Source organism: Lissotriton helveticus, chromosome 7 (assembly GCF_964261635.1).
Source record: "Lissotriton helveticus chromosome 7, aLisHel1.1, whole genome shotgun sequence".
NCBI lineage: Eukaryota > Metazoa > Chordata > Amphibia > Caudata > Salamandridae > Lissotriton > Lissotriton helveticus.
The window spans coordinates 85,638,336-85,926,693 of record NC_136068.1 but is presented as its reverse complement, the minus strand read 5'-3'; the positions used below and the strand labels follow the sequence as shown (position 1 = coordinate 85,926,693).

Genomic DNA, 288,358 nt, shown 5'->3' with positions numbered 1-288,358 from the left:
TGACCCTACACTACGCAAACACTACAACACTACCCAAAACCCTAAAACACTACCCCCCAGCATGACCCTACACTACGCAAACACTACAACACTACCCAAAACCCTAAAACACTACCCCCAGCATGACCCTACACTACGCAAACACTACAACACTACCCAAAACCCTAAAACACTACCCCCAGCATGACCCTACACTACGCAAACACTACAACACTACCCAAAACCCTAAAACACTACACCCCAGCATGACCCTACACTACGCAAACACTACAACACTACCCAAAACCCTAAAACACTACACCCCAGCATGACCCTACACTACGCAAACACTACAACACTACCCAAAACCCTAAAACACTACCCCCAGCATGACCCTACACTACGCAAACACTACAACACTATCCTAAACCCTAAAACACTACGCCCAGCATGACCCTACACTACGCAAACACTACAACACTACCCTAAACCCTAAAACACTAGCCCCAGCATGACCCTACACTACGCAAACACTACAACACTACCCAAAACCCTAAAACACTACACCCCAGCATGACCCTACACTACGCAAACACTACAACACTACCCAAAACCCTAAAACACTACACCCCAGCATGACCCTACACTACGCAAACACTACAACACTACCCAAAACCCTAAAACACTACCCCCAGCATGACCCTACACTACGCAAACACTACAACACTACCCTAAACCCTAAAATACTACACCCCAGCATGACCCTACACTACACAAACACTACAACACTACCCAAAACCCTAAAACACTACCCCCAGCATGACCCTACACTACGCAAACACTACAACACTATCCTAAACCCTAAAACACTACGCCCAGCATGACCCTACACTACGCAAACACTACAACACTACCCTAAACCCTAAAACACTAGCCCCAGCATGACCCTACACTACGCAAACACTACAACACAACCCTAAACCCTAAAACACTACCCCCAGCATGACCCTACACTACGCAAACACTACAACACTACCCTAAACCCTAAAACACTACCCCCAGCATGACCCTACACTACGCAAACACTACAACACTACCCTAAACCCTAAAACACTACCCCCAGCATGACCCTACACTACGCAAACACTACAACACTACCCTAAACCCTAAAACACTACCCCCAGCATGACCCTACACTACGCAAACACTACAACACTACCCAAAACCCTAAAACACTACCCCCAGCATGACCCTACACTACGCAAACACTACAACACTACCCAAAACCCTAAAACACTACCCCCCAGCATGACCCTACACTACGCAAACACTACAACACTACCCAAAACCCTAAAACACTACCCCCAGCATGACCCTACACTACGCAAACACTACAACACTACCCAAAACCCTAAAACACTACCCCCAGCATGACCCTACACTACGCAAACACTACAACACTACCCAAAACCCTAAAACACTACACCCCAGCATGACCCTACACTACGCAAACACTACAACACTACCCAAAACCCTAAAACACTACCCCCAGCATGACCCTACACTACGCAAACACTACAACACTATCCTAAACCCTAAAACACTACGCCCAGCATGACCCTACACTACGCAAACACTACAACACTACCCTAAACCCTAAAACACTAGCCCCAGCATGACCCTACACTACGCAAACCCTACAACACAACCCTAAACCCTAAAACACTACCCCCAGCATGACCCTACACTACGCAAACACTACAACACTACCCTAAACCCTAAAACACTACCCCCAGCATGACCCTACACTACGCAAACACTACAACACAACCCTAAAACACTACCCCCAGTGGGTATATATAGTTAGGATTTTTACTCTATGGGATTTCTGAAAATTCTATGTCTAATAACTTTGGCGTTTGTGGACGGAATTGGCTGAAATTTTCAGGAAAATGGCACATTTTGTTTCTGAGCAGCCCCTGAAAATTTGGGGGGGTTTCGTCAAGGGGGGCCGAGAAAAAAGGGGGGTCCCAAAACGCGTTTTTCCCATTCATTTTTCCATAGGGCGGTTGGACTCACTTTTAGCTCGAACGGCTGAATAGATTTACATGAAACTTGGCAAAATTGTAGATATGGTTTGCCCGACGTGCCTTTGCTATGTCTCAATATATGTGCTCCAGTGGATTTTGAGAAATTAACGTTTAAAAAAATATATATATCTGTGACAGCGCTCCGGTTAGCGCCCCGGTTCGCGTACCTGACGCGTAACGGAACTTCTTGAAGCGAAGCTGATTGGCTCTCCGGTGTCTGTCAACATTCTAAACAGTCCGGAGCGGCCGCCATCTTGTCTCTCGGTACGATCGAGAGACAAGATGTGGTGAAAAACGAAGGGGGAAATGAAGGAAAGGGGGCAAGGTAGACCACTCCTGACCCCCTAGGATTGATGAGGGGGATATTAAAGTGCCCCGCGGGGCAAAAAATAAAAAATAAATTTTTTGGGTGATTTTACGCCGTAGAGGCGCGTCCCGGTACGCGAACCGGGCAGCTCACCGGGCAGCTCACCGGGCAGCTCACCGGGCAGCTAACCGGGCAGCTAACCGGCAGCGTAGCTGTCAACATTGTAAACAGTCTGGAGCGGCCGCCATCTTGCCTCTCGGTAGGTTCGAGAGACAAGATGTGGTGAAAAAAGAAGGGGGAAATGAAGGAAAGGGGGCAAGGTAAACCCCTCCTGACCCCCTAGGATTGATGAGGGGGATATTAAAGTCCCCCACGATTTTTCGCGGTAGAGGCGCTTCCCGGTATGCGAACCGGGCAGCTAACCGGCAGCGTAGCGGGAGTCCGCCATCTTGTGTTTTTGGAGCGTCCGGTTCGCGTACCGGGTAGCGTCCCGGTAAGCGTAACAAGGGGAAAACCAAGAGAAACAGTAAAAAAAAAATTAAGGGAATAGATTTCCAGCAAACTTGGCAAAATTGTAGGGACTGTTTGTTTGATGTGCCTTTGCAAGGCCTCAAGATATGTGCACGTGTGGATTTTGTCTAATTAAGGTTAAAAAAATATATATATCTGTAAGCGTGCTCCGGCACGCTTACGTTACGGGTTTTGTTTGCGCTGCAGAGCCGATACGTCACGGTTATGCGACGCGTCATGAGGCGTCTCACGTGGCTACGTGATACGTCACGTAATAAAGAATATATTTTACAGCTATAGATATTAGCTTTTAAAAAACCAATGAAATTCACTGAAAAAACCATAGGTTATAGACCATATATAGTTAGGAATTTGCATTTACAAAACCTTGAAAATTCACTGAAAAAACCATAGGTTAGAGACCATATATAGTTAGCTGGACATTTTATTGACATAAAACCAATGAAATTCCATATATAGTTAGTTGCACTAACTATATATCGCGCACCCGCAATCCACTGCTGATGATGTCACATATTACATCATTCATGACATGGTCAGTGACATCACTGATGACATCACTGATGACATCTCAAATGACATCTCAAATGACATCACTGATGACATCATGACACACCAATACCAGTTACTACATACGCACTCACTGATTCCTACGTCTACACACACATTCACTCATTCACCCATACAATCACTCATACATACAGTCACTCATTATTACAACACTATCATATGCACTCATACACCTATGCAGACACTCACACACTGCCACTCATCCATGGAGTTACTCACACACCTAGTCAGTCCTGTAAAGAATCAGACACACTTCCATTTCCTCATCTATACAGTTAAACACAGAACACCATACTTCAGTGACATCACTGATGACATCACTGATGACATCTCAAATGACATCACTGATGACATCTCAAATGACATCACTGATGACATCATGACACACCAATACCAGTTACTACATACGCACTCACTGATTCCTACGTCTACACACACATTCACTCATTCACCCATACAATCACTCATACATACAGTCACTCATTATTACAACACTATCATATGCACTCATACACCTAGTCAGTCCTGTGAAGAATCAATCACACTTCGATTTCCTCATCTATACAGTTAAACACAGAACACCATACTTTTCACACATATACTAACACATACTTACTCTCTTATACAATCACTGATACAAGTACACATTGATATGCACAGAGTCACACACCTCCCAGCCAGCCACACACACACTCAGTCTTCCATACATCCACTCATTCTTCAATATGTAAAACATATTTAAACTTTACAAAAACACACAGACACTAGATGATGTCATCAGTGATGTCATTTGAGATGTCATCAGTGATGTCATCAGTGATGTCATTTGAGATGTCATCAGTGATGTCATCAGTGATGTCACTGACCATGTCATGAATGATGTAATATGTGACATCATCAGCAGTGGATTGCGGGTGCGCGATATATAGTTAGTGCAACTAACTATATATGGAATTTCATTGGTTTTATGTCAATAAAATGTCCAGCTAACTATATATGGTCTCTAACCTATGGTTTTTTCAGTGAATTTTCAAGGTTTTGTAAATGCAAATTCCTAACTATATATGGTCTATAACCTATGGTTTTTTCAGTGAATATATATATATATATATATATATATATATATATATATATATATATATATATATACACACAAAGTTTTCAGGGACGTTATAGTTAGGCTTAGAGTTCACTCATACAAAACTATAGAACTTCAGCAGTTATAGTTGCCTGAGCTAACTATAACTTATGTCCCTGGAATGCACTGCTTCTGACCTCACATACTACATTACTCATTACATGGTCGGTGACATCAATGATGACATCTCAATTGACATGAATGAGTCAGCCCGGCCAGCAGGCTGGGCTGCCAACACTTCCTGGTTTGAAGTGTTGGCACCCAATCAGATCTCAGCATGAGATCGGGGGGTCGCGAATTCGCAAATCCTCCGCATCCCTATATATACAACTGAAAATTTATTTTATTAACTATGCAAATACTAAACAGATTTACACCAAATAACAAAAAGGCACTTCCCTGTCTACCAAATTTGGTGTAATTCCGTTCAGCAGTTCAGGCTGTAGCCATGTCTAAAGATCCTATGGAAATTAACATGGGAAAAATGCATTTTGGGACCCTCACTTTTTCTCGCCCCTGCTTGACGGATCACCACAAAACTTTAAAGACAGCAGCTGGAGTGTGCGTCATTTTAGTTTTAAAAAGTTAGCGAAGATTCGTCAAACAAAGCCAAAGTTATTGGCATTTGAAAAATTGCCCTTCCTATGGAAAATAGGTCCTAACGATAACTACCTACTGGTGACAGCTAGTAATATATATCTGGACGGAGGATAATCACTGATGAAACTTGAGATGTAAGACCCATTGCCTCATCATCCTCCATTGTTTCAGGAGCACTATTATCCTTTAGATTGAAGTGTTTTGTTTATATTAATCAACACCAGTCTATCCACATTTTTAGGCGAGAGAATGCTTCTGACTGTGATAAATGTGCTAGCTTCACTAAAAACACGCTCAGAAGAAACAGTGGCTACTGGACATGCAAGATATTTTATTGCTGCTGAGCTCTGGCCACTGTGCTCTCCTGCCATGCCAATAGAGCAATGAGTTTTGGTCTAGGTACAGCTCTATTGGGTCACCCAAATGGTCTCGGACCATCTTCTGAATGGTCAATGGTGCCGACACTTGCTATGTCTGCACCTCTGCCCTTGACTTACGTCTGGCTGAATGAAACCAACCCATTGCAGAAGTTGGCTGTGAACTAGTTGCTGTAGATTTTCCAATCACTGCTGATTGTACTGGCTGCTGCTGCAGAGACTGCGAGCCAACAGCACCAGTCTCCAGGGCCAAGGGCCAAGGGAGACTATATGGGAGGCAGACACAAACAAAAATTGAAAAATTATTCAAAACCAATAACACACTGTACTACAATCAGCCACAAGCACAACAAATTAACAATGTCATAGGCCTCTTTTACAATGGCCCTAGGCAATGGCTTTTAAAAGTGCAGTAAAGGGTTTGAAGCACACACTGGCTTCACAAAATGGTGTAAGCGACCTCATCCACCACATGGCCATTGAAGAAGAAGGCATGGAGGACAAAGACAAAATGTCTACCAAACACCCACACACTGACTGGCTCCACAAAATGGTGGTTGTCCCATTGCCAGCAAATAAGTAGGCTTAGAGAATAAAGACAAAATGGCTAGAGTGACCACACACCAAATGGCTACCAATAAAGGCCACCACCACATGGCGAGCAAATTAAGGGCATAGAGAACAAAGACCACATACCAACCAATGGAAAAAAACACACACTTGCTTCACAAAATGGACACGACCGCTTGGCCAGTAAAGGAAGGGCATGGAGAGCAAAGACAGTTGCCCTGCCTGGGGCACCTTTCCCCACCTCAGAAAAACATTTTGTAGCATTGCAGGGAAAGGATTACAAAGATATATAATCAGAAAGAGGCACACGCAAACAAAAAATAAAATAACCTATTTTTTTCATTTAATCCATATTAAATGCAAAGAAAAGGACAAAAAATACTGGTGCATGCCCTCCCTCTAACGAGAAACATTTTCCTAAGTGCTGTATTGCACTTTCTTGCACTCTCTCAAAATTTTAAACTTCCAATGGTGTGGATACAGCAGGGATTTCAGGCAAAAACAGAGAGTGCTGCTTTCCCTTCAAAATCCAAATCAAAAGTGACCTAGGGCTGGACAAAGTAGAGGGAGGAGTATTCAGGACAGGAAGATGCTACTGTATGTACAGGAACATTCCAGTCTCTATAGCACTTCCTTTCTGTTACAAAAAAAATTGAAAGCGCATTTCATGCTGAAAAACTACCCAAACGTTCTATTTGAGTTGATTTTCTGGCCGCTCGAGTAGAAAATCTACTTGAAATGCTACCATGCAACTGCCCGCTTTAAAGTACTGCTGCTCGCGTTCTCAAATGACCGCTGAACGTTCTCCAACGAACACGAGTGTTCATGTTCTCGCATTGTTTCTGTGCATCTTAGGGCCCCGGGGTTACGCCAATTATGCTGCAGTAATTAAAATTTTGCCAAGGCCAAATTTTTAAATGCTAATTTCTCAAACTATTAATTAGATGTACACCAAGAAAAGTAAGGGCACTTCCTTGAGTAAAGTTCTACCTCAGGACAAGTATGTTTTAATTCATTTCAGCGTTTTTTTCTGTATCAGAGAGGAAAGATTCCTAGGGAATTAACATGGCAAATGCCAATTGTTTGCCATCTCTATTATTTTGAGCCCATTTGACAGATCTATATGCAACTAGACATGCCGTACCAAGAATGGATACACTTTTTTATTGGAAATTTTGGGGTATTTGTTTAAAAGTTGCAAAGTTATTAAAAAAACAAAAACATGTATTTTTTGTGGAAACTGACCCGACACACGGCGTCTTTGGAACTGCTGATCTCGTTTAAACCACTTTTATTGCATTATTCCCCAACTCTAAAAGGATAGCAACACTCGAGATAGAACTCAAACTCTTTATTTTACAAAACATAAAAATTCTACACAGCAAAAATAGCAGCTACACACGAACATGTTTCAACCAAGGATGGTCTTGATCACAGTACGGTCAGACATTCTTCCGTAGTTTTTATACTTTATTTTATCATTTTTCAACTTGGTAACACTCTCTGGGCATTGGTTGCACCTCATTAGTACCAGTTTGATGCCCAAATATAGCATGCAACACGAGTCATCGCATATTTTTTAACTTTTGAACCATTTTGAGCTAGAAACATTTTTTTGGTTAAAAATGTGTATATTTTGTGGAAGATGAATGATTATGTGGTAATTGCGGCAAATTTATAATTATCTGAAAATCCCTGCAGCCGCACAATCGCATAATTCTGGTGGCCCTGATCATAGTCCACTGCATGACATTTTGTAAGCAACAAATACTTGTTCATTGCACATAAATTCATTGCATTCTCATTTCATTTCGGCCATTCGGTGGGAAAGCCTTGTTTATTGTATGTAACAATCTGAGGCTAGGGGTCACAAAGGAAGTGCTGGGAGTAGCAGGGAGCAAGCTAGAGGTCACAGCTGCGACTCCGGACCACTCCCAAATGGTGTCCATATGGGTATCACTGGCCCTGCCCTGGCCTGGATTGCTAGTTTTCTTTCTAATCGCACCTTTCAAGTCTTTTCTTCTTCATCTGTCTCTTCTATCTTTTCTTCTTCTCACGGTGTCCCCCAGGGGTCTATTCTCAGTCCTCTTTTCTTCAATCTCTACGTGAGACCTCTTGCCTTTTTGGCAGAGCAAGCAGGTCTCACGATATATTCTTACGCAGATGACACACAAATCATTTATTCATTATCTACCAATAAACACCTTCCGACGTCCTCTCTTCGGTCCGGGTTGGAGCAAATCGCCAACTGGATGCACAGTCATAAATTAAAATTGAATGGCGATAAAACTGAGCTACTTTTATTCGGTCCTCTCACCTCTCTCTAGGGCCCTCAACATTGGCCTCATCAGATGGGTCCCACTCCTACCCCTTCAGCCTCAGTTCGCAACCTCGGGGTCTCTTTTGACAACCAACTGTCATTTAAGCAACATGTTGTAAAAGTCTCTGCCACCTGTACTACCATCATAAGATGGCTGAGAAAAATCACATGGATGCTCCCAGCTGATACCCTGAGGATTGTGGTCCAGGCCCTTGTCACCTCTCGCATGGACTACGGGAACATTCTGCTTCTGGGTGCTTGTAAGGAGGTAACAAGGAAATTTCAGGTGGTCCAGAATATGGCAGTTCGCCTCCTCTGTAACTTGCCGGCCAGGGCATCGGCCTCTATCCATCTGCGCAAGTTGCACTGGTTGCGCGTTGAGAACCGAGCAAAATTTAAAGCTCTCTGTATAATGCACCACATTAAAATGGGTAAAGCTCCCAAATATCTTTCCTCTTTAGTCCAGCACTATGTCCCCTCCCGTACACTGAGATCCTCCACTCAAAACAAATTTCTGATCCCTCGGGTCAATAGAGCTAAAATGGGCGGCCGCTCGTTTGCTCTACTGGCACCGTCCTTATGGAACTCCATGCCTCAATCTTTACGATCTGAGTGCTGCTACCTTACATTCCGTAAAGGAATTAAGACCTGGCTTTTTAATACTTAAGTTGTGTCCTGATTTTCTCTTAAACTTACTCACTCTTTGTCTTTCTTTAGCGCCGGGAAACCTTCGGGTAGCTGCGCGCTTAACAAATGTAATTATAATAATATAATAATATAGGTCATTACAGTAGGCTACTGTAGGCTCTGGTAGCAAGCTGTCAGCGATTTAACAATTTGAAATAGTTACAGAGGGGTGTTAGATGCCCTTATAATCTTGGATTCATAGTAGGAAGCTTGGGCAACCTAATTTTTAAATAATAGTTTCTAATAGCCAAGTGATAATTCTTCTTACACTGTGCATCATGGGATTTCTTCCATTTCCTTTCTAGCGTTTTACATTCTTTCCTCAAGATTAGTAAACGAGGGGTGAACCAAGGGCAAGGTTTACCTTTGGGATTGCATTTTTGGGTTATTACTGGGATAACCTGATCTAAAGAGTGTTTGACCTCAATTTATTGTAAGGCGCTCTGATATCCTTCGGGATCTTGTTCGCGCTATATAAAACTTTATAAATAAATCATCAAACTTATTATTGGCAGCGGAAGGATGATTTCCTAGTACAGGTCTAGAGGAGTTGAGCGTATATTTCCATCCTTCATTATTAAGTTTAGACCACCTACAATCCATCCGTGTAACCGACAGAGGGGGAGAGGTAGGCACAGAAACATACAGGAACATTGGGATCAAATAATGATCTGACCACAATACAGGTGAGGGTCATCAACCTTAAGATTAGTGTCATTACTGAATACTGAGTCAATAAAATGCCCTTTCTCAAAAGTTGAACCAGCCATTTTTTTGTAACAGCTGTAAGGAACCAAGGTACTGTAGTATGCCTGAGGACAGGAAGTTCTTGCCATCTTCAAAATGAACATTGAAGTCCTCCAGCAGAGTGAAATTAGGCTTTCCAATTGCTAAACTGGCAATAATATTGGGAAAAGCCTTAGCAAGATGAGCACATGGACCGGGGGGGGGGGGGGCTATATACTAGCACTCATGAAAAAGTGATTGTTTGGGCCAGTGACAAAGAAAAAAAAATACTCTCACTATCGGGAATAAGTAACGGGTCAAAAACACATTAAAGAGACTCATTGAGAATTATAGCTATTCCTCCACCCATTTTATTTATGCGATCTCTCCGGCATATATAATTCCCCAAGGGCAGAGCTTGAATTATAAATGCAAGAGAGAGATGCCCCACTACTCCAAGAGAAAGAGTTCCAAATTAGACTTAACAGTCACAAGTAAATTCTCTTGTTGACCTAAAATCCTACACCTCAAAAATACAGAAAATTATTTAATTGTCACACAATCGTACACCTATGTTGAAAGAGCCAGGTGGACAACTTTCTAATATCAAATGTATTATCAATAAAATTCATCCAGGGAGTACAAATCAGTCTAAAAACACAAAGAACTAATTTTTCATAGGTACACAAATAAAAGGAGAGACAACATGCAAGACAAAAACATTAGTCATGCAAATTTGTTAATTTGTTGGAATCCATAGAAATAACACATTGTGAAAAGCGTTTTAAACATGTAACACCACGTTCCTCAAATTTAACAACACTAGGCATCAATGCCTTTCGGTGGCTTTTGTAGAATGACTCAACCTTCTTAAGGACAACAAGAATATTTCCATCCTATTGATTTATACGATTGCCTGCATACAAACATAGATATGTATAAGAATCCTCACATTTAACTGATCCCAACCTCATAAGTTACTACAAGATTAAATCCTTACATACAATTTGTCATAAAACAGTAAATCAAGAAGAACTGTCTATTTGTTGTTAAAATTGCACTCCCCCGTTCCAAAAATTGCATACACATAAAAAGATATATATTTTTTGTTAATTGTCTTCATGGTTCACTCAAGAATGGAGGTATCACACGTATCATATTCTACCAACTCAATACCAAATGTACTCCTCATTCACTCAGCAAACCCAATGTAATCAACTCACCAATGTTTTCACTGAGATGCAGCAACGAGAGCTTCACTCGGGTTGATGACAAGGCACGAAATAAAACCTTAATACTAGATAGAACAAAGATAAAACAGGGATAAAGTAAGCTGGGAATGGACTCGCATGAGTAAGTAATCCATTCTCTCTTCCAACCTGTATTCTAAATAAACACCATCTGTTCCCGCTCCTGAACTATTTATTCACACCATGCAGTTGTAGTAGAAAAAAAACCTAGAGATAGTATATATACCAACTTGATATTATCAATTTAAAAATCCCTATGTTAAAGGGATTTTTAATCCATCATTAGACCTCAGGAGACGACCCTGCCCCCCACCCCACGAGCTGTCCCAACCCAAAACTACACCCCACCTGCCTCTAAAGACATGACTCACCGGCTGGATCTGCTAGAAAACCAATTAGAAATTATATTTAGAGGCCTCGATGAAATCCTCTCCAACCTAGACAAAGCGAGAAAGCCCCAACATTCCCTTTCAATCCCTTCCTTTTTGGTGGTGCCTACCCCACTAAATCGCCAACTCGTGACTGCTCCCGCACGCGGAAACAGACTTCTGAGGCCCACAAAAACTGACACGATGACCCCCCCACAAACTCTCACTGGAACCACAGCACCGACGACCGGAGCTCAGAGCCACACTAACAAGGTCATGGAGACACAAAAACAAAGACCACCCAGAGCAATAGCAGCAATGTCCGAAAAAGAAGCCTTGGACCTAGCCTCCACTTATGACTCCTCTCTCCTATTGCCCACTAACTCCAATATCCAAGTGATCACGGGCTTCGGAAGAGACCTCCCGCCTACGAAAATTGTAAGACCCCCACCCTCCCTCACCTCCATTCCGAGGGCCCCATTAGGAAAACATATGAACAAAAACAATCCAGCAACTAACTGCATGCTCATTAACTGTAGATCCGCCCCCAAACATACAACGGAATTAGCTGAAACCATCCTTTCTCAGAACCTTGATATTGCGTTCATCACGGAGACATGGCTAAAGGAGACCTCCCCACCCTGTCTAGACATGCTGGTACCCCCTGGTTTCACCATCATCAACAAAGACAGAAAAGACCAACGTGGAGGGGGTGTAGCCATCATCCATAAAGATGACATCGACATCACGGTAACAGACTCATGCAAATACAGTTCCTTTGAATGTCTATCTGTCTCCATCAAGACTAAGGAAAACCGCCCTTTGATTGTTCACCTTCTCTATCACCCTCCTGGCAATTCCCCCACTTTTGGCGAACACCTATCTGACCTGATTGCCCATTGAGCTCTTAAAGACTCTAATTCATAATCCTGGATGATCTCAATTTACGCTGGAACGAAACCAACAACACATTAATTCAATCTCTCAACAATCTCCTTTGTGATAATAACCTTTCCCAACACTGCTCTGAAGAAACCCACAACAAAGGAGCGACCCTGGATGCCATCATTGCCCACCAAGACGTAATCACGGTCGACAACATCCTCCCAGTGGACTGGACGGACCATCACATGATTCTATTCCACATCAACCAAAGACTCCTATCCCTGCCCCCTGCTCAAGATCCCCCCAAATGGGCAAGAAATCTAAACCAGATCCCCTTGGACGTTATGGAAGAGAGACTCAAGTTCCTCCTACCCAATGACAACGATCTCTCCACTAACGACCTCACCTCACTCTATAACGCAAATTTAGTAACCCTTCTTGACCAACTAGCACCCCTGAAACTTAAAAAAAAGCGAACCATCCCGTCCAGATCCTGGTTCGACTCAGACACCAATGAAGAAAGGAGACAACTTAGAGCCGCAGAAAGACTCTGGAGGAACCTGCCCTCCACGTACCACTGTGACAAACTCAGAACCATCCGGAAGAAATATAATAACCACATCAAGAACAAAAAAATCTATGTTCTTCTGCTCCGCTCTCGAGACCGCAAAAAACAGACCTAAGGAACTTTTCAATATCATTCCACAGCAAAAATCCAAACCTGATACTTCCCCGGAGCTGGCCTCCAAAGAACGATGCGACAACTTTGCCAACTTCTTTGATGATAAGATCTCCAAGATCGATCACTCCCTGGCCACCAACCACTCCCTCCCCCCCCCCACAGCAATCAAGATGGGGTGCTTGATAACGCCCCCCCTCCCCCTACTAAACCCTGGTCACTCTTTCAGCCCACTCTTGAAGAAGAGATAGTCAAACTTATCGCCACCTCCAAACCATCTTCTCACACCCTTGACCCACTCCCTGCTCAACTCACTAAAAAACTGAAACTCTCCCTTGCCCCACTGTGGTGCAGGATTATAAACAGCTCCCTAAAAAGTGGAGTAGTCCCTGACTGTTTGAAAGTGGGACAAGTCACCCCAATACTAAAAAAACCACGCCTGGACAAAAATGACTTAAACAACTTTAGACCTGTCTCTAACCTTCCTCTCCTCTCCAAAATCCTAGAAAAATGCGTTCTCAGCCAACTAACTCGGCACTTGGACAATACCAGTCTCCTAGACTCTCATCAATCGGGATTCAGGAAAGGGTGCAGCACAGAAACTGCAATCCTCAAAGTAATTGATGACCTACTCAATTCTCTGGACTCAGACCACTGTTCCCTCCTCATTCTCCTAGACCTATCGGCGGCGTTTGACACGGTCGATCACATTCTTCTCCTCAAAGCTCTAGAAGAAAGGGCCGGACTCGACGATGTGGTCCTTAACTGGTTCTCCTCATTCCTTAACAATCGCTCACAAAGAATCAAAATCAGAAGCTCCGAATCTGACCTCCACCCAGTCATAAGGGGAGTACCCCAAGGCTCAGTGCTCTCCCCCCCAACTCTTTAACATCTACATGGAACCCCTCACCACCCTACTCAGGAGAGCCAACATGCCCTTCCAACTCTATGCTGACGATACACAACTCTACCTAGAAAATTCCTCTTCTAAAGATATCCATAGACTTAATGAAACACTAAAGGAGGTCCAACGATGGCTGTCAAGTAACCACTTAAAACTCAACCCGGACAAAACTGAGTTACTTCTTATCTCGAACAAAGAAGAGAACCCACAAATGAACGGATGGCTAAAAGAAATTGATGCGCTCAATGGAAACCTCTCCTTGGCTGACTCCGTTAAATCATTAGGCATCACGCTAGACCCTAAACTTGATTTGACCAAACACATCAAGATTTCGGCCAAGAGTGCCTTCCTCAACCTGAAACTTCTAAACAAAATTAAACCTTTCATTCCATCCAAAGATCTCAAACAAGCCACCCAAGCATTGGTTTTGTCACGACTGGACTATGGAAATGCAATCCTCTCGGGAATACCCAAAACTCACCTTGCTCCTCTGAAAACAACCCTAAACGCGGCTGCCAGAATGGTCACTGGAATAAAGAAATTTGATCACATTTCCCCGGCACTAAAAGACCTTAAGTGGCTACCTATAGAAATGAGGGCGAACTTTAGAACAGCCTGCCTCACCCATAAAGCCCTTCACACAGGCAAACCAGAATATCTGGCAGCCAAACTCAGAAAAGCAGGTCAGAACAGGACTCTCAGAAGCTCTAACACCCTACTTCTTATCCCACTCAAAGCACGAAAACAAAAAACATTGGCCAGATCCTTTGCCGGAAATGCTCCTAAAATATGGAACTCTATCCCCCCTCACATCAGAACTATTCCTTACTTCCCGAAATTCAAAAGCCAACTCAAAACCCTTTTCCTCGACCGCTCCCTATCGAACAGATAGGAACCGCTAGGAGTGTTCAAAGTGCCTTTACTCTCTTCTCGATGCGGGTGGCCATCTCTACTCTGACTCATATCCCGAACGCCTCGCTGATTGTACTTTATTTGCTGTCTTTTGCACTGCTCTATACTTGTTGTAAAGAGCTCCGATACCTTCCGGTCTGGCTAGCGCTATATAAAACTTCTTAAATAAAAAAAATAATAATAAATAAAGTAAGAAGAAATAATAATGTATAAAACTTTATGAAGTGCCAGTTTTAGTCAAATATATAATATAAATATATGTATAACCCACCTGTTTTGTAGGCTTATTCAAACTTGCGTAGGTCGTGCAGGATGTGTAAAGAGGCTTAAAAGCCTTCAAATCATATATGTGCTGAGAATTCCTACGTTTCCTAAACAGAAAGTAAAAAAAGGCAAAGTTGAATAAAAACTCTATGTGTAGCCCTTCTGGCCTAATTGTGCAAAAGGATGTACGGAACGGACAAGGAAACTTAAGCACTTTCTGGTGATCTATGTTCTGGGCTGACGAAACCTTCAAATTATCTGTCCCAGTCTCTAGACACAAAAGTATAAACTCCATAAGAGAAGATGGCATATAAAAACATAACGTCAGCACGATAATATATATTGGTCCTTTAAAAAAAAAAAGCAAAACAGATTTTCGTGCAATTGAACAACCTCATTAGGTAGTTTGGTATCTAGGTATACGAATATAATTGTCACCTATTCTGAAAAAATCAAATGCTATTTCCCACCGAGTGTAAATGATATTATATGGTTTTATTTCAAGCCTTATCTTCAACCCGAGTGAAGCCCTTGTTGCTTCATCTCAGTGAAAACATGGTAAGTTGATTACATTGGGTTTGCTGAGTGAATGAAGAGTATACTTGGTATTGGGTTGATAGAATATGCGTGAAACCTCCAGTCTTGAGGGAACCATGAAGACAATTAACAACAAGCATTTGCAATGCAATAGGTCTCGCAGCATTAAAGTTTGAGTTACTGGCATCGTAAATGACAATGCTTTGCATTAACTTTTTTTTTTTATTTGTAATTGGTATATAAACATTGTTTGTGAATGGTTAGCTGTTGCTTATGCCAAGCAAAGTTGCCAGTAATATAGAGTGCTAGTTTTGCTGTGCTGAATAAATATAGGCGTTGTTCGTAATGGAAGTCAACAGACATAGTCAATGACCACAAGTGTTTAACTTGTAGCAGTGCAGAGTGATATGTTGTACATTGTATGCCTTATTTGAAGTGGGGGGGGACGGGACAGGACATAGGTTAATAAAATAACAGACAATGTAAAATTCAATATGCCACAAACCGTAAAAAGGATAAAAAATAATTTAAAAAACACAACTTGCGAGGTGTTGCGATGTAATAACATTTTTCTTTTATGCCCCCGAGACATCATAACGGGGCGAGAGGCGCAGCTCCTGCATAATGAGGTGGTGTCTGTGTGTGCACGGCAGTGGTGGTGTGCGTGTGTGCATGGCAGTGGTGGTGTCCATGTGTGTATGGCAGTGGTGGTGTCCGTGTGTGCATGGCAGTGGTGGTGTTCGTGTGTGCATGGCAGTGGTGGTGTCCGTGTGTGTATGGCAGTGGTGGTGTCTGTGTGTGCATGGCAGTGGTGGTTTCCATGTGGCATGGCAGTGGTGGTGTCCTTGTGTGTATGGCAGTGGTGGTGTCTGTGTGTGCATGGCAGTGGTGGTGTCTGTGTGTGCACGGCAGTGGTGGTGTCCGTATGTGCATGGCAGTGGTGGTGTCTGTGTGTGCATGGCAGTGGTGGTGTCCGTGTGTGCATGGCAGTGCTGGTGTTCGTGTGTGCATGGCAGTGCTGGTGTCCGTGTGTGCATGGCAGTGGTGGTGTCTGTGTGTGCATGGAAGTGGTGGTTTCTGTGTGTGCATGGCAGTGGTGGTGTCTGTGTGTGCATGGCAGTGGTGGTGTCCGTGTATGTATGTTAGTGGTGGTGTCCGTGTGTGCCTTTCAAAAAGCAGTTCATTACTTAGGGATGGAAGTGGGCTGGGGGGGACGGGACAGGACGTAGGTAGGTTAATAAAATAACAGACAATGTAAAATTCAAAATGCCACAAACCGTAAAGAGGAAAATAAATTATTTAAAAAACACAGCTTGCGAGGTGTTGTGATGTAATAACATTTTTCTTTTACGCCCCGAGACATCATAACGGGGCGAAAGGCGCAGTTCCTGCATAATGAGGTGGTGTCCGTGTGTGCACGGCAGTGGTGGTGTCTGTGTGTGCATGGCAGTGGTGGTGTCTGTGTGTGCATGGCAGTGGTGGTGTCCATGTGTGCATGGCAGTGGTGGTGTTCATGTGTGCATGGCAGTGGTGGTGTCTGTGTGTGTATGGCAGTGGTGGTGTCTGTGTGTGCATGTCAGTGGTGGTTTCCATGTGTGCATGGCAGTGGTGGTGTCCTTGTGTGTATGGCAGTGGTGGTGTCTGTGTGTGCATGGCAGTGGTGGTGTCCGTGTGTGCACGGCAGTGGTGGTGTCCGTGTGTGCATGGCAGTGGTGGTGTCTGTGTGTGCATGGCAGTGGTGGTGTCCGTGTGTGCATGGTAGTGGTGGAGTCCGTGTGTGCATGGCAGTGGTGGTGTCTGTGTGTGCATGGCAGTGGTGGTGTCCGTGTGTGCATGGCAGTGGTGGTGTCCGTGTGTGCATGGCAGTGGTGGTTTCCGTGTGTGCATGGCAGTGGTGGTGTCTGTGTGTGCATCGCAGTGGTGGTGTCCGTGTATGTATGTTAGTGGTGATGTCCGTGTGTGTCTTTCAAAAAGAGGTTCATTACTTAGAGGATGGAAGTGGGCTGGGGGGACGGGACAGAAAGTAGGTAGGTTAATAAAATAACAGACAATGTAAAATTCAAAATGCCACAAACCGTAAAGAGGATAAAAAATAATTTAAAAAACACAGCTTGCGTGGTGTTGCGATGTAATAAAATTTTTCTTTTACGCCCCCGAGACATCATAACTGGGCAAGAGGCCCAGTTCCTGCATAATGAGGTGGTGTCCGTGTGTGCACGGCAGTGGTGGTGTCTGTGTGTGCATAGCAGTGGTGGTGTCTGTGTGTGCATGGGAGTGGTGGTGTCTGTGTGTGCATGGCAGTGGTGGTGTCCGTGTGTGCATTGCAGTGGTGGTGTCCGTGTGTGAATGGCAGTGGTGGTGTCCGTGTGTGTATGGCAGTGGTGGTGTCTGTGTGTGCATGGCAGTGGTGGTATCCGTGTGTGTATGGCAGTGGTGGTGTCTGTGTGTGCATGGCAGTGGTGGTGATCAGCGTGCAAAGAACAGCGTTTCCTGGCAAACTTTCGTGCGCGGAGATGTAGTCACGCACGGCGGTGTCTGTCTGGAAGGGCCGACGCTGTCCTGTTTTCAGGAAGCGCATCACTTTGAAGAGATGTTGTGTGCAAGTGCTCCGTTTAGACTCCCATCAAAGACTTTAAAAAGCAATAAAAGACAGAGCACTTTAAGTGCGCGGGCGGATGTTTGCGATTGCACTTTCGGTTTCTTTTTTCATAATCGGCAGTGTATATTGCAAAAAAATGTATTAAAAAAATAATATAACACTACAACTGCAGTTCTAATTGGAAATATCATGGACAATAGGTTAACTTGTGTATCTGCATAAAGCACAAAGGGTGATAACCCGCAAGATGGGGGTATGTCGCGTTCGTACTTTGAAGGCGACGAACAAAACACCTTTAGATACTCGGAACCATGTTAACGTTAAGTACAATTTGACATGGCATTCTAAAAAGAGGATGAGTATGTCCTACGCCCATCTGAAGTTGTACACACCCAAGTGGAAGGGTGTAAATGTCAGTGGGGAAACTGGCGTGGAAACTGAGTAGCATAAATGACAGTTTACACCAAATGCATTGATTTTTTTAAATTCCTGGGGCACTGGCGAACGAGAAAAAAAAGAGTAATGAGCTATAATTAGTGGATGGGCTGAACCGCTTAATCCCAGGCAGACCCGCCCAGCATCTAGCACAGTGCCATTGTTTAACGCCTCAAACACGGGTAAATCAACTCGAAACAAAAGTAAACAGAGGTTACACGTTTCTGTCACAGAGGCAGTTATTAATTACAGCAATACTGCAGCTAATTAAGGCGCGCCGTCACGGGAGCTGTCTATGGTAGAAGCTCACGCGCGCGACCCGATCTGAAAGCGCGCGTCTGAATCCGCCGCCGCCATAGGGAATGCTGGGCGCGCGGCCAGCTCTTGTCTCCCCTCGTCGCGTTTTTCGGCTGAGACGCCGACTATAGTTCTCTGGCGAGAAAGCGCTTTGCGCGTTACTAGCCGAGACCTGAAAAGCAAAAAATATATATCTTTTCATGTGTATGCAATTTTTGGAATGTGGGACTGCAATTATAACAATGAATAGACAGTTCTTCTTGATTTACTGTTTTATGACAAATTGTATGTAAGGATTGTATCTTGTAGTAACTTAAAGGGTTGGCATCAGTTAAATGTGAGGATTCTTATACATGTCTATGTTTTTATGCAGACAATCATTGTGTAAATCAATAGGAGGGAAATATTCTTGTTGTCCTGAAGAAGGTGAGCCATTCTACAATTTCCACCAAAAGGAGTGGACGCCTACTGTTGTTAAATTTGAGGAAAGTGGTGTTACATGTTAAAAAAGCTTTTCGCAACATGTTATCTCTATGGATTCCAACAAATTAACACATTTATATGACTAATGTTTTTGTCTTACATATTGTCCCTCCTTTTATTTGTGTACTTTTATTTGTGTACCTATGAAACAATTGTTGCATGTGTTTTTAGATTGATTTGTACTCTCTGGATGAATTTTTCTGATATTAAATTTGATAATAGAAAGTTGTCTATCTGGCTCTTTCAAGACTGGGTGTACGAGTGTGTGACAATTGAAGAATTTTCTGTAGAATTGAGGTGTAAGATTTTAGGTCTCCAAGAGAATGTACGTATGACTGTTAAAGCTTGAATTAGGTCAAGCATTGAATTTTCATACAACCATGTTTCCGTGAGGAAGACCACATCTGGCCCCTAATCTTCCAGAAGAGAAAATAAATAAAGTTTATGGTGTGATAAAGACCTGCAGTTAACACCTTCGACGCTCATGACGAGCTGAGCTCGTCATGAGCCACGGCGCTCCGGTGCTCATGACGAGCTCAGCTCGTCATGGCCTGTGGAACGCTCAGGTGCGGGGAGAATTCCCCTCCTGTGCTGGGCGTTCCACTGGAGTCAATACACCTGTGACGAGCTCAGCTCGTCATGAGCACCGAAGCGCCGTAGCTCATGACGAGCTGAGCTCGTCATGAGCATGGGGGCGCTGTTCGTTCCCCCCTCCCCCCAGCACAGTGGGGGAATAACCCCCACAGTGAAGGGGTTAATCATAAACATGCTCCATCCTTCCCCCACTTTCCGCCCAACAGGCAGATACAGGTAGAATGAACAGTTCTGCACTGAGACTCAGATTTGTTGAGATCAATGGAGTGAGGGCAAGCCTCAATAGGAATTACCTGTAGTGTACGAAGTTGCTGAGAAGAGTATGGGATCTTACTTAGGTATAAGGGGTCGAGTTCCTGGCCTCGGTCAGGCGAGGACAGGCACAGATGGGATTAACTTTGACATGCCTTTGGTACGCCAGCTGCACGTCTGCTCCCTGCCCTATATATTTTTTGCTGTGGTGAGAAAAAAACAACTAGAGCGCTGACTACAATGGCATCTTTAGCATAAAAGGCAGTAGTAGCAATTCAGAGAACAGTGCAATTTCAAATCTATGACAACAAACAACAAGGTGATGAAAGGAATGCGTGAATTACTCTCAGGGACTGGCGATCACTCATGTTATATTCTGTTAAACCCTTTTTCACTTACTATGCCACTCCAGAGAGACACCACCCACATCCAATTCAGTCTAATCTGAATGGCAAGGGCAGGTCCCCTCCAGGTGGGAATACAAGCAATCCTAGACCAGTTTCCCCTACTTAAGTCTTGTCAGTGAGGTGCACCTTGAAACTTATGGCCCAGTAAGAGTATGATTTGATTCACATCTTTGAATACCCATCCAACTTAGGGTGAACTGAACCTCATGGCTGCTTTGTAGTGCTGCGCATGTCCGTTGGCCGTTGCGGCTCCGCCCGCTCAATAGAACGTTCCGCACTAGCGGGAACGTTCGGCGCAGTTAAGTGGTTAAGGTGCACTTAAAGTGAAACTTAGGGCATATCCTGCAACAAAACCTAAAGAGATGGAATGAATGCTTGAATTAATTTCAGCCAGTGCCGATCCCTGAGGGCCACATTGTTTTTGCACACCATTCCACTTTAGCTGTACATCAGCTATATGAGAATCAGTCCTGTCCCTGCTCCTGTGGGGACAGTCTAGCCTGAACTGTCAGGGTCAGGCCAGTGACTGAGAATAATTAGACCATTCTTTCCATCACTTCTTTGTTGTTCCAGATGACCCCCTCAGGGATGCATAAACCATCTAATACAGGGGCACAATCAACTACCACACACCTGGTGTATTACAAGCGAAAGAAAGGAGATGCCCCATTTTCCATGAGGCCCCAATTTTGTCATACAACACTAATGTCTAACCCTAAATTCTGTGGTGAACAAATGTACCACTGCATGCACCACCTGAGATACCCTGGCCCCTACCACTCGCCTAGTCTCCAACGCACTTATCATTTCCCCTTCAGAAGTCACACCCAAAATCCCATACACTTTTAGGGATGTGAACATTTTTTCATACTGATTTTCCCAAAATTTCACAAACATAAGTGCCATTACGATTGTAATCTGAAATGTTCTTTGCCGATAACTCATATCGTTTTTAGGTCTCGCCTGTCGATGCGCATGCGCATCGAGCTTGCGAGCCTATTGCGGCCTAAACAAGCTTTAACTAAGAAGCAAGGAATCGTGGCGATTCCTTGCAGTGCCCGTGACTTTTAAGCTCAATGCGCATGTGCATTGAGCTTAAAAGCGCGTGCACAGCCGCCCGCATTCCTCCGACACCTTTGAAGTGAAGCTTAGCTTCACTTCAAAGGCCCGGCTTCTTCACACCCACATGCCGCTCTGCCCCGCTCCGCCCCCTCCCCTGAGTCATCCTGCCTGCCCAGACTTCTCCTCCCCCCTAATTACATCCCGCTTTCACTTGTTTTTTGTTCCGACTCGACGTGCACAGCTACCCTCCCCCTCCCGCCACGCAATGCCGAGAGCTTGTTTGGAGCTGCAAACAATCTTGTCATCTGTTTTGTTTTTATGGGTCCCCGTCTAGGCTGGCGTTTCTAAAAGGCTGACTTGGTTTGTTTTCCTTCGGTTAATAAACAAAATAAAAGTAGAACTACCTCCATGCTGCTTATGCTGCCTCTTAAATAAGGTCTAGCTGCTAGGGCTTCTGCTTTCAGCCTCTACCCTCTTCTAAATAGTGCCTCTTAGAGCGTGTCATATGGGCTCGCTCCCTCTGACAGCATTCCTTGCATCTCTTAAAGGGGCAGAGACAGCTAGCGTCTTGCAACCCGATTCGTTCCGCGGACGGGACTCCAGCGGAGCTAAATAACTCCCTAGTGCCAGTTCAATTCACAGTTGCGTCACATCATTCATCACATCATTCATAGAAAGACTTGTCTTGGAAAACAAATGCGTCATATCATTCACAGAAAGACATGTTTGGGAGAAAAAAATGAACCATTTCTAAAAGTTTACCAACTGCTTTGCTTGTGGCATGCCCAGTTAAGTTTCAACGGAAAAGAGAGCGAGTGCGTGTGAACTGAGCTTCCGAACGCGCGCTAGTGATCGTATTCTCGAGTCATTTATTTATTTATTTTTGCGGCTTTATGAAGCGTGAGCATTGCCAAAAGGCGTTAACATGCTTTACAAAGAAGAGAAATAAATTATAATGAGTGATAATAGATGAGCGATAAGGAGGTGTCGAAAATGAATCTAAGGCAATAATCAGTTTTACATTTAAAAGTAGTTAAATATATGGGTGCAGATTTCATTGAAACTTAAATGAACTGTTGGTTCTAATCGCAATTCACATATCAACAAAACAATAAATGGTAGATGGCGATAACAAGATGACAATTTGAGGGAAGTTAAGCATTTTAATGTAATCTCTTCAATCAAGCCACTTCGTCTAATTCATGACATTGCTGATTTAGGTCAATGACGACTTAACGTCATTTTTTTTTTCTCCCCCAAAAGATATTTCACAAATCAGCAGCGAGTTGTTAGGGGTACAAAGGAAATCTTCACACTCTTTTTATACACTTCACTTTTGTGCTAGAAATGCCTGGATTTGACAGACACCTTCCATGGTTTCGTGTAGTGTTTGCTGTAGTGTTATATTATGTTGTTATATATTTATACAGCGGGATCACCAATTCCTTGGCGTCTTGGCGCTCTGTTCAAACCCCAGTCTGCAGCTGTGATTCATCCATCACAGTTTCTGCATTGCAGATTTTGTTGCACGGCCACATTGCTGTGGATAGGTGATTTGGCATAATTAAATCATGTTTTAAAAATATTATTTTATTCTGTGCCAATTGATTGTAGTTTGCACTCGCCACAGGCAGCACAGTCACACACCCAATGCCACTCACACATGCAACGCCACTCACACATGCAACGCCACTCACACACGCAACGCCACTCACACACGCAACGCCACTCACACACGCAACTCATCCACGCAACCCCACTCATCCACGCAACCCCACTCATCCACGCAACCCCACTCATCCACGCAACCCCACTCACACACGCAACGCCACTCACACACGCAACGCCACTCACACACGCAACGCCACTCACACACGCAACGCCACTCACACACGCAACGCCACTCACACACGCAACGCCACTCACACACGCAACGCCACTCATCCACGCAACGCCACTCATCCACGCAACGCCACTCATCCACGCAACGCCACTCATCCACGCAACGCCACTCATCCACGCAACGCCACTCATCCACGCAACGCCACTCATCCACGCAACGCCACTCAACCACGCAACGCCACTCACACACGCAACGCCACTCATCCACGCAACGCCACTCACACATGCAACGCCACTCATCGACGCAACGCCACTCATCGACGCAACGCCACTCACACACGCAACGGCACTCACACACGCAACGGCACTCACACACGCAACGGCACTCACACACGCAACGCCACTCACACACGCAACGCCACTCACACACGCAACGCCACTCATCCACGCAACGCCACTCATCCACGCAACGCCACTCATCCACGCAACGCCACTCATCCACGCAACGCCACTCATCCACGCAACGCCACTCATCCACGCAACGCCACTCATCCACGTAACGCCACTCATCCACGCAACGCCACTCATCCATTTGCAAAACGAAAAAAGTTAAACTCTTCTATTGCGAGACCTATTGCATTTTCAATGCTTGTTTTATGCAAGGGCATATGTCACCTAAAACATCACATGTGACGCTGAATTAAGCAGGAAATGGTTCTTGTTCCCAAGAAAAATCCAGGAAACTGCATAAGTCATTAAAAACTTTGTTTATTTCACACCACACACAACTCTGCCATTTTTGCAAATTTCATAACCAAAATGTAAAAATTGGTCAGGCCAATCTCTCATATACATTACTCACCCCCAATCACAGGGCAATGCATAACTCACTTACATAAATCACCGAACAATAGGTGCCCTTTTAAAATTAGGGGGAAAACGTTTTATACAATGTAAATTAAAGCAGACATGAAAATTTTCTCCAGAAACGTTTTTAGGTCTGGCCTGAGAGCGCATGCGCTGCTGCGTCCGAGCCACTTTGTTTACATTGATCACACAATACACAGGTAGTTCACTAAATGAGCACTGCACTTGTTATGAGTGTTTTTAGCATTTTCCCCTCCTTCAGAACTGAACATAAACAGTAGCTCATATAGTTCTCTCTAAAATGAGCATTAGTTTCAATTGCTAAATCTTAATTCATCTACATACAATATGTAATAAACAAACACAACAAACTGAACAATGAACACTCGGCACATTTTCTTACACAAACAAAAAAATCTGGTCTACATCCCGTTTCTGCAGGTCGCTGCCATGGCAACAGGTCACGAGTCGATCAGCACTTCTCAAAGTTCGGAAAAAAAGCAGACGTTGTACGGAGAAAACTGACCACAGTCACACGAGTGTGACCTGGAAACATAACACACCGCCCCCCCTCGTAGACTGTGGTGGCGCTCTCACTGTCAAGTGTCTGTCAGCCAAACCTGGCCTCATTTTTGAAAGCACTACCTTTCCTGGTTTCGAACATTATAATGCGCCCTCATTTGAAAGTGCAGAGATAAAGAAAAGCGTCGGTGTTCGGGGTTCCCACGTCTTCCATTTGCATCGATTATAGCTGCCTCGTGCCCCCTGACGTGTGACGCATTCAGCCAGTACTTGGCGTCTTACGACACAGCTATATGTGCAAATGAGTGATAAACAGTAGACTACAGGCCCCAGAATGCAAAGTGATGGAGGTTTAAGCAGGCCAGGACTGGCTGATGTCACGTGTGACTTGAGAACAGCTAAGCATGGGCCTCTCCAGCATCCACGGCTGGGTCTTGGTCCATTTGCAACAGTGGCCAGCTGCGATTTGGGAAGAGCTGAATCAGAGCCGAAGTACGAGCCGAGCGGTACAAAAGGGGGTGGTGATGGACGGAGCATCTGAACCCATCAAACACTCACACCCAGTCAAAAGATCTGGGTTTAATCCATCACCGGTTTCTCACTTTGCCACTGGATTCAAGCACGCCTGGTTTGAGTGGTTCAGGGTTAGACTGATTTGCATATGGCCATGTCTGAACTGGGGTGGCAGAGTGGGCTAAAGAACGGTGATGGATTAAACCCAGATCTTTTGACTGGGTGTGAGTGTTTGATTGGTGCAGATGCTCCGTCCATCGCCACCCCCTTTTGTACCGCGAAGTACGATCCGAGGCAGCAAAAAAAAAATATTCTGGGCTTTTTTGTTGTTGTAAATGACTGAAAATCCGTACATTGTGCTATATAGGTCTACAACTAAACCAAGACTCCTTAAAATATATACATTTTTGGTTCAGCTTTCTTCACACATTGCAACTCAAAGATGTAGCTATTAACAAAGGCAACACAGCTGTTCACACCTTTCAATTGTCAACAAACTAAAGCACTTTTAAATTAGGAAAAAGAAAATGAAGTTACTTGTTAGTGCTCAGAAGAACCAAACTGCGTAATTTGGCGCTATAATAAAAACAAGATATTATCACTTAAGTAGAGTAGAACAAAAAAAGGCAAATTCCCTTCTCCTTCAAACCCTTTGAAGTACACAGTTCACTGAAAGTAATGAAGATTTATCCTTGAATCCATGGTACCCAGGGCAAGATACTGGAGTAGTGCAATTTAGACTCCACCCTTTATACGTTATCATTGCAAAATTTCACATTTGTTTTTGACATATTTACTGGGTGCCTTTAGTCATATTTACGTGTGCAAATGTTTAAATTCATTAATGAAAATTAATTATTGATAAATTGTACCTTTATAAACGTGTACACTAATGTTCAGTTTAAACACGAAGATGTATTCTATATTCGATTTTACATTTATACTTTATATTTGCATATATTCTAAAACTCCTATTTGAGCGTGTAATCATGTATGCTTTTACTCTTGTTTGCATTTGTTCTTGAGCTGCATGTGCACAAGTATAACCGTAAATGTTTAGTTAAAGTTAGCCTGACTAAAGGCTTTGATTTTTAAATGTTTTTTGCTTGGTTAGAATGTTCTTTCTCGTGACTTAATTAGAGAAAAAAGTATTGTATGTTTTAGGTTATTGATAGTAAGGCCTGAGAAGAGAAATCTTGGCAAGAAACGTGAAGACCTAATGTGCAGGTGAAGCCGCCTACTCATTCCGCATCAGGAACGGAGAATGCTCATGGTTGCAGTAACTGTCCAAGTTCTGTGGGATGGGAAATTCAAGTGATTTTGCAAATGCATACCGCGAAAAGTGAAATGATTGGGTTCCTGGTGGGGTGGAAAGAGATATGATTGTTGTTGAAGTTTTATTGTTTGTAATCAGTGTTCATACCATTCGAAGTTAGAGCAGTTTCCCTTAGACTTGGAGGGGTAACCACCTCTCTGCTTCCTTTATTTTTGCAAGTGTGAAGCTTCATGCTAAACGCTTATTCCAATATTGAAAGACTTCTACCGGAGTCTTTACTATGCCTACACCTTCCCGCATTTCCGACTTTACCTGGGATCCCACTCTATAATACATTCTTATTCCAAACTTAGAAACTTGATTAGATGACTTTAGAACTTAATCATGTTTAGGAGAGAGAATCGGAGTTTCCTCAAGGAACACCTATTCCTAATTCTCAGTTTCTGCAATGCTGTGGCTGTGATTATTTCATATCTTAATCTCCTGAGACTAAACCTATTGCGATATTTCAGCTTGCCAGCTGTTCTCTTTAATATTCTCTTGACATTCATATATACTGAACTGAATATTAATTGGTAATATAACTACTTAACTTCAACCTCTAATTCCTGATCCTTATTGTTAGGCTAAATGGACCTCATGAAAGTTGAATTGTTTTATTATTGCTACCTCCCTTGGCCTCTCAGTCAATTTGGTCTATCACATGAGAGATTGTAGATCACGCACCTGCATGCTCTCAATGCATACAAAAGGAGAGCTCCCTAGATGATTTTTCACTCAGGGTGCTAGTGTCAGAGGGACAAACTCGGAACACCATTTTGAATAGTTTATTCTTATTTCAGCCTGCTTGTGCTTCTTTGGTCTACCACTGTATGTATGCAGCGCCTGGTAAAACGGAACTGGCGCCCGGGGTCTGAAATAAAAAAGTCTATCTTTCATCCCTTCACTTAATCTTCCTTTGTCCCGCCTCCTCTTCCTTTTCCGTTTTGCCATTGCACCCTCTTATGTTCTCTCACTTTTTGCACCTGAGGGTGGAGTGAACCTGACCTGTGAAGATGAAAGCCCCACCCCACCTCCGACACAGTTATCGCCCAAGCCCCAATCTTAGCAAATGTCATCGATACATGCACTCTCCCTGCACAGTCTCCGCTCTGGACTCTCGGAGGGTAGGTCGGCCGCACTCCGCGTACCAACAGGAAGAGTCGGACGAGACACCATTGTGCGTCCTGTGACTCTGTTGCGGTTTGACTCCTTGGCCCCCACATTTTAGGTCCCTACTGATGAGGATTCTGCCTGTTGAAGACGCACTGGGTACAGAAGGTGTATTTATAAAGGGCATGGTGAACGATCTCTAACTTATAGATGTGTACCAACCCCCTTATTTTGGAGTAGTTAGTAGTTGTTTTATGTCCCGAAGAAATGCCACGATCATTGCTGACTATTTAGGGCATGAAACATGTCGACCACTACCTACACTTAAATACTTGACGAGACAATTAGAGTCTCCAGGCTCAAGTATTACCTATTTTGAATCATGACCTGGAAACCACTAAAGTTAGTTCAGTTGGCTTCCATAGTTATTTTTAATCAACACACTCTTCACAATCTACTCACCACTGAAATATACCACATGCCCCACACACACCCACTTCATCTACGGCCTCGACTACAGTCTAAAAAGATCTCCGGTACAGAGCCCCCCGGGAGGCCTGTTGGGCATTGCAGCGCCGGCCCAAGGAGGAGCTGCCCTATGATGAAGCATGAATGAATGAATGAAATTGGGTTTGTAAAGCACACTTCTACCCTGAGGCCTCGTAGCGCTAGGACCGGGCTGGCGGAGAATCAAGCCAGTTAATGACTGTTAGTAAAAAGAAAACTTTTCAGGAGTCTGCGGAAGATCTGTAGATTGGGTTCGCTGCGCAGAGTGGGGGGCAAGGAGTTCCAGAAAATGGAACTCCCCTTGGGGTGTGTGAGGGCCCTTGCTCATTATAGGAGCTATTCCTCTTTCTTCCTTTCTTCCAGGTCTAGGAACAGAATACCTCTTGATTCACTGTTTAAAAAATGAAATATTATCAGATTAATAAAGTATATATAAATACAATTTAACATTTCAAAATGTTCTTTAAATGTGAAGGAATTTGAAATTTATGGCTAAAAACTAAGTTGATGTCCTTAGCTTCGTTCGTGGGAGCAGCTCAATTGCAGCAGATCTTACTATGGACAATGAGAGGTGTAAATTGAGATGCCAACAAAAAACAGAGCATGCATTAGGAGCAAAAAATCTAAGTGATATGATAGACTCTAGCATATCTTTTTGTTTTACACAGTTTAAAAACAAATTTAAAAAAGCTCCAACCTTGCCAATAAAATGTAGATTTTTATAAATGTGTTTATGAATTAAATAAAATATTTCTCCATTTGTGAATTTGTTTGATGTATACTTATTTCTGTATTCTTGTGTATTATTTGAGGTTCAAATAGTAGAAACCACTTATGCCATAGTTACCGGCTTCAATTAGTGACTTAGTCGTAGGGTCCCCGCATTCCAGTAATGTTTCCGTCGGAGTCCACAGATTCCAAAAGGTTATAAATCACCATGCATACACACCCATATACAATGAGCCATTTCGCTTTTTTAAATCTACATTCCAAGTTGGAGGATGGCCATCTTGGAGCAGTAAATGAAATAAATCAAAAAGGTGCACCACATGGGACAAGGTAGGGTGGGTGGGATTGTAAATAAAGAAATACATAAACAAAGTACACCAACCAGTGCCGAGAGGGTGGGCCAGGATGTGAGGGGGAGGAGCATATGGGAAAGAGCAAGAAAACACGTTGCACCCTGTTGCATCTCTCTCTCTCTCTCTCTCTCTCTCTCTCTATATATATATATATATATATATATGCAAACAAGCGCTGAAAGAACAACAGCACAATGCTCTACCCACTGGTGGGTTGTAATTAGGAAGCAGCCCCTTTTTGAATCACAGGTCCGAACGGGTGTCTCCAAACTAAAGGGCAATTTGGAAATAGAACGTTATGGGGAGACATAAATCATGAAGAAACCAACTCGAATTAACTCGGACTGTGACACAAAAGGGCTGGAACATATGCACGACCACAAGTCCCACAAGCCATTTCAAACCGGAAGTGATTCCATAAAAGAATGCCATTGGAGGCAAACGAAATGATTTTAAACATCGGACGGTGGTTGTGGAAGAGCAGGGCTTACCTTTGAGGAAGTTCCATGTTGGAACGAAACATGTCGGGATTATGCCACAAGCTGCTGTTTTTCCATCAATAAAGAAGCAGAAATCAAGTTTTCAGGTGTGACCAAGTTTTTCCCTTCGGAGTAAAACATTGTTGTAATATATATATATATATATATATATATATATATATATATATATATATATATATATATATATATATATATATATATATATATATATATATATATATATATAAATTCCCATTCTGACTTTACCATCTCGGTCAGAGAACACACAAACAACTTCTTGCTAGGGAAATGCCTTTTACTGCAGATCAAAGCAACAAAACTCTACGCGTTTCAGGAGCTCACCTCCCTTGCTCACGAGACTCGTGAATTTATGTAAAGGCTCGCGACCTACACACTAACCGCCTTCGCTAAGAGGCTTGAGAGGAGCGGAGCTTGGCGGCTGCCAAGCAAATTGAATATATATATATATATATATATATATATATATATTTATATATTTAGAGAGTTTTCTAAAGTGTGAACATGACCTGAGTGAATCAGAGCCCTGTACAAGTTAATTGCTTTGAAAGTAAACAGAGTACACAAACCGAGATATTTACAGGCAATCTTTCACGGTTATGTTATGTTATGTTATGTTAATTAATTTTATAGAGCGCATCTGTTACCCGAGGGTGTCCTGGCGCTATCTGCTATCCTGAGGAAAGGAGAAAAGAATTGTACGGAGAAGAGATGGTTCTAAAACAACCACGTTTAAAGCATTTTCTAAAATGCAACAACTCCGTGCAACTCCTCAGATGAAAGGGAAGCTGATTCCACAGTTTTGCCGCGCCCACAACAAAGCTTTTCACGCCCCAACGGGCTTTTTTTACTGGTGGTACTCTCACCGGTTTTGGAGCTGATGAGCGTAAAGGCCTAGTTGGTAAATACCATTGGAATTGGTCCTGTAGATGGCGTGGTCCCTGGTTCTGAAGTGACTTAAAAACGAGGCACATGGATATGTAGTGTACTCGTTGTCTCACTGGCAGCCAGTGGAGCCTGCGGATTTCGCTAAAAATAGGGGAAAATTTAGGTATGCCTGAAATCAGCCTGGCAGCTGTGTTCTGCAGCATCTGTAGCCTATGCAACAGCCTCTCTTGGATGTTTAAATAGAGGCTGTTGCAATAGTCCAATCTTGACATGACCAGTGCCGTAACCACCGTCTGTCGACTCTCCTTAGGCAGAAAAGGGAGGATTTTTTGGGTGGTTCTAATGGTGAACATCGTAGATGACACCATGGCATTGACCTGTTTTTTCATGTCCAATCTGTTATCAAAATACACTCCCAAGTTTTTCACATGTGTGGAGGGTACAGGCAGGGGTCCCAAAGAGTCAGGCCTGCATTCTGGGGTCCACATATTAATGTCGTTCCCCAATAGCATGACCTCAGTCTTGTCTGAGTTTAATTTAAGACAATTACTGGCCATCCATGATCCAACTGCTTCCATACAATCATGTAGCTTGTGGCTAACAGCCCCTTCTAGTCCTGGAAGGAGGGATACCACTATCTGTGTATCGTCCGCATAGGAGGTATGATGGAACCCAAAAGATCTTATCAATGGGGCCAGGGACGATACGTACACGTTAAAAAGAGTTGGAATTTATGATGATCCCTGTGGGACCCTACAGGGAAGTTGAAAAGGGTCCGAGCAAAATTCTCCAAGGGCTACTATCTGCCTACGATCAGAGAGGAAAGACTTTAGGACCTTCCAGGCAGAGTTCTTTACTCTGCAGGCTGACAAACGGTCCATCAGAAGATCATGATGGACCATGTCAAACGCTGCGGAGAGATCCAGCATAATCATTGCTGCTTTACCACCCTGATCCCGAGTTTTCCTAATCTCGTCGGTAGATTTTAAGAGGGCGGTTTCTGTACTGTAGCCAGGGCTGGACTGGCTACCGGGAAGTTTAGAAAACTGCCGAGCTGAGGGGTGATTTCGTTCATGGAGACCTGCGTGTGCTAAACGAAATTCGTTTTGCATTAATTATTTCGAAGCACATTCAGGTCTCCATGAACTAAATCAGCCCCCACCGCAGTGAAATCAGCCAGCAGCTCGGCAGCTTTCTAAACTGCCCGGTAGCCAGTCCGGCCCTGACTGTGGTCTTCCCGAAAGCCATATTGAGTACAGTCAAGCACCTCAGCATCATGCAGAAATCTGCTCAAATGTCTATTAATCCATTTCTCCAACATTTTGGCTGGAAAAGGTAGACGAGAAATGGGTCTGAAGTTGCGAACATCTGTTGAATCAAGGTTGAATTTTTTTAGCAAAGGGATCAAGGAGGCCGTTTTCCAATATGCCGGAAAACTGCCTGCCCCCAATACCGTATTAAAAAGGGGAGTCAGAGCCGTGGTGAAGATTTGAGGGATCAATTTATCTATTTTAATAGGACAGGGGTCGTAAGGGGAGCCTGATTTTAAATTTTGCAAGAGTATGGCAGTATCGGTGTTAGCTAGCAAAGGAAATTCAGTCAAAACGTTCTGCGTTTGTGAGGCCGTGTTATTATTCATGCCTGGTTCATGAGAGAGACCATTGTTGGCAATGTTGAAAGTTGAGAAAATATCCTCAACTTTGTCTAAAAAGTACCTGGCGATTTTATCACAAAGTTCCTGGCTTTCTGCATCTTGTGACGTAGGTGGGTTGGCCAATTTGCAGACAATCCTGAAAAGTTCTTTTGCTGAGTTTTCCGCTAGTTCAATTTGATTAGCAAAGGATTCTTGCTTAGTCGTAAGCAGCAGTTGCTTATATGCCCGTATACTCTCTTTATGTTTTATTTTGTTCTCTGCCTTATAACCCTTCCTCCATTCGCGTTCAGAGTGCTTACAGATACATTTCTGAGCTTTTAGATTAGGGGTATACCAGGGGGCAGAAGGATAAGTCCTTTTAGGGTAGAAGCGTTTTTTGGGGGCAAGCCTAACACAAGCTTCATTAACCCAATCATTAAATCTAGTAGTAGCCGTATCCACCTCACCAGCTAAAGAGGGCAAGGTGGCTTCTAGGAGGTCTGACAAATCTTTGGCTTCAATCTTATTCCAGGCACGTGTATAGCTGGCCTTTGTTATAGCTTTCACAGAATTCTGTTTATCTAAACAGGCTATCTCAAATAGAATGGCCGCATGGTCCGACCATACTACTGGATACACCTCGATAACAGATAGCTGTGCGTATTTCGAAAATATCCCATCCAGCGTATGTCCTGCTGTATGGGTGGCCCCTTTAACTATTTGTGAAAGGTCTAGTCCATTCATAAGGTCTAGTAATTACTGTGTGTCTAAGTCAACAGTGTCTTCTAAATGGAAGTTGAAGTCGCCCATTATGGAGAAAGATCTGTCACTTATGCCTTCCTCCATCCGATTACCCACTAGATCAATGAATGATTTTCTCAGCCCTGGTGGCCTATATAACAGGATTCCTCAAAAATTCTCCTTGTGTGGAAGGAAGAGGGAGAAGCTAAGAGCTTCACATCCACCATTAGTAATTGTTTTAAATATAGCTTTAATGGAATCATGGTAGATAACTGTCAACCCCCCTCCTTTCTTGCCCTGCCTATTGGCCGTATGACATAGGAAGCCAGGTGGTGATGCTTCTACTATTGTGATGTATTCTTATAGGTTCTGTATCGATCCCCCTATTCCTGACCCTGTTCTGGTTAACAAGTTAACTAGCAGCCATCCCATGATGCAGAAACCGTTATCTGATTAAGCCACACTACGGCACAGGAACGTGTTATCTGATTAGGTCATAACGCTTGCCATCTAATTAGACAAGCGATATTCCTCCAGCCCCTGATAAGGCATACGGAGTTCTCAAAACAAATCAAACCTATGAAAACTGGGAAAAACCCTGCGGCCATTGTTTTGATTTCATCGAGAACTTCAGCAAAAGAATGTGCTAACGACCAAGTCGTATGACATCCTTATTGACGTATCTATGTCCATCCTTACGTCAATCTCGGCACCTTACAGGTATAAATATTACCGGTATTGCCTTAAGCAAACACACGCGGTGGTGACGAGATCGGAGCAGCCAGACTTGCCGAAGCCCAGAGCAGAGCAGACCCCGCTGGCGCAGCCCCGCCTTCCTGACGCGCTGAGAACGAGACGCTGCTTTCTCCTGCCGAGAAATCCAGCTCCGGCGCTTCCGGGTAGCCCTCGCAGGCAGCCTGGAATATCGAGACCAGAGACGAGAGATACCATCCCTCATTCATCCTAGATTCCAGGTACAGAACTGAATAACCCCTTGCAGAGAATTCTTGAGTCAGTCGCTTGGCAAAACAAACTTAACTTAAACTGCTACTTTCTATTCCCGCCCACGTATTAGGCTTAGGTCAGGTACACTGGGGTAGGCGTAGTCAGAAACACCAGTTGAGTACGATTAGTCAAATGTTTATATGTATGTATCTATTTTATCCATTTTAAACCACCATATGGCTTAGAAACCATATAAATGTTTTTACAGTATTATTTTATACTTCTGCTTTTATTGTATGCACTTTACTTAACCATAAGTATTGCGATAATATCGATCCATTTCTCTTGTATGAGAAAAGAGACTGATCAATAAATAACATCTTTTATTGAACACGCCCTTCTCTTCCTTTTCTCTACAATCTGGTGAGACTAAGAATGCACGTACTGACTGAGTAAAATAAGCTGTCTTTTGTTTTCACACGACTCTAGAGATACACTCTTGATTAGGGGAGAGCAAAGTTGTCATGTTCTATGGTTGTCAGAAACTAAATCCCTTCTTGTCTATCCAGGGAGGTTCAACTCCTCCTTGCCTATTCGAGAAAGTTTCTAGTGAACTCTGAGCTAGCTGGCAAACCCAAAACTTTAAGTCTAATATCGACATTAGAAGACCTAGTTAACGTCTGGTCTAGGCCTATACTATTGAAAGTATTATTCCAATGCGCAGAGCCTATTGGGATAATAGGAACTACACTACATGGCGCCCAAACGTTTGGCAAGGCGATAAAACTAACGCAAGACATTAGAGTAACTCAGTCGTGCTTTTTCACTCAGACCCCTTTTTACCCATAATACTCCAAAGACGTCTGGAGTGGGTGAAAGGTCATATCCGCCAAATCTCGCAGGAAGAAACTCCTATGTATGGTTCTTGGTTTAGTCAACGTTGAAGGATACACTGTTCCAAAATATTGTGCATCTAATCTTTGTTTCCAAAGAAACCTGATCTGCAAACAAACAAAATAACCTTCCTGACAGTAGAATGTCAGACACTGAAGAAGAAAGAGAGATAGCTAGAGTAGCAGCTGAACTCGTAGCAGCTGATAATACTATGCAAGAAGCAGACCCGGATATAATACTCATCCCGGTCAACAAAAGGAAATCTATAACTTTAAAACTTATAGAAAATGGACTGACACCTAGAGGTGGCACAGTCATATTCGTAATAGAGGCACACGAATATCGGCAGATTCTATTCATGGATACACTTTCCAGCAGCAAATGCTGTAACAAAGGTCTTCCACTATTACAAAACAGAGGAACCTCCTGAAGAATACACTCCTTTCGAGGAGGTGGAAGTACCACTTAAATTTCAAGAGCACGCGCTCTTGTTTAATGGCGCCCTAAAACACAACAATCACATCACCAGGCTCGGTCCATTAGGTAGACCAGGAGCAACGTGGCCGGTCCTAGCCGGATACACACCACATCCAGACATCGACGGGATGTCTGCAGCAGCTCTTTTAACACAACTAAAACAATTAATAAAAGTACATAGACAATTAGTCCAATATGTAATGCGGACTTCAACAATCCAACCAGCAATTAAAATTCCACAGCTGACCCCTCATCAGGGGAACACAAATAAAATTACACCACAGAACATACAGTCCTGCCTAGGTAAAGTACCAGCTAAAAGGGAACAAATACCATTCTGGTTAGCACAAAAAATCACCCAAATAGAGGCGGTGTCTCCAGACACCACCCCTGTGGACAAACACAGGATTCTGACTATCTGTCTTCCAATGGGAATCGCACCACACGTGGAGGACTGTGACACTTGGGGTACAGTCTTTGCTTCTATCTACACAAAAACGCATGGTGTTCCATCCATCTCGGTAATACCAGATGTGCTAAAACAAATTCAAGATGAATACGGTCCAGAACCCGCTTTAACTCTTGGTATGAAATTACTGAAAGACTTCAAGCAGGTCTCGGCTATATTACTAGCCAATATAAAGGGAGAAGCAGCAAACGTGGCGATCCGCCAAAGGTTAAAAGAAACAGATATAGAAGACCAACCAGCTGAAATTGCCAGAATTATAGAAAAATCCTATGAGGAACTAGGTAGAGATAGTTTAGGTGGAATACCAGTAAAACCCCAACTGATTGAAAGTCCTGAAAAAATATTTATTAAAAATAATCTAAACAGTCAAAAGAAGAACTGGGATGAAAACAAACAATCCAATCCAAAAGAAAAGAGATTCCAGTCCAGAGGAAGGTCTCCTGGGCGGAGAGAAAGATCTCCGGACCAAGGACCTAAGTCTCCCCAAAGTGAGCACTCTGTGAAAAAATACAACCTTAGAAATAGGGATAATATAAAGAAACCGGATAGATATCAAGATTTTGATACACGTCCCTCTCAATCTTTTCAGACTTCCTCGCAGAAATCGGAAAGAAGAGGATGATCGGAACCCAGGGAAGGGCACGTCAAGTCCAAAGACAAGGAACCTCCTCATCCAAATAAGAAATTACAATTTCCAAAAAAGAAGGTAGCCAGTATTAAAGTAGTTAACAATGCCGAGAATACTGAGGACACAACTGAAAAACGGAGAATGGGCTCAGACAATGCTAGACAGCGCAGCAGAAGTGAGCATAGCTCGCAACGTCCTTATGAATCATCTGGAGACAGTGGACACGAATGAATATCTTCAAGTGGAAACTGCAGACACCAGAGTTAGCAAACCTCACAAAATATATGAAATAACTTTACGTATAGAAGGGGATAAGACTAGAAAAATAAGGGGACTATTTTGGGATAATCTCTCCAAGGGCTATGACATCCTTCTAGCTGAAAAAGACTGGCCACCAGAGTTTGTCAGGGACTGCCCTCATGGCGAAGAAATAATTATGCCTGCCTTCTCAAATCATATCCCAATTCATAAAAAATACACACTTGCTAGAAAGTGGGCAGTAGCTCAAGCTCCTGCTTTATATAAAAATCACGTAGGATGGGATGAGGACTCTCCTCCTCACAAAATCCAGTTAAAATCACAACCTACTGCACAAAGACAGTACCCAATTAAGCAAGAAGCTAAAAAACAGGTAAAAGAAATCCTAGATCAACTAGAATACCAGGGGGTGATTGAAACTTGCACCTCACAAATGAACAACCCTTTGTTTCCTGTCTCCAAACCAGACAATTCATATCGTCTAGTTTTGGATTACAGACACCTTAACTCATGTTGCAAAACTTTTGCAGTGCAAAACTCGCATAGTGCAGCGCTAATGAATAACATAGTGCGCAAAAAATACAAAACAACATTAGACATCTCTAATGGATTCTTTTGTCAAAATGTAGCACCAGAGAGCAGATATTTGTCCGCGTTCTCAATAAATGGCGCTCAAAAACAATTCTGTCGGTTACCCCAAGGGTTCAAGAACAGCCCAGGATTATTCTCAGCGAGAGTAACAGAGTTACTACAAACATATGATGACGAAGCATTATCTTATGTCGATGACATATACCTAACAGATGATGACTTGCATACTCACTTGAAGAGAGTGAACACCATAATACTGGGGTTCGCAGCAGAGGGTTACAAATTCAACTTTAAAAAATCTAGAATTGCCCATCTAACAGTCCTGTTCTTAGGATATGAATTATCAAGTGAAGGCAAAAGCCTGGCTGACAATTTCCTAGAGAAATGTGCCGTACTCCAAGCACCTAGAACACTAAAAAACCTACAGTCAATTCTAGGCTTCCTAAATTTTGGAAGAACATACATTGCAAATTACGCAGAAAGGGTCAAACCCCTTTATGATCTAATAAAACCAGATTTTAAAAGAACCAATTGGACTCAAACACACACAGAAATTTTGAGATCCTTACAAACAGACATGTTAATAAAAACAAAATTAGAAACACGTGATAACACACGCAATCTTGTGATTCGAGTCATCCCAGGAAGATGCGGATTCACATACCTGACCTCTAACGAGGGAGAAAAGGTACCGATTGCATTCAAATCACACTTGTACACAGAAGCTGAAAAGAAATTCAGCATTAAAGAAAACATTGTTCATGCAGTTCAAACCGCAATAGCTAGAGAAAAAGATAAAGCTGACGGTAGACGTATTACAGTCAGAACAGCAGAATCAGCCTTTGAGGCATTAACAACACCGTGTAATTTACCTACAACAGCATTGAATCCGGAATGGATACAATGGGTGAATTCAATTACAACGGACAAAGTAAAATACTACTTTGATCCAGAATTAAAAGAATTGAAAAATCTAGAATATGAAAGAACATTCCCTCTGCCAATCGACATTCTGCCCTTACGACAGTACGCTTGTGTAATCTATACAGACGGACATGCTCAACCCTCCGTTTGGGGAGAACAAGCATACAACCCCACATGTGAGATTACAAAAGAAGTGTGGCGCGGAGGTAAACTAAGACCTCTATTAACAAAAACACACTCAGTAGAAACTAATTCAGAACAACAGACTGAAATAATAGCATTGAAAATGGCGCTAGATAATGCAGATCGCGAATTCCCGACACTCATAGTGTCCGATTCATATTACTGCGTCAAATCATATCACAACGATTTGCAGACATGGATTCAAAACGGTTACAAAGATGACACAGGTGCAACAATAAAGCAAAAACTGCTTTGGGAACAAATAGTTCTGTTACAAAAAGAACTACCAAAAAGAACTACCAAAGACTCACGTGATACATACACTGAGTCATCAACGTGATGGCGTTCACGTTGCAGGGAATTCATTGGCTGAGACAGCCACAGCGGTAGCAACTAAATCGGCTTCCGTAGCTAGAAAAAAGCGTACAATGAAATGCATTGACGGTGAAACAGTGCTGGCGGTAAAAACGTCATCAAAAGGCGACTGCTCAGCGCTACCGATCAACTATCCACTCAATTATACATACATAATCGATGCAAACTCCGTCCCTTTTGCTCGAATCCCTGGAGTGGGGGATAGGGTAATTCCAAACATGGACAGGAGAACTTTGTTAATTGCAGACGCACATATGGGCGAGGGTCTCAGACACCTCAAACTAAAAGATTCTCTGGAAGAAGTACAATCAGTGTACTGGTGGCCAGGCATGAGCCTGCAGCATCACATTTTTGTAAAAAAATGCCCGAACTGCAACAGAGATCGCAGTGGCGAGAGAAACGGTATACTACCGTGGCGTTTCACTCCAGAAAGGATCAGCAGTAAAAAGCAAAGCGTCCGATTAACAAATACAGGCTAGTTTCCACTTATAATGTAGATCCCCAGCACTCGGCTGACGTCTGGACTGTTATACAAAGATTTGCGAGTCTAAATGGCATATACGCTAGGAGCATGCTACGTTTGACCAATGTTTTCACTTTAGCCCTCAAGCTTGTGGGGAAGCACGGCCAAATGAGCATAGCGATGCGGGATTCTTCTCACTTCCTTCCTGAGGGATACGGGATGGTGTAAAGAAAAAACCAAGGCATAAAGCTATCTATAACAGAAAGGATATTAGGTTCGGGAGCTGGGTGGGTCAAACATCTAATAAGTGTCCAACGTAGTCTAAATAACCTGCCAAGAAATTCTCTGAAGGGATTCAGTCCGTACGAATTATTGTTTGGAACTAGGATGTTAGTCTTAGATCTTGACAGTCAGACTTCAGTGGTGAAGGAAAAAAGCTTTGATATCAAAGATCGTTTGGCTATTTTGCAGGACTTAAACAAAACAAGAAAAGACCTGAGCAACATAAAGTTGAAACAGCAGCCAACAACCACTGAAGAACCACCACCTGTCCCAGCAAGACCTGTCTGGATTCCAAAAGTCGGGGATCTAGTCAGAGAAAAGATCGCGGTAAAGAAGGAATTTGGGCCTTCTTACAGAAAAGCAGTTCCTGTCTTGTCTATCAACGGGACAAGATCAGTTGTACTACCGCCGCTTGCTGGTAAAAAGGAGAACCGAGTTGTATCCATCGACCTGGTAAAACCACAATCATGTGGCCGATAACAAACAGTAGGCCAAGTGGACTCCCGAGAAGTAGTAGAACACCAAGATTTGCTACAAATACAGAAGTCCAAACTAAGAGGCTAATCACATTCGAAACGCCTACAGAAGAACAACAAGGACTATGCAACAATGCATTGGAACTTAAACCTCTGAAAACCCAAATAAAAACATTTAGTAGAGACACACCAACCTACAATGAAGTAACAAACGAATATGCAAGAAACAGTAATCCTGAAGCAATTGGAACAATTGACAGAACTGCATCTGGCTACTTCATAAACTTCGATGATTCCTCTGAAGACCTAAGTGAATCAAAAACACAGCCATCAACAAAAACCTTTAAAGATAAAGCTAAAGAACTTTTGAAACAGCTGAAAGAAACATATCTGATTTCTCCATGGATTGAATTTTGGGTGGGCTTTGGTGCATTTATCCTCATACTTTGGCTCATCATGGTACTAACTTTGGGACGCTTCATTGAGGGAAAATATGCTAAAATGGACACAGCAAGTCAGAAAATCAACTTGATCCTCAAGCCACACACATCTTCACACGTCGAGAAAAGAGAACTTTCTTCAGTCAACTTCACAGCCAATCCTATACCGGGTGGGGTAGCATGGGACAATACTGACTACGAAATTTATGGTCCGGTTGAGATCCTGAAATATCCACACCAATTTAAGATCTCGTTGAGTGACTTTGTAAAAACAAGCTCATTTGCTGATGATTGGGACTTTGAAAGTATAAATAATATGATGTCTGACTTAGTGATGTCTGCTAAATTTACCAAACATGATTATTTGCAGTGTTCGACTAATTATGATAGTATGTACTGTTACAACCACTATGGTAACCATTTTCTACATAAATCTGCACAACCTAGAAATGTTTTAAATTATAATCAATGGGAACATTGTGCAACCCCTCCAAAAGGAAGCTCAAGAACCTTTTACGACAAATATTCATACTTTTCAGGGTTCAACACAAGTAATGCTGAAACATTTTATTTCAAATTGTCAAATAAGACAGGGACAAAGACCATGCTAACAAATACGAAATTGATATATTCAGACTCATTTTTTGAACAAATGAATACTTTTGGTTTTGATTATTGGGACAAAAATGTTGAAGTAAAAAGTGTTTGGGGTACAAAAGAATGGCAAGTACAAGGTATAGAATCATTGTTTAGAGCCTGCATGATCCCAGAACAAATTATATTTTTGAATGACACTGTTCAACAAACTACCTGTCTTGGCTTAGCCAAAATCAAAGACTTAAATAAACCGTCTATTCCAAAGCCAACAATGAACAGCAATAGCTCTACAGATGAAGAGATAGACGTAAACTATATATTAAACCAAAACAGAACACATCCTGATTGGAAACAGTGGTTGATCTGGCCCACAGATACTAATAACTGTCAAGATAGATTCCTGAACAAAACACAGGGGTTCAAATTGACCAGGCCAGACCCTAGATATTCCCAAAGACAACACCCAGGGATAATAACCACCTACAGTGTGGGCAAATTATGCCTTCAATGGCTGCAAACTTCCACACTGACAGAAATTAAGCAACACCTAACTTTACTTACTGATGGTGCTGACTTGCGTGATTTCATTATGGGACCGCGCAAACAGCGTCAAAAACGCTTCATAGCAGCCTCTGTATATGCAGCTTACAATGAGGCCTGGAAGGTTACTCAAATTGAGACAGCAGAAAGTATACGGGAAATTGACCGTATTAATTTGGAAAAATCACTTTCTGTAGTGGACAATGGGTTAATGACTCTGTCCTCCAGAATTATTTCTTTGGACAGCATTGTGTCTTCAGCAATCGACATAATATCGCAAGACTTACTGCTGTTACAACACGGTCAGTCTCAATTGCGTTCTATTGTACAGCTTGGCTGGACGTTACAAAATCTGCGTTCAGGCTATGTGCCTTGGCGTTTAATCAACACAACGTCACTATTCAATATCTTTAACCTTACTGATAAACAAATCAGTATGGCACAAAAGGGTGCTGATTATACAATCCTGAGCATTGAGAAACTCGAGAGATTACCAGTGACAATGTCAGAACGACCTGTCAGTGAATGGATAATACATGGGATAATTAATATTCCAATATCAACCTTCAGGTTTCAATACTGCCAAAAATATATACAGGCTGGCATGTACGAAAAATTGGGAAAAGGGTACATTAAGACAACATGGAATTTGCCCTATTCACATGCATGTGTCAGTAATAAAGGACAGAAAGTGTTTCTTAGTGGCAATAATTGTGCGATGTCACTAAGCGGTACACTTCTGTGTAATGGAAGTAGTTTGCATGGAGCCTGTGAAGGGAACTCAAATAACCTTTCATGTCACCAGCTAGGCACACCTGCAACAGAGATAGAACCATTTTTTCAAAGACTCTATAATGGGAGTTACATTCTAATTGTGGACCGCAGATGCTGTAGTCTTATGCCCGGGACTCCTTATCTAGTAACTACAACTGCGAAGGTCAAGTGCTGTGGACGCTTATTGTTCCCCAGCTCCTTTCCAGACAGGGAGGCAAGGGCATGGCCCAACTTGAAAATTACTTCTATTCGAATAGACACTTTAAGCAGAATGAAAACAGTGCTTCTTCAGACGCCAACCAGGCTCACGTCATCAAAAGAAACGTATGATCTCCTAGTCGCAAGGACGACTGCAGAGATTCACTCATTGTTATCAACTAATTCCCCCATACATTTCGCAGAAATCCTGAATGAAATCTTAAATATTTCTGATACCAGTGGAGTCTCAAAAGTATTTAAGACAGTATTTTCAATGGCATTAACACCATTCAAAGCCATACTGGGTATTTTTCCAGATTTCGTCCATTCGATTTTTGGCGGACTTCCCCTCATTTTGGGACTAATTGCAGGAATCCTATTCTTAGTCCTTATATTTCGTTATGGCAAACCGTGTCACAGACAAAACACCTGCGACAAGGGAAGAAACAATCCGAGCCATTGGATACCGGGACCGGATATCAAAAATCCTGGGACTATCCCGGCTTAGAGACCTGAACATGACTTGGTTTCTTTCATTTCGACCAATGTGGCATCGATGTGTTTTACCTGTATTAAGGTGCCTGCTGTGCGGAGAAGAATGCGTGTTGGACACCTGTCTGACGCTACAATCGGATGCGCCAATGGATGCAGAAACATTGTTGAGTCCAATAACGGCTCATGCTTTGTGCTGCCCTCAACGGCTGCCAATCCTGATGACGGCATTCGTGGAGACTTCACCGCTACGATTAAGGGGTAGTGGAGTTCAAGATGAAAGCAGTATCGATCAGGTACGACCTTCTGTCAGCAATACTAATCAAAACGTCAATGGAGACAATCATGGGCACGAATGCATGGTTACACCTTTTTCCGAGTTAGTGGAACTCTCCCAGGAAGCTGTTGACAGCTTTTTCGACAGTCTAAATGATATGATGTTCTCACCAGAGCAGAAATAGAGACTTTTAAGCAAGCTAGCACACGGCGTTCCCAACACCCTGAATTTGGCCTTCAACTTTAATAGCAAAATAACATGAACAATTTTCCCTCCAGTTCACGGACAGCGATTTTTTTTCAGCAGCCCCAAAATATTTTTACGATTTTTCGGGACACTTATCTTCTGCTTAAAGTAAGAACTATTCTTAGAGAACTAAAATTTCTATTTTTAGAAACTTTATAGACATTAGCTGCCCGCTGGTATGTTCATAATTAATTTATTCTGTGATGAAATGGTCTCGAACCTTTTTCTTCTGTATTAAGAGCCATTTCATGTGTAAATTCTCATATACCAATTAGCAATAATGTATACATATGCGTGATTACTTTAGCATTATTCTACAGCTTGAGTGCATATAGTACATGTGAATATTTTTTTCCGTATATTACATTATTCGAAATGCATTATATGTATTTTGGGGTGGTAAAGTATACACGATACTCTACAGTATGTTTTACTATGCCTAGATTCGTAAACATGGCCATAGTTAGCGTGGAGTGGGTGTGATGTATTCTTATAGGTTCTGTATCGATCCCCCTATTCCTGACCCTGTTCTGGTTAACAAGTTAACTAGCAGCCATCCCATGATGCAGAAACCGTTATCTGATTAAGCCACACTACGGCACAGGAACGTGTTATCTGATTAGGTCATAACGCTTGCCATCTAATTAGACAAGCGATATTCCTCCAGCCCCTGATAAGGCATACGGAGTTCTCAAAACAAATCAAACCTATGACAACCTGGGAAAAACCCTGCGTCCATTGTTTTGATTTCATCGAGAACTTCAGCAAAAGAATGTGCTAACGACCAAGTCGTATGACATCCTTATTGACGTATCTATGTCCATCCTTACGTCAATCTCTGCACCTTACAGGTATAAATATTACCGGTATTGCCTTAAGCAAACACACGCGGTGGTGACGAGATCGGAGCAGCCAGACTTGCCGAAGCCCAGAGCAGAGCAGACCCCGCTGGCGCAGCCCCGCCTTCCTGACGCGCTGAGAACGAGACGCTGCTTTCTCCTGCCGAGAAATCCAGCTCCGGCGCTTCCGGGTAGCCCTCGCAGGTAAGCATGAGCACAAAATCCGCTCCGCTCGCGGATTTTGCGGATTTTCGTTAAATTCGCGATCCGCGAACTCTCGCGAATTTACCGAAAATCCGCAATCCGCGAGCGGCGGATTCCTCGGTCAAAAGTTCAAGCCTAATTTACGATGGCGCCGGCAAGCTGCCAGCGCCATCCTCAAATAGTTACTTAATTAGCTTCAACAGGAAGCTCTAATAGATAAGATAAAGCAGGGGCTCGAGCGCATGCTTTATTTTACCAATTGGAGCTTCCTGTTGAAGCTAATTAAGTAACTTTTTTACGATGGCGCTGGCAGCTTGCCAGCGCCATCGTAAATTATTTACAGCAGGGGCACAAAACGGTGGTGTCTTCTTGAATAAATATGAAGGGCAGGGTTCATTCTGGCACGACGGTCCTGGCACAAAAATTAAACCTCAACAGCAACCTGTGAATGCGTCATCCCACAAAAAACAGTCTACAAAACAATGATTAGTAATGAGGACCTGGGCAAGAGGCGATGGAACTTTAAGACGAGAATGGCGCACTTCTATTAGTTTTGACTAACAGGTTATATGTTGATGCTTTCATTTAATGGGGGAGTTGGCCAGCAAACTAAATAGACAGTGTTGCGAGTCCCTAAGCACAGCAACTTTAATAATTCACTTCAAAATCAGCAAAGCAGAGAATCCTGCCTGTAGCTCTTTGTATTTCACATGACCACACAGAAGAATGCAATTCGGATGAGAACTTCCTTATAGAATTCCAAAAAAGACCAATGGTTGCTGTGCTGTCAAAGGTTTTTTTTTCTTTAAGGGATTTTACACATCTTTCTAGGTTTTGCTATTTGTGTAGTGCACCAAACACTGTTGCCTGGTGAAGAAGCTCGCTCGTAAATAACAAAAAGGTTTTAATCCCCAGGAATTCCTCTCATCACAAATGGGATTATGGAATGATAAAACCCTTCATCGCTGAGTATTTACCGCGTGCACTTATGGTCTAGGAGGCTGTGCTCTTACTTCTTAAAGGCGCAGCACCGTAAATCTTTCTCCCATGTGGCACAGGTCAGATGCTCTATGCCTAGGGCACAGAAGAGGATGTGATAGGGTTGTAAGCACGGATTGCAAGTGACATCATAAACAACATTTTTTCTATAAGCTTCACATTCAAAGTAGGAGCACGCAATGTTTTATTAGTGCAACTGAAAAGATTGGCAAACAATTGAAAATGAATTTGTATAAAAAATGAAGATATGTTCACTGCTGCTCTGATCGGTCTCTGACCTTTTATACACACAAGAGGCATGTGCACTCGCATGGAAGCCCCGTCCGTTTGGCCCCGCCCACACACTCGACGAAGCCCCGCCCCCAAATCCGCCGATCCGCAAAATCCGCGGATTTTGCGGATCCACGATCCGTGAATTCGCAAATTCGTGAATCGTGGATCCGCAAAATCCGCCCATGCTTACTCGCAGGCAGCCTGGAATATCGAGACCAGAGACGAGAGATACCATCCCTCATTCATCCTAGATTCCAGGTACAGAACTGAATAACCCCTTGCAGAGAATTCTTGAGTCAGTCGCTTGGCAAAACAAACTTAACTTAAACTGCTACTTTCTATTCCCGCCCACGTATTAGGCTTAGGTCAGGTACACTGGGGTAGGCGTAGTCAGAAACACCAGTTGAGTACGATTAGTCAAATGTTTATATGTATGTATCTATTTTATCCATTTTAAACCACCATATGGCTTAGAAACCATATAAATGTTTTTACAGTATTATTTTATACTTCTGCTTTTATTGTATGCACTTTACTTAACCATAAGTATTGCGATAATATCGATCCATTTCTCTTGTATGAGAAAAGAGACTGATCAATAAATAACATCTTTTATTGAACACGCCCGTCTCTTCCTTTTCTCTACAATCTGGTGAGACTAAGAATGCACGTACTGACTGAGTAAAATAAGCTGTCTTTTGTTTTCACACGACTCTAGAGATACACTCTTGATTAGGGGAGAGCAAAGTTGTCATGTTCTATGGTTGTCAGAAACTAAATCCCTTCTTGTCTATCCAGGGAGGTTCAACTCCTCCTTGCCTATTCGAGAAAGTTTCTAGTGAACTCTGAGCTAGCTGGCAAACCCAAAACTTTAAGTCTAATATCGACAATAGAAGACCTAGTTAACGTCTGGTCTAGGCCTATACTATTGAAGGTATTATTCATATGCGCAGAGCCTATTGGGATAATAGGAACTACACTACACTATGTGTGGTCCGGAAGCTTCGTCCGTCCACGCTTCAGTAATAAATGGCACTTTTGCACCTAGATCTTCTATCAGGGCCGCGCATTCTATACTATGCTTAACCAGCGACCGAGCGTTAAGGAGGATTCCTCTTATACCCTGTGTAGTCTTATTCCTCTGAGCGCCTGTTACCTCCGGTGTCCTATCCATTACTTTGCTAAGCAAGGGCATTGGGAGGTTGATGTTGCAACAAGGACAGAACGTTGGGTTATTTGTCGGGTCTTCATAAAAGGAAAGACAAGGACAGTCTAGACTCCTACCCATGTTGTTTGATCATAACAACCCACTTCTTGAATATGTGTAGATTGGTCGATTACCTGATGAAAGACTGGCAGGGGTCATGGCCCTAGGCGTGGGCCAGGCACGGACGGGCGCAGACGGGCTTGCCTTTGGCGCGCCCACTGAGCTCGCCCGCTGCGCGCTTGAGTCATAATTATTTTAAGGTGCTTCCTGTCGAGCCACTAGAGCGCTGCCGCCCGAGCCTCCCCAAGATGGCGGCCCCGCTATGCCTAGCGCTGATATACCGTGACCGGCAGTGCCCTGAGATCCACCGTCACCGGTCCGTCCGCCCGCCCTTAAGGAAGCCCTCAGTTCCTCACAATTTAAAATATTTCTAAAAGCTGTACAATTTTAAGTGCAGTAGCAGCAAGAATGTGCAAAATACAATTTTAAATGAAATAGCAGCAGGAACGTGCAAAGTGCAAGGTGCGGCGAAAGGTAATTAAAATCTCCCGGCTGAGCCTAAGGTTGCGATGCATCTGCAGAGTATCTGAGCGCTTTACAAGGTAATTGGTTCAATATTACAAAGAAAAGTCTACAAAATAAAAAAATTACAAGGAGTCTATATATGGCTGTATTTGCATGTCATCTTTTAAAGGCTAACGCTTCAAAGGGTCTACAATGGGATTGGCAATTGACTTACTATTTCATGTTGAGCATTCAGGTTCTAATTTTCTGAAATTAGTCCCATATCAGCAGCGGTACTGAAACCGAGCAGACAGGCACTTAACGCTGTACCCTAAAGCACATGGATGGGTGCTTTCACCTTCGTTTTCTTGTTTTTCAATGTCGCTACAAATGAACCTTGACTTTTTATGGGCATCGCTGCAGTTTTGGTTTTCAATAGCATAATTTGAGGCAATAGAGACAATTCTTGGTATTTCTCTTCAGGCATTATGTTTATCAATATGCTACTGTTCATGAGGAAAGGTACTGAATAGTCATTTATCTTTAATGTAATTTTTGGACAATTTTTGTGTGACTTTGGTGCTTTGGCATGTCGACTTTTCATTGACTGAAACATGTTTCCAGTCCAACATGCGCATGTTTCTCTAAGGTAAACATTGACATGGCACAACCGTCTTCCTCACTATCACTGGATTTTGAGGCGGACACACTGTTTGATGATGATTTAGATGACAATAAACTTCGTTCAGTATTAATGTCGCCACTTGTCCTTGTGGGGGTGCGTCGAAGGTTGCTTCTGAAATGTTCTGGCAGCCATTTTGTCTTTGCGCCGTGATGCACTTGGTTTATCCTTCGCTTTACAAACTGTCACAAAATGGTTTTCTTATCCAGAGCCTTTACATATCTGTCCCACAGCGGAACGTTTATGTTTGTGTGAAAACAAAAATCCATATCTAAAAACATAGCTTTTTTTTACTCGTTGACAGCACTTGTGGTCTTCAGTCTTTTGCTTTGGCTTACTTTTTATAATCATAACTGATTCTCTTTGGGCGCTTTCCGAATCCATGTTAGCAGCTTGCCCTTCAGCTCTGGCAGCCATCAACACTTGCTCCAGACTAAAAGTTTCTCCCAGCATTCATCGTCTGAATGAATCTGACAAGCATCCATCAATAACTCTAAATCGCATAGCTTCCTCATCATTACATTTATTGGACTTATGTGTTTGATGTGAGTATCAAGTTTCTCCACAAATTCAGCAGTGGTCTCACCAACCTTTTAGTGCTCTTTACTGAAAATGAATCTTTTGTAATCCATGTTTGCTCCCAGTGCTTAATTTGTAAAAACAGTAAGTACGAGGGCACTCATCAGGAGGCCACGGTAACTTGCACCACACGTTGCCCCTTCCACCACTACCAATGATAGTAACAACACAAGTACTTATCATCTCACTCCTACAAGCATGACAATTCAGACTATTTCAGGCCCCCGATAGCTATAAGAATGGCTTGGGCAGCATGCAATAGTAATTTTTAACTAGATTGAATTATTAATTAACTGTTGTTGTGGTCATCTCTAAATTAGCCAGACAGCACCACCTTATGGCAAACTGCCGGTGATGACAATTAAGTGCTTGTGCAGAGCACCGGAAACCACTGACTCAAATTAAGCACTGTTTGGTACTAGATTGAACTTTAGGTTCAGCATTTTATTAATCTGACAAAATGTAATTTCTCTGTCAGTTCGCAACATTTTCTTTATAAATTCTTTCACACCATCATCATCATGATTTTTGAGATACTTGATAATCTTTTTGTTATCAGTCTCTTCAAGTGCATCAATGAAATCATCAAATGTCTCTAGCCACACAGACCATCTTTTGCCAATATTTTGCTTTTTGGCTGTATTGAAATGTGATGGTGGGTACCAAAAGGCAGCAGCATGGTAATTAATTATACGAATGGCTGACCTTGGGGTGGAGCTCTTTCTGCTCCTGTCGGCTGTCCATTTGAGTCTGCGTCACTCATTTTATTGCCGAGGCCCTGCGATGGACCGGCTTCAGAACTGGCATGGACAATCGAGGAAACGGGGACCTTCTCCCGAATCTTCATTGGAGCCCTTCACTTGCTGCAGACCACTGGAGTTGTTCTGAGCCGTCACCTGGTAGCTTTGGTGGTGAGCCACTTCCGGTATCGGACAGCTCAGTAAGCACAACCCTTGTGCTTCTTCTTGGGTCTCTGTGACCGGTACTGAGGTCATAGAGCTCCATTTATCAAGGCTCTGGTAAGTACAATGATAACATACATCTTTCTTACCAATTCTGTCAACCCGCACTTCTTCCTCTATCAGTACATAACCATCTTTACAGTATAGCTTCATATAATGTACAACTTTATCTTGCATGGCAGCTTTACCTTTATGTATGGCTTGACCAGCAGGTTCTCGACCATCAACTTGTAAATTATTTTCAACTCTTCCGTAGTCTTCATTTGTTTACAGCGGCTGGAGTTGTGCTTTGACTCTACATTCATAAATCGTTGATTCTGATATTCGACAGAGACACACGTGGCACACACAAGAAGTTTGCTTGGATCACAACAAACTTTCTAGGAGAGCACAACCATTCTTCAGGTTATTATCCCCTATCTTGTTGCTGTATGTTGCGCCTTCCCAGCCAGGGTACCCTCCAATGACCATGCCACACATGGAGCTTACTGTTACACGTCTTTATTCTGCTGTGTGTAACTGCAAACTCAGCATTCTAAAACAAGATTTCATTGCATTATACTCTGACACTTACGTCACAGCTCATACCGAGTCCATTAGGAGCCAAAAGGGTTCAATTATAAAATATTGCAAGACACTGCAAAAGGTATCTAAGACCAGTTTTATAAAAATGCTCTATGGGCAACTGCAAATTCTTTAAACAGAATTATTTTCCAAATTGGCAGCAAGTATAGCTGCGTCAGAGGTTTAGAAATAGACTTCTGGTGAAGTATCATTAAGAACAATCTGGCTGCCGCCTTTTGAACAATGTGAAGATGATCTGTCAGATACTTTGGAGTCCAAAATAGAGCATATTTGCATAGTTCAGCCTATCAGTGATCAGGTCATGTAATACTGTTTACGGTGTCTCCAGTAGTAAAAGCTACTGAACTTTCCTGAAAGAGCATAATAGGAAAAACCACATCCCTGCAACCAACATAATCTGGGGCCAAAAGGAGAGCTCTATGTCAAACTTGACTCCCAAATTTGTAGCAACAGTTGTGGGAGACGGAGGATCTCCTAAGACCAGAGGCCATCAATCGTTAGACCTTGCCTTATGTACATTGCCAAAAGCACAATCTCAGTTTTATCTGAGTTACATTTTAGAGACTGTCCCATCCAGTGAAACACCTGATCTAAGCATTCTTTAAAAGCCTCTTGTGTACCACACAGATTGTCCTCAATAGACAAAACAAGCTGCTTGTCATCTGCATAGGAGACCTCGCTGATGCCATGTGTTCGACTGATGAACACAAGAGGGGTCATGTATACATTAAATAGGGTCATGCTTAGAGAAGATCCTTACAAGACCCCATACCTAAGTGGAATATGATCGGCGAAGAAGGTAGAGAGCTCCACTGACTTCACCTTCTACTTGAGAAGACTTGTCGCCGTCTGAAGGCCTAACCACAGATGCGAAACTCTGCCAGCCACTAGAGTAATATGGTGTGGGACACTGTCTCAAACGCTATATCAGTCTAGCAATATCAAGGCGTCTCTCTGTCCGTGGAGTAGACTTGATTTAATAAATTCTGCAGCTTTCAGCAGTGTTATTCCTAGGCTGTACCTAGCTCTAAAGCCTGACTAAGAGGGTTAAAGAAGATCATGTTGTTGCAGATAGTCAGACATGTGCTTACTTAGTTTTTCCAATATCTTGGCGGCAACTGGCAGAACTGAGGCAGGCCTAAATTTGACATGAGACCTAGGACCTAATGAGAGCTTCGTGAAGAGAGGAACCATCTGTGCCTACTTCTAGAGATCTGAGATTGTGGCAGTAGTCAAAGAAAGATGAAAGAGAGCATTGTAAATAGAATTTATGACATAAACCGCTATAGCTAGAAAGCGAGGAGGACAAGGGTTGGAGGGAGAGCAAGATTTGCATGTAAGAGTAGATTGGACTGATTCCTCCAAGGTTATACTCCTACATTGAGAAAGAGTGCTATTTGTTGAAGAAATGGTGTGAAGAGGTAGCACCCACTTTAATAAGTCAATCATATGATCATGAAATTCCAATTATATGTTTTCTATTTTTTCCTCAAAAAAAAGGAAAACTGTTCACATAGTTGAGAGGAAGCGGTGATCACCACATTGCAAGCCTGAGAGCTGAGAATTGGGTTGCCGATGATAAAAAGTTCCTGTAGGGAATTTTTAGCTGTATTGATTTGATTGGGACAAAATTAAGCTTGGGTGGCGTTAATACATTTGCAATAAGATTTCAATCCCTATTCATAATGTATTTAGTTGCCGGGAGTATAACCCTCTCTCTAGTTTCATTATAGGTTTTACATTTCTGCTTTTCTCCTGCCAACTCCTGGGGAAACCAAATGACAGAAGGGGATAAGCAACGTGATTATACTTTTTTTTAAACGGAGCAAGTTGATTTCAAGCTGCTGTGAGCCATGCATTAGCCACTTCCAAAATAGTCACCATGGAATCACCTATTAAAGCACTTGTAGCCAGGGATTCACTAAAGTTGTCCTTCCAACACATTAACTTATGTTAAAAACAAAAAACAAAAAAAAATCACTGGAAAAAACATAGTGTAAAGTGATGTTAAAGTGAGGCATGGTAATAATCTGCAACTGTATGAAAAAAAGTCAGTAATTCACATTCAAAAAAAGTTAAAGTCACGTTATAGTTAGGTGTTGGAACTAGACATGAGCTAATGTTAAAACCCACCAAAAGCATTGAAACATACATTATACTTTAGCCAACTACTTATAACTTGCGCCTTCACCATGCACTGCCTATGACCTTACATACAGTATTGCTCATGGCATGTTAAATGGCGTATTTGTTGATGCGCATGATTAGGATGCAAGCTGTAGCTTCCTACCCCAGCCTGGGTACATGAAAATGATGATGCCTCACATGGAGCTTGGTATTACACGTCTTTATTTGTCAGCGTGTAACCATTAATGGAACATTCTACATCATAAATTCCATCACCCACACACTTACGTCACTATTCTATGGAGTCCATCATAAACCAAAAACGTCCCGTCATCTCTAACTCAAAAGACACTACATCACCCCCTTTGTTAAATAAAAAAATACCAACAATGCATATATATATATATATATTACAACTCTTCAATAAGTTGTTTTGGTGCTCAAATCAATCACCCAGATTTGGTCATGTGAGTTTTCGGAGATACTGGAGAAGTGTCTATGACTGGCATTGATGACAGAGACATAGGTACAGTCATTGTGCTCGCTGGACTCTCAGGTGGATAAGTGCCACTCCTGGCTTCTAGAGTTGGCGAAGGTCGAGACAGAGCTCGAAATGAGAAGAATCTCACTGAATGGACTTTCCAGGATGGTGAGCAGTCACCAGGTGTCTTTTACTAGTCACAACCCTCAGTGGGCGAGCATCGAAAGGAGCATCAGACGTTTCTGTTTCTGCCTGATGATAACTTGGTCTCCTCTGTTGAGCTTGGTGCTCCAACCACACTGGCGTCTCTCCGCATATGATTTCATTTGATGTTTGTGAGACGAGTCAGTAGTGCGACGTTTATCAATGTCAAAAGATCACTCATTGGTCCATTGTGGCAATTTGATGCCATGGCTCTCCCAAACATTAAGGTGGTAGGGCTTTAACCTGTGGTAAAATGCAGAGTTGACCTGTGTTCACGAAGCGTATACTGAAGAACTGATTTGAGTTCAAGCTATTCCAGCGCAGAGTGCCGAACAGTCTTTTTGAGTATACTCATAAATCTCTTGACAACATAATTTGCCTGTGGCCAGAGAGATGTGCTTTTCTGATGCTAGGCATTTAGATGAGTGAGAAAATCTTTACATTCTCGACTATTGAAAGTCGGGCCATTGTCCGATTTCAAAATCGAAAGAATACCCCATGTTACACAAATAATTTTTTGTCTCTCAATGAAATTAAATAAATGGTGTCCATTGTCAAGGGGTCCAAAGAAATCAATTGCAATCTTCTTCCGTGCATGCTTTGGAAGATCAGACATGTTTAAAGGATGTGGGTTCTCTTAGATGACAAACAGCTGAACAAATGACATGCATTTAACTTTTTTCCAACTCTTTCATCAAGGCGAGGGAGACACTTTTGGTCTCGTAGAGCTTGTTTGATAGCAACAGCTCCACAGTGTTCCTCATGAGGCAGTTCAATAACTTATTGTCTCAGACTCTCCGGTATGACAATTCTCGACCCTCGTAAGATTTTGCCTTCTGGGGTAACTGAAAGTTCTTCTTGCACATTTTTGAACTTCTGGTATTCAAGGTCATCATGAAGAGGTTGATTATGTTTCCGACCAGGATTGGTGTGTGATAATGTCTTTGAGTATTAGCAAATCCCTGCCAGTACTCATGGCGGCAATGATTTGTTCTACTGATACGGCAGCAAGGGTACTGGACTTTACGATGAAATTAATGTAAGCATCAGCCGCTTTAGAAGGAGTGCAGTGACTTGGATTGACACACATGAGAAGTGGTCAGCAGGGTTTTGATCTTTTCTTGGACATTGCACAATCGTGTAATCACACTCCTGCAGTTGCAACCCCCACCTTTCAATGCGAGGGTTCATCGTGGCCTTAGGGTTGCTGAAAATGGTGAACAATGCTTGATGGTCGGTGACAACTGTGAAATGCTTTCCATAGAGAAACACATTAAAATGCTCACAAGCCCACGCCACAGCAAGGCTTTCTTTTTCAGGTTGTGAATAGGCACGCTCTGTCAATGACAGACTTCGACTAGCATAAGCCACAATGTGTCTTTGAGGTATTGGGATGTCCAGTGTGCTGGACCAGGATGGCACCCAAACCCAATGAGCTAGCATCCTCCATCTCAATTTTTGGATCAAAGTATGCAATTTCAGTGGCATTCTCAATTGCACGCTTGACTTTCTTGAAGTTTTGTTCACATTCACTTGACCATTTAAATGGGACATTTTGTTTAATTAAGTCTCTCAACTGGGCACTTACAGTGGCAAAGTCACGTATATATCTTGAACAGTAACTGGTCAAACCACGGAAGGATCGAAGCATGGGAAAGAGGTGGCTGACAAGTCCTGTACTTTTTTTGGATCTATAGTCATTCACCCTTCAGAAAAGAAGTGATCAAAGAACTTGAGTTTAGTTTTAGGAAATTCACACTTTTATGCATTTAAAGTGAGACCTGCAGCAGCAAGTATATGACACACTTATGTAAGAGCTTTATCATGTTCTTTTTGTGTGCCCCCAAAAACTAGTATGTCAGTAACTGAAAGCATCTGTAACTGGCTGTATTACGAATAATATACTGAATATTTCCTGCAGCTGATGACACTCCGAAATATAGTAATGTGTATCTAAATAACTCAACATGAGTTCAAAAGGTAGCAATGTACCTGCAATTCTCTTCTAGTTCGAGTTGGTGACATCCTTTGTTGAAATCAAAAGGGGAAATATTTTGGCTCCATTCAGCTGCGAAATCATGCAAGTGATGCGTGGACCTGGATGTCATTCTTTTTAAATTGCCTTGTTCGCTTGTTGCATATAAATACAGATGCGCACAGCTCTTCCGCTATCCTTTATCAGCACTACCACTATGGGTGATACCCATGGCGTCAGGCTAGTGGATGTCTCAAAGATGTCATGCTTTAATAGTGTATAAGGTTCATTCTCAACAGCTTCTTGTAAATGAAATGCAATTCAACAATGTTGTTGAGCAACAGGATGGATGTCCTCATTTATGTGATGGTGCACTTTCTTGGTCTTAAGTCTTCCTAGTTCATAAAACAAGGATGGAAACTAATTCACTATCTCACGATAATCACTGACATTGTAGTTTACAGAAATCTGCCCCATGTCAGCAGCAGTACTGAATCTGAATAAACATGCTCTGGATGAAGTGCCTGGCAAGGCATGAATTGGTGCTTTTACTTCCATCTTTTTATGCTTTTTATGCTTCACAGTTGCTATGAATGAACCTTGACTTTGCAGTGGTGTCGAAGTGCAATCTAGTAACATTCTAGAGAGTATGAAAGGTGAACACAAGTTTGGGAAAAGCAAGGAAGGAAAATCTGGTAATTTATGTTGATGTATTCATTCCGATCGTACAGTATACAAAATGTAGAAGTCGCATGCAGGTTTTGTAAAAATCTATTTGGCTTATTGCATTCAGTTTAATTATATTTTGTAATGTCTCAAGAGGAAACAGAGACTGGGAAAAAACCAAGACCGGTGCCAGTTGTTGCTTACTGTGTGTTGGTTGAGAGCAAAGAGCTGCGTGAGAGGGGCAGTGATGTGCAAACAGTCCTATTGTGCAACACTCTTGCACAATCCCAGTTGCTATTGGCGGAAACGGTTTGAGCAACCGACCTTGCATTTACCATGCTAGGAAGGCGGAAGTTCCGTTTCTGTTTCTCTCTTTTCACAGCTGAATGTGTTAAGTTAAGGGGGTCAGAGTGATTTTTCAACTTTCACAAAGCTGTTCACGAGGCCAGTGATTTAACTTATTGAACATTTGAACAGTTAAGTGTAAGCGGCAGAAGTAGAGGGGACATGCGTGGGTGTTTTATTTTTATTTTTTTATGGCTGAATATGGGCCATAGTGATTACTTAATTACGCTTTCTGTTAATTCCAATTAGGTAATCGCTATTCCTAATGTATTAAACTTCATGAGTTTCATTTAGCGATTCCTAGTGGGTTGCAAATCGACCAACATCATGAATATTAATGAGGTAGGTTGCAATTTGCGACCCAATAGAAATCGCTAAAACCACGGGGATGATGGCCTGCTGGTGTCGGCAGACCAGCATGTCTATGATTGGTTTTAAATACAGCAATCATTTTTTTTAATGCAGCCCATTTTCCTTAAAGGAGTTGCGTTTAAAAAAGAAAAATTAAAGTTTTCTTTAAATTTTTTAAGAGCGAACAGTGGTCTGTGGGCTTATTTCCTGCTCTGAAAAATTGTTTTCGCTACCATTCCCAAATTGGAAGGGTTCCCATTTGCGAATGGGTTACCACCTACTTGAAGTAGGTGGTAAAATGCAAATGTTTTGCTACCCCATTTCGGTCATAAAACATTCCTACATATTGCTACAATTCGTCATTAGGAAGAGATGCCCTAAATATGCCCCTTCCTGATACCGAATCAGTATATATCAGCAATTCCAAATTGTGATTCGGTAACATGTTCCAGAGTCGAATTGTGGAATTCATACATACCAAAATGCATTTTACCGGTTGCAAACATTTGTGACCGGCAAAATGCATGATACATGTGGCCCTATGTTTTGTTAGCACCGCAGGGTATTTCTTACATCCCAGATAAATATATAGAAATTAATGAAACTAAGGGTTTCCCGGTCAAGGTATGAAAGAAAGAAATCCCAGCTATCAGAAAATTTCCCCGTATTTTGTTTCCTACTCTGGGGTTCTCAATAGCAATGTTCCTAAGTCAAATACGCTTACTCCCAGAGTCCTGGAATATTTTCATCTCTTTGTTTTTCTCTTTTCTTGTATTCACATGATGGTATAGCCCGGGAAGGTTTATGTATAGACAATATTTATTATACGTGACTCTATCTCCTCATTGGCGTATACACATACAGTCAACATTCTCCCTCACTTTTTTACTCTTGGCTCAGGCTTCCACTAGAGATGTCCCTGCTGTAGCTAACTCCTGGTGGTCCCCCAAGTTCTGCTTTGTTTCAGACGTTTTTCCTTCATTTGCCATTGTCCGGTAACTTGTCCTCACTTTTCGTTCCTTCCACCTGGTTCCGTGCATCGGTGCCCAGGATTTGGCTTCTATTTTTGACATGTTCACTGAGAGGCTTCTTATATCTCCATGAGTCCTTTATTCTTCCCCTCAGTCGGAGAAGTGGGATATGGTCATATGTCCTTAGTCGGGGTGTTCCATACCTTCCCTCCAGAGTGTTGTTAATCCAGGATTTGGACCTTCTCTGAGTGGAGACTGCATCTGCTCTCCCTATTAGTTAGTTGCATCCACTCTTGAGAGGTTTCGACAGTCTCTTATCTCAGGGGTACTTCTCCTGGTCTTGAGCCTGCTTTCGTGACTCCATGGTCAGGCTCCAGCTCCACAGTGCTCTTGGTCCTCAGCTGAATCTTGAAGGATCTGTCATTCCCGGGTTCTACACTGAACGGCTGGCCACTGTTCTAGTGTTTCTGGTGTATGTATTTACCAGCCACTCCCCGAGGGCTGGCTACCGACATCACCCCACACCCATCCATCACAGGTGTCACAGTACATGTGTCCCTGATTCAGCCTTTCACCCCTTTTCACCGCCAAACCCCACCCCGCTTGCACTTCTTCTGGTCCGCTGCATCTAGGACTCGCCATGTGGGTCCCACCACTGTCCACCAGCCAGCAGCCAATCTTACGGCATCAGCATATCTCTGCCCCCTGGCCTGGTTGTCACAGCTGGGGCTGCAGGGCTCTGCCAGTTGGCGCTGGCGTACTCACACATGGCCTTACTCATGCTGTGCATGCTGGCTCCACCCCCTCCCACCAACGAATCACAGAACATCCGACAGCTCACATGCGGGGATCGACCCCCTCGTCACCAATGTAATGGGTCGGGCCGTAGACCCCCATACTCTAACACTGTGACTGTGTGATACCTATTAGTGTATGGGGGCCTAGGGCGTTGACCCTTTACAGGTTCCTCCTCGGCAACATTTATGTCCTTCTCCTGTTTGTCCACCATGTGAGCCAAAGCAAATTCATGTATCTTCCCCTTTAATGTTCTATCCCTCTCTTTGTCGCTTCAGGAACTGCTTCCGCCCTGGATGTCTGCTTCCGGTCCTGGCCTTGATATACTTCCAGGTCTCCTATTTATTGCTATTTTTCACATTAGGAATATGTCGAGTGTATGTCCCACTCTAACCTTTTGGTTATTTCCTAAAATTAATTTAATTGGAATTTTGCATACATTTTGCACATAACTTATCTGCTAGTGCATGGCTTTTTGCATAGTTCAGGCTACGCTTAGTTACTCTGTTACCATGCTGCTATTCCCCAAATTGTACTTGAATAGGTTGATATCTACTCTATTTTGTACATTTGCATATTTAGGAGATGCTTTGTTCCCTTTCCCGCCTGGTAATTCATTTTAATCATTTTTTATTTGAAATAGAATTTGGGGTTTTATATAACATACGAATGGGTAGCTATCTGATGTTTATGCACTTATTAGGATATTGTTTGTAATCTCATCCCTTATGCCGCAAACTTTAAACTCCATTTATAGTCAAATTGTTAATGTGTTGCTGTGGTAAATCTTATGATGGCATGAGGAGTGAGTCTTGTTATGTTTTGTTATCTATAATATTATGCACGTGATCTTATGTGGACCACCTTGGAGTTCCAAATCTTGAATAAAATATTGAACTGAATTCCAGATCTCCTTTGCTGGATCTTGAAATTCATAATCTGGCTCCTGCATACAGAGGCGAGAGACGAGTCAGCAGGAGGAAAGACACTGTTGCAAGTGCAGGAAGTACTGTTGCAGTTGCCTGATTTAAGTACTCGTGGTGCAGGTGGTACCTGCATTGTCTCTGTTTGTACTCCTGGTGTGGATAATCCTACTTTGCTTACATTCAAGTGCTGTTGAGAAGCATACCGTTTGTTTTTGTCTTGCTGTACTAATGAATGTTTTTTTTCTTCAGTTTTGCACTTTTTTGACCCCAAGTAAGGTAATGGCCTAAAAATGACTAGGAGCCTTTTATGCCCCATGGCAAGTAAGAGTGATTTGAATAACAATAAGGGATGTGCAAAGTCGCCAAGATTTATTTGTGAAGGTTTCAGAACATGTTACAACCTATGGGAAGCTCTACTTGCACACAGTTTCTCTATACAGTGTGAAGCAAAACTGTTGTTGTTAGACACGTGGTGCAGGCAGTACTGCTGCTGCCTGCTGTCACACATTTTCCATCTGGTGCAGACAGGATTGATGCTCTCACAAAGTTTACATACAGTGCAGGCTGTGCTGATGCTGTCACACTGTTCACATCTGGTGCATGCTGTTCTGATGCTGTCACACTGTTCACATCTGGTGCACGCTGCTCTGATGCTGTCACACTGTTCACATCTGGTGTAGGCAGTACTGATGCTGTCACACTGTTCACATCTGGTGCACGCTGTTCTGATGCTGTCACACTGTTCACACGCTGTTCTGATGCTGTCACACTGTTCACATCTGGTGCACGCTGCTCTGATGCTGTCACACTGTTCACATCTGGTGCACGCTGTTCTGATGCTGTCACACTGTTCACATCTGGTGCACGCTGCTCTGATGCTGTCACACTGTTCACATCTGGTGCACGCTGCTCTGATGCTGTCACACTGTTCACATCTGGTGCACGCTGCTCTGATGCTGTCACACTGTTCACATCTGGTGCACGCTGCTCTGATGCTGTCACAATGTTCACATCTGGTGCAGGCTGTACTGATGCTGTCACACTGTTCACATCTGGTGCAGGCTACTGATTCTGCCATTCGCGTCTGGTGCAAGAAGTACAGATGCTGTCACACTGTTCACATCTGGTGCACGCTGCTCTGATGCTGTCACACTGTTCACATCTGGTGCACGCTGCTCTGATGCTGTCACACTGTTCACATCTGGTGCACGCTGCTCTGATGCTGTCACAGTGTTCACATCTGGTGCACGCTGCTCTGATGCTGTCACAATGTTCACATCTGGTGCAGGCTGTACTGATGCTGTCACACTGTTCACATCTGGTGCAGGCTACTGATTCTGCCATTCGTGTCTGGTGCAAGAAGTACAGATGCTGTCACACTGTTCCAATCTGGTGCAGACAGTATTGTTGCTGTCACTCTGTTTCCTTCTAGTGCAGGCACGATTGATGGTCTCAGACTGTTCACATCTGGTAAGGGCTACTGATTCTCTCATTCGCATCTGGTGCAAGAAGTACTGATTCTGTCACACTGTTCACATCTGGTGTAGGCAGTACTGATGCTGTGATGCTGTCACACTGTTCACATCTGGTGCAGGCTACTGATTCTGCCATTCGCGTCTGGTGCAAGAAGTACGGATGCTGTCACACTGTTCCGATCTGGTGCAGACAGTATTGTTGCTGTCACTCTGTTTCCTTCTAGTGCAGACACGATTGATGGTCTCAGACTGTTCACATCTGGTAAGGGCTACTGATTCTCTCATTCACATCTGGTGCAAGAAGTATTGATTCTGTTACACTGTTTACATCTGGTGCAGGCAGTACTGATGCTGTCATTCTGTTCACATCTGTTATAGGCAGCACTGACTGTCACACTTCACTTGTGGTGCAGGCAGTACTGACACTTTTACGCTGAACATCTGATGCAAACAGTACTGATGCTGTCACACTGTTCACATCTGGTGTAGGCAGTACTGATGCTGTCACACTGTTCACATCTGGAGCAGGCTACTGATTCTGTCATTCGCATCTGGTGCAAGAAGTACGGATGCTGTCACACTGTTCACATCTGGTGCAGGCTACTAATTCTGTCATTAACGTCTGGTGCAAGAAGTACGGATGCTGTCACACTGTTCCGATCTGGTGCAGACAGTACTGTTGCTGTCACTCTGTTTCCTTCTAGTGCAGACACGATTGATGGTCTCACACTGTTCACAGCTGGTAAGGGCTACTGATTCTCTCATTCGCATCTGGTGCAAGAAGTACTGATTCTGTCACACTGTTCACATCTGGTGCAGGCAGTACTGATGCTGTCATTCTGTTCACATCTGTTATAGGCAGCACTGACTGTCACACTTCACTTGTGGTGCAGGCAGTACTGACACTTTTACGCTGCACATCTGATGCAGACAGTACTGATGCTATCACACTGTTCACATCTGGTGCACGCTGCTCTGATGCTGTCACACTGTTCACATCTGGTGTAGGCAGTACTGATGCTGTCACACTGTTCACATCTGGAGCAGGCTACTGATTCTGTCATTCACATCTGGTGCAAGAAGTACTGATGCTGTCACACTGTTCACATCTGGTGCAGACTACTGATTCTGCCATTCGCGTCTGGTGCAAGAAGTACAGATGCTGTCACACTGTTCCGATCTGGTGCAGACAGTACTGTTGCTGTCACTCTGTTTCCTTCTAGTGCAGGCACGATTGATGGTCTCACACTGTTCACATCTGGTGCAGGCTACTGATTCTGTCATTCGCATCTGGTGCAAGAAGTACGGATGCTGTCACACTGTTCACATCTGGTGCAAGCTACTGATTCTGCCATTCGCGTCTGGTGCAAGAAGTACGGATGCTGTCACACTGTTCCGATCTGGTGCAGACAGTATTGTTGCTGTCACTCTGTTTCCTTCTAGTGCAGACACGATTGATGGTCTCAGACTGTTCACATCTGGTAAGGGCTACTGATTCTCTCATTCGCATCTGGTGCAAGAAGTACTGATTCTGTCACACTGTTCACATCTGGTGCAGGCAGTACTGATGCTGTCATTCTGTTCACATCTGTTATAGGCAGCACTGACTGTCACACTTCACTTGTGGTGCAGGCAGTACTGACACTTTTACGCTGCACATCTGATGCAGACAGTACTGATGCTATCACACTGTTCACATCTGGTGCACGCTGCTCTGATGCTGTCACACTGTTCACATCTGGTGTAGGCAGTACTGATGCTGTCACACTGTTCACATCTGGAGCAGGCTACTGATTCTGTCATTCACATCTGGTGCAAGAAGTACGGATGCTGTCACACTGTTCACATCTGGTGCAGGCTACTGATTCTGCCATTCGTGTCTGGTGCAAGAAGTACGGATGCTGTCACACTGTTCCGATCTGGTGCAGACAGTACTGTTGCTGTCACTCTGTTTCCTTCTAGTGCAGACACGATTGATGGTCTCACACTGTTCACAGCAGGTAAGGGCTACTGATTCTCTCATTCGCATCTGGTGCAAGAAGTACTGATTCTGTCACACTGTTCACATCTGGTGCAGGCAGTACTGATGCTGTCATTCTGTTCACATCTGTTATAGGCAGCACTGACTGTCACACTTCACTTGTGGTGCAGGCAGTACTGACACTTTTACGCTGCACATCTGATGCAGACAGTACTGATGCTATCACACTGTTCACATCTGGTGCAGGCTGCTCTGATGCTGTCACACTGTTCACATCTGGTGTAGGCAGTACTGATGCTGTCACACTGTTCACATCTGGAGCAGGCTACTGATTCTGTCATTCACATCTGGTGCAAGAAGTACTGATGCTGTCACACTGTTCACATCTGGTGCAGGCTACTGATTCTGCCATTCGCGTCTGGTGCAAGAAGTACAGATGCTGTCACACTGTTCCGATCTGGTGCAGACAGTACTGTTGCTGTCACTCTGTTTCCTTCTAGTGCAGGCACGATTGATGGTCTCACACTGTTCACATCTGGTGCAGGCTACTGATTCTGTCATTCGCATCTGGTGCAAGAAGTACGGATGCTGTCACACTTTTCACATCTGGTGCAGGCTACTGATTCTGCCATTCGCGTCTGGTGCAAGAAGTACGGATGCTGTCACACTGTTCCGATCTGGTGCAGACAGTACTGTTGCTGTCACTCTGTTTCCTTCTAGTGCAGACACGATTGATGGTCTCAGACTGTTCACATCTGGTAAGGGCTACTGATTCTCTCATTCGCATCTGGTGCAAGAAGTACTGATTCTGTCACACTGTTCACATCTGGTGCAAGCAGTACTGATGCTGTCATTCTGTTCACATCTGTTATAGGCAGCACTGACTGTCACACTTCACTTGTGGTGCAGGCAGTACTGACACTTTTACGCTGCACATCTGATGCAGACAGTACTGATGCTATCACACTGTTCACATCTGGTGCACGCTGTTCTGATGCTGTCACACTGTTCACATCTGGTGTAGGCAGTACTGATGCTGTGACACTGTTCACATCTGGAGCAGGCTACTGATTCTGTCATTCGCATCTGGTGCAAGAAGTACTGATGCTGTCACACTGTTCACATCTGGTGCACGCTGCTCTAATGCTGTCACACTGTTCACATCTGGTGTAGGCAGTACTGATGCTGTCACACTGTTCACATCTGGAGCAGGCTACTGATTATGTCATTCACATCTGGTGCAAGAAGTACTGATGCTGTCACACTGTTCACATCTGGTGCAGGCTACTAATTCTGTCATTAACGTCTGTTGCAAGAAGTACTGATGCTGTCACACTGTTCACATCTGGTGCAGGCTGTACTGATGCTGTCACACTGTTCACATCTGGTGCAGGCACGATTGATGGTCTCAGACTGTTCACATCTGGTAAAGGCTACTGATTCTCTCATTCGCATCTGGTGCAAGAAGTACTGATTCTGTCACACTGTTCACATCTGGTGCAGGCAGTACTGATGCTGTCATTCTGTTCACATCTGTTATAGGCAGCACTAACTTCACACTTCACTTGTGGTGCAGGCAGTACTGACACTTTTACGCTGCACATCTGATGCAGACAGTACTGATGCTATCACACTGTTCACATCTGATGCACGCTGTTCTGATGCTGTCACACTGTTCACATCTGGAGCAGGCTACTGATTCTGTCATTCGCATCTGGTGCAAGAAGTACTGATGCTGTCACACTGTTCAAATCTGGTGCAGGCTACTGATTCTGTCATTCGGGTCCGGTGCAAGAAGTAAGAATGCTGTCACACTGTTCACATCTGGTGCACGCTGCTCTGAGGCTGTCACACTGTTCACATCTGGTGTAGGCAGTACTGATGCTGTCACACTGTTCACATCTGGAGCAGGCTACTGATTATGTCATTCACATCTGGTGCAAGAAGTACTGATGCTGTCACACTGTTCACATCTGGTGCAGGCTGTACTGATGCTGTCACACTGTTCACATCTGGTGCAGGCACGATTGATGGTCTCAGACTGTTCACATCTGGTAAGGGCTACTGATTCTCTCATTCGCCTCTGGTGCAAGAAGTACTGATTCTGTCACACTGTTCATATCTGGTGGAGGCAGTACTTGTGCTGTCACGCTGTTCACATCAGGTGGAGGATGCATTGGTGCTATCACACTTCACATCTCGTGCAGGCAATACGGATGCTGTGATGCTGTTCACATCTGGTGCAGGCAGGACTGTCATACTGTTCACATCTGGTGCAGACAGTGCTACTGCTGTCACCCTCTTTCCTTCTTGTGCAGGCACGATTGATAGTCTCACAATGTTTACATATGGTGCAGGCTATACTGATGCTGTCGCACTGTTCACATCTGGTGGAGGCAGCAGTGATACTGTCACACTGTTCACATCTGCTGCCTGTTGTTGTTACATTGTTTACATTGTGTACATTGTTTACATTTAGTGGAGGCATGACTGATGCTGGCATACTGTTCCCATCTGGTGGAGGCAGTGTTAATGTCGTACTGCTCACATCTGGTGGCGGCAGTACTGATTCTGTCACACTGTTCACATCTGGTGCAGGCAGTGTTAATGTTGCACTGTTCACATCTGGTGGAGTCAGTACTGATTCTGTCACGCTGTTCACATCTGGTGCAGATAGTGTCAATGTCGCATTGTTCACATCTGGTGGAGGCAGTACTGATTCTGTCATACTCTTCACATCTGGTCTGGCAGTACTCCTGCTTATCAGCCCCTCTGTGAGTGCCCGGTGCTCACTTTGAAGTAACATAGCGATTGTGACAGTGTAGATTCCCTTCTCCCTTACACACTGGCCTCCTACCTGGAAGAAGTACTCCTTGGCCATACTGTCCATTCCTTTCTCTCCAGTTCCCCTCTTATTTGTGCTGTTTCCTTCTCCGCTTATCTAGCCCTACACTCATTGGTGGGGCGTGAAGGGGCGGTGCTTCTAGAGTGTGGCTGTCACTCTGTCAGAATGTTATGCTACAGCTCAGACAATAGCAGTAGCAGCTCCTCCGCTACGGCAGAGGAGTGTCGCCTCACTGCTTTTAACAGTGCAAATAAAGGAAACATGAAATGATAATAACTTTGAATTATTATAATTTTATTTTTTTGTGCTGCTTTGCGGGCAGGCGGGGCTGCTCTGCCATCAGAGCTGGGCAATGGAGGAGTGGTTTGTCTACTCCTAAGTGCACATGACTGTTTGCCCGGCCAAACATTCATGTTCACTTTTCTTGTTCTCTATGCAGGCTGCACTACAGCCTGCATGGAGAACATGCTCAGGGCCCCATTCCATAGCTGAGCGTCGAACCAAGATGCTCAGACCAATCACAACGATTGCAGCGTTGTGATTGGTCAGAGTAGTCAGGGTGCTTACCAATCACAACACTGCATTGCAGAGTTGTGATTGGTCAGGAGAACCTCTCTGTGCTTCCTGTTCCTGGAGTCTGATGGAGGAGAGCAGGAGCGCAGGAGCAGAGACACAGGACCCAGAGGTAAGGTAAGTGGTTTTTTTTTAATTTACATTTGGTAAGTAGTAAGTAGTTCTCTTGCTGTCACTCTTTACATATGGTGTAGGTAGTTCTTCTGCGGTCACTGTTTGCATATGGTGTAGGTAGTTCTGTTGCTGTCACTCTGTTTCCATATACTATACATAGTTCTTCTGCTGTCACTCTACATACGGTGTAGGCAGTTCTCCTGCTGTCACTCTTTACATATGGTGTAGGTAGTTCTTCTGCGGTCACTCTTTACATATGAAAGTGGGTAGTTCTGTTGCTGTCACTCTGTTTCCATATACTGTATGTAGTTCTCCTGCTGTCGCTCTACATATGGTATAGGTAGTTCTTCTGCGGTCACTGTTTGCATATGGTGTAGGTAGTTCTGTTGCTGTCACTCTGTTTCCATATACTATATGTAGTTCTTCTGCTGTCACTCTACATACAGTGTAGGCAGTTCTCCTGCTGTCACTCTTTACCTATGGTGTAGGCAGTTCTTCTGCAGTCACTCTTTACTTATGATGTAGACAGTTCTCCTGCTGTCACTCTGTTTCCACATACTGTATGTAGTTCTCTTGCTGTCACTCTTACATATGGTGTAGGCAGTTATCCTGCAGTCACTCTGTTTACATATACTGTATGTAGTTCTCCTGCTGTCACTCTTACATATGGTGTAGGCAGTTATCCTACTGTCACTCTGTTTCCATTTACTGTATGAAGTTCTTCTGCTGTCACTCTTTACATATGGTGTAGGTAGTTCTGTTGCTGTCACTCTGTTTCCATATACTGTACGTAGTTATCCTGCTGTCACTCTTTACATATGGTGTAGGTAGTTCTGCTGCGGTCACTGTTTACATATGGTGTAGGTACTTCTGCTGCTGTCCCTCTGTTTCCATATGCTGTATGTAGTTCTTCTGCTGTCATTTTACATATGGGGTAGGCAGTTCTCCTGCTGTCACTCTTTACATATGTTGTAGGTAGTTCTTCTGCAGTCACTCTTTACATATGTTGTAGGCAGTTCTCCTGCTGTCACAACTGTTTTCATATACTGTATGTAGTTCTCCTGCTGTCACTCTTTACATATGGTGTAGGTAGTTCTGTTGCTGTCACTCTTTACATATGGTCTAGGCAGTTCTCCTGCTGTCACTCTTTACATATGGTGTATGTAGTTCTCCTGCTGTCACTCTTTACATATGGTGTAGGTACTTCTGCTGCTGTCCCTCTGTTTCCATATACTGTATGTAGTTCTTCTGCTGTCATTTTACATATGGTGTAGGTAGTTCTTCTGCAGTCACTCTTTACATATCTTGTAGGCAGTTCTCCTGCTGTCACTCTGTTTCCATATACTGTATGTAGTTCTCCTGCTGTCACTCTTTACATATGGTGTAGGTAGTTCTGTTGCTGTCACTCTTTACATATGGTGTAGGTAGTTCTTCTGCAGTCACTCTTTACATATGGGCTAGGCAGTTCTCCTGCTGTCACTCTTTACATATGGTGTATGTAGTTCTCCTGCTGTCACTCTTTACATATGGTGTAGGTAGTTCTGTTGCTGTCCCTCTGTTTCCATATACTGTATGTAGTTCTTCTGCTGTCATTTTACATATGGGGTAGGCAGTTCTCCTGCTGTCACTCTTTACATATGGTGTAGGTAGTTCTTCTGCAGTCACCCTTTACATATGTTGTAGGCAGTTCTCCTGCTGTCACTCTGTTTCCATATACTGTATTTAGTTCTCCTGCTGTCACTCTTTACATATGGTGTAGGTAGTTCTGTTGCTGTCACTCTTTACATATGGTCTAGGCAGTTCTCCTGCTGTCACTCTTTACATATGGTGTAGGTAGTTCTGTTGCTGTCACTCTGTTTCCATATACTGTACGTAGGTATCCTGCTGTCACTCTTTACATATGGTGTAGGTAGTTCTGCTGCGGTCACTGTTTACATATGGTAGGGTACTTCTGCTGCTGTCCCTCTGTTTCCATATACTGTATGTAGTTCTTCTGCTGTCATTTTACATATGGTGTAGGTAGTTCTGTTGCTGTCACTCTTTACCTATGGTGTAGGTAGTTCTTCTGCAGTCACTCTTTACATATGTTGTAGGCAGTTCTCCTGCTGTCACTCTGTTTCCATATACTGTATGTAGTTCTGCTGCTGTCACTCTTTACATATGGTGTAGGTAGTTCTGTTGCTGTCACTCTTTACAAATGGTGTAGGTAGTTCTTCTGCAGTCACTCTTAACATATGGTCTAGGCAGTTCTCCTGCTGTCACTCTTTACATATGGTGTATGTAGTTCTCCTGCTGTCATTCTTTACATATGGTGTAGGTAGTTCTGTTGCGGTCACTGTTTTCATATACTGTATGTAGTTCTTCTGCTGTCACTCTCCATATGGGGTAGGCAGTTCTCCTGCTGTCACTCTTTTCATGTGGTGTAGGTATTTCTCCTGCTGTCACTCTTTACATGTGGTGTAGGTAGTTCTGTTGCTGTCACTCTTTACATATGGTGTAGGTAGTTCTTCTGCAATCACTCTTTACATATGGTGTAGGTAGTTCTGTTGCTGTCACTCTTTACATATGGTGTAGGTAGTTCTGTTGCTGTCACTCTTTACATATGGTGTAGGTAGTTCTGTTGCTGTCACTCTTTACATATGGTGTAGGTAGTTCTTCTGCAGTCACTCTTAACATATGGTCTAGGCAGTTCTCCTGCTGTCACTCTTTACATATGGTGTATGTAGTTCTCCTGCTGTCACTCTTTACATATGGTGTAGGTAGTTCTTCTGCAGTCACTCTTAACATATGGTCTAGGCAGTTCTCCTGCTGTCACTCTTTACATATGGTGTATGTAGTTCTCCTGCTGTCACTCTTTACAAATGGTGTAGGTAGTTCTTCTGCAGTCACTCTTAACATATGGTCTAGGCAGTTCTCCTGCTGTCACTCTTTACATATGGTGTATGTAGTTCTCCTGCTGTCACTCTTTACATGTGGTGTAGGTAGTTCTGTTGCTGTCACTGTTTTCATATACTGTATGTAGTTCTTCTGCTGTCACTCTCCATATGGGGTAGGCAGTTCTCCTGCTGTCACTCTTTTCATGTGGTGTAGGTATTTCTCCTGCTGTCACTCTTTACATGTGGTGTAGGTAGTTCTTCTGCTGTCACTCTGTTTACATGTGGTGTAGGTAGTTCTGCTGGTGTCATGCTTTCTATGTGCATGGTGCTGACAGCGTTGCTGTCACCTTACCCCTGCTACACTCTTGTCACAGTTAGTAAGGCTCAAGCTACTGGATTAAGTAATAATTCTAACACAAGAGGTTTCCAGAGGAACTCATTTTCGTATAAAATCAGAGCTGGCAGTCATTCCTACTGAGGAGTTTAAGGCTGAAATGATTGTTCATCGTGCAGAGCTGTGGTTCTACAGTCTTAACTAGTACAACACAATTAGCATAGGAGGAGTTTGCTTAGTGGACCCTGATAAATCTGCTGTGATTCTTCTTCGCTTGCTGGCATCTTATTAGCTTAACAATGTATTTATTTATTTAATGCGATTTTATATAGCGCGAACATTACACGAAGGTGTCAGAGCGCTTTACAAAAGAACCAGTTGCGATACATAAGGATTTAGGATTACATGACTTGCATAAAAGATATAAACAGAGAATCATTGCAAATGTTCAAGTTGTAAAGTCACTCAAGGAAGAGATACAAATGGATAAACTCTAAGAATCACATAGGAATGGTAGTGAGTACAAGGGTCTACTGCATATACTAGTGATTAGAGTTATCTCTATATACATAGGGAAGGGATACGAATGGATATACTCTAAGAGTCACATAGGAATGGTAGTGAGTACAAGGGTCTACTACATATACTATTGGTTAGAGTTATCTCTATATACATATATATACAAATAGTAGATTTGCTCAGGATTACATTTTACTAGCGAATAGGATGGACAAGTATATATCACATATTTACAGAGTTAACGGGGAAATCACAAGGTCACTGGGGTTAGGACGGTAGTAGCAGTCATAGAAAGTGAAGAAAGCTCTAAGACCCTCTCTGCTGTTTCCACTCTTAGTCGTCAGGGTCATCATCAGCAAAGAGGAGTCACTGAGGGCAAAAGGATGTGGTGAGCAGACAACCATGTGATATGATATGGCCAATAGGTACGCGTTCTCACGTCATTTCCGGTCTTACAATGACCTAGTTGAGATGACTTTTCATTGGTCAGCATCCTTATGATGTACACAAACACTGTTCTAAGCTGAATCAACCGGATTTTCAGAGACAGCTTGGGACGGTACACGGGTGCACTGCATGTATGTATAAAAATATCAAAAATATTTTCTTGCGGTATATAATGACAAAAAAATTATGAATCAATTTACAAACGGAGTGTAGTTTACTATGCACAGGAACTAAGGAATGAAGAAAGAATTGGGGCTAGATGTAGTTAATAGAAATTTACCGATTCAAAAATATCGAATTTTACCGATTCGGTAAATGCTATGTAGATAAAAAATTGGTAAAAATTACTGAATCGTTAAGATTCAGTATTTACCGAATCGGTATTTACCGATTCGGTAATTGCAATTCATTCCTATGGGCCTGAAGGCCCACAGGAATTAATGTCATTTACCGAATCGGTAAATACCGATTCGGTAAAATAGGGAAAGAGTCAAGGGTGGCAGGGTGTCACATTGACACCCTGTTGCACCCCTGAATAGTGCTTGTGTGCACATGTGGCACACATACATGCCCTAAGGGCATGTATGTCTGTCACATGGCACAGGTGTAAATGCACAGATTTGCATTTACAGAGGTATTCGTTATTTACCACCAACTAATAGTTGGTGGTAAATAAAGAATCCTTAAAGTACAGAAGCAATCTTCAAAGTGCTTCCTACATGTCATTTACCGATTCGGTAAATACCGAATCGGTAAATGATGATTCAGTAAATACCGAATCGGTAATTTTGCCACCTACATCAGAAAAGCCTATTACCGGTCGGTAACGGTCGATTTCAGCCGTTACCGACCGGTAATAGCCTTCCTACATCTGGCTCTAAGTCCTATGATGTAAAATAAGAAAAATATATTTTAAAGATGGTGAGTTTTCTTGTGCCGAATGAAATTAAAGGAATATGCACACAATTGGGTTGTCAAGCTACAAAATGAAAATATACACATTTCAAAAAAGCAATTTAGGTCCGTCTTGGGGTAGTCATGGAATGCATCATCTGAATGAAGAGAGAGCCACTGGGCCTATGTCGTAAAATGTAAAACTCCACTCCCAGTACGAGTACCCCTGCTTCTAGAGTGGACTACTTTTATAGACCTCACAAAGAATTCCAGGAGTATTTTTGGAAACATACAGCTAGATTCATCAACCCGAAAACGGCTCGCAAAGGGCCAGATTCTGAGAGAATCTGGCCCTTTGCGAGGAATTGCATTTAAGGAATCTCTATTTGAGAAGTGCAATTCATCAACCATTTTCAATGTACGAATTCGCAATTTCTGGCCGCTATTTACCACGAAGTCAGACTTCGTGGTAAATAGCGAAAACTCTGAAAAATGCACTTTAGTGCATTTTTCTGAGTGGTATGTTACACACACACATGTCCTTTGGACATGTGTGTGCGCAACATCTGGCTACATTTGCTTTTATGGGGTGCTACAGGGTGTCCTTTGGACACCCCTGGCACCCTTGAAATCGCATCCTTATTTGCGATTAGCAAATTGCTAATCGCAAATAAGGAATAACTCCCCATTCATTCCTATGGGTCTTAGGCCCATAGGAATGAATGGGGAGTTATTCCTTATTTGCGATTAGCAATTTGCTAATCGCAAATAAGGAAGATGTAGGAATCACAATATTTTTTGCAATTCCTACATGAATCCCGTTTTGCAAGTCCTTAATAGCGATTCCTTATGAATCGCTATTAAGGACTCGCAAAACTGGATAATGATGAATTTAGCTGATAGTCATAGATATTCAGGAGTTTTCTAGTGCCTAAACTATGCTCATGTTCACACACCTAAGAGGAATGTGTGGGTGCAAAAACATCTATAAATAGATCTTGTCATGCATGAAATTAAAATAAATAAAAATATTCACTGGTGTGCCTATCGGATAATCCGCTGTTTGGTGTGCAGTGCACTGTGCTGCACAAGCAACTCCGCAGAGCAGGTACTCTTTGCAGGTGCCAGTAACTGATGCGGCCGCAGCATCTTTCCGCTGCCTTGTGGTTGGGGTGTCAGCGGGCTGGTGTTTCCACGAAGAGCTGCTGAGTCATCATAGCCAAAACCTGCAGAGAAGATTTCTGCAACCACCCAACCTCAATCACACCAGAAACAAGCAACCACCTCAAGAGGTCCACAGCAGAAGCTTCTCTTAACTAAAGACCTAAAGACACTCAACCAAACCTCATGAAAGCACCTACCAGGGTTTCATGGTCGTCTGCTTAGGTTGACCATCTTGGAAATATTGGTAATTGGCTACTACGTCAACAATTCTAGTTATATTACTAATGAGGTAAAATAATGGAATTGTTTGGCCAGGACAGTCTTGGACTTGGTTTTCTCAGATTTTGCCCTTTTTCAACCCAACTGAGATTGTGTTCTCCTTTCCCCTATGCTTGCAAGAGCCTATCTGCTAATGGAGGAACATGGTGGGACAGGCAGCCGAATGTTGTCAAAGAGCACACAGTGTGTCCCAGGGAGTTAACGTCAGAATTTAAGCTGCATGTAATAAGACTATTGAATCAGATTTATTTCTCAAAAGAATCCCAAAAAAATCCATGCACAATATACACGTGCAATTCAGGCAACAGAAAAGAGTTTACAAAGAATAAACCATTTAACAAATAGGATAATTGTAATCACACTACAATTATACAGGGGCTTGTTTACAAAAAGCTGACACATCTGTAGATGCTTCAGTTTCCCTGTGCCTACATGCGAAACCCTTGCGCCACCATGGATGCACCATTTTTACAATACGGCGCACCATGGCGCAAGATTTGACAGATGCGTCCGAAATTTGGACGTATCTGTCAGGCGCAAAAGTCACGCATTGCTGGAGTTGTGCCGCAAGCATGACGCAACTCCAGCAATGCATGGAGTGGCCTATTCCTAATACACTGAGTCACTCCTTACACCTGCTCCAAGCAGGCGTAGAGTTATGATGCAGTGGCGTCCTAGAAGTGGCGCAGTGAAATATTGTAGATTTCACGGCATCACTTCTACAAGGCTTTCTGGCGTGGGAACGCCCACCCTGCATACATTATACTTGACGCAGGTATAATGTGGCACAGGGCTTTACAACGAGGGGCATCTACCTAGATGCGCAGAAGTATCGCAAGGGGTTCGTAAATCTTCCCCAAAGTGCATAAAGCAAATATTGTGGCGACTAGGAATAGGAGCGGTTATATACAGAGTAAAAAGCAAAAGATTAATTGTTCTAATGCATGAAAACATTATGCAAATGCACTGTCAGATTCAGGCTAATTTGTGGAGCCACTCGTTATAGACATTAAAAAGGACCCCAAAACATGGCAGTATCCCCAAAAAAGCTCACTACCCAGCAAACAATTGGAATCTTGACCGTAAATGTATTCATTGGTTTCCGCTCACCAATCTGATAAAGCATGAATGAAGAGCAAGAGAAAACAGACTAACATGTCATTTACAGCCCAGGTGTAAACATAGAGTATGTAGAGAGCATGTATAGTGTCCCTTGAATAAAGTGCTTAGTTGTATACCAGTTGGCCGTGCTGGGTAGGTTCCACACCAAATAACTTAAAACCTCCTTGGATATTCCAGAAAAGTATCTTAAAAGTTTCCAACATAAGGAAATCTCCATGAAAGTGAAGAAAATGAAGTAATAGGCAGGAATTTAGTGTCTAAAACAATTGTTTTTTATGATAGGTGAAGAAAATTTGTCACAAATTTCCCTTGAAAGAGGGCAAAACACGTAAAAGCTTATGAAGGTTTGTTGATGTTTTTTGCCTCACGGTCAGGGCTCGAGTCGGGGTACCACCCGGGTGGACCGCGTCCCCCCACTTATTTTACCGGGTGCTCGATAACTATAAAGTAACTACAACTGAGTGCAAGCCACCTTTCGTGACGTCACTTCCTGTTGTGACATCAGCGTCCCCCACTTCTTTTTTTAGGACTTGTGCCCTGCTCACGGCCATGGCCATTACATAACTTGAGGGAGTAACAGGGCATCGGGAATCATAAGGAATTAACAAATCTGAAATGGGTTTATTGGCATCTGAGATCACTTTCTGGAAGAGGATAATTCTCGGTATATACGCAGCATTTAAGTAAAACTGATAGTTTTAATAGTTAATTTCCTCCCTTCTGTGCTCGATTCTGGCAAAAAAAAGTAGCACTCCCTAATGAATCTTTCAATCTGGGACAACGAAAACTTTTGACACTCGTAACAAGCATTTGCATAGCTTACAGAACTCACCTTTGCAACCTATTGCTTTGCTAATGTGTATTGCTAATGCTGTGGAGCTTCAGCAAACAAATAGAAAACAAACAAGCACTGGCAAGGCCAATAGGCATAGCCTATGTGATAGCTATTGGCTTTTCCAATGTCTTTTAGCCAGGTTGTACAGCAGCATGGCTCCTGTTCAGCATGAATAAAGTAGAGTAGAGTGTCATGGATTGGAGTGCATAGAGTACATTGGCATTGAGTGGCGTACAATAGAGTACCATAGAGTTGCGCTCTGTGGAGTGGAGTGGACTGATTGGCGTGGAGTGGTGTAGAGTGGACTGGCGTAGACTGGAGTGGTGTGGAGTGGTATAGAGTAGGGTGGCTTAGAGTAGATTGGTGTAGAGAGGAGTGGCGTAGAGTGGTGTAGAGTGGCGTAGAGTAGAGTGGCGTAGAGTGAAGTGGAGTAGAGTCACAGGGAACAGAGTGGAGGGGCTTGGAGTAGAATAGCATGTAGTAAATTGGAGTAGAGTAGGATGGAGTGGTGTACAGTAGAATGGAGTGGCATAGAGTGAAGTGGCATACAGTGACATTGTGTGGAGTGCAATGGTGTAGAACAGAGTGGCATAGAGTCGAGTGGGGTAGAGTAAAGTGGAGTGGCATAGAGTGAAGTGGCATAGAGTGAAGTGGCATTGAGTGGCATTGTGTGGAGTGCAATGGCGAAGGATAGAGTGGCATGGAGTAGAGTGGGTTAGAGTAGAGTGTAATGGCTTAGAGTGAAGTAGAGTGGTGTGGAGTGGTGAAGAGTAGAGAGGCTGGGAGTAGAGTGAAGTTGGGTGGGGCGGAGTGTTGTGGCGTAGAGTGGCATCGAGCAGAGTGGCATACAGTGGGGTGGCATGGGGTAAAGTGACGTGGAGTAGAGTGCTGTAGAGTGGAGTGAAGTAGTGTGGAGTGGCGTAGAGTGGCATGGAGTGAAGTGGCATGGAGTAGAATGGCATAGAGCAGAGTGGCATAGAGCTGAGTGGCATAGAGTGGAGTAGAGTGGTTTGGTGTGGAGTGGCGTATAGTAGAGTGGAATGGCTTGTTGTGGAGTGGCATAGAGTAGGGTGGAGAAGAGTAGCAAAGTTGTGGGTGAACATAACTAAAGTATCAATTGAGACAGCAGCTAGGGTGAAAGGAACATATTTCAGAAGCTGTATTCCTGTGGTAAAGTTAGGAAACCACATTGCATGTGCAGGAATAATACTGAAACACTTATCAAATAAAACAATAGTGAACAAAATGAGAAAGAAGATATATACTTGGTCCATGCTCCAGGGAGGAGCTAACATAGGAAAGAAAGGGAAGCCTCTGGGACCTAACCAATGGACCTATTTATTTATAGATGCTCAGTTATTAAAAACGTTTGCATACAAAATCGCTAAAATACTTCATTCACATAAATACTTCAAGTTTTCCCAGTATTTCATGAATTCAGATCACTAGATTTGGAAATTTTACATAGAAAGACAAGAGATAGGTAAAAGATCAAAAAATCATAAACGTTTAACACAGTGACTGTCCAGTTGCTGACTTGAATTGGCGGTCATCCTTACCTGAGATGTCCTTTGGGAGCACAACCGGAGGGGGGCAAGGGGATGGGGTAATATTACGTTTCTTTGCTGCACAAATCAAAACATTTTTTTTTTATTTGGGAAATTATACTTTAATAACATATCACTTATATATAAATCACAATTTCATATTTTAAGTCCACAGTTAAGTTTCAACCCTTCCCCCATTCTGCTTAATGCCAGTATCCATAGTAACAGTTCATGGAACATTCAACTGAACGAACAGGTCCCAAGTTCACCATATTTTCAAGTTCAGCACACAAGGTTACAAATTCAAACAGCAGGTGTGGTTGACATTTGCAAAATATCACCTTATCCTGGCTACTGTACCTTTCAAACATTTTCTACTAACGAATAAGAAACAAGCTTTTTAAAGAAAGTAATATGCACCCTATTTTTGTGAGGCTAACAAGCTTATTTAAGAAGCTTATTAGACAGTATTATTTAACAAGCTTATTAGACAGTACAATAATATTTGCAAAAACATGCACATTTTGAGATATGTTAACATTCAAACATTGTATTTTAGAAGAACAGGGGAATGGGTGGGGTAAAAAACATCATATACTAAGGGGCACCCGGCCCTATTCCCATTAGTGGCACGCATTTGGGGAAAAATTACAATAAAGTGATCACTTCTCTATGTTCAGCTAGAGCCCCATCGGTTACTTCCTGTGTCTCCAATGACCCCCTAGAGGCACGCCAGTGTGCCCACACCTTCTCCCATTTCTTGGCACACCCTCTGCTTTTATACACCGTTTCCTCTGCCCTCTGACACCAATCTAAGTCCTTCTCCCACTGCTTCACTGAAGGGCAGAGCGGCGCCCCCATCCCTTGGCAATATTACGCTTCACGGTCCCCATTGCCAGCGTAAGCCAGATGTTTACGTATCTGGATCAGTCGACCTCACCCTTAATTATAAGTAGAAGCCACTTTGCGTCTGGTGGAACGTCAGTTCCCACTACTCTGGCCATTATTTCCGTAACATTTCCCCAAAACTGCGCAATCCTAGGGCGTTCCAACAGAATGCGGAGAGAGGTGCCTTCTTTTGGGCAGCCTCTAATGCACTGCGGTGATGATGCCCTTCCAATCTTATGTAGAAGCGTCGAAGGGTAATAGGAGCGATGTAAAGACCAGTCTGAACCATATCCGTATCGCTATCTCCCTTGGGCCCTGGAGTTCCCCTAGTCACTCCTCATCATCTATGTTTCCCAGGTCGTTGGTCCAAGCTGCCCTCAGGGCTGTCAGCGGATCAGGCAAGTTTTTCATGAGTTTCCGGTATATTGTTGAGGATGCTTTTTCAGGGATAGGATCAAAGAGTAATCTGAGCTCTAGGGGGGGAATGGTCAGGAAGGGAGGTGCCGCGATGCAAATGTGTCAGTAGGGCATGTGTGAGCCGCAGGTAGTGGTATCTCTGGGTCTCAGCCAGGTCAAACTTCTGTTGCAGATCCTCAAACGGAAGTGGAACCCCTCCCCGCCACACATCTCCCATCCAACCCATTCCTATATTCTTCCAGCCTGTAAAACCTTGTAGTGAGACCACCTCTTTTAACCCGTCACCTAATCAGAGAGGTGTTCTGCTAGTCAGTTTGTTCTGCCACCCCAGCACCCGATTTGCCTCCCTCCAACATGCCACTACCACCGCTGTGTGCGGAGGCCATTTAGGGTCATGCTTTCGTGCGTATAGCAGCGGCTCACCACACATCAAAAATTTGACAAAGCGGGCAGTCAGTCTGTTGTCAGTGACTTGAAGAGACTCGATCACGGCTCTTCTGCACATGTGGATCCCTCTTGTTGACAAAATAGGTTTAAGCCAAAATCTGCATTCCGCCAGCATATGTTATATGTTCAATTGTCTCCCATCGATGGTCATATAACCTGCATTGCTTTGCGCCATCCGAGCCAGCTCGGGGACAAATCTAAAGTTGGTAGCTCGCCGAGTCGATACTTGATGATCAGCCTTTTAACTGTAGAAGAAAGTCCGGCTGCTACAAAGGTTTGCGGGTTCAGGGTCTTGTAGCTATTGAGAACAAGGTGGGATCGCCTTGCCAGAGTATTCTTGTCAATGGATGAGGATGACTTTGTTAACTGAAGTTTTGAAGAAAGAAAACAGAGTTGCTGAGTGCCAGAGATCCCATAGTTGCAGGGTTGTAATTGCCTGATCAAGATATACTTGAGCCAAGCATGGTGGTATTTGAATCTGCATTTCGGACCATAGGAGCTGGTTTAACGCCTTAGCTGCGGCCGTTATTTTGGCGCAGTGCTGGGCGTTCCGAAGAGCCGTGTCGGCCATTGAACGTTCGCAGCACCAGTCAGGTAGTGCTCCGAATGTTCAGCGGCCGACGGCAGCAGCTATGAGGTTAAAGTGTCAGATTTCAAACATCTGAGTTTATGGCAGAGTTTTACATATATGAGCCCTGACGCATTACATTTTCGCTGATGAGTCTAAACTCAAGCCGTATTTGTGATGGTGACACGCCAAGTGGTAATCTGAGAGCCTTCCGATTTGTGCTTGTGACCAGACAGTCAAGAAGCTTCGCATCCCTGCCACCCAGGGCTTCTGAACCATATAAGATGGTTGGGATCAATTTATTTTGCAATAATTACCTCTAAGAGAGAACTCAATTAGGGTCCAGACGTGCGCTTTGCCAATTTTCCAAAGGCATTTTGAAGAGCTCCAGTCCTATTCCAGATGTATTTCCTTTGGGGCAGGAAAGAACCACAGCTTTCAATTAAAACACCCAAAGATATTTAGATGTTATCTTTGGGAATCTTGCTGCCATTTGGAAACCATTTACCCACCTTTTTGATTTTGTTCCCTATGATCATTCTTTTGGGCTTTTGTAAATTCACCACAAAGTGATTCTTATCCGAATATAGTTGGAGGGTGTTTAACAGTCATGGGAGGCCTATTTTTGTCCAGCTCATGAGAAGTGCATTGCCTGCATAAAACAAACAACCCAGGTGCTTTGTGCCTATTTTGGGGGGATGGGCCGAAAGGTAATTTAAGGAGGTTTCCAGGTCAGCCAAGAAGAGGTTATAAAGAAGGTGGGCTAGTACACATCCCTGCTTCAAGCCAGTGGTGGTTGAAATGTTTCTAGAGACGATACTCCCATCCCCCCACCTTTATGCGCACCCAAGTGTTTCTATGCAGCTCCTTGATTGCTCTGAGAAGATGTTGTTGGATCCCAAGTGCTTCCAATTTTGCTCATAGGAATGGTCTTGAGACCGCGTCAAAGTCTGCCTTGCCTTAAAGTCTACGAAGCAGAGATAGAGTAGAGATGGTGTCCATTCATTTTCTAACTCCAGTCTGATTTATTGGCACAATGATGTTTTCAGATACCCAAGCCTCAAGTTCCTGTATGAGGAGGCTTCCATAGTATTTTGCCTCATTATCCAACTTAGGGCCAGATGTAGGTGGCAAAAATACCGAGCGGTAACGCAGACATTCGCAGACTTTCTGCGTTACCGACCGGTATTTGGCTGAGTGCAATGTAGATGAGTTGAAACCTACTTGCAAAATAAGGAATCGCAAAATACCGATTCCTTATTTTGCTCTCACATTTAAGGAATCGGAAATACCCATTCCTTAAATGCAATGTACGTAGCACTAAAAATAGTGCACTTCAGCCTTAAGGAATCGCTAATTACCACCAACTTCAAGTTGGTGGTAAGTAGCGATTTCCTTTCAAAAAGCACTTTTTTCTTTTTTAAATGTGCCATGTGGCACACATATACATTTCAGGGGTGCAACAGGGTTGGACACCCTGGCACCCTTGAAATAGCTCCCTCTATTAGCTATTCGGTAATACCGAATCGCTAATAGTGAATATCTTCCCATTCATTCCTATAAGCTTCCTAGCCCATAGGAATGAATGGCTAGGTATTCCTTAATAACCAATCTCAATTACCGATTCGTTATTAAGGAATGTTAAGGAATCGCTAATATTTTAGCGATTCCTACCTACATTCAATTTAGCGAGTCCTTAATAGCGATTCAGTAAAAATCGCTATTAAGGACGCGCTAAATTGAAGTTACCTACATCTGGCCCAAAGAGATTTGCCAGTAATTTCCTGGTGTTGAAGGGTCTCCACCTTTAAACTTCGGGTGTATGATGGCCCGTCGCCATGAGTCTGGGATCCGACCTGTCGTGACTGCTTGGTTGTGGGGCGGTGTTAGGATTTGGGCCCACTTTGACAGATTGTCTGTAAATAGTGCTTGGGGGAGGCAACTGGGTCGGACACTTGGTCAGCCCTGCTTTTGCTGATAATATGCTCTATTCTTGATTCAGAAGGTGGGCAGAGAGATCCGGACATGTTGGTGGTCTGCCACAGCTAAGGTTTGAGGGTCCCTCGACAGCTGCTGATCTAACCCATGTGACCTATGCATCTTCAGTGATGTTGGCATTGTTGGCAGGGCTGGGCTGTTTGTTTTATGCAGGCAATGCACTTCTCATGAGCTGGACAAAAATAGGCCTCCTATGACTGTTAAACACCCTCCAACTATATTGCGATAAGAATCACTTTGTGGTGAATTTACAATAGCCCAAAAGAATGATCATAGGGAACAAAACCAAAAAGGTGGGTGAATGGTTTCCAAATTGCAGCAAGATTCCCAAAGATAACATCTAAATAGCTTTGGGCGGTTTAATTGAAAGCTGTGGTTCTTTCCTGCCCCAAAGAAAATACATCTGGAATAGGACTGGAGCTCTACCTGACCTTTTTCAAGGTTATTGATTTTTCCACAGAATTGTTTGGAGGTGCTGCTTTTGCTGACAGCGAGTAATTTGGCCCAAAAGATATTGGCGTGGTTATTCTTGTGCTCCCAGAGTTTACTTCTATATTGTCTGTGTAACCCCCTGACCTTTTAAATGAGATCTTCATTCAAACAGTTGCAAGGCAGCAGTCATATTTCCCTATTTAGAGACCCCCCTTTAAACGCCTCAGGACTAGAGGGAGACTGCTGGGCTTTGCCGTGCTGAAGGGCATATTTATAAGCTCCTATAGCCACAGGAATGTCACTTTTAACGATGTTTCTGTGGCGATAGCGGCTTCACCTTTTTTTAAAAAAGGCGGCGTTAAGCTGTGGCTTAATGGCACCTTCCAAATAAGGCGCCCTGGTGGGCAATGGGTGTTGCGGTGGTCGTTCCACCACAACACCCATTGATTTTGACACTGCCTCCTATTTACAAGGGAGGTGTAAACAGAAGGCAGCACCAAAATTAACACCAGGGAAAACCTGGTCTTAACATTGTGAAACGAGGAGAAATGCTTTATTTCTCTGTGTTTTTGCTGTTTCTATGTGTGTTGCATTGTGCAGCAAACAGAAAACTGCCGTGAATGTTTGTTTAAGTGAAGGAAAGTGTACCTTCCTGCACATAAACAAACACTAAAAAAATTATGATTTGCAACTTGTATGTGTTGTGCACAATACAGCACAGATAGAAGTTACAAATTGCCATTATGTGATTGCTTATGTGCCGGAAGGGACACCTTCCTGCACATAAACAATACCTCAACGCAGGAACCCTTGCACTATGGTGCAAGGGCGCCTGCGTTGGAAGCTTAATGTAGCGCTAGGTAAAATGCACGGGTGTGCTGTATTTTTGAAAATACGGTGCCTCCCTGCGTTATCGAAATGGTGGAGAATGGCGTTAGCTTTTGGTGGCTAACGCCACGCTCCGCCATTCCTTTATAAATATGCCCCTGAGAGTCAAATTATGTACCTTCCAGAATAACCTCTTCAGGTTCATTGAGTGCCGAGTGCCGAGAGATTCCCGAAAGCTGAGCTGCCTTGTGGGTTGCAATATTAAGGTTAATTTTGATGACTAGTGGGAAGTTATTGCTATATGTCCACTGCTAATTTCGGATTGATTCAATGTGGGCAAACAATATCCGGTATTTGTAAGCGCAAACTAATCACCCCTAAGGGTCTCAAGGCGCTGAGGGCTATCGGGGAGATTAAGGGCCCGATGTAGGTAATTTAATTTTACCACTTCTTAAATACCGAATCATAACGATTTGGTATTTAAGAAGTGGTAAAATGGGGGGGGGGTGTAGGTATTTCAGAATCGGTAAATACCGAATCGTTGAGATTCGGTATTTACCGATTCTGTAAATACCGATTCGGTAATGCCCATTGATTCCTATGGGCATTGAAGCCCATAGGAATCAATGGGCATTACCGAATCGGTATTTACCGATTCGGTAAATACCGATTGCAGCAAGGGTGCAGGGGGTGTCACTTTGACACCCTCTAGCACCCCAAATACAGGCATGTGTGCCATGTGGCACACAGACATGCCCTAAGGGCATGTCTGTCTGTCACATGGCATAGGTGTGCATGCACACATGTGCATGCACACCTGGATTCGGTATTTCACCACCCAATTGGATTGGGTGGTAAAATACCGAATTCTGAAGGCCTTTAGCACTGTAAACAGTGCGACCTACATCTGGAATTTACCGAATCGGTAAAATTACAGATTCGATATTTTACAGAATCTGTAAATTTACCGATTCAGTAAATTTACCGATTGTGCAAAATATTGGCCCCTACATCTCAATCACCAAATACCGGTCGGTAACGGCCGAATTCGACCATTACCGACCGGTATTAGGTGACCTACATCGGGCCCAAAGTGAGGTATTTCCCAGAGTCACATGATGCTGAGCTGAGCTGAGCTGCCGCCAGTGCCAGGAATTGAACCGTGAGCTCTGTGCTCCAGAGGCAGCCCCGCTGGCTGCTGCTGGCTGTCGCGTCACACCTCACCCCCTCAAACAATGGCCCATTCATGAGTGTATAATCTAGTATGGACTTTGAACATGCAGTGCTGTGTATGGGGTGGGGTGGCAGGTTTGTGAATAATTCGCCAAAGTGATCTTATTTTTGTTTTCTTATTTTGCATGGTGAGGTATTTCCCAGTAGGTATCATACGAGGTTATTATCTCATCTGATGTAGGTGTAGTGCATACATTCATGTTTAAGTTGACTGTAATCAATAGATAAGAGTTCTTGCGTCCAGCTATGGTTGCTGTAATGACTGATTATAAATTGCAGACAAGGTTGTTTTTTGCTTTCCCAATGGATTTATGTAGACGTTCATTTATTTATTTATAAAGTTTTATATAGCGCGAACACGATCCCGAAGGATATCAGAGCGCTTTACAAAAAGTATGGAAGGAGGGTAATACATACAATATCAACATTAAGTAGGAATTAAAGCTAAAATAATCACATAATTACAAAAAACGTGTCAAAGGAGAGTAATACACTAAGCAGGTACATTGTGGACTAAACCGGGGCACACTATGAGATAAAGAAGAGCAGCATCCAATGATCAATGACCTTGAGCATGTGAACCTAGCCCAATTAAGGTAGGTATTTGTTCATTAAGAAATAAGAATCTCATTATTAACCCCTTCCGTGCTGGTGACGGAACCACTCCGTCACGAGCCACGGACGCGCAGTGCTGGTGACGGAATGGTTCCGTCACGGCGCGGCCGCCCCGCCCACGCTGCAGAAATTCCACGCCTGCGCGGGACGTTCTATTGAGCGGGCGAGGCCGTTAAGGAACCCCTCCATCACAAGCACAGCACGCCCGTGGCTCATGACGGAGTGGTTCCGTCACGAGCATGGCGGCGCTGCGCGGACCCCCCTCCCCCCCAGTGCCGCAGCAGAATTACCGACGCGGCCAAGGGGTTAATAGTTTAAATGCTGGCTGGTACCCGTGGCAGCTAGTAATCTGCTGGTCTAATTTGTCGATTTTATGGGCTAATTTGGACAGGAGGTAGGTTAAGTTTCCTCCCTTTGGTCTGCCTCTTTCGCTGGGTTAAACAATTCCATAAATCCAATTAATGGTGATGGCTCGAGTTCCCACGTGTCCTGAAGGGTGAGCATGTTATACTTACAAATGAGAGTGACAACGAATACAACCAATGGTATACTGTGGGCGGGTTGTTAGCCAGCTAAGTTGTAAACAATACGTCTTGCAGCACAGCCCGTGCGCTGTGCAGGCAAGACCTAAATAGGTGCCATCCAGTGAAAGCAAATCAAGCATAGAAGGAAAATAAAAGAATAGCAGCATGAAATGGCTAAGAGAACACACATTAATTACCAGCATTACTATATTTATTAAATCTAATGATTATGGTATAATCTATGTAAAATAATAGTATGTTTAGCTGTGTAGCCTAGAGGGAGTGGTAAACGAAGTAATACCCCTCGACGGCAGCTAAGTTCAATAAGTTACTTTTATTGGAGCCAACAGCATAAGAGGCATGTAGTAACAATGTAATGGAAATAACGAGGAATCCAGGAATATATTGAATAGGATTTATTTCTAAGCATGAAAGAATAGATGCAGCTGGAAGGAAGGTTCATCCAAAGAATGATTCCTAACTCCAGTTTCAGTATACACAGTAGAACATTCATTTGTAAGATAACATTCTTCATTACATAGAAAGAATTCCATTTAAAGGAACATGCAATCACTACACATCCCTCTTCTTCAATAAGAAAAACAAATAATAAAAACAATATATACAATAAATGTTAAATAACGAATCTTCAGTAAACTCCCCATTTGGAGACTCCAAAGAAACAGGAACTTGTGAACCATCCTGAGCTTCATAATCTTCACCCACACCATCTCCCTTTTCAATTTGAGAGACATTTTTTTATCCTACCACCAATAATCCCTTTCCAATTCACTATATAGATTCCCTTCTAAACCAGTCTCTCCTGCTAATGCAAACCGACTCATATGATGAATGGTGCTAACATCCAATTGGACCTTATTCTTCATAATCCTTACAACAAACTTTGAGAGTAACTTTCCAACTTTCCTTGCAGATTAAACACGCACTATGTGTTCAACACTGATATTTACTTCCTTAGTGTCATGTTTCCTATCATAATATTTTTTTTTTCAATCTAGTGACCTCTAAATAGATTGCTGAACTTAGTCAGCATTCCAATCCACTGGCTACAAAGCTCAAGGTGTTGTAAGTCTTGCTGTCAAAAAATGTCAGGACTAACTTCACCTATAAAGGAGTCAAAACCTTCAAAAACTTCTTTACAGTGTAGTCCTAACGAAACGGAATTATGTGTAGAACTATCAGAGCTGTTGTGTAAACTGTGTTTGTGTCCTCACCATCCTCCTTTTTGAAATGAGACAAAATTTCTAACTACCCATAAACTCTTTTAAAATTAGTAGTATTTTACTCTTCTACAAAGAAGTTCCCTGCTGGATCAACTCTTTTCTATTTACTCTTCTAACATAGAATCTCACTTGGGATAGTGTAAAACAGTAAATTCTCGTCTAAAACTTGTACTAGTTACGAAACTCTCCATCAAATCTGATTTGAACCGGACACCATAGTTCGTCAAACTAAAAGCCGGAAAACCCTCTCTTTAAAAAAAAACACATCTCTAAGAAACTAAACACACATTATGCAACCAACTTATTTACGATCTTCACTTCAAATCATCCTGAAAATAAGTCCACGAACCTATGGACAAGTTTATCTATGCTTATATCAATACATTTTAATACGTCGTTTGGTCCAAAAGATTCCTGGATGACCTTAAAATTTGGGACCAAGTTTAACATTCTTATGCCTTTCCTGAATAACCCTACCTTAATAAATCTACTAGAAACTGCACATAACATATCATCTTCTTTATATTCCTCTTCCTACATTAGCTTCAGACAGTGAATTTTCAAATACTGTAGCAACACGCCACACAGTCTAGGGCAATTTCTTTAAGCAATAAGGAATGCCTATTGAGATGCCTGGAACACACTGTATATTATAAATGAAATCTTTTGAGTATTATAGACATCCTGGCTACTCTACCTGATGCTCTGGAGAAATCTTCCATAGTTAGTATTCTAAGTAAAGTTTTGTGGTCTGACTTTAAAAGACATTTCCTGCCTTAAATGAGTGCATAAGTCGTTCGTCTTAAGTAGGTTACATTTTTTTTTTTTGAACGCTTACAATTGTTGCTTTGAATAACTAAGAAACTTGATTCTGAGAATGGATAAAACTTCCCTTAAAGTGATATTCTGCTGCATCTTATCCTTGCCCATAATCAGAATATTGTTTTGGAAGACACCAACCTCTAAAAAGTTCGACATCAACTTCTGAAACACTGCAGTAGCTGATGTCCAGTGACTTTTGGTCTTTCCACCCTAATACCGGTGGACCATTATTTGCAACATATAATTTTCCCATAGCATGCTTTCCTTTAAAACAAAACATGAGGGTTCTAAACCCTAGCATACCAATTTTCCCGCCTGTAAAACTTTCGGCAGTAACGTCATTGGATTCTAACCACCATCCTATATTGTTCACAAAATGAGTTTTCCACATCTCTTGTGGCACAACAGTGAACGGTGAACCCGAATCTGCTGCCAATTGTACTGTAATTCCACCCAAAGAAATATCACAAAAAGGATTAGATGATGAATCACTAGAGGTATTTAAAACAACTTTTCTCCTTTGTACCAAATTTCCTTGAACAAGATTGTTGTTGAAATTTGATGAAGAAAAATCATCCTCGTGTTGGACATACAACACTTTCTTGTTCTTTCTGTTGCACAGTCGCGAAAAGTGTCCTATCAATCCGCATTCCCAGCACTTGGTAGATCTGGTAGGGCAGTTTTCAAAGAAAACAGCATGTGAATAACTACTACATCCAAAACAAACTAAGTTGCTACACACCTTTTGCTTAATTCCCTTAAATTTTCTTCTAACATTGAAATCAGTTAGTTGAAACTTGTTGGTTTCAAAATTCTTATACCCTGTTACTTCTTTTACCTCCTTCCCCATAGTTTCTCTTAGCATCCTGTTACCTTGTGAAGACGTAGCTTTAGCACAACGATCAGACATTTCTGTCTTATTAACTAAGGCAATTATATTTTTAAGACATTTATTACCCTCGACCCATAACTTGTCCTGCGAAGATTTGTTTTTGGTATACCTTACTATTAGGTCAAGGATTAGATCATTGTGTAATTGAGCAAATTCACATTTCCTCGTTACTCTTTTCAAAGCTGAAATAAATTCCTTCAGAAATTCAGTAAAATCTATTGAGGAAGAAAAAATGTCATGCAAATTTGATAATGCATTTTTAAAAACATCCAAATCCCTTACTGTTCTTTCATGTGTATGCATATCTTCAAGAATGCGCAAACCCTCTGGATCAAGTGAATATAATAGCATTCGTTTCTTCTTTTCAGGAGAGAATGTACCGTTGACATCCTCTAAGTTAGCAATGAAATCTAAGAAACATGCATTCCAATCCATCCAGGAAACAACAGGTTCTTTACAAACTGACCAAAAAAATGTTGTGGATTGATTTGTAAATTCAATGGATTTTTGTCACTGGTTGCAACTGTTCTTGATGTCAGTGGCATAATTGAATGTTTTAAAGAAAACAAATACCTGAAACAAGATAGGTTAGTTATCCGAAACAACCCCTTCGTGAATGATGTCTTCGTGAAAAATATAATTTACCTAACACAATAACTAGTTAGTTATTTGAAACACCCACTTCGTGAATGATGTCTTCGTGAAAAAGAAATACTTAACACAATAACTAGTTAGTTATTTGAAACAACCACTTCATGAACAATGTTTTCGTGAACCAACAGTTGAATATTGAATGAACCACTTTGTAAATGATGTCTTCATGTAAAGAATTACCAAAAACAACAATTTGTTAGTTATAGTACTTGTTGAAAAATTTTGATTTTTCACAGCCTGCTGGGCAGAAAATCTGGATTTTATTAAGGACACTGAGGCTAATATTATGCAAATCTCCTTTATTACCACAGCTCAGTAGCAACAATAGAATGTAGAACATCAATGAACATTCTTAGTAGGAATAAAGTCCCTTAGACCCCATCTCCCATCCTTCTTTGTTAGGACTGCGAGGAAAGATCAACTAGAGACAAACTGGAGGATCCAAAAAACTTGAAGATCCAAAATCCATAGTCAAAATCCAGAATCCCATTATTCTGAAAGAAAAAAGTAAACATCATAAATGGGAGGGTATAACAAGGAGGTGGGATAATATTAGCCTCCGTGTCCTTAATAAAATCCAGATTTTCTGCCCAGCAGGCTGTGAAAAATCTAAATTTTATGGCACGACACGGAGGCCATATTATGCAAGTTTAAAGTGCATTAAGAACATTATCAATCACATTAGAAATTGGTTTGAAATAACATGCTCTAAACATAGTATCATTAGACCAATCTGCAGCCCTAAGGATGTCTTGTAATCCTCCTCCTAAACAGCAGGCTTTAGAGGCTGAAGCACCTCTTAAAGAATGAGCACCAAAAACAGAAATATCAACACCACTTTCATGCATGACATTCTTAACCCACCTGGCTAAAGTAGGGGAAGAGACTCCTTTATGAGGAGATCTATAAGAAATTATTAGTTGTGATTCATTCATTCTAAGATATTTAGTTCTTTTTTCATATTCCTTTAAACATTTAACCACACAAAGTCTATCATTTTCAGGGAAAAGGGGATAGAAAATTGAAGAGGATAAGGTCTTCGTTCTTTTCTTAAGGAAGAAACAAACTCCTTCGGGTTGAAAGGCCCTACTAGTAATGTCTAAAGCCTTAACGTCAGAAGTTCTACGAAAAGACACCAGACACAATAAGACAGTAACTTTAAAAGAGATGCGTTTGAGCGATAGAGAAGAGTTATCTCCCCATGACGCTAAAGTCCTAAGAACAAGAGTGACGTCCCACAGGGTGGTATATTTAGGGCCAGGAGGGTTTAAAACCCTCATGCTTCTCATTATCTTTTTAGTAAGAAGATTTTGTCCAACTGATGTTTCGTTAATTAAAGAATGACCAGCTGAAATTGCGGATCTATAAACGTTAACAGTTCTGTAAGAGAGACCTGAAGTAAAAAGGTCCGAAAGGTAGTTGATAACATTGACTAGATCAGTTGAAACGGGATCGTAACGTCGTTGAAGGCACCAGCGAACCCATTTGTTCCATGCCAGTCTATAAGCTTTCCTTGTTCCGGGTGCCCAGGACTCTGAAATGAGTCTGAAAGCATTTGACGAAAGTCCAGGGACATTCCACTGTCTCCTGAAATCTTCCATGCCGTCAGAATTAGAAGGCCCTGCTCTATCAGGGGATGTGTATGACCTTCTGGATCTAGAAGGATTTCCGTGAAGGAAGGAATTAAAATTGGGAAATCTATGCTCATTTCTAGGATGATGGGAAACCATGCTTGGGATCTCCAGAGAGGGGCTATCACTACCATGCTCTGACTGTAACGTCGAGCGTGGAGAAGGAGACGAGGGAGCATTGAAAAAGGGGGGAAGGCATAAGGTGCTAGGTTTGTCCAGTCTTGTAGGAAGGCATCTACTTTCATGGATTGAGGGTCCGGCCTCCAACTGAAGAATTGTTTCAGTTGGGTGTTTATACGGTCTGCAAATAGATCTGTTTTGAATGGACCCCATTTCGCTTGAATGGACAGAAATACATCTCTGTTCAATTTCCAGTTGCTGGAGTCCTTGAAATTCCTGGAACACCAATCTGCAACTTCGTTTTTCAGTCCGGGAATGTGTTCCGCTACAACTGAAATACCTTTGTTCAAACAGTAGTTCCATAGGCCTTTCGCCAAGTCTGTCAGGTCTTTGGAGTGAGGGCCGCCCAGTTTGCTGACATAGCGAACTGCAGACACATTGTCCATTCGTAAAGTTACGCAGCATTTCATTGAGTTTTGAGTAAAACAGCGAACCGCAAACGAGCCTGCTAGTAACTCTAAGCAATTGATGTGCAATTCTTTTTCTTGTTGGGTCCAGCGACCCCCAGTGGATAAGTTCCCGCATCTTGCACCCCAGCCTTCTAAACTCGCATCGGATTCTATTATTAGATCTGGCAGATCTCCGAAGATGGCTCTGCCATTCCAAGCTTCTAAATTTTTGAGCCACCAGAGTAGCTCGGTTTTGGATTCTTGATCTAGTGAAATTAGTTGGGAGTACGAGCCGTTGGCTCTCAGATGTCTCGATTTCAGTCTCTGTAGAGCCCGATAATGGAGGGGACCTGGGAATATAGCTTGAATTGTGGAGGAAAGAAGGCCCAGGATTTTGGCTAGGTATCTCAGGGGAAAGACTTTCATAAGAAGTGTTTTCCTCAGTTCTTTTCTGACTTTCCTCACTTTGTCGCTGGGGAGGCGGAGTTCTGTCTTTATAGTATCTACCAAGAACCCTAGGAATTGGGTCTGTTGAGAAGGAATTGTACAAGACTTTTTTAGGTTTATGATAAAACCTAGGTGTTGTAGAAGACGTATCGTGAGATCTGTATGAGAGGAGACAGTCTTTCTTGACTGTGCCATTATAAGGATATCGTCGAGATAAATGATCATCCTGATTCCCCTTTGTCTCAACCAGGATGCGATGGGTCGGAGTACTTTGGTGAAGCACCAGGGGGAGGACGAGAGGCCGAAAGGTAGGCTGCAAAATTGGTATAGGTGGCCTTGCCATGTGAATTGTAGAAACCTTTGATGAGGTTCCCAAATAGGTATCGTTAGGTAGCGTCTTTTAGGTCGAGTCTCGTCAACCAGTCTCCTTTCCTTAACACGTCCCTTAGGAGGTGAATTCCCTCCATTTTGAAGTGTTGATAAATCACCCACTGATTTAGTTCCTTCAGATTTATCACTGGTCTTTGCTCTTTGTTTTTCTTTTCTACCAGAAATATATTGCTGAGGAACCCTGGGGAAAAAGATTCGACTATTGCGCCTTTTTTTAGGAGTTCTTGGACTTCCTGAGAGACTAGCATTTTGTCTTTGCCCGAGAATGTTATTTCTCTTGGGGCTTTCCTCTGAAAAGGAGTAGCTATAAAATCTATTTTGTAGCCCTTTACTGTATTGAGTACCCACGGGTCTTTTGTCACCAATTTCCAGTTTCCAGCAAATTGGAGTAGTCTCCCTCCCACCTTTGGAGGGGTATCTGAAGGGTCTGGTAAGGTTCTTACCTGTGGAAAAGGAGCGTTGTCTCCTCTCGCCTCTGAAGTTTCTTCCACGGGGTCTTTGTCTTTGGGGATAAAATTGTCCAAAGCTGTTGGAGTTGTTAAAGTTGAATCTGCCACCACCACGAGACATGAAGGGTCTTGAGTTTGAGTTTCCTCGGCCGGGAAAACGACCCCGCATTCTCCCGGCCCGGGTAAAAACACGATCTTGGAACACTCTCTTTATATCTTTTTGAGATTTTTGAATGGAGTTAAAGGCTCCTACGTATCTAGCCATATCTTTGATGAATTCCTCTCCAAAGAGGAAACCTTGAGTAGTTTGACCGCCATCGTTCTTAGCTAGTTCGATTAATTTAGGGTCGATTTTGAAGAGGACTCCCTTTTTTCTCTCGATAGATAAGGCAGTATTGGCATTTCCAATTAAACATATAGCCCTTTGGACCCATTCCCTCAGTTCCTTAGGGTCGACCTGTCGGTCCTCGAGATAAGCTGTTTCTGCCATCTCAAAAATTTTTGTTATAGGACCAATAGAATCTAGTAGGCGATCCTGGCAAGATCTAAGGCCCTTATCTAGTCCTTTTCTAGGGTCTCGAGAGGTTTTAGAGATAAAAGCCACCACTTTGGGGTCAAGTTCGGGGGTTGTGGTTATTTTATTAGGTAGGGAGGGTCTAGGGCATTCAGATCGAAGTCTTGCCCTGACTTCCTGTGGAATCTCCCTCCGAAGCCAGAAAGTTAGGTAATCAGCGACGTGTTGGGAGGGGGTCCACTCGGGTGACAAAGGGTGTTTAATTAGGAGTGGGTCGAACATAGGGTCTCCAAAGGGGTCTAGTAGGGCTATGTTTTTCTCTGGGACCTTAGGTGTCCCTTCTGAGCTCCCTGTTCCTCTTTTTTGGTATTCATCTTCATCGGTGTCGAATTCAGATGAATAGGACAGGTCTATTTCAGGTTCTGAGATATCCTCGATATCCATATTAGTAGGGGGCTCTGGGCCTTCATTTTGCCCATATGGGGTGCCCGAGGCACCATTCTTGTCACCACCCCGAGGGCGTGAAGGGGCGGAGGTTGCCTTATGCTTCTTTGGATCTTTGTGATCTATACCTCCTAATGCCCTTTTTTTGGGAGCCTTTCCTTTTGCTCTGGATTGAGTACCGCTGGTAGATGGGAGGGGGGAATGTAAGGCCTCAAGCCTTTTATTAATATTTTCGTCAATTGAGTCAAGGACCTTTTCAAAGGCCTTATTGACTAGTTTCTCTAATTGACCCTCGATGTTTGGGATAGGTTCTGACATGCTTACCCGAGAAAGAGGGTAGTAATAATGATTATGGTGGAATAAGGTTAGATATTAGGCGGATCGGTAAAGGGATCTCTCGTAGTAAAAGCGCTGTGAAAAACGCTGTTGATTCTGTGAAGGGCACGTTATGTGTGTCGGTAAACTGTCACTTCGTCGACAGTAGAGTAAACCAACGTTTTAAGATGGTTGTTTAAAGTAAAAGAATAGGACTTGCGCAAGGTCCTAAAATGGCCGCCACGCACGTTTACGCGTGCGTCTGCCGTTTGTAAGCGTAATTCCTCTAATCCGGCCCCTCCCGAGTAACGTTAGCGAGGGGGCCGGCAAAGTCCGTGAAAAGAATGCAGAGCGGATTGCGAGCGGAGGCGGAGAGGTGTCTACGAGTGGAAGGGGAGCTGGGGGAATCACGGAGGTGAGCCCATGTAGTTTAGATTTACACGTTGTGAGCGGCGCGTGTGTGCATCCAAACAATAACAGTGATTGGAAAGCGGTAAAAGGTATCAAACCGGTCCGAAATAGAACCGGAGGGGGACATAGTGAAAGGTGAAGAAAGATACAAGCTACCAAGGAGGTAAAGCGTAATAGGGGTACATATCTATACAAATCTAGTGTTATATCAAAAGACAAACCCAAAGTATATGAGAATCAATAAAAAACATGTAGTAAAGTCTACAAAGGTATTATAATAATTCCTGATAATAGTACAATAAAAGGGAAAGGTCACTAGTTAAAATCACCAAGTAAGTCAGAGGATAAGGAAGAGCTACTTATCTTTCTGAGCAGCAGCAACAAAGAAGGATGGGAGATGGTTTCTAAGGGACTTTATTCCTACTAAGAATGTTCATTGATGTTCTACATTCTATTGTTGCTACTGAGCTGTGGTAATAAAGGAGATTTGCATAATATGGCCTCCGTGTCGTGCCATAAAATTGAAAGCAACCACTTCTTGAATTATATCTTCATGTAAAGGAATATAAAAGACAATAATTCGTTAGTTATTGTACTTGTTGAATTATTAAAAAAATGACACTTCGTGAATGATGTTTTACACTAGTAAAATATTGTACTTGTAGAATTTTGAATACGACCACTTTGTGAATTATATCGCAATCACTTCATGAATAATGGCAGCTTGTGATGCATACAGGTTAAAAAATCTTTTAAGTAAAACCTGCAAAATAAATTGGGTTAGTGAAAAAGAAATAATATATGATGATATAGAAACTCCAAATCATGAAATAACCACTTCGTGAAAAGGTGTCCTCCAGTAATATTTTAGACTTCCAGCTGCTTTAAACTCGAAGAAATGAAGAAATTTGAAAAGTACCGCTAAATTCCTCTCCAAATACTGTCTGTTCCGAAGTTTCTGCAACGTGAGTGGTTGCCAAGGAAACCCGAAACAACACTTCCAAAATGGCCGTCAAACGTAGGCTAACGCGTGATGATGCTATTACGCTGAGAGGCGTGATGCGTGATGATGCTGGCGTGCGTCCCAACGTGTCGTGATGACGTGGTGTGGTCCACAGACGGGTTTCCAAGAAGAGATTCGATGGAAAACTTCCTCGAGACCACGTTCCAATGCAGGACGCTATTGCTCGGAATCCATTACAGCATGGCTTTCAAAGGTAAACAGTATGTAGAAATCTTACTGATTGAAGTAGAAAAATTACAAACATCGCTATGTAAACCGGATAATTTCTTATGTCATGCCTTTTTCTGAAATAAGTGTCCAGTATGAATCACGCTTTAAAATGCCCAGTACAAATCACGCTTCAATTAGTCTAAAACGGCTCCTGGAATGGCAGAAAAGCGGGCATACGAAAGTGTACAAGAAAGTACTCACAGGCAAAGAAGAAATTTCCAGGTGATAGAGCGATGGGTGGTAGATTTAACAAAAGGCAGTCAATTCTTTCGTTTGAATTCGGTTGTTCTTGTTTCAAATTCGGTTCTTCTTGTTTCAAAGACCATCCATGTCGCCATAATTGTAGTAACAATGTAATGGAAATAACGAGGAATCCAGGAATATATTGAATAGGATTTATTTCTAAGCATGAAAGAATAGATGCAGCTGGAAGGAAGGTTCATCCAAAGAATGATTCCTAACTCCAGTTTCAGTATACACAGTAGAACATTCATTTGTAAGATAACATTCTTCATTACATAGAAAGAATTCCATTTAAAGGAACATGCAATCACTACAAGGCACTCCCCCAGCTGACCAGGGAGCCAACTGACACAAAACAGAACTAGAATGTACTAATGCACTATGGAAACGAGGGAATGCGGGTAAGGACCGTGGAGGCTAGGAAGGAATGGTAAAGAAGGGCTGACGCAAGTGTTACATCCTGCTTTTCCTCCCTCTCTGTCCTTCTTTAATGTTTGTTCTAAGCTGCTCAGCCTGTATCTGTGATGTCACGTAGAGTTCCTTTTGTGTATGTTTGAGTCTATTGTCAGTTCATCTCTGGAGGCTGAGCAGCAGGGCTGCTGCTCCCGGTGGGGCTTCATACTGTGTACCTTGTAACCTTTGGATTATCTTACTGCTTATCCTATGAAATTGGAATGGAAATAAAACTACAACTTGGATACAGCACCAACTGAGTGTCCTACTTTTATTAGATTCTACAGCAAGTACAACAAAGGGTATGATCACGAAATTGTGTGTCTTGTTTCTTTGCTTTTAGATGTGTAAGTGTGTGTGTAGTAAATGTGTGACTTCATCAATTTCTGCTGCTTTTGTGTTAATCTTTGTATACAGGATGTTAATGTACAAACAGTAGTCCATCTAATTGTGTCTGTTGTTAGCTGAACGGTGCCCGTGTGCCTGGCTGCTCTGTCTTAGAGTAGCAGTGAGTGCACAACTGGATGTGCTGGTCTGTGCAGCTCCTCGTGTTCTCTATTTGCCCAAGTGCTTTAAATGGGCAGGTACTGTCCAATACTGAGTACCTGCACTTCTTTAATTTGAGATGGAGAGTACCGGCACTTCTCAGCACTCCTGCAATACATTTAATGGGAGAGTACCGGCACTTCTTGAGAGCAAGCAGGTACTCTAAACAGTGAGTACCTGCACTTCTATATTTCCATTTAAAGCAGTGATTTGCTCCAGCCGTGGTGGCTGATGTGAGTATATCTGCCTGCGTTTTACCCTGCCACCATCTTTTGACAGCTCTTGGCGTGTTTGCCTTTGCATGTGACTGTTTGTGTTTCTAGAGCATGCAGGGTGTGTGTTTCTTTCATGCGTTATATTGTGACTGTTTCAGGTGGCTATAATTGCATTGCAGCTCCAAACATTACAACTTGTGTGCGGCTCAGTGACGGATTAAGCCCTGTGGTGACCAGTAGGCAATGGAATTTTCGGGGACCCCCTCGCAAATTATTTCGTAATACCCAATGCACCAGTATTTTTTTACAAACTGACAGCTGCCAGAAGATGAGCTTCAGTGCTTAATTTGTAAAAAAAACATAAGTGCCAGGGCTCCAGTCAGCAGGCCACTTCTGCTTGCACCACCCAGTGCTGCTGTCAATCACAGTAGCAGCATAACTAATAAGTCACATGCCTACAAGTGTGCCAACTTTGACAATTTCAGGACACCAAAGTTAAAAGAGGGGCTTTGGCAGCAGGTATTAGTCATTCTTAATGTATATTGAATTAATAAACCACAGTAGTTGTACTCATCTCTGATTTCCAAAAACAGCACCACCATGTGGGAGACTGTAATAGGCACCCGTGCCCAGCGCTGGAAACCACCGGCTCTAATTAAGCACTGATGAGCTTTGAAGAGACAAACTGTTATGTAAATCTGATGTCTCTGGTTTATTTACTTTAAGTTGTTAATGGGTACATTACATGAGTACAGTATTTTCTAAATAGAGTCTTTAATGTTAAGGTTTCATTTCTTTGAGTTGATTCATTTTTTTCTACCTTTTGGAAACAATTTAAGACAGCTTGATTGCAATTTTCTTTCAAGATCAAATCAACATTATTTTCATCCGTTCTTGCGGGCCCCTAAAAGGAGTGGGGCCAATTGGCCGGTGCCTACTTTGCCTATTTGGTAATCCGGTACTGGGGTGCCTCTGTGCTGTGGTTGTGCACACCCTACATAGCACAGTAAGGGCAGCCTTTAGCTTCTGTTTCATGAGTGCCTCTGGGTGCATACATGCAACATGATGGCAGGAAAAGGACCCTCTGACCACTCTTTCCTTCCTTCTCTATGTACTAAAACGGATGCAGATCTCCTTCAGTCACTGGCTCTTCACTGGCAGTGACCCTCTTCCCACGGCCCCTTGAGGGTCACATATATGCATCATGGAATTTTCTTTCATCATAGATCACGGCTCTTACAAGTGTGGTATTCCGGGACATATAGTTTAAACCGCTAAAAGCAACTTCCTGAAGGCTCCTCCGCAAATGGCGACGAAAAGGCACAAACTGGCAACAAACAATCAAAAAAAGACTTTAATCAGATGCTAGAGAAAAGGGAGCGCTCGAGCAGCAAAATTTAGTTTTGCGAAGGACTAAAAAAAATCATTGCAATGGAGCTGCTGACCTCAGTATATTTCCGTCATTTTGTGTGTGTGTGTGTTTGTGTCTGTCAGTCTGAGGGAGAGGGGTTGAGTGTAAAGATTATGTATTGTATTGTAAATGCGTTTATATAGCACTTGCTAACCCTGACGAGGAGTTTTTGAGAGTATAAGTGTGCATCTGGGTTAGTTAAAGGGGTGGGTCACTAGTGCATGGTGCATATCCTTTTCAGTGCTTTTTTTATTTTTGGAGAATAAAAAGCGAGTGATGTGATGTAGATACAAAGTGCATAAAACCTGGCGTAAAATATTCCCATCATGCACAATCAATCAATCAATCAAGTTATTTATAGAGCGCACTACTCACCCGTAGGGTCTCAAGGCGCTGGGAGGGGGGGGGGGTGCCGTTACTGCTCGAACAGCCAGGTCTTGAGCTTCTTCCTGAAGGAGAGGTGGTCTTGGGTCATGCGCAGGTCGGACGGGAGTGAGTTCCAGGTCTTGGCAGCCAGGTGGGAGAAGGACCTTCCTCCTGTTGTCGCTCTTCGGATGCGGGGGACGGCGGCGAGGGCGTGGCTGGTTGATCTGAGGAGGCGCGTGGGAGTGTAGAAGTTGATCCGGTTGTTGAGGTAGCTCGGGCCTTGGTCGTGTAGGGCTTTGTGCGCGTGGGTGAGGAGGCGGAAGGTGATTCTCTTGTTGACCGGGAGCCAGTGCAGGTCTCTCAAGTGTCCGGAGATGTGGCTGTGTCGGGGGATGTCGAGGATGAGTCTGGCCGCGGCGTTCTGGATCCGCTGGAGTCTTTTCTGGAGCTTGGCGGTGGTTCCGGCGTAGAGGGCGTTGCCGTAGTCCAGTCGGCTGGTGACGAGGGCCTGGGTGACCGTCTTCCTCGTCTCGGTGGGGATCCACCGGAAGATCTTCCGTAGCATGCGCAGGATGTTGAAGCATGACGAGGAGACGGCGTTGACTTGTCTGGTCATGGAGAGGGAGGAGTCCAGGATGAAGCCCAGGTTGCGTGCGTGGTCCGTCGGTTTAGGTGCGGTGCCCAGGGCGGGGGGCCACCAGGAGTCGTCCCAGGCGGAGGGCGAGGATCCCAGGATGAGGACCTCCGTCTTGTCTGAGTTCAGTTTCAGGCGGCTGGTCGTCATCCATTCGGCTACCTCTCTCATCCCTTCGTGCAGGTTGGCTCTGGCGGCGTCGGGGTCGTTGGTCAGGGAGAGGATCAGCTGGGTGTCATCGGCGTAGGAGATGATGTTCAGGTTGTGTTGGCGTGCGATGGTCGCGAGGGGGCTCATGTAGACGTTGAAGAGGGTTGGGCTCAGCGAGGATCCTTGGGGTACGCCGCAGATGACTTCGGTGGCCTCTGACTTGTACGGTGGTAGACGGACTCTCTGTGTTCTACCGTCGAGGAAGGAGGTGATCCATTCCAGTGCCTTGTCCTGGATTCCGATGTTGCCGAGGCGCTGTGCTAGGGTGCGGTGGCAGACAGTGTCGAAGGCCGCGGAGAGGTCCAGGAGGATGAGGGCCGCTGTTTCTCCGTTGTCCATCAGAGTTCGTATGTCATCGGTGGCAGCGATGAGGGCGGTCTCGGTGCTGTGGTTCGCTCGGAAGCCAGACTGTGAGGGGTCGAGGGATCCATTCGTCTCGAGGAAGGCGGCCAGTTGTTTGTTGACGGTCTTCTCGATGACTTTGGCCGGGAACGGGAGGAGCGAGATGGGACGGTAGTTCTTGAGGTCGGTGGGGTCTGCTGTGGGTTTCTTGAGAAGGGCGCTGAGTTCGGCGTGCTTCCAGCTCTCAGGGAAGGTGGCGGTGTCGAAGGAGGTGTTGATGATGTCCCGCAGGTGGGGTGCGATGACAGCGTCGGCCTTGTTGAAGACGTGGTGAGGGCAGGGGTCGGTCGGAGATCCGGAGTGGATGGAGTTCATTGTGCGGATGGTGTCTTCGGTGCTGATCGGAGTCCAGGTGCGGAGGGTGGTGGTGGGTGGCGTTGTTGCGGTTGTGGCTTCTGTTGGTTGGTTGCTGAAGCTGTTGTGTATGTCCGCGATCTTGTTGTGGAAGTAGGACGCGAGGGAGTTGCAGAGGTCTTGCGACGGGGTGATGTCGTTGTTGGCGGCGTTGGGGTTGGAGAGCTCTTTCACGATGTTGAAGAGTTCCTTGCAGTTGTGTGCGTTGTTGTCCAGCCGGTCCTTGTATGTATTTTTCTTGGTGGCGCAGATCAGTTGGTGGTGTTTCCGGGTGGCGTGCTTGAGGGTGGTCATGTTGTTCGTAGTTGGTTCCCTTCTCCAGACTTTCTCGAGGGCTCGACAGTTCTTCTTGGAGCTCTTGAGTTCGTCGGTGAACCATGGTGTTTTTCTGCTGCAGGGTCCGCGGGGTTCTCAGATGGGCGAGTTCGTCTGCGCAGTTGTTGATCCACATCGTGAGGTTGTCGGCGGCCTGGCTGGGGTTCGCTGAACTGGCGGGAGGGTGCTGGCTCAGGGAAGCGGTGAGCTGGTCGGCTGAGACCCTTCCTGCACATAAACAATCATTAAAAAAATGACAATTTGCAACTTCTATGTGTGCTGCACAATGCATGATTGTTTATGTGCCGGAAAGGACACCTTCTCTTCACAGACCGATGCTCAGGTAAGTTGCCCCCATTTCATCACAGCTTTGCTGTTCCTTTGCTGCACCCGCGCATAGCGTCTGCCCCTCTGCCTTTCCGACACCTGTTCTTTCCTCGCCTGCTTGCTTCCCTGCAGTGCCCCCAGTCCGTGACAGCCTGTCCCACTAACCGTGCCCTTCTGTGCCTGCCCACCCACCCATTCCCCTGGCAGGCTGGGCCTGCCTCTGCGGCTCTGCCCCCAGTCCCACCTCCTGCCCGCAGCACCGCCAGTGCTCTCCTGCTGTTACTCCACAGGTAAGCGGTCCCCCGTGCTTTTGCCTCCTGCTCCCCCTCTGCCATTCTGGTACCTCCCCCCGCAGAAGCCACCGCCACTTCTTCCCTCCCCCTCTCTCCAGTGAACGTGAACATGCAGCGGGCTCGTGCAGAGGACATGCCATGCGCGCACCTGAACCACACCCATCTTCAAGACCCCAACCCCCACGGACTGCCACCACTTCACCTCGGATGAACTTCGAGCCCTGAACCCTGGACGCCAGGACAACAACAACTGCGTACATGCCTACCCCAGGACCGAAGGCCCTTTCTCCTGACAGGACTGCCGCTTCACCTGCATCACCGAGGATACTACCCACAATCAGCCACACCACATCACACACACCTGCCAACAAGGTCAATGCCAACACCTCCGGAAAGATCACCTGCTTGCTGCTCAATGCATGCTCACTCAGGAAACATGCCACTGAAATCAGGCACACAACCCACGCTACGAATGCAGTTTTTGATCACAGAAACTTGGCTGAACCCCGCATTCTCTACCACAGCCACCCCCGAAGGATACAAGAACGTGCCCCTGGACCGATCAACAGAAATCACGGAGACATCACCATAATCTTCAAAGAGAACCTCAAATGCTCAAACACCACAGACTCCACCCTCTTCATGGAGCACCTCCACACCCTACTCAAAAAAAATAACAAAACACCATAAGAGGCACCCTCACCTACAGAGCTCTGGGACCCCACCCTGACTTCATCGCCTCTTGTGCCATCAAAATGAATCTGTACATATTCCTAGGAGACCACAACTTTCACCTGGAGAAAACTGACGACGCCAACACGGCTGATCTCCTAGAAAGCATGGCTAATCTCAGACTCAAGCAGCTTGTCCCCGACCCCACCCACACTACAGGAAGCACTCTAGATCCCATCTTGTCAGCCAGCAACACTGTAACATACACCCACACCAAGGAGCTCACCTGAACCGCTTACCACTGCATCTCAGAAACCTTCAAGACCACCAACTCCACTGCCGGCGAAAGACGATGCTCCTGAGCAAAGGCATCAGACCAACAATGGACCAACGCCCTCAACTTCCGCCTACCCACCACCACCGAAGACACAGAACAAGCAGCTGATAACTTTGGGAACTGGATAATGGCAAGTGCTGACAAATTTGCACCAAGGGAACCCACCAACCCCAAGAAACTAACAAGAAACCCCAGCTGGTTCATGACAGAACTGAAAACCCAGAAACGTGACTCCAGACAGAAGAAAAGAAGATGGCGCACCAGTAAGACCCTCGAGGATTGGAAGCGATTCTAAGACACCCTCAACAGTTACACCCACCTCCTGAAAAACAGCAAGAAGACTGCCCTAGCCACCGGCATCAATGACAGCTCCAACACCAGCAAGGAACTGTTCAACAAAGTCAAGGAGTTCACCAACCCTTAAGCATCCGAAAACACCATCACACCCTCGCAAGCTGTCTTCAACAACCTTTCGGACATTTCCACAAAAAACTCAACACCATCTACCAAGACTTTGCATGCCATACCCCTGCCGAGGATGACATCAACCTCTTCTTGCCGAACGACACCCACCCACATCACTTCCCCTCCTGGAGCACCCTTACCGAGATAGAAACAGCATCCACCATGAGATCTTTCCACTCCAGAGCTCCAGCAGCCCCCGCCCCCTCCACACTTTCAACCTCAGCAATCAACACATCAGCACAGAACTTACCAAGGTCCTCAACTCGTGATCACCACAGCCCACTCCCCCAAGAAATGGAAACATGCTGAGGTAAAGCTGTTGCTGAAGAAACCATCCGCGGACCCAGGAGGACCCAAGAACTACCAACCCATCTCCCTGCTCCCCTTCCCAGCCATGGTGACTGAGAAAGCTATCAACATCCAGCTAACCAGACATCTGGAGAACCACAACCTTCTGAACCCCTCCCAAGCTGGCTTCAGAGCAAATCACAGCACAGAGACAGCTCTAATCGCATCGATGGATGACATTAGAATGCTGCTAGAGCATGGATAAACAGCAGCCCTAACCTTCGTTGACCTCTCAGCAGCCTTCAACACTGTATCCCACCACACCCTGATCAACAGACTCCACCAGATCGAAATCCAAGGAGCAGCCCTCAAGTGGATTGCTTCCTACCTCACAGGAAGGACGCAGAAGATCATCATTCCTCCCCACTGCTCGCTCCATAAGAACATCACCTGCAGTGTACCTCAAGGCTCAGTCCAACCCTCTTCAGCGTATACATGACACCCCTGGCCAACATCGTCAGGAGCCACGGACTCAACATCCTCTCCAATGCCGACTACACCCAACTCATCCTCTCCCTGACAAACGTCCCAACAACCAAAGACAGGTTCCAAAGGTGCATGAACGATGTGGCCGCCTGGATGAACAACAACTGTCTCAAACCCAGCACAGACAAGCCAAAAGTTCTTTATCTTCGGGAAAGGCAAAGACACCCTATGGAACAACGAATGGTGGCCACCTGAGCTGGGCCCTACTTCCTAACCCACTGACCATGCCCGCAACCTCGGCATCATCCTCGACTGCCAGCTATCCATGAAGAAGCAGGTCAGCGCCATCTCCTCCACTTACTTCCTCGCCCTCCGAATGCTCAGGAAGGTCTTTTGATGGCTCACACCCAACACCAGACGAACTGTCACACAAGCTCTTGTCACCAGCAGACTCGACTACCGCAACTCCCTCTTCATAGGAATCACCACCCAACACATGAGGAAACTCTAGACCATAAAGAACACAGCAACCAGACTCATCCCTGACCTCTATCTCACACAAGAGGGGAGAGGGTCAATTCACTACTCCACCACCCCGAACCCCTGAAGTCCACATGATAAACACATAAAGGGGTGGAGAGGAAAAAGCACATTAAAGAACCGGGGATGAGCGATGACACAGTTATTAGTTAGAAAAAACTGCCCTCACTCACACACAAATGTGTTTGATATGCTTCATCATCGGGTCTGCTACAACGCACTGACGTAGCCACGCACAGGACGGAGCATAGGGAGGGGGAACATAAAACACATAGACAGAACAAAAAATGAGAGTGACAAACAGTGTTCACAACAAAATGTGTCAGTTCAAGACTGGGGAAAGTAATAGAACAAAAAGTGCAGTCAAACTGGTGAGTTTAAACCTGGCTCATGGATACCCAATGTACCTTTATTCGTAGGTTCCTAGGTCAGGATTAAAAATTAATACAGGATGGTGGTGTCAAGGAAGGAAATTTAAGAACCAATAACACCCCTCCTAAACTGCTGGAGTCAACATGTTTCGACCTGGGCGTGCCCCCCCAATCGGTAGGTCACAATGGTCTTCTTCAGGACGTCTACCCGTCCCAGTCCCAAGTCATCCCTGACCTCCCAGACAGACGCACATCACTCCCCTCACCTCAGGAAACTCCATTGGCTACCAATTGCAAAGAGATGCAAGTTCAAGCTGCTCACCCATGCTTACAAGGCACTACACAACAAAGGACCGGCACACCTCAACAAACAAGTGAATTTCCACCAACCTGCCAGGGAACTTCACTCCAGATCCCTCTCCATAGAAGCTACTAAGCGCATCTGCCTGGCAAATAGTGGAGGCCGCTCCTTCTCCCACCTGGCAGCTAAGACTTGGTACACCCTTCCCCTGCTTCTCAGAGCCACCGTCACTCCAACAGTTCAGGAATGACTTCAAGAGCTGGATATTCAAACAATAGGAACAGGCAGCGTAATCCTGTAGCATGACCCCACAGCACCTCGAGACCCTCGCGGGTTAACCAGCCTCGCTATACAAATCCTGATTGATTAGCACACACAGAGTTGGTTGTAAACATTCAAAATGTCATCCGCAGACAGAAGTTGTCATCGGTAGCAGGAGACAGGGCTCGATATCCATGCAGGCCCAGCCAGACTGGGGGCAGCTGATTTTTGCCAAAAATATAAGTTGTCCCACACCTTCTGAATTCCAGGCTTCTCACCATTGGAGAGTTAAGGTAATGCCCACCTGTGATAAAATGGAGCCTGAAGAAAGTGTCTTTATTTTGCTCAGCGGAGGCAACGGACAAGGGGTGCAACCCCAACGCAATTTAGTCACCATCAAGATAAAGTGGTGTAGGGAGTTTCTGCTGACCTACCAAGGATAGTGGCTGTGGCCCAGTTGGGACATTGCTAACAGGTTTCCAAAAGAGTTGGAGTCAATTGGTGGTCAAGCTACTTGAACTAACAAATGTATTTTAGGTCCTATGATGTCCTAATCAGTGACATAGCCAGTGCTCCTGACTAGACCTTTCATGCCAGGGCTCCTGGGCCGACCTTTCATGCATCTCTGTTAGGCAGTAGATGACAGCAACAATGGGGTTCACTGGGCCCCTCGAGCCACTGGAGCCTGTGCACTATTAGTAGCTGAAAACCTTAATCCTGAAGTGCCAGACGGGGGATAGCAACAGGAAAAAATGGATGGGCGGGAGGGGAAAGACTAACCGCCCAGGGGCACATCGTACCCTTTGAACTGGTGGTGCGAGTGAAGTGTCCCACCCCTACGCAAAAAACCCCGCCCTCCAAAACCCCAAAGTAAACCACCCATCACTCCAAAAGCTCAGAATAAAATACCCTCTCCCTCCAAAACCCCAAATTAAAACACCCCTCTGCCCAAAAGCAAAAAAACACACTACAATGACTTTTGAAATAAATAGTACTTACCCACAGGGGCACGTCCTCCGTGGTCCTTGGTGTTCCACTTCTGAATCTGCAGTCGAGCTCCCCTAACCAATCCAGACTCTGTTCTCATTCTGTTAACCTGCATGAGCAAAGGGCCTGGATTGGATGCAGGGGGCTGGCTGGACACTACTGGCCCTGTAGGCCTATGCTTGGCCTCCACCCAGCTGTCTAAGAGTGGAGAGCTTCAAAGTGCGCATGTCACTTTGGTCGGCGCAAGACAGCCGGCCAAAGTGACACGCGCACTATGAAGCATCTAGCCAGCCACTGCTCTGGTCCTCTGCTGCCAATCAGCAAAAGAGGAAACACCCGATATGTCTATGGGCTCGGGTTGGCTGAGAGCTGCAGTGTGCATGTTGGAAAAATAAAATGGCAAAGAAATCTTTTCATTGCCATTGTATTTTTCCTGCATGGCTCGCAGCAGGCAGGAGGGCGATGCTCCCCCGCACTCGCGCAGAAACTGCCTCTGGCACCACCCACAAGGGGATGGGGAAGAAGAAATGGTACTTCACTCATATTGGGAGCAGCGAACGGACTCTTATTAAGTTGAATCATCTGATGCCTGGACCCTGCTTCAGCGAAAGGAATGGAAGTGACACTTGGCATGCGCTGGGCAATTAGGAGGCTGCAAAAAAGAGTGACACTGAAGCCAAAAAATGGATGAGCACTGCAAGCTCCAAGCTCTTTATTATGAACAAGCAGGCCCAAGGTAAAAATACTGCTATTAAATCTACATGCACATGCTATTGACAGCCCAGTGTGATAAATTATGCACGTGCATCCAACACCATGCATGCAAGAGTAAACTATACGTCATGACGCTGCCGCCGTTTCCTTTATTTTTTAGTTTATCTTTGTAAACTGGAGCATTCGCATCCCGTTTGGACTGATAAGGTAGGAAAACATGTAATTTAAAAGTGAGGAATGTGCATTTCACATAGTGAGTGACCAGAACGGCAGCTTCTAGGCCCTACAAAAATTGTCCGTTAAAAAAAATTTTTATATACCGCAACAGGAGAGGTGAGAATCAATGGAAGCGTTGGCGGGGGGAGAAGTCAACAGAGACGAACAATTGTGAGTGTGTGGGTAGCGAGCGACAGAAGACCCCACATAATGGAACTCTGCTCTCCTGGTTTTTTGGGTCTTGACCTGAGAAAATCTACTATTTGTATATATATATATGTATATAGAGATAACTCTAATCACTAGTATATGCAGTAGACCTTTGTACTCTCTACCATTCCTTTGTGACTCTTAGGGGTCCATTAGGATGACGGGCGGACTTTGTCCGCCCGTCATCCTAGCGTGGATTGAGACCGCCCGCCATTAGGGCGGGGGTCCCGTGGGTGGCATTAGGATGCTGCCACCACAGTGGCGGCCGCATCCTGCATTCATAACATTGTGGCGGGTGGTGCACTGTGCACCGCCCGCCACAATGCTATGAATGCTTGCATGCATTTGCATACGCAATGCGGCAGGCACTGTGCGGTGCCCTCCGCATTGCATATGCAAATGCGGTGGGGTACCACAGGTACCCCCCCGTGTGCACCCCCCCCCCTCCTTCACTTTGGGGGCGGAAGACCAAATGCCTTTCCGTGGAGGCATCCGTTTCCCCCCATCGTAATATGGCTGGCGGTGTCGGTTAGACACTGCCACCATATTATTCCTTTTCCGCCCCGGCCGCAAGGCGACCGGGCGGAAAAGCGGCGGACGGTCTTTCCGTCTGCCGCGGGCCCCCCGCCATACTAATATGGCGGGGGGAATTCGGGAAACGGTTTCGGGCGGATTGCCTCCGCCAGGCCGGCGGTGGCTACAGCCAGCCTGGCGGAGGCAATCCGCCCAACATCATAATGGGCCCCCTAGAGTATATCCATTCGTATCCCTTCCTTGAGTGACTTTACTACTTGTACATTTGCAATTTTTTCTTTTTATATCTCTTCCTTGTGTGACTTTTTAACTTGTACCTTTGCAATTTTTTTTCTGTTTGTATCTTTTATATAACACATGTAATCTTAAATCCTTATGTATTATCGCAACTGGTTCTTATGTAAAGCGCTCTGACACCTTCGGGTAATGTTCGCACCATATAAAATCGCATTAAATAAAATAAAATAAAAATGAAATAAATAAGAGCCTGAGGCAGGGGAGAGAGAATAATAAAATGGAAAGCGATTTGGGAAGCTAAGGGTGAGGTGGGGGCTGGGTGTGGAGGGAGCAACACGGAGCGCATGGGGGTGGGGGATATTTAATTGGAGAGCATAATTTACACAATTTTCAAAAACAAATGTTTCTTTCTTGAACGGATCAAAAAATACTAAAAGAGCACTATGCTTCGGTCTTTGAACTGGCAAATCCTTTGCAAAGATTACCGGGTCAGTTACTGAGCACTGTGTTCAGCCATCTTGAAACGGTAATAGTGCTCATTTAGTGCAGAGCAGGAAACTGTGGAAGGGACGCTAGATTGTCTTTGCTGGGAGTTTACCATTTGTTTCTTTTAATTTTTCAATCAGCAAAACTGTGTATTGTTGCTGTGAGCCAATGCACGAAACAAAACTATGGCTACGCTCGATTTACCTGTTTGAACTTTACCTTTCACACTGTAGTCCTCTGTCTGTTTCGGAAGCAGGGAATCCGTGTGTGTCAGGCTGAATGTGATTGGTTGCTGATTTCAAATATGCAGATTTTTAAAACCGTGAGTCATCCTGGGAATGCTTTATTGCGGAGAAATCGTCTGCCTGTGCATCTTTAGATTGTTATTTTGGGGTGTTCTACAGCCATATCTTTTTGTTGGAGTTGATGATGCAGAACTGTTGCCTACTATACGTAAGAAAGGTTTCTACTTTTTCTGGCTGTGTGAGCTGCAATTGTTAGTGTTAAGACTATACTTTCAGGGATCATTTCTATAGTTCTTAACTGAGGATATGTGTTCGAAAGTGTCTGGTCTTCGCTAACCACGATGAAGACTTGTAGTGTTTCCTTCTGAGCGCGAAGCGAGTGGACAGTGTTGCATTTATGCAGCTGCTGTTCACTATTGATGACCGTTCCGCTCTCTTTTACAGGAGAGCTGGAGGAAGGAAACACAAACTGAGTGGTTAGCTTATCCTTACAGTACAAGAAAGCTGATTCACTCCATTCATTAATACATCCTTTTGATGTACTTCTAATCCGGGAATGCGTACAAATGGAAATACTCTATCTCTCCACCCATTAAACACAAAGCAGCGAGTTGCCGCTGCCTTGCGTTTTTCGGGATCATAGTTCTCGCAGACATTTTCCAGGGGGCCAAAAAGTTTGGCCTGTCATGTGACCAAGGGCCCCATTGATGCCAGCAGGGTGGCAGATGTTGCCCATGTATAATAGCAACCCAGGCCGCACAGACGATGAACACAACAACTGACTTACCTCCTGGTTCATTATTTGAATTGCAGGGTTGGAGGAAGCACGAATGTTTTTTAAATACTTCTCAATGCACTGATATACTGAGGCAAAACGCTTCTGCATGTTGAAGGAATGCACGCTTTTTAGATTTTTTGATCGAGACTTTCACGTTTGTTGCAAGATGTCTTTGAAAAAGAAGGTGCTCCTTAAATTCAGTGGTGCAGTGGCGTCACTAGGGTTGGTGTCACCCGGTGCGGGTAACTCATGGTGTCACCCCCTCACAACTTACCGCATGGACCTCCTCCTGTGGGCCCTCTCCTAAAGGGGTATCTAAAGAAGGCCCACGAGGGTCTGGTCAAGGCCCTCCTGGGCTAGAGTGGCCGCCTTTGAAGCTGAAGAACCAGGGGCCTTATTTATGAAGGCCGTGCGCCGCCGGTGCGCCACTTTTTAAAATGGGAAAAAGTGACGCACCGGTGGCGCAAGGCCTTCATAAATAAGGCCCCAGGTTCGAGTCTGGCAGGAGGTTAAAACATCCTGTGATTCTGGGCAAATCACTTAATCGCCCTGTGCCCCCAAAAATGAACGTGTCCGTCTGTAAACACAACTGGTGCTCATGTAAAGCGCTCTGATATTTTCGGGTCGAGTTCGAGCTATATAAAACTGCACAAAATAAAATTGAGGCCAGAATTTCCTTATAATCACTATGTAAATATTCCCCACTTAATTCACAGGGTCCGGTTCACAACACAAACCCATTTGGTGAACCCTATCAAATGGATAAGGAGCAGCTATCTCGGGAGGGGCGGTCCTGGAAACTTTGGGAACATGCACAATTTTAGAGTTTATGGGTATACGGGTTGACACACAAACCTGAGTGCTTGTAGATTTCAAGAACACTCACAAACCTGAGTGAGGGTTTGTAGGTGTTCGCAACCCTCTCCGTGATTAATTCATCACACCATGGGAGGATTCAGGGATTCACTCCTGTTATGGATAGTAGTAAATCTGTTTTCATGGTGAAAATAAGAAGGAAAACCCTCAAACCTGGTGTGGCTATAGTAGAAGGAATATCGCCACTGACAGAAAAAGAGAAGAAATATCGCCACTAATCGAAATGGTTTCCTCATGGCGAAAAAAAATTAAATAAAAATGCAACTTTACTAATGCAAATGCATTGACACATGAGCAGGTGTACAAGGTGTAACATATATAATGAGTACAAATCAAGAACTGGTGCTAACGTCGGCCAAAGAGCGCTCTGCTGCCACACTAACGCCAAACATATTTTAAATGATAAGGCTAAACCTTTTCCAGCAGTACTCTTTGAAGAATTGTGCATTTGGAGAATTTGTAAATCTGCTCGAAAACCTAGTAGTAAACCTACAGGTGCAGATTTACAGAGCTGTTTGAGAACCAGGCTCATCGAATTTACATTTCATGGGTGGCCTGAGAGTCCGGCTGGAGTGCGGTCTACGTGGACCAACGCTGGACACCCAGAAAGATGAATACAAGTCAATAGTCAAAGTTTTGGGGGTGAGTATGGATTTCAAATATTCAGACTGCATTTAATGGCAATCCCCATTACAACATAGGCCTTTCTTTTTGCTTGGATAACGCATACTTCATTGTGAAACTCTGGAAGACTTTGCAAAATCCACCAAGATTTCTCTACCTTTCATCCATCAGCTATGGCAGCTATCCACAAGTGATGAAAGGTGGAGCAGGTACATTTTGACGTACTTGAGGTGGTACACGTGAACTCACTTACTATTCAGAAAGGTGGTCAGTAGCTTTTCAAACACGGGGCTGAGTCAACATTATTTGGTGGCTACCAGTGAGCTTGAGATGTTGTCTCACAGAGCCACAAGTAAAGTGTAAAGGCCATATGGTGGAAAATTGTCACTGGTGAAAAAAGTACAAGGTGCAATTCTGTGTGAAACACTTTTGCTGTTTGTGTAATGGAGTAAATATAATCTGTTGCTTCAGTGCAAAATGTGTATCAAACTGAGTAAGAAGGGATAACAAACATTTCTTCCAGTTTACAAATGTGAAATGCGGGTCTGTTTTGAGGCAAAATCTGGTTGTTCTTTTTTTGTATTGAACAAATAGTAAAATAAGAGCACTACAAATTCACTTGAGGGTTTTTAAAAGTGCAATTTATTGTTTACGATTCCTTCGTTAAAAATGATAGGACTCAGTTAAGATCATTAAGGGGCATATTATCAAGGGGGTTTATCTCTGCTTTTTTGGCTTTAAAAGCCAAGAAAGCGGAGATAAAATGATCTCCCTATTACCTAGCTGTCGCTAACACCAGTTAGCGACAGCTAGTAGGAGATAGCGACCATCTTGGGCCCCACTTTGCATGTCAGTGATATTTATCACTAATGACATGCAAAGTGGGCGTGCCAAGATGTTAGCGACTGGAAACAGTCGCTAACATCGCTATCTCCTATTACCAACCTTTGGAGATATTCGCGCTAAGCGCGAATATCTCCAAAAGCTAACACCTGCCCTGAGCAGTTCTTAGCCATGTTATCCAATGGAAGGTGGATAACATGGCTAAGAGCATTAGCTCGGTAATGCATGAATATCGCTGACTTTTCAGCGATATTCATGCATTGCGGCCGTTTTTTATCACATTTGCGATAAACCTTGGTAATACCAAGGTTTATCTGCGATAAAAATCGCCGCAGCACAGCGGTAAAAATATTGCTGCTAAACCAACATAGCGATAATTACCGCTAGTTGTTGGTAATATGCCCCTAAGTATTGCATGCGTTGCCCATGGTTTCGCAATCCAGCTCCTTTTTCAGCTGGTTCAAAAATCTTTTTCTTAAGTGTAATGGAGCCAAATGTATTTTACCATTCTCTACAGCATGTGAAGAAAATGGGTCAAATTAGTTTGTTCTGTATTTTGAGTTACCTGAGCGAGCGGCAGTAAATACATACAATGCCGCCGTAAACCCCCCATGCCCCCCCCCGGAATTATTGTGCTAGTAGTGAGTGCGGCACACGCCCATAAAACACATTTACGGAAACTGTATCCATGGAACAACAGCTTTGCTGAAAAAGAAAGTTTAGCAAAAACACTTGCGCGGACACCAGGCTCTCCTTTTCTTTAGATTGGTGTCACCCCATGTGATGGGGTCACCCGGTGCGGTCTGCACCCCCCTAGTGACGCCGCTGTGCAGGACACCTTCACTAATTTTCTTTTACTTTAGTTAATAAGTTACTTTAGTTGTAAATAAATGCTTGGCCCTTCAATTACCATTCTTCGGACTATTAGTGCTCCGTCAAGTAAACAGCAGCCCGGTGCTGCTGTACACCAGGGAGCCGCATGTAAAGGTCAGGAGAGCTGCTTTGCGGCCCCTGGGCCATACTTTGAGTATGACTGCACTAAATGGGCCCTTAGTACTTTTCCCAGGACTTGTGCCCTGGTTACAACTAACCAAAAGGTAGTGGAGTAGGCGTTACGTCCAGTTCTCAGTTGGTCCTAAAAATCGTAATATAGTCTAGAAGGCATGTTTAAGAGAAAGGTGTTGTGTGAAAAGGGGAGGGGTACATTGTGCTTTCACCGCGGTACAACCACTACCTTGGGGGAAAAAAAAGCATTGGCATAGTCAATAGGTCTCGCCTTTGGGACCTTACACTTTTTTAGCCATGCAACAAGCATATCACATAGTTCGCTCCTTTGTTCTGCACTTTGAGGATATAGTGGGTGCAAGATCACAAAAAGTGTGAAAGCGTAGTGTGTGTCACAAGGTCACAAGACATACTAAGCATGAGCTCATTGTGTGAGATAACCTAAGAGTGAGGGAGGGGACGCAGTGCTTGTGACGTAGTAGCGTGTAAGAGAGGGCATGATGCACACGTGTCGTATCTCAGGTAATTGCTGATTGCATGGCCCACAGTCTGCAATTAGTTCCGGAAGTCTGAGATCACAATGGGTTTGACTGAGCATAGCGAGCACGCGGGTGCATAGGATGGAGGGGTGGGCGGGGGAGGGCTGCGGCTGGCAAGCAGGGCATATGCAGATCAACACACATCACCAGGAGCTCCCAACCAGAGGCACTTAGCTTTAGTCAGCATTGGGCCCTTTCTGTGTTTTGGTGGTTTGGGGGTTGTCTGGCTGCCTCTTTGGGAGAGTGTGTGAAAGCGCGTGTGTGGCAGCAAAGGATAGGTGCTTGTTAAAGCAGTGAGTGAGACATAATTGAAGGTGCGTTGAGGTACTCCAGCTTAACACATAAGCTTCTTTATGGCCGTTGTCTTTTTTAGGTTTCGCTGGAGGGCGGAGCTCTTAGCTCCGCCTCCAGAGAAATCTGTAGTCTTCAGTAAGGGACTCTTGGAATACGCCCTCTGTTTCATTGGCTAGCTCCATAAATGGAGGCTAGCCATTGGAACAGAGATCTGTCCGTCAAGGCCGGACCAGATTCGGGGGCGTTCCCGCGATTTTTTCCCTGGGCGTTCCCTCTGTGTAGTAATGCAGCGGTGGGCGGAGTTTCGTTTTTTATTTTTTACGAAGTACAGGTCATTGCTTTGTTTTTCTAGCCTTCCTGCCCCCCCCTTCCACCTGTCCTTGTGCCTGTTCCCACCCCCTCCCGCTGTCCGTGTCACACTGGAAGTCCATGGGCGTGCCTTGCCGTTCCCGCCCCCCCTCGCCCACCCGGCATCTGGACCGTTTGTGGTTACACCCAGCATTTGCCCGTAAAAATCAGCCCCCGCCTGCCTACCTAAGGAGAAGGGCCGCTGCGCTGCCCGCAGCGACCCGGAAGTGGTTGGCCGGCCGGAAGTGCCCGCCCCCGCAGCCCGGGGGGAAGAAAGAAGCATGGCGGCCGGTTTGCAGGGCTCCCGTGATGCGAGGGAGCCCTGCTGCATCTAGGAGAGCCCAGGAGGAGAGGAACCCCGCCCGCGGCCCCAAAGCGACCGCCGGAGGAGTGCTGCAGGGAGCAAGGCTCCCGCCAGAAGACAGTCGGTGAGTGGGAGTTCCATTTGTACCGTTCTTGGATGTGTGAATAGTGAGTTAGTTTAGCATTAGTAATTTTAAAGTGCGGGTGACAACAAATGAACATACAATTCCCCAAGTTACTTGCGCCTGCATTGCAAATACTGAAGTCAGCTCTCCTCCTAATGAGGATGACCAGACTGCTAACCAAAATGGCAGTCGATGGTGCTCCGCTCTAACAGGCGGAAATGCACCACAATACTCTGGCGTTTTGTTCAGCGAGAACTTTTCACAAAAATATAACAGTTCGGTAATCCTGTGTTTTGGACTGGTGGTGCTGCGGGGGACCCGTGGTGAGCCAACCCCGCATGAAAGAACATATTTGCTGGTGAGTCCTGGGCCCCTAACACAGGTGGAGCAGTCTCTGTGGATTGCTTGGTCTAAAACGACTAGCAAAGTGGGCCTAAATGGACAAACATTGAGACTGGTGCAGTTAAGACGTTGCCCTGAGCCCTGGAGCTGAAGGTGGCAACCACTGGGGAGGAACTGGATTGGGCCCTGCTAATTAGCATGCTGAGAGGGGGACATCCAGGCACGGATTTGAAGGTTCACCACAAACACTTTTAGTGTGTGTGTCCTTCCTCCTGTTGGAACGCTGCTTGGTCTGAGCACCCACTGTTTTGAGCCCTTCAGGACTACCTCCCCTGGGCTGACAAGGCTTGAAACAGATCCAGACATGCTGTCTAGCAGTTTAAGAGGGGCCCGTGCCACAGACCAACCATGGTGGTTGCCAGAAATAAAAGTAAAGGCACACTTAAAGATTTACTCCAGCAGCATTTCAATAAAAAGAAATCAGATGCTTCCCATTGACAAACCAGACCACCTAATACAGTCTTCAATGGGACCACTATCTGGGCACATGTTGAACATATTCAACTAATTTGTAAAGTAATGTATGCTGAGATTAGAATTACCATGTTTAAATTGTTTGTTGCCGAGACCCAGCATGACTGGGTCTCGGCAACAAATTAGGGACAGTCGTTATTCTATTTATAGGCAGTTCAAGCTCTGGTTAACATTTTTCAAGTTAATTTTACAGACTTCACTATAGGGGGGTCATTCCACATTTACACACCTGACCTCTCCAGAAGCCCACCACACAGAAGTGCTTTGAGAGACTACCTGCAGCTCACTTATAGATCTACATGACACAATTGATCATAACCACCTAAAGTAATATGCGTAAATATCCCTGCAAAGTATAAATGGCTTCTGTATGAACTCGCACTACTAAATATGGACATGGGCCTTCTATATCCCCACTGACTAGGCTCGCCCCAGGTCGGAGACCTTCTCCTCCCACTTCTTTTCTTCATCCACAAGGAAGACAGCAGGTGTGGTAATTCTTATTTGAGGAGGGTGTTGTTCAAAGTTAAAGACCACTGGAAGAAAAAGGAGGGGAAATAGGTGGGATTGTGGGGTATCAATAGAAATCAATCCCTCTCACTTGTGTCACTTTACTCACTGAACCAGGGCCAGGAGCAATTCTTTTTCTGAGGACTAGACCTTACATTGGAATGGGCTAAAGGCCCCCTCATGGTGAGAGGACACCTGAACCTGTTCATGAACTAGGAATTAGATCAAATGCAATACAATTATGGAGGGATGGCTGTCCTAACGGATCTAGGGACAACCCATCTTGATGGTCTTGGATTGGCAGAGATATAGGCTTCCCTTGGGCAGCGACTAATCCCATTTTTCGTCCACCTGTGTGTGGCTAGCTCTGGGTGTGTGTGTGTGTGGCTCTGGGTGTGTGTGTGGGTGGTAGTAATTGCGGTCTGCTGAGCTCGTCCGTAGGGTACAATAGTTCTCACATTTGCGAGAGATTAAGCTATTGGCAATGTAAATGACAATGCCATTTATTTATCTGTTTTCAAAACCAACACATAAATACAAATTTTGTCATTTGCAATGCCAATAGCTCTAACTTCTCCTAAGGCGAAACCGTTGCATTGTAAATGCTTGTTTTTTGTTGGTTTCACAAGTACGAGGGGTGTGCGCGTGAGAGAGAGGGGGGTAGCAGGAGGTGAGCCCGCGAGTGGTGTGCATGCAATCGCTTGGGAGAGCAGTCTTCTCATTTTCAAGCACTGCACTCGTGTTTGTGGCTGTGGCCCAGTTGGGACATTGATAGCAGGTTTCCAAAAGGGTTGGGGCGCAGTCAATTGGTGGTCAAGCTACTTGAACTAACAAATGTATTTTAGGTCCTATGATGTCCTAATCAGTGACATAGCCAGTGCTCCTGACTAGACCTTTCATGCCAGGGCTCCTGGGCAGACCTTTCATGCATCTCTGTTAGGCAGTAGATGATAGCCACAATGGGGCGCACTGGGCCCCTCGAGCCACTGGAGCCTGTGCACTATTAGTATCTGAAACCCTTAATCCTGAAGTGCCAGACGGGGATACCAACAGGGAAAAATGGATGGATGGGAGGGGAAAGACTCACCACCCAGGGGCACATCGTACCCTTTGAAACTGGTGGTGCGAGTGAAGTGTCCCACCCCTTCGCAAAAATAAACCTCCCTCCAAAACCCCAAAGTAAACCACCCATCACTCCAAAAGCTCAGAATAAAATACCCTCTCCCTCAAAAACCCCAAATAAATTAAAACACCCCTCTGCCCAAAAGCAAAAAAACACACTAGAATGACATTTGAAATAAATAGTACTTACCCACAGCGGCACGTCCTCCGTGGTCCTTGGTGTTCCACTTCTAAATCTGCAGTCGAGCTCCCCTAACCAATCCAGACTCTGTTCTCATGCTGTTAACCTGCATGAGCAAAGGGCCTGGATTGGATGCAGGGGGCTGGCTGGACACTCCTGGCCCTGTAGGCCTGTGCTTGGCCTCCACACAGCTGTCGAAGAGTGGAGAGCTTCAAAGTGCGCATGTCACTTTGGTCGGCGCAAGACAGCCGGCCAAAGTGACACGTGCACAATGAAGCACCTAGCCAGCCACTGCTCTAGTCATCTGCCCCCATTGAGCAGCAGAGGAAATACCACGTAGGTCTATGGGCTTGGGTCGGCTGGGAGCTGCAGTGTGCATGTTGGAAAAATAAAATGGCAAAGAAATCTTTTCATTGCCATTTTATTTTTCCTGCACGGCTGGCAGCAGGCAGGAGGGCGATGCTCCCCTCCCTCATGCAGAAACTGCCGCTGGCACCACCCACAAGGGGATGGGGAAGAAGAAATAGTACTTCACTCATATCGGGAGCAGCGAACTGACTCTTATTAAGTTGAATCATCCGATGCCTGGTCCCTGCTTCAGCTAAAGGAATGGAAGTGACACTTGGCATGCGCTGGGCAATTAGGAGGCTGCAAAGAAGAGTGACTGAAGCCAAAAAATGGATGAGCACTGGGCAAGCTCCAAGCCCTTTATTATAAACAAGCAGGCCCAACAATAGCGCAATTAAATCTACATACCCATGCTATGACAGCCCAGTGTGATAAATTATGCACTTGCATCCATCACCATGCATGCACGAGTAAACTATACGTCATGACGCTGCCGCCGTTTTCTTTATTTTTTAGTTTATCTTTGTAAACGGGTGCATTCGCATTCTGTTTGGAATGGTAAGGTAGGAAAACAAGTAATTTAAAAGTGCGTAAAGGGCATTTCACATAGTGAGCGTCAAGAACGGCAGGTCCGAGGTCCTACAAAAATTGTACGTTAAAAGAAAAATGTATATACCGCAACCGGAGAGGTGAGAAACAATGGAAGCGTTGGTGGGGGGTGAAGTCAACAGAGACGAACAATGGGGAGTGTGCGGGTAGCGAGCGACAGAAGACCCCACTTAATGGAACTCTGCTCTCCTGGTTTTTAGGTCGAGGACCGTCGCACTGCGTACCAGTGGGCGGAGCCCGAGATTTAATGTTTCTTAGAAGGGGCTTGGAACCCGCCCCTCTTCTCCATTGGCTGGCCTAGTAAATGCTGGCCAGCCATTGGAGGAGAGGGGCATCACTCCCTTTAAGCCCCGTCTTTTTTGGATTCGGGGGCGTGTTTTTTAAGGTTCTTTCTATCTGTGACGTCATCCGTCACTCACCAAAAAACACGCCCCCGATTCCGAAAATTGCGGAGCTTTGCGGCAGCCATTTCTGCCCGACCGCGCCCGGCCGTTGCATCCCAGATGACATTTGACAAGAAGTGTGGAAGTACCCCTCTGCATAATGGCTCAACTCTTTCTCTTCATGGCCCCCCATCCACATGTAAGAGCTGTCTCCATAGGTTGTGGTATGCCTGCGTTTCCCACTGAGAGGTCATAGATTTACGTCTACAATGCATGGGATCAAGCTCCGTGTTTATTTATTAAACGTAAATGACTCGCGCAAGCGCTTGCTTCCCAAGTCTCATTTATAACATAAGCCTGTAAAAATCAAAATATTAATTGAAACCACTAGGAGGCAGCCACGCACCGCGCTACTCAACTGTTCCTGTTACTTGGAAGCAGAATTAGTAAGGCCGGTGTGGATCAGGGAACTCAATTGAAGATGTGAAAGGAAGACAGTGAATAGCTCCGTAATAACATTGCATTTTGGAAAAAAAGTATCAGTAGCCCCACCCCCACCCAAACATGTATCAACATTTTGGAATTTTATCAAACCATGAAATGTTAATAATTAAAAAAACGGGAAATCACAAACATCAGTCGGATGCAAGCGTGCTGCGAGGCAGGATTTCTTGCAATTGTGCTGCGGGGATAAAATGTTCCACAGAAGCCGGTCTGCACACGCCAGGTGTAGGGACGTGCTGCCACCTACCTCCTCCTGAGCTACAGGGGATCTAACTGACATCAGGCAGCGTGTGGCCGATTACCCGGGGCAGGACGTGGCCGGAAGCTCCAGAGGGAGCGAAGCTCTGGGAATTACTGCCCACGCGGTACACGGCCCCTGCTCCGCCCCCACCCTTGCATCTAGGAGTGAAATTCATTGTGAAACAAGACCTGCAGTCAGTCAGCCCTGTCCTCCCGCTGTGCCGAGGCAAGCGCTCTGGTCGCCCCACCTCACATTCTTCTGTCCCCGGATTCTTGAGAAGGGAAGCTGCATGTCGCCCCTCAGCCTGCGAGGGTGTCCAGCGAGCCCTCTGCGGGGGTCTCACTCACCCATACACTGCCCCGTCGCTGCTTTATGAGGCGGCAGGGTGAGTGACCAGCGTTTCCAAAGAATGTTCCCTCTCAGGTGGTTTGCTCAGCAGCCCAGAATGCTGCGAGCGCACTCACACATACCAGAATCAGCGGGGACCCAGGCCACCCCAGCAAGTGAAGTCACTGATTAAAAATCACTCGGCGGCCCCAGGCACAGGTGGTTTTCATTCCACCGTTGCCAGTTGGGTCTGAAAAGGTCACCCTCCCCCTCTGGAATAACAGGGCCTTGAATTTGCACTTAATTTATTTTGTTTTTAAAAGAGCGGGGAATGGTCCCCTGTGACTCCAGAGTGCACTTAGCTCTTGACATTAACCGGATAAAAGGCCGGATCTGAGGGATGGACCCCAGAGGGGGCTCCAAGAGGCGCCACTGTAACCTCTTCTCTCCAAACATCATACAAGCTGTCAGTGCTCGAGTTAATTCTCTGCGAGCAGCATGCGTGTTGCATTGGGAGTCCACGGGGGAAATCTGTCTATATCTGATGGACATTGTCAGGTCAGTGTAGGTGTGATCCCAGTCCACTGACCATCCCTCGCACGCCACCTGGCGGAGGAGTTGCACTTCACATTAAGCCTCTCACATTTGTACCCCACATTCTTCAATCCAGTTAGCAGCCAGGTTTCAGAACACGCACAGCCCGCAATATCACGTGAGGAGATTTATCTGCACCAGCTGGGTCGACTTCATTTTAATCAAACACGGGAGTGGTAAAGGGCGCGAGTGCATATGCGAGTAGGGGAGTGAGTGGATAGATGTGGGAATGAGTGCATAAAAGATCAAGTCAGTGAGTGAAGGAGAAAGCAAGTCCGTGAGTGAGCGATTGTATGGGGGGTGAATGCAGTACCAAGAGGTCTGCGTGACGAGTGAGTCAGTGTATAGGTGAGTGAGTGAAAAGTGAATGGATGAGTGATTACCAATACAGGAGAGTTATTGCGCGAATAAATGCGTTTGAGTGAATGTTTGAGTAAATGTCAGGTGAATGGGTGGGTGCGCGGATGAGTGAGTGAATAGCATAATTAACAACAGGATTTGAACCGGCTGGTGGTAGCCACGGTGCTTCAAGGCAGGTCATGCGCCAGCTCCGCTATCTTTATTTACAGGAGGACACGCAAGTGATTTCATACATGTTTTGTGAAGGCGCCGCCCTTCCAAGCCTCCAACGCAGCTGCAGAAATTAGAACCTAAACAAACTGATAATGAACCTAAACACTTTTGCTGAGGGGCGCGAGCGTGATAGGGGTCCTCTCCGCGTTACTTTGACTGGGGGAGGGGCTGTCTTGTGAGGTGCTGAAGGCAGTCACAGTGGGCCTGAGCACTTTGCTTGGGGAGAGAGGGCTCACCGGGGTGGTTCTCTCGCGCAGCACATCCTTGAAGAGGCGGTAAACTTCCGCGCTTAGCAGTTTATATGTGAAGAAGAAATAGAGAATACACCGGGGCTTATTTACAAGCCCCTTAGCTGCCTGTACGTCACTATTCCCATATTAAAAGTGACGCACCGGCTGCGCCCCCACGTGCGGTACTCCACTGCACACAAGTGACCACATCTACTTTTGCAGCCAGAGGAGGTGGTGCATTATTTAATTTACTTTAACGGTTGTTGGACACTTCTACTCTGGTAGAAACTTGGAAATCTCAGCGAATTGTGCCAGTGTCTAGCCTGTTCCAGGGGTGCCTCACTTCCGGTAGCGCTTGACAATCATATACATCCAAATGGCTTCGTTGTACAGCCAGGGCAATATATCTTAGATTGGTTAATGAACCCGGGAGAGAGAGTACCATCAACGTAGCGCAAGGAAAAAGGTGGCTCAGCGAGCTGAATGCTTGCCACTTACAAAGTGTGGTGTTTTGAAGGTCACGAATTGAAATATTGGCAGGATGGACCACATACCAGCCTTTAAATCAGTAAATTCGAAGATGAATTTGATATAAGTAAAGTGTAATTTGCAATAGTTAGAGACAACAGAAATGTGGATGTAGCACTATTAAACATATGTGTTGTTACTATTACAGGGCGGCGCCGTTCAAAAGTAGGTGGCTCCAAGCATCCCTGTTCTCTCTAACAATTACACCGTGAAAAAGTTCAAATGCGCGGGCTTTCAATCGCCAAAGAACTGGGAGTGGCTGGCATGGTTTTCCTGTAGAAAAAACAGTCATAGCCTGAGAAGAGTGGAAACCTGCAATAACGCAAGCGCTTTAATGCCTCGCCAGGGGTTGTAAGTGCTATATAAACGCAACTGCAATGCAATGCAACCTACTTCAGCATGGGCAGCAGCGCTACTTCTGATTACCCAGACACGTGAAGTGGGGTGTGTGCGCTTTGCCTTCGCTAGTTAAAAACTACCCACGTTCAATAGTGCCGCGATATGCAAATGTGGGCCACTTTTTTAAGCAATCTGATTCGCTAATCTGTGTGTGTGTGTCTCTGTGTGTGTGTCTGTGTGTGGCTCTGTGTGTGTGTGTGTGTGTGTGTGTGTGGCTCTGTGTGTGTGTGTATAGCTTTTTTTGTAGGTGGCTCTATGTGTGGGTGGCTCTGTCTGTGTGAGGGTGGCTCTGTGTGTGTGGGTGGCTCTATGTGAATGACTGTGTGGGTGGCTCTGTATGTGTGTGTGGCTCTGTGGGGGTGTGGCTCTGTGTGGGTGTAAATGCAATAGGTCATGCATTTGCGAGCGATTAAGCTATTGGCATTGTAAATTACAATGCCATTTATTTAACGATTAAGCTATTGACAATGTAAATGACCATGCCATTTATTTATGATTTAAAAAAATATATATATATATATCATGAGCAATGCCAATAGCTCTACCTTTAATAATGCCGAGACCATTGCATTGTAAATGCTTGTTTGGGTCTTGACCTGAGAAAATCTACTATTTGTATATATATGTATATAGAGATAACTCTAATCACTAGTATATGCAGTAGACCTTTGTACTCTCAGAGTATATCCATTCGTATCCCTTCCTTGAGTGACTTTACTACTTGTACATTTGCAATTTTTTCTGATTATATCTCTTCCTTGTGTGACTTTTTAACTTGTACCTTTGCTATTTTTTTTCTGTTTGTATCTTTTATATAGCACATGTAATCTTAAATCCTTATGTATCGCAACTGGTTCTTATGTAAAGCACTCTGACACCTTCGGGTAATATCTGCACTATATAAAATCGCATTAAATTAAATAAAATTAAAAGAAAAGAAATAAGAGCTTGAGGCAGGGGAGAGAGAATAATAAAATGGAAAGCGACTTGGGAAGCTATGGGTGAGGTGGGGGCTGGGTGGGGAGGGAGCAATACGGAGCGCATGGGGGTGGGGATATTTAATTGGAGAGCATAACTTACACAATTTTCAAAAACAAATGTTTCTTTCTTGAACGGGTCAAAAAATACTAAAAGAGCACCATGCTTCGGTCTTTGAACTGGCAAATCCTTCGCAAAGATTACCGGGTCAGTTACTGAGCACTGTGTTCAGCCATCTTGAAACAGTAATAGTGCTCATTTAATGCAGTGCAGGAAACTGTGGAAGGGACGCTAAATTGTCTTTGCTGGGAGTTTACCATTTGTTTCTTTTAATTTTTCAATCAGCAAAACTGTGTATTGTTGCTGTGAGCCAAAGCACGAAACAAAACTATGGCTACGCTCTAAGTTTGAACTTTGCCTTTCACACTGTAGTCCTCTGTCTGTTTCGGAAGCAGCGAATCCGTGTGTGTCAGGAAAAGGGGGACTGAATGTGATTGGTTGCTGATTTCAAATATGCAGATTTTTAAAACCGTGAGTCATCCTGGGAATATTTTATTGCGGAGAAAGCGTCTGCCTGTGCATCTTTAGATTGTTATTTTGTGGTGTTCTACAGCCATATCTTTTTGTTGGAGTTGATCATGTAGAACTGTTACCTACTGTACGTAAAAAAGGTTTCTACTTTTTCCGGCCGTGTGAGCTGCAGACGTTAGTTTTATGACTATACTTTCAGGGATCATTTCTATAGTTCTTAACTGAGGAAATGTGTTTGAAAGTGTTTGGTCTTCGCTAACCACGAGGAAGAATTGTAGTGTTTCCTTCTGAGCGCGAAGCGAGTGGACAGTTGTTGCATTTATGCAGCTGCTGTTTGCTATTGATGACCGTTCCTCTCTCTTTTACAGGAGAGCTGGAGGAAGGAAACACAAACTGAGTGGTTAGCTCATCACTACTGTTCAAGAAAGTTTTATTACTCAAGTCGTAAATACATCCTTCTGATGCATATCTATGTCTGGGAATGCGTAAATATGGGTGGATGGTTGCAGAGTAACGCATAGCAGCGAGCTGGCTTGGTCTTGCGTTTTTCGGGATCATAGATCTCGCAGACATTTTCCAGGGGGCCAAAAAGTTTGGGCAGTCATGTGCCCAAGGGCCGCATTGATGCCAGCAGGGTGGCAGATGTTGTCCATGTCTAATAGCAACCCAGGCCGCACAGACGATGAACATAACCGACTTACCTCCTGGTTCATTATTTCAATTGCAGGGTTGGAGGAAGCATGAATGTTTTTTAAATACTTCTCAATGCACTGATATACTGAGGCAAAACGCTTCTGCATGTTGAAGGAATGCAAGTTTTTTAGATTTTTTTTTTTAGAGACTTTCACATTTGTTGCAAGTTGTCTTTAAAAAAGAATGTGTTCCTTAAGTTCAGTGGTGCAGGACACATTCACTTCTTTTCTTTGACTTTAATTAATAAGTTACTTTAGTTGTAAATAAATGCTTGGCCCTTTAATTACCATCTTTCGGACTAATAGAAGAGAAGTGTGGCTCACTGGTTAGAGGAGGCAGACCCTGAAGCAGAGGTCAGACCCGGACCAGGGTTCAATTCCCGACGCGGCAGGGTCTTGAGCCCAAATAGCCACGGACTCGATAATTCTCGTTTCGGTGCCTCATCGAGTCACGGGTTCACACTCTGCAGCTCCGGGCATTAGCTTGCTTAATCTCCACTACGGCCCCCCCCCCCCCCGCGGAGGGATGCCTGGCTTTCACCTTGGGGATGCCCAGTTCGGGTATCTCACAGGGAAAAAGCCAGGACGGTTCCCAAGGCAAGCGCCGAGATGCCTACGGGTAATCGAGCACTATATAAGAATGCATATTAATAATAATAATAATATTAGAGCTCTGTCAAGTAAACAGCAGCCCGGTGCTGCTGTACACCAGGGAGCCGCATGTAAAGGGCAGGAGAGCTGCTTTGCGGCCCCTGGGCCGTACTTTGAGTATCACTGCTCTAGATTTACTAAGCCATGCAAAGCCACGCAAGGTGGCCTTCCGCCACTTAGTAAATCTGGAGTTGCCTAACACTGTCTTGTATGACGCAATGACAACACAAGGGCTTCATAAATCTGGGCCTTGCATATTGGCTATCTTTAGAGCTTACACTTCTGCCAGACAGTTAGTGCTGCACAAGCTGCGCCAAATTCTGTTGAAAGGGGCTTTCCAATGCTATTTAGGCTTTTTAGACTAAAACCAATTACAAGTCTTTGTAATTCTGCCTCGTCCGTCACATTGGTCGCATTCTCTGTCCCCTCGCTTCTACATTTAATGATAATTGTAGCTCCCTATAGTGTTGTCATATGCAATATTAGAACGCTGGGAACTTGAGAACTTCATGGAGAAAATGGGAATGTCAGCTAGTGGTAAACTGTACTAAAAAAAAAAAACAGCGCCTTGAAAGTTCTAATGCTGTAATGAGTAGAACCGCAAATGACACCATTTTGAATTGCCATCATTGCCCTAAAGCCAGGGAAACGATGTGGCTGGATTGGCATGTTGCTCTCACAGACTGAGAGCTGAAGTGACATCACACTGCAGGCTGCCCTCTCAGACTGATACCTGAAGTGACAGCACACTGCTGGCTGCCTTCGCAGACTGACACCTGAAGTGACAGCACACTGCAGGCTGCCCTTTCAGACTGATAGCTGAAGTGACAGCACACTGCAGGCTGCCCTTGCAGACTGATAGCTGAAGTGACAGCACACTGCTGGCTGCCCTCAGACACTGAGGGCTGAAGTGACAGCACACTGCAAGTTGCCCTCACAGAGTGAAAGCTGTAGTGACAGCATCCTGCAGGCTGCCCTCACACACTGAAAGCTGAAGTGACAGCACACTGCAGGCTGCCCTCACAGACTGAAAGCTGAAGTGACAGCACACTGCAGGCTGCCCTTGCAGACTGATAGCTGAAGTGACAGCACACTGCAGGCTGCCCTCTCAGACTGATACCTGAAGTGACAGCACACTGCTGGCTGCCTTCGCAGACTGACACCTGAAGTGACAGCACACTGCAGGCTGCCCTTTCAGACTGATAGCTGAAGTGACAGCACACTGCAGGCTGCCCTTGCAGACTGATAGCTGAAGTGACAGCACACTGCTGGCTGCCCTCAGACACTGAGGGCTGAAGTGACAGCACACTGCAAGTTGCCCTCACAGAGTGAAAGCTGTAGTGACAGCATCCTGCAGGCTGCCCTCACACACTGAAAGCTGAAGTGACAGCACACTGCAGGCTGCCCTCACAGACTGAAAGCTGAAGTGACAGCACACTGCAGGCTGCCCTTGCAGACTGATAGCTGAAGTGACAGCACACTGCAGGCTGCCCTCTCAGACTGATACCTGAAGTGACAGCACACTGCTGGCTGCCCTTGCAGACTGACACCTGAAGTGACAGCACACTGCTGGCTGCCTTCGCAGACTGACACCTGAAGTGACAGCACACTGCAGGCTGCCCTTTCAGACTGATAGCTGAAGTGACAGCACACTGCAGGCTGCCCTTGCAGACTGATAGCTGAAGTGACAGCACACTGCAGGCTGCCCTTGCAGACTGATAGCTGAAGTGACAGCACACTGCTGGCTGCCCTCAGACACTGAGGGCTGAAGTGACAGCACACTGCAAGTTGCCCTCACAGAGTGAAAGCTGTAGTGACAGCATCCTGCAGGCTGCCCTCACACACTGAAAGCTGAAGTGACAGCACACTGCAGGCTGCCCTCACAGACTGAAAGCTGAAGTGACAGCACACTGCAGGCTGCCCTTGCAGACTGATAGCTGAAGTGACAGCACACTGCAGGCTGCCCTCTCAGACTGATACCTGAAGTGACAGCACACTGCTGGCTGCCCTTGCAGACTGACACCTGAAGTGACAGCACACTGCTGGCTGCCTTCGCAGACTGACACCTGAAGTGACAGCACACTGCAGGCTGCCCTTTCAGACTGATAGCTGAAGGGACAGCACACTGCAGGCTGCCCTTGCAGACTGATAGCTGAAGTGACAGCACACTGCAGGCTGCCCTTGCAGACTGATAGCTGAAGTGACAGCACACTGCTGGCTGCCCTCAGACACTGAGGGCTGAAGTGACAGCACACTGCAAGTTGCCCTCACAGAGTGAAAGCTGTAGTGACAGCATCCTGCAGGCTGCCCTCACACACTGAAAGCTGAAGTGACAGCACACTGCAGGCTGCCCTCACAGACTGAAAGCTGAAGTCACAGCACACTGCAGGCTGCCCTCACAGACTGAGAGCTGAAAAGACAGCACACTGCAGGCTGCCCTTGCAGACTGATAGCTGAAGTGACAGCACACTGCAGGCTGCCCTTGCAGACTGATAGCTGAAGTGACAGCACACTGCAGGCTGCCCTCACAGACTGAGAGCTGAAATGACAGCACACTTCAGCCTGCCCTTGCAGACTGATAGCTGAAGTGACAGCACACTGCAGGCTGCCCTTGCAGACTGATAGCTGAAGTGACAGCACACTGCTGGCTGCCCTTGCAGACTGACACCTGAAGTGACAGCACACTGCAGGCTGCCCTTGCAGACTGATAGCTGAAGTGACAGCACACTGCTGGCTGCCCTCAGACACTGAGGGCTGAAGTGACAACACACTGCAAGTTGCCCTTACAGAGTGAAAGCTGTAGTGACAGCATCCTGCAGGCTGCCCTCACAGACTGAGAGCTGAAGTGACAGCACACTGCAGGCTGCCCTCACAGACTGAGAGCTGGAGTGACAGCACAAGGCAGGGTGCCCTCACAGACTAAGAGCTAAAGGGACAGAACACTGCTGGCTGCCCTTGAAGACTGACACCTGAAGTGACAGCACACTGCAGGCTGCCCTTGCAGACTGATAGCTGAAGTGACAGCACACTGCAGGCTGCCGTTGCAGACTGATCGCTGAAGTGACAGCACACTGCAGGCTGCCCTTGCAGACTGATAGTTGAACTACGCGGAGGGACCTGCTCCTCCTGCCTTAATCTCCCAGCACCTGGCCTCACCTGGCCTGGGGGTAGGCCCGACTCTGCTGACCCTCCCGGGACCACTGCTGGACCAGGATCGTGATCTACCTGCTGTGAGGACCAGCTGGGGGTCTGTCTGGCAGGGATGGCGAGCCCGCTTGCTACAATCTGTATGGCTGCATCGCTGGAGCTGCAGCCTGGGGGCAGACCCATCCGCCTGTCGACCCTGCCGCTGCTGACATCGTGAGGTGACTGCTACAGAGGGGCCCCCCGAACCAACCTGGAATACTCCCTGAAGGGTGGTTCTAGGCCCGGCTGCTCCTCATCTTCCTCACCACTGCCGCTTGCGACACTTGCGGTCATCGGACTACATCACCTGAGGTGGGTGTGATCGGATGCGAAGCTTACCGAGCAGGGCCTCCTACCTCCAGGGGACAGAGCATCGCCTCGCCCGCGGCCGCCAGCTTGGTATAATAGTCCCAGACCAAGTGCGATTTATCCGACATCGCCAAGAGGCGGGCAACATACGCCCCTTAGCCCATCTCATTGAAAAGGTCCAGCGTAGAAACATCCCGGTCCTGCCTGGTGTCCCTAGATGCAGAGAAGGCGTTCGATTTGATTGTGTGGACTGGCGTTTCTATGTGCGATGCTACACAAAATAGGCCGAGGCCTGGTCATGATCTCTAAATTGATGGCTCTTTATGTTCGCCCCTGCTCACAAATTTGTATCAATGGCTGACTCACGCCCCTGTCTCTGTATACAGAGGAACCAGGCAAGGCTATCTGCTCTCTCCACTCCTGTTTGCCCTAGTAGTGGAACCTCGGGCGATTGCCAGACATATCGGGTATCCCCTTTGGAGGCTCGAGTACAGGGTAGCTCTCTTTGGCGACAAAATTCTCCTTTGCTTAACCACCCCTGCCTCCTCGCTGCCGGGACGTACTTCGCTTATCCACTCTTTTGAAAGAGTCTCTGGTTTCAAGATTTATACAGCCAAATCCCATGCCCTAAATCTTACTGTCTCAAACCCAGTGGTGAATCGACTACAGACCCTGGTCCCTCTACATTGGACTGACCACTCAATGTGATATATGGGCCTCAGCCTGACCCCCTTATTGTCCTCTTGGTCCCAGGCCAAATGGCAGTCATGTAGATGCGACATATGCGAATACATAATCCAGTGGAAGAACCCCCCTCTTTCTTGGTTGGGGAGCATCAATGTGATTAAAAAGTCCCTTCTTCCAAAAGTGCTCTATTTATTTTAAACTCTTCCCACCCCGATACCACAGGTAGACATCCAGACTCTCCAACAAGATCTAAATGCCTTTATATGGGGCAAAGGTTGCCCGCGCTTTTCAAATAAACTATACTACTTATGCTTCCCCGAGACTTGTCATGTCACCTCCGCTACATATCGGAATGGGTCATTCGCAAAAGCGAAAAAGACTGGCTCCACATGGACCCTGCGGTCTCCTGTAGGACCCTGTGGTACTTTTCCTGGCTCTCCAGATCAGCGTGCCCAGCAGTACATATGTTTTCACAAAGACAAGGGAACCCGAAAGGTATGCCATAGGGACCTTGGGCAGTATCAATTTACAAAAAACAGTAGTCCCTACATGTGGACCAGATAACATACAAAAATCATTAATCATACACCTGATAAGTAGTATGTCTTTTGTCCAGCCGGACAAGAAAATTTATTTTAAATGTTCTGGTTGATAAAGTGAATTTTAAGAACCAAAAAAGATAACAAGTGGGCACAGCCGTGAGTCGTGACCCACAACAATCAAGACAAAACAACAAAGAAATGGCAAGAAAAGAAAAGTCCCATCGGACTGCCGTATTCGCCAAAGCGCTCCGGCCATCACAAATTGAGCCATCACGCTCCTTTCCTGGCAAATCCATACAAACCTGATGGAAGCCCTGGACTTGATATGAAAGAAAGCACATCTATCAGCGTTTACTCATCAGTATTCCTGAACCTAAGAGGAAACCAACATTAATGCGATAATAGGCATTGTGTTAATAACTGTTGTACAAAACAATAATGTTGATAATTCTTGTCCTGATGATGATGTCACAAATGTAAAAAGGCATCGAAACGTCGTCGACTAAAAAACCCCATATGCAATATGATAATGCTATATTATTTGATGCAATGGTATGGTTATGTTTAAGAGATTGAGTCTGTAGCACTGACCACAAGTATACAGACAGATTTTCGCTTTGCCCTTTTGGCCATTTCTTTGTTGTTTTGTCTTGATTGTTGTGGGTCACGGCTGTGCCCACTTGTTATCTTTTTTGGTTCTTAAAATTCACTTTATCAACCAGAACATTTAAAATAAATGTTCTTGTCCGGCTGGACAAAAGACATACTACTTATCAGGTGTATGATTAATGATTTTTGTATGTTATCTTGTCCACATGTAGGGACCACTGTTTTTTGTAAACAGCAGTACATATATAGCTACCCCTACAAAAACAATACTTGACATCTGGGACAAATGCGAGGTCTCTAGAGGCCTAACATCGTTCCCATCTCCCAATATCCCTATAGCACGCAACCCCACCTTCCCGCCGGCCTTGCAACCTCATGCCTTCCTATCGTGGTCAGAGGGTGAATGTTGCACAATCCAGGACATATTTGAGGGGAATACCTTTAAAACTTTTGTACAATGTAAAAACTCTTTTCATACTGCGAACTCCTCAAGGTTACAATAATACGTCACTGGCTGCTTGCCCCAACTACATTCAAGGAGCAACTAGATCACTCACCCCCTTTGAAGCCCTGTTCCGGGCCTTTGAAGGCAAATGGGGATTAATCTCCTGCACATACAAGGTATTACAACACTCACACCAGATCCAACCCCACACATACCACAGACAATGGAATGTGGATGCTGAGGAGGAGGTCACACCAGAAAGCTGGGAACGGCTCTGGCACGATATTCCCAAAAATGTACAGAAGCATTCGCCAACACTAAACGGCTTACAAACGGATGACGCAATGGTATTACACCCCTGCCTGCCTGCAGAAGAAATGCGCAAACCTCTTCCTGATATGTTGGAGATGCCAGACTGCAATAGGCGATTTTATTCACATCTGGTGGACCTGCCTCAACCTGGTGATCTTCTGGAAACAAGTCCTCAGTCACATTAAAGACACCGGGGGCTTTCCTATACCAAGCTCTTCCATGGTGACCTTACTAGGCATTAGACCTTTTTTGGCTCGCTGCTATGACCCACTATGACTTGCGTCTCATAGCGCAGATGGTGGGGGCAGCAAGACAATCTATAGCCCCCTACTGGAAAAAAAAACTCCTCCCACCTATCTCGACACGTTCATTCGTCTCTGGTATGTCATGGCTCTGGAACTATTAACTGCCCGTCTTAATCAGACTTACACTATACTTGCCCAAATCTGGCAGCTGCTTATTCAACACTACTCTCGTCTAGAGAACTCTTGCATTGCCACCACCTCGTCTGCGGGCTCTGCAGCTGTTTGAAGACTCTCTCCTGCCGTACACTAGGGAGGCCCCCAATCAGCCCCCGAAATATGGTTCTGATGAGGCTCCCCCTTCCCCCGAAATCTTCCACTCGACTCCCCTGACTGCACTCTAGCTTACTCCTTCCCCCTCACGCCATATCCCTGGTATTGTCCCCCCCGGTTACTTGGTTACCCCAAATGTTTTTCTACTTGGGTATTAACAACGAACTCGCTGCAAACGTTCAGCTCGCCTCACTGGTGCAAAGCTGAATCTCCTACCCAAATACACCCTATGGCTGAGGATACCCCTATTCTCCATAAATTATAGCTACTGTATGTTGCTTGTTCCTTGCACAAAGGTACCTGACGAATTACTACTCCTACCCACAGTACAACCTGTTATATCCTGCTTATTTATTTAGTAAGAGTAACGGAGCCCCTGCCTTAAAGGATGAACCCTAGCAAGGATTAACTACTTTTAGGATAACGAACAAATTGCACCGGGTTTCGTGCATGAATGTATACAAAAACCATACGTTGAACACTTCCAATTATAAATCGTGCTAAACATGGAAATAGAAAAATATTATTTTTATTAAGTCTTCTTTTTTTGATAGGGTTTTACTTATTTAAAAATTATACAAATAATTCTTGTCATCTGTTACTAATTCTCATACATATCTTTCAATAACAATGGTCAATTAATCCTAATTACACCAAAATTATTTTATCATATATATCATTGACAACATAAAAATGGAAAATGATATAGTTGCGATGATCTATGGTGATGGTACACAGAACCAATCATCGCGTTTCGGCTACTGCCTTCTTCAGGAGTTCTGTATAACTCTATAACTCTATGAGACAAGAAAATATGTATAAATTATCTAAAGTGACAACGTAATGGCGAGATTCTTATCTATACAACATGATGATACTAGTGGGAAAATCAATTACATGTGGATAAGGAAGTGCTGAACTGTATCTTGGTTGTGAAGCGCTACTATTCCTAAGATTTAATCATTTTACTCTTTTGACAAAATAACATACAGTGCTAAATACTCAGAGTTATAGAGTTATACAGAACAGAACAAAAATATCCTGCTTATTTAATCATATGTATCCCAGTTTACCTATCTCCTAGCTGCTCAGCCAGTGTGAGTGTGAGAGTGGAATGTTGATGTGTCTGTGATGCTTGGAATGCTTCGGGCTTGTGTGGATGAGGTGTGACAGTGGGACGATGGGCTGAGCAGCAGAGCAGGCAGGCTGCTCCTGGTGGGGCTGATGTATATGGCTGAAGAGCAGATGCACATTATTACCATTCTGCAACCTGAACTTAATAAAGAAATACTTAAAATGCAACTTGGCTACTTCTGGTAAGAAACAACACAACCCTCACGCCTAGCGTTGCAGTGCGCAGATTTGCCCGCGCAGTGCGAGACATTTAGTAGGTAAAAATGAGGTTTGAGAAGCTGACCTAGGAATGGCACTCGCACAAGTGTGTGCCTTTCCTTTTGGGGCATGCTATTGGGATTTGAATGCGTGTTTTTTTTACCAAGAGAGCATGCAGTAGGCCACAGGTGGGTGCATTGCTCCATCCATGGCCTATTGGTGTCTATTACGGGCACCGGCTGTCCTGTGGTTTCAATTATCGTGCCCAGACACGGACGCGATAATTGAAACCACATGTCTGCTGGGGCGCGCGCACACAACTCATGGGATTGTTCTCTTTTTTGGATCCATTTCATTGGGAAGCAACTAAATGAAAGAAGGAAAGAAAGGTGGGCTGCTCGCGCGCACCACTCTATTTTACAGTGGGCACTTTAATGACAGTATTTATGTGTTCGATGTATGGTGCAGAGGATATATTCTAAATAAAGTTGTGCTTTTACCGGTCTATTGGGCTTTTGCATGGCGAAATTCCACGACTCCAATGGTCAATGTATTTTGCCAAGAACTCCAGTGATTCGCCCTGCACCGTGCTCTGCTGTTGCTGCTGTCTCTGGGGGTAATTGTGTACCCCCCAGGATGTCGCAGGTGCCGCTGTGAAGCCTGCCAGGCTCACACGCCTTCCTGCTCTCCAAAAGCACCGAGAGCGCTGTGTGCCTCACCGCAGCCGGCCCAGGACAGGAGTATAGTACTGAGGGCCGGTATTCTCTCACCACCGGCCCCCAATCTCCAGGATTGCTGTGTGTGTCCTGTTTGAATCAGGGCTGCCGGCAGCCTAGAGAGCACTTTGCCCACATTTACCGCCGACTGCCTGGGGCCGAGTTTGCGGTACAGAGTATCCGCATCACAGTGCGAGCGAAGCCGGAGGTTTGCCTGGTAACCAGGACGCCTGCGCCGATGTCACAGCCGGTGGCCAGAAAAAGCTGAAATACCACCTCATATAACCAACGTGGCCCGCAATCTGGGGGTGCATTTTGACTCTGACCTGTCTTTTAGACAACAAGCGGCTAGAGTGGCAGGCATGTGCTTTGGGGTAATAAAGGGACTGAGAAAGTTCTTTGATCTTTTGCCCTTTGAAGCAAGGAAAACAGTTACGGTTGCACTAGTAACATCACGCATCGATTACTGTAATAGCCTCTACGCTGGTACAAATAAAGCTGTCACACACAAACTTCAGATGGTGCAACATGCAGCTGCGAGGTTGGTTTTAAAGTGGCCGAAAAGATCATCTGCAACCAAAGCCCTTAAGGCATTACACTGGCTGCCTATTATAAAAAGGGTCTTGTTTAAAGTACTCTTAATTACTTTTAGAGCTGTCTACAACTCAGGCCCATCCTACCTGAGGAAAAAATTCAGCAGATACTGCCCAACCAGAGCACTGCGTTCAACGGCCAACCTACTTACTGTCCCAAGTTTCAGACTTAAAACTCGAGGGGGTAAATCCCTGGCGGTTCTGGGAGCAAAAGCCTGGAATACTCTTCCCCCCCAGTTGAGATCACTGGATAAAGAAATAGATTTCCGTAAACACCTAAAAACCTGGATCTTTAATCTACAAGACACGACTGTCCAAAGCCTAGTGTAATTCGGGTCTCGGTCAAGTAAGCATAGGAACTACCTAACATCTGGTGGTCCTTTCCGGGCGCCTAGATGCTCCTTGGAGCGATTGTCGCGCGTTATAAATTGGTATTTACATTACATTACAGCTACAGAGAGCAGGAAAGCCCCTGGGAGGAAGTCCCGTCCCGACCAGCACGTCCCCGCCGTATGATAAGGGCTCCCACCGGAGGATCGACTGGAGAGAATCCTCTCCGCGAAAGCAGCCTCAGGTAATACGCTTCCGGCTGCGCTGCTGTCTGTGCGAGGCCAGGGTTGGGTGGAGAACCGGCGGGGTTGTAGTGACTGAGTGGGCGCGCATTGTTGGTTACTCGTTCCGCGGGGGCATCCGTGATTGAAAGCGATCCTGAGAAACAGCATTCTCTGTGGTTACCAGTACAGCGGGGACTACATTAAAGGACAGCGTGGTTTTGGTTTCATAAAGTGCAGCGGGGCCATCCCATTGAGAAAAATCCATCAAGCGGAGCATACTGAGGTCTGTAAAAGACAGCATCCCGTTGTTGTCACATAGTACAGCTTTCTGGGTTACCAGTACAGTGGGGCATACAGACATTCGTGAAGGGCAGCGCTCTTTCACACCAGTGCCCAGTTGGTAGGAGCACAGTTTTAAAGTGACTTCCCGCATTGGAAACCGAGTCTACAGTCCTACTGACTCACTAAGTTCCTTTACTGTTGCTGGTTCAATGTGAAATCTGTAAAAATAATAAGCTTTGTCATTAAAATGTTGGGAACACAAAATAGGCAAACACTGCTTAGCAGTGTCAGCATTGCTTTTACTCCATGGTTTTTATGTTGAGCCTGTGACAGCATATGCACTGCATGCACTGTTGATTATGAGACACTATTGTTTTCATAAAGGACTTGCAGCCTGCCCATTGCTTATCATTTGTTGGCTTCCCACTCAAATTCCCCCTTCCCCGTCTGGTGCTCTCTCCCTCCTCCCTTGTTATGTTTTCTTTTCCCTATAACCCTCAACTCTGCTCTCTGTTATTGCTTTTCCTCTTCTCTCCCATTGTGTTGCTTCCTCCCCTCCCTCCTTTTTAGGTCTGGCCTGACCCAGCACATGCGTTGATCTGGCGAGACATTTAGTGAGGGCTCAAAAAAAGCTACCATGACCAGCCTGGCCTGCCTAGAGCTACAGTGCAAGTGCACGGTTGTGCGCTTAGGAGCTGATATGCCGAATGGCAAACCTCGTCATACTCATTAAGCTTCCGAGATCACTTTCGCCCAAGATCACTTTAGCAGCGCCCCTTTGATGTTCGCCTGCGATCACTGTCGCAGCGCCCCTTTGATGTTCGCGTTCGAAGAACAACAAACATCAAAGAACATGTTGTGTTAATGTTTCTCTGCTGCCCGTTTGACTTCCAATGTGCTTTCTCTTTCCACAAACTCGATGTTTGTGTTCCTTTATTTTGAGATGCTTTTAGTATTAGTCACACACACAACCACAACCACACACACAACCACAACCAAACACATAACCCCACGCACAACCACACACACAATCACACACACAACCACACATACACCACCACAACCACACACACAACCACAGCCACACGCACATAACAAACACACTACACAACCACAAACACAACACAACCACACCCACACCACCACACACACCACCACACACAACCGCACCCAACCACACACAAACACATACACACCCACACACAACCACACACACACAACCACACCCTCAGCAACACACACAACCACACACACACATACAGACATACACAACAACACCTACAGCCACACACAAACACCACAACCCCACACACAACCACACACACACAATCACACACACAACCACAACCACACACACAACCACAACCACACACACAACCATACCTGACCACACCCACACAACTACACACACAATCACACCCACACAACCACAACCACACCCAACTAAACCCAACCACACAAACACATACACAACCACACACACAGCCACATACACAACCACAAACAAAACACAACACACAACCACACCCACACAACCACACACACACAACAACACTAAACCACACAGCCACACACAACCACACACACAAACAACCACACACACACAACTGCGCACACAGCCACACACACACACAATCACACACACAGCCACACACACACACAACCACACAACCATATACAACCACACACACACACACCGCACACACACACACAACCACAGCCACACACACACAACCACAACCACACACACAAACATAACCACACACACAACACCACACACACATACACAACCACATACACAACAACACAACCACACACAAAACCACACACACACAACCACACTCACAAGCACACACACAACCACACAGATGACCACAAGCACACACACAACCACACACAACCACACACACAACCACACACACACACAAAACCACACACACACACCACACACACACCACCACACCCACACAACCACACAACCACACACCCAACCACACAGCCACACCCATCCACACCACCACAACCACACACAATCACACTCACACCCACAACCACACACCCACCCACAACCACACAACCAACCACACACCCAACCACACATAAAACCACATACACGCACCACACACAACCACACGCACAACCACCCACAACCACACGCACAACCCCACACAACCACAGACACACAACCCCATACACAACCACACCACCACAACCACACCCAACCACACACACAACCACACACCCATAACCACACCCACACCACCCACCCAACCCACACACAACCACACACACAAAACCACACACACGCACAACCACATGCACAACCACACACAACCACACAACCACAGCCACACACAACCACATACACACAACCACATACACACAACCACACACACAACACAACAACCACCCACAACCACACACAACCACAGCCACACACACAACCACACATACACACTACCACACACCCACAACCACAGCCACACACACAACCACACTACCACACACACACAACTACATACACAACCACATACACAACCACAGCCACACACACAACCACACATACATACAACCACACACACACAACCACACACCGCACACCACACACAACCACACACACATACAACCATACACACAACCACACACGCACACAACCACACCGTCCGTGCACACTTTCACCACACACAGTCATCATCAGTCGTCAGTGCACGCTTTCACCGGGCACAAACTCCACCAGCCGTCAGTGCATGCTTCCACCAGGCACACACCACCAGACATCAGTGCACGCTTTCACCAGGCACACACACACCACCAGCCGTCAGTGCATGCTTTCTCCAGGTACACACACACCACCAGCCATCAGTGCACGCTTTCACCAGGCACACACACACACCACCAGCTGTCAGTGTATGCTTTCACCAGGCACACACCATCTGCCGTCTGTGCATGCTTTCACCAGGCACACACACCACCAGCCGTCAGTGCACGCTTCCACCAGGCACACACACCAGCAGCCGACAGTGCACACTTCCACCAGGCACACACACCACCAGCGCATAATTTCTACAGGCACACACACCACCAGCCATCAGTGCACACATCAGTTAACGCATCCACAATTAACTATTGTAGCAATCGCAGTATGGCACACTTTACTTTTTAACATATTCATCTAAAGGGCAGCATGCCACCATTGCTACAAAAATAAATACACATTTTTTTGGCCTACAATTTATAGACTTTTGTTGCAATTGTTGTTGCAATATTTAGGAATGCCAGTAGCTCAAACTTAATTAATGCGAGACCCATTGCATTGCAAATGCTTGTTTAACATGTTACACAGCAGCCCAGGCTATAACACAGTCAATGTTGGCCACGGCAAAGAGCTTTTGTTTCTCGTTTTACAAAGCAAGTTGATCTCTCGCCACGCTAAGCTATTTCTTTTCAAAATATATTATTCCCATTCTGTGTCTTTTGAGAATGTGTTAAGAAAGGACTCCTTTCCAGAATCTCAGATTTAAAGCTTTGAGATAAGATATGCGAGGGCGACTTTCCTTTTTCCCTTCAACATTTGGAAGTGCTCCCCAAAAGAGTCTTGATGTGAGAATCTGGACTGGGAAGTTATGCCCTGCTGCCTGCTGCTACATCATCTACATTGCTGGATATGGCTCGGTTTTCCTGGGATGCAAGGATTTGCCTGAGCTGTTTCTGTTAACCTTTCATAGTACAAGCATGTGGAAGTTGGACTCATATGAACAGTTTTAAAGCTTACAACTCCCAAAATGCTGTAGGAGCTGGGAATGGTCAGGATTAGGACAGAGACCAAGTAGAGTTATTAAATGCCGCTACAGAGAAATGTTAAGTCTGAATGAGTTTAGTGGTCTTTTCTGCATTCTCTTTGTATCTATATCTAAAGGTCACTGGAGTACACTATACCTGCTCTCACTTGCTGAAGCTATGCATTTTCTTTATTAATTGTGTTTTGTTTTCTTGTGGGTCTAGTATGTTTGTGTCATTAAGAGTGGCTGATAGCTGGCACACAGCTACTCCATAACAATTGAATAAATGTGCTTTCGTGAACAGATATAAGCACACTTGCCCGAATCCCTATGCCTTTAGAACCAACACCTCCAGAGGACACAGTAATTCACATTGATTTTGAGATGACCTTTGCAGAATGTTCCTTTTGCGGGTTTTATGCACTGATGAGGCCTTGCAAATATCGACGCTAATTTCAAAGGTGCAATCTGTATGCATCTGGCTCTTTTTTGGTCATTCATCTACTTTGATTGACAGAATTGTGCCTCACTTCTTTTGTGCCGGTTTTACTAGACACCAAAGAGCAGCTTCTTGGTGTGGTCTTGAGTGAACAATGTTTTTTTAGTGTATCCAAAAAGTAAAATCACTACTTGAAACCCCAAAACTGGTCCTAGGGTGCTTGTTTCTGGTCCAGGGAGGACCTGGCTTTACGGTTCAGGCTGGACTGTTACCCTCAGGCACAGAGTCAAGACTAATTTGAATATGCCAGGTCTAAACTGGGGTGGCATGGTGAGCAAAAGAATGATGGATTTAACCCAGATCTCTTGACTGGGAGGGGGACTGTTTTGATTTGTTCTGCATTCCATCTATCAATTGTGTATCTTTTGCTTTCTCGCCCTCAGTGCACCGGGTATGCCCAGATGGGTCCCGGGCTCACTGTGCCAGTGGAATCAAGTTATCCTGGCTGAAGAGGGGTGAAACCCTGAAACCAGTCCTAGGATGCCTGATTCCGGTCCAGGGAGGACCTGGCTTGGCAGTTCGGGCTGGAGTGTTCCCATGAGGCACAGGGTCAAGACTGATTTGCATATGGCCAGGTCTAAACTGGGATGGCATGGTGAGCAAAAGAATGATGGCTTTAACCCAGATCTCTTGACTGGGGTGAATGTTTTGATTTGTTCTGCATTCCGTCTATCAATTGTGTATCTTTTGCTTTCTCGCCCTAAGTGCGCTGGGTATGCCCAGACGTCTATCAGTTGTGTATCTTTTGTTACCTGAAGGATAGGCATGAGTGTGGGACCTTTTAAATTTGTATATACATGTTGCACTTGGCCCTTTTGGCAGGTTCACCCCTAAATTTTTGCTTGTCTCCTAGCCTTTTCCCTGTGTAGTGCTGGTGGTTTTAGGCCTCTAGGCACTTTATCACTGCTGTCCAGTGTAAAGTGCGTGCACTCTGGGTTACATGTAGTGAGATTGACCCGCCCTCCCATAGGAATTCTTGGGGGATTCCCTGATGAATGTGGGTCAGTGGTAAATCCGGATATGAGAGGCGCAGCATGGTCAAGTCTGGTATGTATACAATTGTATTAATAAATGCTGCGCAATGGTGTGCGCAAATATATTGTGGTTATGTTAGAAATGCTGGGGGGTGGGGTTGCACTCCTCGCTTGTCCGTGTTCTCCGTATTAATTTGAATTATTTTCATTCATATACTGCTTTCGGCGTGCTCAACGGAAACGTGCTCAGCCCAATCGTCACGTATTAAACTAAAGTCACATCCTAAATGGAACACCACTAGGTCCCAAACCGATGTCACAGCCATATACTGCTTGACGCAGTCAATATTTTCTAAACCTTTTCACATTTCATCATTTCTTGAATACTGTTCTCTTTTTAATCCATAAGTTCATCACTTTTTGGTAATCAGTTCCACTGATCAAATTCACACGCAAGGTAAAGAGGCAATTTTCCAAATTTCTTATGTTTAAGACTGGTTATCCAACCTTTCTTCAAAAACACGATAAAAGCCAAGTTCGTAAAAGGCAGTTTATTCAAACCCATGGGTGATGAAATGTGAAAAGGTTTAGAAAATATTGACTGCGTCAAGCAGTATATGGCTGTGACATCGGTTTGGGACCTAGTGGTGTTCCATTTAGGATATGTTAGAAATGCCACATTTAAAAGATGGCATTTCTGTGTGTTATGTGTCTGCCTGCCTGATGTGAATTGCATGTCTGGCTTTTGAGTGACAGGGGTTGGTGAGGTGTGGGTGGCTCCAGGAGGGGCAGGGTGAGTCAGCGCTAGGCTGAATGGGACATCTACATTTTGAGTAGTGGGAGGAGAAGTACCTGGTCCCTGAATAGGAGTGTGCCTGCCCTAGTGAATGCTGGCTTTGCCCCCCTGTGGGGTGTCTGATGACGAGCCCCCACCTAACAATAGGAAAGAGGAGCCTGGTAAACAGAGTGCTCCAAAACCAGTTGTATCTGGTTTCCCCAGCCCCGTGCTTTCAGACAAAGGAAAATGTCCTATAAATGAAGGGGCTGTGACCCAATGAAAGTGTTGTGCTTGTTCTTACTTTGGGGGGACACTCTGCCAGGAGGAACCACCGCTGGACCCAGCTGCTATTTTCTTGGGGTCCCTGCGTGCTGGCCTGCCTGTTTGCGCTGTGCTGTCTTGCTCCCCCCCCCCCCCACACCAAGGACTTTTTATTATGGCCTTTCTGGGGCAACTGCTGGGGTTGAGGCACCTAGCGCCTTGTGAGCACTCTAATCTTAATTGACAGAGCGGAGCATTTTGTTTTAATGGCCAGAGAGGACCGTTTTATTTAAATTCCACCCAGAGTGGAGCGTGAGGGAGCTGCAGCACTGTGCTGACGTAGTGCCCCGAGGGAATCCAGGCGTGGGGATTCCCCCTCCAGAATGCCGAGAGGAGCAGAAGCCCACCCCACGTGAATGATTTTACGCTCTCATGAGATTGCTAACAAGCGGGTGCTCACCCCGCAACTGTGCTTAATCATAAGGCGGGAGCCACTCCGCGCTTACGTGAGGGAGAGTTGCAGCCATGGCAGAAGGAACCGGAATTCAGGCATCTGCAGTGCCTGGTTGTGGGCGGGGTCAAAGACAAGAGGGCCGGAAGGAAAGCGCCAGAGGACCGGAGATGTATACACGAAGCCGGGTGAGTGAGGGCTTCACTTTTTGGACACTCCCAGCTGCCCCGGATTCCAGTGGGCAGCTGGAACGTTGGGGACCAGTTCGTTCAGAGTGCTGGGGCTAAGCTTTCCTCAGCAGTGGCGCGGCCCGTAGCAGGCCACTGCAATGTTGGAGTCTATTCTGTTTAAAACCCCGGAGTGGGGCTTTAGTGGCACAGTGACTGCCAGTGCCGGTTTCGTTTCCAGCTGCACCGCAGTTGCGGGCAACTGCACTGTGAGGCAATTTTCAGTTTAGGGTCCCAGTGGGGACTCACAGGGCACAGTGGTGCCCGTGCCATTTCCAGCTGCACTGCAAGCACACAGGCAGCTGCAACATTTGGGCACATTTATTTTGTTAAGAGTCCCAGTGGGCGACGAGGGTGCCATTGCCCACATTTTTGCCTGCACAGCTGCCCAGCAAGTAGTGGGCAGCTGCTACGTTTAGGCCTGATCCTTTGCGCACCATTTGGGAGATTGCTGCATTGGCAGCACAAAGCCCTGACATTGCGGGACATAGGGCATTTGAGCCCAGAGAAAAGGTCAGTCACCCTGGTGTTAGTGTATAGTGGTAGGGCGCAAGGTCCTAATGCAGTGTTCTTCAATCTGTGGGGCGGGTCCCCCCCAGGGCGGCGCGACACCATCTCAGGGGGGGCGCGCACTCCACCATGAAATCCCACCTTTGTTTACCGTCTAACGTTGCAAGTACGTTAGCTTCCGGTATTTCTTCCTCCATATCAAATGGGGCTTCTGGATTGGGAAACAGCAGCCAATCAGCACATTGGAACGTCACCACTGATATTCCACCAATGATGGGGACAGCATTATAGATGCAGGAAATGCAGCGAAATTTCACATGCATAAATACCCTGATTATATTACTACATTTTGGTAGTGTGGTGCTTCTTCACTCCTGCCGTTTGCTTCTTGCTTGCTGATTTTTCTTCTTTAATTGCTGTCCTTTGCCTGCCGCCTCGCTGTGAAAGATCTCGACTCGGAACACTGTAAATCACAAACAGGTACGTTAAAGCTAACAGACAGTCATTTCCAGGGCATGTGCTTGCCTAAAAGAAATCTGTTCACTTTCGGTTTCACAGAACAGGAGACTGCCTCCCACTGCAGCTGAGACCTTTCGGGGAGAGTATAGCTAATACAATTTACTTTATTGAAAACCTCATCTGTGACTGCAGAGTGGCTGGAAAGCTCCTTAGTCCTCGGTGGGAGCCCCTTGGAGAGGTGTGCAGAAGCAACTACTGACTGCTTTCTTCTTCTATCCCCACTACTACCAGTTGGTTCACAGCACATCAAAGTAACACTTTATCGTTTAGAAGTTTTTTATTATTCTGAAAATATGTTTTTAAGATGCTGTGGTAAGTTCTATGTACACCTGTGTTTAATACTGGTATTCCCAGCTTTGTGTGTGTTGCTGTCTTTTCTTCTTGGCTTACCATGGTGTTGTTGTGCAATAAATACTTTTAAACTTAAAATGACTACATTTTATTGTGATAAACTGTCAACACAGACATTTTCTCTTTCAAACAGTGATCATGTATCTGCTTAGGTTTGGATTTCCGACGGCTTGATGGCTTTCCTGAGGAATTTAATAATCCAGTTCCTTAAATTTCCTTTAATGTTGTCCCAATTTGTCGCTGGCCTTGATAGCTGCAAGCTTCATGGCTGCCTTCAGCTTCATATTCTTTTTTCCCTCATTCTGCATGAGTCCATAACAGCCCTGAAGACCTCCATTGCATCACTCCCTGATCGTTATTGATCTCTTGGTGGTCCACTATTAAGTCATTAGTCGTAGAAGTTAATTGGACATCACAATAATATACAATAGATGCACTACTGAAAATAGCTCTCAGATGGGGCACAGTACAAAGGGGAACTCTTACAGCTCCTGAGCTGTGTGCGAAGAGCCGAGGACTACTCTCGGGTGATGTAGGCTGTCAAAGACAAGGGCTGCACTCCTGGAGTTGTGTGCACAGAGCTGGTGCGATCTGTTGAGGCCAGGCGCTGCACTCCTGGAGTCGTGTGTTGAGAGCCTAGGGCAGCTCCTTAAGCTCTTGCGTGGTGCAGAATGTTGAGGACAGCTGCTGCACTATACTTCATGTCTTGCCTTTCCATACTTACATTTTTTATACAACCAGGCAGTGTGAAGATGACTACTGTAGCTGCTTCCTGACCTGCTAGAAATGTGTGCACAATTTTATCTTGGAAAATTATTTTGAATTGAACTATGTAATAAACCTCTGTCATTTAATCACACCCATTCACAAATCTGCAGTTTGTTAAACAATCTTACAGTGTTTAACATCATTTGCCGGATATGGCTTGGGATATGTGGATGGCAGTTGATTATGTAGTGTACCAGGTTTCAGAAATTTTTGTTAGGTGGTGGGGGGGCCCCGACATCTAAAAAAATTCAGCTGGGGGGGGGCTCACCCTAAAAAAGTTTGAAGACCTCTGCCCTAATGTGATGCCCAATGTGTTTATGTGATGGCGCTCATGCTTACAGTTATTGCATAATGTATTTATGCGTGTAAAGCCTACTCTGATGCCTATTTCGAATTGTGTTATGCTAATGAGGTTTGGGCCTAATATGTTTTATGCCTAATGTGATAATGCTGAGGTCATTATTGTGCCAGCAGTTACTGGTTGTGTTTTATATTTACTTACCTGCTTTCTGATGGTTCTGACCGTGGCCCGAATGGCCCGGTCCTGTATATAATCCCCTGTGAATATTGCCCGTGCCAGTTGGCGCAGTGTAAATGTATGATGGTGACCGTCCTGCTTACCACAGACACGGCCGCTCCTCCACGCTGCTCCCGACCTGCCTCCCCTAACAGCCTGGTATCGTTGCTCTCCCCAGCTGCTTGCACTCATCGCTACTATTAATTCATCTCGCTTTGCAGGACCGCTTATTTGCATACATCGCTGCTATTTATTTATTTAATCATCTCGCATTGTAGGAGCGCTTTATTTGTTTACACCGCTGCTAGCAATTTAATTATCCCGCATTGCAGGACCGCTTGTACTGCATACATCGCTGCGATTTATTTAATCATCTCTCACTGCACGACCGCTTTAATTGCATACATCGCTATTATTCATCTAGGCTACTCACATTGCAAGATCGTTTTCTTTGTAATTAATGTGCCTTACAGCGCTGAACCACCTCGCCTGCTAAGTAGCTGCTGAGATTATTGTGCCATCGCTGTGTTGCCTTGACTGACATTTTATTTCGTGTCTTCTGCACACTTTGCTTTACTTTGCCTGCTTGCTCCGTCCCGCCGGCCATTTTGTTGTTGATATTGTTGTTGTCGCCCTGCCCGAGTCTCCGCCCCGCTCCCGACTTCCCAGCTGACCCTCCCTCGCCCCTCCCCTCCCACTATCCACATATGACAGATGCATTTGCGTGCAGCGGTTACGCGCAGCGGTCGCGCCGAAGGTGCGCCAAAGGTAAGCCCGTCTACGCCCGTCCGCGCCCAGCGCCAGACCCCCTGGTCCTCGCCGCACCCAACCCCCTAGAATCACATACGATGCCGCTACTCTCCTCGACCTCAACCCCGGACGCGCACCACACTGCTGTGAAGCCACCCCAGGACGCACCCACGGCCCATTCGCCTGCCTCTCCTGCAAGCTCAACTGTTCCAGGACCCTCACCAAACCCACGTCCTGCACACACAGCTCCGAACCCAATGGCCTGAAGTGCATCCTACTGAACACCCGCTCGATCCACAGACATGCAACAGAACTCTGGGACCTATTGGACTCTGCATCACCTGACATCACCTTCCTTACTGAAACATGGATGAACACATCTTCTGCTCCTGACATCGCCATAGCCATACCGGACGCTTACAAGATTATTCGAAAAGACCGCACCGATCAAACAGGAGGAGGCCTCGCCATCGTCCACAAAAACACCATCAAAATCACAACCAGTCCCGACGACAATCTCACAATAGCCGAACATCTCCACTTTCAGATCCACACCGACCCCAGAACCACCCTTAGAGGCACCCTCATTTACAGGCCTCCAGGATCCCGCACCCAATTCAGCGATGACATCTTGGACTTCGTATGCCCGCACGCCCTCGCCTCCGTAAACTACATTCTTCTAGGAGACCTCAACTATCACCTTGAAAACATACTCGACAGCAACACCACCACCCTTCTGGACAACCTGGCCAACCTCGGACTCAAACAACTTGTTGACACCCCCACCCATGTAGCTGGACACACGCTCGACCCTATCTTCACCTCCAGCAAACACATCTCCTTCGATCGCACCACAGCTCTCCACTGGACGGACCAGAGCTGTGTTCATTTCAGCTACAAATCCACCCTGACCCACATCAGCCCACAACCAATTCCCCGAAGAAACTGGAACAAAATCACCTCCGAACAACTCCTAACATCACTCAACCAAAACCCCCCCACCCTCTCATCGGACCCAAACCAAGCGGCAACCAATCTCAAGCAATGGATCACCCACAGCGCTGACGAATTAGCGCCCTTAAAAAAGCACCAGATCAAATCAACCAGCAAAAAAGCTCCCTGGTTCAATGATGACCTTAAAAATTCCAAGAAGCTATGCCGCACCCTGGAGAAAACTTGGAGAAATAACCAAACCACCGACAACATGTCCACCCTCAAGGCAGCCACCCGCAAACACCACCAACTGATTCGTTCCGCCAAGAAATCAGCATTCAAGGATCGTCTCGACAACAACACCCATAACAGCAAGGAACTCTTCAATATCGTCAAAGAATTCACCAACCCCACCGCAGCTTCCAACGACATCACTCCCTCCCAAGACCTCTGCGACGCGCTATCCTCCTTCTTCTACAACAAAACTGCCGACATCCACAACAGCTTCAAGAACTCTCCCAGCGATCATCACGCCCCACCCCCTCCAGACCCTACTCCCCCTACTAACAACCTCAGTGCCTGGAACACAATCACCACTGAAGACACCATCCGCCTCATGAACTCAATACACTCTGGCTCGCCTTCTGACCCCTGTCCCCACCACATCTTCAACAAAGCTGACTCCATCATCGCACCCCAACTCCGCGATGTCATCAACTGCTCTTTCAACTCTGCCACCTTTCCAGAAAGCTGGAAACACGCCGAACTCAGCGCCCTTCTGAAAAAACCCACAGCAGACCCCTCAGAACTAAAAAACTACCGACCCATATCCCTCCTCCCATTCCCGGCCAAAGTCATCGAGAAAGCCGTCAACAGCCAACTCGCTGCCTTCCTTGAATCCAACAACTCCCTTGATCCATCTCAATCCGGGTTTCGAGCCAAACACAGCACCGAAACAGCCCTCATTGCAGCGACCGACGACATCCGATCACTCCTGGACAACGGTGAAACAGTGGCCCTCATCCTACTCGGCCTTTCCGCCGCTTTCGACACAGTCTGCCACAGCACCCTTATACAACGACTCAGCAACATCGGCATTCAAGGAAAAGCCTTGGACTGGATCACCTCATTCCTCGCTGGGAGAACTCAAAGAGTCCGACTTCCCCCATTCTACTCAGAAGCCACCGAAGTCATCTGCGGCGTACCTCAAGGTTCCTCACGCAGTCCCACCCTCTTCAACGTCTACATGAGTCCTCTCGCCTCCATCGCGCGTCAACACAACCTCAACATCATCTCTTACCCCGACGACACCCAGCTAATCCTTTCCCTCACCAATGACCCCAACACCGCCAAAACCAATCTTCACGAAGGCATGAAAGAAGTAGCCGAATGGATGAAACAGAGCCGCCTAAAACTCAACTCAGACAAAACCGAGGTGCTCATCCTAGGATCCTCACCCTCAGCTTGGGACGACTCTTGGTGGCCTTCCGCTCTGGGCACAGCACCCACACCCACAGACCACGCACGCAACTTGGGCTTCATCTTGGACTCCTCTCTCCCGATGTCCAGACAAGTCAACGCCGTCTCATCCTCCTGCTTCAACATCCTTCGCATTCTCAAAAAGATTTTCCGCTGGATCCCACTCGAGACAAGAAAGACTGTCACCCATGCTCTGGTCACGAGCCGACTGGACTATGGTAACACACTTTACGCCGGAATCACAACAAAATTACAGAAAAAACTCCAGCGTATTCAAAACGGATCAGCGAGACTCATACTAGACATCCCGCGCCAAGATCATATCTCCGGACATCTAAAAGACCTTCATTGGCTCCCCGTCAACAAAAGAATTACTTTCCGCCTTCTCACCCACGCACACAAAGCCCTCCACAATATAGGACCCGAATGCCTCAACACTCGACTATCCTTCTACAAACCCAACCGCCAACTAAGATCGTCCAATCAAGCCCTCGCCACAGTTCCACGCATCCGGAAATCCACCATGGGTGGCAGGTCCTTCTCCTTCCTGGCTGCCAAGACCTGGAACTCACTCCCAACACACCTCCGCCTTACTCAAAACCACATCTCCTTCAGAAAAGAACTGAAAACCTGGCTATTCGACAAATAATGAACCCCTTCCCCAAGCGCCTTGAGACCCTCTGGGTGAGTAGCGCGCTATACAAATGCCCGAACTTGAACTTGATTAGGTTTCTAATGTGTTTATGATAATACAAAGGCTACTTCGTCCAGGAGGTGCTGCAAGCCAATGTTTTGTTACTGATGAGAGACAGGGCATCTGCTTAAACTATGTTTGAAAGGCAAAAGCCACCCAGTTCGGGTGGGAAAGAGTTGTTCGTGTTGAGGACCAGGGACAAATCGGATAGAAACAAGTGGAATACGGTAGGTACAAGAACACAACCTTGCTCGAGGCTTTGCGTAGTGGTTATAGGCCATGACAAGCGCTAACCGTTTCCAGTTCTTATTCTGACCTGGTGCAGCAACTGCATGGCCCTGAGCAGGGAATCTGGGATGTTCAGGTGCACGAGTTTCTTCCAAAGCTTCACTCTGTTGACCCCGTCAAAGGCAGATTTATAATCAATAAAGCCCATGTAGACAGGATGATTGTTGGAATTTGCCTGGTCTTTCAGTAAGGAGTGCAATGATATTTACAGTTGTCCCTGTGTGCTTTATGAGTCCAGTTTGATTGGGAGGTATGATTTTGTTGGTCTTGGCCCAGGTTTGTAATGAGTCCAGCAGCACACCAGCAAAATACTTTGCTTCGTTGTCGATTAGAGCTATCATTCGATCGTTTCCGCAGGTCTTTTTATCACCCCCCCTTGAAGTTGGGAGCGAGTATCAAACCATGCCATGAGGGGGTGGATGCAATTCTTCTCCAATATGGATGTATAAAGCAGGGCTAGTTGAGTGGGACAGAATATTTGATCCTCCTTGTGAAGACCTGGTGGAATACCGCATGGTTCCGATGCCCCCTCTCTGCGTCATTTAGCAATTTGTTTCCGGATTAGGTCCTCAGTGATCGGGCACCCGAAATAGCCTGATCGTGGCTCTCTGTTGCATCTTCTGGGACACTGCTGGCTGCTGAACCTTCCACCTGCATATGGGATTGATCAGGTAATGATTGCTTATTGAAGTGTTCGTGTAGAAAGTGGTACCACTCTGGCTCAGATATGTAGGGAGAGGCCGCTTTTGGGAGAGTGCCGCCCAATCCACTTATAGTGCACCAGAAGTTTGCAGAATTATTTGTACAGGTGTCATACAGTAGTTTTGCCCAGAACGAGTTCTATATTTTCCTTTGGTGTTCCCTTTTCAGCACCTTCAGATGTCTTCGAGCATCCCTCAAGGTGCTTATTATTTTTGGGTCCATCTGTGTCTTTTTTATGACTGCTCCACAGCTGGTTGATCCTTTTTTTGGCAGTCCTTAATATGTGACTTCATCCTACTCTTTGTGTGTCACGCGGCCTTGCCTTTCCCGGTACCAACTTTGCAGGCCGGTCCACCAGTTTTTTTGTGAACATTGCCCAGCTAGCCTGGTCTCCCTCTAAATTGTGGGTGTTGGCTAGTAATAGTTTGGCTTCTGCGACCAGAGCACTTGATGCGTACGAGATTAATTATATAACTTTCAAAGCCTTGATCAGCTACAGCATCGCACTTATCTAACCTGATGTTAAGAGTGAGCTCTCGAGGGCGATGGTCAGTTTTTATTTTTTTGCCAAAACCGAATGAAGTAATTTTGTTCAGTAAAGGAAGGCTGGAAAATGTGTAGTTGTTTAGGGAGGCCCCGGTGTTAATAAGATAGGAGAGGCCAGGTGGCTTGTTGGGGAGGAATTCGCCATTGAGGGCTCTCAGACCTAGATGTTGTAGGCTTCCTTGGAGGGCCCGTCTTCTCGAATCCTCTTTATGCTGCCATCTAGGGGGCGATCCTGGGATGGTATTGCCCAGTCGCCATCTTGCATCTGCATTATTTTGTTTGCAGCTAGATTGGTCATTAGCCACATGTTGAAGTCTCCTGATATTATAATATCTGTGCTGGGGTTCTCTGATCTGAGATTTAGAATCGTGCTGGGTTAGTTTCTTGGAAAGAGCTGTCCTTGAGCCTGGGTTGGAATGAACGTAAACATTTATCAGATCTCGTCTCTTTGACTGGCCATTGGCAGTTTTGATCGAAGTGCCTACTACTTGCAGCCCTGAGTCTTGTTCAAAGAATGAATAGCACTTTTAGCAGACACACACATTGCAATGCCTCCACTTCTATGGCCACAATTCCATTGTTTAATTGCGGGAATGTAGAGATTTGTGTATCCTTCCAGTCAGTGTGCCGTCTGTCACCAAGTCTCTTGTAGTAAGATGATTTTAAAGGAGCGGAGATAAGAGGTGGTGTCCTGGTCCCCCGGTTTGTTAGCCAATCCGTTGATGTTCCAAGAGCATATCTTGAGTAATCATTCAGAAAGTGCAGTTTGGAGGCTGATTTTTCACCTTAACAGTTGGGTTGAGTTCAGAGTCCCTGACAGCCATGCCCAGTTTTCCACTCCTTCAGGGCCGACGGTTTGATTTTTGTGGCCACCCTTTACGTGCTCTGTTAGGGGTGCCAATGTTTTACTTACAGCACCTCTTAGGATTGAGTAAACCAGTCTTGGCTGAGCTGTTGAACTGACTGCGTCCGACGGACTTTCGAGGATGTGTGGATAACCTGGTTCCTTAGCAGGGTGATGGTAATTCCCCACTGTTTGAAGATGTCCACGTGTCCCCGAATTTTCATGGCTATCTCCGTGGTTCGCCAGGATACCTTGGTTGTTTCGTTATTCTGGCCTTGCCCATGCGTGATGAGCTCGATGGATGGGATCTCGTGCTATGAGACTTCTCCCAGCATGCCCCTTGCCGCGAATTAGCTCATGGATGTTGCCACGATTTAGAATGTCAAATGAACCTTTGGACTTGTATTCCGGGTAGAATAATGTGCAGGTAGTTGAAGTTTTTGGTTGCTTTGTATCTGGGCGGCCATCTTGAGCTCTTACAGGTGTTTTGGTGGCCCGAATTGGGGGGGGGGGGTGAGTGGAGTAAGCTGCTCTGGGGCTACTCCCACTATGTCGAAGAAGGAGCCTGTCGTTCCCAATGTTAAAATGGACCAGTTCCTGAGGACTGGAAGTGGACCCCCTTCATGCGGGTTAGGGACCAGCCTGGATCTTGCAATTTGACTCATTGTGACTGGGCCAATGATGTTTTGCATGGCACTTGCTTGGTCGGATTCCTCAATGTGGCCGGTTAAGTGCTTAATGAGTCTGTTCCAGTTGACGGACTAGGAGGTCGTCCAGATGCTGTGGCCACCCGCCATGGGGCTCTGGACTGAGGTGGCCCTGTCTTGCCTAAGGCTTCTTGTGTGATTAGAGGGGGGGCCTTTTTGCGGTCATAGCTGGGTCCGCAGCATCTGAGGTGGAGCTTACTTCGTGGGTTCTGGGATGTTGGTCTTTTGCATGGAAGTGGGTTCTTGGGCTTAACTTGGTCCATAAGGCACCCCTTCCGTGCCACTCGACTGGGCTTGTTACTTGTACCGAGTGGAGTGATCTGCACGGTTTCAAGTTTGAAACAGAGTGTAGGGCACGAGGTTATGCTTCATGGTTCGGATTTTGTTGTGGCCCTTCCTTCTTTTTGATTCATTTGATTTTGGCATCTGCTTCATCTACATGATGTGCCCCGACTTGTCAGTGTGAGAGTGCAGGATTGTCTCTGAGACTATTGGCCACGGAGGAGACACGCAAGCAGTTGCTGTCTGCGTTACTGTCTGTAGCGACCAGTCGCTGCAGTTGTCCAGCCGCAGGTGCCTTTTCAGCTTTTGTCCCATCCGTTTGCCCATCTTGGTGACTTTTTTGGTCTTCTCATCTCCTTCTAGGCTCTCTCTTCTAGAGATTGGAGGCTTTATGTTGGTTATTTCTTTCAGCTTTGTCATCACCTCTGGAAGTGCGCTAAGTTTGCCTAGGACTGGGGAGCAATTACATGTTTGGCGGGAGTGGTCAGAGTCTGCCTGAGCCTGTTTCATCGGATTTTTCAGATTTGTGATTTTTTTTATGCTGGCGACGTACAAAGCCAAGGTGTTTAGAAGGCTGACCTGTATGTCCGTTTTGTTGACTTGGAAGGACATTGCGTCCACCAACCTCTGAATATTGCCAAGGGCTGTGGCCCAAATCATCTCTCGTTGGCCCTTGCATTCCTCTTTTAGGGTGGCTGCGGGGCTTTAGTTTTTAAGGGGCTTTTTTCCATAGGATGACAACATGATCTCCCATTCCTTGGAAGAGTCTTCATTGGCGGGGATCAGTTGGGTTCGTCCGTTTACATGTGATTTTGTGCTTTCTGGCTTTTTCGAAGCGTCCATGAGTTGTGATAGTTCCTCTGGTTGGCCAGTTGTCAGATATGCAGAGCTTTCGTGAACACCCTGGACCACCCGCTATCTGAGAGATTAAGTGGGATAGTTATTCCCCACCCAATGACGCGTTGGATAGAGGCTGCACTTGGTCCCCCTCCATCTTTGGTTTTGGGGCATCGTTGCTGGCAGATGTCTTGATTTTTTCTTTGTCCTCTTGAGCTGGCCTTGCTATGCACCAAGGTTTGGTGCAGAGGGTGACTGTCGGATCCCCGCCCTGCCCGGGGTATGTGGGGGAAAGCTGAAGCCCCTTCCTCTTGGGGCAAACCCCTAATGGGCTCAGGGGACCCAAAAGATGTACTTATTCTGGGTTTGATTTCCAGCTGAGGAAGTTCTGGGTTGAAGTTGATGCCCCCTGTACTAATAGTCACTATCAGGCTCAAGGAGATGGACAGGCCCTTGATGCTTGAATTGCTGGAGAAGATAACAGACTTGCATTTCTGAGGTAATTGAATTTAGAGGTGATCTTTGGCTGAGAGAGGGAAGCGCTAGGTACTGAAAAGCTGGTTGCAATTGTATATAATGTTGAATTAATCTTCAAACCGCTTGTTGGTTTAGTTGGTGTTAAGTCAAGTATTTGATCAGATGCCGCTGTAGGTTCCGGACGGTCCGCCCTCCGCTTCCATTTCTTATTGGCCACCACAGGCCCCCTTGGCCTTCCAGAGCACATGCCTTTAACAAATGCTTTAAATAAGTGTTAAGGGCAGGAAGCTGAGATCCCCTATGCCAGTACTGCCCTATGCTCTTCTCGGGAAGGGTCACTCTGTGGTTCCTGGTTTGGATAATCCTGGTTGTCGTGTTCTTGTTGCTGCGATAGCTAATCCGCAGAGGTGGAAAGACCAGTTGCGGTTACAGGCACGGGGGTAGGGTGTGTGTGTGGATAGTGTAGTGGGTACAATCCGCACCAGCCTGATGCTGGCTGCTTCCGTGGAACACCAACTACCACAGCCGCAGCTACATAGGCGGCCTCCCCTTTCCCCTCCTTGGCCATACTGGATGCTGTTGGCTGGATGAAGAGAAACTGGGAGTCCCTTAAGATGCTTATGGTGCTGTGCACCAGCAGGGTTTAAGACACTACAGTGCCTGCTGATCCTCATCCCTAATACTGGTACTGTTGCTGTGGCTAGGGCTAGGGTTGGGGTAGCTAAGATTCGCGAGGAGGGCAATGGATAATAGGAGTGGTTGGTAGTGGTGTGTGGAGGGTAGTACACGGAGTGGGGGGCATACACTACAGATACAGTTGGCTCTGCTCATCGTACCTGACTGGGAGCTGAAGCTACAACATACTGTGAGCTTCTCTTGCTGCAGTTGTATCAGATTGGGGGCGGAAGTTACAGCAACTTGCGAGCTTCCCTTGATGCAGATGTTATCAGGCTGGGAGCCGAAGCGACCGTATTCTGAAAGCTTCCCTTGCTGCAGTGGTATCAGACTGGGAGCTGAAGTGACAGCACCCTACAAGCTTCCCTTGTTGCAGAGGTATCAGTCTGGGAGCTGCAGTGACAGCACCCTGCAAGCTTCCCTTGATGCAGTGGTATCAGTCTGGGAGCCGAAGCGACAGTATTCTCAAAGCTTCCCTTGCTGCAGTTGTATCAGACTGGGAGCAGAAGGGACAGCACCCTGCAAGCTTCCCTTGCTGCAGTGGTATCAGACTGGGAGCTGAAGTGACAGCACCCTGCAAGCTTCCCTTGTTGCAGTTGTATCAGACTTCGAGCTGAAGTGACAGCACCCTGCAAGCTTCCCTTGCTGCAGTGGTATCAGTCTGGGAGCCGAAGTGACAGTATTCTGAAAGCTTCCCTTGCTGCAGTTGTATCAGACTGAGAGCGGAAGTGCCAACACCCTGCAAGCATCCCTTGCTGCAGTTGTATCAGATTGGAAGCTGGAGTGACCACACCCTGCAAGCTTCCCTTGCTGCATTTGTATCAGACTGGGAGCCGGAGTGACAGCACCCTCGAAGCTTCCCTTGCTGCAGTTGTATCAGACTGGGAGCTGAAGTGACAGCACCCTGCAAGCTTCCCTTGCTGCAGTTGTATCAGACTTCGAGCTGAAGTGACAGCACCCTGCAAGCTTCCCTTGCTGCAGTTGTATCAGACTTCGAGCTGAAGTGACAGCACCCTGCAAGCTTCTCTTGCTGCAGTTGTATCAGACTGGGAGCTGAAGTGACAGAACCCTGCAAGCTTCCCTTTCAGCAGTTGTATCAGACTGCGAGCTGAAGTGACAGCACCCTGCAAGCTTCTCTTGCTGCAGTTGTATCAGACTGGGAGCTGAAGTGACAGCACCCTGCAAGCTTCCCTTGCTGCAGTTGTATCAGACTTCGAGCTGAAGTGACAGCACCCTGCAAGCTTCTCTTGCTGCAGTTGTATCAGACTGGGAGCTGAAGTGACAGAACCCTGCAAGCTTCCCTTTCAGCAGTTGTATCAGACTGCGAGCTGAAGTGACAGCACCCTGCAAGCTTCCCTTGCTGCAGTTGTATCAGACTTCGAGCTGAAGTGACAGCACACTGCAAGCTTCCCTTGCTGCAGTTGTATCAGACCGGGAGCTGGAGTGATGGCACCATGCAAGCTTTCTTTGCTACAGTTGTATCAGACTGTGAGCTTCCCTTGCTGCAGTTGTATCAGACTGGGAGTGGAAGTGACAGCACCCTGCAAGCTTCCCTAGCTGCAGTTGTATCAGACCGGGAGCTGGAGTGATGGCACCATGCAAGCTTTCTTTGCTACAGTTGTATCAGACTGTGAGCTTCCCTTGCTGCAGTTGTATCAGACTGGGAGTGGAAGTGACAGCACCCTGCAAGCTTCACTTGCTGCAGTTGTATCAGACCGGGAGCCGCCGAAGTGACAGGACCCCGAAAGCTTTCCTTGCTGCAGTTCTATCAGATTGGGAGCTAAAGTGCCAGCACTCTGCAAGCTTCCCTTCCTGCAGTTGTATCAGACCGGGAGCCGCCGAAGTGACAGGACCCCGAAAGCTTTCCTTGCTGCAGTTCTATCAGATTGGGAGCTAAAGTGCCAGCACTCTGCAAGCTTCCCTTCCTGCAGCTGGATCAGACTGCGACCTGAAGTGACAACACAAGCCGTCATTGCTGCAGTTGTATCAGACTGGAAAGAAAAGAGATCGGAAACTGCCTTTGCCATAAATGTATATCACACTGTGTGGTGCCTTTCTTGGGGTTTGGTCGTGTTGCTGTGCATCGTATGGTTGTGGTTTTCTAGAGAAGTAACGAGTGTGAAATGAGTGTTGTAAAAATCATATCTATATAGTATACATACATGGAGTCATTAAATAGCATAACTTGTATCGTCCAAAGACACATCCTGTATTTGGTTTGCAGATGGAGCCATCCACTTAAAAGTGAGCATGTGCTTCAGACAGATCTCAGGTTATCCACAAAAATACATTTGCATGTAATTCATCTAAATGGAGCTTATTTGCATGGTCAGTGGTTATCATGAAAAGCTGACAGATTTCACCCTTCAGGGTCTACGCTGGACACCCCTTTTGTAATAGGTCTGTACTTACACACTAAGAAAAGGATCACACCCAATGTAAGGGAGAGCACTAAAGAAATCTGTTATGCACGGTCTTCCAGTTGTTTTCGATGTTACCTCAACATGACATTTGAGTTACCTTTGACATGTCACTGACCTTACCTCATCCAGGAATTTTAAAAATGCAATACAAAACAAGCATTGGCAATGCCAACAGGTCTGACTTTAACGGAATGTTGTATAGTAATGTGAAGCATTACAAGAAAATAGCATCAGAATGAATGTGTATTTGTGAGGAACCAAAGACCAGTAGATTACTATTGGTGTAGGTTAAAAGGTCAGGTGAGAGTTGTACTGTCAAGCCAGACCTAAACATCCATTTAGGTTAATGACTGCCCTGCTCCCATGTGTGCTGCTGGAGAAAGACAAACACAATCAACTATCTAGTTATCTAAGAGATGTTTACAGCATTAACATGTCATGTGTGTGCCTCTGAAAGTTCAACCTCAGCCAGCTGGATAAATACAATGATCACAGTTGCAGTGGAGGGCAAGCACTTTCTTGGTGGAAGCATACAACTTCCGCCAAACCAAACATGTCCTCCAGGCTCCCAACATGTGGGCGGGGCCAACGTCACTCTCTAATGACACTCACTTAAATGTCCGGAGACAGCTGCACTGTTAAGCCTGATGATAAAAATATATTTTTTAAAGACTGGATTCAAAAAGGGACCACTCTCAGGGACTAGGAACAGGATGCAGAGAGGAGGGACCATACAAGAAAGAAATGGAGAGAGAAAAGGAAAAAAAAGAGATATAAAACTAAAAAACGAAAGAAGAAGGTAACTGCTGTACAAGTAATGGGAAACAAAATAACTTAACAGAAACATATTCGAGGTAAAGAAGAAATAACTGTTTTGAAATTTAAACAAGCATCGGCAATGCCATTAGGTCTGGCCTTAAAGGAATGTTGCATGGTAAAGTAAAGTATCACAAGTAAATAGCATGGGGATGAATATGTATGTGTGTGAATGCAAAGAACTGTAGAATAATATTGGTGTAGGTTAAAAGGTCAGGTGACATTCTCACTGTCAAGCCCATGTATGTTGATGACTGCCCTCCTCCTATCTTTGCTGCTGCCAGAGAACCCCCCCATAGATTATCTAGTTAACTAAGACAGTTTCATAGAATTACAATGTCATGTGTGTGCCCCTAAAAGTTCAAACTAAGGCAGCTGGATAAATAAACAAAAAGATCACAGCTGTGTGGAGGGCAGCAGACCACACTGGGAACAGCAACCAGCCCTGGCAGGTTGCTGCTCGACCGGCCCTGGGGTGGGGGATACGGGGGGGGTGCTAGCAAAATGCACCTCTCACGCTTTTCTTACAGGGGGCGATATTGCAGCACTGCTACAAAACCGCCCCGTGACAAAAGTGCCTCCGCGGGCACAAAACCGCCCTCACTGCCCCAGCCCTCCAGAGAAATGCCCGGTGCCTGGTACGTCCAGTCCGGCCATGCTCAACTTCACTCCAATCAAAATGTGTACTCCCGACTACCAACAAGTGGGCGGACCCAAAGCCCCTCTCCTGGTGATGCTCACAAAATTGTCTGGCAACATAAAAAGTGAATTAATGACATGAAACCCGGTCATGCAGAACTTTAACTAGCATGCCTGCTTTTTTCTTGAGGCAGTTACCCTGCCCTTTGACCCAAATTCATTGACCTTACAAGAAGCACATTGGTGATCCCTTACATTTTTTAGTGAATGACACCAGATACAATTTGTTACATTATCAGTAGCTCCAAGGGTATTGCGTCAACTGCCAATTTTACACTTCAGTAAACGTAACATGACATTTTTATTCAGTTAGTAAAAAAGACAAACATTTTTATAAACAACATCAATACATTTGTTGGAATAAAAAGCAGATTTATTTTTTTAGATTCCTCAGTTTTTTTTTATACAGTGAAGTTTAACATTGTTACCTTAAAGTTTTCTGATTCAAGTAAGCTAAACTTTCTCTCCAAATTGGTAGACAAATTGCGACTTTAGTACCATTAATTTAATATTTTTAGATAGGATAAAACCCTTCATTTTTTATAAAACCCTTCATTTTTTTTAAAACCAACATGGCAAAAGGAAGTTATTGCGTTTATCGTCAGCTACTCAACATTGCCACCCCGTATGCCAATCACAATATCCAAGTCCTATGTCATGCACCCCATTGGTCAGGCCCTCCTCTCCCTAGACAATCTTCATTCCTTTTGTCTTCACTCAGACAATATGCTGGTTAAATGCCCTCTAGTAAGGCAGAGGGTGGTATGGATAAGATTTCTGGTAGGAAGGCAGATCTTTGCAGATCAATGCATATTCTTGCACTATTTTATATTGATTGCAGAGTAAGTTACCATAAAACTTTGTGTCTTCAGGGACACCATATTGGAGTCCCATCTTTCTAAATATCATTATCTTTTACTTGCATCAATTGACGTGAAAAAAGACTACAATCCCAGAATCCAGAGAGGTGTTAAAAGAAAGCCTATAACTTGGTGTTGACAAAGAGTAATTAGGTCGCCTTAATCTCAGAGAGCAGGAGTGGTGGTGTGGAGACGACAATAGTCTGCAGACCTTGGTCTTGGGAATGTTCAATTTAGTGGAAAAGAATGTTCACAGCAGAGGAAAGAACTCTAAATAAGGTACAGAGGTCAAAGGCATTTACTGAATCTAAAAGGCCTGCTTAAGTCTACCTTATAGTACCCAGGTGGAATCAGGGCCTGAATGAGATGTTCTTAGATACTTGTTGCTACAGCACACTTCGTGCCAGGTTAGAAGTGGTATTTAGCCATATCGCCAATTAAAAATTGGTATGGTTGATGAAAGTTAGCTCTATCCTAAACTTTAATATGCTCTGCTCCATTAAACTGGACAGAAATCACTCAAGAACCTCTTTCTACACTCTTGAAGAGGTTTCATGGCAATGTTAACCAAAGAATCCTCAAGTTAGAAGGCATTAGTTTGAAGAAAGACTTTGATTTGTGAGTGATTGAGACTTATGACACGTTCTTAAGGAGGCTACAAGATTCATATCTGTCAAGATAACGAGTCGCAATAGAGAGGTTGCGTTTCCTTGTCCAAGCAACTAAAACTATGGAACGCAGATACTGGTTATTGTGAATTTCCTTCTTGCTTGGACTGCAAAATTCAACATTTCTTCTTCCTTCAAATGCAAAAACCTCTGTTGCATGTAACACTGATAAATGTTTTGTTTAGAGGAACAGAGCAAAAATGTTCCTTTTTAGAAGATTTTGTTTTTTGTGTTTTGTTTGATTGGTAAAATTCCCCAGACTTTATTAAGAAAATGCCCATTCAAGTCATGTGGGAAGTCAGAGTTCAAGAAAAGTATGCTTGATAAACTTTGGAGTGACTGTGTCATGGATGATGGTCACACAGTATTGCCCACTAGACAATCATGTGCATGTGACTGCCCCTCATCAAGGGTGTCATTTCTTCATCCATGGATGGCCAAGACCGCAAGCAATCCCGTCCTTCCATCCACCGATTTTTGTGTTCCCAAATAAAAATATCCCTTAGAAATAGCAAGCTTGAAGAAGATGGGTACCCAGTCGTCATGCTGCTAAGAGGTGGCTACAACCACTTTTCTCAGTAGGGGAGTGGTAGAATTGTTGAAGTTGCTGCAGTGTCTGGGAGAACCTTTCATGACGTAAACCGCCCCATCAGGCATTCTCGGAGTCTGTCGAGGACTGACTCTTAGATGACATATTGCTTCGGAGGCTTGACCGGTGCGAGCAGGAGCAGCTGGCAATGCACTCCTCTACGGCTTGCATCTCTAGGCTGTCGTATGCAGGTGGCGGGGTGATGTCGGCCACTACCCGGAACTGGTGTGAGGGTGGCTCCTCCTCATGCTGGAAGTCTGGATTATCGCGGCACTCCCAATGGGGATACGCTGGGGTGGGATCAGACGTAACCTCTTCTACAGACTCCATCTTCCTTTTTTGGCGGCGCTTCAGGTACAAGATGATAGTGAGGGCCACAAGGTCAAACACAAGCTCTCCCATCTCTACAACCGACAGAACAGACGAGCCGAACCAGAGGGACCACTGACTTCCCAGGAGGGATAGCAGAACCACCATCTGTGGAGCAAAGGGAAAGCCAACAGTGAGATATAGAGAATAGCCCAGAAACTACATCAGAAGTATGTGTGTGCGAAATGTAAGTAACTTGCTGTCGAGTAATTACGCGAAATTTCAGGAAACTTTCACAAAGTTACGCATAATTACACCAGATGCTAACAAACCATTTACCGCTATATTTTAGTTTAAAATGCATCCTCCATTTTTGATGTGAGAACGCATTTTGCAGTAAAAGTATAGTACAAGACACACATGTGTTGCGAGCAACAGGCTCTTGCATTCTGGCCATGAACGGCTTGTAATTACGTGACATGGCATAAAGGCATAATTTTGCAAATTTAGCATAAGAACCCTAGCGCAAAATTTACAAATTTACACAAATTATGCTTCCACCATTCTGCCTGGGCCTGAAGAAAATTATATGAACTACAGCCTAGCAGCAAATCCAACCAAGAAGCCCAGGAGAGGTAGCTGCATCATTGATGAGCATCTAAGCCCCTGGACCCTCCACTCTGAAGACAATTATTTATTTATTTGATGAGTTTTACATAGCGCTGTATAGACGGAGAGGTATCATAGCGCTTTACATGAGGATCATGGGGTTACAAGTTACAGGTTACAAATTAAGTCTGTTACAAGAGCATAGTAAAACACAACAATGCCGTGCCCATCACTGTGCCCACCAATATCCACCACGCCGCAGCCCACCTCCACTAGTTTCCTGTTACTTACGTTAAGTGTAGGGGATTCCACAGTGGATTTGTACGTCATTTCCGAAAAAAAGATGTTTAGTTTGGAAACCCCGCTCCTGCAACACCAAAGAAGATGCGATTAGAAAACAACGCAGGACCATGTAAGGTCTCTTCCCAGGTTCCACCACAACCTCTCTGCATTGCCCAACAGTTGACTTTCAAACATGTGTGGCCTTCCAAGCGCATTATCCAACTCCAAGAGGTGTCCCAAGGGGATCTCCACATGGAGTAAAAGAGGATAAAACCCTTGGCCACATTGTGCTTTTTCATTTGCACTTTTCCAAAGATAATATCTAACAAGCCTTGAGTTTTACATACATATCTGGTGGAGCAATCATGAAATATTCCAGGCGTGGTTGTCATTCTACACAGTTGTAGCAGATCTCTGACCCGATACTAATAAAATATACAAAACTTATCAGAAATAAACTTTTGGTCAATATTTACAGCGAATGGGGAATAACTACTAATACAGAACCAGCAAATGGAAACATCAAAAACAAAATAAGAGGATTTGGAAGGAAGAGAACGCGATAAGGAACTTTCAAAACATCATAAAAATAAAAATGTTGTTCAAAAGAATCTATTCAGCCAGTAAATGACATGAAACCTTAAGGGGTCGTGCTGCGGTCTGTGTGGGTCTGAGAGGGGGTGCGGGCGGCAGTGAGTAAATGGGAACAGTCCATCATATAGTGTGGACAGGGTGTACTGTGGGGATTGCCACTGGAATTATGTGATTCTGTGGCCACAATGTATTCTGCACGATTATGGATTTGCCGCGTAAGCCACTATCTGCTGCACAATTTGCAGATTTAACAAAAAAAGTCTGTAACTCAAAAAGTTCTAGGGTTAAATGCAGTGTTGTGCTGTAATTGGGTGTTTAACTGCTACTAATAAGGTGCAACGTTGGCCAAGCAATAGCAATATGTGTTGAAGTGACAAATTAATAAAAAAATAATGCTGTTCTACATTAAGCTGTATAATTTGACTTATCTTGTCACATAATTTAGTCAACCTTGTCACATAATTTAGCTCTCAATTGCCACATAATTCCAATGGCCTTAACTGGAGGTTACAGTGGTAATAGGTGATGGGTGATGGGTCATAGTATGGTATAGACGGGTGACACTTTAGACCACAGCACGAATTGGATGAGCTAGGGGTTTGGGTTTAAAAGGGAAATACTGTAGTGCACAGTGTGAATGGTTACAGCATTATCCACACTGTGAAGGAGAGGCCCTGCAGACTATAGAATGCATAGGTGGGATTGTAGTATAGAATGCGAGTGAGAATTACTGTGAACTATAAAGCCAATAGGAGATATTGTAGATTATAGGGTGAATCAGCATATAGAGATTGAGAGGAACTATAGTCTTAGTTAGAATCCTGGGAGGATTTCTTTACAGGAAGTGAAGGTAGTGCCCACCCCTTGGTTGTGACCTGCACTAAAATGATGTCCGCAAAGGGGCGGCTTGCTGGGAAGTTCACCCTGACTTTCGTCTTTAGAGATCATGAGAGCGTTTACCTTTCAGAGTCCGTTATGTTGTATTTGTTCTGCTGGGACAACAAGTAGAACACCCATTTCTGCAAAAGAAAAAACATTCAGTGTTCATTGAACCTTGGAAGCCATACCAAGTCATGGACATTGCTCACACCACACACCATCACACATCCTGGCATCCCAAAGAGGAGGGGATCTCATAGGCAATGGAAACAGGCAATCCCATAGATGTCGGTGCCCAATGGAAATAACAGATATGATCTCAAGATCCTCAAAAGACCTGGCATTGGTGCCCTCCTTTGTAGGCACTGCAGCTGATAAAGTCATCAACGCTGTGAAGCTTGTAGATGACCCATATCCACCTTGGGTCGTCTCTATCCACAGGTATAATGACGACACTCCTTTGTGAGAACAATGATTCGCAAAATTCTACTCGCATTGGCAGCAACCTATCAGATTCTATCCGCTTGAGTCATAACAATTGTCAGAGGACTTTGTCAGCCTTTGTGAAAGTAGACACACTTTTTTTATACCTTAGTGGGACATTTGGTAGACAAATGCAGAGAATATCAATCTAAAACCCTTTCTCCAAGTGTTTCCTCCACCATTTTACTACTTCGAAGCAGTGTATGGTATCCGCTGTGCATTATGCTAAATGCCTATGCACCATATTTTAGAGTTTGGTGAAGGGGATATTCCATCAAAACATGGTGGCTCTCCTAGCTGCTGCATTACAGGTGCCATAGGTTATAATACATTTGTAATACAGTGGACAGGACATCTGCCACGTTTGTCACCGGGCATCCTAGCCACCATACTGTAAATAAGGCCCTATGTGTTTATACATTTTCGTGACTGGCAATGCACCCATCGATTTCCGTTCTTTTTGCTGAATGAGGAGTGATTAACCACATGCCAGCTACTTTATAAGATATCTTGGTCTTTTAAGATGAAAATGGAAGGAGTATTTGCGTGTGGTCTGACATCTAGTGCGCACGCCACACATCCTACAGAATGCTGAGGTCATGTCCACTCCTACTGCCTGAGACATGAGGTTGCTCTTGAATATGAATGGAATCGTACCCAGAATAAATCCCTTCCATAACACTGTACCCCAGAAGCGTGTTAGGGGTGGTGCACAGGGAGTGTGTATAGTGTGATGTACAAAGTCAGGCACAGTGAAGTGCTCAATAGATTCGCAGAAGGGAGCTATTGACATCCTGTTCACTTGATCGGCTTAAACCCAGTAGAGGACTGAATGCAAAGGACTGGCCCTTGCATGGAATCTTACCTTACTAGACTCCGTGGGCCACCTAGAATATCCAGCAGAGAGATGGAACTCTGTCAACCTAGGGAAGAAATACCACCAATCAGTGCAAAATAGAGCGAGATAGCGATTCAACCCTATTATACAATTTCCACCATCAACACTGACTTCCTAAGCCACGTCTTACAGATAGTTATCCTAAAACACTGCATCAGTCAACATGTCCACACAATCCAAGCACTCCTACCACACCTTTAGTAACCAGTCCTCCTACACCACCATCTACAAGCAGTGCTCCTACTTCTGCGACAAACAGCACTCCTACAACACGTTCCAGATATTTGGCACCTACCCCATCGTCCACAAGTGCTTCCACAGTTGAACTTCCACAACCAGTGCTCCCACACCCTCATCTGCAGGCAGTGCTGCTACGCCAGCTGCCACATCCCAGGACTATGATACCTACACCATCATCCACAAGTGCTCCTACAGCACCAACACAACCAGTGCTCTTACACCATCATCTTCAAGCAGTGCTCCTACATCTGTGGCAAACCACACCCCTACACCACATTCCAGACATTTGACTCCCACCCCATCATCCACAAGTGTTCCCACAGCTGAAGTTCCTCAACCAGTGCTCCAACACCATCATCTACAGGCAGTGCTGCAATCAGTGCTCCAACACCTACCACAACAAATGGTCCTACACCATCATCTGCAGGCACTGCTCCTACAACACATCCCAGATTTATGGTTTCTACACCATCACCCACAAGTGCTCATATAGCATCTTCCACAACCAATGCTCCTACATCATCATCTACAGGCAGTTCTCACAAATCACCTGCCACACCCCAGAACTATGGTTCCTACACCATTATCCACACGTGATCCAACAGCACCTCCTACAGCAGTGCTCATATATCCACAGCCAATGCTTCTCTACCATCTCCTGCAACCAGTGCTCCTCCACCACTTTCCACTACCAGTGTTCTACATGGTCAGCCATAGCCAGTGGTCCTATACCACCTCCCGCAACTAGCGGTCCCACACCACATCCCAGTAACAGTGCTCTTTCAACATCAGCCACAGTCAGTGCTCCTACACAGCACATTATTCACAACCAGTGCATCTTCACCATGAGCTTCCACCAGAGCTCCTACTCCACCTCCCACTACCAGTGCTCCTACACCACACCTACTGTCAATGCTTCTCCATCATCTTCAGCAGTTAGTGCTTCTGAAAATCATTCCAATACTAGAGCTCCCATACCATCATCCAAATCAGTGCTTTAACACCCAAATCAGTGTTCTTACACCTCAATCCATAGTGTGTGTGTTCCTACACTTTCTGCCACAATTTGTGGTCCTACAACACACACATTGTAGGACTATTTTTCCAACACTATCACCCACAAGTGCTCCAACAACCCCAACCAGGGCTGTTACCCCAACCCCAGAACACCACAACTAGTGCCCACATAGCTCAGCCAACATCTCTACACAACCGTCCATAGTAAGTGCCATTACACCATCTTCTATTGTCACTGATCGTACAATTTGCTGCTACAGACAAGACAAGCACAGCACACACTACACCCAACACCTTTGCCTCCTTCTAAATAGCCACTGATCCAAACCCAACTTCTAGAGTCAGTGCTCATTCTCCACCTCTTGGGTCTATGTAGGTTCATCTAATCCTTCACCTTCTCAAGTAACCAATGATTGCATGCCTGGGTAATGGTCCTTACTTGCAGGGTTTCCGGCATTTTGCGAAGCATCCAAGCTCATCAGAGGCAAATTCATTTGCAAGTTTATAGTAGCAATGCCCTGGGGAAAAAAAACATGTTTGAAGTGAGAAAAGATTACGTTAAATGATACGAAATAAAAAAAGTATTGGGATTGTGGATTTTATAACTGTTAACCGAAATAGTCAACCATCAGAATTGTCATTAGATATGCACTATAGTACTGCTTCGACTCAGAGGCCCCGGTTACGATTCTGACGGTGCACGGACTGCCACGCTCACGGGTGCGCTGTGGTGTCCAAGGCGCCCTATTAGGATATGGGCGGTGGGACCGCCACAGCCCAGCCTCAGCCGCCAGGAAACGAATATTCCCTGGCATTGTTGCGGCAGTCATGAGGTAGTAATATGCTTGCTGGACCACCGCTGTCCCACCAATCATATCATAAGTTTCCTCTCCTCCACGGTTTTCATGGCAGTTCCACCGCCTTGAAAACCATGGTGGAGAGGAAACAAAGGGCTCCCTACAGGATCCTCTGCTGCCTCACGCCCTGTGGATTCACTTGTGCTCCAGTTCCTGCATCGCATGGACTTTTCAGACAGGAGGAAGCTCCTAATTGGGCGGGTGGTGGTACAACCATGGCTTTGGGGTTGCGGCGAAGAGGCAGACCCAGTGCCACACCACCAAAGTTGTTATCGTACCCTAACTGTCCAAACAGACTGTGTGTCGCAACACCGCAACCGATAATATCAACCTGCACAAATATTTATTCCACTATATTGGTTCCCACTAGATCATAAAGTTAAGTTTATATAAGTATAGATTTACTTCACATCTACTTACCTTATGATATAGTGGTAGATTATATTTTTATAAATACAAAGCTTTCTCCCTACACTCACTTCCAGGCCAGGCCTAGTTTTTCAAGGCTCTTCTGAAAACCTATTTTTCCATGTAAACCTAAAGGACCATGTTTTGTGAGCATACAAACATCTTTTAACCAAATTCCTGTCTTTGGATAGATAACGTTCACTGTGGGCACATTAAAGACAATGACAAAGACTGGCACCTAGATATCCCAGGACACTGGCTCTCTGCTAATCAGCACCAGGTTATAGTCAAAACTATAAATACAAAGACAGGAAGAGGAGGTTATAAAGAGGAGGTTGACCAGGAACTCAGCAGTATAGGAAGAAACGGTATGCAACGTTTACAACGAAATTTTTACAACGCACTACCATTACAACGCAGGTATTACCACGCATACCATTACAACGCATTGCGCTGGGGGGCGCTCTAGGGTAGGAAATAAGTTTAAATTTCTATCCAACACCTTCCCTAGTGTTCACGGGGACTGGAGTTGGAATAGAAAATTATACTTACCACTATCCAGCACCTCTAAGCGCTATGCGTTGTAATGGTATGCGTGGTAAAAACCGCGTTGTAAAGGTATGCGTGGTAAAAGTATGCGTTGTAACGTCATACATCCGGAAGAAACAAATGGATACGAGTTGCATATGAGTACTAAGTGAAATTCTTTGAGTGTGCCATGTTTCTCCCTTCTTTGAGGATGTGCTGTCTCAGAGTACTCAGAGCAGGGCTTTGCAACATCAGGGAAAGAGAGACAGCTCCTTACCAGATTTTGAGGATAACCATTGATAAGGTACACTACCCCCACTTTATAACGCAAGTGTCAACTTTATCCTGTGTGGCTATTATGCAAATTAGCTGGGATTTAGCAGCTCTTGCTCCCCGCTTTAGAAGGATCCTTCCTAAATTCCACCATATTGAGGACAGCTATATGTTTAACATGACCAGCAAAGAAAGAGCCCCTTCATCCATAAGCGCACGCTATAATCTCAAAAGCCCATCAGTGCAGAGTCTTTCCCAGATGCTGACCTGAAGCTTGCCAGGTTTGTAGACAGGATCTCCTATTGTGTAAAAAAAAAAAAAAATGTGAATATTATGTGTATATGCTTTGCAGTGGTTGCAAAATTCTTAGGGGCCGATTCCGCTGTTGGACGGACCGGAGTCCGTCCGACATCGGCCAGAAGTGTAACCGACGGCCTTCTGTCGTCGGTTACGGACCTGCAAGTACGATGCGACCAAATCGTATACTTCACATTGGGAGCATGCATTCGGAACTGAATGCATGCTCGTATTTTGAAATGCAGGGGTGCTGTTCATCCCTGCACCCATGGGGCCCTACTGGTGGCCCCCAAAGACAGTTTCTGACTACCTTTTCGTAGCGGAAAGACTGGCACACAAAGGCAGTGGGAAACTGCCATCGTACTCCCTCAGTCGGAAATAGGCGGCCGTGGGAGTACTGAAGGGTTTCTGGATGGCGTAAGCCATCTGGAAATCAGAGTCGGATTGCGTTCCGACCGAGCCCATCGGAATGGCTCGGTCGGAAAGGAATCCGAACGGCATCTTCCAATGCGGGCTGAAGGGCTCCATCGGAATCGGCCCCTCAATGTGTGCTCATTGGAGATCATTCACAAGTTGTGCACCTGTTGTTAGAGTTATACCTAGTTGAACGGAAACATCTTCATATTTATGATAGTGGTGTTTTCAAGAACAACGGCTGCTACCCAGAGAGTCCCACCCACCAAGCCCCCACTTTCCTCTTCTGTTCTATTGCCTCTAGCACTCACCTAGGTTGTGTTGAATACACAGGGAGCATATTCACAAAAGTAACTTTACACATTGAATAAAATACATGCGTACATTTGCTCTTACTCTTTGGAATAAAGTTACACTCAGAAATTCGGAATTACCAAAAGTAGTAAATTTACTACAAAGTGTAGACTTGCATGCCTCCACCTTCTGAATCACAGGGTGGAGCTAAATTCACAAGTGTAAAGTTACTACAGCCAAACAAAGAACTGCCGTAAGTCCAGCACCACACATGGCCAACCACTGATACTACAAAACCCTCTCAGGAAATAAAGGCGGCAGGGACTTAAAGTAAAACCCCGTTGCCAATAATTTTAAAATAAATTAATTTAGAAATATATATTTATTTATCTTAATTCTGAAGATATAGACAAATAAAGATATTTTGTGCTAAGCATTTTTCTTTTGAATTATAAACCTAACTTACATTCTTAAAAAATAAATTAATTAATTATAAACATATTTTTCGTAATACCTCATGAGCAAATACAAACATTTTACTCAGGTAGGGTTTTTAAAAATAAGTTCTTCAAAATGTATTGTAATTTCAATTAACATATTTAAATGAATTAGATATTTATTTCAAAATTGAAGACCTCATTACAATGCTGGTCAGACTGCCTTCCGCTGTCATGTTGGATTCAGTCGGACCATCACAGTCTCATAGGAATCGGTCGGTCTGACCACCAGATTACGATGCATGCATCATGTACTCCGACCGACTGCTGACATGCTGCAGTGAGGTCCGTAGGTGGCATGTATCCCCATTGACTGGACTGTGCACACATTGCCACGCTCCAGCAATGAGGTACATGCAGCACATGGCATATCCCCACATATGTCATGCATGTGTGTACATATCACATGTTTCCTGTGAGCTTGCAGCAACACATTTGGGGGTATGTGTGGCGCCGTAGATGAGATGGCGGCAGTAGCAGCGGGTGCATCGTAATATGGCGGGGGGATCTTTCCCGGCTTTGGAGGTCGGAATTAGCTCACGACTGCGACAGTCCGACGATCACTCGGATTGTAATGAGGCCCTAAGTTATTAGTGTAATAATAGTAGCTTTTCACCATTAGACAGAATTTTCTAAAATTTGGACAGAGAGCTCCGTATAGTAAAGTATAGGAGAAAAAGTAAAAAATTTTATTACACTTTAAAAACAATTAGTAAAAATATTTTTATGTTAGATTAATTTAAACTAATTTAAATGTAGAAGAAAATAAAAAAAAACATTTCAGAACTATTAACTTAATTTTGAATTAAATAATATTTAAATATATTAGTATGTTAAGATTCTTTTTTCAAAGATTTACTAAAAAAGAAAATCCAACCTAATACGAAATGTTTATATTTATGTTTTATGTATACAAACAATTAAACAGTGTGCATAGAATATTTACTTTAAAGTATTTAAATAATTACCTTTATTTTAAAAAAAATTTAAGATATTTTAAAATACAATACTTATTTTTATACATGCATACTTTTTTTTAAAATAATTACATTTAGATATATGTTGAACAAGTCTAATTAAATTAAATAAAACATTATTTCATATGTGGACTAATTTGAAGGCCCTGCCTCAAATATGTTACTGTATCAGTGGTTGGCCTTGTGTGGTCTAAGCTGAAGTACATTTACTACTGTTTTGAGTCCGTTTTGGCTGTAGTAACTTTAGAAGAGCAGATTGTGTATAGCAATGGGCTTTTTTTTTGGGGGGGGGGGGGAGGGGGTATGTTCCTCCCTAAACCCCTCCTTATACTTCCATAAACGCCTCCCACATAGGGGCCTATTCCGATGTCGGACGGACTCGGGTCCGTACAACATCGGTCAGGAGCAGTAACCCACCGACCTGCTGTCGTGGGTTACAGCCCTGCGAATACTATGCGACCGAACAAGGTTCGGTCGCACTCGTATACTTCACAATGCAGGCATGCATTCCGAGCTGAATGCATGCCTTCATTGAGAAAAGCAGGGGTGCTGTTCATCCCTGCACCCTGTGGCCGGCACCCCAAGGTGTCTGCCACTGGGTGCAGGGATCCACAGAGTGGCACCATAGGTGCCCCCCAGGCTGCCATTCGGCAACCTTGCACCCATTTTTTCGACTGCCTTTTCATGCCGGATTTCCGGATCGTAGGCTATCCAGAAATCAGAGTCGGATTTCATTCCGACCGAGCCCATCGGAATGGCTCGTCGGAATGGAATCCGGCTGGCACCGACCGATTCGATCGGAAGGGCTCCGAACATGGTTCGGAGGCCTTCAGACCGAATCGGAATCGGCCCCTTAGTAGTAAGTATTCCCCTTTTTTCAACCACTCTCCCTGGTCACATTTACTACTTGGGGTCTGAGTACGATGTCGGGACGGACCAGAGTCCATCCAACATTGTCTGGGAAGTGGGACCGAACTACCTCCTGTCATCAGTCTCAACACAACAATTAGGATGCGAACTAACACTGCTTGGTCGCATTCCTATACTTTACAATGGGAGCATAAATTGAAGGGAATTCATGCTCTCATTGTAAAGTGCAGAGGTGCAGTTTATCCGTGCACCTGGTGACAGGCACCTCAAGGCGCCTGCCAACGGGTGTAGGAAGCAACAGGGGGGCCCTAGGCAGCCATTTGGCAGCCTTGCACCCAAGGAGGTCCCCTAAGTCAGATTTCCACAGTCTTTCTGTGTTGGAAAGGCCAGGCCAGAAAGGCAGTGAAAATCTGCCATCATAATCCCTCGGCCAGAAGGAGCCATCTGAGGAATTACTGAAGGTTTTCAGAATGGCGAGCCTGTTGGACGCTATTGGGAATCCGATTCGGATTCCTTTCCAACCAACCCCATCAAAATGGGCCAGTCGTAAAAGGAATCTGAACAACCGATTAAGATGTGGTCTGATTGGCTCCGACTGATGTTTGGAGCAGTTTCAGACCGCATCGTAATTGGCCCTTTAGTAGTACATTTCCGTATTTGAAGATCTCTCTTAATAAAGACAATAGGAGATGTGGAGGTAGAGAATTACACTTGCAGGTTTCTGAATCATGATTTGTAGTAAAAACTACTGTAGTACTGCTTTACATACCACAAAATGCACTTTGTGAATCATGCAAATGGTTTTCAGCCAGAAGAGCGCCCTGGAAGTTCTACATGACTGCGGCATATAGGCAGTGATAACAATAGTATATTCTGGGAACAGGGTAAAGTTAGAATTCGATGAAACCCCACAGAAAAGGGACAGTTTCTCCCAACCTGATGTCCCTGATAAATATACAAAACCATGTTACTGCTGGTTAGTGCTGGATTTGTGCGGGTGTATGATGGTGCCCGACACTGGCACTTAATTTAAAACACAGCTGCAGTTATTTATCAAAGTCTACTACATGGTGCTATTGTCTGCCTATTTTTGAGGAGCGCAAATCAGAACAGTATTACATAATATCAATGGGCTTTAAAAGTATGTAGAACTTCCAAGACATCTATACATCTTGAGATGGCCTGGAATAGTCCAAAATGTCACACTTGTACGAGTGTAATGGTCAGAAAGTGGTCGGAAAGGTAATTCTGGAACTGGCAGGATCTGTGGGTGGTGCCAGTGATATCAGAATCATGAGAAATACACTGGGATCTGGCATTTATATTTTTACTTATTAAGCACTACCACTGGTACTCACTCACCCCAGTTGGCCTGCTTATGGTAGTCACAATATTCTTCACCGGGTGGTAAGGGATCAAAATAATAGCCACAACCACAACGCTGGACCATTGCGGTCTGGAAGCAGGAACGGACACAAACCTGGGAGATAAAAATTGAATGTGAGTATTGGCAATTTTTATCATACCAATGATGATTAAAACATCTTTTTCTTTTAAACAGACCTTGTTTTACTGTTAATTTCAGTGTGTGTGTGTTTTACCCCCATATCCTACTTTCCATTGTGATGAGGAAGATATCCACAAATGCTTTTTCTTTGTTTTAGCGTTTTGGGATTTTTTCCAATTAATTTCTGCTCTCCATCCTTTTTTTTTTTTAAAATAAACTCTTGTCCACCATGTGCTTGTTTACTCCATTACCCTTTCATTTTGGCAAACACTACTCCCCTTTTTCTAAAGCTTGAGAAACCTGTGCATTTTACGCTTCTCTCCTTTGTGTGGGGACCATCCTTAGATTCTATGAAGCGTCCTGTGGCAGGACCCACTGCTGGTCGAAAACGTTTATGAATGGCAGAGTTATACATCACTCATTCATCCTGGTCAGGTAATGCACATCCATTCCAAAGTGAAAGAAGTCCAGGCTCCTGGAGCTTCACTACCTGTTATGGGCTACTGGCTCCAGAATAAAGCAGGCCCAGGCCAAGTTTGTCTCTAACAAAGATTCCAATTCTGTCCAATTTCCAGCTCCCAAACATGTGTTGTCGGTGTCTGTGATTCTCTCATATATTTTTCATGTGCTCGTGGCATATGTTAACTACTTTACTACGCAAATACAACTTGGGAGAGGAGTTGGCCGAACGGCTAGGGCGGTCGTTCTCGAATCTGGGGAACTGGGTTTGAGTCTCGGCAAGGACACTAAACATCCTGTGATTCTGGGCAAATCACTTAATCTCCCCGTGCCTGAAAAAATAAATAAATTAATGTTTCCTCATGTAATGCAACTGGTGCTATGTAAAGCGCTCTGATACCCGATTTGGGTCAGGTTCGCGCTGTCTAAAACTCTGTATAAATAAATAAATCTACATCTCTGAGTGTTAATATTTGTCTAATCTGTCATGCATTTCCACAGAATGAATGGAGCCAAAGGTTGTGTTATGTGTATAGCAGAGTTTGGAGTATGTGTTACATTAAGGTTCATATGTGGTCAAAGAGACCCTACCTAGGACCCACCCCTAAACACTAAATGACCATCCTGTCTAGCTTAACCCTGGAGTGTATACATACATATGGGTAATTGCAGCTTTACAGGCCCATGACCTATACGACGATCCAAGATTGCTTACAGATGCAGATATGTATGCTCGTGGGTCATGGTGGTGTTGTGGATGATGCACCCAGTCTTCAAGATGATGTGGGAAAGCAATTCGAAGACATGGCCTGGCAGTTCGGGTTGGACTGTTCCCATGAGGCACAGGGTCAAGACTGATTTGCATATGCCTGTGTCTGAACTGGGGTGGCGAAGTGAGCTAAAAACGATGATGGATTCAACCCAGATCTGCAACTGGGGGCGAGTGTCTGAAAAGTTTCAGCACTCCGGCCATCATTTCCTTGTGTTTGCTTTGTTCGCGGTAAGCAAAATCGAGCCAGTGAACTTCCATCAGGGTAGAGGAGAGGAGACATGGTCAATGTTTTTTCAGGGCCTTTGATGAGGTGTGCTTTTGCACATAGAATCTAATTCAAATATCTAGTGTGTGGTTGGAGGCCTTAGAGCAGGTGTTTGCCTCTGTCCTAGTTTGAGAGTGCTAGGGCTTGCACTACAGTGGTGAAATTGGTAGGAACAGTTTCACTTTTGTCAAGAGGGAGAACTGGTACTCTTCTGTCTAGTTCTTCATAGGAATACAATCCTTAAGTTAAAAGCCGAGGGTGAATTCTAGTGAACTGGTCTTGGTAGAAGCTTCCACGTTGTTGAACTTCTATTGGACTAGTCTTGTTCGTTGTCGGTGAGGAATTCACCCTTTATGGGATTGAGCTTCAAGTAGGAGCTGGACATCCAGTCCAGGATGAGGTGAAGGCCGTGTTTGAGACAATGATTGTTAAGAGTAGTGAAATATTTTGTAAAATGGAGTATCGCAGGCGTGAAGGTACATCTTTGGTTGCTATCAGTGAGTAGGAGGATTCGGATGGGCTCCAGTAAGAGGTTGAAGATCATGAGTGACAGGATGGATTTACTTTCAAAGAATCCAATCCCTTCAACTGTTTCCTAATTACAGACTGCTCAGATCTCTTCAGATATGTCCCTGTACTAGTCAATACCAATCTACTTTACCTGCTGTGTATATTTGGAGTTGAAAAGGTTTGGGACGTCAATGTCGCTGCCGTCCTCTGTGCAGTCACTGTATAACCCTCCAAGGCGATCCACGATCTCCTGTGTAGTAAACAAAGATTCAGTCAGTGGCTGCGGATCTCACTCACATACAGTATTAGTCCCATACCGGTTATGCCAATTCCTTATCGTAATAAGTGATGATTACGATGCGTTAAACCTCATTCTAAGAGTGACTGATGGACCGGGAGTTCTGATCTTGCTATGTGAGCCCACCGGTTCAACTTTACTCTGTTGAGGATTTTGGTAGGCTATGCTATTGATAACTTTTGATTCCCCATCTTCGTTCAGGACTTCACATTTTTTATTTATTTTTTCTCTTTTTTCCATTAGATCCTTTTTTATTTATTAGATTCGAATAGGTCTTTGGATACCCCCATTTCTTTGTGATGCTGCCACAGGGAATATTGCTGCTTCTCTTGAACACTATTCTTGAATTATTGTTGCCTCATTGTATATAATAAGAATCTTGCTTTACAGTAGGTTGGCCCTTATCAATATACCCTTTGTATCTTGGGTTGTCTTGGATTATCACCATATTCTGTTGGGTTTAATTGATTCTATTTTTTCTCATCTACTTTTATGTTTTCTCCTTTTCACATTTTTGGTGACTCTTACTGTATGGTGACAGTATCTTGACTATTTTTCTTTTTTCGCACATCATAATGCATGATGAGATCTTCTTTTCTTGGGTCCTGGAACCCGCCATTTTTAGCCAGTATATTAAATTATACTTTTTTGCTTGCAGACCAGTTGTTGTGAAGATAGTGCATCTCATTTACATACGTTTTGAATGGATGGTTTTTGGCCACACAATATCCGCACAGACAGTGCCCTGATGAAGGTTGACTACATCTATTGCAAAGTTCCGAATCGTGCGTCGGCGCACTTCTGTATATATGGTTCTACACATGTTGCATCAAATATTGGGCTCATTATATTATAATAAGTTATGAGCAACAATGTTTATTCCTTTTTGTTACTTTCATGATTCACAATGTTTTGTTTATGTGATTATTGTGATGTATAGTCTTTCCGATGTATTTCTTTTGTTATCACTATATTGTTATAAGTTGTATGTTGAGTGTTTGTCCTGCACCTAAATTGAATTATTGTATTATTTGTTCTTTTTCTGTGAGAGGTGCTCACCTATTTAGAATCTCAAGCATGTACAGTTCTTTTCACAGCTACATGTACTATGAATTCTGATTTTGTATGTATAAAAAATGGAATATATAAAAATTTTGTATTGAAAATTAATAAAATATAAATAATTTACTGGTTTGACTTACGACTTATGCACTCTATAAACACGTGGTCTTGTTAATTTAGATTTGGAGAAGTTTTTGTTTTGTTTCTTTATGTGATTATTCCCTGCCTTCTTCTCTAACCATATAGTTAGTCAGGGACCCTCTCAGTTATTGTGGAGTAGGAAAGGGGATCCTCACACACCCAAACATGCACTCTTAGGTCGGATTCTAAACAATGGATTTCCAACATTCAATACAAGTGTACACAATTTCCGCAAAGCGGACCAATCAGCATTAAACAGTGTGAAACAGTTGCAAGTACATACATTTTGAAACCTTTTAAAATATTTCTATAACATAAAGCTTCTCATGAATGCTTCCTGTACAAGAACAAATATTGTTACGTCCATGTGTAACTCTGCTAAGACAGCAAGATTTAACCTTGCACACATACAATTTCTACTGAAAAAATATTTTACATTGGGGAAGATTGAGGCTTGCCTGTGGGAACATATTCGAACATTATTCAAATGAGGCATCAAAAAACATATTTATCTATGTGATGCAGAACAATGGCAGTAAACGTCACAAACAAAATGAAGTATGAGGTCTACCACCGCAAAGTTAGCTAGAGTTCGAGTTTTTATTTGTACAATGCATTTTATTTTCAAAAACCAAAGTTAAAAATCCACATTGGATTCCACATGGAAATGTCCATCCTGCTTGGAGGACGTGTAAACAACTCGGCCCATAGCAGGCTTTGTTCCTAGCCTCAGAGTGAAGGCTCTCCCCAGAAACTTGTCCGGCCGGCTGGTCGAGACCAGTCAGTCAACACTAGTAGTTGGTAGGTTTTCAGGGGGCAGGTCTAAGGTGTTTTCTGGGTGCATCTATTAATAAATCCAAACATTCAAACACCTTGGGGTATAGTGAAGCCATCATGTAGCTGGGAACACATCATTACAAGTGTCCAGTTCATGTGCTAGTCATGGCGTCCCAGTGCACTCATAATATCTAAGCGTGAAGTTAAATATCACAGGGACACATCCACTCAGGCAAATATGCCCACACATGCCTATAGTGCACCCTGCCTTTGGGCTGTAAGGCCTGCCGTAGGGGTGACTTACCTATACCACATACAGCATTTTGCTGGCATGGCACACAAAGGTGTGTGCCATGTCGACTCTTCGGTTTTCTCTGCACCACGACACACAAGCTGCAATGGCAGTTTGCATGAGCTTGGGCCCTTAGGGTGGCACAATTCCTGCTGCAGCCCTTACGGACCCTCTTTAGTTCCAGTCCCTATGCACCAGAGATATCTCTTGTTAGGGACTTACAAGGATCCTAAAAGGGGGCCAATTGTGGAACAATTGTACAGTTTAGGGAAAGAATACTGGTATTGGCGACCTGGTAGCAGGAACCCTGCATACTTTTAGTCAAAGTTGCACCAGATACTAGACAAAAAATGGAGGGTAACCATGTCAAAACGGGCACTTTCCTACACGGTCTGTCCGTGCAAATTCAGTAGGCATTTCAATAGGAAATGTGCCATCTGTAAATGACAGTACGCTACCACACAATACTTTAGTTACATTTTAAAAATCGCCCGCCTCATGCCCATTAAAGCTAGTTGAGTCGCAAACGTTTGTCTTTCTAAAGATTTGGTTGTGGTTCTAAAATGTTTGGGAATCACTGCTTTAGAACCTTCCTAACCCAATATCTTACCCAAACAGTACAATACATCCCAACTGTTAAGTATTATTATTACAGTTAATATTAGGGCACATGGTCTAAGTATATCTATGAGAAATGTTTGTGAAATTCCTGTGAGATTCTACAGTGCAACCACAGCCAAAACGAAGGTTTCTCTACCACATTATGAGACCATAATGCAATGGAAGTTTCAGAGCTGTACTTAAAGCACTGTTTTGGTGAAAGGATTTTTTTCCCAATAATGTGTTTATAATTAGTTATTGAAAAGGTTTAATCATTTAGTGATTAGGTTTCCATGCACCGTCATCAATCACAGGTGGGGCTAGCATAACGCACTCTGCTGTTGATTGTAAGCCGATGCCCCTATATGTGGTTACAATGTTCAGATTTTTTCCCCCCTATATCGTACATGTGTTTACTAATTCTTGGATAGCTAATACACATATATTATGTATTCATGGGTGGTGTGTTGGTGTGTGTGTACTTGTGTATATGCCTGTGTTTACGTGTGTATATATAGAAGTTAGAAAAAACAAAGGTAATTGTTTTAGGTGTTTTAAATGTGCCTTAAAATTGAATTTAGGATTTGTACTCATAACCACTTTATCTTTGTGAGCATCTAAGTATTGTTCCTCTCGTCAGTGCTTGAATTTCACTACCATATTTAACCATGCACAAATGTCTGTTTTGCTATGTGCTCTGTCTGTCTTCTACTTATTTAGTAAAATAAGACTCAGATGGATCTTTTCTGCAGGCACTTATCGCTGCAAGTGTGCTTAAGAAGTGCACATTGAGAATTGGTCTTAATGACAAATCCTCTTTTGGTGACAGAAAATTTACAAAGTAAACTCCCTGGCTTCATTCTCCGTATTGTACCATTTCAATTGCTTCCTTTGGTAGCAGTTCGTGCTTCTCCTGCTATAAAAGAGGAACACTGTCTATTTTGTATTTTTGCTTTTACGGTCTTATTGTAGGTGATTTTTTTCACCAACATCTTTATGATGTTTAGCACATATTGATTTCAGGTAATCCCTCAGCCACTTAGACTGTGCATTCCCTCCTGACATTTGCCCACTCCATCATCCTCTGGTCCAAAAGGATTGTTTGCTCTGACACAAATGTTGGCATTGACGCATTGAGTACATCTCAATACTGCCGCATTGTGATTGGCATTCTCTTTGGAAATAAGGTGATCTTCAATTGCCTCTTTGTTACATTAGGAGCTTCTTTGAAAATTAAAGATTTGTTTGCTCCCACTGCCTGGGCAATCTCGTTTGACTTTTTTCATCTTCTCAAAAGAGTTTCCAAAAAGGTGTTGAACGGTATAAGTGCATCGATAACAGTAAACTGGACATCTGGCTTCAACTGTGATGTCTGTAGCCACAGAGGTGCGTGTAAATGTTACCAGTGCAGGGTTTCCTGTATTCCGCGCCTGCTGAATCAAATGAAGATTTTAGGCAACTATTCACAATGTTTTTTACTTTTTGTACAATTGGTTTTGCCCTTTTGTTACATACTTCTAGAAAGTTCTACATACTTTCTTACAACTCCTCCTATTGATGATGTACATGTATTTATATAGCGCAAATCACCGACACGGTATCTAAGCGCTTGCTTAGGGAACCTGTCCTGGTATTCCCCTGTGAGATACCCCGGCAGGGTATCCACAAGGTGAAAGCCAGGCATCCCGCCGCGAGGGGCCGTAGTGGAGATTAAGCAAGCTATTGTCCAGAGTCGCAGAGTGTGACCCCGTGAGTCGAGCAGGCATTGGAGCGAGAATTATCGAGTCCGTGGAATTTTAGAGCCCGAGACCCGCCGAGGCGGGGAATCGAACCCTGGTCCATGGCCGATCTCAGCTTCCGGGTCTGCCGCCTCTAACCACTGAGCCACACTTCTCCACTCCACATGATGTCCATATGAACTAAATAGGGCACTTAAATGTACTACGTACCGGCTGCTCATTCAACGTGGTTTCCCACATCTGTGCCATGATGGTTGTAGACCTGTAAATGTTGGATTTTTAGATCTTTTCCTAGCCATAGCCATAGCATAATACAGTACTAAATCATCTGGTGGGGACTATGACTATCTATTCTTGGGGAGAATCCGTTTCCATATTTAGACAGATAATTTCCTGATCTTTGCACAATGTATAGCTTCTTCATGCACATGTGGACAGGTAGTGATATCTCTCGGTAGTCGCAGTCTTATTCAGTGTGGGTGTAACTGATCTGGCTTTGTATTTTCATCCACATCTTGACATGTGTCTTCTCTAGGTCTCTTATGAACCTATGAATTAGATGCATTTTACTTCGTGCTGTATTGAATCTATTCTTTTGCAAGAGTGCAGGCATTTTGGATTTGAGACAGAGTTCCTTTTCTATCAACATCAAAGCTCTTGTAGCCCCTTTCGACTGCCATCAATGCCAATGTATTTTTCTTAGTGGAACAGAAGCATCTTTCTCCTTAATTGTTTTTGATACATCGCGATCATCTTCCAAAGTCAATTCCATTTGCCCATGCTTTTCCTTATTCGTGTCCTTTTTCATTTGGCACAGAAGTAATTTTCTTCCTGATACCTCTTGCCTGTCCAGATTTTTGGCATCAAAGGTCCTTCTTTGGCCCCTGGAAACTGAGGGGCCCATTAGGATGTAGTGGGGATCGCCACCGCCCTCATGGCGGTGGCGATCAGTCCTACATCCTAGCCCGCCCACCACCCATTTCCCCCCGCCACATTAGTATGGCGGAGGGACCGCAACGGACGGGAAGACTGTCCGCCGCTTTTCCGCCCGGTCAAAGAGTTGACCGGGCGGAAAAGGGTTTCATATGGTGGTGGTGTCTGCTAGACACCGCCATCCATATCAGGATGAAGGCAGGAGGATGCCTTTCCGTAGCGGCGTTGCCGCCACGGAAAGGCCTGCGGTGTTTGCATTTGGGCCCGTCGCGGGCCCCCAGAATGTTGGGAGCTGGGGGGTGGCACATGGGGGGTATCTATGGTACCCCGCCCCCCAGCAGTTCCATGCACAACATGGCATGGAAGTGCGCAACATGCCTTCCTGGCACTGTGGCGGGCCGTGCCAAGTGCACCCCCCGCCACAAGCCAGGAATGCAGGATGCGCCCGCCACTATGGCGGGGGCATCCTAATTGCCTACACGGGACCCCCACCCTTATGGCGGGTGGTCCCAATCCCAGAAAGGATGGTGGGCGGACAAAGTCCGCCGCCATCCTAATGACGCCCTGAGTCTTTCATCTGCAGGGGCTGTTCTCTCTAGAGGCAATGGCTGCTTTTATTTGATAGACATCAAAGAAACATGCCTTGGGATTATTACAAGTACCTCCACCTAACATAATGTCACGTCTTCTATGCCATAGTTCTATAATTGCTCTCCCTGTGCCTCTTTGGTGCCCTCTAGGTCAGTAAAAAACTCCTCTTCAGAGAAATCAATAGAGAGCTACTTAACTTGTGCTATCCCTGAAGAGGGGGATTTTGATCTGTGGCATGGTAAGCCAAATGCTATTTTTCCTTTTGATTAGTTTGTAAACATCTTGGAGCACAGCAGCAGGCTTACTGAAAGGTAAGCACAATCGACAATTTTCTCAAACTATTTGAACAAATGTAAGTGGAGTATTCCCCTTAATGTATTAACCCCCATGGAGTTGAAAGGATGCAGGTAAAAGAACAGCTCGTAAAAACATGCATTCTCTGGCCTGGACCTTTTTTGGCTGACGACCACTCAAAACTTTCTCGATACCCATATTCTTCAATTAAATCTCATCTGCTTTTCTTATTAAGCGATGTCATCCTAGCTGGTGATGCATACAACTGAGCGTCAACCTAAACCACATATTCTCCCTTCAGTCCTTACAGCAGAAATGATAATTTGAAGATGGCCACTATAAAATAGGTCATTGTAGGCTGATGATGAATATCACAGTGAGTGATACTGATCTCTCCTATTGCTCAGGCCGAAATTAACACCTTTTTTCATTTAAAGGTTTATTCCCGGATCTTGCCACAAGATGGCAGAATAGTGCACACCATGTTAATTTAGGTTCATGCTGCAAAGAGTGAAATAACTACATGGTAACCGGCAACTCGTTAAAAACTACTGTGGTGTGATTTCTGTACAGTGTTAGCTTAGTGTGAGTTTGCTCAATTGGCTAACATTTTTTCCAATTTCCTGTGGATCACGGTTTGCAGAGGAAAGTCCCAAGCATGGCTTTACAGAGCTTGTGCCCCTGCCTCACACTAATAAAAGCAACGTCTGTAAATGTTGTTTACCCCCACTGGAGCATACATGGCATGTGTGCTTGCAGACGGCTTCAGTTGTGAACATGGATTGTGACCCAGAGCGGGGGCTCTGTGGACTGGAGAGACACACCATGTTTACCCTCCTTATCGAGTGTGACTGCCGTCAGCTCCTCATGCTGTGTTGGCAGCAATACGTTTGTAGTGTAAATGCCTTTTTACAAATCTCTGAGAGGAAAGTCACTTACTGACCTATCTTGCATTTTTTTATTGGTCTGTCAGTTCTCTACCACTGGCTAGGATTTTTTTCCCATCCATGTGGGACATGAGACACGTGTATACATCACTTCAGTGTTTAGGGGATGTATGTGGAGCAGGGGTCAACAACTTTTTCAACAGTGAGAGCTACTTCTGATCAGTGAAGACCATCTTAAGATAATGGATAGTACATGGATTAAGGGTGCATATAGAACAAACCACTTAAGCACTGCTGGTGGCTCGCCATCGACTAGTGGGAGTGTCTGTGATATGACTAGCAGTAACAGAATTAATTTTGTTTATCCAAATTGGTACCTAAATTGGGCAATAAGACAAGCCCCAGACAGCGATGTGAATTGCATGGCTCCTTAAGTACATTCCTGATATCCTTTGTAGTAGGTCAGCGCTTGGGTGTGGAGGAGAGAAAACAGAGGGTTCCTTTGAAGCTTAGGCATTTCGCCCTGTCCCTTTTCTGCCCCGTTGTTCACTACGGCTATCCCTAAAGGATATCAGATAGTCACGTGGGATCACCACCCTTTATTTTGTACCCTTGCTTTGAGTCACCACTCACAGGAGACACCCAGCTCCACCCAATCTTCCCGCTAGCTCCTAACAACAAAATGTATGGTAGGATATCAGTCGAATAAGCTGAACGCAATAACTGCCTAGGACTATTCTCGTAGCGGACTGTGGAAATACACAAATGTTGTCTGCAACTTTGGTATATTGGTCGGACTGTAACTTCCAGCAAGCATGCAAGGATTCCTCTAGCAGAATCCAGCGCTTCCACCTCAGCGGCGGCTGGGAAGCATCTCTCTGCTTCAGAGTTGAAGTAATACTGTCAACTCCTCTTGCCAGGTTTGGGACCATGAGCCTATTAAGTTCCTCCAGCCTGCCAGTAGAGGCTCCCTTGACCCTGATTGCAAGGGGAGAGCTGACCTACTGCTCAGGAGGGGAAGTGAAAATGCCCTTGAATGAGGAAAGCATTGCCCAGAAGGTGAGGGGCAGTAAAAGAGTAGAGATGGGACCAACTAAAGCCATTCGGTGCAGCATGGAGAAGGACCTGCATCATAGTCCTGAAGTGGCCCTGAAGTATACACTGAGGTATGCATCCAGAATCAAAGGGTGGTCTGGAAATCAATACTGCGTGAGATCTGCTGAAAGAACTGGGCACGAAGAACCATGAGGGTGATAGGAAATCCTGACCATACCCCGTAGTTTGCCTGAAGAGCTGAAGTGTTGAAGGAAGTATCTTACTGACGAATAAGACATCAGCCAGTCCTGAGTACACATCACAATGACCCAGAGTGGGCACCATGCTTGTTTGGGTGGTAGATTTTGTTACTGGGCCAGAGGAAAAACCTCAAGGGCACCCAGGTTCACTAGTGGCATACCTCAACCATGTTGGGTGGGAAGGGGATGGGACATTGCAAGCTGCCCGTTAGGTGGGTGGTGCTGAGCATCAAATCCAGGGTGGTGTTGTCCCAACTGACCAGCAAAGAAAACAGCTGCAGCCAGCTCCAAAAGAAGAATGCCACAGTACACCAGCGGTAAAGAGTTATGATTGTCACAATCTGAACCCACTAATCCCTGACTGCCTGAGACTTCGATATGGCTTCCCTCATACATCCCTAAGGCTTATTGCATAGTTTTGGATGCAAATAGTTTTACAAAGAAAATACACTGAGCAATAATACACTGTTCAGGTGTAGAGAGTATAGGAAACTACAGACTGATTGTGGAGGATAATATGGTTGAGTGAGGAAAGGAGTGTACACAGAAAATCTGTTTTGCTTGACTTTCTTCCTGGTATACGAAGATAGATATAATTTTTAAAAGATGCTAAAGTATTTAAGGAAAAAGAGGGCACATGAAGTTGTTCACAAAGCTTTCCCTAGAGTCCTAATGGGCCACACAACAATTACAGACCATTAAGAGATCCGTATTGATGTTCTTGTGCAAACTATATGAACAACTGTGGGTAGGAAAAAGCCTGACATTAAAAAAAATTGTAATTACTTTTAAGCAGCACACCCTTTTCAATCAGAAATGTCATATATGAAATGAATGAAAGGTGGTATTGAGGAAATGGATAATGGATTGTCTAAATAGTGGGTGGCTGTACGCTGAGAAAGAAATCCACCCCGAGACATGCCTTCTCAGGAAATGACCCCAGGATATGGAAAGCACGCCCAAAAGATCTCAGATGCAAACCCACCTTCTTCCGCTTAAACGAGATCTCAAATCTTTGCTAACGAACAACTGCATCAACACACACTCAAGCCACCTACGTTTCCCAAAGACAGACTCTCGCGTTATGGCCACCTGATTCAGTCTGCCCCACTTTGGCACTAATGTCATTACCATATTACTGTATTGTATAACGTCGTGGCTGGTTGCTGTATCAACGTACTTTGACTATGTTCTCTCACTATTTTTAATATGTTCAGTTTTTAGCTCTCGCTAACTTCATGTGACCTACACATATCGTCTCTTGTATCTTAAATTGTCCTTTGCACACTACATGTGAAGTGCTCTGATACCTTTGGGTCTAGCTAGCGCTATATAAAACTCTAAATACATAAAATTAAAAAAAATTAAAGAATGGGTCTTGATTGAGAACATCAATGTATAAATTTGATTGGTGAAGGAAGCATAACTATGAACTAATTATATCACAAGCTAAAGGCAGCATATGTAATGCGTGTAGTAGGACTCATATCTATATATACACACACACACACACACACACACACACACACACACACACATTTGCAGTGTAGGTCATTACACATTTTGTGTTTCATGTTGCAGCAAATGTCTTTCCAGTATGATTCTGAACTAGTGGAGTAAGCAGGTGGGACAAATGCCAGGCAGTACATAGTTCTACTAACATGTAGATGTCTTAGAACTTGCCGATAGCTTGGGCGTGGTGAGAGGTAATGAATAGAAGATCTGAACATGTGAGTTTTCAGGTAGCACAGTATGCTGTCGGAGACGGGGCTCGGAGACAGGTGTGATTGCAATAGCTCAAAGTTTATAGAAATATCTAAAAAATGTTTTCAGTATATAAATGGTAATACCAATGGAATACAGTGAAAAAAGGTGGTCTGTTCTGAGGAAGATGCAGAGGAGGCAGGTTACAAAGGTTGAACGTTTAACAAGAGTCAGGCAACGGAGGAAATGGGTACAGATACAGAGGTAAGAGGGGAATGTTGCAATATTATAATGGTATGGTAAGAAGGGACAATTTCCCAGAGTGTGTGAAATATGATTTAAGAGGACTGTTTTATCCGTCTTGTCCGACAGTGGTAATATCAAGAACATTGTAGGGCGCATTTTAAATGTGAGAGGAAATAAGATGAAGCCTGTGAGATATTCAGAGAAAATGGAATGGACATGAACAATTTCATAGGATGTATAGAGTTGTTCAGAGGAAATAAGAAAGTAAAATGTGCAAGACGTGATTCATGAGGTTTGTAATGGCAATATAGGTGTCCAACGGGCTTTGAATTGTAATATAAAAGCCAGACCTTGAATATATAAGGTCAAAAAAGTTCCTGTAACTACAATTTTACTTAAGGTGGAGCATGCAAATAAGAATAATAGTATGTAATAGAGCACATTAGAGCTTAAAAATGTCTTTTCCAGGTCTAGTACTCTACAATCCCAAAGGACGTAACATAAACAGGGCTGTTCACAAAGGTAACGTATACTTGGGAGTAAGTTTATGTATGTAATTTACTCATACTAACTTTACTACTCTTGACTGTCCATATATTCTGAGTGTAAAGTTATGCAAATGGTGTTACTTGCATATCTAAACCCCTGAAAATGTGAGTGAAGCCTCACTTATAAGTGTGAGTTACAACTAAGAAAACAGCAGCAAGTCTAGCACCACACACACATGGCTAACCCTCCGTAGTGCAACACCCTCCCATAGAAAATAATGGAGGTAGAAACCTAAAAATAAAACCTGATAGGAAACAATGTTAAATTAAATTATTTTAAATAGCTAAACATATAACTCAATATAAATTAATGTTAAAATAATTTCATACAAATAATGCATATTTTTATTGAAATTATAATATTTCAATATCCATGCTTGCATTTAAAATTAATACAACTTTTAAATGTTATTATGATATAAACATTACTTTGAATACATTCTGTACATCACTTTTAATAATTATTCATGCATTTTTTTTACTCAAGGTGGGAATTTACTTTTTAATTTAAACTTCAGAAAAATAATTTACATTTGATGCATTATAGTCATACTAATTAAATATTTAATTTAATACTAGCTTAACAGTGCTGGAGCACTTTTTGGAATCACCCTACAGTAAAGTACAGGGAAAAATTAATATGTTTGTTAAACTTGAAAAATATATAAAAATATATGTTTATGCTAAATATAAATGTAAATTAAATATTAATTTCAAATATAAAGCTCAATACAAAAATGTTTACAGCATGATTAAATTAATTTTGAATGAACTATTTATATAATGTAAATATGATAAATGAATTTGAAATAATTCTTCTGTAGTTTCAATATAAATCAAATTGCTACCTAGAGTACAAAAAATATTTTTATTGTGAACTAATCATTTTTTAAAGGTGATGTATGGAATTTATTCAATGTATTTGAGTTATATTTTTAATAAAATGTATTGTTATAATATTTATACATGCAAAAAGTTTATTAAAATATGTTACATTCAATTAAAACTAAATGCTATTTTATGAAATATTTTCACATTACATTATAGTGATGTATATGTTTAACAATTTTATATAATTTAACGTTATTTCATATAGGGGTTTATATTGAATCCAAAACTTAATTTTTGTTGTGGCAGGTGGTTAAAATAGTAATGGTTAGCCATGTGTGGTGCTAGACTTACTCCAGCTTGGAGCTGGAGTAGTTTACGATTGTTTTGGGTTCGTTTTTGCCTGTAGTAACTCTAGTAGCGTAGTTTGTGAATAGCTATGGGTGTACTCTCTTAAGAATGGGTTGATGTCCCTCCCTAAAACCTTACTTGAACTCCTCCTTACTCCTCCCTAATTCCCTCCCCTTTATTGTAAGTATTCCCCTTTATCCAGCCACTCCTCTGTGCCTCTCCCTGCATTCCCAACGAACACATGTATCTGTATGTGCCGAGAGTCTGCAGGCGGGATGGAGTTCTCCGCACATACAGCTATATGAGAGGCAGATGCGTAAACTCTGTACCTAGATTTGTGAACGCCATTTTGTCATACATTTTGTACTACTGCAAAACGTACCACAAAAGGCAGTTAGTGAATAGCCCCCAATATGTACAACCAGAAAGAGTTAACTTAATATTTGGATACCTGTTAATCCTAAACCAAATATTTTAGATACTCTTGTACCTGGAAGAATTCTCCTCTTTAGATTTGTTTTCAGCTCATCATCAAGCGGCTTTACAATCATCTCAGAACATTTGATGTTTCATGAAGTTTCACTATGCAGACAGATTAATAAGCATGACTTTGTTTGCGTAAGTCTCGTAGGCTAATGCATTATGTGTTAAATGTTTATGTAAGCACATTAAAACAATGGGTATAATTATGGCAACAATGAGTCACTATAAAATACACACGAAGAGGGAACACCAAAATGTCAGCAGGACAGAGGCTGTACCATCTATACTGCTACTTTTTCTGTCCTTGTCTTTCCTCAATGCCTTCTACTCTAACAGCAGCAACAGCAAGTTATAGATTCTTGCAGAACATGCAGGTCTACCTACAAAAAAGCATACAACAAACGTAAATCACATAATGACATAGAGAGGTTACACACTTAACGGCTAGGACTGTGAACTCATGGAGTTGTGTTGCTTTTGGAATCACATCCCCTGGTCAAGTCTCTGTGCTAGTACACTTCCAGGGAGGGACAAAGCTTCTTGTCCAATGTATCCTATGGGTGTATCATACAAATTTCAAAGGGTGATGTGTTTTTGTATTTCCAAGGTAGTATTTAAGTATGTGGTTTTAATGAGTTAGAGGAGGGTAGATGGTTGAGATTAGTACTGGAGCTTCTGAAGAGAAGCATTCAATACTTTAAGAAGTATATGAAATATAAATACAAGCTGTGACATATTTAGAGCTCCCCTGAACAAAGAAGACATGCGCTAAAAAAAATAGATGGATGCAATAAAAAAAAAAGTGTTTGAGAAAATAAAAATCGACTCCGAGCATATCTGTGGCTAAAGGAATAATATTCCATGTGATGGTTTTCTTTTTCTTTTTTTAAAGAAAATGAGGATAAGTCGAAATAATTGAGAGAGGTGGGGGATCAGTATGTTAACAGTGAATAGAATTTCAGAGACTAATAAAGACATAAGTGAGGCTTTTGTTTTTCACACAATTGAAGCGATGTAACAAATACTGTTGAATGTAGCTGCAAACATAGAAGTGTAGGCTCAATTCGCACACAAGTACAGGATGGTTGTGAGGGGACAGCGGCATTTCCATCCGCAGTGATGAGGGAGGACGAAAGAAGCTATGACGTAAACCAAGGCGTTGGCATGAATTAATGGTGAATTATATTAGAGAGGGGTGCCAATTAAAATTAATTCCGATCAAATGCATGTCCTAATGACGAACGTTTCAGTCCAACCACGCCTAGGAATTTGAGGTGGTTAATGAATATGTAAAAGTTAAATTTTGTGGAATAGGGTAGGTTACTTGCCAGTATGGCCAATTAAGAGATATTGGGTACCCAGAAATAAGGGGAAAGTAAATTATGCAGTATGAGGGGATTATTGTTTTGGGAGATTAGGCATGCCTAATTTAGGAGGAATTGAAAAAGGTTTATAAACAAGAGGAGGTCTGAAGCAAGTTTATGAAGATTTCACAAAATGATAGGCAGCTAAAAGAGTGTCTGGAATGTCTACTTTTCAGAGCAGTTACCAGCATCTGAATTGGGCACAATGAATGGTGGTATATCTTATTTGATATACTTCCCGAATTTTTATTTTTTAAATATATTTGTGTAGCAATGGTTTATATTTGTGTATCACCCAAATGTACTGTATTGTTTTGTGTCTTGTATTTGTACTTTTATGATTTTAACTAATCGAATAAAGTGGTTTTGACTGACCGACTGACTGAATGGTGGTATGTGTGTATATTAAACACACATATATATATATATATATATATATATATATACACACACACACACAAATATATAGTGCTTATTGGCATTTTGACATGGGTATATATATATATATATATATATATATATATATATATATATACACACACACACACACACACACACACACATATATATATTTTTTATATTTGTAAGTATGTATTGAAATACTTTATGAACACATTTGGTACCATTCATTTAAACACTACATTAAATCTCATGAGCAATGAGTTTGTGCAGAAGATGAATAGAATGATGGGAGAAGGCAATAAACTGGCATTGTGCAACAGGGTAGACTGTGTGAAGATGTTGGCATAGTAAGAATGAACCAACCGGAAGATGGGCAACAATTGAACAAGCTGCAGCCTGTTTGCTTTAAAGAGCACACCCACAGCCAGGACACCATCAGACTGAAGACTAAGAAGTGTAGAAGAGAAGAAACAAGTCAGCAGGCCTTTTCTATCCATGGATCCAGGGTCTTGAAAAAACATCCCGCTGTCCGTAGGACCGGACTTGTGCTGCTACAGTTTAGGAATTGTTGAAGAACTCTACACCACAATGCAGTAACAATCCAATAACCAGCTACCTCTCCTATCACTCGCCGGATGTATGCTACCCCTTTGTCGGTATGCAGCGTTCTCCTGCCTTTTCAGATAGTTTCATACTATACAAATATCACATACATACATACGCATACATATGCATACAAATCCTAATAGGTACAAAAAGACAATCTGAGGTGCAAGAGTGTTAGGAACATTGGTACGAGGATGGCACACGGTGGACTTGAGATAGGTAGCTAAAGTGGACTGTAAGATTAAGTGGACTGTGGAAGGAAGTCCTAGAGTGACACGTATTGAAGAGATGGAAAGTGGAACAGTCAAGAAGTTAAAGAATAATCCTAAATGATTTTAGGAATATAAATAATGTATGACTGATCTGCAAGGATTATTTTGTTGGTTCTATTTAGGTATTTTTCCAAGGGCGCAGAGATATATTTTAATTGTTTCCCACACATATCCACAGAATGGTGATGTAAAGAATCTAAGACCCTCTAGACAAGGAAAAGTATGGGAGAAACGGTTAGGATCTTGTTTTTTGTTCCATTAAACTGAATTACTCTACAAAGGAAGACTCCTCTCCCATTTTCATTCCTTACAGTGACTATATGTAGGGACCCTTCTCTACAGATACACTTGAGAGACACAGAGATGAGAAAGAGAGACAGAGTGGGAGAGACAGAGTGGGAGAGAGAGAGTGAAAGGGAGTAGAGATGTAGGCAGATAGAGCAAGAGAGAGAAATAGAGAGCGAGGGAACAGCACCTTTACTGTACATTAAAGTGGCGTGCACAGATAAATTGGAGATAGGTCTGTGGGGTATGGACAGTGTAGGACTGACAGCCCTGGCTGAGATGCAAGTGGATGAAAGATGCATGATGGGGACAGCATGTGGCTGAAATGACTACACCCTCTTTTCTTGTGCTTTCAAGTGTCAGTCCTCCAAGTGTCTGTAGATGATAACCTGATTTGTTAATCTGGACTTGTATGGTGTATTGGTAAATGTGAACATGTCCTCCCTGCAGCCAGAGAGATGGACTGTGTATCCCCCCTGTGTATTCAGGAGACTGGTGAGTAAAGATTGAAAATGGCACCCAATTGGCAAAGTATGATTATTTATTGTTAGATTCGATTTATGGCTCATAAACCCAGAATGCTAGATGGAGGCATGCAAGTAAATAAGCTGGAAAGGAGTAGGCTTGATTCAAGGAAGTTTCCCAGCGTGTGCACAAATACTCCATGCCTTCACCATGATCGTATGCACAAAGAACAATTGATGGACAGAAAGTTGAAGAATCTCAAACATTCACCCCAGTGCAGAGATCTGGGCTTAATCCATCGTTTTTCTGCTCCCCATGCGATTCCAGTTTAATCCCAGCCATATGCAAATCAGTCTTTTCCCTGTTCCCGATGGGAACACTCCAGCCCGAACTGCCAGGCTATGTCCTCCCTGGACCAGAAACAAGCATCCTAGGACAGATTTCGGGATATTACCCTTAATCAGCCAGGCTAGCTACTCCAGTGGCATAGAGAGAACGGGACCCACGTCTGGGCACACCCGTCCCACTCAGGGTGACAAATGCAAAAAGAACAGTTGATCGACAGAATCTTGAAGAATGTCAAACATTCACCCCAGAACAAATCCATGTTTTATATTGCTCTCCATGCCATTCCAGTTTGCATGTCCCCCATTGTGACAGAGTAACCGTCAGCCGATATTTAAATCAGGCCCTTAGCCATTGTGTCAAGATAAAAAAAGGTGAGTCTGTCAGCTTCACATTTGAACTTCCATAAACACATGGTGTCCGGTTCACAACTGCTTACGCTTCCTTGCGGTCTTACCTTAGACATGGTGATGGAGGTCTCTACCCCGGGCTGGATGTTGAAACCCCCATCGTCCGGAAACGATGGCTCGTCCCGCGCGTGTACAGTTACTCGGGCACCAGCCGTGGTGGATAGTAGGGGGAGGTAATCCTTCTGCTCCGTCTTAAGTACCAGCGACAGACCTGGGTGAACAGATAAGATGGAGGTAAGTTGAAATGTATCATGGAACGCATGATAAGCTGGGAATACCTTGACACTATCAAGCGTGTGTTGTAGAGTTGCAGAGTAGGACCTCAGAACTGGAGCAGAAGAAGCAGAGCTGGATTTTGATGTTTAACCCGTTCCGTGCTCCTGTCGGCCGTTGGCTGATGGGAGCACTACCTGGCTGGTGCTGCGAACGACCTTTGGCCATCGCAGCCCCGCCCGTTTCTTCGAACGTTCCGCACTGGCGCGGAACGTTCGAAGCAACTAAGGTGTTAATGGAAAGGAGTTTGGGTGCAGTGCCTGAAGAGGCGATTGTAACCGTAAATAGATTTGTGCCTCCGGAATTCATTCGGTCATAAGGAAATACCCTGAACAAGAGTTTCCTCCTTCGTTTAACTGTGAAAACAACCCCAGACATTGGTGGCAGACTGACCAGCTTTGGGTATTTTTGGTCTGGTGCAGTAGAAGTACTTCACAAGCCATGCTCAGTATAAAGTTCCACCACATGAAAAAAGGCTTAAAAGTTAGTAGTCCTTTCTCTAGTTCTTAGTTCGCCCATTTTCTGCAAAAGCTAGTCATGTTACTGGCCATGGTTAGGTTGCCCATGAACTCAGGCTTTGTTATTTCCTGGGGAGGCAACAGGTAGAGGGTCCCCTCTGGGAGGCCTCCGATAGGCCTCCACACTCTCTCTTTTTATGTATGCTTTCCCTCAATTTTTCTCGATTCCACTGCCTGGATCACTTAAAAGATGTGGGTTGCATTCAATAAAAGGGGGAAAGGGTCCAGATTTCTGCATTCAGAAAAATGAATTGTGGTCAAATAGAGCAGCCCTGCACTGCCTCTCCCGAGTCATTCAGATAGTAAGAATTTGGAAATTCCCAGACACACGAGTCATCTTGACCTTTAATAGAGAATGTAATCAATAGACGAATAAGTGTATAGCAGCCAAATGCAATAGAACGTATCTGGATGAAAGAACAAGCAAGTAAGACTGACTGAGTAACCATTGAGTAGTGCGGTATCATTATCTTCTGATGAAAGACAGTAATAACTTTATACGACTGTATAGTAATTTTAACCAGTGGCAGCTGCTCTTGGGCGGCAGTCGTGAGGCCGGGGGGGTTGGGGAGGGGGGAGGGGAGAATAGGGGTGAAGGGTTGAAAATAAATCCCTTACCTGCTGCACAACTCCTAATAATAATAACACCTTTTGTAGAGCGCCTGGTTACACTAGGCAACAGTGTGTCCCCGCGCTTTAAAACTAATTACTAGAACAGAACCCAAGAGAAAAGGCCGCTGAAGGAAAGGGCGAAAAGATCTCAGAGTTTCGGAAAAAGGTAGGTTTTCAATTTACGCCTAAAGTTTCCTTCAGATGGCTCCATCCGGAGCTCAATGGGGAGGTCATTCCACTGTTTACTGGCCAAATATTTGAATGACCGGCCATCCATCCTTGCCCGCTGGATTCTGGGCACCTGAAAGAGCATACGGCCCTGAGATCGTAAGTAACGATTAGGGTAGTACTTAGTAAGTAATTTTTGCAGATAGACGGGGCCTCTCTCATAAGCAATGCGATGGGTCATACACATGCTTTTAAATATGATGCACTCCCGTATGGGGAGCCAGTGGAGGCGCACTAAGGCTTGTTTCCCTGAGGATCTTCTAGATAGGTTAAGAGCCAATCTAGCTGCTGCGTTTTGAACACATTGAAGCCTATGAAGGCCTTTCCTACTCAGGCCTAAGTATAGAACGTTACTGTAGTCGAGGTGGGGCGTCACCAGAGTATGAATTAACTTTTTCCTGCTATTAGCAGGGAGCGAGTCCAGGGTCTTGCGTAAGGTCTTAAGGATCCCATAGCATTTCCCTGCTATCCCTCTGGTGTGATGTTCAAAGGATAGAGTCTCGCCCAGTTTAACCCCTAAGTTCTTAACCTGCTCAAATGGTTTAGGGACGGTGCCAAGTTCTTTAGGCCACCATGCCGACGACCATATGGATGGAGATTTCCCCAACACCAAAAGTTCAGTTTTATTGGCGTTGAGGCGTAAACAGTTTGTGTTCATCCATCCCGCTAGTCCGCTCAGACAGGCAGTAAAGTTGGCTGAGGCCTCTTCCGGAGGCTGAGATAGTGTCACTACCAGTTGAGTGTCATCAGCATATGACACTATCTCAACCCCGTACGCCGCAACCAGCTTGGCCAGGGGCGCCATATAAAGATTAAACTAAGTTGGGCTCAGAATTGAGCCCTGAGGCACCCCATGTCTGAGCAAACGCACCTCGGATTTAAAAGGTGGACAGTATACTTGGAATTGCCTATTCGCCAAGAATGCACGCATCCACTCGTGAGCCAGACCCTCAATGCCAACCTCGCTAATACGAGAAAGCAGCAGGGGATGGGAGACTGTGTCAAATGCCTCGCTCAGATCTAGTAAGAGGCCTATTCTCTATCCTTCCTTCTGTGTGAACAGGAAGCACCCAGGCTCCCCCAAGCCAATCACAATGCTGCCATGGCAATTGGTCTGAGCGCCGTGGTTCGGCACTCAGGCAGGGACTGGGAGCCTGGGCATGTTCTCCACCTAGGCTGTACAATACAGCCAGTGGAGAACATGCGAAAGTGCCCAAGACGGTCGGCCAAACAGTCATGCGCACTTAGAGAGTGCCACCATTGCTCCCCCCGGCTCTGCCCAGCCCAGTCCCGCCCCGCAAAACTGCCTCAGCACAGAAATATAAAATTGATAATAACATCGCTTATTATCATTTTATTTGTTCCTTTTTTGCAGTGCTGAAAAGCAGTGGGGCAACGCGCCTCTGCCTAAGCGGCAATGCCACCCATGATCTTAACACACATAGTTGTTTTATTCCCAGGACAAGAGGCAACGGTGTAAGGAAAATACTGTAACATCTAAGGCAGCTCCAGATAATAACCATAAGACATTGCATGTTAAAGTCATTACTTCCCCTAAATGTTCTCCAATTTCTGATACATCTGACACACTTACCGTTTTTGATCCCCGGCATGGATGATGCCCAGGAATCAGCCCCAGTAGTGCGGTTTTCATTGAACGTGTAACAGTTCCCGTAGAGGGGATGGTGAAAGGATGTGTAATTCCTGCAAGAAAGAGGCAAGTTGTTTGCTAGTGTTCAGTTTGGCGTGAAGTTGCAAGATATCAAGAATGAAGACATAAAATACACAGCCTCTCGTCACTAACTCTCCTATGTTCTTGCATGCCTACCCTACTCAGCCATCTTGTTCCAAAATACCCTGGTCTTCTCACCCATGGCCTCACCTAAATCCATCTGCTGTACTCTCTCCACCCCTCTCCCGAGCTCTCCAACTTTTGCCCTGTCCTTATCACCCCCGCTCCCTTTTTCATTTTGTGCTCCACTCACCCTTCCGAGCAGGGGTTATCGTTGAATCTACAGGCGAAGATGAAACTCTCAAACTGCTCCTCATTCAGTGGGGTTCCAGAAAACGAAGGGACCCTAGCCAAGATGTTGATGTAGTGGAAGCGATACCACTCACGGATGGCATCCACCCCGGAAGAGTATTTCTGGTAGAAACAATCCTCCCCGCTGTCATTACACTGGAAGAGTATTAAAAAAAGTTAGCACTGCAAATAACAGTAAGCCAAAAACCAGCAAGAGAAGAGGTAAGACCAAAATGACCAACAAGCCAATCCTGTACTTCTAGTTTTCTTGTTTTATCATATTCTAGATAGCACAATAATATTTCCTGGGAGCCCCAAGTTATCGCCACCCATTTTTGACCAAATGGATATCTCTGTGATACTTCTACTGGGGGGTGGTATTATCAAGCCAAGACATTGAGAGTGGAATATTTTCTCTTGCTTGCAGAACCAGTCAGAAAACATTTTCTTGAACAGATGTTTATTATATTTGAGCATATTCATTGTCTGACAATGTTCAACTAGCTGTGTCTGATGCAAGCAGTCTGCGGGGCCTGATGCATGTAAATTAACCCCTTGCATGCGGGGCGGATTCCCCCGCTGTACTGGGGGAGGGGGGCGCGTACAACGCCCCAGTGCTCATGACGAGCTCAGCTCGTCATATGCCACGGTGGTCGTGTGCTCATGAAGAGCTGAGCTCGTCATGACCACACCCGTTCCTGTAGAACGCTCGCACAGCAGGGGAATTAGCCCAGCGTGCGAGCGTTCCAACGAGCACACAAGCACTGTAGCTCATGATGAGCTGAGCTCGTCATGAGCGTCGATGAGGCTAATGGAAAAACAATAACTGAGAAACCACATTGGAGGAAAACAATATTAAGGAAAGACAATTTTAAGGAAATACAAATAAATTAAAAATTAAAGGAAATATAATTTTAAGGAAACATTTAAAATCATACACTTGGGTGAAGATTAGGGGTGGTGTGGGTTTTTTGGGTTCAATGATGGGTGATGTTTAGGGGTGAAGAGGGGGATTTGGGAATGGGTCGAATTTAAGGGTAGTGAGTGTTTTGGGGACAAGGCACGGGTGAAGTTTAGGGTGGGGAGGGCATTTTAGGGTTCACAGATGAGGTATGTTTAGAGGTGGTGAAGGGATGGGTGGAGTTTAGGGGTAGTGAGGGAGTTTTAAGTTAGGAAATAGTTAGAGTTTAGGAGTAGAAATGGCTTTGAGACTTAAGGTATGGGTGCAGTTTATGAGTCACAGACGGTGGAGTTTAGGTGTGGTGAGGGGTTTTTAGGGTCCAGAGATGGGAGGAATTTAGGGTTAGAACCAGCTCTTAGGGTCCAGGGATCCCTCGAGTTTAGAGGTGAGGGATTGGTGGAGTTTGTGCATTGCGAGGCATTTTTAGGGGGCAGAGATGGATGGTGTTTGGGGGTCGTGATGGGTCAGTGAATTAAAAGCATCCAAAGTAATTGTTTGACAATTTAATAGATATAAATCTAAAATAATGTCCCCGGATGTAAAAGATTGAAATAAATACCTTCAACAAAAATGTTTCTGAAAGTAAGATCATCTATCATTTCATATAAACCTTAAAAAATAAGTATGCAGAAGACATTTTCTAAAAAAAGAATTATTAATTGGTTTCTATAAAATCGTAAATGCGGTTTATCCAGAAGATTTTCATTGAACCATTTAGATGAAATTGTTTCTCCGTAATGGTATTCCTTGGAATAATTTTTAATGAAATCACATACAACACTGGATCTCCCAGGAAAGGGGCTTACTTTACAATCATCTCTAGGAACCTTTCTTTATTCAATGTATTGCTTCATATTGTTTGCGGTTAAGACCTACCACAAGGCAGGCTTGAGGACAAATTGACGTCACCCAATAGCATGGAGTAGGGGCAGGAGACGAATCCCTGGGAACATGGGCACCAAGCCAACTGCAAATCAAGAGACAAAAGCCCATCCTAAATTGATCGATCAGTCCCTGCAGACATCCTCAGAATCTTACCACCAGTGCTTAATTTGAGCCGGTGGTTTCCGGTGCTCTGCACGGGCACTTAATTGTCAACACCGGCGCTTGTGCTGGTCTGCTGCAAGGTGGCGCTGTCTAGCTAATTTAGGGATGACCACAACAACAGTTCATTATTAATTCAATGTACATTAAAAATTATTATTACCTGCCGCCCAAGTCATTCTTATAGTTTGATTGGGGCCTGAAATAGCCCGAATTGTCACAACTTGTAGGGGTGTGATGGTTAGTAGTTGTGCTGTTACTATTACTCTATTACTGACAGCACAGCAGGAGCAATGTGTGGTGCAAGCTGCAGTCGCCTCCAGATGAGATCCCTCGCACTTATTTATTTTTTTACATTAAATGTAATGCTTACTGCATATCATGAGTGCCCACTCCCTCATCATGCTAATGTGCCCTCCTCCTCCTGATGATGGAGACCGGTCTCTTATCGCCACACAAGCCTATTCCCCACCCACCTCATCCGCTTGTCTATCCCACACCATCGTGTTTAAAGTTGTCTCCGGGCAGGTGGGCCTTTCGATCACCATAAGTACTATGTGAAAGTATTGTAAATGCTTGCTAGCACCTGTTCTATGTTATATGTTTGCTAAAATACTCAATTAACAAACCTGTAAAAAAAAAAAAAAAAAAAAAAAAAAAAAAAAAAAGAGAAAAGGCCATCCTCCTTCTCCATTCAGAGTACTCCCAAAAAAAACAATGGTGAAAACAATCCGCTAGGAGTGCATTGCAGCAGGGAAAGGCGAATTCATCAGTTAAACTAGAGTCCACGGTGAAGCAAAGAGTTCGGAGACTACTCGCAGGAGCAAACTTAATGGTGGTCCATCTCGAAGAAAGAGACTGGAGGCCTCCAGCTATACAAACTGAAAGGACATTTTGCTGTGAAAAACAGGGCTAAAATTATCCTTTTTTTCTACCTAATTTTATGGGGGCTTTTTTAGGTTTGATAGTACTGTATCGACTTACAACAGATGTCTTGCCCACTTCTCTGTATATCCCTGTTGACCAATGGAATCTGGTTTGAGGAAGTAAATTTGCCTCACCAATAGATCAGATGAGAAAAAAAACAGGTCTTTGCTACCCTCACCTTCTTCGTAGCCAACTCTCAGTTCTGTCATTTCCATGAATGAAGTATAGGGTGTCTCTTTTCCTACCCGAAGAGATCAGGTTTGAAGACTGACTTTCCATCAAAAAATATAAAATAGTGTTCAAATAGTGTCCCATTGCTGTTTTTTCCAATTAATCTCAATGTATTTCATCCAAAAACTTATTTCCATCAAATATTCACCTGTCCATAACTTTGTAAAAAAAAATTGGTTATTTTTATAATTGTAAACTTTCTGTGCATTTTAGAATGCTGTCCTTCTGCAGAGAAATATATCTATGGACAAGCATGCACAATGCCCAGGGGTGATGATCTACAACATACGGAAATGTAGAGATGGAGGAGAACATAGGAGTCCTAAAATACAAAACAACCCTGTTGGATGCAGTACAAGCCAGCCATGCTAGAAACAAGAATGTGTCTGCCAAGTAGAAAACCAGTCCTTATTAGTTCATAGAGAGTAAAGTTGGGCACTTCCAATTCAGTCTGCACTTCTTTATACCAGGATGAAATCCAATCATCGCTTGCAGGACCCATCTACACGCCAACACCTGTTGGCATTTCATATCATCCTCCCTTAGCAACAAAAATCTTATATCTTATAATCTCTGTATAACTCAACTTTCCCATGGCTGCCCCAGGACTCACTTTCTACCCCACCTTTTCTCATATTTTCCCTATCCCTCACCAATTTGAACCCGATGTTCCAATCTTTACGTTTCATGGCCAGTTCATCTTCATTGACTGATGTCCTTCTGCTTCTCTTAACACGACTTCCTGCTGTCTCTTCGTGGCTCAGTCTCTCTAGCGGGAAAGCGTTGAGCATCGAAGTGTCGCGTCGTCTCCTGGTGGCCACGTTTGGCAGGTTCATGTCTGAACTGTTGTAGTGGTAAAGGTCATACAGTGTCTGCTCTGTTAGTTTGTCCAGTGCCTCCAGGTCTTCTTGCACTGCAGTGTACCTAAAAGTACAAGAGCAACAGAGGTTACTTTCGCCAGACTCAATATGCCCAGGTGCATTTCTGTGGACCTCCTGCCCACAGATGTTAGGGTGCTGGGCTAGTGAACTGTGGGATGTTAGGTTTTTCCTATAGAGAATGGGGTGTGGCAATGAACGACAACCTGGGATTTGAGCTTGTTCTTGGACAGTGAGCTTCTCCAAGTTCACCTCGAGCTTGTCGATGCTCAGGTACTGATAATGTGATTTCTCATAAGTAATGTTGTTCTTGGCTATATAGGACCATGGATACTCAGCCCGGGAGCCACATATGGCCGGCCTGACCTTCACACATGGCACCCTGATCAATAGCAGAATAGGGCTGCTGTTAATTCTACTCGGCCTCAACGATAAAGGATGTTTTTAACCCGTTGGCTGCTGCCGTCGGCCAACGGTCGTCGCGAGCACTACCTCGGTAGTGCTGCGCACGTCCGTTGGCCGACGCTGCCCCACCCATTTTTCGAGCGTTCAGCACTGGAGCAGAACGTTCGAAGCAGCCAATGGGTTAATGGTTAAGTGGAGTTAAAGAATGGACGTAACTAGGGTGCCCTGCACCGCTTAACTTTAGGAACAACTTTAAAGACCTCTTGCAGCAAAAGTGTGACAATATGATAAAGACTCTTCAAAATTCAAAAACTTTATTTAATTAACATGCAAGACCTTTTCACCTTATGACATCAGATTATATCAGTGCATTGAGAAGAATTAATTTAAAAGTGATAGTTTTCAAATATCAATTTAGAAACATTAATTGTTTCACCCTCCTGTGACAACAATGCCAAGAGTGAACTAAAGAGGCAAGTGAGTTGTTATATGCATTCTTTGGGTGGCCTGGGTTCCTATCATACATGAACAATATTATAGTTTATTAAATCAAGCACAGAAGAAGGCTGTGTACAGAGTGCATCCTGAAATCAAGTATTTTAAGGCCCTTTTATATATGGGTAATGTGAAGAAAAAGGAGGGAAAGTGAAATAAAACAATTGCCTAGGATCACATAATTTGGTATGGTGGGATTAATCCCAGGTTTTCTGGTGACACATTGTGCGATTCAGCCACTATATGTATATGCTACCCTTCCCCTACACCCACCTTACTGTCAATCCCGCTCCAGCCACCCCGCCCAACCCCACCTTGCTGGGATCAATGCGCCCCTCGGTCACATCACAGACAAAAAATGTTGGTCGCCAGGGAACATTTTTGTGGGTACCTATGATCTAGACACACAAAGACCTTTTAGGTCATGAGCATGTCCCAGTTAACCTTCAGGCTGTACACGTTGACATGGTTTACATGAACTCTTCTACACTGTTCGTTCATTCGTATAGACCACCCACCTGTATGGATTTAGCGTGCACACAGTGATGGCAGGGAAGAGTAGCTTGTCCGAGTTGACGTTTATGTTGATGCTGACTGGGTAGCTGAAATATTGCCCAAAGAGAAGTCCAAACTGCCAGTAGAGGAGGCCGAAGGTGGCGATGAAGAGCACCACCCAGAAAGCAGTTTTCATGCGATTGTTGGGTGAGCAGGCCAAGCGGATGGTGCCATGAATGGTCGTGTTGTTACAGAAGAAATCGAAGAGCTCGCGGTAGGACGAGTAGAACTCGATCAAGCCCTCCTTCCCTTGCTTCTTCTCTTCCGACATCTTGGCTCACTGCAGGGGGAGAAGAGCGGACATGATCATGGTCAGAGGAGGAAGATAGTCTGTCGATGATACAGCAAAGACACAATATGGTGGAGCCCACCTGTAGACCTACAGATGAGTCAAAATGGAAAGAGGAGACCCCCCTCCTTAAGGAGGGAGGAACCCCCGACTACGCAGCCCATTCCATCGCCTGCTCATTGCATCTCAAGGACAGCAGTAGAAGGACAACACCCCATGGATGCCCACTGTGGCACAGGAAAGCCTCTGCTTCTATCATTCAATTCACTTGTTCTAGGAGCCCAGGCCACACAGTGTGAGAGACAGATGGTTATTATCATACCCTGCTGTAGCAAACATTACACGGGTAACCACTGAGGAACTCTTTTTTCTTTGTAATTATCCCAGTAATATGTTTGATAGAATCAGCCATTAATGTAAATACTTGTTTTGCTCTTTTGAACGTAGTCAAGCTGCACTTTACCATACTGCACTTTTTTGCGGATTATATATATATATTTTTTTTTTTAAACCTTTATTGTTACTTAAGTCAGTTACAGTCACGGGTCTACAAACCAGCACGGTCGGCCACCAGGACAGAGGCGATCAACTCAAATCAATTAAGCCATAAAAATGCAGAAATCCGCCTTCCAAACACTCCGTTGTAACCAGGAGAATATTCGCACCACATTGATAACAGGATTAAAGAAGGTTTCTTTTAAGATTAAAGGTAGAGCAGGATCCGATGCCGTACAATTAAGCCACAACAAGTCAAGGGCTGTTCATAGGACAGGATATTCACAGTCAGGACTACTGTAGGTGAGATATTAGCACTGGTGTATATAATCAGGATAAATAATAAACAGTAAAAACATCAACCCTTATTTTCTGAACTAGCAAATCACACGGAGAGTTACCTCAACTTGGATCCCAAGAAAAGAAGGAAAAAGAAGAAAGTTATAGAAAAACAAATACAACACAAATAAAGGGCCATAGTAACAGAAAGGGAACAAAAACAATAATACCCCTCCCCCAACCCCCCACCCTGCACCCCTGCATACGGCTACGGCCCACCCCCCTAGCAGCGTGCCTATCGCCCAGTGTCAAAACCCGAAATATAGAAGGAAGAAAAATGGAGAGGAAAGACAATAATCTACACAAAAACAGAAGAAAGAGGGAAAGAAGAAAAAGGGAAAGAAGAAAAGTTAACGAAAACCCCCCACGATAGGGAAAGGAAGAAAACATTGGAGGGTCCCCAGTACGGGCCCCTGGCCCCCCCCCCCCCCACCGCCATGTAGCATTTCAATTACACCAGAGTTATTAACAAAGCCTCAAGATAACGACATAAACAGGATAGCATTCGCCGCTCAGATCATCAAGTCACACCGCCAAGATGAAAGTCCCCCTGTGCATCGCCCTCAGAAATCAGAGTACCATTATTCACGTAGATCCACCCAGCCCTAATCATAAACCAATCCCAGTCCAAGTGGTGCAAGGTCGGGCAATCAAAGTACCGGAGTGAACAGACAGGCCAGTCCGGAGGAAGCTGGAGATCTAGCAATGCACCAGTATACGACACACTCGAAAGCCATCCACCGCCACTTGGTCGTTCACGATCCTGAAAATAAAGTTGAGTGCAAAAAGGATAGTCATTACGCAGTGTCTGGGTCTCATGAGGAAGCCCGCCATCAAAAAAGGAGCGTGAAAGGGAAGCGATAAACACACATCTGGTGGTGTCTCCAAAGAAACCATGCACCCATGGAACCAGGTATCTCCGTGACAATCCACTTGGAACAAACCAGGGAGTCCTCCAAGTACAAGCCCTCCCTCTCAGCCATCGATAGTCATCTCCACACCCCACCGCAAAGTCTACATGGAAAACTGTAGAAGGGGCCACACCAACAAAGTCTCAGAAGGATAGTACCAGCTTCGGGCTCCCTTTCCAGTCCACATACACCGGGGCGTCTCTGTATCGATCCATTCCAGATTTCGTCCTTCCAGTACCCAGGGGGATCCGGTCTCCACCCTTAGATCTGCAGAGCAGACTGCCACCGCTATGGTCAGGCATGTCCCATGGAGGCGCCACCCCCGAGAGGGGCTCCCAGCATGAGCGCCGCTCAAACGAACACAAGTGCCACCAGTCCTCGATATAGAGAGGAGCATAGTACTACCGCGTCCACCACGCTGCACACAATATGGTAGCCGATTCCACTTCCCCACTGATGGTCACATATGAGCTCCCCCCAAACCAAAAAGTACCGCAGCAGCATTGTGCCTCAACCGGCCACGATCACCCGGAGTGCGGGATGAAAACAGCTGCACTCGGGCAAACCAGGGTTCCGTGTGGGAACAAAGGACGGCATCTAGGTCGCTATTGCATCAGGCAGCAGACGGGGGGAGCATAATCGGCATATAGGGGTGGCGTGGTTCGCGTTCACCAGGCTCCGCAGATCAGGCGCTGGATGTACACTCTCAGAGATGGGCCGACCTCCATAGCGGTGGACCGGCACCTTCCGGGTATGTAAGGCCGTTGTTGTTGCACTCGCGGGCGGTAGCAGCATCACGCGGTGTCCCGGCTTCAGATCTCGTGCAGGCCACAAAATACGAAGGGTCATATCTCCGTCTTCAGGGCTCGAAAAACCCTCGGAGTCGGACACAACAACTCAGCACCCCTTCCGACGTCCGGGAGCACCATCGCAGTGCAGGATAGCCGACAGGATCAGGCGGCGGGGGAAGAAGGTCGACAGAGCCGGGAGCCCGGGCGACCATCTTGGTCGCCGGTCTGGCTCCGCCCCCAGATTTTATATTGTTAATCGGATGTGTTGACTTTGTGATCATTGTTATCTGTCATCAGCAAAGACAATAGGTGTGGCCATGGCAAGATTGATTTTTTCATTAGTTTTTAGCACATATATGTAGCATGGAAAAAAAATGGCAAACATATCAAAAAAATTCAAAAGGAGCCCAAGGGACCAGCCATGGGACTTAAGTGCACTCCTTTGCAGGTGCTCGCGCACGTGATCAGGCAAAACGCTGTCACTTTCGCAAGGCAGCCAATGTATAAAATGGGCTAACCCATTAGTCTATGCTATAGAGTCTGGTGGCTGGAAGCAAATGTGAATGACACTTAACAAATCGACGAACTGGACCAGCAACAAAAAAAAAACGTTATGCATGCATTTGTATTTTTTTTTTTTTTTGGGGAAGTCATTGGACTGGAAAGGCAGCTAATGCTGTCTCTATTCTAGCCCTAACAAGCATTGGCAAAGCCAATAGGTCTCACCCTTTTTGACATATTGACTTTGCCAGTGCTTTTTGCCAATGCTGTGCCATCTGTATCCTAATAAACACAGTCCCTAAAATGTCTTTAGTCCACGTGTTCAAATGTAACAATTGCTCAGTCAATGTAATAACGTTGTATTTAACAAAATGCCTTTGAATTACTCAATATAAAGATAATGTGAGGTAGACCCCCAGTTGCATGGAAGAGTACAGTTCAAAATATAAAACTAATTGTGTTTTGGTTCCACATCAATTTACATGCTCAATTACCCTAGATCAGCTTTATTTTTGTTCAAATATCTTGAACCGAAAGCCTTTTCTTTTTAGAAACACATAATAGAAAAAAGAAAACGTTAGAAGAACTGGTAAAACTTGTCAAATGGACAACAGTAATCAACATTTACTGAACTAAAAACCACCATAGATGTCAAAGCTGTAAACATCTCTAAAAAAGGGTATGCAGAAATGGTAATTGCTTTTCAAAAAGGTTTTATTTACTGAGAAAATCAGGGGTGGCTCTTTTGCTAAGGCGGAGGAGGAGCGTCGCCCCACTGCTCTGTGAGCAGGTGAAAAACGAAAAATAAATTGATAATGACACATTGTTATTTTATTTTTCCGTCCTTGCGTAGCTGGTTAGGGGCAGGGCTGGGTTGTGTCAGAGGAGATGAGGGAGGAATAATGGCACTATGTAAGTGCGCATGACAGTTTGGTCGGCCGTCTTGTGTCGGCCAAACCGTAATGCGCACTTGGGATGTTCCCCACCGGGCTGGCGTTGCACAGCCTGGGTGAAGAACATGCCCAGGCTCCCAGACCATCTCTAAGGACCGAACTACTGCGCTCAGACCAATCACAACACTGTGAGCAGCGTCATGATTGGCTGACAGCAAGAGATTCTCAGACATGTAATAATTAGTAAAAATAGAAGAAAAAACTATTCAGGATTGGTAAAGCTTTTAGAAGTGTTAAATGAGACTGGTGTACTTTTTCACTGTTATTTTTGTCAGTGGGCGGGTTATTTTAGATTTTCGTAATTAAATGTATAAAATAACTCGGATTGTAATTCGGCATAGTTATTATAAGGAATGAATGTTGTCACAATCCATATTACAAAATTAACCATATATAATTCAAAAATACAGTCTTACTATATTAATGCCCACATTTTAAAAAAAATTCTAACAATGTTATCGTCCGTGATTAGCTTCTAAAATATATTTAAATGTAGCTGTACCTGTATGGACCTGATTGCGAGTGGGGATGAAGGGAATTAGCGTATGGAATTCCACTCCATCTGACAACAAGTGGACCGGTTTTCCTACACCCAGCTGTATCAGGTGCAGGAACACCAGGACAGAATTACCAGCCACAAATTCCAGCCGGTAGTATTGCTGTGGGAGAAAGGTTTGCTTTGCAGCCCTTGGCCGACCCTCAACAATGACACCGGGACTGTGAAATGTTTCCCCCCCCCCCCCCAACCAACATGGTGACAGCCTCCCCTTCTCTCCCCCACCATTGCCAACCCCTTCTCCTCACCCTCCACACCACACACCAGCTCCTACCCAGGGCCACTGGAATTATGCGATTGTGCGGCTGCTGCGATTTTCGCCTAATAGATTTGCCGCATAATCCATCGACTGCTGCATAATCTGCAGATTTTCAAAAAAAAGAAATGTTTCTAGCTGAAACGGCTGAAAAGTTGCTAAAACCGCAGCAACGTGTGTTACTGTGCAGTGGTAGGCCTTTTGCTAAGGTTGACTGGTCACCTTTCTGTCGCTTATTGCTATATTTGAGTATTAAGCTAGTACTAATGAGGTGCACCCAATACCCAGACAGTATTAAACAAGTGTAAAAGGACAAAATAATGAAGTAATACTATAAAAAAAAAAGCCCCGCCTCACACCGCATCATTTGCCTTTTCTTGACGCATAATTGCTCAGCCTGGCCGCATAATATGGCCTTCTCCTGTCGTATAATTCCATTGGCCCTGCTCAAATAAACATGGTCGGTAAATGTGAACATTTATCACCATGGAACAGGGAATGAATCTGATTGTATTTTTACATGTGTTTGTGGGTGCAGATTCCTTTATATGGATGCCTACACGCGTGGTTCCTGTGTGTACATGCATGCTAAAGATACATGTATATTTGTTGATATGTATGCATGGGTGGATGTAAACATTGGATGACAACAAAATGCTTTAAGATACAGGGCATAGTTCCCTGGTGTAGAGTAAATGCCCCCCCACCCAGACACCACACAGTGGGTCCATAAAATGAAAGTGTTCGATGTGTCCATGACACAGTCTTCAGTCTTATGGACAGAACACAAAAACATGAATTTGACTTTGTGTACTGTAATCCGGTGCTCATATAAAGCGCTTTAGTTCCCTTGAGCCAGGTTTGCGCTATAGAAGGCTGGAAAAAAAGATACATATAAGACGCATGGGCACCACTGCAAACAATGGAAATGCCACCCCCATTCACTGCGGGTTGGGTCATGAAACAGGACAATAAACAGGGTTCACTGGGCCGCTCTGGGCCCTGGTGCCACTGCACCTGTTGCACTGTTGATAACCAAGCCACTGTGTGTGCGAAATACACAACCCTGCAACTCCCACGACAATCTGAGTGAAATAACAAATCCAGTAGGGATCAGAGCATCGTGATGTGGTAAACTCACAAAACAAGTCATTGCCAGCCCAGTGCATTGTGGGAATTGAGGCCATGTCTCACCACAATTGGACTACAGTTTTACATTTCAAAGGCTTGTAGAAGGTAATGATGCTGTCCCTGGTTACTGGTGATCTGGTAACTTTAGGAACAGGATGTTCTTGCTATACTAGAGAGGCTCTGTAACCCCTCTATCGTGACGTAGAAACTATGGTTGTTGTGACATGCGACAGCCCCAATTTACAACATTTGTAGAACTGTTGGTTTTGGGACATGCGAACGTGAAAGTTTATCACTCGTGTTGTGTGTATTTCTCGAATTTACGGTTACTTTATCAATGTTGATTTGCACAAACGTGACCAATTAAGTACCTGAGATTGAATTCAAATGGGTTCCATTTATATTCGTATGCACGTTTATCTCATGGGTATACTGTGAAAATCTGGCATAGATCCACCCCTTGTGGACCTGTACTGGACACCTCTTAATGCTCCTATAACCTGCTAGTTCACCTTAATAAACAACTGCCCCCCCCCCCCCCACACCTGATGTGCCTTCAAATACCTATAGATGAATGTCCTGCCGTTCTGTCTGTTTTTTTACAAAAAGGGCTACTTTTCCCCATACTTCACTGCCATTAAAATAGTAGAACTCTTGCTTGTGGTGGCAGCTGAGAGGCCAATTGCTGAATGGGCATGCACACAGCAATTCCACCTCTCGTTCGTGAACAGGTCTACTGTCCATTGGTGAGCAGGGAGACGCTTACCTATCGGAGGAGAATTAGTCTGCCACCGAATCCTCCCCCTAAATTCTCCCAAGTGCTTAGAGGCGCCTGAATTTGCATTAGGCGCTGTACAAGAATATGCTTTCACCAAACTGGTTTTCAGCAGCCTCCGCTCGGTTGGGACAAAATATCTCCATCTGCCTTTGAGGGAATGAAATTTAAAGTGGGGAAAATGAACAAGCCTTCTCTGTAACCCGTGCTGCACCTAGAAAGTTGGAGAGGTGAGGGCTAGTGAGATAGAGGGCGTTCGTGCCAGGCAGAACAGGCCCGGTGGCCATGATAAGAAAGCTAGAAAGGGTCGTCGGGCATTCCCCGAAAGGACCTTCACATTAGAGCCAGTATATGTGGAATTGATTAATTACTCAAAATAATTTCATATTTCCCTATACTAATTCACCACTAATCCATTTTGGGTTCCGGAGTAGCATGCTACTCGCTGAAAAAGTGCTTTGACTACTCGTCAGGGGGAGTAAGCGCTATATAAATGCATTTACAATTACAGTACAACACAGTGGGTAATAACATGTCACCAGGGACAGCAAGTTCCATTTCATCCCTTCCTTCTTCAATACACTCCAAAATAAAACTCCATTCCAGTAGTCTCAGTATTGATGTGAGCTAGGACTACACTTCCCAGAATGCATTGGTTTGTTAAAGGAAAGCCCAGGGCTGGTAAACAGTGTCTTAAAGACATGGAGTCAACTGGTAACTTTACCGTGCAAGATACAATGGCCATGCACCCAGCTACCAAGAGGAATGGCACACACTTAGACCCTCAGACTTTGTACCAACTGAGGCGCGGCTCTAGGCTCATGCCTGCCCTGGGCAGGGAGCGTAGGTAGGGGGCCCCAGAAGAGGGGGTCCGGGCGGGGCCCCGAAGAGGGGGGGTCAGGGTGTTTGGAAGTGGAACAGAGCCGGAGGCTGCCAAATCCCTGCCAGGGGCCGCCACGCAAATATGTATCCATCCTCAGAGAATTATTATATTAAAGATATATTTGGCGTGGCGGCCCCTGGGGTTTGGCGGCCCTGTGCAGGTGAACAGCTTGCACATGCCTAAGGCCGCCCCTGACCAACTAATTCCAACCATCACACCTTGGATTACAACACTGTGGAATGCCGCCCAGCATACTAAATGTCTGGCTGTACTCTGGCTGCATTATTTATTCGCTTAGCACCCTTGAGTTTCGAGAGAAGGATTAGGTGGCCGCCCACGGTAAACAAAATCTCACCACGCCACTGCAGGTGAGTGCTCCCAGGGAGGTAGGCTGCAGTAGCCTTCGCATGGCCTCTCGCAGTGCATTGTGTTTGTTTTAGCTTTGCATATTTACATACACAAGTAGTAAAATAGATGCCCCAGGTTCGGTTGAACTTTGGTAGCAGTTCTTTTCTTCTGAAAAAGTCAACATAATATGGCCTTTAAATTGCCAGAAAAATGCACTTGATGTTTCAACATTTTAATAGCAAAACACGCAAGATGATGGACGGAGGATCTGGGTTTAATCCATTGTTATTTTGCTCACCATGCCACCCGGTTCAGACATGGCCATATGCAAATCAGTCTTGACCCTGTGCCTCATGGGAACAGTCCAGACCGAACTGCCAAGCCATGTCTTCCCTGGACCCGAATCAAGCATCCTAGGACCGGTTTCTGACTATCAGCCGTCTTCAGCCAGGATAGCTTGACTCTTGTCTATGTGGGAAGGGTATGCCCAGACGTGGGTCCCTTGTCACTATGCCACTGGAGTCAAGCTATCCTGGCTGAAGACGGCTGATAGCCAGAAACTGGTCCAAGGATACTAGATTCCAATCCAGGGAAGACATGGCTTGGCAGTTCGGTCTGGACTGTTCCCATGAGGCACAGGGTCAAGGCTGATTTGCACATGGCCATGTCTGAACTGGGGTGGCTTGGTGAGCAAAATAACAATGGTTGAAACCCAGATCTGTGACTGGAGGTGAATGTTTTGCCATTGTGCAACATTCCGTCCATCATCTTGTATGTTTTGCTCAACATTTTAACAAGCATTAGCAAAGCCAACAAGTCTGATATTGGCTGTTAATGGTAGTTTTATTTTGTCATGAGTTTCGCAATAAGTTATTGTTATGGAAGCTGATCAGAATCTCATTTAGAAGTTGATGGGTAGCTTGCCACATCCACAGAGGTCTCATTTCGCCCCACACCCAGTCCCACCCCCGCAGCAGAGAACCACACACTCAATTTAGATCACCTCTGACCCCGTGCTGGCAGAGATCTCTGCTGAAAGTGCATTCCTGTCGCGGTCCCCCACAGCAAGAAATAGTGACGGAAGCCTCGCCTTAAGTTGGGTGGACTTCGATCACTGTGAGCAGGAGAACCTGTGGTGGATGGGACAAGGGTTTGAGGTGATAGAGCCTGCTGAGGACAGGCATCAGAAACGTGGGATTTTCTTACATATACATGGAGGTGGGTGAACCGCGGGTTAATGGCAGGGCTTCTGGTCCACCAAACCCTAAACTAACCCCATGGTGCCCTAGTACATTGATGCATGATTATGTTCTCCATCGTGTTACCTCAAGAATTGGCAAATCCAATATTCCTTGCCCATGCAAGATTTATTGGCTTTGTCAATGATTTTTTTGCCATGTTGTACAGCAGCACAACTTGGGAGCAGCACGGCTAAATGTAAGAAAAAAATTAAAAAAAGAAAAAAGTACTTTGACGCTGTCAATGCTGCCCACTTTATAGCATTTTTTGAAAACTTTCATCCATGCTGTCCAGCAGCCATGTAGCAGTAGAACATGGCAAATAAAACATTGACAAAGCCAAATAGCCCTACTGTTTTTGGTTCTACACTTTCAGCCATGCTGCACAGCAGGTGAGCTGCAGTACAACATGGCTAAAAAACATTGATAAAGGCAATCGATATTTGATAGGTGAGACCTATTGGCTTTGCCACTGCCTGTTTCCAAACCTGATGCAAGCAGTCTTAAGAAAAAAAAATGGATATGGTGTGGGTGGGAGGTGGAACAAGAATGTAGTGCTGCAGTCAGAGCAGCTGTCTTCGGAACTGGGGACCCAGGTTCAAATCTTTGCATCTGCTTAACATCCTGTGATTCTGGGCAAGTCACTTAGAGCCCGATTACGAGTTTGGAGGTCCATAGGACCGGTGGCATGGCACCTACTGCCGCACCAGCGGTTCGACCGCCCTATGTTGAGTTTGGCGGTCAGACCGCCGCAGGCCTGCTGCAACTGGTAGGGAACCACAATTCCCCGGCACCGTTGAAAGGGTGTGAGGCCGCAATATGCTGGCAGTGCTGTTGCGACACCACCAAGAATATTACAAGCTTCCTCTCTGCCAGCCTTTTTATGGCGGTGAGCCTGCCATGAGAAGACAGGTGGTGAGGGAACCAAGAGGTCAGCATGCACAGATTTCCTGCACGGCATGGACTTTATAGTCCATGCCGTGCAGGAACAGGCTTGGATGCTCCCGTTGTGGTGCCTTTTTAATAGGCACTACCATGGGAATGCCAAAGAACCACCACCACCAGACCAGGAGAAAACTCCTAACCTGGCAGGTGGTCTGTATGTATGTATGTATGTATGTATACTTGTAAAGCGCACTGTTACCCCATCTCGGGGCGTCCTGGTGCTGTATACCACTGGGGAACCCGTCCTGGCTTTCCCTGTGAGATGGTCCCTCCTGGGCACCCCCAAGGTGAAGCCAGGCATCCCCGGCGCAGATAGGGCCGTTGTGGAGATTAAGCAAGCTATTGCCCAGATTTGCAGAGTGGGACCCATGGTTAGCGTAGGTACTTAGGCGAGAATTATCGAGTCCGCGGACATTGACCCAAGACCCTGCCACGTCGGGAATTGAACCCTGGTCGGGGCCAATCTCTGCTTCAGGGTCTGCCGCTTCTAACCAGTGAGCCACACTTCTCCACATCTGACTACTTGTTTGGCATTGATTGAGTGGCTCGCTGGCAAGGCGGCCCACTCCAGGATCACAAAACTCGTAATCAGGCCCTAAATCTCACCGCCTAAAAAAACAAGCATTTACAATGCAATGGTCTCGGCATCATTAAAGATAGAGCTATTGGCATTGCTCATGACATTTATTTTTCTTTAAATCATAAATAAATGGCATTGTCATTTACATTGTCAATACACACCACTATGCACTCACCTGCACTCACCTGCACTGCACTCACCTGCACTGCACTGCACTCACCTGCACTGCACTGCACTCACCTGCACTGCACTCACCTGCACTGCACTGCACTCACCTGCACTGCACTCACCTGCACTGCACTCACCTGCACTACACTCACCTGCACTACACTCACCTGCACTACACTCACCTGCACTACACTCACCTGCACTACACTCACCTGCACTACACTCACCTGCACTGCACTCACCTGCACTGCACTCACCTGCACTGCACACACCTGCACTGCACACACCTGCACTGCACACACCTGCACTGCACACACCTGCACTGCACACACCTGCACTGCACACACCTGCACTGCACTCTGCTGCACTGCACTGCACTCTGCTGCACTGCACTCACCTGCACTGCACTCTGCTGCACTGCACTGCACTCTGCTGCACTGCACTCACCTGCACTGCACTCTGCTGCACTGCACTCTGCTGCACTGCACTCTGCTGCACTGCACTCACCTGCGCTGCACTGCACTCACCTGCACTGCACTGCACTCACCTGCACTGCACTCACCTGCACTGCACTGCACTCACCTGCACTGCACTGCACTCACCTGCACTGCACTGCACTCACCTGCACTGCACTGCACTCACCTGCACTGCACTGCACTCACCTGCACTGCACTGCACTCACCTGCACTGCACTCACCTGCACTGCACTCACCTGCACTGCACTGCACTCACCTGCACTGCACTGCACTCACCTGCACTGCACTGCACTCACCTGCACTGCACTCACCTGCACTGCACTGCACTCACCTGCACTGCACACACCTGCACTGCACACACCTGCACTGCACACACCTGCACTGCACTGCACTCACCTGCACTGCACTGCACTCACCTGCACTGCACTCACCTGCACTGCACTGCACTCACCTGCACTGCACTCACCTGCACTGCACTCACCTGCACTGCACTGCACTCACCTGCACTGCACTCACCTGCACTGCACTGCACTCACCTGCACTGCACTCACCTGCACTGCACACACCTGCACTGCACTCACCTGCACTGCACTGCACTCACCTGCACTGCACTCACCTGCACTGCACTGCACTCACCTGCACTGCACTGCACTCACCTGCACTGCACTCACCTGCACTGCACTGCACTCACCTGCACTGCACTCACCTGCACTGCACTGCACTCACCTGCACTGCACTCACCTGCACTGCACTGCACTCACCTGCACTGCACTCACCTGCACTGCACTCACCTGCACTGCACTCACCTGCACTGCACTGCACTCACCTGCACTGCACTGCACTCACCTGCACTGCACTGCACTCACCTGCACTGCACTGCACTCACCTGCACTGCACTCACCTGCACTGCACTGCACTCACCTGCACTGCACACACCTGCACTGCACACACCTGCACTGCACTCACCTGCACTGCACTGCACTCACCTGCACTGCACACACCTGCACTGCACACACCTGCACTGCACTCACCTGCACTGCACTGCACTCACCTGCACTGCACACACCTGCACTGCACACACCTGCACTGCACTGCACTCACCTGCACTGCACTCACCTGCACTGCACTGCACTCACCTGCACTGCACTCACCTGCACTGCACTCACCTGCACTGCACTCACCTACACTGCACTCACCTGCACTGCACTCACCTACACTGCACTCACCTACACTGCACTCACCTACACTGCACTCACCTACACTGCACTCACCTACACTGCACTCACCTACTCTGCACTCACCTACTCTGCACTCACCTACTCTGCACTCACCTACTCTGCACTCTGCACTCACTACTCTGCACTCACTACTCTGCACTCACTACTCTGCACTCACTACTCTGCACTCACTACTCTGCACTCACTACTCTGCACTCACTACTCTGCACTCACTACTCTGCACTCACTACTCTGCACTCACTACTCTGCACTCACTACTCTGCACTCACTACTCTGCACTCACTACTCTGCACTCACTACTCTGCACTCACTACTCTGCACTCACTACTCTGCACTCTGCACTCACTACTCTGCACTCTGCACTCACTACTCTGCACTCTGCACTCACTACTCTGCACTCTGCACTCACTACTCTGCACTCTGCACTCACTACTCTGCACTCTGCACTCACTACTCTGCACTCTGCACTCACTACTCACTACTCTGCACTCACTACTCTGCACTCTGCACTCACTACTCTGCACTCTGCACTCTGCACTCTGCACTCACTACTCTGCACTCTGCACTCACTACTCTGCACTCTGCACTCACTACTCTGCACTCTGCACTCACTACTCTGCACTCTGCACTCTGCACTCACTACTCTGCACTCTGCACTCACTACTCACTACTCTGCACTCACTACCCACTACTCTGCACTCACTACCCACTACTCTGCACTCACTACTCACTACTCTGCACTCACTACTCACTACTCTGCACTCACTACTCTGCACTCTGCACTCACTACCCACTACTCTGCACTCACTACTCACTACTCTGCACTCACTACCCACTACTCTGCACTCACTACCCACTACTCTGCACTCACTACTCACTACTCTGCACTCACTACTCTGCACTCTGCACTCACTACTCTGCACTCTGCACTCACTACCCACTACTCTGCACTCACTACTCACTACTCTGCACTCACTACTCACTACTCTGCACTCACTACTCTGCACTCTGCACTCACTACTCACTACTCTGCACTCACTACTCACTACTCTGCACTCACTACTCACTACTCTGCACTCACTACTCTGCACTCTGCACTCACCACTCTGCACTCACTACTCTGCACTCACTACTCTGCACTCACTACTCTGCACTCACTACTCTGCACTCACTACTCTGCACTCACTACTCTGCACTCACTACTCTGCACTCACTACTCTGCACTCACTACTCTGCACTCACTACTCTGCACTGTGCACACCACTGATATCATGGAATCTTCCACCACACTTTCTAAAACTTTATAGTCCGAAGCATAATAGGCACAGAACCAAAAGAAGGGTAAACATTGCTTAAAATAATCTTATTGTATTTATGAGAAGCAAAAGCGAGACTGTGAAATGTGCTGAATATCAGTTTGTTACGAATCAACAGAGTGGAGTTAGAAAACCAAGAAATAGTAATTTAGAATCCGGGTTAGAAGGAGTAGTAATCACAAGCTGAGGATCAACGGGCGCGAAACAGCGTGGTGGGCGCACACGAGACGCAGCATGGGCGTGCACATCAGCTGAAGATCGCCGGAGAAGACACCGAGCCTGCCTGCTGCCATGACGGACCTGCTGCGGAGGGAAAGAGCCCGGTGAGTGGGGGTAGAGGGGGGGCGGCAGAGAGGGAGTGTGTGTGTGCGTGTGTGTGTGTGTGCGTGTGTGTGTCTGTCTGTGTGTGTCTGGTGTGTGCCTGCCTGCCTGCCTTTGTGTGTGCGTGTCCACAGACCTTGGTCGGCTCGTGCACCGCTCTGTACTCCCTTGCGAGCTTACTCGGCGACAATAGTTCTCGTTGCCGAGACCTAATGAATGTGAACTTGTGTAATGTAATTGGTTCTCATGTATATTGCTTCAATAGCTTTAGATCGGGTCGAGTTTGTGCTATATAAAAATAACAAAAAAAGATTGAAATAGTACCTCAATCAAAGCACGAGCAGAGGACGGACGCTAATTAAGACAAATCAGTGGCTACTTCGTCCATGCTCCACAGACACAAAAGGAAGTAATGCAGGAAGTGACGCCTCGCACGTGGTGAAATTAGAATGCAGTAAAGAAGAGTGACAATGATGCACGCTGCCGGCAGGCGAGAACGAAACATGGTTCCCTGTGACAAATATACTCAAAATACAATAATATAACATCTACAGCTATCTCAAATTTCCCAGTTCCATATGGGAGTAGCTCATGCATTCTGGTATATTAAGTACTGTTTATCCCATAATAACTTAAAGACTACAAAAACCATAATGTAAAGAAAGCACATGTACTTTATGAGCTACTCATGAATGGAACTGAAAAACTTGAGACCCCTGCCTCAAAATACAAAATCCACCAAATTCAGAGAGTGTCCTGTTTTATAATATTAAATTTAACTAACATCACTTCTTACCTCGTGTAGTATGTTTGTGGGCAAGTGCCTGGTAGTGTGCTTCAGTGCCTATTGACATTTTTGTATGAAGATTTTATGTAGCATCACTATTTTGGCAGATGTCTTTGATTCACTTTTTTTGGTCTGTTTTTTTCTAACCTTTGTTTTCACATGCTACAAAAACACAACAGGTTCCAGTTATTTGCAAGTGTGAGCCTGTAGCAAGGCTCCTAAAGATCTGTGTTTAATGAAACAACTTCAGTTAATACATGCCTAAAACGTCTGCTTCAACAATTATGATGGCTTGGCCACCCAAGCTAGGGTAAAAGATCCCCCCCCCCCTCACTACCAGCAGTGTGAATGTGGTTAAAAAGCTTGGCACACAATCGTCAGGGACGGTTCCTCTATGAAGGCAAAACAGTGTCACTCCCTGTATTTGTTGCCCCTGACTCCATAATAAAAATGTTAAATTACATAGAGGTTACCCCTTGCCCCCCCAAACTGGCCACAGTCCTTTTTTAATTTCAGTTGCCCTGCCATGGGTGGGACAGGTGCACACTGCAGGCAGATGGCTTTCAATCATAAGAGTGCGCTCTGCGGGTGGAGGTGCAGACAAGCTGGCTGGATCTGCACTTAAGTGCAGTATTAGTGCGCATGTCGGGTTGGACGGATGTCTTTCTATGACTAATTCGACAGGCGCACTTGAGGCCTCTCCGACCTGAACACCTAGTGAGCTGGGGATTACAACCACAGCCTCCCCCGTCTTCCTATGGAGCTCTGGCTTGGCCTGCTCAAACCAATCCTGGTGCTGTTCTCATGCAGTTTTCTGATATAAACAGCACGGTAGCAGCGACTGGATGGGCTTCAGAGAGGCGAGTAGACCCAGTACAGCCCTGCACATGATGGAGTAGGCACGGTGGAGGGAGGTGGGAGGTTCTCAGAATATGGCCAATCACTCTATGGGTTTATTATGAAGCGATGGAGTGATTGGCCATTTTCTGTCCCTTGCTCTACTGTCTGCTGTTCCCTTGTCATCAAACGCAGGTGAGGGCCTGCAAAAGACGACGGTCTAGCCTTCTGGGTATTGCAAGTACCTTCTGTTTTTCACAAATGTGTATGTGAAGCGCTCCGATACCTACGCGTCTAGCTAGCGCTATGCAAAACTTTTAAAATAAAAAAAAATAAAAAAAATAGGGCAAGGCAGCAGCTTACTGAGAATTTATCGCATCTCTCCAACAGTCACTCCATGCCTTAAAGTAAGCCGTGTACTCATCTGGCGCTGGCTGTTTCTGTTTTTTCGTAATGACATTCTCTGTGCAGGAGTTAAGATTCCGAAGAACACAGAATCTGTGCAGAGCTACATGACAGCTTGATTATTGGTCCTCCGTTTGAGCAGAGGAGTGTCGCCCCACAAACAAAAAGCGCCAGGCCAGAGCTGAAAAATACAATGGTAATAAAGTTTATTGATTAACATTTTATTTTTCAGCAGCCGCCCAGAACTGAACGTCAGGACAGGGCGGGCCACGGCTGCTGAGCGGTAGCAGGGATCTTTATGCTTTCGAGTTTAAAATGGGCATGTCTCTTTGGCCGGACGTCTTGCGATGGCCAGTCAGGCATGCACATTCTCAACCTCTCTAAAAACAGCTGGGTTCGAGAAAGCAAAGGCCTCCAGTGCTCTTATGAGCGCGGATAGCGGCCATTTCCACCAATCCTAGCGTTGTTTTCATGCTGCGTGAGAGCAGTGCCACGACTGGCTTGGATGTCGGGAGCCTGCCTGCCTCAAGGAGAGAAGGGTCGAGGAGGATGTCGCGCTCGAGAAAAGGTCCGTTTTGTTTTTAACACCTTCGCTGCGGCGGCTATTCCGCCGCAGCCCTAAGGGGGCGGGGTGGGGCGCGCGGCGCTCACACGCTGGTGACGGAACCGCTCCGTCACCAGCCTCGGGTGAGCTGTGCTGATGACGGAGCGGTTTCGTCATGGCCCCGCCCGCTTAATAGAACACGCCGCGCAGGTGCAAAATCAGCACCGCGCAGGCACGTCGGGCGGGCCATGACGGAACTGCTCCGTCATTAGCACAGCGCCACCGCGGCTGATGATGGAGCGGTTCCATCATCAGCGTCGAAGGAGTTAATATGCTTCCCCCGCCTCACTACCCTCGGGACATGCCAGCCGCCACTGCTCGAGTCAAGTAAAAATGAAAGCAAACAGTGTGTAACTTGCATTACGAAACACTTTCCTCTTCGTAGTGCACAGAACTCCCCATCCCATCTCTCCACGTATCCCTGTCTGCTGGGTAATTTCATGGCAGAATCAAATAAAGGCAGACTTAGAGACTGTGGGCATGGATATAATCTATATATGGGCAAACTGCATGTTTATAATCTTTCTACAGCATCACATGGACATCATTTGGAGGTGGTCAGGGGTCGCAGCTGCAACCTCGAGCTTACTCCCTGCTACTCCTGGCACTTCCTCTGTGGCCCCTGGACTCAGAGGGGGGAAACTTCTTTATTTATTTATTTATTTTTTGACATTTGTAAAAGCGCGAACGAATACCCGTAGGCGTCTCGGCGCTAGACTACATTGATGTCCCTCCTCAGGGGAAAAAGTCGCTGACAGGGTGCTGTATTATTGGTTGAAAAGCCAGGTTTTCAACTTTTTCCGAAACTGTAACAGAGAGGGGCAGGTTTTTATATGATGTGGCAGGGTATTCCAGATCTTGGGGGCCGCAGCTAGAAAGCGGCGGTCGCCCCAAGAGACTGTTTTGCTGCGTGGGACCACCAATTGGTTGAGTGAGGTCGATCTGAGCTTTCTGGCCGGATTGTAAGGTATTAGATGGTTTTTGAGAAAGCGAGGACCTTGACCCTGCATCACTTTATAGACTATACACAGGGATTTGAATTTTATCCTGTTTTGGATAGTCAACCAATGGTAGGTTTTCAAGGTATTCTGCCTTCTCTGGGACCAGGGGTCACAAAGGAAATGCCAGGAGTAGTAGGAAGCAAGCTGCGACCCCTGACTACCTCCAGATGACGTCCATGCAGCGCCGAGATCATTTCACATTTAAAGTGCTATGTTGGTAGGTGTAATTCATGGATTGTATTGCGATGGCAAATGTTTTTTTAATGCTATAACATATATAAATATCCTGTAATCTGGCTACAGATGCTTGCTTTGGTGTCCTGGAATTCAGGTGCTCCCTGCAAAAGGTGTGAGCAGCAGCACAACAGGTAATAATTAAAGCACAAAGTGTGCTGTACCTGTAACTATAATAAATAAATAAAAAGAATGATCGCGTCATCATGCAAATAGAAATTAAATCTGTTACGGCCCGCGTTCGTTTGAAGTTGTCGAAGCTTCGCCCTGCAAAGGAAACAAGCATTTTATTTCAGCAGAGCTGCTGAGTTGTGAATGGACCACTGGGTGTTTCTGCTAGTGTATGGTAGGGCACTTTAAAATGTTGGTGATGGGTTCATTTACATGGAGCTCCAAAGACGTTCCCCAGCTACACCTCTTTTAACCTGCGTCCTAAAGGCTGTCCTATGTGTTGCTAAATCAAGGGTGACGTCCATCAGGCAATTATTTTCAACCCTGATGTTTTAATATATTGCAGGCAGGAATGAGGAACACAGAACCAGCTTAAACAAACACAGACAAAGCAATTTGTTTTTTTCCTTTTGAAGTTTTGCTTATTAAAGAGCAGGAAAGCCTGGGCCAGTGATGTCTTAGTCCACGGAATGCAAACCACTTGTCGCATAGTACAATTTGCACACCACAGTACTTGTTGAACATAGGTAATGCAGTAAGATATGGGACAGTTTTTAATGCATTTAAATATTTCAAGACAGGTTACCATATAAATCTTCTTGCTTTCTGAAATCTGCTTTAAATTGCACAATTTTCTACTTTTTTCCTACATTTTTCTTGCGACGAGAGACCCCCCCCCCCCCAACTCCGCTTTTGTTAATTGGCTTGCTCGCTTCACTCACAACGGACATTCTCAACTTTTATGCCCACCACGTTCAAATGTCACCAGCCGCCACTGCAATCGATGACTATTTTTCTTAAAATAGGAATTCAAGTAACACTGCCATGTTGGAATAAACTACAGCACTTCAACAGAACTTAAAATGTGGGTACTGATAATGTACCCCAACTTTCGATAAATATTACCAGTGCTTACTTTGGAGGACATTCAGCCATCCTACATGGATATGGTGAAAGTTCAGTCATGGAAAGCATCCCAAAAGTGTCTCTCCCTCAAGGCAGCCACTTCCGAGAAAGAGGGGGGTTAACCCCCACCTCTATGATTGAAGGGTCCATCCAATAAGTGATGCCACAGTAGGCCTCAAAACCCAAGCAGACATTGTCAAAGAAACAACCAAAACATTGCTTTGTGCTTACTGCTGATGATTATGTAGACGTACAACTGGTTTAAGCTGAAGTGTTTGTTTTTATATACACTAGATGGCCATTAAAATATGGCAGACTTTGACCTGTTCCCTCTGCAACACTAGTAGATTAAGGGTCTTCCACAAAAAGCCAACTTCAAGTCAGTAGATTACTAACTCCCTTCTTTAATTGCCTTTTTATTTAACATCCTATAGTATTTCTTTGTTCTGCATTGGAAGCTGTGCTCTTAAATAAATGCCTTTTCTTTAACAAAGCAAACTAGGGTTTTTTGCACTGGAATTCCTCTGGTCGATCAGATAGGCCATGGGTGGCAGGAATTTCAGGGTACCCAGGTATAATTTGCATCCGAGAGCCACCATTTTGTATTACACCACTGATGGTAAATGTATGATATGTTTATCAAAAAATTGTGATGTCTACTGAGCATAGACACCTTAGAAAATCGGTTCAACGCACAGGAACGCTAAAGTGCTGCCAAGGATATAAGTCGATTATGTATAAGCATCACTCAAGCGTCTCAGTAAGCCAGAATTTATCAACAGTTATGTTTGACGCGACAGCAAGACCAGTATTGCCTTCGTTTTTGTCTTACTCTGTACTGTGATTGTAAAAATGTCTTTCTTCTAATAAAATCTTTTGAAATAAAAAAAAAAAAAGAATATGAAAACAAACATCTAACACACAGGCAATCAATTGCCTCTCTGTGTTCAGAGCTGTGCTGTCTGCAGTTCATACATTAACTCAGAAAGAAAATTAGCTGCAGACAAAAATGTTTGGAAACACAGTCATAATTGACCCTGTGTTTAGAGCTGTGCTGTCTGCAGTTCGTACATTAGCTCGGAGAAGGGTGAGCTACAGAGCTGTAATTTCTTCTCGATGTTTCTGAGCTATACTGTCTGCACTGCATACATTAACGCGTATTTTTTTCGGGTTAATGTATGCACTGCAGTCAGCGTAATTTCAGGAATAACAAATATATGGACACGTTTCTGTGCCCACATGCAGCAGCTCTGAGAAAAGGGTAGAGCCCCAAGTTTGTATAACAATGTGACTGACAGTCATTTTAAAATAGAACCATCATTCTGATGATTCGGCTTTATAAAACAAGTTTACCCAAAGAGAAACTGAGAAGACCTTCACCTTTGACAACAGGAAGTGGACATTTTTTTAATTTTATTTAATGCATTTTTATAAAGCGCGGACTTTACCCGAAGGTGTCAGAGCACTGTACAATAGAACCAGTTACGTTACATGAGAGAACTGTTGCAGGAATAGAACAAACAAGAATATCATGCCATAGAGTCGAAGCGACGCAGGCAAAAGGCACACAATCTCAAGCACAGCATGAAAAGACTGTACAAGCAAAAGTAAGAATAAATATGACAAATTTTACAAGGACTAAAGAACTTCCTGGCGAACAATAGCAGGCCATAGAATCAAAACAACGCAGGCAAAAGGAACACAATTTCAAACGCAGCAAGCACAGGATGTACAAGCAAAAATATAAACATATGTGACACATTTACAATGACTGAAGAACTTCCTGGAGGGGTCTGAGAAGGAGGGAATTAGTTCTGAAAGTGTCTTTGGAATAAAAGAGATTTGAGGTCCGCTTTGAAGATCCCTATGAATCAGTTCAGCCAATATTTTGCAAAGGAGCCGTAAAACTACCACTTTAAACTTATTGGCATACAACAAGATTTTGAAATGATAAATCGGTCTAGAACCGGTTCTCAGCATGTTCTCTGTCCAGGGCCTGGCAGGCGTCACGCCTCCCCCCTTCCCGCCCTCGTGCCTTTCTTCAGCTCTCCCTGTAGTCCGTCGTCTAATTGCGGCATCACCAGGGCACAATGTTCTCTCGAGATGCAAGAGGCCGGTTCCTTCCAGTTCCATCTGGCGGGCGCTGCCTCGGAGTGAAACCTGCGTGGCCTGCTCCTCCGCCCTGCCTCTGCCCTCGCCTGCTCACGGCAGGAGCAGGCGTGCCCATCCCAAACCGACATTCACGAACTCAAACCGAACGACAGGTGGAACAGGGCGAACCCAGGTGCAGCCAATGAACGCCAGCCTGCCTGCGACCCTCCACAGGATGCAGTGGTACCAAACCCAGCATCCATACAGGTGGAGGGGGCCTTTCCTACCCGTAACTGTGCCTTTCTAGGTAGTCCTAATTTTTTGCCCTGAGTTGCACCCTCATGGCAGCAGTTTCTCCAATTGAAAATTACTATTTTTCAGCCTTTCCTACAAATACTTGGGGAATTTACAACTTCCACCAAAATATTCTAGGACTGGAGTTGCAACAGTAAATAAGCCACCTGGAATATTGGGGGCGAACATTGCTCTTTTCTTAAAATATTTTAAGGTGGGAATTAGAATACTACATTCGACCTACCAGTGTCCCCAAGACTGGTGCTGCCCTGAGGGCGCACTTCAGGGCAAGAAACACAAACAGCCGTATTTCTACAAGGCAGGGGCCAGAGGCACAACTAGAGCCACATTTCGGAGAGGGGGGGGATCTTCAAGCCATAGGCAGAGTGTAGCTGCAGGGGCTCAACGATGGGGGGGAAAACAACAAAGCCTCATTATTAAGCAAATGGTCTTTTAAAGACATGTGAAGTACTGGGGTGCGGCTGTGTGTGTGCCCGGGATGCCACACTCAACGGGGGGGTGGGGGGTGGGGGCTGAAGCCATTGCTTTCCAATGGGCGTTGGGCGCCATCACGTAGATCCCCTTACCACACACATATCAGAATTATGAGTTTCTCAGCAAACACAGCACGCCCACACCAAATTTTCCCTGCTAAATTCAGCACACCTGGAATTTTACAGTAGTTAATTTCATCAGGACAATCTGAAGAAAAATGCCCAGACCAGGGTAAGTGTATTTTTGGGCAAGGAAACCTATTTTTAGGGCAAAACTCGTAATAGGTGCTGTTTAAGACAGTTGCTAAATTCCGAATGTTGCAGATAGAGCGATAGAAGGAGACAGAGAGAGTTGATGGACAGTCTCAACACCGCAATTGGCAGGGAAGCAAAGTAACACTCCTGGAAAAGAGGACATGACCTTAATTTAACCACAGCTTTCTTGCTACTAGAGTTGGAGTGAGCCGCGCTCTGCTGCAAACTGTAATTGTGCACACAGCTCTAAAATCCCTGTACTTGTGCTGCCTTGCAGGAAACTTTACAAGTAACCTCCTCATCTAAGGCACAGCACAGAGCTGTAGACGAAAAATGAGCCGATTTGTAACTATCAACCATCTTTACGATTGTGGCTGCGAAATTTGCAAAATTTGCCTTCGCGTAGTAATGCAAAATTTCAGGAAAATGTCATTTAGCACTAAATTTTACACAAGGACACATTTTGTGCTAAAAAATGGTACAAAAATCAAATTTACAGCTGACAACAGCTGCTCACATTATTATTATTTGTGTTGCGTGTGTGTTGTCACTGCGCTTTCATGCTATAATATTGCCACAACAGTGGTGTAATTGCACAATGTGGCCTAATGGCTTAAATAAAAAGAAATCTTAATATAAAAATCCCCAAATTTATGCAAATTATGCTGGCATAAATTGAATTCCACCCTGGACTAGTCATTGCTTTTCAAGCCAGTCAGAGGTGGCATAGGACATGTGACTGTGTTAGGGCTATCAATCAAGTCAGTGATAGGGCACAGTGTTCAACTCCATATCTGGGGGTGTGTGCAAAGCATTTATCCTAAAACAAGCATTGGCAAAGTTGTTAGGTCTCGGCTTTGGGACCTCCTAGCTTTGCAGATGGTCTTTAGCCATACTGTATATCTTCACCCACGGAGGATGCTTGTGGCCAGGGGTGGGAAGCATCACAAAAGTGGAAAGTTTTCAAAACGACTGTGGTGTTTGATTGCAGAGTGTTTTTTACAGAAGGTGGGGTTTAAGTTGAATACAGTGGTACCACTGTGAGGAAGGTATTAGTCATCAATCACTTAAGGCACTAGAATTGACAGAAATGGTGTGCCACCACTTTAAGCATTGGGACGGTCGGAAGCATTGGAGGGGCTAGAGCAGAGCACGAACAGTCATGGTGCTGAATAAAGTATAAACTATTTTTCAATAGCATCCAAGTCAAGAAAATGTCCCTAAAACATTAAAAACCTTAATGTTCTCCCTCGAAGTCATCAGACCCTGATCTATCCGTGCATTGATTCCACACATCATTTCAAAAAGCGTTAAAGATTGCAGAACATAGCATGATGTGTGTATGTACCACCCACCTAAAATCTGTACTCTTAACCTGACCGAGCCACAGCAGTCAACGCACGTGCTAGATTTAGGTTTGCAGAAATACAAGCCCTCCTCCTATGCTGAATCAACAAATCAAACCTAAAAGCTTCAAACCATTGCAATGCCTGGCACACGAGCCTAGCACAATCGCGTCAGAAAAGCCTACAAGGGCTCAAGAGCAACATCTTAATGGAATAAAACAAAACATCTTAAAGGATAAAATAAAACAAGGAAAAAGGCGCTACTGAGGGAGCAGAAGGCAGCAGGGATTAGAGGGGGATAAGAAATAGTACCTCAATCCCATCGTTAGCAGTGGAGGGGCACTGATTAAGTTAAGCAGCAAGCATCGGAAGGGACATTTCACCTGCACAGGCCAATTAACCGCTGCTGTGCGGCGGTTTAGCGGAGTGGGCGAGGCCATGTCGGCCAACGGACTTGCGCAGTACTACGGAGGTAGTGCTCCCGACGGGCGTTGGCCGACAAACGCAGCGAAGGTGTTAAGGAGACTGTAAAGAAGAGTGAGGCTCAAGCCAACAAATAGTAAGCAATGGGCGGGGTCCAAGCCCTTTTTGTAAACAATAGTGTCTCGCAAGCAGGGGTGCATGCTCTCGAAGGCTCGACCCAAAAAAACTAGAAGGAGCACTAATTAGCTGAAGTGATGCATTATGACATCACAAGAAATGACATCACAGAAAGGGATGCCATTGTCCTATCAAATCTTTGATGAGAAGATTGGGCATTTTTTCCATTCCTTGCTTGCCACAGCCATGTCCTGTGACAAGCACCCAATCTTAGTCAATGCAAATGCTGCATTTCCAGCTATGCTTCTGGAGCAACGCCTGGCTGGAATTGCATGGGGTATGGAATACAAAACCTTTTAGAAGAGGTTGGCAGATGAACGCCTGACTTTAGAGCAGTTTATTTGGAGGCGGCTAAGCTGCTTTAATTAATACGGACCTAATCATTTACAGCCATATGAGTAACTCTCTTCAGTAGCTGGAAAACTAAAGAATAGATACAGTTTCAAAATGGCCCCAGTTTTTACTTTGCCTCTTCTTTTCATGTCATGTGACAGCCAAATAGCCATGGCCATCTTGAAATCACCAGTGCATTGTTTCAAGTCCTGCACAGGATTTGCTCCAAGGACAGCATCCGCAAGCGCCCCAGTTTTGGTATGAACATACCTTTTCTCCCTTGTTTTCCACTAGGGATCAGGAGAAATTGGAATTCATCCCAAAAATCATAAATTTTTGTTTTTTTCCTCATTTACCACAATCAATCAGCAGGCAGTAATAGTGGTAAGACTCCAGTTTCCAGCAAGTAAGAGAGAAGGTGGTTGAGAAATAGAAAAAGATGAGTAAGGAGGGGAAAATGAGAGAACGGTTTGCAAGAGTAGCTGTAAAAGAGGAGGGTGGCGGAAGGAGAGGGAGTTGCAAACATTTAGATAAAGGAGAAGCTGAGTACAGGGTGAACAAAATGCAAATGTTATATTAGAAAAAAGGGAGTGACAGATGTGAAAACTGGAGAAATAACCGCAGAGGATGTGAACATACATACATGGGCGTAGGAAGTGTGGGGGACGCGGGGGACATATCCCCCCCAGATTTTGTAGTGGGGGGGACGCGGGGGACGAGGGGATGAAAGAATTTCTCCTCCCTCTTCTGTCTGTGGAAGGGCCATCCATTGGTACAAAGCGCGAGTGCTTTGACGTGCTAATGGCCCTGCACTTGACCTGTGCCCTTCCCTTTTGTTGTGCATCAAACACTCCAAGAAGGTTTTCACACCTCATCACTCGCCCCCACAGCTGATTGCAGTCTGAACTTACAGGACGAATCAAGAGAGGTAGTTAAGTTTGTAGATTGCTCACTACGGACAGCCACAGCCCACTGGCGCGATCCAGCACTGGGGGGCTGGGCAGCAGGCAGTGCGCCTGTCCCTGTTTGGAGCTAGTGCTTACCCACCCTCCTCCTCCCACGTACTGGTCACCAGGTCACCAAAAGATTCATGCTGTGTGTGTTATAACAAGGCCCTCCTATCCCTGATCCAAGGCAGTGTTTCACGTGCTGCGGGGAGTACAGTTCTGCTCATATTACCCGAGAGCGAGTCCGGGGCGAGCATGTTCGTGGTAGTATGCGCAGCAAAATGTAAAAAAAAGTTTATTGCTATTAGAAAAATGAAAGATTCATGTGCTTATAAAAGGAGCTCACGTACGAGTTAATTTTTGTGCTAATCAATCTGCTGAAGTGTATCTGCAAGCAGTACTGTATGTGAACGTGCACCTCTTTTGGAAGCACTAACATGTTCGTTTCAGTTTATTTCTAAAAACTTAAACAACGCTTCTCCCGGAATAACATGGATTGTGGAGTCTCTCTAAATTGTTTTTCAAGCCAAATGTACCAGTTATGCAAACTATGTGTAGTTCCTTTTAATAAGCCCACATATTGTCTGCACTGAAAAAACACAATTTTCTTCCACATGGTATCAAGATTACAGTTTGGGCCTGTAATATTTTCTCCCAGTTAGTAGCGTATTTTAGTATTCTGCATGCAAATCTATTTTTAACGGTGGGACTCCTGAACCTTTAAACGTTCACTTTAGCTACAAATATATTTAGTATTGAGGTGCTTTCCCAGAGTCTGAGTGACCCCCAGCCCCTTTGAATTTATCCGCTGCAAGACTGTGGAGTATTGACAACATATGAGTGTGGAAAAAACGTTAATAATGTTCTTGTAATGAGTTTTGCAGTGGACCATAACTGAAGCTGTTTACTTTATAAAATATTGTTTTGACCATAAAGCTCAAATTGCTTTCAGATTAGTCAATTGAGTTGGTGTTAATAGTCTGTGCAGCTGGACTGCAAGGAGGAGTCTCCTGTTTGCGCCCTTCCATTTCTGGTGCTTTGCAGCAATTATAAGATATCCTTAGAGTTTTTCATTGCTCATATGGGTGTAATTTCTGATATTTATATGTTTCCCTCATCTTCATTGCTCACGAGAAAGTGTCACTCTTAGTCATTGATATGTCACTCATAATTATACTGATATTATCAGGGCACCAGTCCTAAAAAAAGAAGTGGGGGGACGCTGACGTCACAACAGGAAGTGACGTCACGAAAGGTGGGTTGCACCATCAGACTCATTGCCTCCCCTCGCTCAGCCCTTAGATGCGATTGCATCAGAGAAGCCAGCGCGCGAGGAGCTTTCTGAATCAGCTACAATCTCGCCCCAGAGAGGCCAAAGAGTGAATGTGTGGCTCCATTTGCTCCAGTTATCAACCTCCCGGTAAAATAAGTTGGGGGACGCCATCCACCCGCGTTGTACTCTGACTCGAGCACTGGATATTATGAAAATGTCCAACAAAGCATTCTGAAACCTTGGCAGCTATGCTGACTGCATCCTGCCCCTCCTCAGCTGGGACCCTACTTTATTTGACTGTTTCACACTGCACAATTCAGCCACTCAAAAGCCTAATGTTTTCTTTAAATGTTTGAGCAGTTAAACCTCGCACTGAAACATGAGAACAATTAGCACCAGACATAGTCTAAGCACACATCTTGCATTATATTGTGTCAGATGTATTGGTCTGTCCTAATATTTACATAAATAACAATTTAAATACCACTATTTTGTCTTATTTCAAATTTTATAGCACTATCCAGTCCAGGGTGTCGGAGTTCTTTAAATCACACATCCACATTATACAAAGACAATAAATCATATGTACGTAAATCAATTTACAGGATGTGTTACATAAGATAGTGAGGGCTACAAGGTGTAGGAGTCGCATGTTGACTCCTTCACGCCAAGGGAGTATACTTTGGATGTCCCTGATCCCCACAGGCCTTCTGGAGAACCTGGATGATGCACAGACCCAGATGACGCAGAAGACTTGAAGGGCAGTGAGGCCAGGAGCAGTAGGAGTCTTCCTTGATGCAGTCTTGGGTCCAGTCGAAGTCCGCCGAAGTCCAAGTGTCAAAATAGTCAAAGAGTGTCTTGGTTTCAGAGGTTGAGAGTCTTGTTCCACGAAGAATTTGAGGTCCTACCCACAGGGGAGCCCTTAAGTACCCTAAGGAAAGGGTTGGAACGACTCGGGGGTCCCTCCCAGAGGAAGGGTTGGACCCCTGGTCTTTGTCCAGTTTTGCGCCAAAGAAGAAGCCAGGGGTTCCTGAACTGGCAAATGTGCCCTTCAAAGGAGTCTGAAGCCACCAGCAAGTCACACCTACCTGTGACAGGAAACCTATTTTTCTACCTTCCCGTGTTCGAGCTCAGTAGCAGTTGGGCAGAATGGGGTCTGTGGTTGGCAGCAGCACTAGGTTGCTGGCAGACCCTGAAAGGCTGGTACTTGGAGTACAGGGGGTCCCCTAAGGAGCCCCCAGTACTTGGGATCATCCTTGTAGCGCTAGAACTGGTGTTGAGGTATGATTCCAACATGTTTGCTACAAAACATGACCAGGTCCAGTGCAGCCATTATACAGTTAGACATCACGTAATAACTGATGTCCACTATATACCTTAAAATGGCTGACCGCTCTTACAAAGTCTGAAGAATCAAATCCAGGGTTTGTAGGGGTGTCCAGCTCATGCAGGGGCACCCTCAGATTTGTAACCAGGCACCCTTCCTATCATATGGGTGACTTATAGATTTTGAGTGCAGTGACCTCAGACATAAGGAAACATATCTGTTGTAAGAGGTGCAAGCAGCATCTCACACAGGCTGCAATGGCAGGTCTGTACTCAAGTTTAAGTGGACTTCCACGGTTGGCAAAATACATGCTGGAGCCCATGGGAGCCTCTGGTGTACCTATGCCCTGAGTACCTTAGTACCATATACTAGCGACTTATAAGGGTACACCAGTAGCCAATTGTGGATGTACCAAAGTACTTACCAGAGCCAATTTACTGTAGGGTGCACAGTTGCTGGGGTCCAGACTAGCAGGATCCCAGCAGTCTACAGACAAAACACACTGACACCAGAAACAAAGTGGGGGTAACCATGAAAGCAGATTCTGCTTTCCTACACCCCCCAAACGTAAGGACATGAGGCTAACCTTGCCCGTTTAAGTCTTCAATGTCTCAGTGGAAATATCTGGAAAGTCCATCTTTGTTGGCATGGTTACTCCTAGGTCTACGTTCTACTGAAAAGTCCATCCCCTGTAGCGAAATGGCTCACCTCAAAAGTTTGAGGTTTTCACCCTTCATCTGTTTAAGCCATAAGAGGGGCTTATGGTCTATCTGATCAATGAAATGAGTGCCAAACAGGAATGGCCTCAACTTCTTCAACTAAAGAATAATCTCTCTTGCTAGAGATGGAGGTTTCTATTGCAGTGGCAGAGGAGGGACCTCCCCTGAGCACTTTGTACCCCCCAGGAGGAACAAAGGGGGTCCTACCTCAAGGGCATCCCTCTGTGTCACTAGAGATATTCCCTGGGGACTAGAGTTCTCCAGTAAGGGGTCAGACTCCTCTTGGACATGCTCAGAAGCAGAGTCATTGGTGTTGGACACCCCGGCTCATCTTCTGAAGCATCACCACCCATATCCAAGTTATCCTGCCCATCTGCCTTTTTTTCTTTATAGCAATAACTTTTCTCCAAAGATTACTTCACTGTTAATATGCAACTCTCCAAATGTCACTTGTAAATAAACATCATAGTCTTGAGCAAGGTCTCCACGCTTTCAATTAAATGCTCAATATTTTAGCTCGAATAATCCTAGCACAAGGCATATTTGCTTGTTTTAAGCATTTTATAGTTTTTGTGAGCCTCCCGTATAACAAAGTTTTTGTACTTTAGTGCATTCCATGCACTACTCATTTGTGCACTGCTAAACAAGGGGTTTCCAAAAGGGATCCAACTGACTTCAGTACTCAGACACACATAATCCTATACCTTGCTATTAAACCTGCCAGCCTTGTGGGGTCTTCCCCCAAGCATTTTGCCTGCTTACCTCCTCTTTTTACTGATTCTTTTCGTTGGCCTTAGGACTCTGAGCACTTTACCGCAGCCTGACCATTGCTAAAATGCGTGTGGTTCTCCCCCAAACATGGTAACATTGGTGTATACACAACTAGCATATTTAATTTACTTACAAGTATCTTATTACAGTGGTATACCATATACCCAGGGCCTGTAAATTAAATGCTACATGTGGGTCTGCAGCACTGACTGTGCCACCCACACAGGTAGACAGGTAGCCCTTTAACCATGTCTCATGCCTGCCAATGCAGAGCAGTCTGAGTGTGCAATTTTACTGACAGGTCGACTTGGTATTCAAAACCCCTTGCCAAGCCTTAAACTTCTCTTTTATTACACATAAGTCACCCTTAAGGTAGGCCCTAGGTAGCCTAGGTAGCCCATAGGCCAGGGTGCTATGTTACTAAAAGGTAGGGCATGTACATTTAAGTTTTGCATGTCCTTGTAGTGAAAAACACCTACATTTGTTTTTCACTTCTGTGAAAACCTACTCCTCTCATAGATGAACAATGGGAATTCCTCTGTATACTCTTTTGAGCTGTAATTCATATTTAGAAAAGAGAAGCTGTGTCATGTTTTGCATCTTTGCAATGGCAATGATAAATACTCTTTACTGGTAAGATTGGATGTCATATTACTATTTGACATATGCCACTTTTACAAAGTGGACATTTACTTACAGCTCTGTGTGCTTATAACCTGTCTCCGATACACTCCAATATTACTCCAGTTGCATTTTGAGGTTTAGGAATGTTGCAAAGAGAATTCAGTTTATTCTTCCTTTTTCTTCCCACCTTTGTTTGCTTGGTGCATGAAGATGTACGTTTCAAAAACACGTTTTTTCACATTTGGTCTAGAACGCATATTAGCAAGCCCATTATCGCCGTTTTAGCTGCAGTTTCCTGTCGCTAAAACTGCGATAATTTTAACGAGGTTCCTTCCTAATATGCCCCTATTTGATTGTATTCGTTTAACGTAGTGTATGGTTCTCAGACAATGGTCGATTTGTATCCGGTCACTGGAAACTCCAAAAGGTTGTCCTTGTCCCCCCCAGAAATTGAGTGTCTCCTACGCCCCTGCATACATAAGTATGTGATACAGACTAGGGCAGATGAAATAGGGGGAAGAGAGTGAAGCAGCAAGAGCAAGTTGAAGGTCAGAAGCAGGAGTGGAAGCGGAATAAATTATAGGCAACGTAGAGGTGGATTTCTTTTTTTGAAAACAGATTTTGTCAAAACATCACACGACGCAGAGCTCTGTGACCCCGAGGCAGCTGCCGCATTGATATACATAAATTGAATTTGACCATTTCCATACATTTTCAAGAGAAAATGAAAAGCAATACAAATAAAATCAGAACCTAAAAACTGTAACCCCCCCTACCCACCCCCAGCGCACTGTTGTCTATTCCAGAGCAACACATCACATCAAAAACTGTCATTGTACAATTGTAAGATATCATCACCTACGACGCAACCGTCCGGCCGATGGGCTGCAGGAAGGGGCATAAACAATTAGAAAATAAAAATGAAAAGTGTGGAGGTCACACTGGGTCTCGACTCTGGTCCCCCTGTGGCGGCTCAAGCTCCAGACCTCGATAGTCAGCCCAGCGCTTCCAGATCTTAAATTGCTTTCGGGGACACCCCCTGGCCACAAAAATTGGGATCTCTAGACCCATACAAAAGTCTAGACCATTTTTCCTGGCAGAGACAGAGGGAGCCACTGCTGTCTTCCAAGCCCAAGTGATGTCCCTTTCCGCCTGGGTAAAGCCCAGAAGCATACCATGGCGGTTGTGTAAATATTGACCCCGATCCCTTCCATAACATGTAGGAGGACCAGCTTCGGTGAGTTGGTGAGGTCCCACCCCAGCACTTGAGAGAGACAGGCCAACACCCCCCTCCAGAATCTCCCTAATGCAGAGCAATGCCAGTTTCGCACTGGAGAGGCCACCAAACCTGCCCTTCAGAGCCTGACCCTGGTATAATATACCTGATGTAGGTACTTGAATTGGTTAAGTCATAGGCTCATCGCGATGGCCGCTCCTCGTGGAGATGCCAAAGCCTCCGCCCAGTCCTCCTCTTCCATATAACCCATGTCGCCCTCCCAGGTCTCCCTCAAACGCTGCAGTGATGGGGAACAATGTGTAACCAGGGACGGATATATTTTAGAGATCTTGTGGTCGTGGAGTTCTCCAATAAATACCTTGGCCTCCACTGAGCTGAACTCTACCAGTGAGTCCAATCCCTACAAGCCAGGAGAAATAGCATGTCTGAACTGTAAATACTTTAAAAAATTGGGTTTTCGGCATCTGAAAGTCTTTCAGGATATCCTGGAAGGATTTCAAAACCGGTCCCTGCATAACGTCGCCCAAGGTGGGGATCCCAATATTATCCCAATCGCGGAACCCAGACAGATCCGCCAAGTGTGGCAGGCCGCAGTTATGCCAAAGAGGGGTCTCTCGGGTCAGTCTGTTCCACTAACCCATCCTCCGTAACGCCGACCTCCAGATCTGAAAGACAATCCGTGTGGCAGACGGTAGAGAGCGTCTCAACGGGGCAGAGTACAGAATCGTATGTAGGGTGTTGTCTCCCATGCACTGTTACTCGACGACATATGCAGGGTCTGTTCTGTCTCCATACCACCACTCGTTTAGGACGAGCAAGTGCGAGGCCATATAATAAGACAAGATGTCGCAGGTCGCCAATTCCCCACAATATGTAGACCGAAAACAAGTCTGTAGCGCCACCCATGCCGCTCCACCATCCCAGAGGAACTGACCCAGTGCTGCATTAACCTGACGGAACCACCTAGGGAAATCGGGTAGGGATGATTCTGTGATTGGTACAGTAGGCCCGGGAGCGAAACCATCTTAAAAATGGCTGACCGGCCATAGATAGACAAGGGCATATGAGACCAGGTCTTGATGTCTTCACCCACCCGATCCCATACAGGTAGAGGTGGATTTTTAATTTTCTGGGAAAACATTTTTTTTCCTCAAAACTCTCCTGCTGCTCTCTCGCAGTAGCCCCTTTCACGTTCTGAGGATAAAAGGTCTTCTTAAAGTTATAGCTAAGAGTCCACTCTCTCAGATGTAAACTTAATTGAACCATGCGCAGTGCATCTTCATACCAGCTCAGAGGTCTGATTAGATATGATAGTAGTTGGAAATGCATGCAATGCCAGAAGCAAGTTGGCAGAATCCAACATTAGCAGGAACCAGAGAGGTGGTAACAGGATTTGCAGAATACAACAGAGGAGTCCTTGGACAGCAGAACAAGTCAAACTGGAACCGAAATGGTGACCGGTGTACAGATGGGGAATGCCACCCAAGTGAAAATTGGAAATGCATCCAATGCCAGAAGTAAGTTTGCTGAATACAACAGCTGCAGGAACCAGAGAGGTGGTTACAGCATTTGAAGAGTACGACCAAGGAATCCTTCGACAGCAGAACAAGTCAAACTGGAACCAAAATGGTGACCGGTTTACAGATGCGGAATACCACCTAAGAAAAGTGTCAGCAGGACTCGTATATTCTATCATTCATCCACCCATATACTCGTATATGAGCTATGCACCTACTGAGATATCTCTGAGATCCACATGACTGAGGCACCGGACCTGTTCATCTTTAGTGACCAATGGAATCTTGCACTATTGCTGGGATCGTGTATCAGTTGTGCAGTCAAAGGAAATTTGCACTGCCATTGCCTTCTCTGAGGGATAGCAGCTTGTTTTGCTGCTCATGTTGTTTTGAGAGGAAGGCTGCTGCCGGATTTGCTGCTGTTCTGTGAGGGATGGAAGCTTGCACTGCTGCTGCGATCTATGTATGATCTTTTAGGGTTGGCGTTTTCAATGCTACTTTTATGGTGTGCCTGTTCGCCGAGGGATTGACGCTTGGACTGTTGCTGCTCCGCATTGTCTGTCCTATGGTGAAGAGCTGGTCAATGTTCCTGTTTTGTGAGGGAGAGAAGCTTGCACACATGATATTTGACCAATGGAACTCCAACGCAGTAACAACAGTCTCCAAGGGCTTCCATAGACTGAGCTTGACCAACGGAACCTCAACACAATAATATAAACTTTCAAGTGCTTCCAAATACTGTGATTGGCCGATGGTATCCAAACACCAAAACAATCTAATTCCAAATACTGTTACTGACCAGTGGAATACCAGTGCAGTAGTAGAATACTAAGAGGGTTTCTAAAACTGGGCATGTACAGTCTAAATACAGTGCGTGTGCTTGCAATCAGACATGGCTGATGGAACCTGATCAAAATAACTTGCCGAAACGCCATAGTAGGGAGGGAACACAAAACCCAGATGGTGACTTAATGAGGGTGAGGTAGGCCATAAGGTGAGCAAGGAACATGTCCCTTCTTTCCCCCACTTGGTGGCAATAAGAGCCATAATTGGGGTGCAGTTGACTCCAGTCACCCATGGTAGCTATGCCATTCCGTCGATTACCATTGCTTCACCGAAGTCTTCATATGTAGAATTTAATCTCCTACTACACCACAGCCCCACCAGGAAAATGCATCTTTGCATTAGCTCATTGTGGAGGCATGTTCCACTGGAGTGTTGATTACATTCACAAACAAACGCGACTATAGGGAACATCAAGGCTGACCTAAATACAAACAAGAAGAGGCATGCTAGAAGCATACGTAGGCAAGACGTAAGCACGACATATGCACATCTATAAATGTGGTCATATCGGACCTTCATACATTTAGCCATGTCTGCATACAATTAATCGCTCGACTTCTAATTTCAAACTTGTTGACACGCCTGGAAACGAGGTTGAGGTCTGTTCTGTAAAAGGTTTGTAGGAATGCGGATGGCTGACAGCCAGTTTGTGAAGTCCAGGTCTTCCAGTGACACAAAGTCAGACGGAAAGGACTGAAATCATCGATCAGGCTTGCACCAGCCCTAAACACCAGAAGTTAGCTCCATGCTTGTATGCACAAACCCTGACAACTTCTAATTAAGCGAATATGGTAGCCTTGGAATGATTAATACCACACCTATCCCTACTATTTTATTATTCAACTTCTGGTGCAGTAAATCAAATATTGAATACATTAGTGAACTGATGTATATTGGAGTGCCCAACGGAGTGTGGTTCAAATCTTAACAGTCCCTAGTTCAAGGATTTCCAGGACGGTCAGGTCCATCTTCAGAACCACCAGCGTCTTTGTGGATGAGCTTCAGTGAGATGCAAGTAAAGTAATCAAGAAAAACTGTCATAGACCGTGTCCACCTGGGTTTTTGCTTGATACCATTGCCTCACATTTTAAGTCTGGTGGTAGCCAATACCTTCAGATTTTACTAAAACTAGGATCTATAATTTACTTAATTATAGAGGCTTTCGGTCAGCCATTTTCATCCATTGGTCTGCTGTTGTGTCATTCACATTGTCTTTCACCCACTAAGCATACGGCATGGGGCAGTGGGCCAGCCTGAGTGATGGCATGCATACTGCTCTTTCACAAGAGGCACATCCGCACAGTCACAGAAATATAATGTGAGGAGGAAAGGTAAACAATAACATCACTTCAAATGTTTTGGGAAGTGTTATAGCCTGGTCAGTTTCCCTTTATACTCCCAGGGACCCCTCCATGCAATTAGGCTGCCACGCTTTTTTTGTGAGCAAGGTGTGTGGCAGCGGAAACGCTTCAGCAGGAGTATGAACAGGACTTGCAAATAAAATAAATTGGAACAACACTCATGTTGTCAGAGTTCTGTTGCACTAATACGCAACAAGACAAGAAGCGTCTAATATGGAGTTTGCAAACTCCGTTATTGAGCCAGCACACCAGTCGATAAGGAGCACGGCAGTAGCCAGCAGCTGTGAATGGATATAGATATATATATATATATACTTCGATCAAGTCCCACCTCAGGCGCCGCACACAGGACTGGTGCATCTGTAACACCGTGAGGATGGATAAACATTCAACTGACAAAAGACACGGAGCACTCACGGGGAAGCCAGCAGAAATTCCTTGAATTGCAGCAAACGCGTTTCGGCGATTATGCCTTCTTCAATGCCTTTCAATTAAATGTTGGCAAGCACATTGCCACGATCTTTTTAAATGTCACACACTTTGCTCCCATTGGAGAATTTCACATTATAGCCAGCTAAAGAGGACTTCAGCCATCCCTGACTTAATGTTGTATTTTCGGCAGCCACATCAGTGTGATGTTGATTAATGGTATTTCTATTTTCATTGCCCACATTTCCTTAATCTTGTTGGTGTCCGGTAACAATGCGTCAATATTCAGTTCCTCCCCAAGTGCAGAAAAATGGTCCATATTATGAACATTTTTGCAGTACATTTTTCTGCACTATAAATATCTCCCAATATAAAAATAATTGTATGTTTCGGTTATATATGTCACAGTGCCGTATGACAAAAGGTATCTCCTGTGCTGTAGGTACAAACGACACAGGCTCTTAGCCACCCTCACAAATAAATCTCATTCACACATGCACATACATCCCAAAAGACCACTGTCACTGCCACACTTGACAGCCCTGTCCCAATGCCCCTAGTCAAAGTATTTTGTTCAAACCATCGTATATGGCGTTATGGAAATTAAGCTTAAAGTCAATGAGGTTGGGTATGGGGGTGTCTTGTAACAATGTGCGAGTTGTTTAGCCTTCAGTAGCTCATGATAATTCTCACTGATTAGAAGTAGCTCTCACTACAGAAAAGGTTGGAGACACCTGCGTCTAATCTCTAAGAAGAACTGTAGCTAAACATCAAGTATAACAATGGTTAGAGAAAGCTCTATAATAAATGCAAATATCCATGGAGAGAGAGGACATCCCTGCCAAGTCCCTCTCTCTATCGATCAACTGTCCAACAGTCCATTATCTACTTTCAATCTTGCCTTGCTTGCAGTATAAAGTAGCTTTACCCCTCGGAAATAATCTGCCCCCAAGTCATAGCGTTGTAATGTTTGGTTCATAAATACCCAATTAACACCATGAAAAGCTTTGTGGTCATATAGACTAACAATTGCACTTGGTTCCGCTCTATGCACGACCTGTTCCAAAATTAAGAATGCTTTTCGGATGTTGGGATGAGCCCGCTCACACATTCCGATTGGTCAGCGTGTATTATCCTTTCTGCTGCCTTTGCGCTAATATTTCCCCCAATATTTTAGCACCCTAATTTATCATTGACAATGGGTGATATGATTCACAATCAGTGTGGTCCCTCCCAGGTTTGGGTAAGTCTACTATATTCGCCTCCCTTAGAAAAGGTGGTAATACTACCATCTCAAACGCCTCCACAGCAAATCCACATGTCTGGTAGAATTCAACTGACAGACCATCATTACTTGGTGCTTTCCCTGTGTTCCTGTGCTTAATAGCTCACCTGATAACAGTTTCCTCTATTTGAGCATTCAGAAGAACCCTAGCATCCTCCTCTATTGTAGGTAAACACGCTTCATCCAATATGGCATCAATGCCTGCCTCATCACGGTTGTTGCACTGTGGCTATAGCGCCTTGAAAAATTGTGCAAATTGGTCCAATATATCAGTTTGAGCTGTCGGTACCTCTCCATTGGCGGTCTTAAGAGACACAAGAGCATTCCACCATTTTCTCTATTGATTAGTCATGCTAGCTGGTATCCTGATTTATCCCCTTGCTACTGTTGGGTTTCAGTATACTATCTGTAGTTAGGTTGCCCCAGTATTTCCCATGTCTCACCTAGGTCAGCCCCCAGTTTGTGTCTATTTTCCAAGTTTGCTTCATAGCACAATGGCTGCTTATTTATATCCCCTATCTGCTGTTCTAATGCAGTAGCCGTGCACCCCAAATCCCCCATATGAGGTGGCCATACATTTCCCTCATATGGTCACCTTGAAGACTTCCCATAGCACCCCGGCAGAGGACACAGTTCCTTCATTCACATCAAAGAATTCTCTTACTGCGTTTTTGATGCCTCTCCGAGCACTTGTCATACAAGGCACGAGGCTGGAGCCGCCCTTAATGTACTTATAAGGTACCATATCTTTCCCACTGAATCTACGAATAAAAAGATACTCAGCCTTGTTCCATTCCACCAATGACAACGAATCTTTCCAGGCAAAACATGACAAGAGGGACTCCGATGCTTTGTCTTCGCTAAACAAATGATGGGACAAAAAATCTCCATCAAAGGGCATTTACCTTCTGTAACAGCATCAAGGTACCTGTAAATTAAGGCATGCCGGAAGAATAGCAGTGACATATCATCAATTCCCAACCCGAGTGAGAACTCAACTCCCTAACACACAAATGACAAATGTTCTCCACCAATATCGGAGCATATGACCCTGTGATGGCATTGATATGCACACTAGGGGTCCTGTATCCTTTATTTACACACACTATTTTGCAGCACCATTTAACAAGCATTTACAATGCAACGGTCTAGCCTTTGCAAAAGTTATAGCTATTGGCATTGTAAATGACAAATTTTGTATTTATGTGTTGGTTTTGAAATCAGATAAATAAATGGCAGTCATTTACAATGCCAATAGCGTAATCTCTCGCAAATGCGAGGCCTATTGCATTTGCACCCACACACACACACACACACACACACACAGAGGCACACACACACACACACACATAGATGTGGTGGATGTGGTGGTGGTGGATGTGCTGGATGTGATGGTGGTGAATGTGCTGGATGTGATGGTGGTGAATGTGCTGGATGTGATGGTGGTGAATGTGCTGGATGTGATGGTGGTGAATGTGCTGGATGTGATGGTGGTGAATGTGCTGGATGTGATGGTGGTGAATGTGCTGGATGTGATGGTGGTGAATGTGCTGGATGTGATGGTGGTGAATGTGCTGGATGTGATGGTGGTGAATGTGCTGGATGTGATGGTGGTGAATGTGCTGGATGTGATGGTGGTGAATGTGATGGTGGTGAATGTGCTGGATGTGATGGTGGTGAATGTGCTGGATGTGATGGTGGTGAATGTGCTGGATGTGATGGTGGTGAATGTGGTGGTGGATGTGCTGGATGTGATGGTGGTGAATGTGCTGGTGGATGTGCTGGATGTTGTTGTGGAGGTGGATGTGGTGTTGGATGTGGTGGTGGTGGATGTGGCAGTGGTGGTGGATGTGGCAGTGGTGGTGGATCTGGATGTGGTGGATCTGGATGTGGTGGATCTGGTGGTGGTGGATCTGGTGGTGGTGGATCTGGTGGTGGTGGATCTGGTGGTGGTGGATCTGGTGGTGGTGGATCTGGTGGTGGTGTATCTGGTGGTGGTGGATCTGGTGGTGGTGGATCTGGTGGTGGTGGATCTGGTGGTGGTGGATCTGGTGGTGGTGGATGTGTTGGTGTGGTGGTGGTGGTGGATGTGGTGGCAGTGGATGTGGATGTGGTGGTGGAGGATGTGGTGGTGGTGGGTGTGGATGTGGTGGTGGTGGGTGTGGATGTGGTGGTGGAGGATGTGGTGGTGGTGGATGTGGTGGATGTGGTGGTGGTGGTAGTGGATGTGGTGTGCGGGCTACTCCACTCCACACACACCCACAGAGCCACCCACAGAGCCACACACAGCTCGACTGCACATGTGCGCAGTACGCCCCGCGAGACCTAAAAATGGGGAAACTACAAGCCCCAGAATGCTTAGTGCTGATAGCTAAAAGGCAAGTACTGGCTGAGAGGCACTCATTGCAGAAAGCTAGTTAAGAAAGACGTTCAGTAGAAGTGGCTGTAAAAGCCTGCTGTGCTTAAAAGTCCAAAAATACTAGAACACATCCAACATGTTATTCAAGCAGGATTTTTGTGCTTTCCATCTGTTCTAGTCGAATGCTATGGTCTAACAGAAGCGAGGCCAGACATGTCAGCCTTCCAGTTTTCACAACTAATGTGGTTTTGTGGTAAGTGCTTAATTCATGGGTGTGACGTTGCAGGAAAGAAGGCTGGTACGCATTGTAAACATCGTGGGTTTCAAATATCTTACAAGTGACCTGAAAGGATTATGGTGCTTTAAGCAAAGAATAACCACTGAAGAGGAGTAGACAGGTGGAGCGCAAGTGCTTCTTGCATTTACGTAAATTCTCAGCCGGGTCACAAGGTCTGCCCAGTTCAACCTACCCACACACCCTTTATTACAGAAGACACACCCTGGTGTAATGGCGGGTATTCACTTCCGGTTAACTGCCAGACCTTTCTTTAAAAGTGTATTTACAATAAAAACAACAATCAGTATTTTTTTTTAGACCAGGGCCAGCTCAAGGGTCAGACAATAGTACGCAAGTACGCACGATGCCAACTGTAGGGGGGCACCATGTTTGTCTTTCAAGTAGGAAATGTGGCTGTATTGCCAGGGCTGGAAGCAAGATGTCACTTCCCCGATGGCGGCTTAAGTCTTTGCACATGAGACCATGGAGAATCTCGGAAAGGGAGGGGGTGGGAGCATGGGATGATTGAAAGGCCCTAGGAGACCTGGCCTGTGGTGCCTGGTTCAAGATGCGTACTTTATAAAGAGTATATACTACTTGTAAAAGCCTTTATTCAATACGGGCTATTTCGTCCTCTGCGTTGCTGAGAAAACGAAGCTTATACAAATAAAGATGTACGTATGTTTTGAAGGAGTGAAAAAATATCCAGTACACCTGGAAATATATATGTTCGATACCTCTTGAAGACGGAAGTCTGCAGATTGCCCACAGTGCAGATAATTCACTTCAAGTCATCATAGCAAACAATTAACCCCTTAGCTGGATTTGCTTTAAAGTAAACCGACATCTCAGCTAAACGTCAAGCCCTTTAATAAAATTTTTTTTTTAAAACCATCACAAAAATGTGCGTTCGGTTTGCATTAAATTAGCCAAAGAAGTACATAGAGTTTGCAGCGAAACTAAAATTCCTTCGCTGGATTCACAGCAGATGATGGTGGAGAGCACCGCCTGTGTCTTGGTGTAAGTTGGTCGTCCTCGTATACGCTGTCTGTATATAAGAGCTTTGGCAGTTTTTTTTATCCAGGGCAGGCAGTAGCACCTAGAGTGGGAGACGCTACAGCCAGGGAGACGGCAGCAGGCCCAGAGATGCGAAGGTACGTGGGGGTAGACTCAAGACCGCACTACCGAACTGAAATGATGGCAGCCGAGGGCGCGCAGGCAGGTCTGTTGTAGTCACGTGGGGGGGTCCCCAGTGGAGCCGGTGTGAGAAGGTGGACATCCTCGTGGTGAGGAGTTGCTTCACTTTGCCCCCCCCGAGTGGATTAGCAGGCGATCTCACATGGCCCTTTGTCTGGGCCTCTGAAGTAGATGATAATTGTCACTCACGCTGCGAGTAACTCACAGCTGTATCCCAGTGGGTTGACGGCGCCAGTGCACAGGGGCGATGCGATGGTACGTGGGGGTAGACTCAAGGCAGCGCAGCAGAACTGAAATGATGGTGGCTTAGTCCGCGCAGGCAGGCCCGTTGTAGTCACATGGGGGGTCACCGGTGGAGCCGGCGTGAGAAGGGGACGTTCTCGCAGTGAAAAGTGGCGTCACTGTGCCCCTAGCAGTGGATTAGCAGTCGATCATGTATGACCCTTTGTCTGGGCCTCTGACGTATATGATGATTGTCACTCGCGCTGCCATCACCTCGCAGCTGTATCCCATAAGGAAAATGGAAAGCAAACAACGTGTCTCAAAAAAAAAAAAAAACAGGAAATGCATTACCGTAGAAAACAAAGCCAGAAAATAAGCCCAGTCTTTTTCAGATTGACTTCCCGGACTTCCTGCTGGGGTAAAGGGTTCCTTATCTTCTTTATGGGGCCATCTGGACACATAAAGAAGATTAGGAACCTTTTACATCAGCAGGAAAACACGCCCCCAGTCTGAAAAGGACGGGGCTTAGATAGAAAGAATTTGAAAGAAGAACGTCACTAGGACCTCTTCTCCAATGGCTGGCCACCGTTTAGGAGGGCAGGCAGTGGAGAAGAGGGGCGGGGCTTAACCTCACTAGTGATGTTCTCTCTATCCTATTAAGTCTTGTCAGTGAGACTGCGCATGTGCGCAGTCTTTCGCAGGCCGAGACCTAAAAAGACATGAACACAGAGGGTACATCTAGAACAGGGGTTCTCATAGTACAGCCCGCCTGGCCTTAATTGGCGGCCCGCGGACGCTGTGCATGGATAAACTTGAACGTTAAAGAGAGAAGATGGCCGCAGGCGCATACGTTGTGATATTCACAATGTTTGCTCGTGCAGCCATCTTCTTTACTTTTGATTGCCTTTCATTGGACTGCGCCCCTGTGACGTCAGCCCCGGCACCGGCGCGAAGCACAGGCCCTTTAAAAGTCAGCTGTAACTAGCGCAGTTACAGCTGACTTTTAAAGGAGCTTCCTGTGTCCGTGGTGATGTCAACGGCCCTCTCTGCAGCAGCCCCCTCGCATTGGAGCAACCGGGAAGAATCTTCACGGAAGTCCTCGCTGCCCCCAGCCACGGAGATTTTGACTACCGCCGTAAAGTCTTCTGCTTTGATAGGTGAGTGAACCATAGTCATATTGTGTGAGGGGTGGGGCTCGGGAGAGGGGCAACTCAAGGTGTGAGGCCCGTGCATGAAGGAGTGTGTTGTCGAGGGTGGGGGGGGGGCACCCCTCAGCCTTATGAGGCCGGCTAGGAAAGGTTTAGGTAGAGGTGGTACATACCAGAATCAGCAATAGTGGGGAATGCCTGCAGAAGAAGGATGGAATCTAGTCCATAGGAGGAGGGGGAACCAGTGGAAGGGAGCTACACAGTCCTATGGAGAAGTATGGGGCCCACAACTTAACTACCCTCTATTCCCCTGTTATAATCGATTTAGTGGGCTGGAAGAAGTGGACTGACCATCACCCCACAGTACTGAAGTTGCCATGGGCAGTGGGGTACCTACTCCTGTAGATGGAGGTTTTATTATTACTGCTAGGGAGGAAGTACCCAATCAGGACAGCGCTATTCCAGACCCCTTGGTAGTGGACGTGGCTATTCATGCCGCCCTGGATAGACCTAGGCTGTCCCCTTCCATTGTTAAAATCTTGTCCTGGAACATAGCGGGCCTAAAGAAAAACTTGCCCGATCCGGAATGGAACACTTTCTTAGAAGATTTCCATATCTGCATGTTTCAGGAAACCTGGTGTGTAGAGCCAGAATATAAGCAGGGTTATTCTACATTTTTTGTCCCTGCAACACAGCTTGGGAGAGGGCGCCCATCAGGTGGTCTACTTATTTGGATTAGGCTAGACTTGAATTGTGAGGTTACAGTTAATTATGTCCCCTGTAATGATATTCTCCATCTCACTGTTAAAAGGCAGTCCGCCAGGAATGTTTTTGAACTTTTTTGTATCTATGCTCGGGGGCTCCCAGGGGGCCAATCATCTCCAATACTGGAGTTGCTGGATAGTAGACTCTCAGCACTCCCTTTTAAATCATCAGTATTAGTGGGAGGTGACCTTAATTGTACATTTGAGCCTCTCGATGAGGATGAATTCTTGGGCTCTTTTATGAAACAAGGAAACCAGTTAATTCCATCCCTATCTTTGGCCCCAATTAAGAAGTGGTCGGCTCGAGCCATTCAGCTGAATGCCCTGGTGTCCGCTTACGACCTATGGGCCTTAAATGGCCGTACCGCATCTGATCGTATGGGCGCTATGACCTTTAATCGAATAGGCTGCCCATCACGGATTGACTACATCCTTTTGGATGTATGGTCATGGGCCAATCTAATTGATATGGAGGTCAGCCAGAGGGCTGATAGTGATCATAATCCCCTCTGCATGGGTATGTTTTGGGGAAACAATACTGGTGAAGAGGTTCAAAATGAGCTGATTACTAAAGAACTAGTCCCCTCTAACTGTAATCGCAGGATTAAGTGGAATGTGGTTCAGTGTAATGAAGGGACACTTGAGATTATTAGGGCTCTAGTTTCAGCTGCTTCATCTGCCCTGGCACCAGCGAACCAAACTGCACTTCAGCTTCAGGGGCCGGAGTTGGCAACCAAGTATAAAGACCTGATATGGGAGATCAGTATATTTTTTTCTAAAAAAAACAAGGGTGGTGATCTGACTAAATGTTTGCAAAAAAAGGGGAACCCTTGGTATACTGCCTCCTGTAGAGGGAAAAGGAAAGCAATTTCATTAGCTATCAAAAATAAGGATGCCTTAGCTGCTAGATTAGCTCGAAATGAGTATCGCATTAGCATTGCGAAAGCCAAAAAGGATTGGGAAGAGGATCACTGGCAGGCTTTAAAGGAAGCGGCGCATGGGAAAAATGCTACTGCATTTTGGAAGCTGATTAACGCCATTGACAGACGAGGCGCTGAGCCTATTCCCAACCATATTACTGAGACCCAGTGGCATTCCCACTTCTCGAAATTATATGGCGTAGACTCCTTGGAAGTGGATCTAGCATCTACTATAATTGGCACTGATCTTTTGGTCCATCGGAATGATGGCTTTACAGAGGTATTCTTCACGTCCCGTGAGGTACATGAGGCCATTCTTAAAATAAAATCGGGCAAGGCACCTGGCCCGGACGGAATTCCGGGTGATTTATTGTTGGTCTAACCCACTGGTTTGGGCTGATTTTATTGTAAATGTTTTGAACCTCATCCAGTTGGGCCAGCAAGTACCGGACTCATGGAAGGGTGCAGAAGTTGTTACTGTTTTTAAAAAGGGTGAGAGAGAGGACCCTGCCAACTACAGACCAATTAGTTTAATTGATGTCATCCAAAAGGTAGTTGGTAGGGTAATTGTAAATAGGATTGAGGGTTGGCTCATGGAAGAAAACATTTTGTCCCATTTTCAAGCAGGATTCAGAAGTAATGTAGGGGCCATTGACCAAGTTTTTAGATTTTGTGCAGTTTTTTGGAAAACTGTGTCAATTACCAGAGGGAGCCTTTATCTGGCTTTTATTGATCTTAAAACTGCTTTTGATGTAATACCCCGTGTTAAACTCTGGAATGTCCTATTGGATATGGGTTTCCCACTCTATTTGCTAAATCTTATCATCAAACTCCATGAGGGTACTTATGCGAAGATACGCTGGGGGACACAGGGGCAACTCACCAAGAGTATACCCGTTAATAGAGGGGTGCGGCAGGGGTGCGTGATGGCCCCCACTTTATTCTCCCTCTTTATAAATGGGGTGGTGAAACATCTGCAAGAGATACCAGCCGACGCCCCAGTTGTGGCTGGGGAGAAAATGCCATCGCTCCTCTTTGCCGATGACACCCTGCTTTTATCTAAAACCCCCACAGGCCTTCAAACCCTTCTTGATCAGTTTAGTGTTTTTTGTCAGGAACGGGGTCTCACAATAAACACAACTAAAACTAAACTAATGGTTATGACCGCCAAGAGGAAATATAGGAATATCCATTTGACCTTGAATGGATCTCCCTTGGAGGTGGTCGAAGAGTTTGACTACCTTGGTGTTAGGATTAATAATCACTTGAAATGGGAACCGCATATATATAAAATGCTTTTAAATCTTAAGAGGGTTTCCGGCACTATTTTAAAAAACCAACGTCTCTCTGTGAGTAGGTCAGTTTCCCCTGCCCTATCTGTTTATGAGGGTAAAGCTATTGCCTCAGCTGTATATGGCTCGGAACTGTGGGGCAATGAGAATACCAACGACCATGTTCGATCAGAGAATAAGTTTATGAGGGATCTGGTATCTCTTCCTTCCTCCACACCACTTAAACCGCTATTTTTAGACCTAGGTAGAAAATCCATTCGGGATATCCTCCAGCTCCGTCCTCTTTTATACTGGGTCCGTTTGAGGAGGACCCCAGAGTTAGCTAACTATGCCTTGGTTTTAGATGAAATGCTAAAATTAAATACTTCAAGCAAAATTAAGTGGCTAAATGCCCTAAAACACCTTGTAGTAAAGGTGGGTTTAAGAGACGCGTGGGTATCCCAATCACCACCACCAAAACAAGTGGTGAAAAAATTATATTGGGATTGGATAGAGGCCAGGGCACTACAAAACCCAAACTGGGGCCATTTGACCGAGACATTTTTGACCCATAAATGCACTTTAAAACTGGAGTTGTTTCTGGATTTTATTCAAATTCCTCGGGAAAGGACCTTATATCTTAAATTTAGACATGGAACATTGCCCCTCAAAACTTTTACATCTAGATGGAATAATAAGAGGGAAGAGGATATAAAATGTCCAGGGTGTACAAATCCCGAGGAATCATTGGGCCACTTTTTCTTTGCCTGTAAGGCATACATTCTACCTAGGAAGAAATGGTTAAAACCAGCATTAAAGAATCTTGGTGTTAGAGATTATAAATCAGCCTTACGTATTCTTATTTCCAACACCACTTCCATGGCTATTACTTGTGGAGTTGCAAAGTTTTTATCTTGTGCATGGATCATCAGGACTAAGATTTTAAAAAATGTTCATCAAGTCAATTCTTCCACATAATTCTTATATGTATTTTTGTAAATAATGAACTGTTTTTTATAATTGTGTGTATTATATGTTTGTACTTTTTATGATACATGTGTCGAATAAAAGTATAATGACTTGACTTGACTTGACTTGATTTGACTTGATTTGATTTAGTTACTTAGGTATTTATTTATGCATTGTTCTCTCGCGCGGACTTTACCCCGAAGGTGTCAGAGGCCTCACAATATGAGCAGAGCTGATACATGAGAACACTTACGTGTGAACAAATTACAAAAGCAAACGTTACATTACATGAGGCAAAAGTGACAATAGTGAGCAAACAAATTACAAGAGGTAGGAAACGGTGCAATACAGGAGTAAAAAGTGACATGTGTGAAGGTTACAAAAGCGTACAAAGTACACGTCACAGTATAATACTGCAATAAATGGAGGACATTCAAACACAAGAACAAAGAACAAACGTTACATGAGGCAATGGTGGCACTTGTGCAAGTATGGCAAGCAAACAAAATGTGTGAGGTAGCAAACAGTGTGTTACAAGAGAAAAGTGGTGTATGCATGTTAGAGGGGCTCTGGGGGGAGACGTGCGTTTTGGAAGCATCCTTTGTCCTGGGGCCTGCAGGTTACCTACTGGGGGTGGGCGTGGGCTACACCTGAGCTCGGGAGACTGAAAGCAAACGTGCTTAATTTGTGCCGGCACAACAATGAAGCACGCTGAACAGGGGTCCGAGAAGCAAATAGAAAGTGAGTGGGAGACAATGGGGGAGAGAAAGAGATAAGGGGAGAGGCGATGGAAAGGGAGGGTATGTGACTGGGGAGGGATGGAAAGAGGTGAGGGAACGGAATGGAAGTGAAGATGGGGCAGTGAAATGAAGAAGGGGCAGTGAAATGAAGATGGGGCAGTGAAATGAAGATGGGGCAGTGAAATGAAGATGGGGCAGTGAAGTGAAGAAGGGGCAGTGAAGTGAAGAAGGGGCAGTGAAGTGAAGAAGGGGCAGTGAAGTGAAGAAGGGGCAGTGAAGTGAAGAAGGGGCAGTGAAATGAAGATGGGGCAGTGAAATGAAGATGGGGCAGGGACGTGAAGATGGGGCAGGGACGTGAAGATGGGGCAGGGACGTGAAGATGGGGCAGGGACGTGAAGATGAGGCAGGGAAGATGGGGCAGGGAAATGAAGATGGGGAAGGGAACCTTAAACTGCAATCCACCTTGGGTGCCCTGATACCTCCAACTCCCGCCGAACCACCTGAACACGTTTCCATGAAGGTGGATTCACCAAAGTGGCAGGGTAGAATGGGTGACATAACTGACATTGACCTCACTTAAATGGCATGAATTGAAAAGGGGTGAACGCCTGTTTTGCAGTATGTATTGATTTGTTCTTGGGGAAGGACTGGCTTTTGCAACAGGGACTTAGGTTGAAGGTGTTTGACAATTGCAAGGTTCTGTACTGAAAAACACTGTCATTAAGACCGCCTTACGTCCTTTCCGCATTCCCACAGCCCACGATGTCCCAGACATACTGCCATGATGTGCTCCTCTGCCACCTGCCCTACCCAAAATTATTTTAATTAAAATGCCCTGTGTAAAAGAACAATATGTTTCCTTTTTTTTTTTTTAAGATTTGCATTTCAAATAATACTAGCCAAAAACTGAAAACTTGTTTCAGGGTTTCTGATGGGAAGTTTTTCTTTTGTCAAATTGTGTTTAATTAAAAAAAATAGAGATGCAGTAGCATTTGCTTCATTCTAGGGGAGGAATAATACGGAGTGGATCACAATAAGGAACTGTAAAAGGGGATTGTTTTATTGTCAAGTTAAGTGCTAAACCAGATCAAAACAGGAACTCACATATGAGAAATGGGAGTGGAGTCACAGACATTACTTGCAGTAATATTAGTGAGCTACTACTGTGTTACAATATTGAAAACAGCCATGATTATAAAATGTAAACACATTGAGAATTTAGGCGAGTGCACCTGTGCACTTTCAGTGACTGGGCCAAAGACGGCATCAAGCTCTCAATTCATTGCAATCTTGCCAAGGCTAGACCTTTTGGCTTTGCTAATGCTTGCTTCCTTGTTTGTACTTTCAGCTAGCTGGAGATATTTAAGAAGCTGCATTGTTGAATTATATAACGTAATAAGCTGTAACTGGGCAATGAAATGCCAAACAATTACTAACAATTGCCACTCAATCCCACTTAAGATTGCTCTGTCTGCTAATAAAAAAATACTATAAACATGTGTTGCATGTAGTTAAATCTGCTTTGGAAATACAGCACTGTCTAGTAATGTTTTGAAATGGCAGTGGTCTTTTTTTTACCCCCCTCTAGCCCCGCCCCCAAATGACCCCGCCCCCACCGATGCGGCCCTCGGCCCACAAACCACACTGTAAATTCAGCCCCCGAGAGAAAGTTTGTGAGTACCCATGCTCTAGAAGGAACAATGAGTCTGATCCACTCCAGAACCTAAGGGATATTTCATTGACATTTCAAGCAATGCCAGGTGTTCTGTCTTCCTTAGAGGAATCGTCATGTATCCACTCATACAAATCTAAACAAAGCACGTATTTCACCATGAAACATCGTGCCTTGTCCGGTCACCGAATGACATGTTCCTCACCTGGAGGTAATATCCAACTATGATGCTGAAGGTGAGTCAAATGTACATACGGAAGGGATGATGGATAGAAGAAAGAACAAGGAAGGAAGAAAGAAATCTCCATATTAAATAGCTAAACTATGACTTTAACCACAAACTTCCAGACCTCCAGACTTCCAGACCGAAAAATAAAGTCATTGGACAAGGCATTAGGTGGGCACCTGTCTTAGGCATGGTATTTTGTGAGACACAGACCATCTTGGTGTTCCAGCAAATGGGTATATGCACTACTATTGAATACAGGACCCGTATGCAGCAAATGAGGTGATGCCCCCACTTCTGGCTTTCACCCATCAAACTAAAGGGCCCAAGGACAACCAGGCGCCAGCTAGGAAGAAGGGGCGTGGCACTACTTACAACTCAAGAGGCTTTACACAGGTGATGAGCAGAGATGGCTTGGGAATGCCAGGAATTGCACGCGCTCTCTAACCAACTACTCCCACGTAAGGAGGTACTCCCGGCAGGAAGTGACACAGCTAGAACTGGCTCTAATTATCTGACGCATCTTTAATTGACAGTTTTGCTGATTAAAATGTTTACTCCTCAAAGCATTTCCATTTCATCATCACTGGCAGGTGATGGCAAAGGTAGGGACCTCTGACACCCCTATCACACCTTATTCACAGAATCACTGTCAAGTGTAGCATCTCAGAGGGTATTGATCCAATAACTGAGAAATGAAAACTGAAAAAACACAGGTACCTTCCTACAATACCATTTGAGTAGTTTGGTGTTTATTAATGACTGGTTAGGCAGATCTCTTCATGTACAATAAGGTATGAACCAGAAGATAATCCTTCGGCTGGACCATGGCCATTGGACGACAACTTCAAACCACCTATTGTACTGGGAGACAAAACTGGGGGAACTGATCATACACTGGGTGACACTACTGGGGTAACAGGTCATGTTCTGGGAGACACTACTGGGACAAGAGATCATGTTCTTGGAGACACTACTGTGGCAGCATATAATTAAAAAAACTCCCGGTTTTCCATTTTTACTGATTTTTACAGATAATTACAGACAGGAAACAAAGTGTTTCCTGTCTGTATTTATTTTTAAAAGAGGAAAAATGCAGAAAAGTGTGCTTTTTGTGAGTGACTCTCCATGCTGTTTTTCGTGATTCCTATGACAACAGTTGAGCAGAAAGGCAGCATGGGAAGTTAAAAATAGATTGAGATTTCCCTAAATGCAGGTGTATGGAAACATATATTTGTGTTATGTTGCTCATATTTATCTGAAGGTGTAGTATTTTGCTATATATGGCTACTTAATTTGCTAAAACGCGACAGGCAGCAAAGTATGAATGCATGTTTATCAGTTAAACAAATGTGGAAATATACCATTTTGACACCACATATTCACAAAACACAAAAAAATATGGATAAATACCAATAAGATGGGCAGAAAATAAATATGGATAAATACAGACAGAAATGTTGTAAAAATAATTACCATAAAACCGGGAGCCCTACATATAATGTACTGGGAGACACAGCTGGGGTAACAGATCATGTACTGGGAGACACAACTGGGGCAACAGATCATGTACTGGGAGACACAACTGGGGCAACAGATCATGTACTGGAGACACACCTGGGGCAACAGATCATGTACTGGAGACACAACTGGGGCAACAGATCATGTACTGGAGACACAACTGGGGCAACAGATCATGTACTGGAGACACAACTGGGGCAACAGATCATGTACTGGAGACACAACTGGGGCAACAGATCATGTACTGGAGACACAACTGGGGCAACAGATCATGTACTGGAGACACAACTGGGGCAACAGATCATGTACTGGAGACACAACTGGGGCAACAGATCATGTACTGGAGACACACCTGGGGCAACAGATCATGTACTGGAGACACAACTGGGGCAACAGATCATGTACTGGAGACACAACTGGGGCAACAGATCATGTACTGGGAGAGAGACAACTGGGGCAACAGATCATGTACTGGGAGAGAGACAACTGGGGCAACAGATCATGTACTGGGAGAGAGACAACTGGGGCAAAAGATCATGTACTGGAGACACAACTGGGCAAAAGATAATGTGCTGGAGACACAACTGGGGCAAAAGATCATGTACTGGGAGACACAACTGGGGCAAAAGATCATGTACTGGGAGACTCAACTGGAGAAACAGATCATGTACTGGGAGAGACACAACTGTGGCAACAGATCATGTACTGGAGACACAACTGGGGCAACAGATCATGTACTGGGAGACTCAACTGGAGAAACAGATCATGTACTGGGAGAGAGACAACTGGGGCAACAGATCATGTACTAGGAGACAACTGGGGCAACAGATCATGTACTGGAGACACAACTGGGGCAAAAGATCATGTGCTGGAGACACAACTGGGGCAAAAGATCATGTACTGGAGACACAACTGGAGAAACAGATCATGTACTGGGAGACAACTGGGGCAACAGATCATGTACTGGAGACACAACTGGGGCAAAAGATCATGTGCTGGGAGACACAACTGGAGAAACAGATCATGTACTGGGAGAGACAACTGGGGCAACAGATCATGTACTGGGAGAGAGACAACTGGGGCAACAGATCATGTACTGGAGACACAACTGGGGCAAAAGATCATGTGCTGGAGACACAACTGGGGCAAAAGATCATGTACTGGGAGACTCAACTGGAGAAACAGATCATGTACTGGGAGACAACTGGGGCAACAGATCATGTACTGGAGACACAACTGGGGCAAAAGATCATGTGCTGGAGACACAACTGGGGCAAAAGATCATGTACTGGGAGAGAGACAACTGGGGCAACAGATCATGTACTGGAGACACAACTGGAGAAACAGATCATGTACTGGGAGACAACTGGGGCAACAGATCATGTACTGGGAGAGAGACAACTGGGGCAACAGATCATGTACTGGGAGAGAGACAACTGGGGCAACAGATCATGTACTGGAGACACAACTGGGGCAAAAGATCATGTACTGGGAGACTCAACTGGAGAAACAGATCATGTACTGGGAGAGAGACAACTGGGGCAACAGATCATGTACTAGGAGACAACTGGGGCAACAGATCATGTACTGGAGACACAACTGGGGCAAAAGATCATGTGCTGGAGACACAACTGGGGCAAAAGATCATGTACTGGGAGACTCAACTGGAGAAACAGATCATGTACTGGGAGAGAGACAACTGGGGCAACAGATCATGTACTGGAGACACACCTGGGGCAACAGATCATGTACTGGAGACACACCTGGGGCAACAGATCATGTACTGGAGACACAACTGGGGCAACAGATCATGTGCTGGGAGAGAGACACAACTGGGGCAACAGATCATGTACTGGAGACACAACTGGGGCAACAAATCATGTACTGGAGACACAACTGGGGCAACAGATCATGTACTGGAGACACAACTGGGGCAACAGATCATGTACTGGAGACACAACTGGGGCAACAAATCATGTACTGGAGACACAACTGGGGCAACAAATCATGTACTGGGAGAGAGACACAACTGGGGCAACAGATCATGTACTGGAGACACAACTGGGGCAACAGATCATGTACTGGAGACACACCTGGGGCAACAGATCATGTACTGGGAGACACAACTGGGGCAACAGATCATGTACTGGAGACACAACTGGGGCAACAGATCATGTACTGGAGACACAACTGGGGCAACAGATCATGTACTGGGAGACACAACTGAGGCAACAGATCATGTGCTGGGAGACGAAACTGGGGCAACAGATCATGTACTGGAGACAACTGGGGCAACAAATCATGTACTGGAGACACAACTGGGGCAACAAATCATGTACTGGGAGAGAGACAACTGGGGCAACAGATCATGTACTGGAGACACACCTGGGGCAACAGATCATGTACTGGGAGACACAACTGGGGCAACAGATCATGTACTGGGAGACACAACTGGGGCAACAGATCATGTACTGGAGACACACCTGGGGCAACAGATCATGTACTGGGAGACACAACTGGGGCAACAGATCATGTACTGGGAGACACAACTGGGGCAACAGATCATGTACTGGGAGACACAACTGGGGCAACAGATCATGTACTGGGAGACAACTGGGGCAACAGATCATGTACTGGGAGACAACTGGGGCAACAGATCATGTACTGGGAGACACAACTGAGGCAACAGATCATGTACTGGGAGACACAACTGAGGCAACAGATCATGTACTGGAGACACACCTGGGGCAACAGATCATGTACTGGAGACACAACTGAGGCAACAGATCATGTACTGGGAGACACAACTGAGGCAACAGATCATGTGCTGGGAGACAACTGGGGCAACAGATCATGTGCTGGGAGACAACTGGGGCAACTCATTTGATGGAAAAAGTACAGATCGTGTACTGGGTGAACTGATTTATTGAATTATTAGGATTTGTATAGCACAGCTATCACTGGAATCTCCTGGCACTAGGTAGCACATGTCACACGTAAGATTGCCAAAATTACCCAATTACACCACTTTGCATAATTATTTGGCATTCATTGTAAATATTTACAGCAAAACGTGTCATTTGCAGTAAAAATTCAACACAAAGACACAGGACCAATAGATTGCAAACAGCTATTCTTTGCGGTGCCAAAAATTAACCAAGGGCACATTTTTGGTTGAAATATAGTACAAAATGAAAATTTGCATTTCACCTAATTATGTGCATTTTGCAGAAATTGTGTGTAATTACGCAAAAGTAATTTACGGGAATTTCGCTCACACAACCCTTGACTGCCTGAAGACATTGGCAACCCCGCGGTTGTGAGGCAATCAGAAGAATGGCCTGATACGGTTTAAGGTTCTTCTCTGAAAGGAACACAGGATGGAGATCTAATGAACAAAGTCATTTTGCAGCTGCAAAGCCTTCGATTTGCAAAATCACAGTACCTTTAACCTGAAAATGGCTTTTTTAATGTACTCAACCCAATGTGTGGTTCGATAACAACTTACTGAATTGCAAAATGGATTTAGAAAGAAATAATGAACTGCTATTTGGAAGGGGGTGTTTGGGGCGTCCTTTCCAAATAGTGCTTCCCTATGAGATGTATCGTTTATTTTAACCAATATCTTGTAGCAAAACATAAAAAAATGCACCAACTACTGAGTTAGGTTGGTAACTCACATTGGAACAAACTTAATTAAAACTTCTTTTTAAATGCAGCTTTTTATATGTTCTGCATTAAAAAAATACCGTTTACTTTATTTAAAAGATATCACAGACAGGGGATGCTGACCCAACAGTCCTTTATCCCAGTAATGGCATCCAATAGCAGTGAGTGGCAATGTGTGGCCTACCTAAAGAGTACTGATGCTATAGGTGGTACTGCAACCCACAACAATTCAGATTTTTTTTTGTGAACAGACCTATTAGTACCAAGGTCAGTTAGCAAAATTATTTTTCATTCATAAAACTACCGTGCGCAATTTTCTACCACTTTTATATGAATTAAAATGTTGCACATTAGGTGCTTCATCGGCCTGGCCAGGTTTTAAAATTAGGATAAAAGTTCAGTATCACTCCTAGATCCTGGATTGAGAAAATAGTAGCATGTTGGGAAAGCAATAAATTGCATAATGGCAGCCTCCGGTCTTGTAATGAAATTTACAGTGACACATACTGAGGCAATAGATCACACACTGGGAGACATACCCTCCCATTCGAGAAGCGTGAACTGGTATATAAAGCATGGGCTATGCCCTGGACACTGAATCATGCATCATGAGGAACAAATCATCCACTGGGAAACACAACAGAGGCAAAGATAATTTACTGGGAAACACAACAGTGGCAAAGATAATTTACTGGGAAACACAACTGCGGCAAAAGATAATTTACTGGGAAACACAACTGAGGCAAAAGATAATTTACTGGGAAACACAACTGAGGCAAAAGATAATTTACTGGGAAACACAACTGAGGCAAAAGATAATTTACTGGGAAACACAACTGAGGCAAAAGATAATTTATTGGGAAACACAACTGAGGCAAAGATAATTTACTGGGAAACACAACTGAGGCAAAATATAATTTACTGGGAAACACAACTGAGGCAAAATATAATTTACTGGGAAACACAACTGAGGCAAAGATAATTTACTGGGAAACAAAACTGAGGCAAAAGATAATTTACTGGGAAACACAACTGAGGCAAAGATAATTTACTGGGAAACACAACAGGGGCACCAATCATAACTGGGAGGGGAAAGCTTGGGCAGTTGATCGGAAACAGAGAGATGCCACGGAGGCAACAGCTCTTGGACTGGGACATTAGGCTAGAGCAACAGGTCCTGCACTAGGTAACAGAGCATGCACTGAAAATATACAACTAGGGCATACCATATTTTACAAGGAGACACAAATGGGGGACCCAGATAATACACTGGGAGACACCAAAGGGGCAAAGATTCTTCACTGAGAGACAACTTGGGTGACAGATCATATAGTGGGCAACACAACTAGGGCAGCTGATCATGTACAGGGAGACACATCTGTGACAAAATATTATGCACTGGGAAAATGGACAACATATCAAGTACTGTTGCACACCTGTGAGACAACATGCCGTGTACTGGCTGGCACAACAGATCCTGTACTGGTAGAAACGCCCTAGTAAAAGGTATGAAGAGATCCTTTTGGGGTAGTACTTCACGAAATGGGAGACACGCAAAGGGCAAAATGCCAGTACAGAGGAGATGTACTTCTGGAAATGTTGTGATTACTTACCACTACTCTCCATTATGCTGCATCCTCCTCTTCCTCATAATATACCACTTCCCCAAAAATCCTGTATTTATCACAAGCAGTAACAAATCAATGCCCCCACTCTTGGGAGAGGCTGGTAGGATAGAAGAACTTGTATGAGAAAGAATAGTCAACAACGTAATGGAGATTACAAGTAATACAATCATTACCCCTCTGACCCTCTTCCTCATCCCCATCCTTAGTATATGAGGCTAAAGCAAACAAATACAGTGGCAATGATGAAAAAGAAATCTTTCAAAATAAGGGCTAAATGAGAATTTATTTATCAGTTAAAAAAAACACACTGACAAATTGCTTCAATTGGTTACAGCACTTAAAACAGCCATATCAAACTCAGCTGCAGAATTCACAACTTTTAATATGTAATGCTCAATGAAAGTCTGGCAAAGTCCAGGCTGCAGGTCTGCACACATCAACAACAGAAACACCTCAAACTACTGTCCTTGAAGCAGAAATATCCCTAGCAGAAGGACCAAGGAAAGTAGAAGGAACAGGAATCCCTGTCAGCTCATAACCAAAGAGATAGCTAAGTGCACCCACCAGCTCAGAGTTGCAGCTAATGTCTTAAGACCCTGTTGGCAAGAACCTTATGTCGCATAGAGTCTGATTTGCAAAAATTAGTAGTTCTCTGTAAAAAGATTCTTACAGCTCTTCAGTCGTCCAGAGTATGTAACAACGCTTCATCAGAGGAGCTTAAGACAACAAGTAAAGAAGGATTATTTGTAGATTAAAATGAAGTTCAGAAATGTACTTCAGCAGAAAAGGAGAAAGGTGAACACCAAAAACCTCAGGCAGAAATTGAAAAAAAAGTTCAAAAAAGGGAAAGCCCTAGTTGCACCCAACATGCATGCAGTACTAATTGATACTAAGAAAACCACTTTAGCAGAAAGATTCTTCAGACCGTTCAAAAAGAGCAGATTGAAGAGCATTAAGGACCAAAGAAACATCCCAGTGTAGACTAGGGGAGCACATTTTGGGCTGAGCTAGATCAAAGCTTCTCGAAAGAAGGAGAGCCCAGTCAGTAAGAGAACCAAGATTATCCCAAGGTGTACGGAAAGTCATACAAGTAAAAAGCATCGAGTACGGACATCAAACCCCAGAAGAAAGCCATCATGATCAAAGCCAAGAAAAGAAAGAGGCTCACTAGAAAGAGAATTCAAGTCCTTAGTAGCGCACCAATGTCTAAAAGAGATCGTGTGTTAGTTATAAAACTTTAGGGTTGATGGGCGAGATTTAATAACTAAAGACATTGTTTAAGAGACTCCTAGATTCCACAGAACTAGCCTCTCACAAGCCAAGAGGCCAGCTTTTACTGGGTACAGGCTCATAAAGGTTGAAGAGGCCATCACATAGTGGGTAGAGGAACAGGAATAAACCACTCCTGATATGTATTCAACTCCTTAAATGTTGGAATCCATGACTTCATCGGGCAGGCTGGAGCTACAAGAACAACTTTAATCTTCACCTTGCAAATTTTGATAAGAACTTCAACAGTATCCAAAAGTGAGGGGAAGGCAAAAAGGAGACCTGGGGGGGAAAGGAGATGCAAATGTGTCGTTTGCTAGGGCCTGGGTAGCCCTCCCTCTGGAAAACAAAACCAGGAGCTGAGAGTTGATTGAACTCAAAAACAGGTTTCCCAGATCTGCAACAAGTTTCATGAAAGAGGTCTATCCTCAGGGAATATCCTGTAGATGTTAGGACTACATTATGCTTAGGAAATCTGGTGATACATTGTTCATCCTGCATATATAAACAGCTGGAAAAGAGAGAAGATAGCCTTCCACCCAGGCACAGATCTTGTGACCTAGTCTCCCTGTAGACTAAGATCTTATTCCCCATCGCCTGTTCACATAGCATTTCGCCACCAGATTGTCGATTCGGTGGAGGACATCCTGGTCCATCGGAGATGGGGCAAAAAGTAGAAGGGCTCAGAACTCTGCCTTCAGTACTTTCTGATTCACAGATTGAGTCATTTCTTCCTTGAACCACCATTCCTGATAAAATAGCTGACCTACAGTCACTCCCCATCCATCTGCTGTAAGGAATAGTGGCATTGGGGCACAGAGGTCTTTTCCAAGTTGGCTTAAGTATAAACCCTGCTTGGTCTGTATGGACAAGGTGGGATATCTTAGGGAGAAGGCACGCTGCCAGAATCCCACTAAGTATTTTCACGTCTATATTTACTAACGAAAAAGGTCTGTAGGAGTTGGATAGCAGAGGGTCCCTGTCAGGTTTTGGTATCATGGTCATCCACAGCCTCTCGTATGGAGGGCGGTAGAGCGTCAGCCACAAGCACCTTCGTTGTAGACCTCCAGCAGGCGGTCGGCCAATAGGAGGGGGGACGTCTGTTAAAACTCCGCTGACAGCCCATCGATTCAGGGGCTCTCTGCAGATTTGAGATGCTGAATAGCCAACAATATTTCCTCTTTTTTTAAATCGGGCGCTCAGAACCTCATTCATTTCCTGATCCAACTGGGGAGCTCCAGGGAGTCAAAAGTTTGGACTGCCTCCTGCTGGGGGGAGGGTCAGTACACATACGCCGCCGAGATGCTTCGCCAGAGCCTCAGTGATTGCGCGGTATATATACCATATTCCTGCTGCTATCTCGGAGCTGCCGGATAGGGGTGGTAGGAGATTCCCATTTAACCTGTAGAGCCATCAAGGCTCCGGTACTATCTCTCTCCATGTGTAGCCTTTGCCGGTATGCAGTGTGTACGTGTTGCTCTAACCTACGCAGGTTTGTTAGTGACGCCTCCCGAGCGGCAAACTGCTCAGGCATCCTGTGGGGGGTCACAGAGAGCACCCCTTCCAGCCTGCCCACTTTTGCCTCCAGTTGTTGGCGGACCCCATAGGACGTTTTAATACACACACCCCTGATGACCACCTTCAAGGCCTCCCATTTGAGCGCTCGGCTCGAGGCAGACCCCCAATTTGTCAAAATAACGTTCCAGGGCATCCAAGAGTGAAGCCGCAAATGGAGGATCTGTCAAAGCCTCAGTACCAAGGCGCCAAAGGGGTATCACGGAGCAAACCTTAGTCCCCCCAGGGCTAAGCCTTAGCGTATCTACATAGATAGGTTTTCCCCCCCCACCCAGAGTTCAGCTGAGAGGAACCAGTAGTACAACCAGCTAAAGGTTCCAGCCACCGGAGAGTAAAAAGAGAACTGTCGGGTTGTTGTGTAGCGCTCTCGCCATATGTCACACAAGTGCATGCCATCTACAATGTCTCGTAGTCTCCCGGTCAGTCGGTGCTTAGTGTGGGTTTGTGGGGGGCTCACGTTCCAGTGAGCCGTCCAGAATACCATTAACGTCGCCTGCTAGTAATATTGATGCACCCAGGTATGGTGATGCCACTTCCATCAGAGTGGGAAAAAAAGATGGACAAACATCATTAGGGGCATACACGTTGAGAATGCATATTTCTTTTCCATCAAGTTTCGTGTGTAGGATAACATATCTCCCCTCTGGATCCACTACGTGGTGGAAGTGTTGAAAGGGGACCCCCGGGGCCACCCAAATAAGGACCCCTCTGGCAAATCCAGAATATGAGGTGGCATAAAGTGCCCTCTCTACTGTTTCCTTAAACATGGTAGGGAATCCCCCCCGAAATGTGTGTCTCCTGCAGGCATGCCGCGGTGACTTTGTACCGTCTCAGGTAGGCAAATACCTTTCTGCGTTTTTCGAAGGCGGCCACGGACATTCCATGTAAGCAACTTTGTCATGGGGCGGCCATAAAAGGACACAATCCATTCTCACTGACTCACTAGACCTATTGGTTTTGCGAATGCACTACCTCTTGGCATTGTAAACCATTACGGAGATTACATAAGTTCCCTTTGGCATGTGCTCTGTGAGCTATAGTACATGGTTTTGTTAAGCCATTTTAGCACAGCACACAGAGGCTTTTTTCTTTTAGTATGAGAGGGGGGGGGGGGGTTCTCATTTTAGCCCCCATTCAGTACAGAAGGTGCATGTATAAGGTATTTATATATAAACCCAATATAAAAGCAGCAGAGCTCTGTATATTGTGAAGGCGGAACCATCACAACTTATGATAGAAGTGGTAACTGGTTGGTGGAGTATTACTCATATGGTTTGACGTAAAAGTGTGAATCAACGTCTGTAAATCAATCACCTCTTGCGTCATTGTCACAACCCGCCAGTGAACTTGAGTCACGTGACACAGGTTGAAGAAGATGAAGTAGGCTACTCGCACAACTGCTTTCATTGCTCCCGAGCGTTAACTTTTGCAACATGCGGGGTAGCCGCAAGACTACAACGCAACAGTTCCTTTTATAAAATACCTAGCTGTAAAGTTTGGGGTTTGCATATATGGTTACGATAATTATTGTTAATGCATTGTGCCTGTGTGTGATGTTTGGCAGTCGCACATGTGTGTGCAGCTCTCCATAGGAAGCAGTTGTAACAAGGGGCCAGGAAGCTAAATCGGGACTCAGAGGGGAGAAGATGGAAACAGGCGGTCAACAACGAAGTGGACAAGCAGCAATGAGGGACGGGGTGTGGGTGGATGAAACAGGCCCCCTCGGAAAACAGCAGATGTGATGAGATAAGGACAAGATTTGCAGGGATGTTTACTGAAACTGTGCTAGGAGCATCATCATTTACAAAGAACCACAAGCATTGGCAAAGTCAATAGGTTTCACCTATGTAACTTCTTTTTGCTTTGTTATTCTTTTATATTGTTTCTTTTATTGCAGTCTGTGCTGCTATCTAACCCGATTATTACATTTGTAAAAGTTAAATTATAATGAAAGCTTTTGTGTTTATGTTTAGCAACAGTAATTATGCATATCATCTGCAACGTGCCTTTTTCGGAACACACATATTGCTGGATATAAACAATTTCCTCATTTGTCCTTGCAGGCACTAGGGTTATGATTTGAATGGTCGAGCAGGTACAGTGGCACAGGGGCAAAAGATCTAGGAACCCCACTGAACAGAGATTATTGCTAGATTTTACTACTACCCAAGCAGTCACAAGTGCAATTGCACTGGGGGCACAAGGATCGTGGTTTGAATGATGCAGCAGGGCAGTGGCCAAAAAGTCTAGGAAACCCACTGTACACCGATTATTACTATAGTTTACTACTAAACAAGCAGTCACAAGTGCAATTACACTGCAAACACTAGGGTCTTGATTTGAATGGTGCAGCAGGTGCAGTGGCACGGGGGCCAAAAGGTCTACGAAACCCACTAAACACCAATTATTTCTTTCTCTTCCTACCAAACAAGCAGTCTATGTGATATTTTTTTCTTTGTCAATTTCTTTTTAGACATAGTGCACAGCTGAGCAAGTCAAGAAAAAAATTGCTAGATGTGGCCAAGTTTACTGCATTATAGTGCTTTACTTTCTTTTCAGCACTCTATATAAAGGCTCATAAGCATTAAGCAAGAGCACAAATGGCCTCTAGTGTGAAACATAAATGCACAAAGTTATCTAAAAAGTGTGCCACCTGAATACCCAAGCAAAATACACTACAGTTATGCAACTAAGGAACAGGGAGCTATAAGCGACTCAACAAGTTGAACCCATCAGCTGTTCCAATCAATATTGAAATGGTTTTCTGTCTGTGCCAAATCAAACACTCTTTTGAACAAGCATTTACAATCCAACGGTTTCGCCTTTGACAAAGTTAGAGTTATTGGCATTGCAAATGACAAATTGTTTATGTACGTGTGGGTTTTGAAAACAGATAAATAAATGGCATTGTCATTTACAATGTCAATAGCTTAATCTTTCGCAAATGCGAGACCTAACAAAAAAAATTACATTTGGATTTGAGGTGTATGTGGGGGGGGGCAAAAATAGAAACTTTAGCGTTTGATAGTGTGCGTATCACAAAGCACAGTTAAGATGTGGAAAATAGTTGAATTACTCTAATGTCAAGAGTTCTAAAACGCTCTTCGACCCGTAAAGAAAGGCAAAAACGCCAAGACATTGAAATAATAATGATAGAACAAAAGCAGTGATGTAATTCTTAAGCAGTCAAAAGGCAGGTGTGAGCAGTTAGCCAATTTGTTTTCTATGTTATAAATCTCGGTCTCGTCAGGATTTTCTCCGCTTTGTTACCGGTATTTTTTTTATTTTATTTTTTTAACTACAGGTACCAGAATGCAAATGGCATCACCTCAGACTGGCGCGCGGGGTAGGCACTACATACCTACTCGAAAAAGCGAGGTACATAAACAGCCTCTGCGAATGTAAACACGGTGTATCACAAAGGGAGAGGGGATTAAACACCGCGGTTCTGGCATACATTCAGCTATCCATAGGTTCATCATAATTCTCAGAGCACCCAAATGCAGAAGCACTCACTCAGAGCACATCACACAGACACTACATTCATCCCTGCTATAGATAAACCAAACATGCAGAGCCACCTCCTCTAGGTGCACTACTACACTCAGAGGCCCCTATGGTTGCACAACTACATTAGCATATCAGAATTAGCTGTTAACTATTAAATTACTTTCGCAGGAAGTTAAGGTAGGGCCATTACAGTGCACCATGGAATAGCCTCTTTGCACCAAGCATCAGGTAGCCTGCCCCTCCTAAAAGTACTATACATTTCTGTCACGGTATGCTAAGATTAAAACAAATTCATGACCATGATCAATAAAAATGTTGTCTGATCTGCTCCGTTGTGTCAGACTCCATGTTTATTGCTTGTTCTCCTTAACACTGCTCCTCTGTTAAATAACATAAGTTGGATCAGATGTTTTACTATTATCCCGGACTACGTGGATGTTTATTAAATATGTTCTTAGGGACGACTGGTTTCCCACACAATTAAAGTAACAAACAGTCAGTGCTTAATTTGAACTGGTGGTTGCAGGTGGGGCCCACCGGCAATCTTTTTTGCAGGATTGGACTAATTTTTCTTCATCAGACTCTGACCCAGAATTAGAGATAGAAGGGCAGAAAAGTAAGAAAGAAGCTGGAAGGGAGAAACAGTGCCAAAGGTAGAAAGGAAGGATGAAAAAGAACCTGAAAGAATGAGATCAAGGCTGGGAGAGTTTAGTGTTCGATGAAAGAGGCATTTGGTGGAATCACAACTACACAACATTGGTATTTGGCAATCCAAACATTTGGCAGCAGCGCAGACGCGCTTCTGAGAAAATATTTAGGGCCGGCATGTATTCTTTTGCAAGTTAAGCAGTGCATAAAGCGTATTTGTGGAACACAGTGCTCAGTAAGAAGTGTCTTGGTGCAGGGGAAGGGAGTTTCAGGTCTTAGCTGCCAGGTGGGAGAGGGAGCAACCGCCACTGTTTGCCTGGTGCATGCGTTGACCTCAGAAGGATGAAAGGCTGATGAACCCACAGAGATCTGAACCTGTGACGATAGGGTAAAGCCCATTACAGATCCTTTAGGTGGATGAATTAGTCCACTGACCAGATCGGTCTTCCCTACACTAATAGATCACCTGATAGGCCTAAAACTACACAACGACAGAGTTCAATGGGCCTATTGCTACACTCTGAACACTCTTTGGTGCACCAGTAGGCAGTAATGGCATATCCCAGATGCTTATGGATGCACCAGTAGACGTCCAGATCATCTCAGTGGTCAACCAGTGGATATTGGCAGCATTCTATTGGTACATTAGTGCATTTGAAGCACACTCTATGGACACCTATCTGTCAGTGCCACAGGCAGGCAAGCATGTGCCTATAGACAGAGATAGGAAACGTGCTAAACAAATGCACATGCAATCAGAGGTCAAACACGTAACCTTCCTATAAAATCGTGATAAGGTCACCCTAAAAGGAGTAACTGAACAGTTATCGGCTGCCTCCTTTCACGGTACTCCTGAAGGTCGCACAAGGTGTGATGCAGACGTTGCATTAACTCCTGCAAGACGAATAGCTATTGTTCATGTTTCCTAGGGAATGGTCCGACAATCATCACCTTGTCAACAGAGCTGCAGCACACTGGCAGATATCTATGCCCGTTCTGAGCTTTTTCATCAAGACAGACACAAAACTGAAACTGCTCTATTTCTTGAAAAACGGTCTGAGTAGCTGAAGATTACCTTGTATGCAACAAAGCATATCCCCAAGACTTATACTTCAAAGCATACCACGTATATGGTCCCTCCAGGGATACATAAACACTGGGTTTGCCTCATCAAATATACCCCCCTACAGTCAATGAATAATCAGGTTCGCCTCAGTTAAACTAAAAATGTGCATATTACGGTACTCTGCGTCTTTAAGCGGCAGAGAGGAGCAACAGACCGAGCGATTCAGATTGTGCTGCACACAGAATGAGATGCAAGCTTACAAGAAACCCAGGAGTGGAGGTATGTGGTACATGAACAGAAGGGTCCCCACAAGGACAGTGTATTGTACACTACATACACTACAAAACTAAACACACTACAACAGAATTACTAAATGTCAAGTATTGGCATTTATTTGTCAACACCATATAGTTGCCATAGGGCAATCACAATTCACAATAAATAAATGGCCCCGTAGGAGGGCAGGAAGGAGGGGAAGGAAAGAGAATAGGTGCACGTGAAAAAACGGGGTGAACACAGTCAAAGGACAAAATCAATTATAACTTTATAAATCAATCACAGTACATGGTACGTAAAATACAAAAACCCTAAGTCAGGGCAGACAATAAAACTCAGTTGAAACGATGACAATCGACGGTCACATGCAAATTTATGAAAAAAGTCTGGGGCATGTGCCGGAAGTCCAAGAAAAAACAGTCGACGTTTCGACCCCTGTCTATAGGCTATCTTGAGTCCTTTTACGGGGTCTTCATCAGGACATACGAGTGGGAATTGGGGAGGGAAGGATGGGGCGATAGTATCTGAGAAATTGAAACAAAAAACAATAACACTTAGTATAATGAAGGTGGCCTGAATCCAGCCATCTGAAACTCTAATAACTAATGAGAGGAGAAATTACCATGGAGTAAAGGCCGACGGAGGCTCTAAACTTGGACAAGGAGATGATGCCACGCAAAATATCGTGATCAGTCTCACCGATAAATATTCACAACTACAGAGGAGAACAAAAATTCATAAATGATGAGTGCATGTATCTAATCCCTAATGCACTCAAAACATCAATTGACTTAAAACATAAACACGGATTATCACAATGACTCAGATGGGTAAAGGAACGTGGATGAGTCAATTCATGGGCCCCTCTGGGAAGAACCAGCATATGACTTCCATACACGAATTCAATACATTCACCTTAAGAGCAAGGTCCAAAGCCAGCCTGCCGTCAATGTAAATTGTCTCACATATGTCACATGATAGTAAGCAAATTATGCAATTTGATGACCGTGGCTACTATAGTATACATTATAAATAGCATCGGGTGAAAGCCGAAGCCTCTACTTACATACATATGCAAACTTGGCGCCAGGTCAGGCACTCTAATGGACACCAGCCATTGTATGGAGTAGGGTGGGAGGCGGAGTTGGCGGGTTGGGCAACGACTTGTTCACAACCCTTTGCGAAGGTCAATCCTACCAATTAAAAAGAAAGGTCTGTAAGCGCGAGATATCTCTAAGAGACTTAAAAGTCAACAAACGGCATCAGCGCTACTCACGCGTATCCTAATCGATGCTGCCTGGAGGGAGACTCGTGTAAACAAAAACCTCGCTGATACACGAAGTTGGGGGCCTGACCTGGCGCCAAGTTTGCATATGTATGTAAGTAGAGGCTTCGGCTTTCACCCGTCATAGAATATTGTGAAGAAGCACGCTTTGATTTGTTGTCCTCTTTAATCCATAGGATAGACTGCATATAGGCGTTTGGACTTTTGCCACCTAAACACGCTATCGATATCTTATTGGTTTGAACATTGAATCCAACATTTATAGGTATGATACAGGTTTTCAATTGGTGTTTGTGGTAAATGAGGATGTTATTCAAGCACTAAGTCTGCATCCCTTTCTTACCCATTTTCACAGTGTTTATTTTGAGTGGCACCAGCGAACTGAATGCCCCTGTGTGAGAACAGCCAGTTTGTTTAAAGCACTACGCTGTCTCTTCCCAATTGCGGAGGTATGCTATTTATAATGCTATTTACAATGTATACTATAGTAGCCACGGTCATCAAATTGCATAATTTGCTTACTATCATGTGACATATGTGAGACAATTTACATTGACGGCAGGCTGGCTTTGGACCTTGCTCTTAAGGTGAATGTATTGAATTCGTGTATGGAAGTCATATGCTGGTTCTTCCCAGAGGGGCCCATGAATTGACTCATCCACGTTCCTTTACCCATCTGAGTCATTGTGATAATCCGTGTTTATGTTTTAAGTCAATTGATGTTTTGAGTGCATTAGGGATTAGATACATGCACTCATCATTTATGAATTTTTGTTCTCCTCTGTAGTTGTGAATATTTATCGGTGAGACTGATCACGATATTTTGCGTGGCATCATCTCCTTGTCCAAGTTTAGAGCCTCCGTCGGCCTTTACTCCATGGTAATTTCTCCTCTCATTAGTTATTAGAGTTTCAGATGGCTGGATTCAGGCCACCTTCATTATACTAAGTGTTATTGTTTTTTGTTTCAATTTCTCAGATACTATCGCCCCATCCTTCCCTCCCCAATTCCCGCTCGTATGTCCTGATGAAGACCCCGTAAAAGGACTCAAGATAGCCTATAGACAGGGGTCGAAACGTCGACTTTTTTCTTGGACTTCCGGCACATGCCCCAGACTTTTTTCATAAATTTGCATGTGACCGTCGATTGTCATCGTTTCAACTGAGTCTTATTGTCTGCCCTGACTTAGGGTTTTTGTATTTTACGTACCATGTACTGTGATTGATTTATAAAGTTATAATTGATTTTGTCCTTTGACTGTGTTCACCCCTTTTTTTCACGTGCACCTATTCTCTTTCCTTCCCCTCCTTCCTGCCCTCCTACGGGGCCATTTATTTATTGTGAAGTGTGATTGCCCTATGGCAACTATATGGTGTTGACAAATAAATGCCAATACTTGACATTTAGTAATTCTGTTGTAGTGTGTTTAGTTTTGTAGTGTATGTAGTGTACAATACACTGTCCTTGTGGGGACCCTTCTGTTCATGTACCACATAACGCCCAGGTCCCCGCGACTGCATGGGTTAAACCCCCCTTTTTGTAACGCAGGAGTGGAGGTAGGCTGCAAGATTGCCTGGGACAGCCCAGGAAAGATCAAATGGTGGAATAGCCCCCAGCACCATGAAATGTAGAACTGCTGCTTCCTGGCGCACCCAAGTCACAGTTCCGTAAATAAGGCTATAGAAGAGATAGTGGCATGCCTGCCAAATGCTTAGTGTGTCAAGATGAAGTGCCCTCTTTCTCATGAGTTTGAAACAATACTCTTAACTAGTGCAGCACTCTTTCAGATTAAGCCATCAGTACCCCAAGGTACACACTGACCTTTTGCACATCTTAAAAGCCTCGGGGTGTTTGGTCTCATACGCTACTTCAGCAATAGAACGGACCCCATTTCGCAGCGGCGGTCATAGCGCACACAGTCGCTCCACTCTTGCACAATCCAACCGCTGCCCATGGGGCTTGTAATGCTGGCACTCTCACACAATATGGTAAAATGTACCAACTTGCCCAGACCCATGTCAACTCTCCGTCATCGCCCACCCATTCTGACCAGCGCTGTCTGAGCGTAATAGGATCGATGCAAAAGTGTTACTTGAACTGAACAGAAACCCGCCCGCGTGGCCACTTCCCTTGGGGACAACGGAGCCCCCCATTCATCATCCACGAGCTGTGCTAGGTCTCGAGCTCACTGCTCCGTCAGATGCTGCAGGGCATCGGTGTGCTACTGATCAACGTTTTATATGTCAGGGACTTGTCTTTCCACGGCATACATTTGTCCGGCAGCTGATCTTCATTGGGCGAAGGCTCAGGGAACCACTCCTTCTGACAATCCCGCCCAAAGTGTGTGATGGAGGTGGAGAGAGTACGGGCACACGGACAGCGGGGAGGGGGTCCGGGAACAGACAGGGGGAGGGGGGCGGGAAGGCAAGGAAAAACAGCACGGGCACACGGACAGCGGGGAGGGGGGGCGGGAACGCAAGGGAAGTCCAAGCACTCACCTGGACTTCCTCCGGCGGCGTTCAGCCGCGGAATGGCCAAAACAAACCTAGACGAGCAAAAAAAATAAACCCTGCCCACCGCCGCACTGACGTGACAAAAGGGGCCGGATGAGTAAAAGTCTCAGAAACGCCCACGAGTCGCCTCGCAGGATGACGGACGCCTCTGTTTGCCAATGGCTAGCGTGTCCATTTATGGAGCTAGCCAATGGGAAACAGAGGCAGGACGAACATCCATACTGTTGACAAAAGTTTTCGCCTGGGCGGAGCACTGCGTGCTCTCGCCAGGTCGAAACCTAAAAAGGACCATCATCATCCTCAAACACTGAACTGATCCACAACTGAGAAATGGAAAAGAAACTGTTGATATGCCATTTGCTCAATTAAGTCGTACTCAACATTTAAAAGGCACAAGAGTCAGCCAAATGGATACTTTTGGTCCTGCAGTTGTGTAAATTTGATAAATGAGGCAGGGCTAAAAATTCTAATATCAACAAGAAAAAGAGCATGTAAGTAGGAAAAGGCCATACATATTGCTGCAAATAAAAGTTGCTCCCTCTCGGAAATAACCGTGTTTCTAGACAGCATAGTAACAAAAAGGACCGGCATTTAAGATCTGTTTGCGCCATTTTCCAATGACCACACGATCCAGAAAAATTCCCAATTCAATGATTAACATCACACAGTCGAGCAATGGTGGCCCCTCCGCAATGGCGGAGGAGCGTCGCCCCACTGGCTCAGATCCAGCAGCATAAAAATAAAACTATATATTTCAATAGGGTTTTAATTTTAATCCGCTGGCTCTGCCCATGTGTACAGGGAGGGCTAGGTGCACTCCCTAAGTGCTCATGTGTGTTTAGCCTGCTGCCTCAGGCCGACCAAAACACACATGCGCACTTAGGTTGATCTAACCGGGCTGTATTGAACAGTTGGGGTAGAGAAACCCCACAGACTGCCTGACCTGAATGGAGCGTCTTACGAGCGCACTCAGGTCAATCCTCAAACTGCTCTGCAGCGCTGGGATTGGACAGGGAGTCTGTGACGTCGTCACAGTGTGTCTGCTGGGACAAGGAAGTCCCAGCACGAAGGTGCGAGCGAGAGGCGGGCGGCAGCAGGTAAGCGCAACCTTTTTTTAAATATTATTTTAAACACTCTCGCCTTCTGCTGCCAAACTCGTTTGGGTGCTGGGAGCCGGGGTTGAGCAGAGAGGGGAAGAGGGCTTTCAGCTTAAGATTGCCAGTGTGCAGCCGGGGATCCTCGAAGATAAAATGTGAACGCTTCTCTGATGTAAGCCACTAAGACAAATCGAACTTGCCTTATCGGTATCCATCGTTGTTTTGAATGAATGAATGAATGTGCTACTCAGCTTATTCCAACCAAGGAAAAATGAAAGAAAAATGGCAATACTTTTAGACGGTGTTCACAATATAATATGCTAGTTACAGCAATAACTTTTACGTTAAGTTCTTATGGCCATATTTTGAGCCGTTATAAAGTCAGACACTACAAAAGGCAATTGTTTACTTGCTGCCTTTACTCGGAATTGAGCTGTAATGTTGCAGGGCATGTTAATACAAACAACTAATTATTTGGAGATTAAAAAAAAAAAATAACAAAAAGTACGTACATAACTAAATCTCAAGACGCTTGCATTCCAATTGACAGGAGCAGCCGGGACCCACAGAACAACATGGGGACACCAGAATTACGCTGTCGCTCAAACAAACATGCAAGAAATGGTCTCTAATGACATAAACTGGCAGGAAACTACAACACTGCTGTTCACACCAGAATACACCTCTAAGGGCAGGTTTGACATTAAGAACCGCGGCAACATTCTCCGCTTACTATCGCACATACCATCCCTGTCTGAAATCACGACAACTGACCTAGTCTCGATTGAATTTATCAATTACAAGGATTCTGCATCCGGGGAAAAAACGAGTGCCTCATGGGGTTCATCTACCATTGCACAAAGAATATACAGAGAAAGGAATACTTTTAAGAGCTGGGGGATAACCATTACTCCACACATTAAGCTAGGATATCCCAACCCGCTGAGGCCAAAATATACCGTTGAAAACCCTGCACCAGTTGGCAGGTCCATCACCTCGGTATTGAAAGGAGCCAGAGGGCAAAGTACAACAAATGGAGAAGGCTTCCTGGCAGAAAGCGAAAGCCATCAAGACCCCATAACAACATCCAACACCAACATAAGATGGATCTCCGGAACAATAAACAATAGGAAAAAGGACTGACGATTTAGTGGGACAAAAAATAGATACGGATATGTTCATGGAACGTGAACGGCCTGGCAAGTAAACTGCTGGACGCGGACTTCATCAATTACATCAGGGCCTTTGACATCTTGGCTCTACAAGACACTTGGCTGAGCGAACCTCCACAATTGCAAGGATTTCTGTGTTTTTATACAAGTGCACTAGCTGAGGCAAAGCACGGCCATCTACAGGGTGGCCTGTCCATATATGTCGCATGTGGACTCAACCTTTCTCTCCGAGATCTAGGCTCTCCTTCAGCTGCAGTCCTTGCCGTAAACTTAAGTTCTCTAGGCGTAACACGAGCAACGGATTTTAACATCACAATAATCAACGCCTATTTCCAATCCAAGCGGAAAGGCAAATTAATAAAAGAATTGTGCAAGCTGGTAGAAACTTACGTTTCGGAAGGACCATCAGCGGAGATCATTCTCACGGGTGATCTAAACCTAAATCTAATGGGGTCCTCCGCTGACGCCGACACGCTTACACAAAGACGCTTGCATTCAAATGCAATACATGCTTAAAATAAATAAAAGAGCTGCTAATGATGTTGTAACTCTGTTTAGCTCAGTGCCCAGCTTCTTCCAACCTGAGCAGCAAGGACATGTTAGTATTGTAATTTTCCAACAGTAATGCATGAGTTATAAACAGCAGGAGTTTCCTTTCTAAAATGGGGGCATGCTAGCCCCTCACAATAGAAGCATATACGAAAGTGAATACTATTGGCTTTGTCAGTGCTCACATTTCTAATGCTATAGTGAGTAGGCCTCTGTGATTTGCCATTACTTTCTTTCTAGACTAGAACGTTATCCCAGTATTATGGTAATTAATGGAAAAGTTAAGGGTGCGTGCGATCCGGCCCCTTGGGAGACTCAGAGTCTCGCTGTTGTGCAAATCGATATATAAACCGCCATGACGTTCCTGGTTGGCGTTAGAAAGACCAGGTCACAACGCCATCCTGGGGGAGACCTCCCATGAGGACACGTGTTCAATTTACAGCAAGCATGGCATTTTATATTTACCAGCATGTGAAGAAATGCTTGCAGGAAAAACCTAGTTATTGCATTTTCACTACAGGGTTTTCAAACAGCAGCACATAACCAGAACAAGGTTAACATGTTCTGTGTCGAAGCATAAGAAAGTGGCAATTTATAAAACAACCTTGAATAGAGGGACGTCATGATGCTTTGACGTGAAGACGCAAGTAGTAATTGCCACTGTGTGCCAGTTTGCATAGCCATCAACTGATGTACATTTGCGCTTAATACAAACTTGGGGCAAGTAAACTGCATAGCACAAAAATGATTATGCAAAAGATTGGTATTTTTGCCATGACTGGAGCAGCTTTTGCTCACATGATGAACAATGCAGCAACCCCTCCCGCCCCCAGCACACACACAGACCGTATTCTTCAAACTAGGTTCGAGTTTCGGCAGGAAAACATCCTGTGATTCTAGCAAATCACTTAATCTCTCTGTACCTAAAAATGAATGTATCCGTGCGTACTGCAACTGGCTCCTCATGTAAGTACTCCGATACCGTCGGGTCAAGTTCGTGCTATATTAAAGTGCAATATAAAACAAAGAAAAGAGGGGACTGAGTTTAAACACATAAACTTGTATGGAGTGAAGGAGCAAAGGTAAAGGATGTGGCATAATGGCTGGAACAGTCTTCTTTGAAGCAGGGGAACTTGGTTTGAGTCTCTGCAGGAGGCTCAACATACACAGCTCCCGGTGGATGAACAAGCGCATTAAACAAGCAGATAATGTGTAAAAAAAAAAAAAAAGGATACATTCCAAAGAACGATGGAAGTCCGTATGCAGTGTTAAAGAAGGGATGTCAAGATTTACAGGGCTATTTATAGAGATGCTAGGAGCATCAACACTAAAAAGAAAGGGAACCTTCCCAAAACACAGGCTGAAAGAAACAATAAAATCGGGCACATACACGAACTGAAATAGACAAAAGTGAAAGGATACAAATAATAGGCCACGGATCCTTGTGAGGTAGCAAGAGACACCAGAAGGACACATAAACACAGATTACCCAGAAAGAATCAAGCTTTTGGGAAGGATACGCGAAGAAACTAATCAAAAGCAATGGGAGGAATGTCATCCCACAGAGTGGATACAGCAGGTCTCGAAGAGACAGCGCATACGCTGCCTAGGCGAGACCTAAAAATATTTGCCTTAGTCACTCACGGAGTTCTATTGCACATTATAAGAGTGATATTAGAGGGACTGTTGTATGTATTCTAAATAATTGCATTTATATAGCGCTTACTACCCCTGAGAATGACAACGGTTTTAGTTTCGACATCAATCAGAATGTCAAGTCCATCCATGGAAACCAGGAAGTAAAATTAAAAGGGGCATGTAGACAAACACTTGTGACAAACCACAGGCATCTTCAGCATAGGTCCTCTCCAGATGCCCTGGGATGTGTGGAATTTCAGAATAGAAAGCTAAATGACTGTAAGATGTACAACAAAGTAGTACAAAGGCAAATCCATATGAGATACCCCCAACACACTCTAAGTATGTGATTATGGGCAACAACAGCTGTGTTCTATGGAATGAAGGCTCTCCTCCATAAAAAACAATAAACAAGACACAAAGGATATAAAACAATAGGGGAAACACCGGGTAAAAGTGACTGAGGCAGAATACACTTGAAGGTTGTATACTACTGGCTGTGCTATGTATGTATGTATTGTGTATGTATTTGAGCTTGTAAAGCGCACTGCTACCCGTCCGTAGGTATCCTGGCGCTGTATAACTCTGGGGAACCCGTCCTGGCTTTCCCTATGGGATGGTCCCTGCTGGGAGTCCCCAAGGTGGAGCCAGGCATCCCAGGAGTTGATGGGGCCGTTGTGGAGATTAGGCAAGCTAATGCCCAGAGTTGCCGAGAGGAACCCCTGATTAGAGTAAGCACCGAAGCGAGAATTATAGAGTCCGCTGACCCAAGTCCACGACCCTGCCGCGTCGGGAATTGAACCCTGGTCCCGGGCCGACTTCTGCTACCGGGTCTGCCGCCTCTAACCAGCGAGCCACACTACTCCACTGTGCTATTGTGGTGCTGTGCAGTTTTGCACCGAGCCCCTGGGCTTTTATTATGCTTTGTAAATTGAGGCAACGCTTTACAGTCTTTTCCGCCACATAAGCAGCTCTGCAAAACTTTAGTAAATAACCCCAGGCTCTCTACCTAGTGAGGCACTCCCTGGGTACTCCGTAATGTCCTAAGAGTGCGATTATGGGAATGATAGTTGTGTTCTAGCGTTGAAGGCTATTTTCAAAGACTCGGAGCTTGATTTACAGTTCGGTGAATGGGTTACTTTGTCACAAACGTAACAGATATCCCATCTGCGATATTACATGAGCATTATATCCAATGGCACTTGTATTACCACAGATGGAACATCAATCATGTTTGTGACAAAGAAATCCATCCACCGAACTCTAAACCAGGACTTCAGTCACAAAGAATAGAAGGGATTGTGAAGGCAAAAGTGATGCAACTATGAGATTTATCACACATATCTTCAGTACAGGTGCTCCCAAAGTATTCTTGCTTTTTTTTTTTTTTAAGTGACATGCTGGTGTGTTCATAACTCCTCGACAGACAGAATAGAGTAGCAATACTTTACAATAAAAAGAAACAACAACCGTGACAGTAAGACTCTGACTTGCATCACTAAAGGCCAGATGCACAAAACCATTTGGCGAATGCAAACCCTGAGATTCACAAAATCCCAGTTTCCGCACCCTAAGTATGGCTTTTAGGTATCTATTAGACACATACCAATTTGCAGTTAGGATGGGGCATGAAAGTGAAGTACTCGCCCAATTGCCATTTTATATAGCAACCATTTTTGAGATGCAACATATTAGTTACAACCATTTTTTGTTGTGACATATTAGTTCATAAGTTGCATCACAAAATCAGAGGCTGGTTGCAAAAATTCTGAGCACTATTTGTGACCACGTTTTGTGAGCTTACCTGTCTCTTAGTACATCCGGCCCAAAGATCCTTGGAATGACAGATGTTTTCAATAAACTGAAAGTCCTCTTCCAAGAAGGACCCACACAAAAGAAAGCCAAGCGACTAAAATGGTAATGCAACTAAACTGACATGTAGGACCCGATTCACAGAACTAACTTAAGACTAAATCCTAAATTTACTACTTTTGGTATTCACAGAAGTTAGGATTTTGTCTTAAGACAGACTTAAGTTAGGATTTTGTCTTAAGTCTGTCTTAAGACAAAATCCTAACTTTTGTAAATACCAAAAGTAGTAAGTTTAGGATTTAGTCTTAAGTTATTTCTGTGAATCGGGCCCACAGAGACCATCTAGAAACCTGGGACACAGAAACTCCCCGAGTACCAAGACATCTTCTAAGAGATTTGGAATGAGACCTGGGTTTTATAGAAGGATACCTACGTTCCATGACCGGCGGCACACAGTAGAATGACAATTAAATAAAAGGGGAATAAGAATGTAAACATTGGCATGCGTGAAAAACGTAAGCTATAGCACAAATATGTTCCTCTATGATCACCCTTTCATGTTCAAAGATTGGGTTTGTATGGCACACTAAGTGGGTTGAAGGTGACAGCTGTTTCCCCTGCCAAGGTCACACCTATTAGCAACACTATTCCTGATAAGGGAAAGGAAAATGACAAGTGACACACTAAATAAACCCTGAATATATCTCAATGGCCCTTTGCACAGGTCCGCTCCAAGGAGTCATGATATGTGGGTTCTCTAGCATGATACCTACTTTTTTAAGACACGTATGTACACACCTGCATTACAAGGAGGAAGGGGAAGAGAAATGGTGATGAAACACTAATACATATTTTATGATGTTCTACCACAATATTGAGTTTTTAATACTGACTTGCAACAACATCCTCTCCAGGATAAGATATATATATATATATATACACACCATCAAGATAAATAATAGTAAATCTACGCTTATCCACACATACTTGACAATATAGCGAAAGTCAAGCTTCTAGAGTCAATATTATTGTGGGTCAATTTTTTGAACCGTGATATTGTGACAATCAACTGTGTTGTATAAAGCATGAGCCTAGTTTCAAAGCCACAGAAGGATGTACAGTGATTTACAGAATGGACATGTGGACGTCGTCATGAGACATCCACGAGATGGGATACAGAAGAAAAGAAGGGATCCAATTGGATGCCAACGGAAGGAAATCTTTAACTGTATAGGATGTAAGGAGAGTCTCAAGATAAGGATACTTCTGAATCCTGAGAAAAAGGATGTTACATAGGGATGTGCTAGGGTTTTAAGAGAAGGGTCCATTGGCTGAAGTGAAAGAAGGAGAAAGCTTGCAGTAGCTAGAATCTGTTATAATTTCAGATATTCTCTGTGCTTTAGAAGAAGGCCTGAAAACTTCTGTTCTCTCTAGTGTACTTTCTGGCCTACACCCTAGCAATGTTGCCACCGCAGGGTATTATAAAGTCTATTCAATCGAAAAGATTCCCTGTACCCAGGACTCAAGTTAGCAATTATCTAACGGGCATGAGAACATTCTCCACTAGAAACTTCTATTGTAAAATTCGGGATATACCTCTACTGAACTAAATGTTTAGGTATATATTGTCTCTAATGCCCCACTGTCCCAACCAAACACTTTGTTTGTGAATAATAAAAAGGTTTTTTTGTGGGGGGTTCACTATACATTCAACTCGGCGCAACCTATGATGTCAGCCCTAGATGAGGCCATACATACACAATTGAAACAGAAAAAATGTGTGGCGGAGAGGAAGGCACCTCACGGGCGAACACCCTCGGGGAAATTTGGTCAGATGTTTACCAAATACTCAGCCCCTTTCTCATCATAGGTGACCATTCCTGAAGGAAAACCCCCCTTTTTAGTATTCACAAACAAAGTGTTTGGTTGGGACAGTGGGGCATTAGAGACAATATATACCTAAACATAGAGTTCAGTAGAGGTATATCCCGAATTTTACAATAGAAGATTCTAGTGGAGAATGTTCTCATGCCCGTTAGATAATTGCTAACTTGAGTCCTGGGTACAGGGAATCTTTTGGATTGAATCTCATTGAGTGGAGGGCTTTCCCTAATAGTACCCGTTATTCCCTCTAAGCTCCTCTTGCTATTATATTATAAAGTCTACCCATTACTTTGGTCTATGTTGCCGGACATGGTGAGATGCTCGAGTTTATCACTTTGTAGACAATGTAGTAGGGTTTGAAGAAGGTGTGTACTCAGGGAGAAAGCCAATCAATTTCTCTAGGGGTGAAAGGGGTCATTTAAACTTTATTCAACCTCTGATCTCACAAACTACAATATGGAGAACACTTTTCAAGGAGCTTATGTGGAATCTGGACTTCAGTAAGCACAGTGTTGCCTTTATTGGACAGAACACCACCAGTACATAGAACACAAATCTGAAATCTGATTTCAGGCAGAGGAGGACAATTGATGCCAGAGGTCCCTATGAGACTCATTAAGCCCCAGCTTGGTCTGGTCTTAACCTCCTGCTCATGAAAAGCCCGGGTGCCCTCTAACCCTTGGTGGCATAGCCCAACTTGGGATATATCGTAATCTGTCCCAGGGTTTTCTTTGGGTGTCACTTTCTTATTTATTTATTTCCCCACAAATTGTAAGGCACCAGGTTTCTAATTTGTTGGCCAGAATCTTAAAAAACAGTACACTTACTCCATGTAACATGACTCTTAAAACATGTGTGTACTGGTGGAGTCCCCGTGACACAGATCTTTGTGACATTTCTCATTGTTTAAGCCTGGCAATAGCCAACAACTTTCTGATTTTACTAAAATAGTTCGAATAATATACTTATAGGTGCTTTCAGCCTGCTCTCTTCATCCTTAGATCTGTTTTCGTGTCATTCACTCTTTCCTAACCAATCACTGTATTCATTCAGCATGGGGCAGTGGGTCTGCCCACCTCAACCATTAACTACCTTCACTGTGAGTGACAGCATTCTGCCCTTTTAAAAGGAGGACATCTACACACCAAGTAGCTCCTTTCAATGCCACATGCTTCTATGGCAATGTGTTTTTTTTAGACCAAACAATATTTCTGCTTTTAACTGTTTATTATTTTTTTTTATATAATTGGTAGCCAGCCAGCTCCCCAAACAAGAATGATTCACAGTAATCATGGCAAAATAAAATAGGCATTGATAAAGCCAATTGGATGCTTCCCATGCCACACTTACTGACGTTGCCAATGCTTTTTTTCTGTATTTCACCTTTAATTTTCCGTCTGCTATAATCTATTGCCATTTGGTTGTGTTCATTCTCCCTTGTTCTGCATTCCTGGTCATGAACAATAGTTGCTGTTCTTTAGAACAAAGCAGTCATTCTACATAGTTTCCTCTTTGAACCTGCAAGGATGACTCAAGAGTGTAATGCCACAGATATTAGTGATATATCTTGGATTTTGAAGGAACTGTGCTGGGCCACTATTGAAAAGTGAACCTTGACAGTAACACGTACAGTGTTCACCAGTGGACTTCTTGCAAACCCCATGAGTTTGTGCATCAGCACAACTTGTGGAATGATAAAGGCGCAGGTCAGTAGAACTCGCTTTGAAATTGTCTTTTTTTCATGATAGCTGCCTACAGTTTCTCCCTGGGATGCTTTTTCAAGGCTTGATAAGAATACATAATCGGATCACAAAATATGAATATGAAGTGGTGAAGACATGCTTTTAATCATAAAAGTTTATCAAGACTTCAAGGAGCATAAAGATTAAATCATCCACAAAGATTAGGATAATTTGTTAGTGTTACAAGTGCGTAAACAAATAGTGGCAAACAACAGAACATTGTGAAGTTAAATTCAATGTATTAGTCCAATATAATCAAATGATGGGAGGTAATTGTGGCATGGTGTTAATCTATACTTAGAAGTATCAGTGAATACATATACTTGTAAAAAGAAACAACAAACAGCAGTAATACGAATAAACCTAGGCAAAGCTCGCGTTGTTTGCGAAGTTTGCGCAACTTCGCACTACACGAACTACAAGTAGCACAGTGCGAACATGCGTAGCGCAGTGCATCGGTCATTTTTTGCTTGCTCGCGGTCCTCAACGTCAAGTTGGCGACCGCGAGCAAGCAAAAGGACATCCTCGCAAGACTTTTTCCTTCTTCGCGTTCAGCAACATCAAGTTGCCGATCGTGAGCATGGAAAATAAACCTCCCGGCGAGATTCTCAACGCGGGGAGGTCAGGTTTCTCATTGCGGGTGGTCGGGCATGCTCGCGATGAGAAACTACCAGTCCGCGTTGAGAAATCTACAGCTAGAGTAAAAATCTACTCGAGCAGCAGAAAAGTTCAGCTCGCACTGTGCAAGATGCCGTTTTGAATGATTGCACAGTGCCGGATGCTTGTCTGCACTGTGCAATCATTGAAAACGACATTTTGCGCAGTGCGAACATGCTACTACGCAGTTCGCTTAGTGCTACGAGTAGCTTGCATAGTGCGTGGTGCACTTTGAATAGCTACGTGTAGCGCTACTTCGCGAACTACGCCCACCCCTAAATACGAATAGTAAGGGTGTGATGGCTTTGTTGTGTTCTGCTTCCTTTAGTATTTCCACAGGTGAGAGCAGGGGGTGGTAGTGGTAGACAGCATGAAGGAAAACTAATGAAACAACCAGGGTGTGGGGGGCATTAATTTTTATTTTCAAACTTTAGGAATTTGTTTTTTGAAACAATAAAAAACCTTTGGAAAGTTAGATGGCTGGCCATTATGGTTGACTATCTACATTTGAGATGGTCAATTAATCTGGGTTTGGAACATGTCAGGGTGCTGCAAGAGTACCATTTCCAAAAATGTTTGTGACCTGCTAGTCGGTTTGTCACATGTTATAGTACCTGCCCTGCTCTCGGAAACTAGCAGGCACAATGTGGAAGATTCCTGCCATTTACAAGTAATCCTGGCCTGGGAACACGCCAGGGTACTGTGAAACTACCTGTGCTAAATATATTTGACGCATGACACTGAGTAGTCAGCAAGGACTTTCACATTTCCTACTCATGTAATGTGCAAACATCACATGATATGCTGCTTCACATGTTCATGGAACATGGGTGTCATTCTGTGTAAATCATCTTTTAATCATGGTCTTCGAATATGCCAGGGACCGGGCGGAGTACTTGTGTCAAAGGTGTGTGCTAAAGGTCTCAGAGGTGTGCCTGCATTTCACCAATATAACCCTTCATCTTTATTCTGTTGCTAAAAAATTTCAGCCATGTTAATTAACATATCACTCTTTAAACATGCCATGGTGTAGTACCTTTGCCAGAGATCTTTGTGAACCATCGGAAGTTTTGTTTCTGTGCCAGTTCCATCATAAATGCCAGTAAAATTTGCACATTACAGGTGAACACATTCCAGTGAGTGTCAAGTCATCGGATACGCCCTTTCCAGTACGCATTTGCTTAGTTTTGGCCTCCATGTCAGAGTACTGCCAGAGTCTAAATGGGAAACAACCTTTACAACGCAGTCATTACATCACACTACCTTTACAACGCAGCTATTACAACACAACATCCTTAATATCGCAAGTCATTACAGCGCATGTCATTACAGCGCAATATAAGGTAAGTGTTGGGGAATAGGAATTTTTACCCCCCCCATACAACATTTACCCTACTGTTGCACTCACTGGAGTGGGAATAGTAATGTTTACCCCTATACTATCCAACACTTATAATACATATTACTGTTAGGACAACAGTAGGGTGGTCACGGTATGCGTTGTAAATGTAGTTTCTAAAAATACATTGTGATGGCATGCGATGTAAAATCATGCATTTTAATGGATGTTGCGATGTAAAAACTGCGTTGTAAAGGCATGCATTGTAAATGATTGCGTTATATCATCATAAATCTTTCTAAATAAGGTGGGCAGGCCTTTTCCATCCATGCCCCCAGGATCTGGAACAACATCCTTGTATTATCGTCGAATTACGATGCATTAACCATCCATAACCCAGTTTAGACTCCTATTACTATTCGACTTTATTGTATTGTATTGATATAGCACTTACTACCGCTGATGAGGCATCAAAGCGCTTTTCGGCGAGTAGCATGCTACTCCAGAACCCAAAGAGGATTAGTGGTGAATTAGTATAGAGAAAGAAGAGTTCATTTTGAGCAATGGAGAGTGAGTCTAAGTTGTATTGAAAAGGATTAAAAAAAACACGGCGGAAAGAGAGATTTCATTCCAATGCAATTGTTTTTCGTTTCTGCGTGGGATGTGAAAAATCTGCCTTTTCAGAACTCCCTTCTCATTCTCAACAGGTTCAACACTTCTCTGGGACTACCCGAGCCAATGAGCTTTGTGATTGGTGTTTAGGCTTTGCATGTCTGACTTTGCTTTACTTCTCAATTTAGTGTATCAAGTTGCTAATCTGTGTAGTCTTGTCCTGGGAAATAGCTGTCACTCTACAGAACACAGCGCTCCTGCTATATAATCCTATTCTTAAACAAAGACGAGGCGCAGCGGCACCAGTGCGCCTTGCGGTCGCTTTGTCATCATTTTGCTTCACTCCCTTTGTCTAGAAAGTGCTGCATTTCAATTGTATATGGTTGGTCCCCTAAAAGAGGCGCCAGTCTGTTGAATACGGCAGTCACTGAATGTCATCCGAATCGGAGGCCATGCCAGCAGGGTTGGATTGGGATCAAAAATCGCCCAGGGCACACCAAAAAAAGTGGGCCACTTTTGAGTATTGCCTTTCCGCAAAACACTGCTTCAGCGAAGTTTTATGAAAAGAAAGGGGGTCGGGGCATGTTATATTACCTTGACTTCGATTTAAAAATTTGCACAGATTAGTTCACACTGCTGATCCATACAGTCAGTCAGTCAGTCAGTCAGTCAGTCAGTCAGTCAGTCAGTCAGTCAAAATATCTTTATTTGATTTAGTTAAAAATCATACAAAATAGATAAAACATTGCAGACAAATAAAAACTATTTACAATATCATACAAATCAGTGCATACATGAGGTTCATTACCAGGCTATACATAAAAAAGGCGGATTAAATTCATTTTGTACAAAGTTTAAAAACAGTGATAAAACTCATTTAGGGGGGCCCATTACTCTGATGTATTTTTTTAGTTCTAGCTGCCGCCACCAAAAAATGTGCCATGCAGAATGTAATGCGTATGTCGTTCAGTGATTGAAGATAGAGCAGGGCTGGTCTCACCTGTGTGAAGCCAGCCTCCTTTAAAACAGGTAACAGATATTTTTTCCTAGGCTCTAAAACAAACTCACAAAACATAACAAAATGCATGGTATCTTGGACAGAAAAGTAATCACAACAACAGGGGGGGGCTAATTCTGGTTTTTCCCAAGCTGCTGAGCCATACATGAATGCAAGTGAGACCACCTCTGCTCAGGCCCCCGCTCAATCAGCATACATTAACTGGCCAGCCCAGTGAGAGAAAGGGAGTGATACCTCTGCCCATCTGCCTCTAGAAAGGTCACTTAGGCACCCACTGGGCCGCTGGCGGCATCCGAACAGCACAGACAGCCCCCATGCTACCCCAAAAAAGCAGCCCACAGCTAGAACTCGGCTACCTGCCCTTTGGCCATTTCCCAAGTGCCCGCGTTACCAATCCGACCCTTCATGCCAGTGAGTGTTCCCAAGCAGCTCTCTGTCTCACATTCCCCAGGCTTTCATCTGCACCCTACTTTCAATTCCCTATCCATTGTAATGTATTCCATTTCTCCTTTGACTAACATTTTTAAAGGAAAAATATATTTCCTTCTTCAAAATACATCCCTCATTCCATATGGTCTTACTCTTCCAATGTATTGGGGTGCCTGCTGCGCACCTATGCCGAAGACTGTATACATCAGACTTCGCTCAGTACCCCAGCATCAGCTTAATTTTATTGTTAACGGTGAACTGTCAAAGCAAGCAGCAAAAAAATATCTTGGTAGAAAAATATTGAGGCACAAGTATCGCAAACCAAAACATTGTGAAGGCAAGTGCATATTATAGGTAAATATAAATGGACCATACTTAACTCCACATCTATGTACTTTGAAGAGATATATAGATAGAACTTAAATTTCTAAGCCAAGAGACCACCACAGAAGACGTGCCCCTTCCTCCGGTCCACACGGGTGCACTTGTTGCTCAGCCTCTCCGTATGCAGGGACATCTTAAGGATTTTAGGGGCCCTGGGCCAAATGCATTCTGGGGTCCCCTGTTTGGAACAGCTGTGAATTTATAATCCAGTTGTGGGTCTTTCATGCCCTCTTTGGCCAGGTCACCGACAGTGCACAAGCGCACTATTTCAAATAAGTTTACATCTATGATTCAGGGATAGTGAGACATATTTTCAATATTGTGACACGGCTGCAGCTCACCAATATTACTGCAAATAATCTCTGTGGCACCCTCCCATTTCTCGAACGTGAGGTCCTGTTTTGATCTAAAATAAACTGTCTTATGGCTGTTGCATGAAACATAAACACTACGTTTGTCTGCAAAATGACTTTCACGTATAACTCACATTAAAAGTTAATTAAAGGAAAACTCTATTTAAAACAATAAGTTAAAGAATTATCCACAATGTCGACAGGGCAAGAGTTTCTGCAGAACAGAGCTGGCTTTGTCAGGGGGGCCCTGGAAGGGCTCACTTTACCCATGCGTAAAACATCTCTGCCCGTGCGTGCCGCGCGCACCCCATCCTTTTCGCCCTCAGCTCGCTCCCTCCCTCTGTAAGGACCCCCGAGCTCACCTGTCTCTCCCCCGAGGGGCTCCGGTGCCCCCTGCACCCGGCTCTCCCTGGGCCGCCTCTCTCTGCTCCTGCCGTGCGCTCTTTCTCCCTCCTCAGGTGTTTCCCGTCCGTGCTCACCTGTTTGGGTTCAGACTGGTTGCATTCTGGTTTAAGCTGCCGGTGAACCCTAAAGCCAGCCCTCCTCTTCCTCCTCCTCCATCCCCGCCCCTCCTTGTCCTCGCGCTCCGGGAACTCTGACGTCCTCTTCCACCACAATGGGCAGTGAAACCCCCCCTTCGATACCCGGTCCTGCCCACCCTCGGCTCACCTGCTCACTCTGCACCACAATGCTTTACGGCGCAGCTAATTAATGACGGGGCAGCGGCCGCTGTGTGGCACATGCAGGGACCCGTATTTAACAGCCTCCCAAAGTATCGCCACTTCACCTGACAAACCTGCACCCAGTTCAGAGTTTACTTCAGGAACGGATTCCCGAGGCACTACGTTTAAATTGGGGGAGGGGGAATAAATACACAATTACCAGAACGAGAAAAAAAAGCAGCCAGCTTCTTATGTTCATGATACAAATGCAATCATTTAGGGACAGATGTGTGATCAAATCTAATATTACACTTCTGCGGTTTCTAAGCACTTTATACATGGCCCCACTGGAATCATGGGATTCCGGGCCGTGGCTTTTCAAACATATTTTTTTTAGCATAATTGTGGTTTTAAAGTATCTGGCACACAATCCTTCCTCTGCCACAATATGTGCAGATTTTAGCAACAAAAAAAAAACTTTACGCCTGATTCATCAAGCTAAATTGCACTCGCAAAGGGCAAGATTCTCAGAATCTTGCCTTTTGCGAGTGCAATTCATCCCAAATGCAAAATTCGCTATTTAAGAATTCGCACATTTGCGAAGAATTGAATTTAACCCCTTCGACGCTCATGACGAGCTGGGCTCGTCATGCAGTAGCCTCCCAGCACGCTCATGACGAGCCCAGCTCGTCATGAATGCTCTATATCCCCCATACCCCCAGCACAGCAGGGGAATGTGCTGAGCGGCGAAGGTGTTAAGGAATCTCTATTTGAGATTCCTTAAATGCAATTCATGAAGCATTTTAAAATTGCGAAATTGCAATTTTGGGCCGCTATTTACCGAGAGGTCAGACCTCTCGGTAAATAGCAAAAACTTAGAAAAATGCATTTAAATGAATTTTTCTAAGCTGCATGTTACACACACACATGTCCTTTGGACATGTGTGTGCGCAACACCGATGTAGATTACATTTCAGTGGTGCTACAGGGTGTCCTTTGGACACCCCTGCACCCTTGAAATCGTGTCCTTATTTGCGATTAGCTAATTGCTAATCGCAAATAAGGAATAACTCCCCATGCATTCCTATGGGCCTGTAGGCCCATAGGAATGCATGGGGAGTTATTCCTTATTAGCGATTAGCAATTAGCTAATCGCAAATAAGGAACATGTAGGAATCGCAATATTTATTGCAATTCCTACATGAATCCCGTTTTGCAAGTCCTTAATAGCGATTCGTTATGAATCGCTATTAGGGGCTCGCAAAACGGGAGAATGATGAATCAGGCTGTTTGTTTCTTGCTAAAATGGATCAAAAGTTACTAAAAGCGTGCTCCATGTTCGTGCGCAGTGGGAGCCCTTTCTCAAAGGTTACTTGGTCAGCTTTCAATTACTTATTTCTGTGTTTGGTTGTTAAACTTGTACTAAAGTAGACAGTATTACCATGTGTAATAATTACAAAATAAGGAAATAATACTACCCAAAAAAGATACTGCATTGTGCCGCATAATTTTCCTCTTTTTGGCGCATAAGTTAGTCAACCCTGCCACATAATTCGGTCCTTCCCAACCGCATGATTCCACTGGTCCTGACTTTAGTTCTGCCAGGTGTAAGCGCTGTACATAACAGGTGTTGCTATTACTCCTTTTTTTGCTACTTAGTTTACCCACCTTCGAACGACTGAAGGTTGCATTGGTCTTGCTAGGATACGTATTACAAAACTAACAGCTAGATGCATCAAAGAAAAATCCGCTCGCAAAGGGGCAGATTCTCAGAATCTGCCCCTTTGCGACCGGTATTTTTGCATTTGGGATGCATCCTCCCAAATGCAAAAATCGCAAATAGAGAAATCGCTAAATTGCGATTATTTGCATTTAAGGAATCTCAAATTGAGAAATTCTAAGAAATCACTATTTTTTTAGTGATTTCTTGATGCATTCCATTTTGCTATTCCTTAATAGCGAATCAGTATTTTTTGCTATTAAGGAATCGCAAAATGGGTTGTTGATGCATCTGGGGGAATATTCACAAACATATTTGAGGTCCTGGCGCCGCCTCGCCTATCTTTTTCTGTTCTGCATCCCGACTGCAGGGTTTCTACACACCTAAGTGTATGTTTTAGTAGCAAATATGGGAGGGACAAAGAGAATACTGACCACTAAAAGGGAGGAGTAAAGGTTGGAGTATTGTACAGTTTAGGACCGGATGAGCACCCATCCACGAAATAGTAAGCCCTTTCCTATTCCCAAATTACTCTTTAATAGATACAGCAGCAAAAAAAGGACCCAAATTAGTAGTAAATGTTCTCCAGCTTAGAGTTAGAGTAAGTCCAGCACCACACAGGTCTAATCCCTGGTATCGAAACACTCTCCCATATAAAATAATAGAGGTAGGGACTTAAAAGAACCTCATAGAAAATACTGTTAAATACTGTTAAATTACTTAAATAGTTCATAATATAAATGCATTTCATTTGATATTAATAAGTACCTAACAAGAAAAACTATTTTATATTTTAGCTTGACATATTTTAAAAACCTTCTTTAATTAAAAAATTAATGTAACATTGATTTTTATTACAATAAAATACATGTCTTTTAATCAATTCTGTGTATCGCTTTTAATAATTACTAATGCAGTTATGAACTTTATGTGGTATTTTTGATGAACTTTCTGCTGGATTTTTTTATGCAAATTTCAGAAAAGCAGTCTTAATTTCGTTTCATATATTCCGATTAATTAAATATATTAAGTGTATAGAGGTGTAGCTTTTTTATTTGTTCTACATTTAAAATAAATACATGTTAATCATTAACTTAAATATTTAAATTAACAATAGTTTAACAATTAAAAAATAAGTCTAATAAACCTTTTTACTTTCCCTATACTTCAATGGGGCAGGCATTTCTTGATAATAAAGAACATGGAGAATTTAAAACGCTAATTAGACTTGTGAAAAATAGTAAAAAAGACTTTTATGTTACAAGTAACGTCAATTGTTTTTATGTATTTATTTTAAATGCAGAAAAGAAAATGCTACAGCACTATTGACTTAATTGTGAACTGACTATTGAATTAATGTAGATATATTCCATTCAAATTGGTTTTTAAAGATTAATAGACAAAAAACTAAAGTAAAACATTTTTATTATGTTATATTAATTATTAAAAACTTCTATATAGAAATAATTATAAATATTTAATTTTACTTTAAGAAAAAATAATGCTACATTGAATTTTAAACTAACAAAAGGATATTAAAATATGTTAAAATAAAATAAATGTTTTATTTTCAGATAACTTTTTAAAACATTAAATGAAATGAATTTATATTTTCAATATGTTAAATAATTGTATTTCATTTAATAGTATTTCTTATGGGGTCAATTTTAAGTACCTGCCACCATTATTTTCTATGGGTGGGTGTTACAGTATCAGTGGTTTACCATGTGTTGGGTGGGAATTACTACTGCTCTTCTTTAGGACCCCTAGGGTAGACCCTATAATACAGCCCATAGAGCAGGGAGAAGTGTATTAAAAAAGTTGGACACTTACTTTTAACTTTTACATGTCCTGGTAATGAAAAACTCTTAAATTTGTTTTCACTACTGCAAGGCCTACGTCTCCCATAAGATCACATTGGGTTACCTTATTGCATTTAATAAGTGATAACTATTAATTGAAAGCAGGTAAGAACGTTGAGTTCGAACTCTAAAGAATTGCAATTCAAAACCCTCTTTAACACCATGGATGCTGCAGATTTTCCTCTGCTGTGCTGGGCCATAATGTTAATCGGTGCACACAAGAGGTGTACCTCATGACGAGCTGAGCTCGTCATGAGCATCAAAGGGGTTAATGGTAAAGTTGCATTTTAAGTCACCATTCCGAAAATGCAACTTTTAGAAAGCTTGCACACCTGACTAGGGGTAGCTGAGGGGGAGGAGCTGTAACCCACCACACTTGCACATCACAAAGACCCTCCCTCAGCAGCAGCCAAGCTGGGCCAGGGCAGGGAGGAAGGACGTTTCAGACACCTCTGTAGTGGGAGGACTCTAGAAGCTTCTCCCACTTCAAAAAGGGCACCAGGTATAAATAGCTGACACTCAGTCCCCAGACTCAGAGAGGGACTGCTGTGCTGCTGCAAGGACTGTCCTGCTGCCTTGCTACTCTGCTACCTGAGTGAGGAGGGCTGGATCTGTATTTTAAACACCCTATCACCAGAGTGACTCAAAGGACTAATTGGCTAGCCTCCTGATCAGAGCCTCAGGGAGAAAGAAGGCTCCAACCATCTTTAACTCTGCTCCTGGACCTCTAACCTCCCACGTGGTGTCTCCCTAGTCATGGACCTTTGAAAGTGGGGATAAAGGTGCTCTGAAATACTCAATAACAACAAGAGAGGTAGGTTAGAATAGGCACTCCTGTACCCCAATCAAATATATCTTAGCAACAGAGGAGTGGCTCAAGTGAAAAAACTAACCTAAAAGTGATGGTGTAATGTTAACCCACACTGCCCCGCAAATGTGATCAATACTCACACACTTGCAAACACAGAGTGGAAAAACACTCTCCGTCTCCCTAATTAGAGCCCAACGATTCCTGGAATAGGTAACCAGATGGGCTCTATAGTATAAATCACCCAGTGCTCAACACATAGGAAAGAACCTTTCTTCTTAGAAGGACCCTCACTCACCACCAATTGGTGACATGCTTCATCATTGGGTCCCCGCTGGGGTGACCGAATGTCGCCCCAGCGTGCTACAACGCCTGATTACAGCGGAGCTGGATGTGGTGAGTGCAACAGTGCCCAAATTAGGAGGTGACTAAACGTGAATGTGTGGTGTATTAAAAAATGCAGAGGAAGTGCCTTTACAAAATTTTAATAATGGCCAACCTGCATTGGTTAAAAACAAAGTGAGCGGATTCTGCAAGTTCTTAGTTAGGGAACCAGAATCCTAGTATTAATCAAAAATTGGTCAACATGTTTCTGCTGGAATTTCGCATTTTGCTCAGCATTCGTCAGGACCTACATAAAAGTCCTCCGGTGGTGTACGCACCCTAAGGCGTACCCTCCCGCGAGGCTCGAAATGTGAAAAATATTTACAGTGGTAGTTAGTTTCCGTGATTACCCCAGTACAAATTCAGTCGGGGTTCATCAAAAAACCTAGAGGGAGACAAAAAGACAAACAAACATATATACAATTGATATCTTGATTCAATTGTGCCGGTCTGAATATGTGTGATTTACTTAATCAACATATTTCGTACCCCACCAACTCTAGGGTGTTGTCCCTGACTGTAGGGTTACAATGCACCTAAAACCGTTAAGGTACCCGTTCAGAATTGTAGAACAGGCAGTGGTATCTAGCTTGGCTGTATCAACCCTGTGTTTCTCCTGCAAGGCATTTTTTACCCCCCAGTGTCATAGCACCGAAAAATTGCGTCTGTTGTCCGATTTTTTCTGTCCAGGGATAGATATAGATATTTTCTCTGTCCAGGGAGAGATCCAGATGGCTATATAAGGCCAACCCCCTTGTGAACATCCCGTGGGGACCCATAGCAGTCGGTTTTTTGACCCTGACACCAACTCAGTCATTAGAGCATATCCTTCCCTTGGAAGAATAACTTACATCCTGATCGGGTGGTCCTATCATTTTTCTCTTTCTCTTTTTCCTTTTCTCTTTCCCCGACAAGCATCTCCTGTAGTATGCATTTGCTACTGTAGGTCATCCGTTGGGGCATGATTCTGACCCTTGTGAATAGC

General features: G+C 44.6%; 1 protein-coding gene and 2 non-coding genes across 3 annotated transcripts; 2 read left to right on the top strand and 1 right to left on the bottom strand.

Annotated features, from left to right (window-relative positions):
- Positions 1–107,918: 107,918 nt before the first annotated feature.
- On the top strand, positions 107,919–108,136 carry LOC144771200 (small nucleolar RNA U3). Its single transcript, XR_013599159.1, has one exon. It is a non-coding gene; the product is annotated as a small nucleolar RNA U3 (small nucleolar RNA).
- A 14,374-nt stretch (positions 108,137–122,510) lies between these two features.
- On the top strand, positions 122,511–122,729 carry LOC144771201 (small nucleolar RNA U3). Its single transcript, XR_013599160.1, has one exon. It is a non-coding gene; the product is annotated as a small nucleolar RNA U3 (small nucleolar RNA).
- A 34,220-nt stretch (positions 122,730–156,949) lies between these two features.
- On the bottom strand, positions 156,950–282,457 carry SCNN1A (sodium channel epithelial 1 subunit alpha). The gene is made up of 13 exons (XM_078651577.1): positions 282,300–282,457; positions 199,286–199,602; positions 197,643–197,913; positions 193,789–193,982; positions 193,398–193,507; positions 190,220–190,383; positions 173,106–173,204; positions 170,804–170,921; positions 164,466–164,544; positions 162,737–162,794; positions 161,470–161,528; positions 159,925–160,000; positions 156,950–159,192 (listed from the first exon to the last, which is right to left on the bottom strand). Exons 2-13 carry the CDS (start codon positions 199,591–199,593, stop codon positions 158,776–158,778), a joined length of 1,953 nt encoding a protein of 650 aa, XP_078507703.1. The 5' UTR covers positions 199,594–199,602; positions 282,300–282,457; the 3' UTR covers positions 156,950–158,775.
- Between the last annotated feature and the right edge of the window lie 5,901 nt (positions 282,458–288,358).

What these genes read in the sequence shown, in the direction of transcription:
- SCNN1A (XM_078651577.1), bottom strand. Translation starts at nt 199,593, where the DNA reads ATGTCGGAAGAGAAGAAGCAAGGGAAGGAGGGCTTGATCGAGTTCTAC. An exon ending in GATAACCCCTGCTCGGAAGG is followed by an intron (nt 193,508 to 193,788) that starts GTGAGTGGAGCA and finishes TCTTTCTTGCAG; the next exon opens with GAATTACACATCCTTTCACC. An exon ending in AAATGCCGGAAACCCTGCAA is followed by an intron (nt 162,795 to 164,465) that starts GTAAGGACCATT and finishes TTTCTTCCCTAG; the next exon opens with GTTGACAGAGTTCCATCTCT.